Source organism: Podarcis raffonei, chromosome 4, assembly GCF_027172205.1.
Source record: "Podarcis raffonei isolate rPodRaf1 chromosome 4, rPodRaf1.pri, whole genome shotgun sequence".
NCBI classification, from domain to species: domain Eukaryota; kingdom Metazoa; phylum Chordata; class Lepidosauria; order Squamata; family Lacertidae; genus Podarcis; species Podarcis raffonei.
In genome coordinates, this window is record NC_070605.1 from 28061273 (window position 1) to 28310680 (window position 249408).

A 249408-nucleotide genomic window follows, 5' to 3' on the forward strand; every position below is an offset into this window, starting at 1 on the left:
ATCCAGTGGGCCCCACAAATGCCAGGCTACTACATTGCCCAGTGGCCTGGCAACGATGCCCAACACAAGCTGGGGTATGTATTCCAAACTGGCACATGGGCTAGTGCATCCTACTGTATCATCTTAGATAAGAATCATTCATCTTTCTAGTCCACACTGGTTTTTTTGTTCATACAATTTTAAACATTTTTGCTTTTATCTGATTGGAGGCATAATATTCACAAAGAGCTAATTAATAACTGATTTTCTCTCATGAAACAAACCATTTCATGTAGTTGGAACTTTTTGGGCACAAGGTGAAGTCCAGCTGTTAAAATTTTTAATTTGTCAACAGAAAATAAACAGAATATAAAGTGTGGCGTTCACCTCTAGTCTCCAGAGTAAGCTAATACTCCAGTAAATTTGCTGCCTTGTTTGTATGTGCGGCTTACTTGAGAGTAAATTCTACTTAACTTGGCGAAATCTACTTCAGAGTAAGTATGCGAAAGTAGAAGACTGTGCTGCATATCATATATGTACAAATATGTACATTAATCTTGTAACAAATTACCAGTTTTTTAATGATTTGCAATCATTACCGCGAATAAACTAAGATTACTGGTAATTATTCAGGAAATAATAGGAAAACCTCTGTCCAAGTCAAATAAACATGCCAGATTAAGATTCTGCACTCACATATAGGTGTAAATGTAGATTTAGTGGCATCAGTTAAATTATTCTTGATATTCATTTGCATAAATGCAATCTCAGTCAGAGAGGTCTGTTTCTAATCAAGCTTAATAGTTCCCCAGTGAACCTTTATAATCTCTTAAACTCTACTCTGCTGTAGGGAATCAACTGCATTATCAAAATCACAAAAGTTCTCAGAATATGTTAATATAGTCCTATCTAATAGCTTCTTGCACTGTCTAAATAAAATACTTAAAAGATGACACTCCAACATTTCCCAATAAGAAATTGGGACATCCCCCACTGCCCCCACTGCCGCCGCTTGCTGACTCGAACCATCCCCCCTACACCATCCTGCCACCACCACTCACTCACCCACACATTCCTCCTAATACACTTTTTTGTTGCAAACAATCTTGTTCTTCACTCTTGTATAGGTTTTTGTGCGTAGGTTCCCCTAACATTCCTACTTTTATACACATTATGGGTGGCTTGGAGAACTGCACTGCAAAATTTGGAGAAACATGACTCTCAAAGCATCCTATAGTTTCAGGAAGTACAAATTAGGTAGGTTTTCATTAAAATGTGTATTGAACCAAAATTCTCCCCCATCCTTAGTATGTACACCCACCTACACACACACACACACTCCTGACAAAGAGGAAAAAAGCAGACCTGTTAGCTGATGAATATTTTTCCAGCTCCTAACCAATTAATTAACCAATTAAATTGACATATGTTTACCTACTTCAAGGACTGGATCTATTTCTGTTTCAAGGGAGCAGCAGTGCCGAACACACCGCACCAGGGAGGATTGTAGGGTGTGCTGTCGGGTCCTTCCCCCACTGTCACAAAACCAGCAGAGTCACAGCAAGGCTAATTGGACAGGGGAAGAGCCTGCCCTTGAATGAGAAGTTACTTTCAAGGTTCATCCACACTGAACTTTTGCCACACTCTTTCTAGGTACAGGTCCACACTCTGTGCTCTCTCCCCGTCCCCCCAGTGCTTTCCCCAATGTGTCATGCCTTACTGTACTGCTTTCCTTTGCTCATTCTCACTTAGTGAATGTGGTATATCATCTACCACAATGATAAAAAGCAATACTTAGGACTGAACTATGCTAAATTGCAGGGATATTTTCCCCGAGGTGTCGTTAATCCATGGAAGCTGCAATCTGGACTGGAAGCTTGTGCATGGTAGTGGGTGGGACTTGCCCTCTTGAAGTCACCTGGAAGCAGCAATGTGGCCAATAGGAGGTCAGCACCACCGTACCACTCTGCCGACCTCTACTGGCCCCTCCTAGGCACACTGTGGTTTGTCCACTCGCTTCCCACTGTAGCCTCTGAGATGTGATCAGCAGGTTTAGGATTAGGGTCTGGAGGACAGTCTGCAGCTCTGTGGAATTTGGGACAAGGGGAGATTCAGATGCTTTCAGCATGCACACGCAAACACACACGCTGGGTGATATATCAATATATTATCTGAAACTGGTTTGAAGTCCATACTTGATTGGGAGCCACCTAGAGTGGCTGGGGAAACTCAGCCAGATGGGCAGGGTATAAATAATAAATAATAAATAATAAAAATTATCATCATCATCATCATCATCATCATCGTGAAAGCGGTTTCATAATTTCTGACCTGGCAATATAGTGTGAATCATTATGTTTGTGTGTGTGCCATACAAAAATTACAATGTGGGGGAAAACTGTGAAGCTCTATCCTTATTTCAGGCGTTATGGTATATCAGTATATCGCAATGTTTAGCTGGTGATACATCACAATGTTGAAAGCCAGATACTGCCCAGCCGTAGCACACAAATGCACACAACACTTCACATACAGAAGAACTTACGCACGGGACTATTTGGATTCTTGTGCCTATGGTAATTGGTAGTATAGAAGCTAGTGTAGGACATAGACTAAGGAGAAAGGTTTTATCTCCCTGCTCACCTCCAATGCTTACTAGGTAACTTCACCTGCCTCTGAGCCTAACCTACCTTTGATTGAATAAAGAGTTGGTGGACCACACTGCCTTGAGCTTCTTGGAAGGTAATAATGAAGCAGCACGACTCTAAATCCCCAATAATTTTTACACCAGTAAAGAAGGAAGATAATTACTCCTTGAAAAGTAAGAAGAAGCATCCTATTGCCCTACTAGAAAACCCCAAACTGAGCTGTGAAAATGCTTCGTATTAGAATTGTTACTGTATTGAACCCTTCCCTGCTTTCATCTGTAAGGTGGTTTTAGAGCTCCTGGATTCAGTTTCTTTTCTTTATAGACTTTCCTTTTATATATATATATATATATATATATATATATATATATATATATATATGGCAGCCAACCAATTCTCATTGTTTCAGAGAGACTGTTGTTTCCTTTGGCGTTAATAAATCTAAAGCTTCAGCTAAGATATTTCTATAGCGCAGTTTGCTTTTGATCCACATAAAAAGATAGCGGCTGACAGAACGGCGGTGGATGTGCTCATTCCTCAGCTGGCTTTTGACACTGCCTCCCTGGTTTTTTCTGCTCCCAATTTACAGTATAATCAGGAAACAGCGAAGGGGAAAGCTAAGAAGGGGAGTATGCGGTGCATCCACAGTGAAAACACTCTGCTAAACTCCATTGCCTTTTCTGCTGCCTTCCTCATCTCTTACTTTTCCCCTATTCACAGACAGCTTCTTCTCGACCCCCTTCTGCAGAAAGGGTGGTAATTAGTTTCAGAAAGCAAGTCTGCCAGAGAGGCTTCTATTTCCAGAACGAGGAATTTAGCAGGCATCCGTCTGTTATAGATTGGGCAGGAAAAAATAGTCACAATGGCTACATGCTACCTACTTCCAGGATCAGAGGCTGTGGGCTATTGCTTGAAGGCCAGCCCCATGAGCATTTGATTGGCCACTGTGAGAAAATGGACCTTAGAGCCCTTTTGCTCTCACCCAGCAGGGCTCTTTTTATGTTCTTAAAATATCTGCAATGGTCACCTACACACTGAACCTCATGGGTGGTCTAATAAGAAAGTAGAGATTTCCACTATACTTTGAAATCTTTTATAATGTAGGGATTGCACAAGAATGTGAGTGGAACCATCTCACTCATTGCTCATGGTACCAAGGCTGAGGGTACATTGAGAATGGTCGGGCAGTGCCCCATTTGCCCTAATGGATGGCCTGCACTGTTTACGCCCCCATGATCCATATCTGCATTTGAGTTTGGAAGATCAATTTCAATTTTGCTATCTGCTTATAAAAGCAGTTCATTGTAAAGCTGATTTCTTACCACTAAAACCCTATGGTAAGCAAAGTATAACTGAATAAATAAGCAACAGCTGACCCCTTTATGACCGCTTTTCAGTTTATTTTCTGTTGCTCATTTCTGCATCAGTCCCTTGGTAATCAGCGATACTGTCATTATACAGCTTTAAGTTTTTATATCTTTCTGCTGAAAGCATCAGTGTGTCTTAAGGAAACAAAATGATCATTGCTTTCTTCAGCTGAAATGGAACAAAGTGACCACTTATTTTCAAGCTGCCATTCTCAATTTAGAGGATGATTCTGCTGAATCAAGAGTGCCCCTTGGGTTCCTTTTGTTTAAAGAACTATAATGAGAATTCTAGTAATAAATATTACAATTGCTTTGCAATAGTGAAAGCAGCTCCTCACCTCCCTCTCTAGTCTTCATCTTGGGTCTTGGATAGAGGTCACATCTACACCATACATTTAAAGCACATTGCTTCCCCCCAAAGAATCCTGGGAATTGTAGTTTATCCCTAACAGAGCTGCATTCCAGACACTCTACACAAACTACAGTACCCAGGATTCTTTGGGAGAAGCCATGTGCTTTAAATGTGCTGTGTAAACCAGAGTTCTTTCCCAGTCATCTTTGTCCCTTTATCTAAGATCACATTCATTAAACGTGTAGATTTCAGAGGCTGTTTGTTTATCTAAAGGGGAACAGAACTACAGTATGGTGCAGGTCACTGGGATTTGTTGCACATCACTGCTTTTTAAGTGAGGAATTTGTTCTGAAATTGACCTAGGGACTAATTGATACTGAAATTATCCTAGGGACTAATATATACTGGTGAGGTATAACGTTATAAATGTCTTATAAAAATGTGACAGCGGGGGCGCTGCACAGCAGTCAATGCAAAATTGCATTGAGAGCTATTTAATGTTTTATTTTTCTTAGCGTTTTTTAAAATCATTGTAGATCCAGCCCTAGCCTATTGAGACACTGCTCTGGTTAAAGACTAATGCTAAAGCATGGCCTCATGTGCTTTTTAAAAAAAGTTTTTAAAAAATCTTTATGTTTTAAATTTTGGAGGCTTAATTTATGTTTTCAATTTTGTATATTGTATATCCTATCATTGTAAGCTTCTTTGAGACCTACATGGTAAACAGTGGGATATCACTTTTTAAATAAATTAAATGAAAGGAGGCTATCAGAAGCTTTTGCTTTATAACTATCCACAGTTCTCTGAAGTGTCCAAGTTTGGGAAACTCTGCTTTGTTCTTACTATTGTTAATTAAAACAAACCAGGTTCAAATCACGTTTGGATATCCTGGTTTGCTGACTCACTACAGTTTCACATTACATTTGAACTAGGCCAGTGTTTGAAAAGTACAGGTTCTGCAGGTTTATGTAGCACAGAGATTAGAGTTTGAAATTCTGTGTATCCTTAGGCTGAAACAAAACTGTTTCTCTAGACTATTCATCTGCCTCTGTTTGGGCTCTTTGTTTAGGCTTGAATCCAGGAACAGAGCAATCAGAGGCCTCCAGTAATTGTAGCTCATCCTTAAGGTCAACACAGACAATTGCCTATTGCTCTTGGTGCCTATTTCTGGTACAGCATGTCCTTACAGTAAAACTGGCAAATGACACCAACATGTTGGTCCTGCTTCAGTGGACTGATTAAATGCTTTAAGTAGTTTGATACCATTAATACACTCCCCAGGCCTTGTCAGCTGCAAGAATGATTATTGCTGTAGGGAGTTCAGAAATTGTACGGCAGGAAATTATAATAATAGGGGAAAGAAAATTGTTTTACGATAGATGCACTAATGTATCTCTGTGTTCTGCATAATACTGTAAGGTTGCGTACACACTATACTTTTCTTGCTCTGAGAATTCTGGGCCCTGTAGTTTGTTAAAGGTTGCTGGGAATTGTAATTGTCTGAGGGGTAAACTACAGGGCCCAGAATTCTTTGAGGGGGCAAAGGTGCTTCATATATGCTTTAAAGGTATACAACGGAAATCATTGTCTTTAAGAACACATGTGGAGTCTTTGCATAACACTGCAATACAAAATATTAAAGGTATATTCTCCAGTGGGGCAAGGGGGAATGTAAATTATAAATCAAAGAAACCTAGATTTTTGCAATCTGAATACTTTGTGTAAATTAAATACATTTGCAAAAGGTACGATTCAGGCAAATGAAAGCACTTTTAGCATTTTATGCTAAAGCATTTTATGCTTTGAAGTCAATGGATTTTACAAACGTTTAACCTTTTCTGGATCCTGCCCAAATAATGTAATTAATTCTGCTTCCAAAGGTTGATTTGCACAACTAGATTGGTATTCTAAGATGGAATAGATATGTGCTATGTTTAATGACAGGGTCATGTAATTGCTCCATCGTGCATATTGACCTCACCACTGCAGAGTAGCCTGTTGTGACTTGGACCACAGACACTGATAGTAAATTTGGATTGTGTTATGTGATGTGATAAAGTGATTCCATGAGCCCTTTTCTGACCCAGCCAAAAATAAGCTCATTAGGACTATTAAGACCTACCTAGACTGCAAAATGTGAAAGGGAATACCCCTCATACCATTTTAAAGTTATCTCTCCAGCCAAGGTGGCTAGGAATTAGCTATATTGATTTTACTAATTTAAAAGCTTAGATTTTCAGAATACCATGCATCACCCTCCAAACCAGAATCTGTGATTTACAAAGCAGTGATTATCGGTTATTTATTATAAAATGAACCTTTGCATTACCTTTCTTTTTGGCTACATGTCAAGTGTGATAGTTGTCCACATTTTCCCCTTTCTCCTTTCTGCACCCCTCCTGCACACTTGTCCCATGTCAAATTAGACTGAGAGAGACCTGAAATTTAGCTGAGGGTCACAAGTTGCTTATCTTGAGCTAGAACAATGTGCACACAAGCAGGCTTCCTGGCATGCATTTTCTACTGGACCAGCAATCATGGGAGCCAAAACATATTAGGTGTATAAGATAATTGGACAAAACACCTATCTAGCCCAGCATCCAGTTTCATGCAGTGGCCAACCAGGTGCCAATGGGAATCCCACAAGCAGGAGATGGGGATCAAGGAGACCTCACCTGCAGCAATAACCTCCTGACAGCAGAATTGTTACCTCTGACGTAGAGTTTGAGTGGCAAGGTGGCAGTGAGGTTGGGGCTGCCAACAGAGCCAGTCTTGATTCCTACTGTCTAAAACTTGCCACCACCTCAACCCCCCCTCAATATCCCAGTAAGCAGCAATGGCCCTTCTGCTTCCTGTTCTCACAGTGAGGCATTGGGCCTGTGAGAAGCAGGACCTGAGCACAAGAGCATTCTCCCCTCCTGCCGTTTCCAGAAACTGGTACTCAGAAGTGTATTACCGCCTCTAATAGAGGGGCCAGGAAAGAAGGCAGTGGATTCAGCCTTGTCTCTCATAATGAAGCAGAGAATTGGTGTTGACAGAACTGACATCATTGGTCACCTTAATTGCATGCTTAACTGGACCATGGAAATTGTTGACACTGGTTTGTGTGGGACCCTTCCACATAAGTATGCGTAGGAGAATCACAGGCGCACGCTTTAAACTTTTTTGCATTTCATTTGGGGAACCAAATTAGCAGGGGATCAGCATTGTCACAGTGAAGCCCCCTAGCTGACAGCCTGAACTCCCCTATTCCCATGGAGTTATTCTGGGCGCAGTAGACTAATGGACAAATGCTAATAACGTACCTAGAAAGCCAGCAAAGACTTGCAGTATATGAAACATGCTGAGCAAACGCGGTGTGGTTTTGTCCCCCTCCCCACAGTTATGCCATGATGAGTGGCAGGTCCACAAATTTAGACCAATTGCTTTGTGGAAATGTATTCACATTTAAAGCGGGCTCCCCACATTCCTTGTTTACCTGGTAAATGCGCACAGGGCTCATCCCCAAAGTGAGCGTGCTTTGTCTTGGTCAGCACAGAAACCCCTCTGTGCCGTATTGTTGGCCGTAGTGATGGTGCAGGCGTGTGCTTTTGAACAGAAAGATGATAAAAAGATAACAAAACCCAGAAAAGGTGATTGGATTCTGCCTGCGGCGAGTTGCTTTTGGTTACTTTGCTACAGCTTTGTTATGGTTGATTACAGCATAACCCTCTTTGCCTAATAGAGTTCTGAAATTGCTGCAAAAATAATCGCTGGGCTTTGTTAAATCTGAAATAATGTCCACCTGGTGGAAAGACCTGTAATGCCAAATTATAGGCCAGATGCAGTGATTGCAGGAGGGGTGTGGGTTTGAAACAGAAAGTGTGTCACAGCTTGAGCTTCAAACAGTGCTGTTTGCCATTCTGTTCCTCTCCCACCATCAGAAGGAGACTCCCTGGTGGATTAGCCACATAACTGTGCTAATGTTCCAGAATCCCCAGTCCCGCTTTTTGCAGGATGGAGGGCCATGACAAACGCCATATGCTCAGCTATGCTTGTCTTTGTCTTTGCTTTGTTAGTTATACTTGCATGAATAAAGCAAGGGCATAAGATCACCGTGGAATGAGGTGAAGAAAGGGGAGTTGGGGAGAGATCTTCTGGTCTGCTTCTGAAAAGCGTGTTGGCTTCACAGATAAAATAATAAATGCCACCCCCGGGGCAAGAAGGGCTGCAGGCACACAATACATTTAAAGCACATCACTTCATCCAAAGAATCCTAGGAACTGTACAAAGCTATGACTCCTAGTACCCTTGACAAACTAGCACCTAGGATTCCTTGGGGAAAACCATATGCTTAAAAAATATTCTGTGTACGTCAGGACTGCCATGCATCCGGGACACTTCCTGGAATTGCTCACGTCTGGGCAGAATGGCGTCTGGGCAGATTTTTTCCAACCCCCCCCCCCCCCCCGCCCAAGCTACAAAGCTCAAAAACTTTGTCCTGGTTTTCACTATTGGGAATATGGCACCCCTAGTGTATGCACTCATCGTGGTGTTACAGGAGTGGACAGCTACAGAGCTTTTTTCAGAACAGGGGTAATTACGTCATCTGCAGGAGCATCAGCCTGGCAGGTCCTCCTTGCTCTGGCAATTGTGGTCAAGAGGCTCTCGGCGCCTTTTCTTTGACTGGGTTTCTGCTTCAGACTGTTTAAATCACGGCAGTTCTTTGCCAGATTGTTTGCATTTCTAACTCTGGAGCTTTATGCTGCATTTCAGCTGGTTGAAAAGTCTTTGTTTAAAGCTCAGGGTGCTTTGGAAGTTGAACCTGTGCAATCAAAATTCATACACCACTAAGTTCAGCAAATCTTGGTTCCAGGTAATTATTCAGAGGATTGCAGTCATGCTGCAAACAGTTTAGTCTTGAGGGTGCCACAGGACTCCTCCTGGGAAAACAAGCCCTTCTTCCTCGTTTTTTGGTAGTAAAATGTATTTACACATCTGCCAGCATTTATGGGTTCTCATTGAGGGCATGGCTGTGGAGCTGTGGTTGGGGGGGTCATGGCTATGGGGGCTATAATGATGCCCCTCAAAAATTATCATTACACTGCTGTAAGAAGCTAAAGAAAGCCATTTCAGCTTCAAGATTGTCAGCTTCCAAGCAACGCATTGTTCCTGGGTTTGTTTTTGTTAAGGTTCTTATTTAAAGAGGTAACCAGTCCAGAAGATCTGAACCTCACAGTCCACCAAATGTGGTGCTTTCCCCTGAAGATCTGTTGTTGGAATGCAAACAAAACCAACAACCCCACGGTCTGAATTAAAAGTAATACGAGAAACAAAAACCACACAGTAAGGAATTTTGTTGCCCAAAGTGCCATACAGCACATTTAAAGCTTTGTGTTACCTATTTGCACAGGACAGCACAAATCATAGCTATCTGACATTTCTTTAGGTGCTGAACCAGCATGATTTTAGCTGACTGTCTCCTCTGGCCATCTGGTGAAATGGCATGGAAGGATTTTACAGGGGCTAATTATTTCCCAGAGATTAATACCATTGGCAGGTTCTCTGTGGCACAGTGCATTTGTGGGGTGCAGTGCTGTTAGGGAGAAAAAAATTAATTGTGATAGCTGTGATGCTGTGTCTTGGCGTGCTGCCATGACATCACCATCTGTGTACAACATTTTTAGATCACACACTTGACACACGTCTCTGAGGATGTCTTTCCATATCTAGAGCTAGGATCTTCAGATACTGTTTTACACACTGCCAACAGCTTGGCTCCTTTTCAGAATTTAACAACCTGTTTAACAACCTGAAGGAACACAAGAAGCTGCCTTGTACTGAACCAGACCATTGGTCCGTCTCAGTTAGCTCAGCATTTTCTGCCCTGACTGGCACTGGCTCTCCAGGGGATCCTCTTCCACCTCTATCTGGAGATGCCAGAGATTGAACCTGGAACCTCCCTGCATGTCAAGCAGTATTTCTGCCACTCAGCTGATAAGTGCAGGAGTTTGTGTGGCTGCCTTCAGGGCTGCAGTCAAGCTCAGGTCAGTAGTAAAGGCAACAACTCACCAGTGCCAGTGAAGTTAACTCTTTATCCATTGAAACAAAAAATACAGCCTAGCGGTCTCAGCAGCCCAGTAGGTCTTGCCCTATGGAGCAGTTGCCAGGACTGAGGGTCCCCGCCTTCCACCCCTCTCTAAGTCTTGTGTGGAAGCAACCTTGGTAACTTCCCTACAACTGGGAACCCTGTCATAGCAGGGCTCCTGTTCACAAATATTTTAAGCTTGTTCAGCTGATCAGACTTAAAATCCCAATTCAGGTCTTTACACTCAAAGGGCAAAGATCAGAAGTGGATCTTGGAGCCAGGGCTTGTATGTGCACCTATGTGTTCCTTTCTAGCTTAAGGCTTCAGACATTTCACAAAACTTTTGAACAGGACAACAGCCTGAACCTAAACTGGATTCAATGGGACTTGCTCGTAACTGTGCTTAGTATGACAGCCTTATTCTTAAAGTATCGGCAATGCATTTCTTTTGATCTTGGCTGGCTGTTGCTACTTCAAGGTCTTTCGATACCTAAGGTTTCTACAAAGCAGTCAGGTATAGCAAACTCCTGCAGTTTTCTTCTCTGTTAAAACAGATGCCCTGCCTAACTTAGTGTAAAAATGGGACATTCACACAGAGAACCTGACCACCAGTAACCTATATTATACCTTTGACAAAATAAAGATCTGCTCCATTGAAGATTGTGGAGAGATGGAGATGGAAGGAGAGCAATCAGGTACTTTGCGAAAGAAGAGGCACAAACTGCTCACTGAGTCCTTGGCCTTGTTAGGGACTTGGGCCAAGTGCCATAGCCAGCACTGTCCCACTTGGTTAGATTGCAGACTGCCATGGACTGGTTTGATGCAGAGGAATGGCGGGAGGAACCAGCCAAGGAACCCCCAAGAGAAGAAGGCTCAGAGTTTGGGGATTGGTGGTGGGATGACAATGAGTGGTTAAAGGGAGAAGAGGGAGAAGACTGGGAGGAGAAGGTGCTGAAAGCTGAAGAGGTAACAGGGTTTAATAAGCAGGGAGAGTCTTACTAAAGCCTGGTGGGCCTCCCCCTTACCTGCTTGTGATTGGCCAAACAGATAGCCAGCCAATCAGGATTTTTTTAAAAAAATGGTTTCCCTCCTTTTCTTCTCACTTCCCTCTGTGGCCCCCTAGCCTCGTGTTATGCCCCCCCCTTTATGTAATTTTCACCTGGGGCCCCCCTTGAAATATCCTGGGGCCCCCTGGGGAGGCATGTGGCCCCCAGTTGGAAAACACTGCTCTAACCTACAGTCTTTGTCATTGATCACATGAGCAGCTGTGCACAGAGATGTGGATTCCTAATTCCAGCCCCAGCAACTGCTGATGGTCACGTAATGAGGGTGTATTGCCTTGTGAATATGAAGGGTTTTCTCCAACGGTACTCTTACTCAGAGTAGACTCACTGAAATTAATGGACATGAATAACTTAGTCCATCAGTTTCAATAGCTCAACTGTAACTAAGTTGAATACAGCCTACAGTACTTTTCAACAAATTCCATTGCTGAGCTGAAAAGATATTATCTCTGACTTGTGTCCCATCACAGAATAATAAAAGAATTTTCAGAACAGTTGCTTGGGGAATATGTGAAATGTTTCTTGAGATCACAGCCATTCCGTGCCGACTCTTCTATTCATTTGCATTTGTCTTCTTTGTTCTGGAAAAAAATTACCATATAATAATGAATTCAATTTGCAGAAAAGGAAAGAGTTGGGTTTCTGTTTCCTTTTTGGTGGGGGAGGGGGGGCAGTGGTTTCTGACATGAAGATAACGCTTCTGGTTCTAAAAAGATAAGACTGGCTGATGAGCAATGGCTTTTTTTGACCCTCTTGATTCATAAATGCCTGCTCGAAAGATGTTAAGCTCTGTAATTGACAAGGCTGTGTCAGAATAGTGGAGACAGTAAGTTAAATGATTACACCCTTAATCTCTAACAGCTAAACAGATCAGACATGTTATGTAAAAATTTTTTTTCTTTTTGGCAGTGCAGTGGTTGGCTCGTCTAGAAAGTTCTGATGCCAACAAGGTTAGGTAGAGGACATGTCTCTCTGGAGGCAATGGTGAATGCAAGCAGACGTGTTTACCATCACAACATAACAAAGGTAGCTTTGTATGGCAAGGAGTTTACAGTCTGTTGTGCCGGTAGTTTCACTTAATGGCATAGCACTGCCCGACAACAACATCTCTGAGTGGGATTAATTAATGAGTGGAAAGGAGGCCTAGCAAGAAGTGAGAAGGAATTTGGCAGACAGATGGTGTCGCGTTGTAGCCAAGAGGGTGGACTGAGAAGTCCCCAGTTCACGTCTCACTGAAGACCTGAACTACTCATTAGGTAGCCTTGGGGAAGCACCTCTAACAGCTGTGTGTGTGTGTGTGTGTGTGTGTGTGTGTGTGTGTATGCATGCATGCATTTGTACTAGCCATTATAAAGTTGTTGTCAGGCATGACGACACGTGTCTTTGGCTTCCTCAATATTTGTTGGAAGGAGGCCAGGTCCCCTCAATGTTGAGGGGGCGGAAGAGGTTGAGCGTGGCACAGTGCTTGGGTCCTCCAGAATGCTTGGCCTCCTCCCAACAGTGTGATGACACACAGGTTTGCCATCACACACACATGATGCATGATGCACATGATGTCACACACGTGTCATGTGCATGACATCACACATGCATGATGTGCACCTGGCCCCCTCAATCATGGGGGCAACTTGGTACCTCTAGTTGTCATCGAGATCACTGATATAAAGTATGTGAAGTGCACTGAAATATGCAATAATGCTAAATCTTTATGATCGTTGTTCTTGCCTGAGTAATTATACATTTTCCTAAGGTTCCTCATAATATTCTTACTTTTGTACTATATATACAATTTACTTAATGCCATTTCAAAATACTTGAGAGTAATTTGATGGCAGCTTGGTAGGAATTTATGGTACCTTGCTCTGGTGAGAGTGCTGAAAATAGTTATTGCATGCTAACGAGATTATTTTTTAAAGTTTGCATTCTACATCCTCTTTCAGCCAATGGGCAAACCTCCATTTATTTGCATGGACTTGGAATGGGCCTGGATGAATTGTAACACTATGCCACTAATCCCATCTCGGTACTTGTGTCTCTCCTCCTCCAGTTCTAAATCCTTGAATTGGGTATTTAGGTCACATGAGATGGATATTCTTGTCACTTACTTTAATGCCTAAGTAGCCGCCCTATGAGCAAGTAATAGGAACTAAGGCAAGGCAAGGAATGGATAGGCAAAGCATGAGTGTGGCTGATGTTATATTTGATTATCATAAATAATTTACAATGCAATCCAAACCCAAGATCTGCCAGGATGAGTGAGTTTGGAATAGGTGCACCAGCTGAACTGGGACTCAATTGGGATTATGCTAGTGTAACTCCTTCATCCTGACTTAGTATGGGAATACATGAACATAACTCCCATAACTTACACCTATTCCAACCCTCTTTCGTCTCAGTCATGTGACTTGTCAACCCGCCCAAACTTGCACTGACAAAAGGGTGTTATGGAAGTCAAACTCTATTTTAAAGACCTGTTTTCCTTCTGCCAGACTTGAGCAGAGTCAGCAGGCAGTAGGCTCACCCCAGAGCAGAATTTGTAGTGTTTCTCAATCTTGGGTCTCCAGCTGTTGTTGGACTACAATGCCTATCATCCCTAGCTAGCAGGTCAAGGATGATGGGAGTTGTAGTTCAACAACAGCTGGAGACCCAAGTTTGGGAAACACTGGGAGGTATTAATTTACACCAGCTTAATTAGAAACAACATTAATTCTGCCGGCTTCCTATACTTAGGACTGCTCTGCCTGGGTGCTATGTGTTTATCATGTATTCTTCCTGTAAGCATTGCACTGTATAATTAATGTGTATGCTTTCTTAAATGCGTGTGAAAAATACTATTTTGAAAGCATGGTTTAGAAATATGAAAACTCTCATAAAGGAAAGAACATGGCGTTTTGAACATTTGTACAGATTACCATTGCGTTCCCCACCCACCCAAGGAAGAACCTCTAAACAATGTAAGAGTTCTGTACAAAATATTACCACCGATTGCTGTAATTGCAGCTGAAAGGTGTAATTGTTTTTTTGTCTTTTTGTAATATGAGGAGTTGGAAACATGATAAATTGTTATATATGCAAATGATGCATAAGATGAGTGTATATCCAGAATGCATGGTTAATAAAGATTGATCCTGAGAAGGAATAATATTGCACATTTAGCAATGAAGGACATTCACATTATTCAACTGCAATTTGAAATGATTTTAGGTCTCCTGTTTGGGGATTGATGGGGTTTTATTTGAGCTCAGCATTTTATTGTTAGGTTTAAATACAGTGTGAGCTACCTTAAGCTGCAAAAGAGGTGGGGTAAAGATATTTAAAATAAATTACGAATAGATAACAATCCTCTCAAAGCACAGGACCTCCAAAGTGCTATATATTTCAATGAAAGAGAGAGCGCTTAAAGGCAACAGATGCTGGATAGCTCAGTCAGTAGAGAATAAGGCTCTTAATTTCAGGGTTGTGGGTTCAAGCCCCATGCTAGGGGAAAGATTCCTGCATTGCAGAGGACTGGACTAGATGACCCTTATGGTCCGTTCCAATTCTACAATTCTTTGAACCTGGTGATCATCACTGAATATTGCAAGAGCAAATTCTATAGTTCAACTATGTGTAGCTGTGTGAAAAAGAACTTCCTTTCATTGCTTCAATAATTTCCAACATTGAGCTGCATTGGATGTCAGGATGCTGTCAGTGGCTCCCGCCTGGTTGCCCAGGAAAGAATAAAGACAAGGAAAAGTTTCTTACTGGCCCTTTTTATTTCAGTCTTTACAGAGAGAGGTTATAGAACCCAGCCTCCTGGATAATGGCATTTTTCTGAATGAATCTCCACACCCCCATCCCACATCCCACTTCCTCATTTGTCATTCTCATAATCTCCTCTATGGGTGCTGCTATGTGCCCTCTGTCTTTGAGCTCTTTGCTCTCCTACTTTTAAGGCTTGCTGGGTTCTGGGAGGTGGAGGGTCTGGAATGCTTTCTAATGACATTGTGTCAGCCGGGTGTTGTTCTGGTTCTCCCATGATTTCCCAACTTTCCCCCTCATTTGCCTCTGAGCTGCGACCTCCCTCATACCCCTGTTATAAATCTATACTGTCTTCCTCTTCCTCTTCCCTGGAAGGGTCAGGTTGGGGAGGCGGTCTCCACCATTCCTCCTCTGCCCAGTCCCTGACATCGGATAGCCTTGGATTGAAAAACTTCCCTTTCTCCATACCATGTGTAATTTAGTTGCACAGAGTTGCATAACTTAGTGGAAGCAGACGTCTACTCATGCAATGGATTTCCGCTCCCCCTCTCGCCAGGCATCTCCCAACATGAAATCTTCTCCAGAGGATTCTCCAGCCCTCCAAAGCAAATTTTGGGGGTGCAGGAGGATTGTAGGGGGATGGAAATAAATCAGTTCCTGGAGAACAGGCACCAATGGATTTCACCCTATATTTTTAAGTACTGCCTTGACACATATAAGTGACTAACACTGAAGAAATGGCTGCAGATACACAGGGTCAGTGCAAAATGTAGTGCAAGACACATTCTGGACAGAGTAGCCTCTGTGGTGCAAAGGCAATATGTTTCCAATGAGCTCTTAACTCCAGCTAAATTTGTTCTTGCTATTTTGAAAGCTAAGCTTGCATGGCAGGAGATAGGCTTTATATTACCTCAAGTTCAGTCTCTATAATTTTCCCAAGGGTTAAGATAAAAGACTTCTCCATTACTTGTCCTGGGAATACAACACCACAAAGTAAGGTGGGAAGGAAAGAAGATGAAAGCTCAAACACGATTAGATATACATGTACTACAGAGGAAGTAATTAAAACCCTGGATAGAAGAATTTACAAGATTTCAGGAACACATAAAATGCCCTCCACCGCTAGTAACATCCGGCGTATGTGTTTCTTCCTTTATAGCAATGTGTTCTTAGTTATTTGCCTTAGAAAAATATTCATATCCAACCTCCTTTGCCTACATTATGGTAATGAAAGCCCTGTTCCTTTAAAAAAAATGTTATCAGTGGCATAAGCTCATACGGGTTGCTAGATCTGAGCACAAAATGATCACATTTTGCTCCATTGTTATTGCTTTGTATTCAGTGCCCAGTGCTTGTGATCACATAATGAGAATTCCCTGCCCCTTCTTGACCAAAGCAGCTTCTTCTGAGTTTGGGGAAAACTTCTGGAAAGACTTGACATGCAGTGGTATGGAGGAACTGGGAGAAATCAATCAGATACAGCTTGTGTTAATCTGGTGATTGAATCAATGTTAGTGCATACTGTGCTCAAAGTCAGTCAATGCGCCAGCATTCACTCAAGTCCAATCAAGGTTCAGTTTTGCCCAGTTGCAACCCAGTAGAGTAGGGAGTGAAGCTCGCATGAAAGAAAAAACCACAGATGACTAAACGTAGCTGAAACAAATCACTTGGTTTATTGATATACAGAGCATGATATGAAACAGAATTATCAATGATATAGAAGTTAAATGGCTATGTTGGGAAACACATAACAGTCTGTGTTTTTCCCCCTATTGTGTAGAGTTTTCTCTCCATTCCACTGGGTTGCTACTGAACAAAAGCGAAACTTGTTTGGAATCCAGTGAATGTTGATGCATTTGCTGTTTTTTGGCATGGTTTGGACTAATGTTGATTTGATCACCAGATTAACAGCTTGCATGAATGGAAGCAATTGCCCCTTCTTCCTTCCTAACAGGAAGAAGGGAAGAGAAAGAAGAAAAGAAAAAGAAGGTGTTTGTGTTGGCTTGGGTTATTTTTATAACATGCATTGAGATTTGGTGCCTGTAAAAGGTCTCAATGTATACTCCTCAAAAATCCACAATGCACGAGAGGCTCTTTTTCTGTTCAGTTCCTGCTTGCATGGGCTCAGCATCTCTTACAACAAACATGCCCTTTCAGACATATCCACATTTTCCTGGATACTAGGACTGAACACTATCTCTCCTTTCCATTCTGAACAACGGAGAGGTACAAAGAATTTCTCTCCATGAATGAGTGAGTTCAATGCTGGGTGATGTAGGCACCTTTTCCCATTGATTAGGAGGGCTGAGTTGGGGGTGGGGGCAGGGGACATGCCCATACCTTTTCGTGATCCTCTCCCCGCCCTTTTAGATGTGGCAGCCGTTTTGTGTCATGCCACACCCTTCGTCGTAGCCATTTTGTGAATAGTGTCCATAGCACTGCCTCAAAATTCCAAATGTGTCTAGTGACCCCAAAACATTGGCGGCTCCTGATGTATGGAGTCCAAATTCTATGCTAAATCTCAGAATACATACATATTTTATATTGGCATATTGTGGGCATGTTTTGACCAAACTGCGGGAGGCAGTGGAGGACAGAGGTGCCTGGCGTGCTCTGGTCCATGGGGTCACGAAGAGTCGGACACGACTAAACGACTAAACAACAACAACAACATTGTGGGCATGTCCTATGCTCACTGTATGACCAAGAGGATTCCATCCCCTTTTGCAAAATCTGTCCTTTGGCAGCTAGGGCTACTCACACGATCCATTTTTGTCCCACAGGGAGGAAAGGCTCACGATATTAAGTCATTTTCAGCTCAAAGCCAGGATCCTTGAACTGTATTTACCTGTGTTGAGTCAGCCTTTTCAAACTGCATTGGTTAGAGTCTCTGCAACATCATCACGAGCAGCACCAGAAATGAAAGACTTATGTCAGTGAACGTTATGGATATTGACTGGGAGACAAGCACCTGCAAACTCATTCAGCACGTAAAGCATTGAATCAGCCCTGAGTCAACTAGATAGCAGTTTTCCAGCACAGTTGTTGTGGCATGCCTTATCTAGAGTATACATGTTTGTACAGTCAATAATAGATGCCACATTATCATAATTCCCTAAATACATTGTTTACAATGGTTACTTCAATGCTTTTGAAAAATCAGATAAAGCTATACTACGCAACTGCAAGATAGCTTTGGGTGTCCAGTTTTCAGCAATGTTTTAGTGTTTGTGAGTAGCATACAATAGGTAAGGTACTAAGAAGATGCAAGAAGAATTAGCCTAAAGAAAGTTTTACGATGCTTCTTTTGTTCACGGACCAGTTAGTTAAAGCTAAAGGGACCCCATGGCCATTAGTCCAGTCGCGGACGACTCTGGGGTTGCAGCGCTCATCTCTCTTTATTGGCCGAGGGAGCCAGCGTCCAGCTTCCGGGTCATGTGGCCAGCATAACTAAGCCACTTCTGGCGAACCAGAGCAGCACACGGAAACGCCGTTTACCTTCCTGCCTACTTGCACTTTGACGTGCTTTCGAACTTCTAGGTTAGCAGGAGCTGGGACTGAGCAACGGGAGCTCACCCTGTCACAGGGATTCGAACCACCGACCTTCTGATCAGCAAGCCCTAGGCTCTGTGATTTAACCCACAGCACCACCCGTATCACGGACCAGTTAATAGGCTGTAAATTGGGTACCTTGTTAACTTGTCACCACTAGGTTGCCTTCCTGTGGTGGGACAACCAAAGATGATCTCTGAGGCCTGATAGGCATAAATATAGGGAAGAGCAGGACTGGTGAAAGAAAGCTGCATGTATCACATGACCTAAGCTGCTCTCAGGAGGACACTGTCTCATCACCAGTATTGAAGTACGAGTCAGCTGGCAGTCTGAGCAGCTTCTGTACGTGGAATGGCGGTGCTACCTTGACCTTTGACTCAAACAGTAAAAATGTCCTAATGAAGAGGTGATCCCTCAGGTACCATAGTCATCTGGAGTTTGGGGGTACATTGCCAGCAATATGCTGATGACACACAGCTCTACTTCTCCTTTACATCTGCAGCTGAGGCAGTGGATGTGTTGGACCATTGCCTTTCCTTGGTAATGGACTGGATGAGAGCCAACAAACTTAAGCTCAATTCAGATAAGACTGAGGCACTGCCAGTGGGTAGTTCCCAAGTCCAGATGGATGGGAGGTAGCCTGCTCTTGAACGGGTTACACTCCCTCTGGAGGAGTGGGCACACAGCTTGAGGGTCCTTCTGGATCCTTTGCTGTCATTTGAGGTTCAGGCGGCCTTAGTGGTGCAGAGTGCCTTCCATCAGCTGCACCCCAGTGGCTCAGCTGTGCCCCTATCTGGACAGGGTCCAGGATCCAAAGTTCCATAATCAAGCATCAGTATTGAGCTTCAGCGGGCATCAGGCATTCTAAATACTGGCATACCTTGCCAGAACAGCAAAAAAATTCTATTTTCTTGATTTGTCCCTGACTCATCCATAGCTGGTGAAAATTATTAAGGGCTGGCATGGTATGTTCATATCTCACAGCCCCAATTAACCATTTTACTACTCTCTTCTGGACTAAATGATGTTTCTGGACCATTTTCAAGGACAGCCTAACATATTATGTACTCCAGCAATTCAGATGGAAGGTTACTTTTGTGTGTGCTCAGCGAAAGCAAGACTATCCCCATCCAGGTACGGTTGTGGCTGCTGTGTCAGCCTCAGTCTCGGAGGCCAGCTGTACCTCTAGTGACAAAAATATACCTTGACATGTAATAAATTATTAGTTTAACACTGCAAACTTGCACTGCGTCTTACTACTGTTTGAAGAGGCATTAAAAAGTGTTTTTTTCTGAAGAAAAGAGTTGATTTAGTATGCTCCCCTTCACATTTCTGATTAGAGATCCATTTTCATTTTAAACACTCCTTTGCCAGCAAATGTTACTGCAGAAATACTCTATGAGATAAGTGAAGAAGAATTCAGCAACAATTGGGTTTCATCATTGTTTTGCTTTGAGTCAGATCATCTGGCCCTGTTGCCTAATCCTTTTCCTTTAGTCTTCCCCTAAATGTGCTTGAATTGATGTTGGCACCTCAGAATCAGCGTACATGAGAAAAGTCATTAAAAGTAATGAAAGGAAATAGCTTGTCTGAGTAGAACACACTTCCCTCCATCAATTCTTATTGTGTTGCCTTGTGCATTTCTGCTGTTGCATCTGCCTTGCTTGCCTCACCTGGCTTCATTTAAACTGGAGAGCCAGAATTGAATCTGGGACCTCCTGTATGCCAGACTTGTGGTTTAGCACTGAGCTATGCCCCATCACTATAAAGATCATATAAAGATTGTATGTAGTTGGAAAGTTTTTGAAATATATCTTTATACCACTGGCCATTACAAATAGGTCTCAAAGCAGTTTGCAAAGGCTGGATGCTTCTACTTCTCCTTCTCCTCCTCCTCCTTCTTATTGCTGTATTATTATTCATTTGTATACAGCCTTCCATCTGCAGGTCTCAAGTTGATTTGCAACATACAGTAAGAAGCCACAAAACATGAGAACAGCAAGAACAAAAACCACAGACCAATAACCCTCTCTCCCCATTACCAACTTAAAACACAGCTACCTCATTAATTTTCGCAATTCAGATTGAAGCTGGTTTGGAGAGAAACCAGTCTGAATTGTTTTGGATCCAAAATTATAAACATAGATGTGATGGGATGATGAGCTGCTTGTGCGTGAAGTTCCTAGTCCCTCAGAGTTTGGCTAAGTCCACAAACCTCTGTCTGTGACGGAGCTCCTTAAGCATGGCTCCGTCAGTCGCTTGTAGAATCAGACAGTGGGCGTTTACGGAACTTCTTCCAGCATAAAAGTTCCTTAACGGAAACGCGTCTTCTGGACTCTCGGCGTGACAGTTTCCGGCGAGGAATGGGTGTCCCTATGGGAGGTCCTGAAACCTCCCCACTGTTTTCGCTGGAAGTGTCTCTGAGCCCTCCCTCCGACTCACTTTCCCTTGGAGCTCCTCCTCTCCCCCTGCTGGTTCCCTTCTCAGCTGATAAGTCTCTCTCAGCCTCTGTGAGCCCTTTCACCTCCTGTTTCTCCGATGGCAGTTCCCTGACAATAGAGTTGCATCTCTATTATGTGATATAGGCTAACTATTTCTTTCTCTCTCTCTTACAGGTTCAGAGGGACCCTAATGGATGTCTTTTGCATTTTTTAAAACCCATCTCTTTTTGTGGGGGATTCTTGGATCAACACTCTGTCCCTATAATGACTGAAACATCTGAAGGATGTGATTGACAAGAGGCTTGTGCAGTCTGCAAAGGATCCCCCCCCCATTGATCAGTTTTGTACCTTGACTCCCCCAAAGAGAAGTATGCTCAGTGGCCCACACGGTTAGAGAAGAGTTGCCTCTCACTTGGGCAGTGAGAGAACTGGCATTTTGAAGATGAGTGCCCCGCTGGTTCCCAATAAGTCATGTTACAATTTATTGCAGGACAACAGAAACGAGATGAAGAATAACAATGAACGTATGGTGACTGTTGGAGACACGAATGCCAACCAAATCACACCAGAGGTTAGAACCTCTGGAGGGGAATTAAGGACAAATGATCTGTCAAGAGAAACTAGATGCCGGAATACAGGTGAGACAGAAAATAACACACAGTTAGATTCAGAGAGGAACAGACTTCAGGGCACTACTACTGGCCTATCAGAGTTTAGGCTGCATTCCACCAGCAGCAGGGAATTGCATAAGGATTACAGGACTGATGGGGTGAAGGACTCTTCAAAACTACTCCCAATTAGCCGGGGACATAGTTTGTCCAATCTGAGGATGAATACAAATGAGACCTTTTCAGTGGTTCTTTCAAAAAGCGATGCTGATCTCATTCAGCACGTTTCAAAGGAGAGAGCACCTAGAAGGATTGAGCCAGAAGGGATAAAGCGCCTTTCCTTGGGGAGATCAAGGAAACTGATGGCTAAAACGGAAGCTTTTGGGAAAGAATTTGTAGGTCGTGTATCAGGCAAGCGGTTGCTTTCTGCATCCTTGGATTCCATTGACACCTCGCACCATTTGATTGGAGACACCGAGAGATCTCGTAAAACATCCACAGACCACTTTTTAGGCGTGGTGTTTCGTCCAACTGATAGCGCCTCCGAGGGAAACATTGTCCGTTATTCTAAGCCACCATCTACCTCAGAAATGAAGAAAACAAATGTTGCAGCAACACAACCAGGTGCGGACAACCTTGCAAATTTCAACAAACAAAGCACACCACACCCTGCTCACATAGATCTACATTTAACTGTAAAATCCAGTGAAATTTGGAGCAGATCAGAAGCACAAATAGATCACCAGGGTGATAAGAGAGGAAAGGCGGAGTTGAAAAGCCCTCTGTATTCTCAGTCTAAGAGTATCTGTCAGCAAAAAATTGACAGGAATACGCCGGTTGAATTTCTCGGATATCAGATGGAGGAAAATAACATTGCAGGGCAGAATAAAAAAGATTATGGGTCTGAAGTATACAAGGAGAAATCACATCAGTTGCAGGAAGCTTGTCGCAAAGGAGAGAATCCATATTTAAATGAGGACTTTGACTCTGCCAGTGACAGGCTGGTAAGTAATAGTAATAACTCCCCAGGTTTAAGAAAGGGAGGTAGTCTTAGTGACAGCAGGTCGATGAACCAACTGAGTGAGTGTATAGCTGAAAAAGAAGAGGATTCTCCACTGCCTTTTGCTGGTGACAGCAAACACAGTGGCAAGCTGACACCTACAAGAAATAAAAACCTACATGATACTGATGCAAGTTGCATTCAAGCAGCTGGTGGGCATATGCCTTTTATGCATAACACAAATCTGCCAGACTGCAAACTTCTAAACAGTAATGAAAGCAAACTAGTCAAAGGGAATAGTGATGTTGCGATGCTCACCTCTGATCAACCAAACGTGTTTAGTGCAGAGAATGCATCAGATGATCACTCTAACATCCAGGGCTGTGGTTTAGATGCTACAGGTGTTTCAGTTCTGAGCAAGAAGACGGTCATTCTAAAGAGAAATCTTTCAAGCGACACTCCGGAGAGCTGTAAAATATCAGGAAGAACGGATACCTTTTTATGTGCCCCGACGCCTTTGCGCCCTGTGGTGGCTGTGAATGTCAGTAATCACACCACAGCATCAAGCAGTGGCTTGAAGGATCTCTATACACTTCATGTTGACAAGCTGCCATCGTCTGCGGTCCTACCTCCCATTGACGACACACAGTTGCTAAGCCTATCCCCTAAAGTGCCTAACAAGACTCCCTGTAACAGTGGCATCCCCAAACCCATCCTCATCCATGCGAAGGGCTCCCATCTGGCCAAGGACGATGGGGAGAGCAACGGCATAGAGAAGCTGGAAGACAAGCCTGAGATAAAACCAGACATCCCCAAGCCCAAACATGTGAGGCCTAAGATCATCACTTACATCAGAAGAAATCCCCAGGCAATAAGCCACCTTGACCATGCATTTGCCCCAGCTGGATTACCCTATGTGGCACCTCCTTGCAGCATGCCAATGGCCACAGAGCAGAAGGCTTCGAGCGATGGAGATATTAAAGCAGGCACCGTTCTCTATGACAAGTTTAAACCTGACTTGCAGAAGCCTCGGATTTACAGTTCTGGACTCGTGGTGTCTGGCATTAAATCCCCAAGCCATCATTTTGGTCAAATGGGTGAAAAATTTATCCAGGAGGTAAGGCACACAGGATGGTTTTTGTATGTAGCCCCTGGTTGTAGCACAAAGTGCATAAACACATGGGGGTCATCTGTCAGGAGCTGGAGTAAGATGTAGGTCAGCGACGAACAATACGGTGTCAGTTAAGTTAACTCTTAATTCAAAGAAACCAAAACAGCCCAGGGCCAGTGATCCCAGCAACTCTTCCCAGTAGGCCAGGGGTCAGCAACCTAAGGCCCATGGGACACAAGAGGCCCACGGGGGTTGTTTAACCAGCCTACAAGCCACCCCCGAACCGAGCCGCCTGCTCTTGCGCTGCGCTAAACCGGCGCGGTGCAGGGACTCGCTTCTGCGGCTCCGGAAATGGCATGTGCACATGCACAGATGCCAGAAATTGTGTCTGCGCAGACAGCACAAATCGCGGGTGGGGGCGCGATCCGGCCCACGGAGGGATCTCCGCTGGAGTCAACTGGCCCAGGCAAGGTAAACCTTGCCAACCCCTGCAGTAGGCCTTGCCCAAATGCCGGGCAAGGAAAAGTTTAGAAGAAAAGGAAAATAGCTGTCCTTTACAGTGAGCCAAAATGAAGTGGAAATATAAACCGTGGGTTAGCCTGGACTTTTCAGTAAGGGTCTATAAGCCGCAACCTTTTGTTTGTTTGTTTGTTTAAAAGCGGTTTTCTTTAGGGACCCTGTACTGGCAAGTGAAGCCAATGACAAGAACCAGGCAAAGGTACACCTTCAAAGGTTCTAAACGTATAAATGTACAATGTTGAGGAATGGTTCCCTGATCAGAAACCCTGAATTGTCCGCCCCAAGCCCTGCCTTATTTCTTCCCCCAAATGCCAAGCGAAGAGGGGGGTGGCTTAGATAAAGTAAGAGGGGTGAGGTTTAAGTGCACAGTCTATTCTAAGCCCCGGCATCATTTAAAATTTCAGAGGGGGCTCCCGATTTAAGTGGTACCAATGGAAGGGATGGCAGGGTAAATCAAACCCACACTAAAAGAGTAATAAATCAACAAACGGCAGGCACAAACACACGCTGTCAGCACACACACACACGACTTAAAATTAGAGAGGAACAGGCAAGGGCAAGGGAGGGGGAAAACGTACAAGCACCCTGGCCAACAAATTAAAATGTAAGGCAAACCCACTCAGTCACCCAGACCAGCCAGGCAATCGGACGGGCAAGGGCAATAGAGGGAAAAAACATACAGGCACCCTGGCCAAAATTAAAATAAAACGCACAGCCACCAAGGCAGAGGCCGGGGAAGGAAAGTGAGGAGACAAGGGAGATAGAAAGACGGCACTCACACTCAGACCTCGCTGGTGGTGGAGAGACCATGTGCTGGGCAAAGGAACAAGCTGCAGCTTAAGAAAGGTAATTCGCACTTAAACCGCCCAAACAAATCCAGCACCAGGAGTGGGGGGAAATAAAAGGTTAAATGTAGGTTTTTACACTGAAAAGAGGACACAGCAAGACAGCAAGGCAAACTTGGGTGCCTAGGTTTTTAAAAGCAGTAAAGCAATGAGTGCACGCAAGCCTCCTAAATTTAAAAAGGCAAGCCAGGAACCAGACAGCCTCCACACACACAAACACCCCCCGACTCCAAACTTCGTGGCTGAGCTCTTCCCTGCGATGACTCGCGACGAGACGATGGAGAGAAGAATGAGGCCGAGGAGGAGCTGGCGCCGCAGCAAAAGGCTGCTGTAAACGCCCCCTTGGAGGCACCTGGTTGGGTGCCTGCCGAGGGGCGTGGGCGCCAGCCAGGTGAGAGGAGGAGGCAGGGGGCTAACGCCCCCTGCTAGGGGCGGAGCTCGGGCTCCCGCCCACAACCACTCCCCTCTCTTCCAGGGAGGACAGTCTTTCTGAGAAGTTCTGTACAAACATTCAGTCCTGTTCAGTACAAGAGGAACCACAGGGTCAGACATTGGGTGTATGATTGTGATAAGCTCTGTACAGTTGGCCCCAGTTAGTAACCTAGCAGCTGCATTTGGGAAGTCTTTCAGGGACAGCCCCATCTGAAACACATTGCAGTAAGGAGTCATAGCACTGGGCCACAAACATGGCAAGTTTAGTCTAAATCTTTTTTTAAAATAAATCTTTTTAAAAATCCTTTCACAAATACGACTTTATTATTTTTTTTATAAGATATTAAGATTTTTTAAGTATTACAATAAAAATAAAAAAATAACAAAAATACAAAATAAAAATAGTTAAAAACACACAGATTTTCCATTGCTTATTTTCCTTTAGCTTGTTTCCCGGACCTCCTCATATCTCCCTTTTTTGTATTCCACTTCAAATTGTTGGTTCAGCAAATCCTTACCATTAGATTTTTACCTATTTATAACCCTTTTTTCATATTCTCTTAAAGCATTACAGCTGGAAACCACTTAATTTCTATCCAACATCATTCTAACATTCATTAATTTTACAGTATTTCTGTAGATAGTCTTTGAATTTCTTCTAATCTTCTTCCACCGACTCTTCTCCCTGGTCTCGGATTCTGCCAGTCATTTCTGCCAATCCCATATAGTCCATCACCTTCGTCTGCCATTCTTCCAAAGTGGGTAGATCTTGTGTCTTCCAATACTTTGCAATGAGTATTCTTGCTGCTGTTGTAGCGTACATAAAAAAAGTTCTGTCCTTCTTTGGCACCAATTGGCCGACAATGCCCAGAAGAAAGGCCTCTGGTTTCCACAAATACGACTTTAAAAGAGTATTTGCTCCACATAAATGTTCAGTTTTTATTTTCTGCTAAACAATGTATTCCCTTTTTGCTGTGCCATCTGAAAAAGATAAGAAGCAAGCACCCCCCCCACCTTGCATAGATAAACCAAGGTGGTTAAAAAAATGCATTAACCAGGTATTTGCAGAATTCTTCTTTCCTTTTTAAAAAGCATTTGTTATTGCTGAATGGACATGTCCTATTAAAGCACAGCGTATATAATGAAGTCTCCAATTAACATGAGAAGTAGCTGGGATGCATTGTAGCTGTCCAGTCGCTGTGCTATTTATTTATTTTAATGGGAAGAGGTTTTACCAAAGTGAAATAGGCTAGTTTCATTAATGACTTCTGGAGAAAAAGCATACCTTTCTAAAAATGTAAGGAAGTAACATGCTGAAATACATTGCAATGGTTAAAAACAGCATTTCAGATAGTTTACAGAAGTGCTAACTTTATTTACATATAATTAACTTTCAGAAGGCTCAAATTAATTGGTGAACTGTGCGAGCAGGAAGTAAAGATTATGCAGATGTAAAGCCTAGATCCTGTGTTCCATATGCTTTCCTACATATTTTACACCAAGATTACAGGGATGAAAAAAAACACCAAACGATTTTCATTCATAGAAGCATGATACTACTCTTGGAGCACTGTAGCCACAAGGATCAAAGGATTTATAGCTGTCATTAAATTGCATTGTGTAAATGTATATAAATAATTGAAAATGCAGTGACATGACACAAGAATGTGTTGTAAATTAGCAGCAAAGTTAATCAAGCAGCCTAGGTAGTTTTGCATATTCAGCTTTTGGCAATTTTTATGATTAATTTCTGAAATAAATCTGGCTTTGCCTTCCAAGCTGTTTTGTTTTGTTTTTTTTTTTTAAATCAAAATCTTAAAAGCAAAGTGCAAAATAACGGCCGGATGCTAGTTTGTAGATTAAATCACCAACCAGATTCCCCTTCAACGATGCTTTAAATTGTGTGTTGGCAAACTGAACAACCGTTCAGGAACCTTTCTTAATCCTGAATATTCCGCAGCACTGTTGTTTTTATGCAATTCCTGATCACAGGTGCATTTGTCTTTTTTGCTTGTTTGCTTTCTTAAAATTGCTGCCCTGCCCTTTTCGCACATGTTCAAAAGCAACCTTGCAAAAACCTGCTGGGGTTCTTGCCTTCCAGGAGCTGCCTGCAGGACACTTCCAGGTGTAACCATTCACCAGGATTATAGGAAAGTCAGAGCTGGGTTGACAAGGTGAACCAGCATGTTCGCTGTCATCCCTCTCTCCTTCCATATGGCAGCCACATGCCAGCATCTACTGAAATAGAGTAGAAATATCAGAGATTGTATGGTGCAGTTTATATTTCCCTGGGCAAGTTCCAAAGCTATGCAAGATTCCGCCCTGCAGGGGTGACCTTTGTTAATTTAACGGACAAATTCAGGTTGCCCAATGAAAGCTGATTTGGAGTTCTTGCACAACAAACCCGCTCCCCCCCAAATGTGGACCTCCTGCAATAAGAAAAATGATGGGGGAAATGCAGCAAAAAGTACTTTAAAGCAACCTTGTCGAGCATCTCTGTAAACAAATCAAAGTGAATGCTCCTTAAATAGCCAATATTGCCTAATTGCCTTGCTAAGAAATCAGGATTGATGCTTAAGAGCAGGTCACCCTTAGTGAGCAATTTCCCTTTGGGAGAAATAGAGCAACTGCTGAGCAGGCAGAGTTATTTTCTGCAGGGGTGGGGGACATTTTTCATCCTGAGGACCACTTTCCCTTCTGGGCAGTCTTCCGGGGGCCACATGCCACTGGGGGGGTGGGGCCGGAGGCAAAAGTGAGTGTAGTGATGAATATGAATGTTACTATTATTTATTAATTTGTGAACTGCCTTCCGCAGCCTTAAAAACAGCTAAAATAAGGTTAAAACAACAACAACCAAACTCTACAGGAACAACTGAGTACAATAGAGGTTTTAAAAAGAAACAAAATAAGCACCTACGGCAGAGGCCTTTTCATCTAGCTGCAAAAGCTTGTCAAAACAAAAATGCTTCCAATTGCTTCCAGAAAGATCAGCAAGTTCAGTGACACATGTCAGTCAGACAAAAACACTTGAGCGTATAAAACAATGCTGGTGCGACCTGGGGAAAGAGGGTATATCCTGGGTGAAACCCCAAGGGCCCAAGATTCCCTACCCCTGCAGGGCGGAATCTTGCATAGCTTTGGAACTTGCCCAGGGAAATATACCCCTAGATTATGGGGGGAGCAGTATTTACACACAAGGGGATCAGTTTAATATTTGATGCCACTACTAAAATCATGTTGATAAATACATTAAATATTTACTATTAATCACTTTAAAAAGATCAGTTGATGTCAATGGGAGGGATTTTGACTGCAATTCTATACTGTCATCCCTTGGGTTACAGCTGCTTCAGGTTGCGTTTTTTTGGGTTGCGGACAGCTGAAACCCGGAAGTACCGGAAAAAGGTTACTTCCACGTTTCGGTGGTCATGCATGCGCTGAAGTGCTAAATCGCGCTTTGCGCATGTGCAGAAGTGCTGATTTGCAGACGCGGATTGCGAACGTGCATCCCGCACGGATGACATTCGCAGCTCGAGCTTCCACTGTACGTACTTACCTGGATGTAAGTCCCATTGAACTCAATGGAGCTTACTTATGAGCAGATATATATAAAATTGCGGCGTTAGGCTGCATGTTTAATTATCCCACTGAAACCAATGAAGTATAAATGTGTCACACTTTGGCCAGATTGTGCCCAGTGCTCCCCCCCCTTTTTTAAGAAAAAAGGGTCCCAGTGCTCACCATGAAGTTGTTACAGTAAGTGCCACACTTTTAACATGGGGGGGAGGGAGGGGGATGCCAGTACTGTGTACCCTTGAGTACCCCCCAGAAAAAAGCACAACTTGTGCCCATTACTTGGAGGTAGGCATAATTGAAAGCAATGATTTATTTAGAAATAAAATTTAGACTGCAGCACAATTTCTAAATGGTAAACAGCAAATCACAATACAATCGCCCATATAAAACTTGTAACACTAAAACCAGAATAAAACTCTGCGAAAGTTATCAAGTCCAGCATTAAGAGCTGGCAAAAGCTTCAGCAAACAAGATATGTCTTTAGAATATATCTAAAACACATAACAGATGACACTTCCTGCACAGCACAGGGAAGATAGTTCCAAGTATAAGCACAGCAATGGAAAATGCTCATTTCCAATGAATTTGTGATAGGATTACATATGTGAATCATGGCCTGCATATAAAGCATTGCAGGGCCAGTATCTTGTTGTGGAAATTTCATTTTTTTATTGCTTGGTTGTGGCAGGGGCAGGCACAGGGAGGGATCCATTAATCACTCACACAACCACCATCACCACCACAAATCCATTCACGATAACATACATAAATTTAGGAAGATTAATTCTTTTGTCTACATTGATACATTTATATTTAAATTGTTACTAGATACCACCTTTTAAATCATTTCTCATTAATCAGAGCATCTGAGTGTCCAATACATTAGTGTCCAGTTACTTTCCCTGCTAAATGTTTTCCAATTCCTCTCTGTAAAACAAAAGACAATGAGCACATATAAAAGCAGACTTCACTAGCTTACTGTCTAATAAAGAACAAAGGTGATTAAAATGCCCTGCTGAGTGGTGGAATCCTGTACATACGGAACTGCTCAGAAATATAGTGGTACCTCGAGTTAAGAACTAAATTCGTTCTGGAGCTCTGTTCTTAACCTGAAACTGTTCTTAACCTGAAGCACCACTTTAGCTAATGGGGCCTCCCGCTCTCATCCTGAAGCAAAGTTCTTAATCCGAGGTACTGTTTCTGGGTTAGCGGAGTCTGTAATCTGAAGCGTATGTAACCTGAAGTGTCTGTAACCCGAGGTACCACTGTAAGCCTGTGGCGCTTCGTCCCACGCAAATGTGTGTAGGATTGTAGCCATTCCCTTCGCATCAGGGCTTTTTTCCAGCTGGAACTCACCAGAACTCAGTTTCAGCACCTCTCAGGTGGGCGCCACTGCCATTCTAAGAGAATGAGGGAGGTGTTCATGGTGAGAAAAACAGCACTGCTTTGCCTGTTTGTTCACAAGGAAGCCCCACTCAGTGGGACTTCTGGTACTCTCAGTCCTAAGTGTTCCATGAGTGCAGATTTAGCCAGAAATTCTATATCCAGTTGAACTTAATGAAACTTGGTTGTTGTTATTAACATGCCCTCCAGCATTCCTCAGATGAAAACAGGGACATTTCTCACTCCCGCACCAACTGACCCCCCCCATCTTTGTCTCCCCTCCTGCAGAGCATTTCCTATTAGAAGAAAGGCAATGGGACACAGCACACACACCCTCCACCGTCCCAAGAAAGCCCCTTAATCCTGATTTTATTTTACTCTTTGGTAAATTTGCAAAAAGAAAAACGCACAGCAATAAATACATTTTAGAAAGGGACAGGATTAGACGCGGATGCACAAAGCATTTCTATTTTTAAAAAATCAAGACTTCTGGGGCCCTTCCGCTCCCCCTTTCTTCCCAGCTTTGCTATCTCCTTGCCCCTCAGAGCTGGTACACCACACAGGGCTGAGCCTTGGTGGCAGCGGCCATTCCTTCTCCTTGCCTGCTCTCCAGCACCTGCTACAAGCTTCCCACAGGAGGAGGCCAGCAGTGGCAGCCATGGAGAGGCAATGGGTCCCTCCTTCATTGCTGCTGTCCCTTGTCTTCACTTGGCAGTGCTGGCAAGCAGAATAGGGACATTCCGGGGTCAAATCAGAAACTGGGACAGCTTTTGGGTTTCAGCGGTTGCCCCTGGAAAATAGGGACACTTAGAAAGTACCTCAGAAGCTGAACGTAATCCGTTCCAGAAGTCCGTTCGATTTCCAAAACATTTGGAAACCAAGGCGCGGTTTTCAATTGGCTACAGGAAGTTCCTGCAGCCAATTGGAAGCCCCGTTGGACGTTTGGGTTCCAAAGAATGTTTGCAAACCGGAACACTCACTTTCCGGGTTTGCAGCGTTCAGGAGCCAAAGCGTTCGTCTCGCAAGGTGTTCGACTTCCAAGGTACGAAAGGACTGCATATATTAATCACCTTTTACATATGTCTCAAGGTGTTTTGTAGAAGCTGAAATAGGGGTTGTTTTTTAAGTACAAAAACAAAAAACAATAGGATTGCACTGTAGGTAACCTTTCTGTGTATTCAGCCTTAACAAATAATTTTCAAGCAATCATAATGGAACGCCATCATTCGATGTTCTGTTGTGAAAGGTATTCAGAGATTCCAACTCTACATACCAAACCAATGATCATGCTGAAAAGCAGCAATCTCAGTTCTTATAAGCAGTTATGGAAGCGCCATATATTTTGTTTCTCGAGAAACTTTTCTTGCTGTAACTTTTTTTGTATTTATATTTGTGCAGGTTGGGGAAAGGCCTGTGAAAGGAGAATTTTGTCCTCCACCATACACTCACTATGAGGTGCCTCCAAGCTTTTATCGCTCTGCAATGATACTTAAGCCTCAGTTAGGACTGGGAGCAGTTTCCAGATTACCGTCTGCAAAAAGCAGGATTTTGATTACAAGCCAGAGGTCTTCAGCAAGCTGCATCCATCCACAAGGGCCAATAGCCAGTTCTCCTCCGCTTTTTCATCCAGATAATTCAGGTAACCATCTTCACTGTCTGTCTTTTAATTACAGTGGTCAATTTATTTTCTTTTTAAAAAGTGGGGTGTGGGGGTGGGGAGATATCAAAATGTACAGAGCTGGGGCCTGTTCCTAGCATGGTCTAATCATAGCGATTAAGTCTAATAACAGTGATTAAGGTTATTTGCTCAATTTGCGTATAAAACTTCTATCTTGCACATTAATTAATGGATCCACTTCCAGTGTGGGAAGTGTATCCATACAGTCAAATGGTTACTGCAGAGAAGTGCCCTCACTAAAGGGCAAAATTTGTCGGGAATACACAGTGATCTTACTAATTAATTTTTATAAAATATGTGCCAAAATGAACAATATTTGTAAACAGGTTGTGAAGTTATCCAGTGGCCATGGGTACCTGAGTCTCCACTCAGAACTAAGTTAATTGTGGAATTATTTTGACTCATGCCATCATTTTTGTTCTTAACACAAAATTCAACTTCGTGTTGTTTTTTTAAAGTAAACATGAAAACTATGCCAAAGAATCCTGGGAACTGTAGTTTGTTAACAGTGATGAGAATTAATAGGAGACGCATGGCGGAGCTACACTTCCCAGCGCCCTTAACAAACCTTGATCTTTGTGGAGGAAAAGTGGGATATAAATCTAATTAACGAACATTGTATTTGATTCTTGGCATGGACCAGTCTCTCCTAACAGATAAATCCTAGGCATGTTTATTCAGAAACCCCACTGGAGGAACTCAGGTGTGTATGCATAGGCTTGCAACCTAAATCAATTATTTGCTCCCCTCCATCTTCAGACTGAAACAACATACATGAAAATACAATCAACAAAAGGGCATTTGCTTAAGTTATTTGTAGCTAGCCAGCACTTAACACATTCAGCCAGAGCAAAGCAAGCCTAAAAGAATGACAACCTTATTAAATAAAGTGACCTGTTTCCCAGAGAGTATAAACAACAATAACTAAATGGTAAAGCACTGCTTTGCATACAGAAAGTCTGGTCCCTTATTCATTCCATGGCATCTCTTGGTATGACTGGGAGAGAAAACTTTCAGAAATCCTGCCAAGCAACAGCCGGTCAGTGTAGACAACTCTGAGATAGCAGGAGCAATGGTCTGATTCAGTATAAGGCAGCTTCCTAGCTTTTTCTGCCACAGCACTGCAGTCTGGTACAGGGCTTAGACACCATCTGTACTGTACATCTTTGGGGTCAACTTTAACTATGAAAGTAGCATAAAATTGCTTTCATTGTATGGTGTGGGTGTGATATGAGACAGAGGACAAATCCCAGAGATTCCTGGGGAAATAAAATGTCTTTGACCACTGTCTGGATTGTTGTTTAGTCGTTTAGTCGTGTCCAACTCCGTGACCCCATGGACCAGAGCACGCCAGGCACTCCTGTCTTCCACTGCCTCCCACAGTTTGATCAAACTCATGTTGGTAGCTTCAAGAATAGGAGTATAGCATCTAGATCAAGGGAAATAATAGTGCCACTGTATTCTGCTCTGGTCAGACCTCACCTGGAGTACTGTGTCCAGTTCTGGGCACCACAGTTCAAGAAGGACACTGACAAACTGGAACGTGTCCAGAGGAGGGCAACCAAAATGGTCAAAGGCCTGGAAACGATGCCTTATGAGGAACGGCTAAGGGAGCTGGGCATGTTTAGCCTGGAGAAGAGGAGGTTAAGGGGTGATATGATAACCATGTTCAAATATATAAAAGGATGTCACATAGAGGAGGGAGAAAGGTTGTTTTCTGCTGCTCCAGAGAAGTGGACACGGAGCAATGGATCCAAACTACAAGAAAGAAGATTCCACCTAAACATTAGGAAGAACTTCCTGACAGTAAGAGCTGTTCGACAGTGGAATATGCTGCCAAGGAGTGTGGTGGAGTCTCCTTCTTTGGAGGTCTTTAAGCAGAGGCTTGACAACCATATGTCAGGAGTGCTCTGATGGTGTTTCCTGCTTGGCAGGGGGTTGGACTTGATGGCCCTTGTGGTCTCTTCCAACTCTATGATTCTAAGAACATTGTCCAACCATCTCGTCCTCTGTCGTCCCCTTCTCCTTGTGCCCTCCATCTTTCCCAACATCAGGGTCTTTTCCAGGGAGTCTTCTCTTCCCATGAGGTGGCGAAAGTATTGGAGCCTCAGCTTCAGGATCCATCCTTCAAGTGAGCACACAGGGCTGATTTCCTTAAGAATGGATAGGTTTGATCTTCTTGCAGTCCATGGACTAAAATCAATCTGATTTTGTTGCTGCCCATCTGGTGATGTCTATGTGTAGAGTCGTCTCTTGTGTTAGAAAAGAGTATTTGTGATGACCAGCTTGTTCTCTTGACAGAACTCTATTAGCCTTTGCCCTGCTTCATTTTGAACTCCAAACTTGTCAGTTGTTCCTTTTATCTCTTGAATCCCTACTTTAGCATTCCAATCCCCTATAATGAGAAGAACATCCTTCTTTGGTGTCATTTCTAGAAAGTGTTGTAAGTCTTCATAGAATCGGTCAATTTCAGTTTCTTCAGCACCAGTAGTTGGTGCATAAACTTGGATTGTTGTTGTTGTTGTTTAGTCGTTTAGTCGTGTCTGACTCTTCGTGACCCCATGGACCAGAGCACGCCAGGCACTTCTGTCTTCCACTGCCTCCCGCAGTTTGGTCAGACTCATGTTTGTAGCTTCGAAGACACTATCCAACCATCTTGTCCTCTGTCATCCCCTTCTCCTTGTGCCCTCCATCTTTCCCAACATCAGGGTCTTTTCCAGGGAGTCTTCTCTTCTCATGAGGTGGCCAAAGTATTGGAGCCTCAGCTTCACGATCTGTCCTTCCAGTGAGCACTCAGGGCTGATTTCCTTAAGAATGGATAGGTTTGATCTTCTTGCAGTCCATGGGACTCTCAAGAGTCTCCTCCAGCACCATAATTCAAAAGCATCAATTCTTCGACAATCAGCCTTCTTTATGGTCCAGCTCTCACTTCCATACATCACTACTGGGAAAACCATAGCTTTTACTATACGGACCTTTGTTGGCAAGGTGATGTCTCTACTTTTTAAGATGCTGTCTAGGTTGGTCATTGCTTTCCTCCCAAGAAGCAGGCGTCTCTTAATTTCGTGGCTGCTGTCACCATCTGCAGTGATCATGGAGCCCAATAAAGTAAAATCTCTCACTGCCTCCATTTCTTCTCCTTCTATTTGCCAGGAGGTGATGGGACCAGTGGCCATGATCTTCGTTTTTTTGATGTTGAGCTTCAGACCATATTTTGCGCTCTCCTCTTTTACCCTCAATAAAAGGTTCTTTAATTCCTCCTCACTTTCTGCCATCAAGGTTGTGTCATCTGCATATCTGAGGTTGTTGATATTTCTTCCAGCAATCTTAATTCCGGCTAGGGATTCATCCAGCCCAGCCTTTCGCATGATGAATTCTGCATATAAGTTAAATAACCAGGGAGACAATATACAGCCTTGTTGTACTCCTTTCCCAATTTTGAACCAACCAGTTGTTCCATATCCAGTTCTAACTGTAGCTTCTTTTTTTATTATTATAAATTTTTATTAATTTTTCAACACATATTAAAAGACAATACAAAACAATACATAAACAAACAAACATATAAACACGTATAATTTCTTAACCTTCTTTTCCTTAAACCTTCTTTCAGCGACTTCCCCATACCTCCTTTTTCTGCATCCCTGTTTTAAATTTTTCCAGCAACCCCTAATTTCAATCTAACTGTAGCTTCTTGTCCCACATAGAGATTTCTCAGGAGACAGATGAGGTGATCAGGCACTCCCATTTCTTTAAGAACTTGCCATAGTTTGCTGTGGTCGACACAGTCAAAGGCTTTTGCATAGTCAATGAAGCAGAAGTAGATGTCTTTCTGGAACTCTCTGGCTTTCTCCATAATCCAGCGCATGTTTGCAATTTGGTCTCTGGTTCCTCTGCCTCTTCTAAATCCAGCTTGCACTTCTGGGAGTTCTCGGTCCACATACTGCTTGAGCCTTCCTTGTAGAATTTTAAGCATAACCTTGCTAGCGTGTGAAATGAGTGCAATTGTGCGGTAGTTGGAGCATTCTTTAGCACTGCCCTTCTTTGGGATTGGGATGTAGACTGATCTTCTCCAATCCTCTGGCCACTGCTGAGTTTTCCAAACTTGCTGGCATATTGAGTGTAGCACCTTAACAGCATCATCTTTTAAAATTTTAAATAGTTCAGCTGGAATACCATCACTTCCACTGGCCTTGTTATTTGCAGTGCTTTCTAAGGCCCATTTGACTTCACTCTCCAGGATGTCTGGCTCAAGGTCAGCAACCCCACTACCTGGGGTGTACGAGGCATCCATTTCTTTCTGGTATAATTCCTCTGTGTATTCTTGCCACTTCTTCTTGATGTCTTCTGCTTCTGTTAGGTCCTTACCACTTTTGTCCTTTATTATGGCAATCTTTGAACGAAATGTTCCTTTCATATCTCCAATTTTCTTGAACAGATCTCTGGTTCTTCCCATTCTGTTGTTTTCCTCTATTTCTTTGCATTGCTCGTTTAAGAAGGCCTTCTTATCTCTCCTTGCTATTTTTTGGAAATCTGCATTCAATTTCCTGTATCTTTCTCTATCTCCCTCGCATTTTGCTTGCCTTCTCTCCCCCGCTATTTGTAAGGCCTCATTGGACAGCCACTTTGCTCTCTTGCATTTCCTTTTCATTGGGATGGTTTTCGTTGCTGCCTCCTGTATAATGTTGCGAGCCTCCATCCATAGTTCTTCAGGCACTCTGTCTAGCAAATCTAAATCCTTAAACCTGTTCCTCACTTCCACTGTGTATTCATAAGGGATTTGATTTAGATTGTATCTTACCGGCCCAGTGGTTTTTCCTACTTTCTTCAGTTTAAGCTTGAATTTTGCTATAAGAAGCTGATGATCTGAGCCACAGTCAGCTCCAGGTCTTGTTTTTGCTGACTGTATTGAGCTTCTCCATCTTTGGCTGCAGAGAATATAATCAATCTGATTTCGATGCTGCCCATCTGGTGATGTCCACGTGTAGAGTCGTCTCTTGTGTTGTTGGAAAAGCGTGTTTGTGATGACCAGCTTGTTCTCTTGACAGAACTCTATTAGCCTTTGCCCTGCTTCATTTTGCTCTCCAAGGCCAAACTTGCCCGTTTTTCCTTTTTCTCTTGATTCCCTACTTTAGCATTCCAATCCCCTATAATGAGAAGAACATCCTTCTTTGGTGTCGCTTCTATAGGGTGTTGTAAGTCTTCATAAAGGTAAAGGTAAAGGTACCCCTGCCCGTACGGGCCAGTCTTGCCAGACTCTAGGGTTGTGCGCTCATCTCACTTAAGAGGCCGGGAGCCAGTGCTGTCCGCAGACACTTCCGGGTCACGTGGCCAGCCTGACAAGCTGCATCTGGCGAGCCAGCGCAGCACACGGAACGCCGTTTACCTTCCCGCTGGTAAGCGGTCCCTATTTATCTACTTGCACCCGGAGGTGCTTTCGAACTGCTAGGTTGGCAGGCGCTGGGACCGAACGATGGGAGCGCACCCCGCCACGGGGATTCGAACCTCCGACCATGCGATCGGCAAGTCCTAGGCACTGAGGTTTTACCCACAGCGCCACCCGCGTCCCATAGAATTGGTCAATTTCAGTTTCTTCAGCACCAGTAGTTGGTGCATAAACTTGGATTACTGTTATGTTAAAAGGTCTGCCTTGGATTCGTATCGAGATCATTCTATCATTTTTGAGATTGCATCCCAGTACTGCTTTCGCCACTCTTTCGTTGACTATGAGGGCCACTCCATTTCTTTTCCGGGTTTCTTGCACAGTAGTAGATATGATGGTCATCCGAACTGAATTCGCCCATTCCTGTCCATTTTAGTTCACTGATGCCCAGGATGTCAATATTTATTCTTGCCATCTCATTTTTGACCACATCCAACTTACCCAGGTTCATGGTTCTTACATTCCAGGTTCCTATGCAATATTTTTCTTTACAGCATTGGACTTTCCTTTCGCTTCCAGGCATATCCGCAACTGAGCGACCTTTTGGCTTTGGCCCAGCCGCTTCATCAGCTCTAAATCTACTTGTACTTGTCCTCTGCTCTTCCTCAGTAGCATGTAGTAATAACTCCTTCATGGATCACTGCCTTGCCGTGGCGAAGGGGCTTGAATAACTCAGAGAAGCTATGAGCTATGCCGTGCAGGGTCACCCAAGATGGACAGGTCATAGTGGAAAGTTTTGACTAAACGTGATTTACCTGGAGCAGGAACTGGCAAACCACTTCAGTATCCCTGCCAAGAAAACTCAATGGACAAAGACAACAGGCATATAAAAGTTATGACGCTGGAAGATGAGCCCCTCAGGTCGGAAGGCGTTCAACATGCTACTGAGGAAGAGTGCTGTCTGGATAGGCTTGCTTAAACAGAAGCAATTTTTGCCCGGTGCCAAAAAACAGGGCAGTGCCTATTATCAATGGGCAGGGAGTTCCATAGCGGAGGTGCAGAAGGATCAGTCCAGTTGGAAGTCAGAAGAAAACAGATCTATGACTGGAAGCATCTCAGATGAGCTGGAAAAACCTGCTGCATAACAACAGAACCAGACTAAGAATCGTAGAATTGTAGAGTTGGAAGGGGCCATGAGGGTCATCTAGTCCAGCCCCCTGCAATGCAGGAATCTTTCACCCCATTTGGAGCTCAAGCCCACAACCCTGGGATTAACAGTCTCATGCTCTACTGACTGAGCTACCCAGCCTATGCCCAGAGTATTCTGTTTGTGACTACTTGATTGCCTGCAAGTACTTAATTATAGTCCCAGGCCTGCTTCCAAGACTGAAGAATTTACTTTAAGCAGGGGTGCTTTACCAACAAGACTAGCAGGCAAAGTTACCAATTACGTCCACCTGATCTTGACTTTCAAGTCTAAGCCCCAGTATCTAGATATTTGCAGGGTATGCTGAGCCACTAACACAATTTTAAAAAGACTTCATCTTGCTGCAATACCTGGGGCAGACCCAATGTGCCGCCAGAAAGTTTTATCTTCACTTGATGCAGAAAGCTCTTAATTCTTCCACAGCATGGCATACGGGGGCTCTCAAGGAAAGCTAACATTGTTTGCCCTGAAAGCAGCTGATGCTGATATCCCAGTGCCTCTGTTTTCAGAGAACCACCAAAGCAAGACATTAAAAAGGTTTATTGGTTTCAAGCTGCTGTAGCCTTTGTTGGATGACTGGTTTTTTATAATTTGTTACAGTAGGGGGGAGGGAAAATGGATAATGGCATCTTTGTCAGTGGTCAGCATTTAGATAGATGCCCTGGGTGGCCCCTGCAAGTAGAAATGCTCAGTTGAACATCTTTACCTTTAAATGAATGAACCAAGACACATTTCAGAGATAGGGAGGTAATTCTCTCTTTCTAATACAAATGTACATACCCAAGTAACATGCTCCACTCCACTTGCACTGGTCTAGAAAGAGAATTTTTTCCAATAAATATATAGATGTGGGTACCCCCAACCCCCAACCTCCTCCTTCTGCATTATGATGCTCATCCAATCATCCTGAATTGATGGAACTAAATAATTAAAATAGATGCCATGGGAGACTGCTGTTCTACCTGCAGTATACCTCTGAATACCAGTTGCTGGGAAATGTGGTTTTATGCAGAATTCACAATTATCTGAGTTTAGCAATTCACTCACCAACCTCCCCCCCCCACCCCAGATAAAAATGTGTATATTAGGGGAAAGTGGGTATAAAATGTGTATAGTAGTGAAAATATAAAAAATGTGTTTTATTAAAATAAATTGCTCACAAGTATGTGTATTAGGCCAAACTGTATACAAGTTGCACATATAATAGTTTAAATATGCATTAATATGCGCCTTTTTAAAATGCACTCATGTGCATTGTCCACGGGAGGCAGTGGAGCAAGTTAGAAGAAGAGTCAAGAGCAAACAACAATCAGAAGCCAAGGGTAGGAGTCAGAATTGAAGAACAAGGCTAGGAACGCAAGACACTCCAGAGCTCAAGCAAAGCACCACTGAGACTTGGAACCTACCTATATTCCATCCTGCCCATGTGGAGCCAATGACCATCCTGGTGGGTGGAGCCAGACCAGAGCACTGAAAGACTGTGGTTGTACATTTCACCATATGGGGCATTGGCCAATAGGTCCTGACACACTGTAATGAAGTGGCAGGAATCAAAAGACGGATTCTATTATCTCGGCTGTGTAGTCGACTGTCTGTAAGCCATTCAGTTTAGGCCCTGCCTGAAGTCAAGTTAAAGTATTACACTTTCAACAATTGCTCCACCTTGCTGGTGTTCCTGGTGTAGCATTTAAAAACTCTTTATGGTGTTATAAGGACAGCTTCTTATCCTTGGGTGTGGTGGTGCTTGAGTACGGATGCTCCATGACTTAGGAAACTCTGGGAAACTCTGAAATGTTTCACCCTCTACAGGAATTGCTATTTGGCACCATGGGGAAAGTCCTTTTTAGTATGCTGCATGAAAAAGGTTGTGATGTTTAAATACGGCTATCCTGTATCTAAAGCAAGCTTTCCTGTGCTGAAAGCCTTCCTATTAGAACCTATGATTTTCTGGAAATCCTTCAAAATGGAGATTATACCCCTGTTGAGCAAGTAATTAGGAAATTCTAAATAATAAAGACATCAGACAGAAGGTGGATGTGCTATAACTCTTCTTTAGAAGACAGTATTAAATTTTACCATTACACTTAATTTGCTGCTGAAAAATGTATTTCCCTGCAGGAGGATGGCACCCTGCCATTAAGTTTCTTTCACATTTGCTCTGACAGCCTAGCTGTAATGTCAGTGCCCCCCATTGAATATAATCCTATCTGTGTTACGCTTGGATTTTCTATCAGTAGTCCCAGTTAGTGCTGATTATCATAAATACGGTCGTGTACTGGATTCTCCATCCCATCAGAACAAGGAAGCCGACTTAAGTGGCCTGACCACGGCCAGCCCCACAGCACAACAAGGACGTTGGCTCCTGAAAACAAAAGGGTTGTCCCAGCCACTGGAGTGATGGCAAAGGAAGCTCCGACACCAAGGAGAAGGAATATTGCAATTCAGCCACCTAAGGCAATGGAGAAGCAGTAGTCTCATGAGAGACCAACAGGCCTAAGGGAGCATACCACACAATATATTAAGGAAGGGGCATTGTCTGAAGTTATTTGTAGCCAGTATTTCTGAATCCATTCAGAGTAAAGCAGGGGAGAGGAAGATCAGGGTGACTTTCTAACCTTCTTCCCTGCACAGCTGAGGCCCCTACAAAACACCCACCTGGGGTATGTGGGATATCTTTAACCGTTAATATCATTTTTTTCAATTTCATGTTTAAAACCTACAAAAACCAGCCAAAGTTATTGTAGTACCTTATATGTTTCAGCTGGAATAGCTCAGTCGGCAGAGTATGAAACCCTTAATCTCAGGGTCTAAGGTTCGAGCCCCACATTGGGTGAAAGAGTCCTGCATTGCAGGGGGTTGGACTAGAGGACCCTTGTGGTCCATCCCAACTCTACTGAAAAACGCCTGCTCGGCTCTAGTCTAGTGCTTTTAACTCCACTGGTGGTGGTGGTGTGTGTGTGTGAGAGAGTTTAAAAGATGCCAACTTGAAAAAGGCCAAAAGAATGGCCTACTTTAGATCCTAAGACTGTTCGTTTCCAATAAACACAGCACTGTAATGCAATTCTTGCTTCCTGCGTTTTCGTATAACATTTTTAATTTCCACCCCCAGTTGATCTCAAAAAAGGCCCGAATCCAAATGCTACGAAATCAAACCTTCCCAAGCCATGTCCATCTGGACTTCGCCCTCCTGGTTATTCCCGCTTGCCGGCAGCTAAACTAGCAGCCTTTGGCTTTGTCAGGAGCTCCAGTGTCTCGTCGATCTCAAGCAACCAGTCGAATGACAGCGTCCAGAGTGATCAAAGCAGGACAGCCAATCGTAAGTCAGGGAACATTATTCCCACTCTAGATATGAGTAAGGTTCATTGCGGGGGGGGGGCAGGAGAAAAGAGGATGAAAGAGAAAATTTAATTCCCTACTAGGATGTTTCTAATGGTTGCTTTTTTCTCAATGCACATTTCTGCTGGTATGGAATCTTCTTTGCCTACTTTTGAATGTTATGAAAATAATGATGGATGAATAATTTCGGATGACAAATTGCTTGGATAGGTTTTACTGCTTCAAAAAAAAAAGGCATCTTGCACAGTTCTGCGTTTTCTTTTTTTACCTGTTTGATGAATTATCCCTCTTACAAGCTGATGTAAGTAAATAAGTGCAGGAAGGTGTCCTGCATCAGCACACAGCAGTTATGAAATACACGCACTTCGGGGGAAGATTATGTGAAGTAAGCAGTCTATTCTTTTTCGTTTGCTCTTGTTCCGTATCTCTCCTCAACGGGGCGAGCCAATCTTGGTTCAAGAAGCTAATGAAACCATGCTAGGGATTTTAAAAAGGATCAGAATTTTGCTGTTCCTCCCCTCCCCCTTAGCTATGGTCTCCTTTTCAGCCGTGGGGGAAAAATCCTTGGCTGAAATGTCACCTCAAATCCTATTTTCTGTTGCTAATGTTAATTTTATTAAGTACGAAAGAACCGCACGATGCAGACCGTGCTCCTTATGGGATGTATATGCATGTGCCGTGCGCCAGAAGCACAAGCTGGGATTGGAGGATTTTAATTTTTTTCCTAATGCCAGTTCCTCTCTTTGAAGACCAGCTTCAGCGTGAACCGTGTCAATTTCAAAGCAACTGTTATCACTCTCGAAGTGGTTCAAATTGAAGGTGCCAGCTTCCATGAAGTGCCAGAGGCTTTTGGATGCTGTAGAGTCCTAAATCTTTCAGTGTTTATGCTAATTTTAAAATAATTATAATAAATAAAACAAAACCAGGCTACAGCCAATCCTAACGACTTCCTTACGCTTGCATAGTAGGTTCGGTAAACCGGAGCAGCAGCAGTGTGGGATATTGAGCTTAGCGGCTGCAACTACAAAGATAATGTTATATATGTAGGTGCCTTGATCATGGTGCTCTGTCGCACACTGTAGGATGCATGGGAAAGGTTTAAAGAGACAGGGCGGAAAACGTACATCCACAGCACAGAGCCCGCATAAATGAGATATCTCAAGCCCAGAGTAGAATTGCAAAGAGGGAAGAACACTTGCATCCCCAATGGCGAAAAATATTTTATTGGAAATAAATTGTTAACCATTCTTTTATTATTATTAAATTTGTGTGCTGCCCTTCATCCGGAGATCACAAGGCAGTTCACAACATAGAAATTCAAAATGAGAACACAAAATGCATAATAAAAACAAGAGCAAACCAATAGCCCCCTTCTCAAAAACACATTTAGGAGGACATAGAATGTTAATCAACCAAAGGCCTGGTTGAAGAGAAAGGTTTTCGCTTGGTGCCTAAAGCTATTTAATGAAGGCATCAAGTGAGCCTCCCAGGAGAGAGCATTTCTCCAATGGGGAGCCACCACAGAAAAGGCCCATTCTTGTGTTGCCATCCTCCAGACCTCTTGTGGAGAAGGCACATGAAGAAGGGCCTCAGATGATGATTGCAGGATCCGGATCAGTTCATAGGAGGAGAGGTGAACCTTGAGGTATTGCAGTCCTGAGCCATTTAAGGCTTTATAAGTCAAAATCAGCACTTTGAAGTGGGCCCGGAAACTGATTGGCAGCCAGTGTAATTGGGTCAGGATTGGCATATTATGCTCAAACTGGCTTGCCCTGGTGAGCAAGCTGGCTGCTGAATTCTGCACCAGCTGAAGTTTCCGAACTGTCTTTAGAGGCAGCCCCATGGATGACACATTGCAGTAATCTGACCTAGAGATTACTAGGAGTTAGGCTATCCCTGTCCAGATCCCTGCCACTGAGGCCACCTGTGCCTCAAGCAACAGCAAAGGAACCAGAAATTCTTACCCACTCTTACACAATAATACAGTGGTAGCTCTAGTTGCAGACTTAATCTGTTTTGGGGTGCCATTCGCACGCCGAAAAGTCTGCAACTAGAGCGCCTCTTCTGCCCATGTGCATGGCGCGATCAAGCGCTTCTGCACGTGCGTGAAGCACGCAGATTGCTTTTGCGCATGCGTGCGTGGCAAACCCAGAAGTAAACACTTCCGGGTTGGCCACGTTCGTAAGCTGAAAGTCCGTAACGAGAGCAAACGCAACTAGAGGTACCACTGTACATTCAGAATATGCCAAAAATGGCTTGCAAGTGGGAAAGTTTGTGTCTTAAGACAGTTGGCATTGGTAAAGGGCTGCTTGAGAGGCTGTCCCATCATTTACAGTACAATCCAACACATGTTTGCTCAGAATAAAGTCCCACTGAGTTCAGTTGATCCACTGACATCAAAAGGTTTACATGACCCCTCAAGACACCTGAAATGTGGGGTCACAAAAATTGGGTCACACTCACTTTTACACTTCTCTCAACCCCCGAGGACTGAGCATGGATTAATTTGGTGCTAAGTCCAAAAAGAAGGAAATAAAGATGAGTCATCCCAGGGATATAGGATTACAGACTTAAAAAAAAAAAAATGATTTTTTTGTTGATACACCAAGAAGAAGAAGAGGAAGATAGGATTACAGGCTTAAGTGAGTGATCCTCCCTAGCTTTCTGTCAGTGACACTTCCACCTGCCCACCCGTTTGGCGAGTGGAAGGGAAGGCTCTGAGCCAGCAGAGTGGTGCTGGCATGCTTTAATGTGCATAAACTGCTGTGAGCAGGACAGAATGCTTTCGTGTTTAGGGTTATTTTTTTTTTTACTGCTACATTTGTTTAGGTTGTGATTTCTAGGCTTTGGTTATATTGCAATTTGCAGCCAAGCTGACTTTAGGCTTTTACTGAGCTTTTATTGTTGTACTGTATTAGGTAAATTTTATTGATTATTGTGCTTTTTGTTTTGTGCCACTTTGGGTGTTTTTAAGTAGAAAAGTGGCTAATAAATCAATTGCCTTTCCCAGTTTTCTTAGAGCTTTTGCTCTAAAGAAGATGATGCCTAGCAATGGTCTATCCTTTGCATGCTGCTAGATATTTGTTGATATAGGCAAAACTAAATATTGCATTATTCTCACTTTTTGTGGGTGTTTTTAATGCTTAAACTGGCCACTTGTAAGCTGAAGAAAAATCAGCTGCAGAGCTGTAATCGAGAATGCGCTTTCAATCATGCATGCTCTGAAAATGCCCCTATTAGCCCCTGAAGGTGTTTTTTGCAGAAGCAAACAGTGAGCAAGGGAAGATTTTCTGAATCTGACCCAAGCTGCTTTTACTTCAAAATGAGTAACTGCTGCTTCTGGATGAAGCACAAGGGTACCCCCACGTAGGGGGCATTTCAGTAAACCAATTTTGAAGTTGCCAGTGCCATTATGGCGTAAGCATTCATGGGCTAGAGTAGAGAAATAGGCCCTACATCACAAAAGCTTATGCCACAATACATTTGTTAGTCTTTAACATGCCAGAAGAAACTCTTTTGAGAAAGCTGAGTTTGGGCTCTGTAACCACCTTAAGGGTGCTGGATGATCTGATGTGGACTTTGGCAACCTGCTGCAGTGTTTTATATTGCGAACCTCCACCCATGCTCCTGTAAACTTGCAGATAAACTCAAACATTGCAAAAAAGCCAATGAGCTTCCAGCGACCTCCTTCCAAAGGAAAGCAAATACTGTGCTCTTGGAACATGCCGTGGCTTAGGGAAATAGGGGAAGCATCACAGTAACAGGAGCCTTTGCTTGGAAAAGAAAACCGTGGCAACTTGGAAGGGCCTGACATCCTGTTTAAATCAGGCCGTCTGTTCATATTTCAGGAATCCTTCTGCACACTTAGGATTCTAATACATGCAGGAGATTTTCCTCTCACATGCCAAATTTGTGGCAGGGCCAAAAATAGACCTTGGCAGTTCAGGTGTCTCTAGAGACTGTGCTATTGCCTCACCTCCCTGCTAGACTGATTTTTCTGAACAGGGAATGTATGTCAGGGAATTGTGGAACAAAACCCACATCTTTTGCACACCTAAAAATAGTTTCCTGTTGGAACTACAGCATGGCCTTGGCTTTTTTGTATTCTGATAGCGATGCATCTTTCATTTGACTGTGTATCTTATATAAGCGCATCAAATAACACCATATGTGATATTAGCATATTAGTGAACTGAATTCTTTTTTCAAATCACTTGGCTTTCATTGAATAAGGCCAATGAAAACAACAACAGAGGGGTAAGGCAATAGAATGCATGGCAATAAATGTGTTCTGAATAAAACATATATTGTTTAATTGCTGCTCTTGAATAATTGTGTTATGGAGAGGTTCTCATTCACATTGACTTCTGCTCTTTGTGCCTTACAGAAAATCTGAATCTGAATATTCTGTGCACTAGTCATTTTAACGCCTTCACCTCTGAGGTGCTAATTACTTAAATTTTGGGGATAGCTAAAGATGCCCAGGCATTTGGATGAGTTTGATGCAATGAAACCAGTTACTGTCTGATTTATTGCCTGTATGCTTGCTTTATTTAATATTTATTGGCATTTATAGCCTGCCCTTTATCATGCAGTCCCAGGGTGGGTTACATACAGTTCAAAACAAGTAAGGCATGTAATATATACACATTACTAGGCCAAAACAAAATCAACAGCAACCAGCAACAGCATCAACACTGTAAATGAAAGGGAGATTCTGATCTTGTCCCCCACCTCAAGGCCTATGCAAAAAGATGCATCTTGTCAAAATGCCCTTTGAAGAGAAGTGCATTCCACAATCTGGGGCCATCACAAAAAAAGGCCCTCTTATGCTCTCCTGCCCCACAAACTTCATAAGACAGCAGAACTTATCAGCATAGCCTCCCCTGCAGATCTTAACACCTGGGCAAGTCTGCATGGGAGGGGGCATTCCTTCTGATATTTGCTTTTTTAAAAAAATTATTTTTATTAACCGGCCAATCACATCAAATTAAATCACATCACATAAATTCTGAATTACAAAGCCGAATTTTAAATTTTGTTGGGGGGACCCATATTTCAAGATCCGAAGGGGGATTCTGATCATCTTCTTGCTGCTGCGTTAATCAGTGGCGTAGCGTGGGGGGTGCAGGGGGGGCCGGCCACACCGGGCGCAACATCTGGGGGTTAGGGTTAGGGTGCGCAAATCCACGGGTTAGGGGGCGCAAATTACTTGCCTTGCCCCGGGTGCTGACAACCCACGCTACGCCACTGGCGTTAATGTCCAAATCAGTCCAAATCAGTCCAAACAGAGTTCATAATTCTATCCAATCTTATCTTGCTGTTTCCACATCACATCTTGTTCATATATTTTCTCTTTTTTCTTTATGATCTCTTCTGATAGTCTCCTTAAGCCGATAAACACCAATAATAATAATAATCCTGTGTGAATTTTCCGTTCTTCCAATCCTCAAATCGAGATGGTTTCCATATATCATCTCCTTCATAGATAACATCGCTCTTTCCATCATAATCTCGCAAAACTGTCGCTCTTAAGTCCCTCTGAGGAGTTTAACCCACAATATATAAACAGCTCTATTTCTCTCTTTCTCCTCCCAGACTCAAGACCTCCGACAGAACTTCCCAATATGGCGACGGCATTTTTAACTACGTCATTCCAAAGCTGTTATACATTCCACGCTCTTCTTAAAACATGCTTTGGTTCGAAAGTTTATCTCCACACAGCCTTAAATCCACAGCTTAAGTCCTTAAAACGACATTTCTGACTCGTGAGGGGAGGGGATTCTTGTTTAATCACATAAGGAAAGAAAGGAAAGTTTTTTTTCCCTCCCCCATCAGTCATTTGCCATACCGTGTCTTGGCGTATCTTCTCATGTTTTATTCTTGTCTTGTTTTATCAGAGATCTCTTCTGTTAGCAGTCTTTACTCCCCCTCCTTTCTTGAAATATGTGCATTCCTTCATCCAAATTGTTTCTTTTGAAGTTCTTGCAGCTAGTGGCGCGAATCAGGGACGGCGTCCAGGAGTGCCAAAATCCCACAGGAGGGCTTTGTGCCTAGTGCCCCCATCCCCACAAATTCGGGGGTGGTATAGGGCACAGCAGGCAAGGGCAGTCCTCCCCACCATCCTGGGGGGGTTAGGGAGGCTAATTACTCCCATCATAGCCTCCAAATTACCTTGTGTGGGTCAGAGAGATGTTATTGTCAGCCATCTTCCGATGCGCCCCCTAGTGGCCCCCCTCCTTCCGATATTTGCAACCCAAGTCATTTAGGGCTTTGTATGTCAATGGAAGCACCAGCTGTGATTTCAGTAGTAATTTCTGTTTGATATTTTACATTTTCTTTAATGTGATGGTTATTGTGATCTGGTTTTTTAACATTACTTTTAGATATATTTTTTATTCTATTACATTCAAAAAGAAAGAAAAGTGTGAATAAAAAGAGAGGGGAAGAAGAAAGCTTACAAAGTTTTTACTATATTAACAAAAAAGAATTATACGGAGAAGCAATATCTGTCACTTTTTAATGCCAATATATTGCAACCTGTTTCAAGTTCAGTTTTATGTTGAAATCCACCCTAGAGTCATTAAATGATAAAAGGGTGGATTTATAAATGGAATATATAAAATTGATAGTCAAGTAACAAAATGGCAAATGCTAATTCCAGTAGAATTTTTATTCCTTATTTCCTTCTGTGCGATGCTGGCAAAATGTGACTTTACTCACTAAAGCCCTCAGGTATATAAAGAATCCAAAAAATCTCAATGGTGTGTAGACTTTGCCTTGCTTCTTGTTAGGAATATATGGCGGACAATTTAATATATTCTTGTAAACAGGTTAATTGGTGGGTTTCTGGATGAAACATTGGCTCTGGATCCATTCCAGTCCAGTCCGGCTTCTGCTCTGGTCATGGGAGCGAGATGGCTCTGGTCACCCTAACAGATGATCTCTTCAGGCAGCTGGATCGAGGCGGGTCGGGGCTGCTGATTCTTTTAGACCTTTCAGCAGCCTTTGACATGGTCGATCATGAACTCCTGGACCCCCTCGCCGACGTGGGGATCCAGGGCACAGTCCTTCAATAGCTGTGCTCATTTCTCTCTGGTCGGGGACAGAGGGTGGCGCTTGAGGGGGAACTGTCGTCATGCCACTCCTTGGTGTGTGGAGTGCCGCAGAGTGTGATACTCTCCCCGATGATTTTCAATATCTTTACGAGCCCCCTCGCCCTGCTTGTCTGAAGTTTTGGTTTGGGCTGCCATCAGTATGCTGATGACACCCAACTCTATCTGTTGATGGACGGCCATCTTGACTCGGGCGGGATATAAATATTATTATTATTATTATTATTATTATTATTATTATTATTATTGAAAACCTTTTGCAATCTAGAGTGGAGAGATAGGTGAACAAAGTCAGTTGCCTTTGAATGTATCCACCTGGCTGTATGCAGTTGAACATCTGGAGCTGTGTGAAGGCAATTTTTGTTTAAGCTAATCAGCAGTTCAACAGCATAGGCTAGATTCAGCCCCTTCCCACTTCCCCAATCACCTCCTGCTTTTGTTCAATAAGGACTTCATGGTAAGGAAACCTTCTATACTGATGAAAGGCAAGGATACAATTTTCCTTCTCGCACAGAGACCACCCATACTGATTCAAGGGTAATTTGTTATCTTCAGATGGATTGCCCACCTGCATATATCTATGGTGGATGATTAATCAGCGTTTATATTGGTACGATAAATTACTCCCCCCTCAATGATCCATATTGTATATATGACAGCGAGGTCAAAGCATTTCTAAGTAAAAGAGAAAGGCAACCAAAATGATCAGTGGGCGGGAGGGGGGACTACTTTGCCAATGCAGAAAAGCTGAAGCGCTTATTTTTAGCTTTTAGTACAAGAATAATATTTTTGTTTTTAAAAAGTATTAGATATATTCATGGAAGTAGTTATAGGTCAGGGCTGAGGAACATGTGGTCTTCTGGATGGTGCTGGACTGTAAATCCCACTTAAAATACAATGTCCTAGACCAGATTTTTGAGAGGCACCCAAATTCATGTGAACCAATGAGACCCCTCTTTCATCTATGGACCTCCTTCCCTCCAGCACAGAAATGCAGATGGAAAAACAGATATTGCCTGAGGAAGAACACTCGATACATAAATAAAATGATAGTGCTGTTTTTATGCCTTCCCCCAGGTGTTGAGTTAGACACAGCCAATACTGCATATCCAATGGTTTGGCCCTGTGGATTTTTAGCCTGCAGTAAATGTTTAAATGCATTGTCATGGAAGAAAACAAACTGTTAATAATATTGCTTTTTCATGCAAGCATGGTTTTCATAATTGGGAAAAATGTGAAAGCAATTTCAATTTCAAAAAAGTAAGTAATATCACTGCAGATCCAGTGTGCTTAACAGTGCAATTAATAAATCTCAGAGGCTGATTTCCCCCCTAATTTTTGCAGCAGATACCGTAGATCAGGGATAGCTAAGGGCCTGAGGGCAGTATTTGTTCTTGGTCCACCATCCAGAGGCCACATGCCAGCAGAGGCCAGCAAAGATACATAAAAAAGCATGGCCAAAGTAAATGTGGTCACACCTCCTTCTCCCCCTGCCCTTACATGCTCCCCTCAGAGGTGAGCAGAGCTCACTCATCCTTTCTAAAGATAGGCAGATTTGTTTTTCATGAAATGGTTTACTTACAAGGTTTCATGGGCAGCAAAACTTAGTGTATTTCTAAAGTGGTGAAATTATTGGTATAGGAACTTCTCAGGGAGACTGGGTGTGAACAAAGGCTTGATTACCTGTTTTCTCCCAAGCTGAGTGGGCATAGCTAAGCCTGGCAGGACAGTTTACTCTATGGTATTAACCCCTTCTTGTGTTAATTCGACTTAGACATGTTGGTTAAATGAGGCTGGGTTATCCCACATTATTTTTATGAATACATGCATTTTAATGCATGCTTCGCCCTAGAATATGTGCTTTCATGCACCCATTTCTTGGCTGAGAGAACTGCAGAATTCAGAAAGGTGTGGATTTTGAAGGATGGCTGTCCTTTGTTTTACATATTGGTTTGTTTATTCATGTTATTATTACATCTATTGGGTAGGTTCACCTTGAAATGTGAACTGAATCTAATTTATCCCCTATCCCTAAATTCCACTTTTCAGTTTCCCTTCATGGACAAATCAAATGACTTTCTGATATAATAATAATAATAATAATAATAATAATAATAATAATGCCATATTGTGAGTTCATACACGTTGAGAGCAAAGCCCCGTAACCTTGCAGTTTCTAGTCATTCAGTCTCATACTGTTCAAAATGGATTAGTTGTGCCTTATATACTGGCAGTATAAAGCATGGAAGGTGAACAGAAATGTGATGATTTGAAGAACATTCATACAGTGCTGTCGAAAAAAGAATATTAAAAAATCAGATTAGATTAGGAAAAGAGGGATAATTTAGCGGGGGGGGGGGGAGGCTTTAAAGCAGCACTGATCTTCGATCCCATTACAATTTTGCCAAAGAAACCACACCAAAAATACAGGAAAAAGAAAAAAGATCAAGCTCTTTCCAAAACGGTGGGTTAAGCTGGGATCTTTCCCACGATCATTTTGCAACTTTGGCCTGAGCAAGATGAAATTTAGGTCAGCTCTGTACACTCCCCAGGTGGTCGCTGAAGGCGACCAGCACGAAAATGGAAGAAGCAAACTGCCACAAGTCAGTTAGCTGTGAATGGGAAATTGAGAGATGGCCGCTTAAACAATTACTCCTTCAGGCTTGCTGTCTGACAGTCTCTGGGGACTCACCCCAGTCTGCATGTTGCCATAAACATCTCGCCTCTTGCGAGCACTGTGCATCGCGCATGAGGCACACAGTCTTTTGATTTTTGGTTTTTCCATTTAATGTAGGTTTTAATCTCAAAGTGGTAGGAAAATGACATGTCCGTGCCCACTGACAAACTCAAAAGTGAATACAATGGGAGGGAAATTGCATGTAATTTTCCTCCTGGGTGGCAGTTATCAGAAAGTGTTGGGAACTGACACATGAGACACCCAAAGTAGAACCGCCTTCAGTTGCTAACAACCATTTACGCCGCTCCCCTGGATACAGTGATGGAGAAAATGCAAGTTGCCTTCCATGTAGTTAGCCTTAAGGCGTACCTGTGGTGTCAGTATCATTAGAAGAGAATTTTGCGGTGGTTAGGCTTGTGTGCAAATCACAATCCAAACATGACCCCATTTTCTTGATATGCAAGAATGAGAAAATTAACCCAGGCTGCCTAGTGTGAACAGCCTTGGAGATTTTTAATTTGCACAGTGTGACTCTTTGCACGTGACTTTTTACATGTTCTCAACTTGCAAATGAGAGGGAAAGTGGGGTGGGGGGATAGTGCACAGTTTTATATAAACAAATTCCCCAGTGTCTAAGTATAAGTTTAGATTTGAAGAGAGTCCTATCAGCTCTTATGTGCACAGATTAGTAACTTAAATTAGAGATTTATATTCTAACATTTGGTAGGTATTGAGTATGTAGGAACGTAGAGCGGAACCAGATCTATGGTTTAATATGTGTGTGTGTTTCACAAGTATTGTGCAGTGTTGTTCCATAGAATAAATCACTGGATTCTTTTTTTACTGTCCTTGCTTTTGGGCAGGTGAAACATGGGAAAGTTTTGTGAAAGGGAGATGTTGATGTTTCTGTAACTTGTTTCAGGGTTGTTATTTACTGAAGCTGGGAAATACCCCTAGGAAATTCAGGTTCATTCCCCACAATCCATCATGGTTACAGGCTATGATACAGATTCCCAGCTTCCTCCATTTGAACATGCCTGAAATTTAAGAACAGCTTGGAGACACCCTTATCTTCAGAGGCTAGGTGGATGCCAACCAGGGAGGAGGGCCTTTTTAGTGGTGGCCTCCTTTTGTGGAGGCAGGGCAGCACTATTATCTTTCAGATGATGTTAGCAGTCTTCAACTATTATGGAAATGGGGGTGTTGTCGCATTAGGGAGAGGTAGTGTGGATGAGTTTGCGCTCTTCAGCCTTATCCGTCACCATTTTAAAAGCCTTCCACAAGGCTTTTAAGAATAACAGCACAATCCTATGCATGTTGCCTGTGAAGTATGGCCTAATGTCTTTAATGGGGCTTATTCACAGTAAGTGTGCATAAGATTATAGCCAAGAAATGTTTATTCACCTGGTGTTTGGGTGTGTGTGTGCTGATTTAATGTACAATTTGCAAACTGAATGCTGTTAGCCAATTGTATTGCTGCCTTTGACTGTTATTTTTCATTTGCTTTTGAGATTTTTCTAGTTTAGGGAACAATTGGATCGAGTGGAGTTGTCCCTCCGCATAGACTTGCTGGCCTCTATCTGCGGATTGGTGTTAGCATCACTCTGCTAGCAGAGAGCTCTCCCTTCCGCATATTGAGCAGGCAGGCAGAAGAGGCACCTGCAGGGTCCCCACTGCGAGCAGCCAGTGGAAATGCCCAAAATGGAGCAGGGAGTGGCTGAGCCATCGCAGAATCTGTTGAATCCCAAACTGGTCTCACTGCCATTGCAAAATGGCACTGGCCAACTCCTGTTTCTGTTGGTACACTAGCTATAGGCTCTGACAGTGATCTGTCTTCCTTCTGTGGTAAGCTGAGCTCTGTCCTATTGCAATAGTATCTAATAAACTCCAGGTCCCTAACTGGATCTGCTGAAGCTTGCTGCAATTCTCTTGGTTCCGTGTTTTATTTGAAAGCTGTTCCCTCACCTGGGTAATGAAGAGGTGGTGTAGAAGGAATTCTTACAACAATTCCACCTTGGCCAGCATGGGCTACAGGTCTGGAGATGCGGTGGTGGGGTTAATAGTTCACCCTTAATCTCAATTTTATGTTTTTATCTATCAGCCACCTTCGGGTCATGATTTGATGAAGGGTGAGGTAAAAGTAAGTGGACGAGGAAATAAATAATCTGTAATTCTTGTTCTTTGTCCTGATTTGTATCCAATTTTATGCTGTTTCCCTTGCTATGTTGTTCTTATCTGTGTTGGTTTATTGTTTGATATGCCTGGCTTTGTTTTATTGAAAGCTATTGTGGTTACTTTTAACTGTAAAAGGTAAAGGTAAAGGGACCCCTGACCATTAGGTCCAGTCGTGGCCGACTCTGGGGTTGCGGCACTCATCTCGCTTTATTGGCCGAGGGAACCGGCGTACAGCTTCCAGGTCATGTGGCCAGCATGACTAAGCCGTTTCTGGCGAACCAGAGCAGCACACGGAAACGCCACTTACCTTCCTGCCGGAGCGGTACCTATTTATCTACTTGCACTTTGATGTGCTTTCGAACTGCTAGGTTGGCAGGACTTTTAACTGTAGATTGGCATAAATCAAATTTCCTGCAGAGAGTTGAAAGCAGTTGTTGTTGTGCATACAAGGGGCAATAGCAAAGAGCAGTGTGCAGTTTAAAGCTCATGTAGCATATTCCAAAGTGTCAAAACTGTGCTTGGCCACTGAGTGCAGCTCTCAAGTAAAAAGAACCTGCATAACACGGTTAGGAAGCCTATGGGCATCCAGATGTCCAGTTCCCATCAGCTCCAACCAGAATGGACTGTAGTCAGGGATAATAGGGTTGTTGTCTAACAGCACCTTAGAGGGCCACAACCATACTATATACAGTGGTGCCTCGCAAGACGAAATTAATCTGTTCCGCGAGTCTCTTCGTCTTGCGGTTTTTTCGTCTTGCGAAGCACGGCTATTAGCGGCTTAGCGGCTATTAATGGCTTAGCGGCTATTAACGGCTTAGCGGCTTTAAGAAAAAGGAAACAAACTCGCAAGAACTCGCAAGACGTTTCGTCTTGCGAAGCAAGCCCATAGGGAAATTCGTCTTGCGGAACGACTCAAAAAACAGAAAACTCTTTCGTCTTGCGCGTTTTTCGTCTTGCGAGGCATTCGTCTTGCAAGGTACCACTGTAATGTTAATTCTTACTAGATCAGGCATAGGCAGACTCGGCCCTCCGGATGTTTTGGGACTACAACTCCCATCATCCCTAGCTAACAGGACCAGTGGTCAGGAATGATGGGAAATGTAGTCTTAAAAAACACCTGGAGGGCCGATTTGCCTATGCCTGTACTAGATGATAAACATAGGAATAATGAATGCATGGAGGTGGCAAGCTCTACCCCAACCTACAAGCATTTATTATCACATCTATAGAGTTGCCCAGCGTTAGGGTCTTTGTGGAATTTCTAATGAATGTGCATGAGTCAGGGGTGGCATCTGCTTTCCTAGCCATGTTAATTACAGTGGTACCTCAGGTTAAGTACTTAATTCATTCCAGAGGTCTGTACTTAACCTGAATCTGTTCTTAACCTGAAGCACCACTTTAGCTAATGGGGCCTCCTGCTGCTGCCGCGCCGCCGGAGCACGATTTCTGTTCTCAACCTGAAGCAAAGTTTTTAACCTGAAGCACTATTTCTGGGTTAGCGGAGTCTGTAACCTGAAGCATATGTAACCCGAGGTACCACTGTACATTGAGTAGTAGCCACAGTTAGTCATACTCAGAGAAAACCCGCTGGAATTAATGCCCACAACTAACTTAGATCCATTAATTTCAGTGGGCCTACTTTAGTTAGAACACATTTGGATACAACCCTGTTCCTGCTTTGAATGCTTCAGTGAGGCTATCTGCGTTCCCATCCATTTGCCTCTTTCACATCTTACATGTACACATAAATCAGGAGCAAACTGAGAAAGATGGTCTAAAGCAGCCCCAAATCTATATCATCGCAGTATGGAGTACAGTTTTTGCAGTAGATCCAGAAAGGAAATGAGTTTAAGACCTTGGTGGCGTGAGCTGAGTCCTGCTTTCAAAAACTATTGAAGAATCATTTCTCATATGAAACTCTTGGACTACTTACAGTTTGCATTAAAAATGCGCCCGACATGTGTCCTCCTTACTGCTGAGTGACCAGCCTAACATGTACTTGCAGGCTTTGCCCTCCAGTGAAGATTTAATAACAATCACCACAAGCATTAATTTGTACACTGCACCCTGCTGAAGAAAAGTGGATATGCAGCAACACTGTTTTCTTCGCAGCAAGGACAAAGCCTTCTTTACTCGGCAAATGTAATTACTTCCTTGCTTTTTCACTTTTCTGTAATAAGTAATGAGATTCTTATTTTCTGTTGCTCTTTTGCAAGGAGTATTTTCCTGTAAGCAGCTTATCTCTCACTGAAAGTCTTGTATTGAGTCAACAGTACAAACCCAGTATTCGTTCAAAGATGGACAGTGCTGTTTTATAGTTTGATTGAAGGTGCTTACCCCAATGAAAGGACAACTGTGAGCCTGAATATTATTTTTAGAAACTTGGAAGTGCCTTGAGGGTAAATTATTCTTCCTCTCTTGATAGTTCCAATGTTGACTGAGTGCATTATATATAAAGGCCAAGTGTCTAAGGAATTTTAACTTTTCCACAATTGTGCTCTTTGTCAAATCTTTTTTTACTTGCAGAGTAGACTTGAAAAGTAGACTTCCAAATTCTCATATTGTATGTGAAACCAATATTAATGGAAGGTAGTTGTTTTGAAAAACTCCCATTGTGACAGGGAATTTCATTAGCACAAGCAGTTTCTGAGCTCTGGATGCAGTACTGCATCTAAGATTTCAGATTAAAACTGCAGAGTGGAAGGAAAGGAGGACCTTTTTCTGCTTCCCCACTTCCAGCTCCTCTCTGAAGACTGGAGGAGAGACCCTCTTAAGAATATTAGGGGGGTGGGCAGGGGAAGGACTAGACCATGTGGAAAAGTGAACATAATATTTTAGCGGCAGTTCATTCATTTTCAGCTTTGAATTCTTGTTATTAAAAAAGTGGGCCTAGACATTCCATTTTGACTAAACTGCGGGAGGTAGTGGAGGACAGAGGTGCCTGGCGTGCTCTGGTCCATGGGGTCACGAAGAGTCGGACACGACTAAACGACTAAACAACAACAACAACAGACATTCCATTGTTGTGCCCATAACCTAGGTTTATGGTGCCACTTAGCTGCTAGCTTTTATATCTCAGTTTCTAACACTGTTTTTGAGTTCTTTTAAATCAGGGATGAGGGACCTGTGCCCTTCCAAATGTGGTTAGAAACCAGCTCCCCATCAGCCCCAGCCAACATGGCCAATGGATGGGAGTCAGAGTCCACAACATCTGGAGGGACATACATTCCCCATACCTGCCCTAAATGATTTGTCCTTGTAGTCAAATTTAGGTCTTCCATTCCATGGGCATGGAAGATAACTGCATCAGACAACTTTTGTAAATGTGGTCTTCCATTACTAGCAAATAAGGTCTGGTTGAGAGGGCCCTTGGAATGGAGCTCACTGAAGGATCTCCAGGTAGGACTGGGAATGTCCCACCAGAAATCACAGAGAGCTGCTGCCAGTCAGTGTAGACAATACTGAGCTAAGTGGACTAATGGCCTGACTTGGTATAAGCAACTTCCTACATTTTCTACACTTCCTAAGTGTTTATTCCTAATGAGATGATAGTAATACTTTCTAAACATGCATTTATACTATTCATATGTAGGGAGTGGCTGGCGGTGTGGTCTAAACCACTGAGCCTCTTGGGCTTCCTGATCGGAAAGTCGGTTGTTCGAATCCGCGTGGTGGAGTGAGCTCCCGTTGCTTTGTCCCAGCTCCTGCCAACCTAGCAGTTTGAAAGCATACCAGTGCGAGTAGATAAATAGGTACTGCTGCGACGGGAAGGTAAACGGCGTGCACTCTGGGACTTGTCACGGTCCTCCTTGCACCAGAAGCGGTTTAATCATGCTGGGCACATGACCCGGAAAGCTGTCTGCAGACAAACGCCGGCTCCCTCAGTCTGAAGCAAGATGAGCGCCACCACCCCATAGTCACCTTTGATTGGACTTAACCGTCCAGGGTCCTTTACCTTTATCTTCTTTTTTTTTACTATACATATAAATTAGCATGTGCAATTCTTATGCAAATTTGCTGATGCCTCTTATTTGCTGGTGCTTTTCCTTTCTTTTGACAAATGCGTAAGTGGCTACTCTAACCTCTGTGCAGCATAGAATGGAGCCATAGGATAGAAGCACCAAACCACTTGCAGTGTGAAAATGAGCCCTTTGTCACACAGTTCTAGATTTAAACCATGTAATATCTGGGTGGTTGGTGAGTTCTAGTGTTCTGAATGCAATATAACGGCTTGGCAAAACTCTGTTCCTCCCAAAGAGCTGCTAGATATCTTTCTCCAAAAAGGTGTGTCATTGAGCCTGGAGCAAGAGCAAGCATCGCCTATGATTTACAGGGTGTTAGACATGGTATCCACAATTGGGCTTCCCTTTCACAATGTTTCTTCACTGTGGCTTTTACAACAGGTGTGCTAGAGATGAACCCATATCCCCAACCGGCCCATTCATCCCTAGTCAATGACCCTGACAGACCATCTGTGCTTTCTTTTACATCCCACTCCCCAACACCTTCATGTGATTCATGGCAGAGAAACGAACTAGTTTATTTTTACTCACGACTACAAAATCTCTTCATAGTGTGACGAGAGAGGAGAGAAATAAATTCCATTGCAAATTGGTAGCTTCGGGCTTGAATACAGATTTGATTTAAATATTTTACAATATGCAGGCTTGTTTGTGTTTTTGTGTAGCACCTCAAGTTCCTGTCCCACATTTATTTCCCTGGTTCCTCACACCTCAGGACATGTATGGATTCAAATCACCCAATGGAATGACACGTAATGTAGAATAACTAAAACTAAGCACTGCCGATGCAAAACATCACCCCTACCTTTTCACAAGCAGTGACTATTTTAGGTATGTCTGATATGTGCGTGTGATGGGATGATGAGCTGCTTGTGCGTAAAATCCTAATCCCTCAGAGTTTGGCTAAGTCCCCAAACCTCTGTCTGTGATGGAGCTCCTTAAACATGACTCCATCAATCGCTCGTTGAATCGGACAGTGGGCGTTTACGGAACTTCTTCCAGCATAAAAGCTCCTTAACGGAAACGCGTCTTCTGGACTCTCGGCGTGACAGTTTCCGCCGAGGAGTGGGTGTCCCTACAGGAGGTCCTGAAATCTCCCCGCTGCTCCCGCTTGAAGTGTCTCTGAGCCCTCCCTCCGACTCACTTTCCCTTGGAACTCCACTTCTCCCCCTGCTGGTCCCCTCCTCCGCTGAATGGTCTCTCTCACCCTCCATGAGCCCTTTCACCTCCTTAGTCTCAGATGGCAGTTCCCTGACATCCACCTCCCCTCCAGGGCCCCCTTCACCCCCTTCCCTCCCCTCCTCTGCGGGAGGCGAGGGAGCAAAACCCCTGAAGGAACCTCCCTCATCTTCCGAAGTTTCGAACACTTCCCTCCACCTTTTGCTGTCTCCGGTTTCCAAGTACTCCTCCTCATCGGAGTCTGTTCCTCCTTCCAACTCCGATTCCCTGAATCCCTCCAGTTCCTCCTCATCGTCGGTGGTGCCAAAGTACTCCCTCCGAAACCTCGCTACTGGCTGAGGTTTCCTGGGGAACCTTTGGTGGAACGTTTCGATCAAGATCTCGTCACGGACCTCCTCTGCCTTTACCCAGGTGTTTTCCGACTCCGGTTCCCCTTCCCACGCGACCAAATACTCCACCTGATTACCCTTCCACCTGGAGTCGATGATTTCCGCCACATGGTTGCGGCTTTCCCTTTCTTCTATGGCTGGCCCCCGTGTGGATACCCCTTCACCTTCCCCCCAGTATGGTGACAGTAATGACCTGTGGAATACTGGGTGCAGTTTCATGTGGTTCGGTAACCGGAGTCTGAACGCCACTGGGTTGACCTGTTGGATGACCTCAAATGGTCCCAATCTTTTGGGTCTCAATTTCTTGCAACCCCCCTTGAACGGCAACCCTTGGGTTGATAGCCAGACCCGACTCCCCACCCTAATTGTTTCACCTTCCCTTCTGCTCTTGTCTGCCTGCCTCTTATATTCTTCCTTGGCCCTTTCTAAGTTGAGTTGGAGTTGACGATGGATCGCTTCCATTTCTTCTACAAAAAGTTCCGCGGCCGGAACACTCCATCTTTCCCCTCCTTCCCCTGGAAACGCCCTGGGGTGGCACCCATAATTAGCCAAAAAGGGGCTCATCCCGGTGGACACATTCTCAGCATTATTGTAAGCAAATTCCGCTAGCGCCAACTTTTCGACCCAATCGTTCTCTCTGTCATTGACATAACACCTCAGGTATTGTTGGAGAATACCGTTTGCTCTCTCCGCCTGCCCATTGGTCTCAGGGTGCCTGGCAGTCGAAAAGTTGACCTCTACGTGCAATAAGCTCATAAGTTTCCTCCAGAATCTGGACGTGAACTGTTTCCCTCTGTCGGAAACCACCCTCAAGGGGGCGCCATGCAGTCTGAAAATATGTTCTACAAACAATTTCGCTGTTTCTTCCGCCGTGACTGCATGTGAGCAAGCTACAAAGTGACCCATCTTAGTTAACAGGTCTACTACGACTAGTATGGCGGTTTTCCCCTGGGATTTGGGCAGATCAGTCATAAAATCTATCGACACCGCCTCCCACGGTCGTTCTGGTGTGGGTAACGGTTCTAATAACCCCGCTGGTGCCCGCCTTTCTCCTTTGGCTCTCTGGCATTGGTCACACCTTCTCACATACTCCCGTACATCCTCCCTCACCTTGGGCCACCAAAACTCCCTGGTCACCAACCACATGGTCTTGTGTTGCCCAAAATGCCCCGCTGTGGGATTGTCGTGCAGCTGTTTGAGTACTCTCCCCCTCAATTCCCCTTCGGGTATATATAGCGCCCCTCTGTAATACAATGCCCCGTTTCTTTCTTCAAAACCCCCGGGGTCTTCTCCCTCTCTCCTTAGACCTCTGAGCTTGTCCTGGGCGTACTCATCATTTACCGTTCCCTCTACCAGTTCTCTTTGCCCCACCCAGGCCGCACCACACACCCAGTGGTCCTCTGGGATAATATGTCTCTCTTCCGGCGCTCCCTCCCCCTCCAAATATTCAGGTTTGCGAGAGAGAGCGTCCGCTCTGATGTTTTCTGGACCTGGCACATAGCAAATTTCAAAATGGAATTTGGAGAACTCCTGGGCCCATCTCACTTGTCGTTGGTTGAGCACCCGTGCCGTTCTCCAATACTCCAAATTCTTGTGGTCCGTACACACTTGCACCTTATGTTGTGCGCCAATTAGTAAGTGTCTCCATCTCCGGAACGCTTCGTGAATGGCGAGTAGTTCTCGGTCATATACCGTGTAGTTCCTCTCGGATTTGTTCAGCTTACGCGAAAAGAAGGCACACGGTCTCCATTCCGACTTATTGCTCCCTGGCTGAAGCAGCACCGCCCCCACCGCCCGGTCTGAGGCATCAGTTTCCACTCTCATGGGTTTTTGTAAATCCACATGCAGGAGCTGTTCTTCCGAAGCGAATGCCCTTTTCAATTCCTCAAAAGCATGCTCCGCCTCCGCCGTCCAAACGAATTTCTTCTTGCTGCTTAGACAGTCCGTGATGGGAGCCGTTAAGTGGGCAAAGTTCTTGATGAATTTACGGTAAAAGTTCCCAAACCCTAAGAACCTTTGCACATCTTTTTTCATTTTCGGTGTCTTCCATTCCAGCACCGCCTGGACCTTCCCTGGATCCATGGCTAATCCCTTGTCTGATAAGCGGTACCCCAGGAATTCCACCTCCTTGGTGTGGAACTGACACTTCTCCAATTTCACCCACAACTGGTTTGCTTGCAGCTGGCTCAGCACTTCCCTGACATCCTTTACATGCTGCTCCTCATTCTCTGAATATATCAGCACGTCATCGAGGAAGGCCACGCAATTCTTGTAGAGCAAAGGTCCCAGTACGTGGTTCATGAGCGATTGAAAACAGGCGGAGCCTGATTGTAATCCGAATGGCATAACGAGATATTCAAACGCCCCCAAAGGGGTGAACATGGTGGTTTTCCATTCATCCCCCTTCTTTATTCGTATCAGGTTGTATGCTCCTCTCAGGTCCAGTTTCGTGAATATCTTTCCCTTCCTCACCCTGGTCAAAATGTCATCAATCCTGGGCATGGGGAAAGTCACTGGTTCTGACACGGCATTTAGGGCCCGGTAGTCCACGACCAATCTCGGTTTATCCGTGTTTTTTTTGTCCACAAAAAACACTGGGCTCCCCCCCACCGCTCTGGACTCTCTGATGAAGCCCCTCTTCAGGTTTTTATCAATAAACTCCCTTAACTCCTGCATTTCCCTGTCTGACATGGCGTACAGCTTGCCCACGGGGAGCTGGGCCCCAGGGACCAGATTAATTTGGCAGTCAAAGTCTCTGTGCGGTGGTAATTTATCTGCTTCCCTTTCACTGAAGACCTTGCTCAGGTCAGCGTATTGTTTGGGCACCTTCCCTTTGTCCGCCACTTCCGTCCCTGCTAGAGAGGCTTTTGCCCCTTCTGGCACCTTTCCCTCTCTGCAGTGTTCCAGACAATGTGCTGACCCAAAGGAGACCACTCTCTGATGCCAGCCCACTAGCGGGTCATGCAACGCTAGCCAGCTCATTCCCAAAATGACTGGAGCCCCTCCCAGGGTGGCTACATTGAACGCTATCCTCTCAGTGTGCCTGGCCACCCTCATAACCATTGGGACGGTTTGTAGGCTGACTTCTCCTCCCAGCAGCTCCCTCCCATCGATCGTGGTGACCTGCAGGGGGTTGCTTAAAGGGAGTGTCTGTATCTGGTGTTCAGCTGCAAACTCCTTGCTCATAAAATTACAGGAGCTGCCTGAGTCCAGCAGCGCCTTAGTCTTTAGTGGGTATCCGTTTGCCAGCTCTAGCAACACCTCTATTACTAGGGCTGGTCTTGGAGGTTCCGGAGTGGGCACTTTTACTGCTCCTTGGCCTGTCTGCAGTGCCCTGACAGAGGCAGACAGGCGTTGGCTTTTACTGGCTCCTGGACTTCCTCCTCCTTCCCCCCAACAGCTCCAGCCATCCCTTGCCATTCCTTTCTTTGCGGGCAGACTCTGGCAAAGTGACCTGGCTGCTGGCAGAGATAACATTTCTTGGCGCTCTTTCCCTCCTTCTTCCTCCCTTCACTGGGATTTGAAACTGCGCGCGCGCGCGCTGTTCCAACTTCCATCGGCTCTCCTGGCGGGAAACTTGGTTCTGGAATCTCTGGAATGCGGAAATCCCTCCAACGCTCTCCTTTCCCCTCCCGCTTCTCCAAGGCTCTTGCCTCCTGGCGTGCTCCAATGGTCAGCGCTGATTTGGTCAGCTGGTCCATAGACTCCGCCCTGGGCGCCCGGGAAAGTTCATCTTTCACCGCCGAAGAAAGCCCCTCTTCAAAGAGCATTTGAATGGGTTCCGCCGAAAGGTCCCACCCCAATCTATGTATCAACATTGTAAACTCAGTCCAGTACTCACGAACCGATCGGCTCCCCTGTTTGCACGCCATCAATTGTCTGCGCACCAGCCCCTGTTCAATCTCGCTGGAAAACATCAAATCCATGGCGCGAAAAAACTTCCTCGCGTCCTTCAGCATGTCACTATTCCCTGCCATCAGGGGTCTGACCCAATCTCTCGCCCCTCCTTCGAGATGGCCAATCACAAACGCCACTCTCGATGCCTCGTCGGGAAAGTCATTAAACTGCAGTTCAAGAGCATACTGCATCTCTGTCCTAAAGGCTTGGTAGTTCCTGGGGTCCCCCCCAAACTTCTGCACCATTCCTGGCATCTTTCTTGCTAGTGTAGCGCCTTTTGCCTTTTCTGCATCCTGCGCCCTCCTTTCTTCTAGCCTCGCCGTTTGCATTGCTAGCTGGAGTTCCAACACTCTGTACCTTTCTTCCAGGCTTGGACCCTCTCCAGCTCCTGCTGCTCCTCCGGCTCCGGCTGGGTTACTCATGATGCCTCTCTGCACAAGCTGCTTTCAGGGACTGTCCGATTGCTGTGATGGGATGATGAGCTGCTTGTGCGTAAAATCCTAATCCCTCAGAGTTTGGCTAAGTCCCCAAACCTCTGTCTGTGATGGAGCTCCTTAAACATGACTCCATCAATCGCTCGTTGAATCGGACAGTGGGCGTTTACGGAACTTCTTCCAGCATAAAAGCTCCTTAACGGAAACGCGTCTTCTGGACTCTCGGCGTGACAGTTTCCGCCGAGGAGTGGGTGTCCCTACAGGAGGTCCTGAAATCTCCCCGCTGCTCCCGCTTGAAGTGTCTCTGAGCCCTCCCTCCGACTCACTTTCCCTTGGAACTCCACTTCTCCCCCTGCTGGTCCCCTCCTCCGCTGAATGGTCTCTCTCACCCTCCATGAGCCCTTTCACCTCCTTAGTCTCAGATGGCAGTTCCCTGACAGTGCGTGACCGCGCATGTGTGCATTGCGCCAAATCCTGATGTGACCCCAAAACATCACAAAAAGGGGTGGAACGAGGTGCGACGGGGGTGGAACAAGGTATCTGTAGGCTGTTTCAAATATACGCAATTTCACTTAAACATATGATGCCTTGGAACGAAACATCCGCGTAAATTGGGAGTGCCCTGTATTCAGTTTGTGGCCTTGGGCTAGAGTGGCCCAGAGAAACAGATTTGCAAATAATTTGCATGTGCAAACTTATATGTATCTATGCCAATTTAAAATTTAACTGCTAAAGTTGTTGATGGGCAACTTCAAGGGCTTCCAAATATAGGACCGTCCACTGTAAAGCAGGACATATGGCCACATTATCTTGTTTCCATCGGTCTTGTTTCCAGGGTTTCCTTTGTGGCTTATCTCTAACACCTGGTGTTCAAAGAGAGAGGCAGGGTGGCTGGCTGTGCTATTGTGCTCAGGTTCTGCATCTCTTGTGGCAAGTGCTCAGACAGGACAGCTGAATCAGGCCAGTGGCCCATCTTAGCCCAGCATTCTGGAGGCAGGCAAGGATGACACCTTGAATAAAATATTGGTGGGGGCAGGTAAGCCCCAATCATGTAATCGAGCGCGTGACAAGGCAGACACATACCATTTGATTGGCAATGCCTACCAACTTTGTGGAGGCTTGGCCCCCTCAAATATTTTATTGGGGGGCTGAAGGGACCTTGGTCCTTAGGAATTGGCTCCTATGGGCCTGCCATATGTCTGTGGGGGACCTGCAAGCAGGTCCTGGGCACAACAGTTCTTGTCAAAGAGCAAGAGTCATCTCATGTTAATTTGTGCACATGGAACACGGGCATGTGTGCAATATCAGTTTCTGTACTATTTATTTATTGAAAGCTAGGATTTTATTTAGAGCCTTTTTCAGTCCAAAGGTTCTGTCCAAGTAAGGGGAGTGGCAGCAATGAAATAGGGGGTTAAACCATTTCCTCTCTTTGGGGGGTGGGGAGGTTGACAATGGTTTTCAGGGAGGGAGTTTATGGTTCCTTTTCAGCTCCCCCACTCGCTCTCACACACACACCTAGAATTTGGAAGAGCTGCCTAATCAGAATTAGAAGGAAAAACTGGCCCATGAAAACTTTTACATCTCTTGGCTTTCATGTTGACCTCAAACAACAATCTACATGTTGCCTGAAATAATTTTAAAGGTCAGGCCTCAAGAGGCATGCACTTATTGAATTGGAAATTGTATTTGTAATATAGCTGTGTACAATGAAAGGTTAAGACAATAATGACATAAAGTCAAATTTGAAGAACAGAACACAAGCACACAAAGGCTGTTTCTATATTAAACATTCCCATCACTACCTCGGGCAGCCTAAGTACATTTGCTCTGAAATAAATCTTACAGATTTCAGTTAAGTCTACTTCCAACAGAATCTGCGTAGTATTGTGGCCTAGGACACAAATAATTGGCAATTAAAAACAGTAATATATTTGATGATTTGTAGCTGTGTAAATGGTTTCATTTATACTTTTCCTTCTGCTCAGCTTGTTAAGTTTGATCGCAGCACCCATCTCTATGGGGTGCTGAACTTGTGGGGGAACTTATGGAGCGTACTACAACTCCCAACATCCATGTGTTGTGGTCCTCCTTCATGAATGACTTCCCTGCATGAAAAGAAAGCGACTTGTGAAGGCGCCGCTCTCATGGAAGTCACATATGAAGAAGAGGAGCAGCACTGCACAAGATCAGAACCTCCCACTAAGATCTCATTGCGTGTGGTGCTTCTTCGGTGAATAGGAAGGAGGGGAGAGGCCTGGCGAGGAGGAGAGGCCTTGCGGGCAAGGAAGCTCCAGCCTTCTCCCATGAAGATGCAGCCACGTGGTAGGGCTCTTTCCTTTTCATGGTTTCTCCTCCTTCTCACTCATGCCCTCTTCTTCTTCCTGCTTCACGTCCCAACACGCACCCTGTAGCAATCCGGGGCTGTCTCAATCCAGTTCAAACAAGGCCCTCTGAATAGGCCTGATTTCGCTTGGGATTCGGGCCCTGGCCAAATCTGGTTCACAGCCCTAGCAGCAACTCCATACACAACTGCCGGCAGAGCAGCAGCTAGGCATGAAGCCAGCAGTGGCACAGAGAGGGGCTATAGCCCCTCTTCCAGAGAAGCCTGTCAGGGTAAATAGAAGCCAATTTCTGGACTCCCAACTCCCATCAACCCCAACCAGCAGGCTAGATAGTATGGGATGATGGGAGCTGTAGTCCAGCTACATCTCAAGGACCAAATATTAGCCTCCCCTCTTGAGTGTTAGCCTTTTCAGCAGGAAAACAAAGGTTTTGGTTTTTAATACTTCTGAAATTGTAAGGTTTTTTAAAAAAAAATATCAGCTGCATTGTTTGTATTAGCAGTTGTGTTCATATTCTTTGTGAGACAATTTGGGGTCTTCATTTTGACTGAAAGGTGGCATCTATAAAAGCAGTAATGTAGCATCGCAGGGTCTCTATACCCTGACATTGCAGACAACAAAGGTATTAGCTTCCACACTGGAGTGGAAGAAGGTACTCTAGGGCACATGGGGGCCATAGCCAGACTAGGGTTGTGCCCTTTGAGATGCCTGGCGGACAGGTCTCCTGGATAGACCTTCACCCTGGAGAACACACTGTTTGTGTCAATGGCTAAGCTGGCAATAGAAAGTGAAATTACATTTAGAAGCTGCTTCATTGTTGGAAGGCAAATAGCAGTGCCCAGAGAGTTTGGAGAGGTGCATAGACATATTGAGACCCTCTTCTGGGAATCAGCTGATCTCTTACATTTTATTCTTATTTTTATTATGTATTTTGTGTTTTTATATTGTAATCTTACGTTGTGAACCACCCTGAGATCTATGGGTATAGGGCGGTATAGAAATTTAATTCAACAACGACCATATACAAAGGGGAAGCATCAGAAACTGCTGCAGTGCCATTCTGCAGAAGTAAATGCCAAAGCTGATGCCCACAGCAGAAGTATGCATTTGAACAGGTGCATTTTGAATTCAAGAACCAGGTGGGTTATTTGCAGACAGCAATTTATTCAGTAATAAAAATAAATTATCCGGACAATTATATTGTTAATAATCTTGTGTTTAACTGTAATTTATGTTTTCGGTTTCTGGTGAAACTCATAGAAAGGTTCACATTCTCATACTTGAAACATGCACAGGATCAGTTTGCAAAATTCCAGTGGATATATTTCCATTCTCACCCATCTGTTCCATACAGATGATTGAAAAAGGGTGCAATTCATTCCCTTTGAAGTCATCTGCAAAGCCTGCCTTGATTTCAAAAGAGCTTGATTGCATCCTTATTGTTTTCATTCAGTCGTAAACAAGTAGGCTTAGGGGCAGATTGTAGAAATGGAGCATTTCTTGTTGGTGGAAAAATCTCCAGAAGCTAAATTCTGGAAGCGGGGAGAGCATGACTGCTCACATTCAGATTTTGAGTCATGATTTATGTAGGTCATGTGCTGCCTTGTTAAAACATAAATGTCTTGTAAGAGCACTTGAAAAATCATAGCCTGGGGCATGACCCTCAGTGGCAAAGGAAGTTGTGATGCTGCCTTATACAAAGTCACACCATTGGTCCATCTAGCTTAATATTGACTGCACTGACTGGCAGTGGCTCTCCAGCAATTCAGACAATGGTCTCCCCCAGCCTTATCTGGAGATGCCAGGGATTTAACGTGGAACCTTTCGCATGCAAAGCAAATGCTCTACCACTGAGCTATGGCCTTTCCCCTCAAATACACCTGAAACTCTCAGACAGCTATATTAAGAGCAGCTGTTATTGACCAGGTGCCCTCTGTATGTTTTGGACCACTCCTTCCATAATCCCTGTCTATTAGCCATGCTGGCTGGGACTGATGGGAGTTTGGTCTTTTATTTTAATAATAATAACTGCCCACCATTCGGAAATACAGAATGCAAGGTTAAAACAATAAGAATACATTAAATCTGCCTGTAAAACCAACTGGAGCAGTATCTGACTTTATTACCCAGAAAATGCCTGATTAAATAACTTGTCTAAGGAAGCTGAAAAGAACAAATTGTTGCTACCCTCCTGATTTCAAGGGGACTGTATGCCAAAGTGTGGATTGTGGTCCAATACATCTAGAGCAGGGGTGTCAAACTCAAATGCATCGGGGGCCGCATCAGCAGTTTGGTCACCCTCAAAGGGCCGTTTGTATCTGTAGGACTATGTGTCCGCCGCCGCTGCTCGGCTTCCTCCGGCCTAGCTTCCCCTGGCGCACGGGTTTTGCTTTCGTGCTCTCTTTATTTATTTATTTTGCAGCAGCGACCTTGCTCAGCCAGTACCCGTCGCGCGTGGGTTGCTTGGAGGGGGGCGCGCACAGAGCGACCCGCCGGCTTTCCGAGCCAACCCTCCTCCAGCCCACCTTAACAAGGGCCTAGGCTTGCTAACTTTGCGGCTAGACCTCGGTGTTTGTACACACTGCAGAAAATGTGCAGGACTTTAAAGGTGCAGCGACCCTCCCGCATCCAACCTGCCTTTCTGGGAGGAGAGGAGGAGGAGGAGGCGGCGGCAGCAGGCGGGCAAGTCACCCGTGCAAGAGGGAAGAGCGAGCGATGGCCCGGGATCAGGCCTCTCCTATCAGGGCCAAAGGTGAACCGAGGGAGGGAGAGAGAGAAGGATCCCTAGCCTCGTGCGCAGCGGCGGCTCTTACACGCGCGGACCCCGCGATGGCGCAGCCGGTGTCTTGTGCTTTGCTCCGTCCAAGCGGGCAAAGCGAGGGCGGAGAGCCGGGAAGCAGTCCGCATTTCCCAGAAGCAAGCGCCACAATGGGTACTGCGAGCCAGACAGGCCTTGACAGCGGAGGGCGGGCTCGATTTGGGGCTTGGCGAGGAGGAGAGGGAGAAATCCGAAAGGGCACCGCGCGGCTGGGTTGGGTTGCAAATCAAGCGCGTGAAAGGGTTGCCTTTTGCAGAGCCGGACAGGCGCGGAAGGAGTGTTCCTGCCTTTGTCATTGATAAAAGGGCTTGCGGGGGAAGGGGGGCGGCCCTTACGGACACCAGGAATTGCTGGCTACACGGGCCACATGACGAGGTCTGGCGGGCCAGATTCGACCTGCGGGCCTTGTGTTTGACACCTGTAATCTAGAGGGACCTGGTTGGGGGAGGTTGATTGAGAAAGAGGGTGGTGTTCAACTCAGGCTGTAGATGCACTTAGTCCTGTTCATTAACTTAAATGGGTTTACTCTGAGTAAAATTTCACAGTGTCTCTGTGATCATTAAAGCAGGGAGTTTTCAAAGCAGATTTTCCCTGTCAGATTTTCCCACCCACACAAAAAGTGCAGAGAACCCAAAGCGTGCTTTGCTTCTTGCTTCCCTCCTGCATCAATGTCAGTCCTTCCCTAGAAGTAGTTCTTAGCGACTGTTCAGTGATAATTTGTTCCTGAATCTGCCTTAGCTCAGTGAATAGCAGGCACAAAAGGAGGATATGTACAAGGATGCAACCAATTGTTACCTGAAGATGCAAGAGAAGAAGGTGAGGTTCCAGCCCCCAAAAGAGGGTGTTTTTTGTGGTTAATTTGGACTATTTCTTTTAAGTACAGAAACTGAGGGCATTCTGCCTTGACATAATTTGTGTCCATGCTGTCCCTGAAATTACCTGCCATAAAAGTGCTTAATAATTGTCTAACCCGCCCCCTTTTCAAACCGCACACTATTAACTAACAACTGCACAACATTTTTCAGACTTCACATGTTCTGCTAACTGCACACTAAACACACACACACACCTTGGAGTAAAGTATATTAAGATTACTGTATTTTTTGCTCTATAAGCCTCATTTTTTCCCTCCTAAAAAGTAAGGGGGAATGTGTGTGTGTCTTATGGAGCGAATGCAGGCTGCGCAGCTATCCCAGAAGCCAGAACAGCAAGAGGGATTGCTGCTTTCACTGCACAGTGTTCTTGCTGTTCTGGCTTCTGAGATTCAGAATATTTTTTTTCTTGGTTTTCCTCCTCCAAAAACTAGGTGCGTCTTGTGGTCTGGTGCGTCTTATAGAGCAAAAAATGCGGTAATTAGTGCATTGTTGAAGTATTCCAAAATATGGAAGAGTATCAGAAAACCAGAAATTTTAAGTTAGGTCATTGTGATGATTTCCGGTAGTTTGCAGAAACACATGCCTGCTTGCTAACTGGTTTCTTGTTTACAACATTCAGTTTCATCTCTTTTTTAAAAACATGAGTCAACTCTGCATACTGTGGGGGAAAATAAAACATTCAATTTGCTACAGGTGGTGGCAGAGTTCTGTTGCTTGGCAACCTTAAATTTTGCATGGTAGATTTCTCAAACTCACTGTTCAGGCCTATAAATACCCAGCAAAGGGGGCTGGGGTGGGGAAACACCTACTATTGATTTATCTCCTTGGTAGGGTTTCTTTCTGGGGGGTGGAAAACCACCTACTATAAACATATCTCCTTGATATGTTTTTTAAGGGCTTGTTTTTGTGCAAAACCTTGCAACAAAATGTTTCATCATGTGCCATACATTGTTTGTTTATTGTAATTTGTTTGTTTGTTTGTTTACTTATTCAAAGCATTAAATATATACCCCTTAATTTGTTTCATTTCTAGGCAGTGTACTTAACAACAATCCACATAAAATGGGACAATCAAACGAAAAGAATTTATCATAAAACCAAACGCTACCTTAAAAATTCCCATTGGAACAAGTCTTGCTCATTCACCAGAAATTCAGCAAGGAGGGTCCCTGTCTAATCTCACTTGGGAGGGAAAATCACAGCTAGCTATACCCTTTAGTAGGATATTCCATTTCACCAACATGGTGGTTCTCTCCCCACCCCAAGCCCCATCACTAAGGATTTCATGCCCATTCAGTGTGTTTAGTCTTTATCGAGCTGTTTATGACTTTCTGGACTTCTTCGAACTTTGAGGCTCCCCAAGCCTGCTGATACCTTCCCTTGCTGTGCCAGGATGGTTCCATTGTGGTCCACACTCTGAGAAGTGTTAGCTTTTAGTATACAGCTGGCTCCCCCTTACGTGGAGTTACGTTCTTGGCCCCTGTGCACATAAGTGAATTTGTAAAGGGTAGCACCTTTTAAACGCCCTCTCTGCCATTCTCTCTTCAATCCTTACCAAAAATACTGTATCCCAAAAATACCCACAATTGGAATTGAAGCTCTGAGGGCGGCTGGAGGATGCACAGGAAAGCTACCCTGGGCACCAGCTGCGCCTCTGGTCTCTTCAGGGCTTCCTCTGCCCTCCCTGATATCCTCTTCAGGCTCCAGGGAGGGTCTTGCCATGAGGACCCTCCAGCTCTAATTGAATTATTTATTTATGTCTGACAGTACACATATACCTGGTCATGTGAGGGGAATACCTGTATAGAATAGCATCTGAGATATGCTCAGCTTTCGTGATTGTTGCCATTGACGTGCATACAATTTTTGGACTGAAAGATGTCCCTGAGCTTCATAACTCTTTAACTGGAAAATTGTAAACCTCAGCGATCCAATCCGCCTCCCATTCAACAACTTATCCTATGACACTTATGACCTATGACTGGTAAATAACCACTGGCCAATTGTAGCCCTCCTTAGCATCACAGACTTCAATCTAAGCTAGCGATCCAAGGAATCTTTTAAGACACCAAGGAATCTGGTGTCAAGTGATTGATGGGTATGAGGCCCCACCCACCTCTCAAAATGCCCTGCCGGGGGTCCAGGATTCTGTTTCCCACTCCTAAAGCAAACAGGCAAATAAACAGCCCGTTCTTACACAGCTGCCTAACTTGCTTGCCACCATGACACTTTGTTGGTGGGGCTGAGGTGCTTCAATGGCTGGGGCTCCCCTTGTGATGATAGATGTTGGGAGGGGAGCTAAATTTGACTGGGAAGCCAGCATGGAGAGCAGAGATGCCCACCCCTTTCTCCCAGTCTAGATCTCTCACCCTCATGCTGACTATTACTTTGTGGAGGGAGAAATACACGCATCTGTCATGGAAAAAGGATTAAGCACCCTCCTCCAGTCCCCTAATCAAATTAACAGCCCCTCAGCTTTATTTAGTTTTTAAAAATGGTCATGAGATCAATAACGGGTCTCCCAGCACAACACACAGTTTGTCTTTAAGTTAATATATTTTGCAGCTTGAAATTGGATTACTAATGACCTACCTCACAAAGCTTGACTTGAGATAGAGTGTATGAAATCAAGACTGAGAAAAGCCTTTGAGCACTAAATAAACTATTGTTAAATTCACTTGATAACAAAATGTAGAGCTGAGTGTCACCATTATCTGATGACATCTGTCTCCCAGAGGCTTCATATAAATATTAAACACGGTAGAATGACAAGTGGACCTTATAAGACTGTTCCCAAGGCAGTTCTTAGTTACCGAGCCAATTTCAAGGTGTTACAGTTAGTATATAAAGCCCTTAACAACTTGGGACCAGTTTACAAGATCACCTTACCTCACATAGGCCAACTTCACCTATTTGATTGGCGAAATTGGCACTACTACAGGTGCCACATAATACCCATTCCACATTTGTCACAACTTGATCATTTAGTGTGGCAGCACTTACATTTTGCAACTCCCTGCCTATTGAGATCAAGCAGGCCCCTTCACTGTACTCTTTTCGGCAGCTGCTAAAAACATACTTGTTTGGACAAGCCTACCCAGATGCTTAGAAAGTGAGGTAATTTTAATCTGGTTTAGTAATTTAATTTAAAGCATGGTTGCAAATTCATCTTGATATTAATGTTTTATCTTTTGTAAAGCACTTTGAGGGTTCGTTACTTGTTTTTGTTTTTACAATCAAGCAGTGTATAAATTTTATGAAATAAATAGTTCCCATTAGCTTTCAGGTCTATCTTTTGAATGCAATTAAAGAAAAAGTGACCCAGGGACTCCTGGGTCTAGCAGTCCAGCAATCTTCTGGCCCAACCAGCACATTCTTAGGTGACATTTAAAGTCTCACAGTAAGCACTGCTCTCCACTTCCCCATGACAGGGCAGACATCTGACACCAGGCATGAAAAATATTTCTCCATCTATATCTATATCTATATCTATATCTATATCTATGTTGTTGTTGTTTAGTTGTTTAGTTGTGTCTGACTCTTCGTGACCCCATGGACCAGAGCATGCCAGGCACTCCTGTCTTCCACTGCCTCCCGCAGTTTGGTCAAACTCATGCTGGTAGCTTCGAGAACACTGTCCAACCATCTTGTCCTCTGTCGTCCCCTTCTCCTTGTGCCCTCCATCTTTCCCAACATCAGGGTCTTTTCCAGGGAGTCTTTTCTTCTCATGAGGTGGCCAAACTATTGGAGTCACAGCTACATGATCTGTCCTTCCAGTGAGCACTCAGGGCTGATTTCCTTAAGAATGGAGAGGTTTGATCTTCTTGCAGTCCATGGGACTCTCAAGAGTCTCCTCCAGCACCATAATTCAAAATCTATATCTATCTATAGCTATATGGTTAGGTCGTGCTGAGAAAGTTAGCCACCAGTTTCACCATGACCTGTGGTAGGACAGACACTCAGTATTTATGGTTCTTATTAATGTAGTGCTTAGTTTCAAATATATTACTTAACTTTATTTTTGTGATGTGTGAAAAAATCTGTACCACCACCATTAAGAAAAATAATGGGTGAACAGATGAGTTTTAAGCAGTCACCTAAATGCCAGTACTGTAGTGCCTGCCTGATATTCATTAGAGTGCATTCCAAGGGGCAGGTGCCAACACACTAAAGACCCTGGTCTTAGTAGACATAAGACAAAATTCTTGGGCACAGGACACTACTAAGAGTTTCTTTCCCAACGATCAAAGTTACCAGGCAGGGGTATACAAGGCAAGGTGTTCCCAAAGGTACATTTTTGCATTGTATTGGATATCAGGGACTGCTTGGGGTAGCATTTAAAAACTTTTTATAAATAAATGCATTTTGACTTTCTTTCTTCTTCTAGAAAAGAAAAAAAACAAGGCCCAGCAAATGCCTAGTTAACATTGGCTGTTTGAACTTTTGCCTTCAAGCTTAACTTCTGGGGTTTTGACACTTGGCTTCCCTAGACTTTTGGTTAGTGGATGCAAGGTTTTGAAATATTCATTTCACATTTGGATATCTTTGATCTACGTTTTCTTTTAAGCAACAGCGAATGCCAGCTTTCTAGTCTTAATTAAGGATGTATGGGCAGAGATCATCTGTGTTAACAAGGCATATAGTCTGCTTGTCAGATTACAGTTGAATTCAGCAGAAAGGTTTTGCCATTTAATTCTATGAAATATGCAAGTTAAAAACATTCAAAAGATAGAAGGTTAAAGGAGAAGCTTCCCAGCGTGAACTACACAATCCGCAAAAAATATTTCTTCCTTAATTACTGTGCACCAGAGAGCACATTAGAGCCTTCCATTTTCTTCCCCTAGTTGGGGGCCATTTACAGAGCTCTGCATTCAGCTTCAGTTGCTGGAACTAAATACACTTGTCAGTAGAGATGTTGCCAAAGTTTGTAATTACCTAATTCAGAATATGAATTGGTCATTCTTGTGATACTTAGATGTATTATGAGTTAAGCATCACTTCCTGAAAATAAGTTGTTCTCCGGCAGAGCATGCAAAATAAGATTCTGCACGTGTCTGGTCGCTGGCATTCAGGCTAGCTAGGGCATCTTGCAGCAGACACATCCCCAGGTTCATAATCTCAATATAGCTCTAATTGATGATTCTGAAGCTACAGCCCCCTTCGCACATTAAATGTGTACAGGGGCAAGGCTTGCTGAAAGGGGCTGCAGGGGGCTCATGCCTTTAGCCTAGTCTCTGATGTGGCAAAGCTCATCCTGTCTCCTACCCAACATTGTCCATGAGCTGGAGGAAGGTTGGAATGTGCTAAGCTTGCCAAAGAAGCAACTTGCACACTCTACAAGGGGCTGGGAAGACATGTTAAGGCAGGTGCTAGGCAAGCATACAGGGGCCCCAGTCTACCTCTATGGCCGCATTTGGACCATACATTTAAGAACATAAGAATATGTTTTGTGGATCTTTTGTTCTGGGTCTGCTGCTTAGCTTATTTTTTTAGTTGTTCTTCTAATAGTGTTTTAGGGATGCGGGTGGCGCTGTGGGTTAAACCACAGAGCCTAGGACTTGCCGATCAGAAGGTCGGCGGTTCGAATCCCCGTGACGGTGTGAGCTCCCGTTGCTCGGTCCCTGCTCCTGCCCACCTAGCAGTTTGAAAGCACATCAAAGTGCAAGTACATAAATAGGTACCGCTCTGGCGGAAAGGTAAACAGCGTTTCCGTGCGCTGCTCTGGTTCGCCAGAAGCGGCTTAGTCATGCTGACCACATGACCCGGAAGCTGTCTGCGGACAAACGCCGGCTCCTCGGCCAATAAAGCGAGATGAGCACCGCAACCCCAGAGTCGGACACTACTGGACCTAATGGTCAGGGGTCCCTTTACCTTTACCTAATAGTGTTTTATAAGAGATGATTGTTTTGTAAATGGGTCCAGATGGGACTTCAGTCAGACCCAGCAGGAACTCTTCTTACTTTTGTTGATGAGCATCTCCTCTGTTTGGGTCAAGTTCCTCAGTTGTTTTTTGATTCCATCCTTCCTTTAAGCCATTCATTGCACCCAGGTATGTTGTTTTGGGAGGGCGAGCCATCAATGCAACTATTTCCAGGTGACGACATGATAAAGTACATGTGTGTGGAACCATCAATGCATATGTGTTTATTTTATGAATTAAAAGGAGAACTCTTGGGGAGGAGCATTCTTCCCCCCGTTTCTTATAGAAAGCTTGTAATTACTGAGCCAGTTCTTCTGTATGAAGCTGAGAAGAATTCATCCATAAACTAAACATGATGCTAAAAATTCTAGTTAGTATGCAAGGGATTGGGTAGGAGAGCTTTGAAATGGCTCGGAAATATGCTTTGGCAAATATGCTCTATTTCCCCCCCTTTATTTCAAAATTTCCACCCGAGTTGGCATGTTGTGACTTCAGCCAGAATATTGTTAACAAACAGAATTGTGGATTTCAGTGCATCCGCATAGGTCTCCCCAGGGAACTGTCAATTTTACCAAGGTGTCTGTATAAATAGTGGGAATTATGAAAATGCAACTGCACTGTTGCATTTAGGATGAGACAGGTGAGGAGAATTGGGAGGGGAGAGCCTGTAGGCCCTGTGGGCAGCCAGAGCTTGCATTGCCACCCTCTGGGAGGGGGAGGGGCACTGCCCCACTTTTCCGTCAGCTGAGCAAAGCTCTTCCAGCCTCCACTGAGATCTCTGGTCTGCAGGAGCATGGGGAGGGCCAGCATCCCTCCTTCCCCTCCCAAAGTGACTGATGTCAAGGTGGAAAAGGGAGAGCTCAGTCTCCTTCAAACCACATTTTCACAGTTCAGCCCCTGCCATTTGATCCTCCTCCTCCATCTGGTCCTGCCAATCTGATCCTGACCCTGACAGTATTGTTGGACTCACGATAGCTGGGCCCAGGGTTAAAGAAAAGCAGGGTTATCCAATCTGGTGCCCTCCAGATGTTATTGGACTCCCATCAGACCCAGGCAGCGTTGCCAGTGGTGAGAGATGATGGGAGTTGTAGTCCAACAAATATCTGGTGGGCGCCAGGCTCAGGAGGGCTGCTATAAGTGTCTCCTCTGGTCACACAACACTGGAAGTGTTCTTTAATTACACTATTATTATTTGGTTGTGTCTAAAGGGCTTTAAGAGACTTTCACACTGAAGGTTGCAGGGATATTATTAAAGCATCATGGCAGAAACGTATCATTGATATTATCCTATGATCTGAATTCCATTTTTTAAATCTCAAGTTTCTCAAATAGCACAAAAGAAAACAAATAAGATACGGTTGAATTATAATCATAATCTTAAACTAAATTGAATCCCATCTCAACGTGGCAGTAATCTCTCCCACAACTTACTTTGTGAGGCTTACTAGTGAAGGATGACCCCATTTTATTGACCCAGTTATATTCTTATTATATTGAGCGACTTGCAGTTCCCACAACAGGAGAATTGGAGGTTAAGGAAAGCTTATTGCCTTAGAAAGGCTCACGAGCTCTGTGCCTGCCTTTTGATGTGAGCATCTTTCATTTTCTTTTTAATACTTATATTAAGCTGCTAATAAATTCTATCGTGTCGAGGCAAGGTATTTGGTTAGATTGGGATTTTCCTCAAATGTTTTCACTGCAAAGGTTTGTGACAATAGAATCAGTAGCAAGAAAGCAGTCTGCTGCTAATTTTTTTAAACGTATAGCATGTCTAAACATACTTTAAATGCATTACGATGAATAATTTGGTCAGAAAGGTAACACCTGCTGTCTTGGGTTGTTTGCTACATGCGCTGTCAAGTCTCCACAGCAATCTGGCAAAGAAACTAAGCAGTCTTGCTTCTCTCTGGGTAACTGCTGGCTCTCTCTGTTTTTGCACTTCTCTAGCAATAGAAATCTGCAACTTAGAAACAGCACAGTTTGATATCTCTTCTTAAGTATTCCGTAAAATATGCGAGATAACGAAATGATAGTAGAAATTTCAAAGAACTTCAACTAGAGATTCCCAGTTACGATGTGAATGAATGATCGCTGATAATCTGGATCACAGCTGAATGACAATTTGTCAACTACTGCAGGCCAATCATTTTGGAGGAAGGAGGTAGTTGTCTTGGGCTGCTTCCAGAGTACCATATAAGCCATACCTTAAGAACTTTCACTCTGAAGTACACACAGTAATCCTACGAGAGTAAAAAGCTATGAAGTTGCCTTATCAGATCATAGACCTTTCCAGCCTAGTATTGTCAACACTGAGTGGCAGCAGCTTCCTAGGATTCCAGCCCCACTGAAGATGCTCAGCCCCCCCCCATTATAAACAAAAGGCAATAAATGCTGAGCTTCCTTCAGAGACAGAGAGGAAGTTATCCCTCACTTGTCCAGAAGCTCTTTCTTGAAAGCATCTTGTAAGCTGTTCCCAAAGATGATGGTGGGAAGAGAAACAACATCTGGAAACAGGATCATTAACGCGAAACCTGCACCCCCGTCCCCAAAGAGATCAGGGATTTCCCATCATTGAGCAGCTACCCTTTTTGTATCCATTTGCTTAATCAATACGTATTGACAGCATTTAGGTTCACATTTCCATGATCTAATTGGAGAATTAGATTTACTCTGTGGGGCACCCACCTGTTTTTAGTTCTTGCTATGAAACCTTTGAGCATGTCAGGTTTCTACCATGCAGTTTTTCCAATCAAGGCATAAGGACAGTAGTTATATTCAATAATAACTGTACTGCAACAATTAGGCCAAACAGAGCTCTGAGCAGAATTATGAAAATTCCATGTTTGTAATGTTTCTAGAGCCACTTATAGAGGAAATGAGAGTTTTTCATTATAAAAATCTTTATTTTTATTTTTCAGCAATCTCTTTAAACCAGGGGTGCAAAATCTGTGAATCCCTCTTTCCTCGGAACGCTGGGAATTGTAGCTCTGAGACAGTTTGAATAACCAAATAAGACTGGTTCATGTGATGCAAAATTCCTATAAAGGAAACAATTTCTATGTAGGAATTAGACTGCAACCCGGAATACCTGATCATAAATGGCAACTGTACTCACATTTATTTGCTGTACCCAGGTACGTGTTCTGGAAAGCAGTCTATAGTCCACTGTGAGAGCCTGGCAAAACACAGCCCATTTCACAAAAGAAACCTTTCAGCAACCATTCTATTTTTCTACCTACACATTTTTTTCATAGGTTCCTTCCTGGCAGGTAACCAAGTTTACTTGCCTACTAATAACTTATTCTTCTTGTGCTGTATGTTTATATCCAGGTTGCTAGGAAGATTATTTCCTAGTTACATGCTTAACTAGGAAGAAAATGCTTATAAAGTGCTATGAGGTACGTGTAGCAGCAGGATACTTCAGAGCTAGGAGCGAGAGGCTGAAATAATGATAGCGGCTACAGCTTTGGATGGCATTTTTTTGCACGAGATACTTGGGATTCTAATATACACACTGTTTTATGTTGTGCCTTTATTTTCATTAATGTTTGAAAATGCTTCTGCGGACAGTAAGAAACGCATTCAACTGAAGAAATGTAAGTGGCATGTATATATTCATTATGAAGTAGATGTTTTGCAAATCTTTAAACTCCCCCTCACTCCATCTGTTACATTTTAAAAGTCTGCCTACAATTGCACAAAAATCCAAGTGAATGAAGCTTTATGTTCTAAACTTCTTAGAAGCATATCACAGATTCATAGAGCTGGAAGAGACGCTGAGGCTCATCTAGTCTAAACCCCCTGCAATGCAGGAATATGCAACTGTTCTGTACAGGGATCAAACTTGCGACCTTGGCATTATCAGAACCATGCTCTAACCATATGATAAAATAGAAATTAAGTGTTGCCTTAGCTGGTGGGTAGCCTTCCAGAATTGTGCCTGCCAGATGTTTTTGTTGGACTACAACTCTCAGCATCCCTGACTGTTGACCATGTTGGCTGGGGCTGATGGGAGTTGGAGTCCAACAGCATATGGAAAGGACCACATGGCTACCCCTGCCTTAGCTGATAGCTAAGTAATGATGAGGGTTGCACAAGCAGCATTCAGTTTATGATCAGTGAAGCTGACAGCTTAATCCTATCTGTGTTCACTTAGATGTCACACTAATTTCAATGGGACTTACTTCCAAATAAAAGTGTGCTATGGGGCTTACTCCTGCCAACCCAGCAGTTCGAAAGCACGTCAAAGTGCAAGTAGATAAATAGGTACCGCTCCGGCGGGAAGGTAAACGGCGTTTCCGTGCGCTGCTCTGGTTCGCCAGGAGCGGCTTAGTCATGCTGGCCACATGACCTGGAAGCTGTACGCCGGCTCCCTCAGCCAATAAAGCGAGATGAGCGCCGCAACCCCAGAGTCAGTCACGACTGGACCTAATGGTCAGGGGTCCCTTTACCTTTACCCAGGGGGTTACACCTGTGTAAAGATTATTATTTACTGAACATTTTTTTAAAATACTGAACATTAAAATATAAAAGCAGTGTTTAAAAGGAGAGGAGAGGAGAAGCAAAACCATATAAAAAGGAAAACAATGTAACAACTGATCCCATATGATGACAGTGCTAGTTGTAGACAGAACTTAACAATACTATTACTAATACTAAACTGGGAAGAAAAATAATTTTGATATATTAAGTGGTATATAAAAGCATTTTAAATGAATTTTTTAAAAAATGCAAAAGATTGCCCTGTCAATATTTTTAGGCCCTCAAAGCATATGCCTTTAGGTGACGGAACTTTCTGTTCCCAAGTTTTTCGCTTAAAGTTTGCCCAGATTTACCTTGAATTTTGCAGTATCAAAGATGGAAGAGGAAGCAAGAAATCTGAAATCAGGGAACATGATATTCCTGCTGAAACATGTTTTTAAACTTTGTCTTCCATGGAAACCACATTCCATGGAAGACAGAGCGGCAAAACTCAGCAGTAAGGTAGTAAGTGGACTTGAAGGCCAGAAACCTAATATTGGTAGGCTCAAATTCCTGCCTGAAAGTAGTGATGCAAATTATAGCCTCATGGAATAACTGGCTCATGACATCAGGGTTTGACACTGTAGCTGCTGCATAATAGCTGGGTACAGAAATGACTATAGTTGTTTTCAAGAATATGTCAATGGAATGGTCACATTTTCCTTTCTCACTGGGAAATACAGACTTTTCCTTAGTAACTTATGTTGAAGGGTGTTGTTGTTTAGTTGTTTAGTTGTGTCCAACTCTTTGTGACCCCATGGACCAGAGCACGCCAGGCACTTCTGTCTTCCACTGCCTCCTGCAGTTTAGTCAAACTCATGCTGGTAGCTTCAAGAACACTGTCCAACCATCTCGTCCTCTGTCGTCCCCTTCTCCTTGTGCTCTCCATCTTTCCCAACATCAGGGTCTTTTCCAGGGAGTCTTCTCTTCTCATGAGGTGGCCAAAGTATTGGAGCCTCAGCTTCAGGATCTGTCCTTCCAGTGAGCACCCAGGGCTGATTTCCTTAAGAATGGATAGGTTTGATCTTCTTGCAGTCCATGGGACTCTCAAGAGTCTTCTCCAGCACCATAATTCAAAAGCATCAATTCTTCGGCGATCAGCCTTCTTTATGGTCCAGCTCTCACTTCCATACATCACTACTGGGAAAACCATAGCTTTTACTATACGGACCTTTGTTGGCAAGGTGATGTCTCTACTTTGACATGAGAGATGTTGAAGGGTAATAAATGGTTAAACATAACTCTGCTTTGGGTAGACTTATTAGGCAAAGGTTAGTGATGGGGTTGCTTTCTGTATTTTACAGGAATCTTACCTTTGAGTGTCTGCAGGTTGATAGACTTGTGCATTTCAATTCCTGTTTCAGAAAATAAGCTTTAACGATCACTATTGTATCTCTGGCCTTGCCTAATTTTCCAGATTGTTGGTAAGGGTTTCTAAGTGTACCAAGAGGCTAACAACAAAGAGGACCGTAACTAAGCAGGAAGATAATATTATAGCCACATCTATTGTTTGGAAACATATTCACACAATACAACGTGCATCACTGACCCAGCAAAAGCTGCACTTGGCTGAAGGGAAAGATGTGATTTTTGCTCATTCCCACTTTCTCCTATTGCAGGGGTGAGAAACCTTTTGAGCCTGAGGGCTGTATTCTCTCATGACCAACTTTCTGGAGGCCACATGCTGGGGTGGGCAGGGCCAGAAGTAAAAGTGGGTGGAGCAAGAGAATGGATGTTACTCTTACCTTGGCACAGTAGACGATATTCCAGTTGTGCGAAAGTCAGAGGTACACACACACACACAACCCCCACCTCCATCCAGACAATAGAGGCCTTATCACAGTTCAAATAGTTCAGAGTACTGACAGCCCTGGAGAGATGCATTTAGCACCCAGGTCTGAAGTTTCCCACCTCTGCCCTATAGCGCCTTATGCCCCTGCCCCTACTTCCACTCCAGAGGGTTGGGAAACAGTCCAAAACAGCATTGAAGATAACGATGGAGGTTTCCAAAGGGACAGCGAATCAGATGCTAATCACAGTCCTCCTGCTGGTGCCTTGGCTGGGTAAGAGCCTTTGTTGCATTTAATTCTAAAATGTATTCATTACAGGGTCAACAATAGTAGTACACAGAGATGTAATAAAATAATAAATAATAAAACAAATGAATACAATAACATACTCCCCATTTCATCAGAGTTTTTCATTCCTGTTGATTGCTTTCTTTCTCTTGCAGTTTAATTACTAGGGAGTCAGGAGACTGACTCTGTTCTCTTTGTAGTTAACAGTTATTGACATTCCTAGCATCCCTGAATGGGCCTAGTCTCTGCTTATGAAACGCAGCGACACGATTGCCAGGCGTTTGCATGTCAGTAGGGATATTGGAAACGAAACCTGATAAACACTGTGACGCATTGAATCAAATGAGGGAATTTGTTTGAATAGGGGCTCCTAATTTTGCAGCTGAGGACAAATCAATATTACAGTTGCTGATAGCAAATTTTTGTTAATTAACCAGTGGAAATTTTATTTACAGCAAAGAATGTTGATTGCCAGCTATTTCAAATGTGAGCTAGGTATTGTCGGATTAACACATATGCTGCATGCAATTTTGGGGGGGAGTATAATACATATAATACATTTTCTTTGATGTTCCGATGCATCTTCTGCAGTTTGGAGGCTGGGGCCAATGAGGAGAGGGCAAAGCTGAGTTGTGCTTTGTCTCTTAGGGACACAGGAACCTGCTTTATATAGAGTCTGACCATTGCACCTTATAGCTCAATATTGTCTGCACTGACTGCCAGCTGCTCTCCAGGGTTTCTATCAGGAGCCCTACCTGGAGATTCCAGGGATTGAACCTGGGACTGATGGCTTGCAGAGCATGTGGTCTAAAACCAGTCCCTTCCACTGACCTATGGCTCTCTTCCTGTACTCTAGGGGCAGGGAACCTGTGACCCTCCAGTATTGCTGGACTACAAGTTAAACAAGTAGCAAGAGGTACAGTGAGACTTAGCTTTGAAGTGTTTTGCTCTCCTCTTCAAGCCATTGGCCAGAGCTCAGCCCAACCCAGAAGAGCCTGCTGACTGGCGAGTTCTATTGGCTAGCCTGGAGCATAAATCAGCCCGATTTGGAGGGCAGGCTCAACTTCTGATGTGCCTAGCAAGGTAGTGCAAGACAAGCAATTTAGGGTGCGCACACAAAGGAGGAAACATTCATGCCGATTAAATTTTTTCATGACTATGGAAACAGGACAGAAGGCATATTGTTTGAAGTCCAAATGGGTCGGGGGACGCTGTTGTTCAAAAACAAGACAATCCGTTTTTTTAAAGGAATGGCTGGCAACCCTAACTACAACTCCCATCATCCTTGCCTGTTGGTGATGATGGCTGGGACTGATGAGAGACTGAATTCAGCAGCATTTTGAGAGCTGCAGCTTCTGCATCTCTGCTTTATACTTTCCAGATCCTCCCCCCCCCCTCCATCTTTGCTGAAGTTTATAAAGCAACAGGCACCGGCTCTTCCGCTGAGATGTGCTGGGTAATCAGTCTCTTTGAACAGCTGAAACTGAAACTATTCCTCCTCGTAAGCATTTGCCTTTTACCTTTACCTTCATTAAAATTTATCTCTGCCATCTTATTGCGCAACCGCCCTGCTTGATTAGATCCTTCTGGAATTCCTCAGTCCTCACTTGTATTCTCTGACCCAAATTATTTTTGTGTCATCAGCACATTCTATCTCAATCGTTCCTATTTTATACTCAAGATTATTGCGGAATTCATTGGCCAACTCTAATATTCAGAGCACCCACATATTCGCTTCTTTTCATCATGGCAAAAGACCATTTAATCCCCCCTGGTGTTTCTTTTCTCAGTTTTTAATCCACAAGAGGCCTCTCCATTTCAGTGTAAAATTACTTGTTTTCATTAATACTCCCCTGTGTGTGACCTCCTCAATAGCTTTATGCAAATCCAAGTAAATTACATGCCTTCGTAACCCATTTTTGAAAGTTCTACTATTGGTGTTCTGTCGAGCTTTTGATGTAAAGTTTGCTCTGCCATTCTTCAGGCCTACACTGGAAGTTTATTTAATCAAATCATTTGTTGAACTTTCTTAATTACCCTCCTAGACTATAGTGGAGGATGTTGCTTATCTAGGTCTTAGTAGTGTTTTTCTTTTTTCTTTTAGTGTTTTGCCTTTGGTTTATTTATACTTTGATTTGTTTGACGTCGTGGGGACCCTGGAGATCTTCAATGTGTTTTAGTAATTCATGGGGGAAAGCCTAGAATATTTCACCCTCTCTCTAAATGTGGTTTTAAAAGTGCATCCTGGTATTCGAAATCCCCCATACGCCAGGTGTGTTTTCTGACTGGCATGGGTCCAATTGCGACCACATGGAGATCTCTGGATGCCAGGCTGGTGCCTGGTTGTCCCTCCAGCTTTCTTAAGCAGGTAAACACAAGAGCTTATTTATTGCATTTATATCATATTTTTTTTCTTCAAGGAGTCCATGGTTCCCCCCCCCCCCCCAAGTTAAACTCTACAACAACCCTGTGAGGTAGGTTAAGAGGCTATGACTTGACTGCAAGGTCACCCAGTGAGCTGCATGACTGAGTGGGGATTTGAACCCAGACCCTCCAGGTCGTAGTCCAACACTCTAACCACTGCACCACACTAGCTTCCTAGAGTACTTCTACTATGTGGCAGCTCTACAAATTAAGTCGCTAAATAAATATGGGGAAAGCAGAATGTCCCTTAGAGAAGGATCTTAAATATTTTTCTGGCACTTTGAATTTGTTTTATTCTGGATTGTTTTATTGGATGTTTTAATGTGTTGTCAACCACTTGGTTATTTATTTTTTTTCTTAAAAATATACAGCGGTACAGAAATGAAATGGATAATAATAATATTAAGTCTCATTGAAAGAAAAATATGGTGCCTAAACATTCCATGGTGGCAACTGTAAACTAGATTTAAGGTGCCGTTTGGTGATTAGCTTATCTGAGTTTCTAACACTGGTAACCCTAAGCCTATAACAAGGACCACACACGCAAAATAGCAATGGCAAGAAATTAAATGGTTTGTTGAAATGCAGTGTTAGCAAAGAACAATAGAGGAATAATAATGGTGGCAACTCAACTCGAGGCTTTCTTGGATGAGACTGGTTATTCAGATACTTTCCAAACTCAGGTCAGGCTAGGTTTTGGTCACTTGGGTGGATGACCTGCACCAGGAACTAGATAATGGGGAATGTATCCCTGTTGGTTCTGCTGTACTGCTCAGCAGCTTTAATACCATCATCAGCTATGGTTTCCTCCTGGGACTCTTGCTGCTATGGGACTTGCAGGCACTATTTTTGGTGATTCCAGTCCTATCTTAAATGTTCCCAGAAGATGGTGCTGGGTGCTCCTCAGGCTACTGTTTTGTCTCTCGTTCTGTATTTAACACCTACATAAAATTGCTAGGAAATTTCATCCAGAGTTTTGGAATATGGTGCTTTCAATATGGCGATGGCACTGAGTTCTCTTTCATTTGCAGCTGGTAGTCAATAAAGCTATGGAGATCTTGAACCCGTGTCTGGGCACAGTTATGGATTAGATGTAGGCTAGCAATCTCAGGTTTACTCGAGTCAGAAGTATTCATTTGAAATGGTGACCGGGGATTGGAAATACTGCCTGCTGCTCTGTCCCTGAAGGACCAGTTTGGGGGAGGGGTGCTGCTGAATCCAACGTTGCTTTTGGATGGCCGAGTGACTGTTGTAGCTAGGAATAACTTTTGTTCAGTTTCAGTTGGGGCAACAACTGCATCTTTCCCCAGAGAAAACAGATCTGGCCACTGTTCCAAGGATGGAGAAGCTGTTGTTGGTTTCCCATCAGTCCTGGCCACTATGATCAGAGGTGGTGGGACATGCAACCCAACAGCATTTGAGGGCGCCACAGGTTCCCCATCACACCAATATTAGATTACATCCATATCGTTAACAGTACGCTTATCTGCATGTGGGACCTGGATCAGTCAGTGTCTCTGCAGACAAAGGTTATACAGAGCAAAACATTTGCGCTACTGCTCCTATCCATTTTAGATCCTCAAGACTACCCTAAGGTTTGCTGAACCCACAGGGTCAGATTAACATCCTATACACCTTAATGTATAAACTATTTTTTTATTCATGAAGAATTATCCCCTCTGATTTTGATGAATATTGTCTTCTTTTGCTGACATTTTTCAGCTATTCTTATTCAGCATCCTCATTTAACCTCTGAAGATTTTTCAGTAGCCAGAATCTTACATTATCTTACAAAAAAGCCCTAATGAGCATGAAAATAGTAAATGAAAGCATGAACATAATAAAATTCCAACGCTCTTCCAGCTGCTTTCTGTCTTTCATCGTCATCATCATCATCATCATTATTATTATCATCATTTTCATCTTCCTATTTTTAAGTAACTATGAACTTGCCAATTCTTGGTTTATCTGTGCACAGTGGGAAGGTAATTCTGTTGTTTGCTGTGAACTCTTTTTCAAAATAAAAAAAAAATAAAATGGATATAATTAAAGCTAATGCACATATGGTAACAGAATGAATAATACATGTAAAGTAAATACTTGGCAAAATTCAATAAATAATTACCCAGCGGAACATGTGCATTAGAAGAGGCTGCTTTATACTGAGTCAGACTGTTGATCCATCCACCTCAGAATTTTGTTCTCTCATTTAGAAGGCTGGTCAGCTGGTTGATTTCAATGAGTTTTTATCATAAGCATGGAAAACAATCTTTATGGGGAATCTCAGTACAGTCGTACCTTGGAAGTTGAATGGAATCCATTCCGGAAGGCCGTTCGACTTCCAAAACGTTCAACTTCCAAAGTACGGCTTCTGATTGGCTGCAGGAGCGTCCTGCAGTCAATCAGAAGCCGCGTCAGACGTTTGGCTTCCGAAAATCATTCAAAAACCGGAACAACCACTTTCGGGTTTCGATCTTTCGAGTTCAAAGGCGTTCGGCTTCCAAGATTCCACTGTAAACGTATATGATGTATGAAGAGGTTGATTTTCCTCCTATGCATCTACCAGGGGTAGGCACCAGCACCAATATTTGTCTTGTATCTGTTTCATAAGAGCCCAAATGGTTTTGGAGCTGCTCCTTGTCTTTCCAGTCCAACTTTCTATTCAGAACCAAATGTGTTCTTTTGAAAACAAAGTGCAGTTTCTCCTCCCCACCACAATAGGGAATCTAAAAACAGCTATACCTTTCCCCCTTTTCCCATGGGAAACTGAATGTAAATTGGAGGCACGGTCAACCGTTCTGAGGGGGATGAAGCCTGTTGAATTTCAGAATGAAAGCTGCAGTGGTTCTCTCACTAGGGCAGACTTTATAGCTTTTGGGGTATCATAGGGGATGGGATGGTGGAAGAAAGACCATAGATTCCCAGAAAATGCTAGGGCAGTGGAAAATTTCACTCCCTCAACTTAGGAGCCCCTTACTCTTAAGGACTGGGTTTCTGTCCATCACTGAGTTTTTGAGTGATAGCCTCTCCACCCTTGTGGAGAGAGAGATTTCAATATATAAAAGAAGGATATAAATGTTAATCTAGATAGATAGGTGGGTTTTTTAATCTCAAGATGTAGTCTTCCATTAAAGTAAATGGCACTGCAGGGTGTGAATTGCACCCATAATAGCTGGTTGCTTTGTTTACAGCTGAACTCACTTTCAGATGAAAGGGAAAGATGTTACTGTTCTTTTAGGACCAAAATGAAATCACTTTTATAATAATAATAAGAATTTTATTATTTATACCCTGCCCATCTGGCTGGGTTTCCCCAGACACTCTGGGCGGCTCACAGCTTATATCAGAACATACTAAAACATCAAACATTAAAAACTTCCTGATACAGGGCTGCCTTCAGATGTCTTCTAAAAGTCAGATCGTTGTTTATTTCTTTGACATCTGATGGGAGGGCGTTCCACAGGGTGGGCGCCACTACCAAGAAGGCTCTCTGCCTGGTTCCCTGTAACCTCACTTCTTGCAGTGAGAGAACGTCGAGAAGACCCTCGCTGGAGGACCTCAGTGTCTGCGCTGAGCGATGGGGGAGGAGATGCTCCTCCAAGTTATTGATAAAACACATCCACAGAAAGTTTGCTTGGCAGCTTTTGCTTTGAAGTAAAGCCCTGGAAGTTGGAGGTCGAAACCTGCTTCCCATACCAAGGTGTTTTGTTTCCAGTTCTCTTGAATGTTATTTATTTATTATGCATCTTCAAAGAGAGGATTTTGAACTTCTGAACCGGCTTGCTGTAGATAAAAAGTGTTACCACTGTCAGGTGACAGCCACTTCAAATCTGACTCACCAGCCATCGCACATTCTGATTTACTTGTGGTTCACAGAGGTTTCTTTACATCTAAAGCTGTAATGCGAGGGATGGCAACCTTGTATTGTTGAATTACAACTTCCATCACCCTGACCAAATCCAAATCTTTCTTGCTTAGCACCATTGCCAGCCATTCAACTCTACAATAAAAAGTGGAACATGACAGAGAACACAAATTAAACAAATTACCGTATTTTTCACTCTATAAGACGCACCAGACCACAAGACGCACCTAGTTTTTGGAGGAGGAAAATAAGAAAAAATATATTCTGAATCTCAGAAGCCAGAACAGCAAGAGGGATCGCTGTGCAGTGAAAGCAGCAATCCCTCTTGCTATTCTGGCTTCTGCACAGCCTGCATTCGCTCCATAAGACGCTCACACATTTCCCCTTACTTATTAGGAGGGAAAAAGTGAGTCTTATAGAGCAAAAAATACGGTAATTAGATAGTCAGTTGCAATATCCAATACATATCCGTTCACTTTTAATAATAACAAAAACATCTGGAAGATCCATTTATACTTTTAACTCAACAGACAACATAGTTGACAGTCCCCCTACTGTCTGTCATTATTAACCCACCTCTTCTGCTTTATTGTCATGTTAATTACTCTGCCTCATTTTTCCATGTAGCTGCATTTATGGCTGCCAGCTAAAGGAGACTTTTGGACTGAACCAAAATTTGAACTCATTAGTGTTATTCAGAAGCACAGCAAAGGTTTTATAGGCGACTGGCCGCAGTCCTTAACTTTGAGCACTGTCCATTTCCATGCACTGGCCACAACTGTGCTTCTGCTCCCTTACGGCAGGCCTTTTTGCTGCATTTCCTGAGGACAGTCGTGCTGATATCCCACCTAAGGACTTGTCACCTTGCATCTGTCTTCTAACTGGCTTTTGGAAAGCCAGCATAATAGATGTGCCTCTCTTATTCCACTCCCTGAGCTCCTCATTACTAGTAAAAATGCCACCAAATTGGAAAGAATTCAGAGAAGAGCTTCAGAACTGATTAAGAAGCTGGAAGGATTAACTTGCAGTATACAGGGAGATGAAAAGCCCTAAATATGTTTGGCTCAACTAAAAAGCAGGGGGGGGGAGACAAGGGGTGGGGGGTGGGAGAGCATAATGATTGCCTGCTAGCATTTGATGGCTATAAATATCAGTGAGGCAGGAATGATTTAGAGAGGTGCCAGGTGGTATTAACTATGTTTAGTGGTTTTACAGGATAAAACGTAAAAGGATGTGTAGATTGAATATCGGGGAAAGAAAAGCTCGAAGAAAGAGAAGCATCTTACCATTGAGCCACATTTCACTGTGTGTTCAGCTCCAAAGGGGAACACATAAAAGCCCATTTGGGGGATTTTTGAAATCTGAATAAGAACAGAAATCTACCAGGAGAGTGAATAATCTCAAGATCTTTAAAAGATCTCTGCTGATCGCTATCTTTTCAAGCAGGAGTGGGGAGCCTGTAGCTCTCCAGATGTTACAACTCCCATCATCCCTGACTATCAACAGCTGTGGCTGGGACCAATGGGAGTTGTAGGACAGCAACATAGGGAGAGTTCCAGCCTGCCCCCCACAATTTTAAAGGTCGTCTTATTCATAGTACACTTACCTGCACTGGAGGCTAGTCCATTAGGGGAAATGGGGCACTGCTCAGTCAACCTCAGTCTGCCCTTAGCCAATCCCTCATCTGATGGCCTTTTCACTTGCAACCAATCAGAGGGTTGAGCTCTGACTCCATCTACTGTTGGTCTCCCTGACTTCTGCCATAGTTGTCCCAATGGGCACTAGACGAATAGCTGGATGAATAGCTCAGTTGGTAGAGCATGAGACTCTTAATGTCAGGGTCGTGGGTTCAAGCCCCAGGTTGGGCAAAAGATTCCTGCACTGCAGAGGGTTGGACTAGATGATCCTCATCGTCCCTTCCAACTCTACGATTCTATGGAATCTTGCATCTTTCATGGCACCCATACATGGCTTTGGCTGCAGTTAATCTAAAATTGAAGAGAAGGCTTCCTTACAGCTGCACCGGAAGAGCTAAACCATGGTTTAATGTTCTGTGCAAATGTAGCCGTTAGCTCTTTTCAATGCATTTCCAGATAGTTTGGGAAGACCCAGGACCATACATTCAGGCTTCTGTAGCTGCTGCAATGACTGCCAGTACACTAAGCCATTACTTCCTGATGTACCTGTGCTTTATGGAGACTGAACTCATCAGGGTTCAGTCTTAGGACCTATTTTCACTGCATGCACTCACCCCTGGAACTGGGAAGTATCTCTGAGCGAGGGCCTCACCCTTCCCTATCACTAAAGGTAAAGGGACCCCTGACCATTAGGTCCAGTCGTGGCCGACTCTGGGGTTGCGGCACTCATCTCGCTTTATTGGCCGAGGGAGCCGGCGTACAGCTTTCGGGTCATGTGGCCAGCATGACTAAGCCGCTTCTGGCGAACCAGAGCAGCGCACAGAAACGCCGTTTACCTTCCCGCCAGAGTGGTACCTACTTGTACTTTGATGTGCTTTCGAACTGCTAGTGAGTATCAAAAAGGGTCTGCCTGCCTTTCTAGGCAAATATCAGCCACGGCATTAACCACACATGCTTTCTTGGTGCTACTGAATTCCAGCCAGGGCTTCTGTTGGTTTGGTTTTTAAAAAAATTACACGATCTGAAAGGCATTTTGAATGGATTGCCTTTTGTAACACCATAGAACCAAATACTGTTGTGTGCAGATTTTTTGTGTATTAAATACATTTAACACTTGAACATTAATTTACATTGGTTCGTATTCAAGTTTTACTCAGAGTAAACTCATTGAACTTAATGAGCATGACTATGTTAGGCCCATTTATTTTGATGGGTCTACTCTTAGTAAAACTTGGTTGAATGCCACCCATTAGTATTAAACATTCCTTGTCCATTGCATAGAAAACTGTTGGCATTAGAAGTCTTCCATTTAATTTCTATAAGTCTTGCAACTCTGTTCCTGTGAATTTCTGTTTCACTTTCCCCTTTTTATTTATGCCTCTTCGTGGTGGGTACATTTCTATTTGCTGCCACAGCATGCTATTCCTAACTGCTGGGCTGCAGACGATGGGATTGACATGTTCTAGTTACCACTAAACTACAATTTTATCAGCTTTTATATTAGCATTGACCGAAAAGCAGGCATCCATCTTAATCTTTTCATCTTTTCTCTCTCTCCTGCCCCCCGTTCAAATCAGTGTACTCCTTTGCATTTTTAGAAGATGTGCTTCACTGATTCCAGATGTTTCCGTGCATTCTGCAAATCACATAATGATAGTCATGCATCATTTATTTTGCATAACATTGCAGCTCTCCGGGGTGAATGTCTGGATGTGTGCTTCTAATGTATACTCTTTACCTCTGGAGATTATCGGAAACCAATTTCCTGACAACAAAGAAGAAGAAGGGGGACTCATTCTGGTTTGCACATTTCCATTTGCTGGGTTTACCCTTGAGAAATCCTTCACACACTTTAAACAGCAGTGTTAAACAAAGTCAGTGAGCTATCAAAAATGGGATAGCAGCAAACTTGTGCTCTCTGCTCATTAGTGTGAATCGTGGCTTTCCAAGCAGAATTATGGATCTTTAAATATTTTAGATGGTGGGTTAAAAAAGAAAAGAAAAGAATGGATTTTAAGTCCTGATATTACTAGTTAGGAAAAATTGTTTTGTGGTACATAAATATAGATGGGTTAAATTTAAAATGAGCAAATGTTCATTGTTTTAAATGGGGGGAGGGTATGGAGGGTGCCTTGTAAACCTAGAGATTACATTGCAGTGACTAAAGTTCATGAGAAGTTCCTGGTTGGAAGCAACTCCACTTTCAGAAAAGTTTGCAAAACTTGGGGCTTTTTAGTTAAGAAAAAAGGCAAGGGGGAAATGACAGGTGTGTATAAAATTATGTACCATTTGGAAAAAGTGGATAAGCTGAAGTCCCCTCCCTTTCTGTCATAATACTAGGAGAAGGTCCATTCAATTTAGCTGAACATTTGAGGATTCAGGACAGAGGAAATGAAATACTTGTTCACACAAGGTGTAGTTAGTTTATGGAATTTGCTGCCACAAGATGTAGTGATGGCCACCAACTTGGAAGGCTTTAAAGGAGGATCAAATATATTTGTGGATAAAGCTGTCGGCGGTGCCTGGCTGTCAGGGCTGCAGTCAGATGCATCTTATCACAAAGTAGCAGAGTGTCAGTGAAACTAACTTTTTATTCAAGGAAACGAACTTACAACTCAGAAACATTTTACAGCAGATCTTGCCTCTATGGAGCAGTTGCCAGGACTGGTGGTCCCTGCCTTCCACCCTCTTTACAGGTCCTCCTCTCCCGGATGTTTCCCAACCAGTCTCAAAACGCATCTGCGCACCTTTGGCTTCTGTTCTGCTCTCCTCGTTACTCTGCACATTCTTGGAGACCAGGGCAGATGAGAGCTGGTCACAGCAGGAGAGGGAGGCTCCCTGGATTCTTCATTAGCTTCTTCACCTCCCTTTTCTGCTTCAGCCTCGGCGTCTGAACTGCTCCCTGTCACAGGCTCTTCCTGCTCACTAAACCCAGGTGCCCCTTTAGCATCCAGCCCCTCTTCCCAATCTTCTCCCTCTGACCGCTCCCCTGTGTCCCATCACCAGTCCCCTGGCTTTGAGCCTTCCTCCTTTGAGGTCTCCCTTGGGGTTCCCCAGCTGGTGCCTCTCACCACTCCTCTTTGGCCAGCAAGTCCCTGACCCTAACTATGGTGACTACGTTTTACCTTCACTGTTGGAGGCAGTATGCCTCTGAATAGCAGTTGCTAGGAATCACAAGTGGAGGGAGTATTGTTGCGCTCAGCTCCTGCTTGCAGGCCTCCTCTAGGCATCTGGTTGGGCACTATGAAAACATGATGCTGGACTAGATGGTCCTTCAGTCTGATCCAGCAAGGCTCTCCTTATGTTCTTAGAAATGTCCCCATAGCTTTGAACTCATTCCAGATCCTGTCAACCAGCAGAACTCACTGCTGCTGTTTGACCTGTCCATCTCCCTAGCCTATGGCAGGAGACTTGGAAGCCACACTCATATTTCCCTTCAGTGTTTTGGAGCGTGTGGCATTCCATTGCCCTGGAAAGTTGCAGATAAATTGAAAACATGGACTGCTTCCCAGCTGCTACCTCTGCCACCAGGTAAGCCCACAGCTGGGAGTGTGAGTAAGTGGGGAGGCTACTACCAGCATGAAGGGTCACATCTAACCTGAAGGCAGCCCTGCATTTGGTATCTTTTTACACATTATGCAAAAGGCAACCCACCAAACATACAGTCACCTGTGATGGTGACTCCCTAGCAATGCTACTTGTGTGGAAGCCATACTTGTCATAATCTTACTTTATGCTTTAGGTATACACTTAAAACTCATTAGGTGGATACCTAAAGAATGTATTGTGTAAAATGGCTCTGGACTTCCGGGTTAGCGCCATCGGCGAAATGGCGGAGTTCCTCCGGTCGGAGGAACTGGCTCCGTGGAAACTGGGTCTACCCGCCACGGCGAAGGTGGGGACCCGCTAGAAATCCCAGGTGGAAGAAGCCTGGGAATGTGGGGTTCGGCAGAGCACCAGGAGCGCCTCCCCTACTCGCGGGGGACCCCTTTTTGGGACTCTGGAGTGAAGTAGGGTGATCAGCACGGTGCTGCGAACTGACTGCTATTTTCACGGAGGGAAGCCGCATTGCCATTGCCGGAGAGCGCTGACTTTTTCCTGTCGACAATTGGATTCTAAACAAGTACCCATGAGTAGAAACGGAAAATTGGATCAAGAAATATCTTAATTTGGCACTGAAGCGGGAAGGTTCAAAACAGGAAGTCCGCCTTCCGCTTTCTGTAAATAGACTGAAGCAAAAATCTTGTAAGCTAATAGCCTGGAAAGTCGCTTTACAAAGGTCGAAATTTCCTTCATTTATAACCATTAAAACCCCCTTGGAAGCAGGAGAAAAGGGGGGGAGGGAATTAAACTGTTCAAGCCTGCTGGAGAGGGAGTAAAGGAGAATAAGTTTCCACCGTCTCAAACCTGGGAACGGGGTGTCAGAGACAGAAATTATCGGAGACGTCCATTGACTGTGAATGGAATATTTTGACAGATAGTAAGAAAAAAGAGAAACAAGTTGACTCCAATGTTGCCTGTTGCATTTTAAAGAAACAAAATATTCGAAAATTGAAAGTAACTTTCTTTTGTTGGACATGATTTAAAAAGATGGACACAAATAGAAATTGTATCCTCTAGAGGGAGCTTGTCAAATTGTTGTTGCAGTTCACTTGTAGATTTCACAGCTGCGAGATTAACATCATGGGACCAGACTGTGACCTTGAATAAAAATGTGTTTGGAAGAAGTCCTGGTGCTTGCTTTTTGCAAGACAAGTGCTTTGTTGGAGCAGTTGCATGAGAAGGTGGATTTGATGAACGAGAAGTTGGATTTGATGACTGTTGTAATCAGTGAATGTGGACAAGTAGGGAATACTGACATTGAAATCATACAGGGACCAATCCAGGAAACTGGTTCAACTGGGCAAATGCAAGGGCAGACAATAATGAAGGAAGCTACGGTGCTACCTCAAGCAACACAAATGGAGAGACCCGAGGCCCTGCAGGAGCATAAGCCACTGTTTTGGAAGAATGAACTTGAATTAGGCCAGAGGGAATTTGGAGCTGAGGAGGCTCTCAACTTTGGAGAGATTTTGAAATATGCTGTTAAAGATCTTTTGGATTATATTGATGACTGTGGGGAGTGGGACTGTGGGGAATGGGCTGGTCTGATGCGGGGAGATGGACATGAGTATGGGTGGAAATTCCCCGGAGACCTACTCCCTAAGGAGAAAGGAAAGGAAAGGAAAGAGACCAACAAAAGACAAGGAAAAGTGCAAAAATAAACAAGAAGAAAAAGATCTGCAGAAGGGGCATGGAAGAGACTTAAGAACCTCGGATATCAGACTACCAGGTTGATGGACTAGATGGAATGGATAGCAAGGACTGACATAACCCGAGACCAGAAAGAAGGGACGTTGGATGAAAATTGGAAGAGTCTATAAAGAAAAATTTTTATTTTGGGAATTAGTGTAAAATTAATGAATATTAGGGAGAATGTTGGGATGAAATTGTCTGGCTTTAGCAGAAATGATATAAGGATAAATAAGTATTAAGTTTTTTAAGTTTTAAGGTATTTTATGGTATTTTATGGTAAGATAAGGTTAAGGTATTTTATGGTAAGATAAGGTTAAATAAAGTAAGGTAAATTGAATAACAGAATATGGTGAAAGATGGATAGGATATATAGAGTTAATTAATTGGTTATAAGCTAAAATATTGAAAGGATTTGCTGAAACAATGACTGAATCAGGATACAAGAAGAGGGAGGTGTGAGGAAGTCGGGGAAATAGGCAGATGAAAGATAGGATATGGAATGACTGATTTGTTTTTAACTGTTTTTTTGTATTTTGTATCTTTTTGTCTTTTTTCATTTTTTTCTTCTCTTCTTTTTCATATTTTTGTATTTCCTCTGAAATTTTAATAAATATTATTATTAAAAAAAAGGAAAATGGCTCTAACTAGCCTAAAGGTAAAGGTAAAGGTACCCCTGCCCGTACGGGCCAGTCTTGCCAGACTCTAGGGTTGTGCGCTCATCTCACTCTATAGGCCGGGAGCCAGCGCTGTCTGCAGACACTTCCAGGTCACGTGGCCAGCGTGACAAGCTGCATCTGGCAAGCCAGCGCAGCACACGGAACACCGTTTACCTTCCCGCTGGTAAGCGGTCCCTATTTATCTACTTGCACCTGGGGGTGCTTTCGAACTGCTAGGTTGGCAGGCGCTGGGACCGAACGACGGGAGCGCACCCCACCACGGGGATTCGAACCGCCGACCATGCGATCGGCAAGTCCTAGGCGCTGAGGTTTTACCCACAGCGCCACCCGCGTCCCTCTAACTAGCCTACTGTTAGGCAAACCAGTACTCTTTCTTTCCTTTCTTTGATGTGGGATAACAATACTAGCCTGGCCTGCAGAGCTGTTGAGGAACGACTGGCAAAATGTGTGCCTACTAGTGCTTTGTATACTTGAAGTGCCGTACATTTTTCAGCTGTCACGGCTTTTCATGGCTGCAAGAAGTTCTCTTAGTTCTATATAAAACATTTTTTACTGTCATTCAGCGCTGTCTCAGAATGTAGTACAGACAGGTCCAAGTATAGGCCTTCTCTTCCATTTTCTGTCTTGCTAATCTATATCTTTCTTGCCATTAATCTAGAGGTATTATGCTGAAAAACCTTTCAAGGCATTATTTCTTTGCCCCAAGTCAATGAACTGTGGTATAGTTCACTGAATGTTTTACGACACTAAGTTCCCCCACTCTAAAGCTATAATTTTTAAAGCAAATGCTTCAGGTTCCCATAGAACATCATTTTGTAATCCTTACATTATAATTTCATGCTGACACTTACTAATTTTTGATGGATTGCACTCAGCATTGGATTAATAATAGACTACTGCACGGCAGTTTCCTGGGACACTTCAACCACCACATTTGAGATCCCCACACAGATTGCAATAAGTTCAACTAGTCCTCATGGTTGCAGAGATATTGGGGACATCTTGTAGACAGTGTTGTCATCAACACATACCGTTCTTTCCTCTCTCTCATTCCTGCCCTCGTGTTGCATAGGTCGCCTTACAAAAAGACTGTTAGTATTTTTTGCATCAGGGTGTCCAGCCGTTTAAGTTGATTAAAGTGCTCTGTCATCCTAGTGAAAGAATAATTGTATTTTATTAGTAGGAGAAATCAATAAGAAATAGAGAATAGAAGGCATAATAAACCGTATATTTTATTTTTAAAAGATTATAACCAAGAAATTTAGCTTGCAATATTTTGCTTTCACTCTGAAAAGAAAACACTGTGTCCTTCCGAAAGAAAATCTTTCCTTCCTCTGCAAAACAGACTGTCTGATTACACATCCTTGGCTGATAACCACAAATCCTTGCAGGAGCAGACCCATCAAAGTAAGTGATCCTGAATGAGAGCATTTTAGGATCACTGCCAAGGATAGTACTCATGCACCTAAGTGCTTATCAACATATGTAATATTTATTTATTTATTGGTTAAGGTGAATAAAGAGTTTGCTGCTTTCATTTATCACACCCACGTTTTAACAGCACAAATTGTTTCTTCAGTGCTCCCATTCATGGGAACTTGCTCTGGCATAATGGAAGCTGCCTACATCTGCACAATGTTCTTTTCAAAATACTGTTGAGTCATTATAATTGCATTTTCATCCATTCAGTTTATTTTTTGCTTTGAAGAGAATTAGTATGCATTTGTAAGAAGGCTATTTTAAAGGGTGGGACGATGACCCACTGTGGTAATTACATGTGAGTATATTCTAACGAGTTTATTCTATGTACAGTGGTACCTCTGGATACGAACGGGATCCGTTCTGGAGCCCCGTTCACATCCAGAAGCAAACGTAATTAGTGACGGCACACACACGTCGCTTTTCGTCATTTTGAGTGTCTGCGCCTGCACGTGACGTCATTTTGAGCGTCTGCGCATGCGCAAGCGGCAAAACCCAGAAGTAATGCGCTCCGTTACTTCCGGGTTGCCGCAGAGCGCAACTCAAACGCACTCAACATAAAGCATATTCAACCCTAGGTATAACTGTACATTTTCATGTGAGTAAGAACCACTGGACTATGGGAGTTCTCCAGGAACATTCATGGGAATGGGAAGTTTTAATGGGAAAACAGTCAGAAAGGGTGGAAAGAATTTAAAATGTTGTGCTTTTTTTGGTTTTAAAGAAGGTTGGGAGAGAAAGGATCCTCAATCATAAAGACTCCTTGATTTCCATGGGATGTAAGACCTGTTTAGCCATTGGGTGAAGTGGGTTGATCAAGATGACCCTCGTGGTCCCTTCCAACTTTACGATTCCGTGCTCAAGGCCACGCCTGCTCTCCCCACCCGTGAATCCTAGGGCGGCATTTGCACAGAGCCTACAGCCTTTCATTTTCCAAGGTCTGAATCCGTGCATACGGGAGCTTACACGCTTTTGGGTGTAGTGGCATAGATAATGTGCAAGCACGTCTCAGTTAATACATGGAGGCTGGGGGTGAGGTGAGCAGGTACAACCCCTGAGCTGGTCTCTCCACACCTTCATTTGTACCCAGATAACACTTTAAACAGTGTCCAGAGCTCCTTGCTTTATCTACGTTTTTGAGTAACAAGTTTCCTCATAGCTTGTGCACCTGAGCATTTTCGGAATTCCAGCCACATGGTGTCACTACTTAGGATGCTCACTCCACTCCATCCAGTCACAATCCATCAAACTCAGTGGTGCAGGGCAAACTTTTAAATCCCGATGGAGCTTCTTTCATCCCCAGCTGGAGAGTTCTCCTCAACCATAGCAGAGTTTCTGAACAACTTTGGGTGACCAAAGAAATGATATGGAAGGCAGTTAGGAGTGGGCTCTGCCAGCTGTTATTTAAACCTGTGGCCTGAGGTGCCATTTGACAAGTTCAAGTAACAGCCAGGAGTTAGCTATAAGTATACCAGTATGCAAGTCCATTTTTCACCATGCAGGAGGGAGGGATGAGTACTGCATCCTCATACTTGCTGGAAGCAGGCTTCACTTAAATCACTGAGACTTGTTTTCAGGTAATGATGCTCGGGATATTGGGATGTTAAGTTTCTCCATGCTGTTGTCCTGTCAAAAATTGCACATACATGTCCTGGCCTGCTGTTTACCCTCCTATTAGTCCCTTTGCTCCCCCCTGGTTCTTTTTGCTACTGTGCTAAGTTAAACCAAGTTTTGACTTAGAATGTCATCCAAGTGGGACTTTTAATAGCCCTCTCTCCTCACTAGCCATGAGCTGCAGCCAATAACAAACCTTGGTTTGGTTTGTTAGCTCCTGGTTCGCTACAACCTTGGCTTAGTTCACCACAGTGCAGCAGCAAAATAAGAACAAAAACAGGGAGAAGTAAATTGCCTGCAAACTCCTCTCCAGAAACCCTTATGTTTACATGGTCTCAATGAGCCACAGTTTAGTCGTAATTGTGGGAAGATGGGTGTGTTGCACACCTTTGCATGTTGCGCGCACACAGCAAATGTAGGTGTGCACATCTCTCACATGATGCTAATTTGCAATGTCCATTTTCATCTTAGGTTTTGGGCGATGCTGTCTGGCTCTCCTGCAGGGGATCCGGGCTGTCAGTAGCTTAGGAAAATTCACTCCTTTTTGATCAGAACAACTGAAGGGAAGGGTATTACTTTTTTCCAAGCTTGTTTTTATCTATACCTACACTTATCTTTCGGTTCCTCTTAAATCTTCTTACCTAAGGCTTAGTTATGGCATTGTTTTACATCACTCTGTTATCATTTTATATCAGTCTATTGGAATTTATTATCATAATTTGAAATTCTTGTGCTGAATACAGTGCATTTCAATCTTCTCATACTGTTCATTGAAGTCTGCTTAAACTATATTGTGTGTGTGTGTGTGTGTGTGTGTGTGTGTGTGTCTATTATCTAGAATGCCAGACGGAAACCCAAAGGCAGAACAAGAACCTCTGTTAGTTTAACTGGATTCTGAACAATCCATCCAGCAAAGAACAGTGTTCAGGTGATTGCCTTTTGGGGGAATAAGCCAAAATATGTATGAGTACCATGTAATTGCATGCAGTCACTTTGCTCCTCCTTTTGCCAAAGCAGAAAAGCAAGACATGAAGCCACAGTTTAACTTCTTGTCCCCAAACTAGGAACTATGGTTAATGGTTTTCAAACAATCCAGGATAGGGAAGCCAACGTTAAGCCATAGTTTCAAATTTTGGCTTGATTTGAAGCCATTAATTATATGCAGTGTAACATCATGGTACTGTCAAAATACTTGTTGAAATACAACTCCCACTGGCCCCAGCCTGTATGATTAATGGCCAGGGATGATAGGAATTGTACTTCAGCAACATTTGGCGGACATCGTGACAGTTGCTTCTGAACTATAGTTTCCTGGTTGGGGCTGCAATTCTAGCCCCACTTATTTGGGAGTAAGCCCCATTCAACTCAGTGGGACTTAACTTCTGGGTGGACAAGGTTAGGAATGCACTGTGGTTCCCCTGCTCACACGAAGGGAAGCACAGCTGGTGCACATCTCAGCCTGCTGAACTGCAATTTGATCACCTGAACATGATTCCTCAATATTTTATAGACAAGTAACCATCTATTTTTGTCCTAACTGTGATAGGACTGATTTCCAAAGCACCATGGGCTTTTCAAAGCAGAACGTTTATTCAGATGCCAAGGGGCTGAATTGTGCCTTAAGGATCCTGAAGGGACTGTTTGCTGAGCTGCCGTTGCCTGTGTCAAATCCATCCATGTGCGGTTTCTGCCACCAAGATTATTGTCCCAGATTGCTTTTCTAACCTTGTCACCCTTCTCTTAGAGTCCCTTCAATTGGTTTCCCTTTCAAGTCACTCTCAGATGCCCTGCGGCTGACCTCAACTTTAAGGCCTCTCCTACTTAAGCTACTATCAGACCGTGCCATCAGGCCTGCCATATTAACTCCCCTTCTAATTCCAGCATTTACTGCCCATTAGTTTCCTGCAAAGTGGCTCCCCCATCCTAAATTGCTCTGGCTTAGGTTTGAAACAAATCCCTTAGAAAAGGCATTATAAAAATGCAATGCACAGAATCTTCTCCCGTGTGTTGCCTTTTTGTCTGACAGCTTTAACTTATTTTTTTATCTTTATTCAACTGCTACCCTTATTTGTATGAAATCCATCCTAGATAGCTGGATTAAAGAACAGAGAAAAAACTTTTCCCAAACTGTGCTCTTTCCTCCTTTGCCTTTTGTCATATCCAGCCTTTGTTTTGTATCAAATTCTTCACAGACAGAATCTTCATCATCTTCCCCTGTTATTGTGTTTAATATTACTCTCAAATGAGGTACAAGCGGAAGATTACTTCCTACATATAGTGTAGAAATTCCATTTAAAAAGTTGACAGGCTCGGCAACTTCTTAGGGAGACACGAATCCCCAATTTTCAATAAATGAACCTGACACTGTTGAAACCATGAGCTGATCCACATTAGGTTTTTTTTGTTTTGTTTTGTTTTAAAAAAGCAATACTACCATTTCTTGCCTTCTTGTTATGCACATGGCACTCAGCCCCTACTTCTGTCCTTTTATTCTGGGATCTCTCAAACTAGCTTCATACCAACTTTCCTGAGTTGCTGCATTTTGCTACCTCTCTTCACCTCCTGTGGTGAAGAGAGCCAGTGTGGTGTAGTGGTTAAGAGCAATGGATTCGTAATCTGGTGAACCAGGTTCGCATCCCCGCTCCTCCACATGCAGCTGCTGGGTGACCTTGGGCCAGTCACACTTCTCTGAAGTCTCTCAGCCCCACTCACCTCACCGAGTGTTTGTTGTGGGGGAGGAAGGGAAAGGAGAATGTTAGCCGCTTTGAGACTCCTTCGGGTAGTGATAAAGCGGGATATCAAATCCAAACTCTTCTTGTTCTTCTTGTTGTTGTTCTATTATCATTGAGATTAACAGTAGTAGTTTTGGTCCGGCAGAACCGGTATGCCCCCCCTTTCTCCCACCATTCTCCCCTGCCCAATAAGACCATAAGGAATTATGGTGCACAATTTTTATTTTTTTAAAAATGGGAAATAATAAAAAAGGAAGAACATACCTACGTCCATAAATCCACAAGTTCTTAAAAGAAAACTTATGCCCCCATATTCTTAATTTCCAATTACTTAGCTTTCCCGACAGACTTCCGTCTTCCTCAATGCAGGTCTGTCTTATCTTTTTTTATTATTAAAGATTTTCTTGATTTACAAAAGTGTGCGCAATGTCTCTCTCTCGTATTTCCCCCCTCATGTAACTTTTTTACAAATCAGTTTCATTTGTTGAGACATTAGGAAGAAAAGGGGGAAAGAGGTGGAGGGGGGGAAGATGGGTGGGGTCAGGTGGCGATGTTTCTATTTTACTTACTATATGTAGGGTTTGGTGTCAGCGTTGCTTGTGCAGGTTCTTTGCTGTTCACTTGTGTTCCTTTGGTGGTGAGAGAGGTTGGGGTTTGTGTAGGATATACCACAGGCATTCTGAGGAAATGCATTCCAGTTGGTGAGGGAGGGAAGCATCAATTCCTAGGAGCTGCCCTGGCTTCCCCTAAGATGTACCTTCATCATGACACTATGGTTTACTGCAACAAAAAATAAAAAGAAATCATAGTTTTTTAAAAAATATATAATAAAATTAAACCTCCACCACTTGCCAACAGAAGTATCCAAGCCCCCTGAAACCTATCGAAAAGTTTCACTCCCTCAGAAATCACCTAGCTTTGGGGAGGAATTACCTCCCCCTAAAATAATTGACCTGAAAGCTCAAAACAGGCTGAGGGCAGTATGACACAACTACCACCTGGGTATATACACACAACATGTGGCATGTGCAGATCTAGGGGAGTGAGACCAGTTTGACCAGAGCTCCTTGGGCACTGCGGGAGGTGCTGCGCCCTCCAACGGAAGGTGAGAGGCAGGGGGAGGCTAGAATTTGGTGTCGCACAGGTTGCCACTGAAATTTGAGACCCTCAAGCCCCGCAACCGAGAGTCTGGTTTGCAACCATGAGCTTTCATTTAGGAAAAAGAAAAGCCACCTTGCAGGCAATGCACTAATTGAGCTTATATTTACACAGCCGTTTGTCCCGACAAGCAATATTAACAACTGCTTTGCAAATAATTACAAATCCTAATTTATTAACAGTGTGCGTTAGTTGAGAATATGATGCTTGAGCAAAAGTGGTGAACGTCAAAGCAGGAAGTAAATGAGTATCAAGTATATATATATATATATTTTAAGAAAACTGAAAGAAGCAATTGTTTCACTTCAATGGAGCCTTGTTCAAGTGACATATATAACACCAGGCTCATTATTTTTAAAGGGCGGGGGGAGGGAAACATAACTATGATGGAATTTAATGACACAAATGTAGACCTAATAAGGATTAGTGAAAAACCACTTAAGAGGAAAGATTAAGGGAATTTAACACATTCACATCTTTTGGAAGAAAAAACGCACAAGAGGATAATATAGAAATCCTCTAATGTAATACTGTAAAGAGGGTCTGTATTAGGGGGTGGTAATGCTTAAAATATGTATGTTATAACATACGTGAAGAACGTTAGGGAAATGTATTGGATTAGAAGTGCCATTCTCTGGAGAACTAAGGGAGCAATCCTATGACCAGATTTGCCAGATGAGCATTTTAGGATTCAGCGGATCTCTTGCTTACCCAGACTTCCTTTTGTATTGTGTTTCTAGGCACAGGTCTGGACTTCAAAGCTCCGTCTCTGAGTGGTTTGTTGTTGTTGTTGTTGTTGCTGTTGTTGTTTTGTGCATAGACCTGTGCCTGGAAAAGTGTGATGCAAAAATAAGTCTAAATCAGCCCTAATTCCCCAACCCCAGCTCAGCTGAGCCAAATCTGGTTGAGCTGAGGTCAGTGTAAGTGCCCCCACAGTGGTGTTATGGGGACATAGGAGGGACAGGATGAGATTGGGTGAACTTAGGCTAGATTCCAAGCCTGTTCAGATCGGTCACATGACCTGGCAAACCAGCATGGAGCACTACTTTAATTATTTGCTTCCCCTCTTCCAGGTTTAAGCAGAGCAGCCGCCTGCTGCTGAATGGCATTTGGATCTGGTGTAACTTGTTACGGGCTAAGCTTATACTGGCATGCTTTATGCCAACCTCTTGTGCATAGGATTACTTCCTAGATGTCACAAAGATGTTGGCAGCTAATGTGTATTTAAGGACGGGTAATGTTAAAGAATGGAAAACACTGGTAGGCGGAAAGGTGTCTTTGATTTCATTTAGGGGGTGAAAACAAAAATTCTAACTAGGAAAGGACTCTTTGGGTTGTGGTAGCTAGCTCAATGAAAACGTCTTTTTTACAGCAACTGCACGTTGGGTCTAAGTCCACGTTGAGGATCATTAGGAAAGGGAAAGGAAATGGCCAGTGTCATAATGCCTTCATAAAAATCTATGGTACAACCATACTTGGAATAATACAGTGGTAAGGTAAAGGTAAAGGTACCCCTGCCCGTACGGGCCAGTCTTGACAGACTCTGGGGTTGTGCGCCCATCTCACTCAAGAGGCCGGGGGCCAGCGCTGTCCGGAGACACTTCTGGGTCACGTGGCCAGCGTGACAAAGCTGCATCTGGCGAGCCAGCGCAGCACACGGAAACGCCATTTACCTTCCCGCCAGTAAGCAGTCCCTATTTATCTACTTGCACCCGGGGGTGCTTTCGAACTGCTAGGTTGGCAGGCGCTGGGACCGAGCAGCGGGAGCGCACCCCGCCATGGGGATTCGAACCGCCGACCTTTCGATCGGCAAGCCCTAGGTGCTGAGGCTTTTACCCACAGCGCCACCCGCATCCTAATACAGTGGTAACTCGGGTTAAAAACTTAATTTGTTCCAGAGGTCTGTTCTTAACCTGAAACTGTTCTTAACCTGAGATACCACTTTAGCTAGTGGGGCCTCCTGCTGTGCGCCGCCACCGCTTGATTTCTAGACCAGGTTCAAATCTTTGCTCAGCCATGGAGCTCATTGGGTGATCTTGGGCCAGTCGCTATTTCATCACCCAATGGTACCTCGCAGAGTTGAAACATTTGAGGTAGGTACATGAGCAGATAGTGTATCTGGCCTTGAGCTCCTTGAGGTACAGTGGTACCTCGGGTTAAGAACTTAATTCGTTCTGGAGGTCCATTCTTAACCTGAAACTGTTCTTAACCTGAGGTACCACTTTAGCTAATGGAGCCTCCCCCTGCCGGCACCATGCAATTTCTGTTCTCATCCTGAAGCAAAGTTCTTAACCCGAGGTACTATTTCTTGGTTAGCGGAGTCTGTAACCTGAAGCGTCTGTAACCCAAGGTACTACTGTACCGTGTACCATTCTGGGCATGTGAGGTCAAATAGGATATTGTAGAGTGGGAGTAGATGCAGAAAAGGGCAATTGGAGCAACTCACCTATAGGAAAAGGTGAGTAATGAAGCTGAATGATGGGAGATTCAGGATGGACAAAAGTCCATTTTGTGGAATTTGCTACCATAAGATGTAGTGATGAATACCAACTTGGCTTTAAAGGGGGATTCATTGGAAATGCTATCAATGCTACTAGTCCTGGTAGATATACTGTATGATGTGTCTCACATCTGAAGCACCATGTCTCAGAATACCAATTGCTGAGTAACAAGGTTGCCCACAGGAAAAAGGATGCTGGACTATATTTTTATTTGTTCTGATGTTTCTTTATAATTTTCCTAGGTTTCCCCTCTTCTACTCTATGGGGCATCAGATGTGAGTAGAAATTAGGGAAGTAGGGAATGGTGGCAGTTTGAGTGACCACAGAATAAAGAGTCCAGTAGCAGAAACAGAATGGCCCAAACTCACTGTTTATTTTTAATTTAAGCCTGAAATCCTAACTCCATTGACAGTAGTGTGTCCTTCCAAGTTTACATGAATAAGATTAGGCTGCACATGTTTCCTAATGTCCATCCAGTGCCTTTAATGCTGAGAGCTCTATATGAATCCTCCACAGCTGAAAAATGAAACTGTGCAGAGGAAAGCTAAATAATTTACACATCTTGAATATTGGAGCGGTAAGTTATTCCTTAAAGGCCTGCATTTCATAACTTCTTTTTCATGCCTGAATTAATTTCTTCTCATAAAACCAAGAGGCTGCCACAATGCACGCAACCCATTTAAGTCTGGAGTGGTTTTAAACAATTTAGAGTAGTGTGTCAGCAGCCTGGGTGTACCTACCCAGCATATCTCTCTCTCTCTCTCTCTCTCTCTCTCTCTCTCTCTCTCTCTCTCTCTCACACACACACACACACACACACACACACATGTTGGGCTAGTTTATGCCATCACTTCAGGCTATAGGCTAAAAGTTTGAATATTCCAAACACACACTAAAGGTGTTTTTTCTCACATGGTGGAACAGATAGAGGAGTGACAGATGAACTGTTATTCAGGTGGCGACCATTTTTGTTGTTGTTGTCGTTTAGTCGCGTCCAACTCTTCGTGACCCCCATGGACCAGAGCACACCAGGCACTCCTGTCTTCCACTGCCTCCCGCAGTTTGGTCAGACTCATGTTTGTAGCTTCGAGAACACCGTCCAACCATCTTGTCCTCTGTCGTTCCCTTCTCCTTGTGCCCTCCATCTTTCCCAACACCAGGGTCTTTCCCAGGGAGTCTTCTCTTCTCATGAGGAGCCTCAGCTTCAGGATCTGTCCTTCCAGTGAGCACTCAGGGCTGATTTCCTTCAGAATGGAGAGGTTTGATCTTCTTGCAGTCCATGGGACTCTCAAGAGTCTCTTCCAGCACCATAATTCAAAAGCATCAATTCTTCGGCGATCAGCCTTCTTTATGGTCCAGCTCTCAGCTAGGCGACCATTTTAGGTACATCCAGTTGACACATGGGTCCCTTTGGACCTGAAGAAGGCAGAATGGGGGTGGAGTAGGGCGTAATGGGGTGGAGCGTGATTGAATGGAACCTCATGAAGGGAACCCCACAAGCAATGATTGCCGCCTGTACTGTGGTTCAGCTGAGATGTTGTGAGCGACTTTGGGCATGATTTTGTGGGAAAGTGGCATACAAATAATCATGATGATGATGATGATGAAATGCCACTCTGTGGGCAGAGGCTGGTGGAGCCCAATTTAGCTGGGCAGAGGGTCACCCCTGCTAAATCCAGCCCAGTGCAAGGGTTATGGGTGGGTGTGGACTGCAGCCTCATCCTGCTTTTTAAAAAGTGGCCCATACGCCCACAACATACCATCGTACACACCACCACAAAGCTAGAAATTGTACCTATCAAAAATAGGAAAATCTCTAAATGTTCAGTTTACAGGGATTCATGGTGTTGCTGCCTCTGTTTTTAAATAGCTTAATCTGTTTTCTTATGCTGGCCTGAGCAGTGTTTTAGACTGCCGATTCAGTTTTTATTCAGTAACTGTAAAAAATATTACTTTAGTTGTATTTTATGTTTTTTTAATCATTATATGAGCCATCTTGGGGTGGCTCAGCCTGAAAGCCTAGAAATATGAGAAATCACACTGTTGTCATCATATATCGTAAGTTTATGAGGGTTTGCTCCTGTGACAGTTCTCATTGAATCCCCTGTAAGTACAACTCTTGGAGTACTACTTTTAGGTTTTTGATTTTTCCTTAAAGGTGCTGACTGCCCCCCCCCCCGTCAGATTTATCCATATTACATACAGCAGTTGACCCATTTTTGGAAAGTAATGGGGTAGGAAATAAGTGGGAGGAGAAGCTTCAATAACGTTAAAACAGTCTTTAGAGTAGACATGCCATATAATTCTGTTTGGAGCAATAGTAACTATTAATACCGATGTAATGCATACTCCCAGTTCATCTTTTCTGTGTCAGTGTGTCCCCAAAGATTACCAGGCAATCTCTCTGACAAATAAAGTCATTTCTAGGTTAAACTTTTCTCTTACTCTCTTTTCCTTCATCTGTGGTTTCCCCATTCATTGTGAAAAGTCCCAGTCATCTCCTAACACCCTAAATAGTTTCAATCCTACTGCATGTTGCAGTTTCTGCTCTTATGTGTAGACCAGCATTTGCCAACCTGGGCTACAATTTCCACTATGATTTAGCTCCCCATATGATTTAGCACCTCCACAGGCCAGGTCAGTGGGTGGGGTGACACAGGGGAAAGGGCCAGTGGGCCCAATCTCTCCTTCACACACTTGGGTTTGAACGGCAAGCCCACCAGTGGACCTCTTGTGCAGTCCCTATGTAGGAATCAGTACAGAGCCACGCTTTATTTAATCTTCCTTGTTGCTTACATTGGGTGCTGTGAACTGACCTTTGAATATCACTTCTTCAGTGGGACACAGGACAGTAAACTGTGTGGGTTAGTCAGTGGGATTGATTAGAATTACTATAAAATATATCCACCCAACATTCTTAACTTCCTTATTTAATATAGAAGACTGTCAAAGGCTTGAAGGATCCTAAATATATGGAACAATAGGCTCAGCCACTCAACAGTTTGGGCAATTGGTAAGTCCTGTGAAACTAATGAGGTCAGTGAGGATAACTGTTCAGTTTACACTGATTGTTGATAGAAATCTTTTGTGTACCATTCAAGCTATACAAACTAAAATAGAACATGACTGCACACTCACAAAAAATACCGACCTACATACACACAAAGAGAAAGAATTTAATATTTCTCATTCCTAAGTCTGAAATGGTCTTCTTTGCATGCGAATGTGCCTATGTCTAGAGGTGTTGTGGGAAATCTGGAAGACGTCTCAAGAAACAATACACCCTTGCTAGGGGAATCAGGTTCCACTTCAAGTGGGTCATCTATCTCATGAACTTCTGCTTACATGTACCCCTTACAGCTTGAGAAGGAGAGACTTTGAACATAGGGATCAGAGACTACTGTTTAGCTTTGAAGGCTGGGTATTGGAAAGCAACTGTATTACTTTACAGCCATAGAGTAATAGCATTGTAGAGTTGGAAGGGACCACAAGGATCATCTAGTCCAACCCCCTGCAATGCAGGAATCTTTGACCCAATATGGGGCTTAAACCCATGACCCTGAGTTTAAGTGTTTCATGCTCTGCCGACTGAGTTATGCATGCCTCATACGTTATTTTTACTTGTTTGTGAACCACACCATTGCAGGCTCATGAAATGAAGACTAAATCTGTAATCCTGTTAATACTTACCTGCATACCCCCAGATCAGATATACAGCATATCAGGTAGTTAGTTGCGAACCACCCTGAGATCAATGGATGGGGGCACCGTGTACAAATTGTAACAACAACAACAACAAATGTCATTGCTAGCAAGGGCCAATTTGCAAAATAACAAATGGGCTCTTATCAAATTGGAGCACTGCTGCTTTGGTTCACAGAACATGTGTAACTGTAGCAGCAGGGAACTTTTACAATAATTGTCAAAATGTTGCACCATAACACATCGTAATGTGTGTCTTTCTTTTCCCATGCTAATATAAGCAAGAAAAACCCAACAACCATCAAACACATTTTGTAACTCTTTTCCTGAGGTAATGTAATTTTGTAATTCTCTTTAAAGTCCCACTGCAAGCATTTGAATTAAGATAGTATTTCAGTTGTCATACTTTGGGAATCAAATATTTTTCTTATCCCTTTGAAAATGCTAATGCTTACACAGTAATAATGCAATTTCTCTGAATCTTTATTTTGCAGAAGGCGTGTGAAAACCCATTATAAATTTCTCTAGTGTCATTTGAATTTTTGTTTCAGAAACGGGGAGCAATGTAATGCAGGACTCAAACAAATACGTCCTAAATGAAGTGGAAATTCTAAGCTTTAAGATTTCTACCTCACTTTTCCTTCAAAGAGCTCAAGGTGTCATATATGACTTCCCCTTTAAACAAGGTGGGAGATGGGTAAGGTAGAGATATGAATGAACCTTTTGCTTATGCACAGTGCCCCTTTGATCCTCCATTTGCCAGAAAGCCTCTAATTAACAGCTAAGCCTCAGGACCCACTTCCATGACAACTTTAATTTCTATACCCACTTTTGGTATGAAGATTCCACCACACCCAATATATCAAGCTGGAGTGGTGCAGCCCAGACCCAGGTTTACTGCCTCTTTTGCTGTTTGAGATAATGAAGCCTCTGTGCTGCTACTGAGCAACAAATCATTTTCTTTAATTGTGGCTATTAGTGTAAACATACCAATGGGGATGGCCAATGGCAATTAGACACACTGTGGGCCAAAGTAGATGTGACATTAATTATATGATTGCAATTATATATTATAATTATATGATTGCTCTGAACAGTATTGGGCCTGTGGAAAAGGGAATGGAGAGGGTGTCTTCAATCCTGCCCTACAGTGAAATGGGATTATTAAGTCTATAATGGCAGGGACCAAGAGTGGCCTTAAGCCAAGTGGAGAACATTCAGTCCTCCAGATGTTGCTGAACCACAACTCCCATCAGCCTCAGCCAGCATTGCCAATGGTCAGGGATGATGGGAGCTGAGGTTTTAGCAACATCTGGAAGATCAGAAGTTCTCCACACCTGCCCTAAGTCCACTGGTTTAAGAGCGGGCTGAGAATGCCCTAAGGGTTGTGATCTTGTGGGTAATACCAGTGTCTGAATTTAAGGCTCCCACTACCATTTGCCTGCCCTCTCAGACTGGAACCCCCTTCCCTGTCTTACTCCTTCCCAACTCTTAGAAGATAATGGTTTTCCCGTCACCCATTTCTTCTTAAATGGCTGTTTTCTGCTTATCTGCAAAATATTCAGTACATTCTTCATGATTTCCACTTGCAGCACTACTGAAATATAACATCAAAAGGGATCCTTCAGTGTAGCTCTTTTAACATTGCTGTTCTGCTCTGTCCCAAGGCTTTTATGTTTCTCTGATTCCAACAAATACCTTCCCAATACATAGAATGTCCAAGAATATATGTAGCAGAGCAGCCTTTGTGGTACTGCTTTCCAAGCATTTGTCTAATGTTTTCCCTCCCAGGCTAATGAAAAATGGTTTGGGAGAAATAAAGTGCTAATATTAACAAGCAACTGTCACAGTCTGTATATTTTCAGCACCCTTTCCTAACACTAAATTAGAGCAATTGGCACTCTCAGGAGTAACAGCCTGGAGGCAGACAAACCAGGAGTTCAGTAGAAGTTCATACAGGGTCTGCAGAAATCTGAAACCAAGAAATAATTTCCCCAAACTAATGAGACAGGCCAGAATCAACAGTTATATAAGGTTAGATGGGTTCCTATTGGCTCTTTGTTTCACCAGATTTTCTCTGGCCAGAAAGTTGCTGTAATCCTCCAGTAATGGTGCTGTCAGGTTAACAGGGAAAAGGATTTAGAGCCCATTGCCAGATTGCCCCCCAAATGTCTTACATTAAGTTATAGACACCTACGTAAAAGAAACTTTGTTTAACTATGGGTTTATGAAATGCCCACATTGCTTTAATGCTGGAAAAGTCAAATTCAAAGATGGCTGGTAAGTGGCAAAATCTTCTTAGTGATAAGAGAAATTCAAATTAATGGTGTGGTATGGTATGGGGTTTTTATATACTGCTTTCTAGCCCAAGCCGCCGCCCCCCCAATTAATAAACCCTGAAATCCTAAATGAGGTTGAAATTTTGGGGCACTGGAGACAGATGAATAGCTCTGCTGAATCAGCCCTGTCTGTTTTCTCAAAGTGGCTAAGCAGATGCCAATGGGAATCCCACAACCAGGACATGAGCACAATAGCTCTCTCCACTTCTGTTCCCTGGAGATTAGTATTCAGAGGCATTGCTACTTCTGACACAGGAGGTAATACAGTCATTGTGATGGGTAGCCTTTGATAGTCTTGTCCTCCATGAACTTGCCCAGACCTGTTTTAAAGCCATGCAAATCAGTGGCTATCCCCATATCACACTATGCGCTACATGAAGATTTTGTCTGCCCTGAATTGTCCCAACATTCAGATTTATTAGATTGTAAAGCAGAATTTATTAGGTTGCTACTAACATGAGTTTGACCAAATCGCGGGAGGCAGTGGAAGACAGGAGTGCCTGGCATGCTCTGGTCCATGCGGTCACAAAGAGTCGGACACGACTAAACAACTAAACAACAACAATAGCAGAAAGAAATCTCTCTCTGTTTATTTTCTCCACACTCTGCAGTTTTATATACCTCCATAACATGCTCCTTTATTACTTACCTTTTTTCTGTCTCTGCACACATACACACATATAGCATACAGCTATTATGATAATATTATGTTCAATGAATTTGTCTAATCCCTTTTGAAAGCTGCCTGTGTTGGTGGCTTTCACTACATCACATGGTTGTAAATTACATAGCACTGAATTTATATTAAATAATTTTTAATTATTGGTGAGAGGTGTCATACTCCTCAAATATTTTTTTGGATTTCTCGTTTGCTTGCACTTTGGGTTGTGTTTGCATGCGACTTGGTTTTCCTCTTTTGTTCTTTTTATTTGGCAAGGCTTCCATTACCTGAAGGAAACCTTCTTGCTCCTAATGGTTTTGTTTATTCTGCTGGTGGACCACATTTGCATTCTCTTGGATTTGGTGATGCGCCTTTCCAGCATCTGCAATCATAGAATCATAAAATTGTAGAGTTGTAAGTGACCCTGAGGGTCATCTAGTCCAACCTCCTGCAATGCAGGAATCTCAACTAAAACATCCATGGCAGATGGCCATGCAACTTCTGCCTGAAAACTTCCAAGGAAGGAGTGTCAGTCCCGAGGGAGTCCATTCCACTGTTGAACAGCTCTTACCATCAGAAAGTTCTTCCAGATGTTTAGTAAGAATCTCCTTTCTTGTAACTTGAAGCCATTGGTTTGAGTCCTACCCTCCAAAGCAGGCGAAAGAAAGCTTGCTACATCTTCCATCTGACAGCCCTTTAGATATTTGAAGATGCCTATATTTCTGCTCTCAGTCTCCTCTTTTTAGGCCAAACATACCCAACTATCTTAACTGTTCTTCATAAGGCTTGGTTTCCAGTCCCTCCTTCCTTCATTCCTTCCCATAAATATATTCTACCAATACTAGTAGCTGCAATCACTGCTGATTGTGATTGTCTCACTTATTTCAGTTTATAATGAATTTAGATAACAAAATATAGCTAGCCTACAGTAGCAGCTTGTAGATTGCTCCTGCACAATAAATGCTGAGTTGATTTCTTTCTGGGGAGTTGATATTCATCAGTAGGAAAAAAAGATTGAAATCCATATTCTGTTTGTACTTTGGAGCTGGGTTACATTTCCTCCAGAAAATGTCTACCTGCTCAGTATAATTGTGTATGCTCTAACTGATAAAATAACCTCCAGTAATACTATTCACAAATGCAATGATACTTTTTTTTAAAAAAAGTAATGACAGACTGTGAATGTGGCACATAATATATATTTGTGCCTCTGCTAAAACAACATATAAATGTATAAAAATCAATGTGCTTGGTTGTTCTATGGTCATATATTTTATATATGAGGTGTAATTGATATATATATATATTTAATTCAAAGAATTCACCCCAACATTGTGTTCAAGAAGCATAAGTGAATTTTTGTGCTTGTTAATCTTAACATCTGCTATAATTAAAAATTATTACGTGAACCTGCTATTTCATACAAGTATGGCATTAAACCGAAAGCAATAAAAATGCTAAATTAAACTTGATGACTGCATGCAGTTTCTTATCATTTCTGAAAAGAAAATTGATTTAAATGTTCACATTTTCCTTTGAATTAAATTAAAATAATTTTTGCCAATCCTGGTTATTTTACATGAAGGGAAAGGGAAGAGCACACCATCCTGTTTCCAGTCTGTTGTATGTGTTCATCCATTAATCAGTTCTGTCCCGTTTCCATGTTAATTTTCACATTTTTAAATCGTTGCATTTTAAATATATATTTTGTCTCAATATACACATTTTTAAACATATTTTGAGCTGGGAACTGTACCGGGACATTTCAGAAGGGCAGAAGCTGCTGAATAACTGCATTCCTATCTTCAATTTAGCCCAGAAAGAGCAGGATTAAGAATTTGAACCCGGGTTTCTCCAGTCCTAGTAAAATACTCCAGACCTTTCTGCACTTACCATTTATAATGGTGTAGTTGCTGGGGTGTGTGTGTGTTTTCAGATGTTTTGGTGTTCTGCTGCATGACATCTTTATTCAGCTAGTATTCTGGAGTATTGTACTAAAAAAAAGCTTTTTCTTCTACCACCAAAAAATCCAACTTTTGTGAAAGCTCCAGAATGGATCCACAATATTTTAATTTGTGTTGCTGGCCTCCCCACCTTCTGCCCCACTGATCTCAGTAGCAACAGAAACCACTGTGCTCGTAATTCTCAGTTACCATCTCTGAAATCATAGGCCAGAGCCAGAGTCTCTTGTGTAGGCAGAAGCCACTTACATCCACGCAAGAGTGTGCTCTCCACTTTCTGTGAACCTCTCCTCCTCCTGCATTTCATGCTGTATCCCAAACCATTTTGAGGGTCCTCTGATCATCAGGAGTGGCCTTTCAGGAGGTGCAAGTGGCTGCCGTAGGGACAAGGAGATGGAAGAGCCTTGTTGTGCAAACAGAATTCCATGCACACATGTCTTGATCCAAGCCACTGGTTCTTGCTATTAGCTGCTACAACAAGGAATTAATTGGTGTCTTCTTCTTTCAGCTTGGTAGCTACTTTTTACCCCAATGCAATTTTCCTGCAAATATCACAGTGACTTTACAACCAGAGCTAACATGCACCCTTGTGACTGTGGTGAGAACCTTAACATTGCGATATGCACACCTCAGCCTTCGAACAATGAGATTCCAGGGCTCTTAGCGCATACCTTGTGTTCAGTTTCCTTGGAAGGAAAGTCACTGGAGGCTTGTGATGTCTTCGTGATATATGATTTTGTTTACACATATATACATGGGCTGAGTGTAGGTTAGAAAATTCATGGTTAGGTTCTACGGGGACTGCCAAAGCCACTGTTTTGAATTCTTACAGAGAGCAAGATAAGCCTGTATGTGCTTCCAGCTCAGTTCCAAGACGAACTGAGTCCCGATTCCTTCCAGAATAGCCCCCCCCCAAGGCTGCTGGATCAGGTCATTGGTCCATCTAGTCTAGCATCCTGTTATCACAATGGCCAACCAGATGCCTGTGGGAAGTCCACAAGCAGGCCCTGAGAGGAATAGCTCTCTGTCCTCCTGCAGTTTCCAGCAACTGGTATTCAGAAGCATACTCATTCATTGAGAGATATCTGCTTCAGAAAGTAGGGTCTTTGATCACTCTGCAAGGACCATCAGGGTAATGTCTGGCAGTTCTGCTTGTTCCATTAGCCCTCCCCTGACCAAACCTCAGTCTTAAAACCAAGAACCATGGGGCTATAGAGGACAGTGCAAACCCTGCCCCCCAATTTAAAGTGGTATGAGTGTGTCTATTTACCGTATTTTTCATCCTATAGGGTGCACCGGCCCATAGGACGCACCTCGTTTTTTTGGGGGGGAATGAATAAAAAAAAATTATTTCCCCCCCCCCAGCCGCGGCTGCCGCCCCAAGCCTTGCACACGCCTGCCCGAAGCACGGGGCACCCTCCGGAGGGCTCCGCCTGCTTCGGACGGCAGGCTGCTGCCCCAAGCCTCACGCGCCCGGCAGGAGCTCCTGCTGGGCGCGCAAGGCTTGCAGACACTTGCCCGAAGCACGGGGAGCCCTCCGGGGGGCTCCGTGTGCTTCGGGCTGCAGGCTGCCACCCCAAGCCCAGCACGCCTGGCGGGACCTCCCACCTGGCACGCAAGGCTTGCAGACACTCACCCGAAGCACGGGGAGCCCTCCGTAGGGCTCCCTGTGCTTCGGGCAACAGGCTGCCGCCTCAAGCCTCGCACGCTTGGCGGAACCTCCCGCCGGCAGCGCAAGGCTTGCGGACACTCGCCGGGACTGCAGGCTGCTGCCCACAAGCCTTGTGAGCCCACGGGAACTCCCGCCGGGCTTGCAAGGCTTGCGGATAGCTTCCTGAAGCCTGGAGAGCGAGAGGGGTCGGTGCGCACCGATGCCTCTTGCTCTCCAGGCTTCAGCGAAAGCCTGCATTCGCCCCATAGGACGCACACACATTTCCCCTTCATTTTTGGAGGGGGAAAAGTGCGTCCTATGGGGCGAAAAATACGGTACATCTACATATATATTTTTAACATGTCTTGGAAATGTACCATATTTTTTGCTCTATAGGACACCGACCATAGGACGCACCTAGTTTTAGAGGGGGAGAAGAAGGGGGGGGGGAAATCTCTCCCTCTCTGCGCAGCGCCCCTTCAGCGAAGTGGCAGGAGAAACGGAGCCCCTTCCATTTCTCCTCCCGCTTCGCTGAAGGGGTGCTGCGCAGAGAGGGAAAGCTGCGCAGCACCTCTCCAGCGAAGCAAAGTCAGGAGAGCAAGAGGGATCGGTGCGCACCTATCCCTCTTGCTCTCCAGGCTTCAGCGAAAGCAACGCGACACCTGCGGAGCGCAGCGGGAGCTCCCTCTGCCCTCTGGAGGCTTCAGATGGCTATCCCTAAAGCCATGGGAGTGAGAGGGGTCGGTGCGCTCCAGGCTTCGCGTTGCTTTCGCTGAAGCCATGGCGCCTGCATTCGCTCCATAAGACGTACACACATTTCCCCTTAATTTTTGGAGGGGGGAAAGTGTGTCTTATTGAGCAAAAAATACGGTATTTGCTCTTGGGCCTTTTGAGTGAGTGTAGCTATAACTAAGATAAATGCATTGATGAAACCAGGTGTAGAGACTTTGGGGACTAAACAAAACTCCTGCAGTTCTCTTTCTTTTGAGAAAGAGCCAGGTGGAAGGATGTTATTTCCTGGTTGCCTGGGTCAAGATGCTGCCAGCTAACCACTGGAGCTATTAAAGGGGGTAAGATCGGACTGTAGGAACTGTCTGCATATTATCAGTCTTTAAGGCATAAGCAGAACCTGATGCAAAATTGTTGTAAATGGTCTACACATTCTGGCCAAATAGCCCTGGTAAGAAGTTGCTGACCTGTTTTGTATTTCTCTAGGAGTCTCCAGGCAGCAAACTGTGAACTGCAAGAATTATTGCTTCTCAGGAAATGAACTTGTTAAGTGTAACTGGCTTCTAAATGATAAGATGCTGCAATAAACTAGCCTTTATCAGTCCAGCAAGAGCAGAGAAAGGCAGAGTTAAATGTGTCTCACCCTTGAAATCAATGGGACTGATTTCCACATAATCTGATTAGTCCTGGCGTGTGTGTGACTTACTAGTTCCTGTAAAGCTGATAACAATGAAATACCTTAACACAGTTAGAAATGTTTTAGAAGTGTGTGCAACAAACAAAAGCATGACAATGAGATAGATAAGAATTAGAGAAATTTGGTCAATGCAAACCATTGTTCAAAATGTCACTTTAATTCATTAGAATAAGGCCCCAATCCTTCTTACTTTGAAGTAAGTTCTTTTTTACATCCTCCAAGTCAACATGCACAGAATCAGGCTGTATGTTAGGCACTTAATTCTGATGAATGTTCAATGCCTCACTTAATTTGACATAACACTTAATGATGTAGAACACCTCTATAATAAATAAGACAGATGATAGGTTGCAGTCTGTGCATTCTTACTTGAGAGTAAGGCCCATTGTACTCACTGGTACTTCCTTCTGAGTAGCCATGTATAAGTGCACAATGTTAATTTGTTGAGTATTTTGAACTGACTTTAGCCCTGTGTGTGAAGGCTGAGACTGAGTAGGAAGGTTTGTTTGATTGTCTATGGACAACTTGTGTGTCAGGCTCATAGTTTGTTAAACAAACTGTGGATTAGCATCATCTGCGATCTGAGCCAAAGTCTGGAGCTGAGTGGCTTTGCTTCAGAGCAGCCACCTCTAAGCCATTTATTTTCTCATTTTACATACAGTGGTACCTCGGGTTACATACGCTTCAGGTTACAGACTCCGCTAACCCAGAAATATTACCTCGGGTTAAGAACTTTGCTTCAGGTTGAGAACAGAAATCGTGCTCTGGCGGTGCGGCAGCAGCAGGAGGCCCCATTAGCTAAAGTGGTGCTTCAGGTTAAGAACAGTTTCAGGTTAAGAACGGACCTCCGGAACGAATTAAGTACTTAACCCGAGGTACCACTGTATACGCATTCCATCTTCCTTGCCATTCGAAGTGGCTTGTGGAAAGAAAAATCCAAAGAACAACCAGAATTCACAGCCAATTGAAACAGGGATCAAAAGCAGCATAGTAAGATAGGCTAGGTATTTTTCTAGAAAGACCAATATGAAGGACTATGACAAAACATTCACTTTGCATGCAAAAAGTCCCAGGTTCAACCCCTGGCAGGTGCAAGTTAGACTGAAATCTGAAATCCTGGAATGCTGCTACTGGTTAGTATATAGATCAGGGTTTCCCAAACTTGGGTCTGTAGCCGGTTTTGGACTACAACACCCATCATCCCTAGCTAGCAGGGCCAGTGGTCAGGGATGATGGTAGTCCCAAAACAGCTGCAGACCCAAGTTTGGGAAACTTTGGACTGAGCTAGATGCTCCAGTGATCTCTCTCAGTACAATACAACTGGTGGATCTCTCTCAAAACCAGTTTTGAGAAGGACTGCTGAGAAGGAGCAGTGTTTTTCATCTCTTTAGAAGCAAGTATTGGGAGAAGGAGCCCATCTTAACTATATTATTAGGCAGGGAGATTGGAAGCCTTGCTGGGGAGAGACGTTCTCCAAGAGATCCAGTGCCAAAGTAATTGCTGCTGCTGCCATGACTACTGCTAGCTCTTTTCTGATGGTTTCAAGGGGAAATACAGCTGCAGACATGTCTTTACATTCTGTGTTTATAGCTGATTCATCCAAATAGCTGGTAATTTTGACCATGGGTTCTTTTGTGCTCCATCCTTCATGCTGGGGGAAAAAATCAGTATTCAAAACATAATTGTAGATTCCGTTTCTCTTATATTTTGAAATTAATATACATAACTCTTTAGAAATCTGACAGTTAAATTTGGCTCACCCTTGCATCTCTATTGAATTCTTATGATGTCAAATCCCACTCGTGCAACAGAGGGGAAAGAGGCAGGGAAATGCCTAGTGGTTAGATACCAGTTCTTGTAGGAGGACTGGGGAAACTCAAGTTCAAATCCCCACTTGGACATGAAACTCAGTCAATGACCTTAAGCCGCCATTGTTTATAGCCTAACCTACTTCACAGGGTTATTGTGAGAATATAATAGGAGGGGGAAGGAGAAGCACGTTTGCTGCTCTGAACTCCTTGGAAAAAAGGTGGGAAATAAGTGGAATAAAGAGAACAATAGACTGGTAAGTCCTGCAATCCATCATTCCCTGATCCTTTATATTGCAGAAACAGAAGTAAGCCATGTTTCAAAACAGTAAAAATGTACCTCTTCATTCTGGGCTCGAGAATAGTGCAGGCACATCAGTAGAAATAATGGGTACCATACCAAACGGTACATTTTCCAGAATCTCAGCCAGTTGTGTGTTTTTTAATATTTAGTTCAGCAGATGAAACACTTTTTACTACCTTCTGTTTAACAAAAATTCTTCATGACAGTGCCGTCTTTCAGTCTTACCATGTGGTCTGTCATTGAGTGTTGGCAGAATCGCTGGTGACATTCAACCGATGAATCATATAATGAAGTGCACCAGCTGAATTATTATTTCAGGAAAGATTATTAGGGATGGCGCAGCTGAATAGCTGATCTGAACCTGACCGGCATGGGCATCAGTGATGGGTTTTATTTTATTATTTTACTTTTATGGCTAAATTGTGTTATTCCTATTATTATACATCTTGGTAAAAGGCATTAAGAATGGTTGTGGATTTTTTATTTTTGCTTTTGGTAAGCAGGCAATATATAAAGAAGAAAGCATGGCTGTATAATGGGCCATCAAATTCTGTGCTGCGGTGCTGTGTGTGGCAGTCAGCTCAGCGGGATCCCACCTTCATCACCAGTGAAATATACTCGGAGTCGAGAGTGGATTTCATGCTCTTTAGTCAGCTCATAGTGGTGAGGAGGAATGGAAGTTCCCCCAGAATGTCTGCTTTATATACATTATTTACACAATGGGCCCCACGTGATTGGCTAATTCCGGGATTCACCTGTAGGCCAATCAGGTTGCAGATTCACTTCCACCTGGAGCTGGATTGGGTGGCTCCTGTGGACCAATCAGACTGCCGCATTCTGAATCCTATTCAACTCAGTACATAACACCAATTCAAAACAGTAAAGGGAGAGCACGATGTACATTTAAGCAAATTATTGTGCTTTCAGTTTTGATTTCATTAATTCCTAGTTGTAATAACAATTGTTTAACCCCTAAATCCCCACCCCCTAATGAATCGAAGCCTAATACTACAATCCTATGCATTTCTGCTTGGAAGAAAGTACCGTGGAGCTTCATTCTGAGTAACTATGTTTGGGATTGTGCTGTGTAAGATGTACTCTTTGCATGAAGGGCAAAGTATGGTGACCAGACCACTTTATTTAGAGCAAACTATAAACTCTAAACAAACATTGTGCTTTCAAACACAGCCCCACCTAAAGCACATTATAGCAGTTCACTTGGAAGTGAATATGTATGAATATTTGTGACCAGATCACTTTGATGAATCCTTCACTGTTTTATCTCGGTTCAACGCTTTATATCATTTTTGTAACTTTTTAAATGTGGGTTGAGTGTTTTCTTAAAGTTATTTTTGGTAAACCACAATGTGGAAAGCCCTGAGGGCCTTGTGTGGCAGGCTCAAATTTCAAAGTTAAACACATGAGTTTGATAGTTTGCTAAGCCTCAGTGGAACTGAGAATCGTTTATCACAGTTTCTTACCTTTTGGAACAAGGGTAGTTTTCCTTTGTACTTCTAGCCTCTTTCTAGGTTCTTTTCTGCCACCTGAGAAAATTAAAACAGGTTTGTTCTTCCTGACAAACCCCTAAGCACACCTAGTAGCCAGGTCCACCAGCCTACCAAATTCTTTCTTTACCATCCTCACTTTCTCCTGACTGGCCAGTCCTCCTCCCTGCCATGATTGGCTCAGGGTCTCCAGGCTGATGACCCAGTGGTCTATCCATCACACATGCATCCCCAAAGACCCTGACTTGCCCCCAGCTGCCATCTTTTTGCCTTATCACCCTTGAACCACTGAGGGGTGGGGGCATATGACTTTGGCCTTCTCACTCTGGTCAAGAACCTTCCTCTCCACCTGCAGAGAGAGAGGTTCACAGTATCTAATTACCTCCCAGCTGCCCTTCCCAGTAGCTTAGGGTGTCTCCCTTATTACTCTTATTATTGCACATCCTGGCAGTTCAATTTTAAATGCAGTTGAACAATTTTCCTTTGCCTGTGATAGGATTACTTTGGAGTTGGCACTTTGAGGATTCTGTCTTTGCTGGTTGGAATGCCTTTGAGGTATTTTGCAACCTGTCAGAATTATGACAGCGATCCTAATGGCAGATCTGTGAGAGAATGTTCTTTGTCCTTAACTGTCTGTATGTCGAAGGAAGGGAGAGAAAAGATACAGTGTGCTCTTTAACTATTAAAGAATAAGTGCCACAAATCTGCTGATCCTCTACTGCTTCCTAAAGCACGGGGCATGTAATTCTTCAAAACTAGTCCAGACTACACAATATTGTACCAACATGTGCACTGGGTTATGTGCTACTTTTTAATTGTGTTTCTTCAAAGTGCTGAGTGCTTAATTTATTTTTAAATGTTTTTGATCCGTTCTCAAGAGTCTGTCTTCAAAAGAGACCTCCATTACTCAAACTGTATCTAAAAAGAAAGAGGCCAAATGACTTGAATTCCTATTATTAATTCATATTTCATTAATGTAGCTTCACAAAATACATTTTTCCCTTACAAATGTCTTAAGAAAGACTGGAGGGATTTACTAACTAGAAGATGGAAACTGACATACTAGAGGGAATGTGTTAAACTGGAAGGGGGAGAAAAAAACCTAAATTCCCAAAATTAAAAGGTCTTCTTGGGGAAAGTAGGCCATTTGGCGTACAAGATGAAAAGATATATAATGAATCACCAGCAGCAACAGCCTTTGTGTGTAATTTTCATTCATGGTGTGTTATCTACCCACTCTTCATGCTGGATTGCTAAATAGCATGAAAACTATGCCCTGATGCAGATGATAGACAATGACTCTATGCCAAGGGGCCATCAGCCAGTAAAGGTCAGGAGGGCTAAGACTCAGCTGGGGGTGGGGGTGGGGGGGGAGACCAAGAAAAGTTACCAAAAAAAATCCCCATTTTAAGTTTCCTTCTTGATTTTTTGGCTTCATGGCTGCAATGGGGCCTCCCCAGTTCCAGTCTGACACTCTGATCACTACACAACCTTGTCTCTCCAATAGCTCTGAAGAAGGGATGACACTCAGTGCTTGAATAACTATAATTCATCTCCCCACGACCACCATATCTGGGGGAATCTCTCACTGGTTGTCTTGGGGCTATTCTCATAATAGTCTCATTGGGGCTGCTTAAGCATAAGCTGTTTCTTGGAAAGAAGGTTTGACTGTTAAACCACTCTGGAAAGTGCAGCTCTTTGAGGTGAAGAAGGGCCTCGTAACAACTCTTAGCATCCTTATCAAACTACAGTTCCCAGGATTCGTTGGAGCATGACTGCATATACACTATACCTTTAAAACACATTCTTTCTCTCAAGGAATTCTGGGCACTGCAGTTTACGCCTCACAGGCGTACCATTTCTCCCCTCAAAACATTCTGGGCACTGAAGTTTGTGCACAAACTTCAGTGCCCAGAATGTTTTGAGGAGGGAAATGTGCTTTAAAAGTATAGCGTGTACGCAACCATGCTTAAAGTGGGATAACAGTGCTTTAAATGTATAGTACGGAAGCTCCCTTCCTTCAGATGTCTGCATTGTATGCAGAGGTGCGTCCCATTTCGCCGCTTGAGGTGAAACAGGAATGTCCCACTTCCCTGCTGCCATGCCCCTTGCTGTCATCCTGCCAGAAGCTCCACTCTTTTCACACCATGCACTCTATGAGATCTCACAAGGTTTCTGCAAAAGCTCTCATGAGATATTGCTGGAAACTGGTGCCACTGCAGGCATCACTTCTCCACTGGCAGCAAAGGAGATGAGGCAGGTGGTGGGGTGAGGCGGGCACTGCTTCTTGAGTGCCTCCTTCCATCCCATCAGTGGGTCTGGCTTGGCTATACATGTGGACACCAGGACGGCAGATGAGGGGCTCATTGACACAATCCCACTTCCCATTCACATGAACCATGCATCTTGAGTTTAAATGCTCTATTAAAAAGATGTTAACGGATCTGAAATCCCAGCAAACATTCTGCCATAAAAATAGCTGCATTTTAGTCCCAAAGTAAAATGAGACCAGTGTATATGTATGTTTAGAAAGTTCTTGAAGTTGACTTTTGAACAGTGCCCTGCCATCAATATTTTGAAAAAAGAAAAACATAGACATTGTTTAGAAACCAAACCAGCTTTTTTTAAGTGTCCAGGGAATTGAGGATTGTTATGTTGAGATTACACAGAGCAACAGTCAATTCCCCACTGAAATGATTGTTCAGCCATGTGACTCCCTGCTTCTTTTCTCTCTTCGCTTTAAAGGTTAAGTTTGTTTTTAAACTCGTCCTTACAGTACATTCTCTGTAATCATGGGAATACATAGCCTTAGCCTATCCTTGTGTTTATGCGATTTTGAAGAGTGCTTTTTGTTTGAAGGGTTTGTGTGTGTGTGTGTGTGGTGAAGAAAGCCAGGCAGCAGGTGAAATAAGTTCAGGAACAATGTTGATGTCACTTTGGATTACTGCTTCCAGCTCAGCCTTTGCGGTGGCACAAGCGGTAAAAAAGAATAAAACTCTAAAATATTTGGAGCTGAAATGCTTGCAGCAGGGTCAAGACTGCCAGCCAAATATCAGGGGAAAGGGTGTGGTGTGGCAAGAGTTTGTGGGGTGTATGTGTTGGCACTGGTGGAGGAAGGGGTGTGGGGGGTGCAGCTCGCTCTGGGTACTATCCCTGGGAGGGTGACATTGCTGTGCACACCCCCACGCTTGCCACGCCCCCAGACACTCGCAGTGGGAAGCTAGCACCGCCCCTCCCCTGACGCTCGTCGTGCGGGTGGCAGGAGTCTAGCGGCTCCCCTCCTCTGAAGCTCGCCACGCAGGCGGTGGGAGGCTAGTGGTGCCCCCCAATGCTCACCGCGCGGCATAGCTGTCACGCGTCCCTTATTTGGCGGGACAGTCCCTTATCCCAGCGCCATGCCCCGCTGCTGTCCCTTATTGATGAGGCTTCTTTTGACTGCTGGCTGGGCTTTCTGCCTTTGGCTCGGAGGGGCTCAGAAGTCGAACATACCTGTGCCCAGAAAATCCCTTATTTTGGCTGCTGATCCCTTATTTTCGAGGCTGCTGGCCCCTTATTTTCAATCTGTAAGTTGACAGCTATGCCGCGCGGGCAGTTACAGAGGCTAGCCCCGCCCCCACGCCGCTCTGGGTGCTGGAGCAGGTAGCTGCGCCTCTGTGTGTTGCCACCAGTGGAGAGAACTTTTCAAGCCTGCAGTTAGCAGTTTCGAAGGAGGAAAGTAATAAATGGAGACATTTGTGGAGTTAAGAGAAGCAACTGTATCTGATAATTAGGAAAGGACTGGAATTCTTTAATTGTACGGCCCATCCCAAACTGTGATGCATGACTAACAGCATGGTCCTAGGTATGTATGTGCAAAAGTGCCACTGAGTTCAGTGAGCCTGAATCCTAAACCAAGTAACCGGCGAGTTACAACCTAAGGAAAGTCCTGCTAGTTCAGGCCAAAGGGTTATCTGGTCCAGTATCCTATTATCACAGAGGCCAACCGGATGCATATGGGAAGCTCACAAATAACACACTCGTTCCACAGCACTCTCTCGCTTGTGTTGCCCAGCAAATAATATTCAGGTATGTACAGGGCCCTGCCAGGGAAGAAGGGGTGAGTGAAGATCATTGGGCACTGACCAAAAAACAATCTGAGTAAGGTCAGGTTCAGAGATGGTGAAATGTGATAAGCTGAGATGTAGGCTAAATTTATGGACATGTTAGTTTCTTGAATAAGTTCTGAGTTCAGTTTAACCTGAGGCAAAGCACTTCAGGGGATTTAAAATAATAATAATTACCACTGTAATGGGATAACTCTGATTGGATCCTGAATAAGCTGTGATTGAATCCTAACACAGGCCTGCACAGCTTATTATCAGTATGAATAAGCTGTGATTTCCCCCACATAGTGTGTTTTAAATCGAAATCTTTTCATCCGCTGTGCTAAATATAACATCTAGGATTATTATTAGCATAAACAATGCAGCAATATTTTAGTAATATCAGTAGGGGGGGGTTGTTCCATTCGGAAGATTACTGATAAGTCCTACTGAATCAGCAGCTTTACCTGCTTGTTATAAAGAGGATTCTGAGGTGTTGAACCGCTGTGTCAAATGTCGGACAAGGGACATAAGGAAATACTAAACATGCACCTCAGAGTCTTACACATTCATGATAAGTTTCCTACAAATTATTTTGATTGAATATATAGGTCCAGATATTATGGTGCGAATTCTCAATGAGTGAGTTGAACAAATTATCACCCCAATCTTTTCCCTGCTTACTGCATGTTTTCCTGCTTAATGTGCTTTATTATTGGATTATTCATCCTCTGCCTAGATGTTGTTGGTTTACAGCTCCTATCATCAACATTGGCCATGCTGACTGAGGCTGAAGGAAGTTGTGGTCCAAAATATTTGGAGGGTACCAGGTGGAGTAAGGGTGCACTTGATGTAAACCAGGGGTGATGAACCTCTTTGTCCCAGCAGTCCAGATCTACACTCCAGAGGGTCAACTTTGACAAGTAGGTAGAAGCACTCACATGTCAAGCATCAGGTGGTTGACAGGTGGGTTAGCCCACTCACCTGTGAAGGTTGGCCCTCAGGAGTGGGGAGGGCAAATACTGCCCAAGGTAGATGGAACTCGCAGTGTGTGTCACCTGACACACAGAGAATTCAGTCCTTCTCTCTGCAACCATGTTCCAAATCTGATGTCACATACAACCCTTGAAAGGGCAATCAGCTTGCTGAAGGAAGTAAAATATATATCTGTGTTGCTTCCTGGCGTGTGAAATGTGTTTGTACCATTTTTGCTTAGCTAAGCATAAATATTTGTCGTTACATAATAGTAAGAGCTGTTTGACAGTGGAACAGTCTTCCTTGGGAGGTTGTAGACTCTCCTTCCTTGGAGGTTTTTAAACAGAGGTTGGATGGCCAGCTGTCGTGGATCCTTCAGTTTTGATTCCTGTATTGCAGGGGGTTGGACTAGATGACCCTTGGGGTCCTTTCCAAATCTACAATTCTATAATTTAGGCTTTTTTCTATGTTGGAACTAATGGAGCAGAATTCCAGGCCCTCTCCTCTTTATTTATTTACAGCGGTACCTCGGGTTACAGACGCTTCAGGTTACAGATGCTTCAGGTTACAGACTCCGCTAACACAGAAATAGTACCTCGGGTTAAGAACTTTGCTTCAGGATGAGAACAGAAATCGCACAGCAGCAGCGGGAGGCTCCATTAGCTAAAGTGGTACCTCGGGTTAAGAACAGTTTCAGGTTAAGAATGGACCTCCAGAATGAATTAAGTTCTTAACCCGAGGTACCACTGTATATTCCTTCAAGGAGCTCAAGGCCGGATACACTATCTGCTCATGTCCCTACCTCACATGTTTCAACTCTGTGAGGTATCATTGGGTGATGAAATAGCGACTGGCCCGAGATCACCCAATGAGCTCCATGGCTGAGCAAAGAATTGAACCTGGGTCTTCTGCATTCTAGTCAGACACTCTAACCACAATGCCACACTGGTTCTCTGACCTCTGTATAAATTTCAAGTGTTTGAAGGAAGTTCAAATGGATTAAACACTTCAAGGTTATCTGGAGACAGTGGCCTACGTGAGAGAAGATTCCCATTCCTTTTTCCAGGCTTCTTGGGCTTTTGTTTGTGTCTAGCTGGTAGGCTTCTCATAGCTCCCTGATTGGCCACTGTGAGAATCAGGTGCTGGGTTGTAAACTTTGGTCTGATGCAGCAGGGCTCATCTCACATTCTTATGCTTCTATGTCAGCCAGACTCTTTCTAAAAAAAACACAAACAAACAAACAAAAAACAAAAAAACCCAGAAGCTTTACCTTTTCCCAGATCACAGGCTGTAAGTTTTCTAATACCTCTAACTGACAATTCTCCTTGTTTCTGTGTCACAGTAACATTCCACTCCATTTTTTTAAATGTGCTTGATCCGAGTGTTCAAAGCTTTAAGTTTGTTAAATGCTGCTGTTATTGTTGACAAATGCTTACCTGTTTCAAAGCTTCAACACTACTGCTTGCCAATGCTCAAGGAATGCCCTGAATTTTGGGGTGGGTGGGTGTAAAGGATTAAAGCAATCAAACAAAGATCAAAGAGGTCTCAATAATGAGTCACACTAGACAAGAAGGTGGTTAAGATCAAAGGAAGTGTTTCATCTTTCCTCTTCAGCTGCAGCCTTACCTGCACTCCTGCATTTGTTTGTGTGTGTATGCATGTGGGTTGTTGTTGCGTGGACAGGCGGAGTCCCCAGATCCCCCGCGGTCCCCCCGTCATGCGGAATAACGACTCGAGACAACGTGCTATGGGATTAAATTGGCCACAACTTTATTGAATTTCAAATGTGGGTAGACCTTGGCTCAGGCATTGGGCGTTCTCCCTCCCCAGTCCCCAGCCGGGGATCTAGGGAGCATCAGGGTTTTTCAGTGTGTGTGTGGGGGATGGGCCGGCTCTGGAGAACATATGTTCAAGCAGAGACAGCCGCCCCCGTTACGCCGCCGCCGCAGGGGAGAGCAATGACAACCTTTCGGCGCACGGCCAAAGCCTCCCTTCAGAAACCCCTTTAACGGGGAACCCTGGTATCGCCGCCGCAAAGAGGAAGAGGGACTAAAGGATTCCGCCCAAGGCCTGATACTGCCAAAGTTGTGACGTTTTGCTACGGGAAAGGCGAAACCTGCCAATGCAGGGAAATTCCTTTCCGGCCCTTTAACAGCGACCTTACGTAGCAGCGCCCGCATACCTGTGAAGAAAAGTTAACCTGCGAAACCTGTGAAGAAAAGTTAACCTGCAAAATAAGGCATTAACTGAGGGTGGGTAGGGTGGGAGAAGCTCTGGAGCCAAGTGAGGATTCCCAGGTAAGATCCTCCCTCTATTGTGTGGGCAGGTAATCCCTCCCCTACCTGGACTGGTCTCCTTGGCAACGCTTCCCCCAGGTGGGATTGGGCAAATGACTGAGGTAGGCGGAGACCTCCAGGTACCCCACCTGAGGGAAGGCAAGGCCAAGCCTAAGCTATTGGAGCCGCTCGAGATCCAGGGGCTGCACGCGTCCACGCAAAGGGCGCCCCCCGTTTTTAAGCGGGGAGCGGTCATTGCGTGGACAGGCGGAGTCCCCAGATCCCCCGCGGTCCCCCCGTCATGCGGAATAACGACTCGAGACAACGTGCTATGGGATTAAATTGGCCACAACTTTATTGAATTTCAAATGTGGGTAGACCTTGGCTCAGGCATTGGGCGTTCTCCCTCCCCAGTCCCCAGCCGGGGATCTAGGGAGCATCAGGGTTTTTCAGTGTGTGTGTGGGGGATGGGCCGGCTCTGGAGAACATATGTTCAAGCAGAGACAGCCGCCCCCGTTACGCCGCCGCCGCAGGGGAGAGCAATGACAACCTTTCGGCGCACGGCCAAAGCCTCCCTTCAGAAACCCCTTTAACGGGGAACCCTGGTATCGCCGCCGCAAAGAGGAAGATGGACTAAAGGATTCCGCCCAAGGCCTGATACCGCCACCCGAGACCGCAAAGATTGCGGTCTCGCCGCCAAGACTACCTACATCTGAAAAGCGCCTTTGCCATCCTCCAACCAGTCAGTCAGGCCATGCCTGATGTCGCTCAGCCAACGCTCGTTACCAAGGTCCGATAGGTGCACGCCATCGGGCCGAAATAGCTCCTGCCTGTAAACTTTAATGTTGGGGTGTTTCACGACGCGACCTCCCATGCGAGTGGTTGCAGAGCGCAGTGCCCTATTGATTTTTTCCACAGTGTAGTTAAGTCTGGTGGGTTTGATGTTGCCACGCCAATGCAAGCGTGGCAGAAGTTCGGACCAGAAAATCGTAATACTGGGGTGAGTGGCGTGTATGTTTTCCAGGTCTGCGATAGCTGTTTTGATCAGAACTATGCTTTTACGCACGACCAAGTCGTTTTCGCCAAGGTGGAGCACAACCGCGTTTGGCGGGTGGCGGAACGCAAGTTCATGACGCAACCGAGGGAGCAGGGCATCCCACCGCATTCCACGTTGTCCGAACCAGGAAATGGAGATCTTTGGCTGAAGACCCAGATGCTCTCTGCCTGGACCAGTAGTGGCATGGATGGCCGCCCAATGCACAATGCTGTGGCCGAAGATCCACACATGTTTGGGGGTTGAGCCTGAAAGAAAGGATTATATGGAATCTGTCAATGCCTGTTGGTAGTCTCTAATGTAGCCTTTGAAGGCAGCTGAACGCCACCGCCCCATTGTCTTTATGTGTTCTGCCGGGAGGCCGCTTGCAGCTGCCGTGGTTGCTGCACCGATGCGAAAGGAATGCCCGGAAAATTGTGCCGGGTCGCCTCCACAAGCGTGGATGGCCTTGCGCATTATTGAGACAAATTGGCAACGGGTCATGGGGCGGCCTGATGCATGAATGAGGAGAGGGCCTGGTCCTGGAGGACGTACCTTCAGGAATTTGCGTGTGTCCGCAACAGGGCATGGTCCAGTGTGCGGGGAGGAGGCTAGACTTAGCGTGGAACCCCTACCTAGTTGATCGGTTTTGGAGGCTCGGATTTTGACTTGTATCATGTGCCTGTCAAGGTTGATATCAGCCACAGACAAGCCCCTGCGATGAGGTGACAATGTGCCCCCTATGCACTCTCCGATACGGAGCGCACCAAAGAAGGCCAGGGAGAAGGCTGCCCTGAAGAGCCTGACCTCATAGTTGGACCAGCAAATACTGGGGAGCGCATCCCATATCAACTGGAGGATCTCTATGGTTACTGGCCTCCTCTTATCTGGAATGGGCGGGTGGGAGCGACGCCACCCCGCAAGAAGCTTCCTTACGTGGAAAGTGTTACAGGGGTCTGGGAGCCAAAAACAGTTGCTGAAGTAGGAGATAGCGGCCTTGTGCAGGCTGATGGTTTTAAGGGCCATGCCCCTACGCTTTAGGTGAACCAAATATTTTAGAACATCAGACTCCTTAGCTGTACGTCTGCGTCGTGAGCCAAACTTATCTCTGAACCCCTCGAATTGGGACCATGCTCTGGTGTAGGACCGCAGCGTTGATGGTGCAAGGGCACTCAGAACTCCTGCTGTCACTTCTCCCGTCCAATTTCCCAGAGGTCCTCCGGAAAGGCTTCTGGGAGTTGATCGGCCTCGGGTGCTAGGTCGCGAAAGCGCTCCATCTGAAAGCGAGACAGGGCATCTGCAATGTCGTTATTGAGGCCCGGGATGAACCGCGCAGAAAAGGAGATGTTACCTTTCAGACATTCTAGCACGAAGAGACGGAGCACGCGAATTACCCTGTTGGATTTTGCGGATTGCTTCGCAATGATTCTTACCACCGCCTGGTTGTCCGACCAGAAGCACACCCTGGTGTCCTTGAGGAGGTGCCCCCAAACACGGAGGGCCACTAGGATTGGGAAGAACTCAAGAAAAGTTAAATCACGTGTAATGCCCTCCTCGTGCCAAGATGTCGGCCAAGGCTGCGCGCACCAGTGACCCCTGAAGTAGACGCCGAAGCCAAAGCGACCAGAGGCGTCAGAGTGCACCTGTAGCTGTTCCTTAGGCAGCAGCCAATCTTGCCAGAAGGATACCCCATTGTAACTTTCCAGGAAGGTTAGCCATATTTTGAGGTCTTCCCTTATGGTGTGGGTGACCCTGATGTGGTGATGGGGGGCAACACCGCCAGCCGTGAGACGGGCTAAGCGTGCGCAAAAGGCGCGACCGGGCGAGATAACCCTGCATGCAAAGTTGAGGTGTCCTAAGAGTGTCTGGACCTGACGCAACGTGGTCTTTTTCTGGGCCATCATGTTAGTTATCAATTCCCTCAACGTGGCGAGTTTGGCCAGGGGCAGGCGTGAGGTTTGGCTGACAGAATCCATTTCAATACCCAGATATGAGATGACAGTGGTCGGACCTTCGGTCTTGTCCGCCGCCAATGGGATGCCCAATTCAGCTGCCAGCTGAATGAAGCATGCCAGCGCCCTAGCACACGCGTCAGAGCCTGCTGGCTGCACGAAAAAGTAGTCATCTAGGTAATGGGAAATGCGGTGGGACCCTGACCTGCGTTTCATGGCCCATTCCAGGAATGTGCTGAAGGTTTCAAATGCAGCGCATGCGATGGAACAGCCCATGGGCATAGCTTTGTCAAAGTACCAGTGGTCCTGGAATTTGAAACCTAGCAACCAGAAGTCCCTGGGGTGGACTGGTAACAGACGGAAGGCTGATTCGATGTCACATTTTGCCATGAGCGCGCCCGGGCCACACTCCCTAACCAGCCTGATTGCCTGATCAAGAGATGCATATTTGACTGAGCATTGTTCTTGGGGAATGGCATCATTTACTGACCCACCCTTTGGGTAAGAAAGGTTATGTATTAATCGAAACTCGCCTGGGGCCTTCTTAGGTACAATACCTAGTGGAGACACTATGAGGTTAGGAAATGGAGGTTCTGTGAAGGGACCTGCCACTCGCCCCAGCAAGCGTTCTTTGGTGATCTTCTTCTCGGCAATGTGTGGCATATCTCGGACAGACTTTTGGTTGGGGGGATTGGTGCATGAGGGGGTGCCTACCACTGGGATGCGGAAACCTTCCTTAAAGCCCTCCTCAATGTATTTTGCTGCCTCTTTGTTGGGGTACTGGTGTAACAAAGGCAGCATTGCTGATAGAGATATGGGTGAGGGGGCTAGGGAAAGGAGAGCGCTATTTGCGGGCATTGTTTTTGCTTTGCTGGGCGCCAGAGGAGCCTGTAGAGGCTCCGGCCTCTCTTTTGTCTTGAGATGTGCTTGCGCCTGATCCGCGGGAGCCTCGAAAAAGCTTCTTCCCCCGAAAACATTTTATGGTGGGGTGAGATCCACTACAGCGCTCGCATTCATGAGCAAATCGACATTTTTCTCTGAAGCAGGAGCCGTTGTTATACTCCCAGCAAGATCTCTTGGGGGCCTTGGATTGATATTTGGACTGTTTCACATTGTCGGGCCCTTTCTTGAAGAACGGGGAAACCAACTCAGACCACACGTCGTCATCTTTGATATCCCATCTAACTGTGTCGTCCTCTGCCGCCCGCTCCCTGAATGCCTGGTCATAGGCGAGTGCCGCCTCCCCCCCCGCCATGGCTTCAGCCTTTAGGATGATGAGTAGGTAGTTGGTGAGGTGCCAACCCCTGTCAGGGTAACTGGCGACTATAATACCCATGTAATTGGTATATGCAGTGAGCCAATTACGAAAGGTACGCTCAACACTCACTTTTTTATCTTTTTTTCTCTGCTCGGCGGATTTAGATTTTAGGGCTGTCGAAGCGGCAGGGGATAGCAGATCAAACACATCCACGAACTCCCCATTAAGGATGCGTTCCCGCAACTTCTCACGGATGCGAATGCCTGGGGGCTGGTCGGTTCTTTTGTGGTTGGATTTCCTAATTCTACCTCTGGAGTCAATGCCCTCCTCCCCGCACGGCGCGATAGCACCATGTTCACGCCTGTGCCTCCGGTTGCGGCGCCGCCAGACCCAGTGCGGCAGCCCTGGGGCGTCGGGGCCTGTAACCCAATAGCCTTTGATGCTCCCCCCCGTTCACTATCAGTGGAGCTGGACCTACCTGAGGAACTAGATGATCCAGACGAGTCCCTCTTGGACTTGTGGCCCCTCCTCCTGGATTTGTGGTGTTTCCTCCCGCGATGACGCGATCTGCGCGACTCAGGGCTCTTGTCACTCTTGTACCTGTCCGAGGAGCTGGAATGGGGGGACCTACCTCTGCGCCTGGTGGATGCGGATGATGAACGTGACCCGCCTTCCTGAGCACCGCGGTCAGAGGAGCTGCTACTGCGCCCTCGCCTGCGGCCGTGAGGTGACCCGGAGCTCCCTCTGCGCGAATCCCGCCGCTCCAGGCGGCGCCTCAGCCGGGCGATGGTCCTGTCCCTACTGTCTCCACGCACCGAGTGCGAGAGACTGCTACTAAGAGAGGAGCGGGTGGAGGAGGAGCTCTCTGCACGTCTCGGCTTGGCAGCCAACCCCCTGCCGGCACGGCTTGCCAAGGCTAGTGGGCTTATGGACCCAGAAGACCCTCTAGGTGCCGCTGCCCTCTTGGGCGCGGCTTTCTTGGGCTTGGGCTGCTCCTCCCTGGTTGCACGCGCCTTCCGCTGTCCGGTTGCCTGTCTCTGGGCAGGCTTGGTGGGCGCACCCCTTACGGTGCCCCTTCTGGTGCGGGGAGGAGAAGCAGCCTGACGCTTTGGTGGCATGGTGTGGGGCTAATAGAGTGGGGTATGCTAAGGAATCCGTAAGAAGGGGGGGCAATGGTTGGTAGGAAATGCCCACTATTAATTTGCAAACACAGACTAGTGATAAAGGTAAGGGTACAATTGATGGGAGGGGAGGGGATAAGGCAAGAACTGAGTCGCAGCAGGGATCGCTACTGAAGGCTGCAAAATAAGACGAGCAATAGTTTAGAAAATCACTGCACAGGTTTCAGTTGGGGTCCATGGGTCTCCCCTTGTTGATAATGAGCGCGATGCCTGCTGTCCGCTGCACCTGCTGGCAAGCCATGATGGTGAGATGTAAAACCAATACGTACCGAATGAGGCCATAGGTGTGATGACCACCGCCATGCAGCCAGATCCAGGATGGCTGCTACCATGCGGCCACCGGCACAATGGCTGCCGCCATGCGGTCACCATTGAAATGGCTGCAGACGTGGAGCCACCATTAAGCAGGCCCTGCCATGGTTTATGGGGGTGTGGGGCAAGCAGAGGCCCATGCTGCCATGCAGAGGCCATCCCGGGGGGGGGTATGCCCGCCGGGTGCAGAAGACCCCCCCCGCCGCCCAGGGGAGGTTCCAGGGTCGCCAGAGACATGGCGTAGGCCATGTGAGGCGGCAGGACCTCCCTGCGCCCTCACAAAGGGCCGGCCAAAGGTGGGGGAAGGCCACATGGTGTGGCCTGCGGCCCCCCCACGGAACGTGGGGGCGGCAGGAAGGCCCCCGCCGCCCAGGGGAGGCTCCGAGGCCGCCAAAGGCCCAACTAGGCCGCACAACCTGGCGGAGCCTCCCTGAGGCCCAGCCAAGCCTCCCGGAGCCAGGGGAGGGCACGGGCCATGGCCCGCGCCCCCCCGGCGATCGTGGGTGTGGCGGGAAGGCCCCCGCCACCCGGGGGGAGGCTCCAGGGCCACCGGAGGCCCGATGAGAGGCTCCAGGGCTGCCAGAGGCCTGCCTAGGCCGCGAGACGCGGCAAGGCCTCCTCGAGGCCCAGCCAGGCCTCCCTGAGGCCCAGCTGGGCCTCCGGAGCCGGGGGAGGCCGCGCAGCGCAGCCCGCGGCCCCCCCGGCGATCGCGGGGGTGGCGGGAAGGCCCCCGCCACCCTGGGGAGGCTCCAGGGCCGCGGGAGGCCTGCTAGGCCGCCGGATGCGGCAGAGCCCCCCCCCCGAGGCCCAGCCAGGCCTCCGGAGCCGGGGTAGGCCGCGCGGTCCGCGGCCCCCCCCAGCGATCGTGGGGGCGGCGGGAAGGCCCCCGCCGCCCAGGAGAGCCTCCCGGGCCGCCAGAGGCCTGATTAGGCCGCAAAACGTGGCAAGGCCTCCTCGAGGCCCAGCCAGGCCCCATTGAGGCCCAGGTAGGCCTCCGGAGCCGGGGAGGCCGCGCGGTGCGGCCCGCGGCTCCTCTGGCGATCGCGGGGGCAGCGGGAAGGCCCCCGCCGCCCAGGGGAGGCTCCAGGGCCGCGGGAGGCCCAACTAGGCCGCGGAATGCGGAGGAGCCCCCCTTGAGGCCCAGTAAGGCCTCACAAAAACGCGGCGGGCCTCCCTGCGGCCTAAACGAGGCCGCTTGGTGGCCTCCAAGGCCCTGGGGGGTGACTGGGTACCCCCCCGCCACCACCCGCTGTACCCCGGGGCCGCCAGGCCTGGCGGGGAAAGGGAAGTGCCGCGTGTGGCGTTGCCTCCCCCCCCCGCGGCCCACACGCCCCCGCAGGCATGGGGGGGCAGCTAGAGGGGCCCCCATGCCACCACCCAACACCCCGGGGCATCAGGGCCCGCCTCGGGAAAAGGATCCCCTTTTAAAAGGGGTATCCTGAAATCCATTACCCCCCCCCCCGTTATCTTCTGGGAACCCTGTCGCGGGGGGGGGGGGAGGCCAAAGGCCCCAGGCTTACCTTTTGGAGCAAGGAAGTCCAGCGACGTCCTTCCTGGAGAAGCTCTGGAGCCAAGTGAGGATTCCCAGGTAAGATCCTCCCTCTATTGTGTGGGCAGGTAATCCCTCCCCTACCTGGACTGGTCTCCTTGGCAACGCTTCCCCCAGGTGGGATTGGGCAAATGACTGAGGTAGGCGGAGACCTCCAGGTACCCCACCTGAGGGAAGGCAAGGCCAAGCCTAAGCTATTGGAGCCGCTCGAGATCCAGGGGCTGCACGCGTCCACGCAAAGGGCGCCCCCCGTTTTTAAGCGGGGAGCGGTCATTGTTTTTTAAAGACTAACTATAATGTACAGTTAAGGATTTCAAAATAGCAAAAAGACCTCCTTGCTCACATCATTTTTGAGGCAGTGGCCAAAAAGAAAAGAAAAGAGCTACGCATAAAGGTTACTTGGGAGATATTTTTGTCTTGCAATGTCTCTTTCTTTTTCTCTTTCCCATCCCTTTCCGACCCCAACACTCATCATTTGATAACGTTTGTGTATGTCTACTGGCCAGTGAATGTGCCAAACACAAGGCATTTTGCTTTTTTAAAAGAAAAAAAAGAAATCACTTATTGAGTTGATATATTGATTTGCTTGAAATAGTACTTGTGGATATTGTGGAGGTGTAATCCTGGGAAATGTAAAGGACGCAGCTGCAAAAGTAATTGTTCTGGTGATTGCGGCAGGTAATGAAAAAGAAGGTTATGCCCTGGGCACTATCTCTCTCATTCTCCTCCCCCAATCTCAATCTTCTCTCTCTCTCTCTCTCTCTCTCTCTCTCTGGTGTGTGTGTGTGTTTGTGTGTGAATGTTGCAAAGCTTTTATAGTTTTGTGGAGGCAGAGTGCTCTGCAATGTAAAGAGAGAGGGAGAAGCAAGAATGACAGAAGTTAGGCTATGAGATTAATGGGGCAATCTCCTCCCTTGCATTTCTTATGTTCCCTGTTTTTATGCTATTCAGATGGGGAGGGGCTGGCAGCTCCTTTGTGTGCAGATTGGCATGTGCGAGGGCCCAAGTTCAATCCCTGGGATCTTCATTTCAAAAGGGAGCATGCCTGGGGGGAACTGCTGCCTGAGAACTTGAAGAGCCTCTGAGAATTGGAACAGGCAGTTTGGGTCTTGGTGGACTTGGGATGAGATAGCTTCTTCTACCGTGAAGTTCACAGTTCATCGCTGTGCACTGATTTTCCCACCGAATGGCTTGCCTTGTATAATGCTGACGGCATGTGGTACCGCAAAGGAGGCTGACAGTTTTCTGCTGATACTGACAGAAGTCAGGATATGGTGAATAGGGTAAAGGTAAAGGGCCCCCTGACCATTAGGTCCAGTTGTGACGGACTCTGGGGTTGCGGCACTCATCTCGCTTTATTGGCCGAGGCAGCCGGCGTACAGCTTCAGGGTCATGTGGCCAGCATGACTAAGCCGCTTCTGGCGAACCAGAGCAGCACACGGAAACACCGTTTACCTTCCCGCCGGAGCAGTACCTATTTATCTACTTGCACTTTGATGTGCTTTCGAACTGCTAGGTTGGCAGGAGCAGGGACCGAGCAACAGGAGCTCACTCCGTCGTGGGGATTCGAACCGCCGACCTTCTGATTGGTAAGTCCTAGGCTCTGTGGTTTAACCCACAGCACCAACCGTGTCCCTTGGTGAATAGGGTAGCTGAAGCCAAAGACAATATTATTATCCCCATAGAGTCACAGAGTTGGAAGGAACCTCAAAAGTTGTCTTGTCCAACCCCCTATTGACTACCTGAAATCCACTTCTATAGACTTCCAGAGGCGGCGCCACCGGCAATGGTGGATTCCCTCTAGTTCTGAGGGATTTAGCTCCGCGGAAATCGGGTCTTGCCGCTACGGTGAAGCGGGGACCCTTCTGAAACCACAGGCAGGTGAAGCCTGTGACCATGGGACTCGGCGGGCACCTTCAGCGCCCCCCCAATCTGCAAAGGAGCCCGGTAACGAGCTCCGGAGCGAAACGGGGTGTTTGGCGCGGTGCTGAGAGTCAATTGCTTCTTCCATGGAGTGAAGCCGCACAGCTGTTGCCGGAGAGCGCTGACCTTTTTCCTGTGACAATTCGGCTATCAAACAACTACCCGTGAGTAGGTCAAGTTTAAAGATCGGGGAATAAGGGGGGAAAGTACTAATTTGGTACCGAAGCGGAAAGGTGTAAACAGGAAGTCCGCCTTCCGCTTTTTGTAAACAGACTGAAGGAAAAACCCTGCAACCTAATAGCCTGGAAAGTTATTTTAAAGATTGAAACTTCCTGCATCTATAACCAACAAAACCCCCTTGGAAGCAGGAGAAAAGGGGGGGGGATCTGACTGTTTAAGCCTGCAGGAGAGAGAGTAAAGGAATATAAGTTTCCATCGTCCCAAACCTGGGAACGGGGTGTCAGAACAGAAATTGTTGGAGACGTCCATTGATTAAAAGTGGAGCACTTTGACAGATAGATAAAAAAAAAGAGAGAAACAAATTAACTTCAATGCTGCTTTCTGCATTTTTGCTTTTTAAAGAAACAAAGTATTTGAAAATTGAAAGTAACTTTCCTTTGTTGGATACATTTTCTAAAGATGGATACAAATGGAAATTATGTCCCCTAGAGGGAGCCTGTCAGTTGGTTGTTGCAGCTTACTTGGAGACTTCACAGCTGCGAGATTGAGATCGTGGGACCAGTCGTTTGACCTTGAATAGAAATATGTTGGGAGAAAGTTTTGGTGTCTGCCCTGGGCAAAACAAATGCTTTGCTGGAGCAGTTGCATGAGAAAATGAACTTGATGAATGAAAAGTTGGACTTGATGACTGCTGTAGCCAGTGAATATGAATTAACAGGAAACAAGGATAAAGAAATTATACAGGAAACTGGTTTGATAGGGCAAGTCCAAGGGCAGATGAAGATGGAAGAGGTTGCAACTGCATCCCAAGTAAGACAAATACAAATGGTGAGACCTAAAGTCCTGCAGGAGCAAAAGTTGCTGCATTGGAAGATTGAACTTGGAGTGTGTTTGGAAGTGGCTGGAGTCAAGGAAGCTCTCAATTCTGGTGGGACTATGAAACAGGTTGACAATTACTTTTTGGATAACTAATTTTTGGACTACAATGACGATGACGGGGAGTGGGACTCAGGGGAATGGGCTAGTTTGATGAAGGAAAATGGAGAATATCACCAGTTGGAGTTCCCCGGAGACCCACTCCTCAAGGAGAAAGGAAAGAAACTACGAAAGAAACCAACAAAGGATAAAGAAGAGCGTAAACACAAACAAGAACAAGAAAATCTGCTGAAGGGGCATAGAAGAGACTTAAGGGCCTCGGATATAAGATCACCAGATTGATGGACTGGATGTAATGGTCAGAAAGGACTGGCATAGCCCGAGACCAGGAAGAAGGGACGTTGGATAAAAACTAGAGAAGAGGAAAAGTTTATAAAAAGAAAAACTTCTTTCTATTTTGGGAATTAGTGTAACACTAATGAAATATTAGGGATCATGCTGGAAAGGAACTAATTGGCTTTAGTAGAAAGGATTTAAGGAATTATGTAGAAATATGGTTTAAATTTTGAATTTTAAGGTTTTTTAAGGTAAGACAAGGTTAAAGAAATTAAAGGTAAATTGAATAATAGATTATGTAAAAGATGGAAAGGATATGTTGAGTTAATTAAATAAGATAGACTGTTAAGATAAATTTTTAAACAAAAATTGAGAAATATGGGAAGAATTTGCTGAAATAACGAATTAAGCTAGAATACAAAAAGGGAGGTGTGAGGAGGTCCAAGAAACAAGCAAACGAAAAGATGCAATTTTCTTTTTTTCTTTTTCTTTTTCTTTTTCCTTTTATCTTTTGTTGTATTTTTCTGTTCTTTTTCTATACTTATGTATTTTTGAAACTTTGAATAAATATCACTTAAAAAAAAAAAAAGAAATCCACTTCTATAGCATTCCATCCAGTCCCTGCTCAAGATCCAGCGCTGGTGAGAAGATTATGAATAATATAAAGGCAATGAGAAGTAAATCTTAACTCATAAAGCACTGTGCAGCCTGGCACCCTTTTATTTTGTCTGCAGTACATTGAAATCTGACTCTAAGAGACATCCACCGTACTAGTACAAAACCATTTGGTTGACCTGATTTCCTTTCCTTTCCTTTTCTTCTAGTTGTGGCCTTTGAATAGCTAGGGAAATACCAATGACAGTTTTCTCCTTCTACCTGTAATGGCTAATGATGTGTTATCAGTTGTAATAAGCAATACCCTCCCCTGCATTATCTTTTTTAGTTTTTCGATGTTGGTTATATGTTTTGTATGTTTGTAGTTTCAATACATGATGTTGTAAAAGCAAAAACAACCAGTGCTCGCTCCCCATTTCCCCATCAGGAACCCCTTCACTGCCAAATATCGTAAGCGCTGTCACATGGAAGATGGAACAAGCTTGTTTTCTCCTGCTGTGGAGGGTAGGACTCAAAGCAATGGCTTTAAGTTACAAGAAAGGAGATCTCTACTAAACATCAGGAAGAACTTCCTGAAAGTAAGAGCTGTTCAACAGTGGAACCAACTTCCTTGGGAGGTTGTGGACTCTCCTTCCTTGGAGGTTTTTAAGCAGAGCTTGCATGGCCATCTCTCATGGATGCTTTCGCTGAGATTCTTGCATTGCAGGGGGTTGGACTAGATGACTCTTGGGTCCCTTTCAACTCAAAATTCTATGATTCTATGAACTTTTAACTTGCATTTAACTTGTGCGCATTCAGCTTTATGCGCTTGGCAATTTTTTAAAATTTAAAACATAAAAGAGGGCAAAAAGAGAGCGGACGTCCGGGAAAAAGGGACTTTGGCAGTTCTGCCTGCCATTGAACCCATTGTGTTTTGACTGTACACAATTTTGATTCCCTGAAGGTAACCTCCACAAAAGTTGTCGCTTTACTCTACTGTTCTACCTTTTCACTGCTGGACCAGAGCAAGAGGCAGGTGAAACAGCAGGTTGCTATTGGTGAGAGGAAGAACAGGTCCAAGGGGGTGGGTCTTAAGACTGGGTGACAGGAGTGCATGTCAGGAGTGGGTCAGCAATAAATCACACAGAGTAAGTGAAGTTAGGTCTTTATTAGAAGAAACAAAGTCTGCTCAGGAGTGCCAGGCCTAATGAGCACAGCAACTCTTTTCCGTAGAGCTTGCCCGTATGAGGCAGTTGCAGAGGCTAAAGGTCCCTGCCTTCCCACAACTCACTAAGTCCCACCCCCGAGTTCTGCCCCAGAAATTGGAGATTCTGCCGGTGCACTCTGCTCCTCCCTCTTCATACGTCTTTTGGTTCTGGGAGACCAGTGGAGAGAGGAGTTTGTTGCAGCAGGTGGGGGAGACACCCTGACTTCTTCACCAGCCTGTCTCATCTCTGCCTCTTGTTTCCCTCCTCTCCAGCCTCTGCTTCCTCTCTTGCCTCTGTTTTTGAACTGCTCTCTGCCACAGACTCTTCCTGCTCACTAAACCCTGTTATCTCTTCAGCTTCCAACACCTCCTCCTCCCAGTCTTCTCCCTCTTCTCCTTCTGACCACTTGTCATCGCCCCACCACCAATTCCTGGGTCCTGAGCCTTCTTCCCTTGGGGGTTCCTCAACTGGTGCCTCCCACCATGCCTCTGTGTGCAGCCAGTCCATGACAGCGGGGTGTAAACTCTTGACAGGTGCCTGACCATGATGAGCTTTGAACCAGAGTCTTACCTTTTTAGCAACACTACACCAACTTTCAAGAGTACTGGAGTGTGTACTTTTTACCTGTCTGACAAGTGCCAAGGCACCATTAAGCTGAGCATCAGTGTGGAATATGTCACCCTGCACCAGAACTACTGGTGTCTGTCTAATTAAGATGACAATCTCACATCATATAGAAGCAGAGCAAACTGACACTTCAGGTGTCATAACATGGAGGCCTCCAGTTCCAGCTGCGATTTTCCATTTGTCTTCATCTTCCTGACACTTTGCTCTGACTTTAATGATAAGATGTGGCCTTTCATCCTTTCATGGTCTTATTATTTGACCATTGTGGCAGAAAGGTTTCATTCCCTTAACTTAACTGGTAATATTTCATAGACTACATTCTTTGCTGAGGTTCGTGCTACTTTCCTTCTCCATGACCATTTAAGTCAGTACAGTTGCTCTTGTTTGGAACAAGGCATTGCTGATTTCAAGGAGAGTGAATAGCAGCCTCTTGCCTCAAATAACCTTTGGATTGATCCCTGCTGTTTCTGATTTCATCCTTCCCCTGAAGCTTTTTTAATGGGGGGAGGGGGTGTCAGGCAAAGTAGTCACGCCATCATCCTCAAGCCGCTCTTCGGAGAAGAGCAGGTAGATGCATGTAAAACTCAATGCAATATTGAATTGCAAAGTAATCCAAACTCTGTTTAGCTTTTCTGATTTTTATCTTCTCAGCTGTATATCATATTCAACTTGCATTTGTTATTTACTTTGATGCAGGGATTAAAGAGAACAACATTCATTGTATTGCAGAAATACAATTTGTTCGTACTGAGCCCAAAAGGCGGGGCACTTTTCATCAGCTACAAAAAGCAGCTTCCGATTTCAGTGTGGTCTAAAACAGGTGTGGAGGTATGGAAGTGTTCACTCATTCAGAGTGAGAACAGGGAGCACATACACACAAACACCGTTATTCTTTATCAGCCCTGTGAAATCATCACATTGCCAATCAGATAGGGACAGTTGTGTGGCATCACAGCACTGACTACCTGATCCCTCATTGGCTGGGATCATGAATGGACCCCTATTTATGGTGCTGAACCAGCTTTTGATGATAGCTGGGATAACTGGGATAGCAGGCTTGTTGGTTTTGAATGTCTTATGTAGTTTTTTTTTTTCAATTTCATTGTTCTGTATGGGACAGTGACAATAAAGATTATTGTATTGTATTGTATTGTATTGTATTGTATTGTATTGTATCATAGCAAACAAGTAGTGAAACACGGTAAAAATGATGGGAGCAAGAGGGGAGGTATTTCCATTAAAGAGATTCAGTCGGATAGGTTTGGAAATGATGGGAATTTGCCCTGAAGGGCACTAGGATGCCAATGAAATTCCAAAAGACTGGCATGAAATGACTCTTCTTATCTCACAACAACACAGGCTTCCTTTTATATTATGTAGTCAGTAAGTAGTCTGGCTATCCTAGATGGCTGGGAAATGATCAAATAGCACTTATGAAATGTGGCATTTCCGACAACCACAATAAGCATCAGCCCGTTCCACCACTGCGGCCGCCACCCTGTTCTCTTTCATCATGTTTTGGTGCTGTTGATCAACAAACATGTACCTGCCACCTGCAATCCCAATCAAGCCATTCACTCACAAACGGCTGTTCTTTGTGTGCCTTTCTTGCGGTGGCATCCACTGATTTTAATGATGTGACCTTTACATTGTAACTTCAGGTGTTGTTCTTCTTTTTTTCTATTAGAGTTTCAAAAATAGCTCTGTAGAATAAAACACCCTTTTTTGCTATTTTGATAGGAAAGCACTACATGCTGTAAAAGAATTGGTCCTTGAATACCTGAGATTATAGGGTAAATTCTCTCACACACTCACTCACTCTCTGCAGGATAAATTTCAAACCTTGGAAATGGTGTTTCATAATGAAAACAACTTTGGTAGCATGGTAGATTTGTTCTCTTAGTCAGCCATGTTATGCTAGGAAGAGGGATGTTGTATGATCACATTGAGAAGACAGGATGATGGGGAAATTCTGTTTTTTTAATGATCCATGAGGTCCCATAAATTGCTGTCAGTAAGTCATGCTTCGACTCTGTTCCCTTTCATGCACAATCTGCAAATGAAAATGGCCCAGTATATTCTTTACGATACAGAACAAACGCATAAAGTTTAGCCACCCTGCAAAATGTTATTTGAAGGGGATATAAATCCACCCGTCAATCAATTAACAGAATAAAAATAAAAGCTAACTATCTGCAGTCTACCAGTATTAAGCAAGACTCCTAAAATAAATAGCTTTATGTCATGCCATTGCACAATTGGCCATGCTCATTAGAGATGTCTGTCCTTTTTCTAAAACATCAAAGACTGCTTGTTATTGGAGTCACGTCTCATGCTTTGAAGCCCCATTGATCCGGTCCCATATGGCAAACCTTATATTCGTGCAATTTGAATGCAGATATTTTGGTCTCTAATCCTTCACCGTACTAAGCAAAGGAGCAGATCTGCTGGTGCATCTACACGCATGCTTGAATTGGCATGTCTGCTTAAGTGCTACACCAGGTATTAAATCATTAAAAACAATTCTGGCAGCTAGCCTATAATAGTACATGTGCTTGTGCCCATCTGATTATCTTCCTTTCAACATGACCCTTTCATTTTCTAACTACTTGCCCTAAAGGAAAGCCACTTCAAGAGATGTCTATAAATTAGCATGTACAGCAATGTCTGCTCCACTACCCAATCCCTTATCAAATTTATTATGTTGGCTAGAAATGCTATTTGTGGGGTGTGGGGGAAAACCCCAGTCTTAAAATTCACATGTAATTTAATCCATGAGAGCACCAGTATTTCTGGCCATTGTGAAATATACATAGCTGCCACAATAAATGTTCTTAGAAATGTACACACACACACCCCGTGCTTGTTCTTTACAATTTACAGTGAGATTATGCTATACATGTTTACAGAGTCAAATCCCACTATGTTCAGTGCAGCTTACTCTAATGTACATGTGCCTAGGACTGCAACCTTAACCTATCAAGTTTGCATAGGTTATAACAAGGAAATGAAGCATTCAGTATTAAACCTCAATAGATCAAAGAGCAGGCCTTTGACCCTTGTGAATCCTGTCCTCCCCATATATTGACATCTTAAGTGGCATCTCTGGGATAAATCCAAAGATGTTCCTGCTGTTGCTGATAGATTGTAGAGTTGGTCTCTTTTTCACATCCTTTCAAAATATTTTTGCAGAATTCAAATGGTAACAACTAGAGATTTGAGAAATATAAGATGAAAGAGCCCGATTTGTATTTATTCTGTGTTTAATAAATATGCATTAAAAGGAATCTGAATTAACTGATTGCAAAATAATTTTTTTCTTTCCTTTTTTTTAAATTCAAATTTACTTAGCTTCACATACACTCTTTGCATTCCAGGCACAGGGAGCTGCGTCTTTTAATAATTGGCAAACTGAAACTCTGTTCCCAGATTACAGCGAGAGTAGATACTAGCAATGTGGATGTATCTCTAGCTGCGTGTTTTGTAATATTCTAATCTGTTTCTGATTTGCTCTGCGCTCTCTCCACTTCAAGCTGTGTGCCATGTTCCGAGCTGCTCTGTATGAAAAGAAGCTATAAGTGTCTCCCATTCACTGTCATGGGGAATCTAAAAAAGACTAGAACTTTTTATCCTTTTGGCCAGATGAAATTTACCGACAAAGGAGCCCCGCCCAAACAGATTAAGCCTGCCAAATTGTGAGAAGATAATCCAGGGGTTTAGATGCAGTGCATCTTTAAAGGTTTTCTGTTTACCCAAAGGAAAAGTCTGTAACTTTTTGATATTCTGCAATATTTGGATGCAAATTTCACACATATTCATCCCATCAAAATTTCAGAACAATAGCTTCAGTGATTCTCCTTCAAGGACAGACTTATCATTTTGGGTACAACAGGAATCCTAGCAGGGGGAGTTGATGGGAAACAGGTCATGAACCCCCGGGGGAAGACCAGGGTGAGAGCGATGTCACCCCATCCATGGTCCTGTCATTGGTGGGGGGATGGCAGAAAGTGCATGAGCTCCTCCACCACCAGCAGCCAAACAACAACAAAATGTTATCCAAAATACAAATGAACTTTTACCCTGAATGAGCTAATTTTAATGACTTTTTACAGAAGAAAAACATTACAAATAATTGAAAATCCAAAAAAAGAAAGGAAGTATCTCAAAAACATTTCTTGTTTTCATCCCTTGTGGCAGTTTGAATTACACAGGGTATCCCATAGAATACTAACAATTTTCATCTTACACTAAGCCTGTTTGGTCAAGACTGGAACTTTGAGCCTTTCCTCTCCTCCTTTGCAAGCTTGATTTGATTTGATCTATTTGTCAATGAAATAACAAAGCAATTAGACAGTCTAGGTTTGGCAAATGTTGTCAGGATAATGGCTGACCTCTAGTGGCCAGAGAAAAGAATTAATAGTTAATTGATAAGGCCTGATGGTGGTAAACTAAAAACAATATTATACTATATGATTTGCTTTTTGGTCTGTGTTTTAAAGGCAGCTCAATGAATTTAATTGAAAGTATTAGAATGTATTTTCTATCACAATTGACTATGCACACTAATTAACACCTTAGAGAAGATGAATTGATAAAGTGTGAGTCTTAGTTATTCCATGCTAATAAAAGGGCTTTAGCAGTGAACGTTGCCAGTTCGTGAATGATAGTTACCAGAGCAGGGCCTGGGATTAGGTCTTCTGGTTAAGTAGATGGAGCCTAAAACATCTCTGATGGGATAGATCCCAGTAGATTTTGACAGATCTGAGGGCAAAGCCCACTGACTTTAGGGTGGGGCTGTGACCGGTCTGGGAGTGGAACTAAGCAAAAAAACCTTTCTTCTTCTTTGGTGATCACTCGTAGCCAAGTAAGATTGTCTTCCATGAACATGGTCTTAACAGTGCGTCCATAAGTGACTGTGGAGGCCAATTTTGGATCTACACGTCCTTCCACAGTGGGGACATAGGTTTCCGGGTGGGAGTTGGTCATGGTGAGGGTTTGCCAAATGTGCTTTCCTACTAGCACATTTCTCCCTTTTGTCCTGTGTTCAAGCATCTTCAAAGTCCATGATATCTTTGGTAAAGGCTGTTCTCCAATTGGAGTGCTTGTGGGCCAGTGTTTCCCAATTGTTGATGTTTATACTACATTTTTTTTATTTGCCTTGAGAGAGTCTTTAAACCTCTTTTGTTGACCACCAGCATTACACTTTCCATTTTTAAGTTCGGAATAGAGTACAGTGGTACCTTGGGTTAAGAACTTAATTCGTTCTGGAGGTCCATTCTTAATCTGAAACTGTTCTTAACCTGAAGCACCACTTTAGCTAATAGGGCCTCCCACTGCTTCCGCGCTGCCAGAGCACGATTTCTGTTCTCATCCTGAAGCAAAGTTCTTAATCCAAGGTACTATTTCTGGGTTAGCGGAGTCTGTAACCTAAAGCATATGTAACTTGAAGCGTATGTAACCCGAGGTACCACTGTAGTTGCTTAAGTTTAGAAGACAATAATCAGGCATCTAACAACATGACCAATCCAGTGAAATTTAGGTTAAGAATCATTGCTTCAACGCTGGCGATCTTTGCTTCATCTAGTACACTAGCATTAGTTTGCCTGTCTTTCCAGGTGATGTGTAAAAGTTTTCAGAGACACTGTTGATGGAATATTTTGAGGAGTTGGAGATGGAGTTTATAAGTGGTCCATGTTTCACAAGCATACAGTAAGATTGGTAGTACAATAGCTTTGTAAACAAGCATTTTTGTTTCCCTGTGGAAGTCCTGGTCCTCAAACACTCTGCACTTCAATTGGGAGAAAGCTGCACTCGCATAGCTCAGATGATGCCCAGATTTTGGCATCAGTGTCAGCTCTTGTGGAAAGATAATGACCCAGGTAGGAGAAGAGATAGACACTTTCCAGCATTACACCAGCGTTACACCATTGGATTTGTGGCACAGCAGAGGGGTTGTTTTGTGCTTGTTGGTGCAGCACTGGTTTTTTGGATGTTAAGCTATAGGCCAAGCTTTTTGCAAGCTCATTGAAGATATTTAGGATGGTTTGGAGGTCATCATCTGAGTGTGCACACACTACGTTGTCATCAGCAAACTTAAGCTCTGTGGCGGAAGTTATGGTAACCTTACTCTTTGCTTTCAGCCTACTTAATCTCACTGTCATGATCAAACCAGTCCTGCTGTTTCTTGGTTTGGTATCCAACAGTTTGTTCACAGGCTGCAATAATGGATGTTTTTAGCTTGGTTCAGTGTTCCTCAGTGTTACTGGGGAACTCTGAAAGCAGATGGTGCTTAAGACATGTTTGGAAGCAATCCCACTTAATAGGATCTTGAAGGGCTTGAGTGTTATTTTGCACCTTGGTTTCCTTCCTTGAAGCCTGTGTTGAGGTATAACCTTGATAGCCATCGTGGAACGTATTAATCGGTGATCTGTCCAGTAGTCCTCAGCATTCATCATAGCTCTGGTAAGGAACACATCATGGCAATCTTCAGCTCAGAAAATTACATAGTCTAAGATGTGCAGTGGTTTGACCAAGGGTACCTGTTTTAAATGTATTTTTTTGTTGAAAGAGTGTATTGGTAATACCAAGGTTGTGCATTGCACATATAGTCAAAAGTAAGATTCCATTCTGGTTGCTTTGCCAGTTCCTTCTTTCCCAATAGTCCCAGACCACAGATCAAAATCTCGCCCAACTCTTGCATTAAAATCATCCAAGAGGATAAAAACTTTATATTCACCATAAATGTGCAGCTTAAAATTATCCAAGGGGAAATGAACTAGCCTTGCCCATTGCTTTACTGAAAAGTAGCCCCAAGACCAAAATTTAAATTTAAAAAGTGTTGTGTCTTTCAAATGAAAATTTTAGAACTTTGCCACAATTGTAAAGTTCTGTGTGAATAGAGCTGCACATGAACAGGAGTTTCCCCTTTTTTAAAATGTCAGGGGAAGCGCCCCATCTCACATCCCTGTTATATACAGAGTTTCCTCAAAGACAGAAGTGGCATAGACAAACACAATCTGACTTTTTTTTTTTACTCAGTTCTCCCCTTCTAGACACTGTGCTCAACCCATTACCTCTACTCGGGGAAACGCCTCTGCCACTGAAGGTCCCAGGTTCAATCCCCAGTATCTCCAAGTAAGTTTGGGAGAGATTACTGCTTTAAATCCTGAAGAGCTGCTGTCAGTCAGTGTAGACAGTATGGAGCTGCTTGGACCAATGGTCTGACTCAGTATAAGGCAGCTTCCTATGTTCCTGTGAAACATATATGCCTGCCAGCTTCCTCTTCCTCCTTAGTCTCAGGGTTGCCCATGCTGAACTCAGCAGAAAGGAAGATGGAGAAAACAATTCTGCCTCTGGCGCCACCTAGTGTTGGGCTCCCTGCCTTCTGCCCTACCAGCCCCAAGGAAGAGCAGCCACCACTTGGCTCCAGTGTATCAACCACACAGAGACTACATTTGCCTGGTGCATTTCAGTGTTTGGGAAAGTTCCGTAAATATAAATGGGGAAATGAGACGGGGAGCTTCCTCTGAAAACAAAGAGTTCTCCTGGACTCTCCTGGACTTATCCGGCAGAGCCCCTGCAGAACTTTATGTGAGGGTAACTGCGACAAACCACTCTGTCAGTGTTTTCTTTTTTAAAGTCATGAAGCATTTATGGTAACAGTTTCACACAGTAGTTAAGCAGAGGATTAATTGCTCACACACTAACTGAAAGCAATACAGAAAAGAACAGCTGGAAAAGTAAATACTGTGGACATCTGGCTGAGCCTTCCTGGGACTCAGGAACTAGAGCGCCTTGAAACATTCTTGATGAAACCCCAATTGCTTTTTGCTAAAATTGGAAACTTTTCCAGATGTAGCAGAAGCTGCAGCAGCAGCCAAATCTTTATCTTGCTATTCCTGCATTCCCTAGGATACAAAAAGATTTGCTGAAAATGCGAAAGTATTTGGCTAGCAGTTGTCATGTCTGCATAATTGCTGTTGCAAAGTGGGTTTATTGTGGCATGCCTTCTCACCGCTTGGGGTGGGGAACACGTGATTGCCCCCCGATGTTGTTGGAATACAGTTCCCATCATCGCTGACCCTTGGCTATGCTGGCTGGGGATGATGGAGGATGCAGTCCAACAACATCTAAATGGCCACAGTTTCCCCACCTCTGGGCTACACTCTACTTCATCAGCTGCTTGGCAAGAGACTAAGAAAGTAATATGCCTACTGTATGTAGATATCAAGCGAGGCATCCTGGAATAAATGCAAGCGAGAAAGGGAGAGCTGAAGGTGGCTTAAGAGACAGCCTGATAGCTGGAGTAGGCAAAACAAAGATATAATCTGTAGGTGTTTGTTGGAGCTTCAAAGAAGAATACTAAATTCCTGCACTTGAATACAATTCATGGCCAAATTACACTGTATAGTGAAAGGATTCCTCAGTCTCAGGATAAGAATTCTCACTGTTTCTTCTTATCGTTTTAGTATCAAGCTGGAGCCCTCTTCAGAGATCAGGAGCAAATGTATATGGGTTTAAAGCAGGGAGCGTTGGGGTCTTCAGCAGGGCTTTTTTTTCAGCTAGAGCATGCCCAGAACTCAATCCTGGCACCTCTCAGGTGGGCACCATTGCCACTCTAAGAGAAGAATGAGGGAGGTGTTCATGGTGAGTTGCAGCACTTCTTTTTCTAGAAAAAGAGCCCTGGTCCTCAGGGTCGCTGCATTCATCTTCAGAGCTTCCCACGTTGGGAGGAAGTATCTGAAGGGGGAATCTCTGTGTGTTTGGGTGAATGAACTTAAAATCCTCTTTGTGATTAGGAACTTTGCCTTCACAAGGAGGAGTAAGTGTGTCCAGCCTCAACGTCCGAACATAAATGGGATATGCATTCAACAAGCATTTTAAAAATAATAATAATAGTGGGCATGCTGGTGGTGGTGTGATAGGGATTAGGACCTTGGCAGGAGGTTTAAAAAGTTTAAACCCTCCCTTCCCCTCCATAGACCTGATCCTGATTGAGCCCTCTGAATGTGCCATTTGCTTTAGAAGAATATCTTCCATTGGCACAAATGGAAGCTTTCCAATGCAAAGAGCAGAGGAAGGGCGTGTGTGATCCAGACTGAGACCCCAGCAGAGTACAAGGGTCAAAGCTGCCCTTACCCACTAAGGCTGCCATATGTCCAGCTTTTCCCAGACACTTCTGGGAATCGGGATGCATCCCTATTACCCACCCATCCAGATTGGGTCCCGTGGGTGTGCATAAATGTGTGTTTATGTATGAATAGTGTCTTGCCCAGCTTGTGCCTCAGGGCTCATCCATAGCTCCGTTTACCTTCCACTTCTCCATGGGGAAATCCTCGGTTTAGTGCTGAATCGGAACAAACAGCGGCTGGGTTTTCCATGGATTGTCATTTGTTCCGATCTAGTGCTTGCTAAGCAGTGGGTTTTCCGGGGGAAAGTGGAGGGCAGCAGCAAAACTGCCCAGAGCCATGCTTTCTAAGCACAAGACAAGCGGAACTGTAGACGAGCCCTTAGTTTGTCAAAAAATACCAAACTTGAATGAAAAGCGCTGAAAGGGACATCTAAATAGGTGAGTGAATTCTGCTGAACCGAGGCTTAATTCTATGTCTGGGAGCCTTTCTTCCAGCAGGAGGGCCTTGGAATTCTGCACCAAGCAAAGACCTTTTAATCAAATCTGTTTTGTCCATGCTGATTGTTTTTACTCTTCTCTCTTTCGCTTTGTTGCCTTTACTATATTGGTTTGGAGTATTACATTATTTTCATTGTGTTCCTGATGTTTTTGTAAGCTGGACTGGGAATTTGAAGGGCAGGGTAGAAACCTCCATAAATAATAAGCAAAGATAGATGATAGATGATAGATAGATAGATGATAGATAGATAGATAGATAGATAGATAGATGATATATTGAACAGAGGGTTCACGGGAGACAATGTAAAGCAACATTGTGCAAGAGTTCCGTGTGTACATTAGAGCACCGGCCTTCAACTGGTGGGTCGTGACCCACTGTCACAGCCTGATCCAAGGTGGGTTGTAACAGGAGTATCACCACCCTGCAAATCATGGAATTGTAGAGTTAGAAGGGACCCTGAAAATCATCTAGCCTACCCCCTGCAATGCAGGAATATGCAGCTTTCCCATATGGGGCTCAAACCTGCAACATTAGCATTATCAGCACCATGCTGTAACCAAACAAGTTATCCAGTTATCCAGCATAGTGGAGATGCAATGTGGTTAAAAGTTGGGAACCAGTTCAAATCTCACCTCTGCCATGAATTCAGCCATGAATTCACTAGGTCATCTTAAATATGCTGTTATTTTCTCAACCCCCATCCAGATAAGGTTGTCATAAGCCAGGGCTGAGACACCTGTGGCCCTCCATATGTTGCGTTCCAACCCGCATCAGTCCCAGCCCGCGTGGCCCACGGTCAGGGAGGATAGAAGCTGGAGTCCAATAACATATGGAATGCCGCATTTAAAGAACACAACCTCCCTCAACGAATACCCTGGGAACTGTAGTTTAAAGGTGCTGGAAATTGTAGCTCTGTGAGGGCAAACTGCAGTTACCAGGATAAGGAGGGAGCTATGTGCTTTAAATGTACATGATGTGTACACAACCAATATGTGTCAAATGCTCTGAACAGGAGGGAGTACGTCCAGATTTATGGGGTGGCTTTTCTGCAAGTCTGTAAAATGTATAAAAAGGCACAGCCTCCATAAAAGAAGCACAAACACACACACACACACAACCTGGCAAACAGTTACCTAGTAGCATTTGATGAATATTTTACAAAACAATTTATTCCTTTCCTATCTAAATTCATGAATTACTCATTGCATTGCACATCTTCTCCCCTCCAGGCAGACAGCAGTAGTTGCCACAAACTGTTTAAGAAATGAAAGCTGTTTCAAGATAAAGGTGGATTTCATTAATTAATTACTACTGTAATACTATACCTCAAGCAATAGTGGTGTAGGTGGAGGTACTCTAACCTGAGACTGTGCACAACATCAGGAGTGGGGTAAAGATCTCTTCTTATCTAGACTGCTTATTACTATTATTTGTGTATTTCCTTAGCAATTTAAGACATGGCTGTCAAATAACTGCAAAGACTTCTCAGCACTTCATATGACTGATAGGACTGAGTTTCTCGGTTTTGGAAAAATCAGAGTAGGCAGACACCAAATTGACTTTCCATCAGACTCTCCTGTTCTAAGGATTCGTGGAACGATAGCATGAGAGTGAATCATGCAGGAGCCAGTGTCAAGCAGAACGTCTGATACGGAGAGGGGAGACCTGGGTTCGAATCGCCACTCAGATGTGAAGCTCTAGCCTTGATCTGCCTCACAAGGTTGTTGTGGTTATGAAACCAGATGACTCCCTTTGCTGTGCCTTGGGCTTGTTAGGAGAACACGCAGGAGAAAAACGCCATTTTCGAAGGAAAGCTTCTGAATCAGACTGGCTGGCGTGTGTGCTTGTTACTGCACTAGCAGGAGCAATGAGAGTGAGGAAGAAGCTGTGGTGAGGAGGAAAATGGAACCAATAGCATCAAATCTTTGGTACATGAGCATTTAAAGTGCAACCATAGTGCTTTAAATGTATGGTTTGAATGTGGCCTGAGTTTGAATCCCCATTCAATCATGGGTAGCTCAGTTGGTTAGAGCATGGTGTTAATAATGCCAAGGTCGCAGGTTTGATCTCCATATGGGATGGCTGCATATTCCTGCATTGGCTTGGATTAGATGATCCTCACGGTCACTTCCAACTCCTCAATTCTATGCTGCTCATTTGCCAGCAACCTTTTCTTAGCCTAGTCCATCTCCAGTGGTTCTTTTGAGGATAATATGGGAGCTCCTTGGAGGAATGGCACAATGCACATAAAAGGAATAAAAGTGTTTGCCTTTTTTATATATTTGGCCTGTTTTCTTTAACAATACTACAAGCTCAAATGCTTCCAGAGGCCTATATTGGGGCCTCAGACTATGGTTTATAATAGGATGACCATATCTATTAATCCAGATATGCTCCATTAAGAAACTTTATCTACGCCAGAGCCTTCATACAAACAGTATCTGAGCACTGGGGCATCACTGCTGTGTTTTGTAGCAGGCAAAATTCTGTTTTATCCTTTCGCAGTTCCTGGGTTGGGCATAGTTGATTAAACACAGCTCTTGGTATAAAAGGAAAGGGCTTTATTAAAGGTTAAAAATAGAACAATTTGTACTTCTTTAACAGTTCTTTATGCTTTCTATTCCACCACACTTGATCGCACCCACAGTTTCTTGCATTGTTGTGAAAGGCGACTGTGAGATTGCACAAAATCAGAAACTTTTCTGCTTGAATAGGCCTCTGTGCTTAATATATTAATACGTTTTTCATTGATAATCTCCTCAAGGTCTTAAGTACTAGACAGTCAATAGTCTTCTCAAGGACTTAACTACTGAAATTTTTATAGAGCTGAAATTAATAGGATATTTCTACTTAATACCAAACCACAATTTTTACATGCGATAAATGGGCAAATGCATTTATCAGCCAATGTCCTAATTAAGAAAAATAGCTTGAGTAAGGAGCCATGTAATTATACAGGCGCCTCTTCATAATGTTAGTACCTTGTTTTCCAAAGGCGATAGATTAAGAAACTAAATTACTTACTGGAGAAACTGAATTGCTTTTTAACTAATAAATGCAAAAACAACCCAGCAAAAAAACCTCCTAAAATCTCAGCCCCTGCAAGCAGCCTTAACTACCATTAGATTGAGCTAATAACTGGGCTGATTTATTAATTCCTAATCTACATTTTAATATTAATATTATCATGAAAGCAATGAATCCAGGGGGCACAGTCCAGCACAGAGTTAGGCATGATGAAAGTCATTATTTTTAATGGGCTTATAACATGGCAGCTCCATGTTGGATTGAGGCCACTATGTTTTGAATGGATGAAGTGAAATTATTCCCCCACAAAATGCATGGAATCTGAAGTTCTAAAGCTTGCATTGTAATATATTGCAGCTCCCCTGAATCTTGAATGCAGATTCTAGAAAAGTATTTCATGATAAAGGTAGGTCTCTTGCCCACCTTAAATCAAGGGTGGGGACTCCTCAACTTTGACAGGTGAGTGGAACCATCCACCAGTCAAATTTAGCCTGCAGAGGTGGAGGAGGTTGAGCAGTGGGCTTGCTCAACCCTGTTTGCAGTGCATCCCAAACATTAGATGCTTGATTGCTACATTAGCCAGAAGGGAATTTAAAATCAGCCTAACCAAGCAGCTAAAGCATCCCAGCTTGGCTCTCGTTCAGCTAAAGCCTAAATGATAGCCAGCTCACCATCTGTCTATCTTATCCACTCATGCCACAGAAATTCCAGCAGCACTATAGCTGCTCTGTTTTGTTCTGGCTAGATAAATTGCATTAATATTCACAGGTTTTATTGACAGAGTGGAGCAGGTCTGTAAAGACATCCTACAGGTGGGGACAGATCTGTATCTCCTCTCCACATTCCCCACAGGACAAAGCATCACCCAGCAGGACTGAAGACTCCATTGATGAGCTGATGAGCAGAGACTCTCAGCCCTGCTCTCTTTGGGGACCTGCTTCACCAGTGCATTCTCTGCAGGGAAACATGCTGGTGAAGCAGCACCAAGCAGGATTATCTCTGCTGATCGGGGGGGTGCATCTATTCTGCTCCCTGCAAAGATGTGAGCTGGATCAAACCACTACCACCCCATCAGTTGAAGAGCAGGAGTTGAAATCCTGTTGCTTTGGCCATGTGCTAGTTCCTTCCAGGTGCTGTGTTGCACACAGCCAATGCAAAATGAACACATAGCACCCATCAACTGACATCACTGCCCATCAATTTGGTGTCTGCTGATTGACAGGTAGGTCTGTCTTTGGGACCTTGCAGATCAAACTCACACCCTGGTGGGCCAAGATTAGCCCATAGGTCAGAGGTTCCACACCCCTGGCCCTATAGATATGAAGGGTTGTAGATCAGTATTTCAGCAACAGGCTTTTGTGAAGAAGGACCCAGGTTCAATTCTTGGCGTCTCCAAATAGATCTGGGAAAGAACTCCATCTGAAACACTGGAAAGCCACTGCTGGAGGGTGTAGATTGGAGTGGGGAAACTTTTGCAGCCAGTGTGGGATGGGTCTTCCCCTCTCCCAACCCCCCATGAGTCATTTTGACGGGTGGTTGTGACCACGCACCCTGTAAATCACCAGAGGTCACCATTATATCAGGTGAAGTGTTTTCCTTTGCCTGGGTGGTTTGAAATCAAATTACATGGGCAAAAGCACAGGGGGTTGCAGGCAGCTCTCATCAACTGTTTGTTGGTACCCCACTTTACACATCATTACCTGCCCCACACCTGGATTCATAAATGGCATCAGGAGATGCAAGTAAAGCGGTAATGAGAGGGTTCTTCATCCAACAGAATGCGATTAAAAACAAGAATAGAGAGAAAGGAAGGAAGGAAATCTTAAGACAAATAATGGACAATGAACAAAAACTAATTAAGAAACCGAATAATTTGAAAATAAAACAGAACATCAAAGTCCTGCAGACGCAATTCGCAATGATCATAAATAAAGAGGTGGAATGGAACATTAAAAAGTTAAGACAAAGAAATTTTGAGTTCGCCAATAAATCAGGAAAATGGCTTGCATGGCAAATTAAAAAAAGAAAGGAACAAAGTACAATTAACAAAATTATGGTGGATGGAGAAGAGGTAGAAAATCCAAAAGGTATTAGGAAAGGATTCTTGGACTTTTACAATCATTTATATAATAATAGAGAAAAGAACAACATGAAGAAAATAGAAAGATTTTTAAGAGAAAAAAAGGTGCAAAAGATCCCGACAGAAAAGAAAGACAGACTGAATGCTCCAATTGAGAATGTGGAAATAACTGAGATTATAAAAGAATTGAAAAAAGGAAAGGCTCCAGGACCGCATGGTTTTACATCTAGTTACTACAAAGAACTGAGGCATACCCTGACGGCACCACTGAAGGAAGTTATGAATAATATTTTGAAACAACAAGATATTCCGGAAACGTGGAAAGAAGCCTTTATTACACTCATTCCTAAGCAAGACCCCAACCTGACACAAGTGAAGAATTATAGGCCGATTTCTCTGCTGAATACAGACTATAAGATTTTTTCTGGAATACTAGCAAAAAGACTAAAAAAGATTCTGCAGGAACTGATCCATGCAGATCAGGCAGGCTTTCTTCCAGGCAGACAGATGAAAGACAATGTGAGAAATATAATAAATATTGTGGAATATCTGTCTGCCAGGAATGAGAAACAAGCTATACTAATGTTTGTAGATGCGGAGAAGGCTTTTGATAATATATCGTGGGAATTTATGTTAAAAAACCTGGAAATGATGGAGGTTGGAAACGATTTTTATAATGGAATAAGGGCGATTTATTCAGAACAAAGAGCTAAACTGATTGTAAATAATATACTTACAGAAGAAGTTAAGATACGAAAAGGTACCAGACAGGGATGTCCTCTATCACCATTGTTATTTATAATGGTTCTGGAGGTCCTCTTATGCTCAATTAGGAATAATGAAATAATAAAAGGAGTGACAGTCGGTCAAAATGAATATAAAGTTAAAGCCTTTGCCGACGACCTGGTAATAACGATAGAAGACCCTAAAAACAGTTTAAAAGAGGTGTTAAATGAGATTGACCAATTTGGTAGAGTGGCCGGATTTACGTTAAACAAGAGTAAAACCAAAATAATGGTTAAGAATATGGATCAGAGTCTGATAGAAGAAATGCAAAGAAAATCAGGGATTGAAGTGGCTAAAAAGATAAAATATTTGGGAATTTGGTTAACCCCCCAAAATATTGATTTATATCAGAACAACTATACACCGGTGTGGAACGGAATTAAGAAAGACTTAGAAACTTGGAGCAGAATGAAATTTTCTTTCTGGGGCAGAATATCGACGATCAAAATGTGTGTGCTTCCAAAGATGTTATTTTTGTTTCAAATGATCCCTATAATCAGGGGAACAAGCGTGTTCAAAGAGTGGCAATGAATGATTTCAAGATATATCTGGCATGGCAAAAAGCCAAGAATACAATTCAAGTTATTAACAGATGCTAAGGAAAGAGGCGGTTTTGCCCTGCCAGACTTGAAACTATATTATGAAGCGTCTTGTCTCTGTTGGTTGAGGAAGTGGATAAAATTAAAAAATAACAAACTATTAGATCTAGAAGGTTTCGATAATAGATTTGGTTGGCACGCCTATTTATGGTTGGAGAGGAAGAAAAGCCACAAGGGTTTTGACAATCATATTTTCAGGAGCTCCATAATAGAAATATGGGATAGGTACAAAAATATATTGGAACCCAAAGTTCCACACTGGTTGTCACCACTAGAGGTAATGAGTGTAAAGAAAATCAATATGAGAAGGAATTGGATAACTTATGGAGAGTTAGTAATTAAAGAGGGGGGGGGAATGGAAAATGAAGCCATATGAGCAAGTTAAAGAGCATGTCTATGATTGGTTGCATTATCTTCAAGTTAATGAAAGGTTCAAAAAGGACCTTAAAGAGAGGGGATATATTGAGAAAGAATCAAAATTTCAAATAGAGATAATTGACAATGATGTTAAGACAATGTCAAAAATGTACAAAATACTTTTGGAATGGCAAACAAAAGATGAGGAGATAAAGTCGGTTATGATACATTGGGCCAGAGATTTTGGTTATAATATACAATTGGTTGATTGGGGAAAAGTATGGAATGAAAATATGAAATTTACTGCATGTACGGCGTTAAAGGAGAATATTATGAAAATGGTATACAGATGGTATATTACACCCGCAAAGTTAGCAAAAATGTATAAAACATGTAATAAGTGTTGGAAATGTAAAGAAAAAGAAGGATCATTTTTCCATATGTGGTGGGAATGTAAGAAGGTAAAGAGTTTCTGGGAAATGATATATAATGAGTTGAAAAAGATGTTTAAGTATACGTTTGTAAAAAAACCAGAAGCCTTTTTGTTAGGAATAACAGGAAGAGAGATAAATAGAAGTGATTATAAACTTTTTCAGTATGCAGTAACAGCGGCAAGGATATTAATGGCCCAAAAATGGAAACAAGAGGAACTACTGACCTTGAATGAGTGGAGAACGAAACTTATGGACTATGCAGAACTGGACAAAATGACTGGCAAAATCAGATATCAGAAAGATCACAAATTCATCGAGTACTGGGGAAAGTTTACGGACTATCTGAAAACTATATGTGACGAACAGACAACGATAGTGGGTTTTAAGGAGGCTTTGTGATAGTACAAGGTATATTGTAAAAAAGAAATAGAGATGGAAGGTTAATATTAAATCGGCAATATTATATAGAAAATGCGTGAAGATAAGGAAAATGGATGATTGAGGGAGGTGCTGGTGGAAGTTAAAAAAACCCCAGCAAATTTGTAAACATGGTTGTACGGACTATTTGTAAAGGAAAACTTAATAAAAATTTATTTAAAAAACCAACATAAATGGCATCAGGAGTAGGGCAGGTGGGTGTGGCATGGTGCAGTGGACTAATGGACCGACCAAATGAATGAATGAAATGCTGGCCCAATTGGACCCATGAAGTTTCCTGCCCCTGGTGTACATAATACTAAATGAGACAGTCAATATACTAAGGCAGCATCCTATTTTCTTACAGGTGAGGCAGGTAAGTGGCCAAGCAGAAATGAAGCTAAGAAATGTAGTTCCTAAGGAGCCAGGCTGAGATTCAGATATTACTAGGAAATCAGTAACAAGGCAGGAGAATAGCCCTTAGTCCAGGGGAGATTGTCCACGCAAAGGAATTCCAACTTCGCTGCTTACATATGATACATTTAAAGCATGTTGTCCCTGCTGAAGAATCCAGGGAACTGCAGTTTGTTAAGGGTTGTGGAATTATAGCTCTGTGAGGGGATGAACTACAGTTCTTGTGATTCTTTGCTAGGGCAGAATGTGCTTTTAAATGTATGGTATAAAGGTAAAAATAAAGGACCCCTGGACAGTTAAGTCCAGTCGAATTCGACTATGGGGTGCAGCGCTCAACTCTGCTTTCAGGCCAAGGGAGCTGGCATTTGTCCACAGACAGCTTTCTGGGTCATGTGGCCAGCATGACTAAACCACTTCTGATGCAACGGGACACCGTGACAGAAGCCAGAGTGCACGGAAACGCTATTTACCTTCTCACCGGCATGGTACCTATTTATCTACTCGTGCTGGTATGCTTTCGAACTGGTAGGTTGGCAGGAGCTGGGACAGAGCAACAGGAGCTCACCCTGTCACACGGATCCGAACTGCTGACCTCGTGATCGGAAGCCCAAGAGGCTTGGTGGTTTAGACCACAGCGCCACCTGTGTCCCTGTATGGTGTGTATGCAGTCACAGAAAGATGTGGAGCATCCCTGGAAAAAGCAGCTCCCATTTGCTATCTTTATTCAAAGCTGGGCAGTAGCCATGCAGACTGTGTGGCCCACACTGGTTCCACAGTGGCCTTTGTTAGTTCTGTAGGCCAGCAGAGCATTAGCCAGAGCTGAGGCTTTCTGTCAGGACGCTGCACAATAGGGATTGGAAGTGCTGAACGTGCAGCATTCCCTCAAATCTGAGCTGTGCTTCTACATGCCTTTAGGGGAAGCATGATTCTTTAATGATGTTCTTTAAAGGCAACAGCAGGAAAGGGTATTTGTTGGGGATATACAATTTCAACAAATGGCTTTCCTTACGATAAGCGTGTGGGCTCTGGTTGGGGAGGAGCTCCTTAAGGAGAAGATGTGGCATCTATTATATCTTTTCATGGGCACATCTCTCCTATTAAAACCAGGATTGCACCATCGAAGTAGGCACCTTGCCATACGAAGCAGATGGCTGCTGATGTATAGCATGTTGGAGAACCGACATATGCAGGAATTTGGGTCCCGTCCAGGAATGTCAAAATGACAGCCAAAGCAGTTTCTATGCTTTGATTGCTCCCATACACTTTTGAAATTGGGTTACTTGGAGAGTTTCAGAACTGGCTCTTTTTTAGGGGGTGGGATGCGGCATTTCAGTGCACCTGCTTTGCTCCTTGCGCTATACCAGGGTGGGCTGCAATTTAACTCCTGCTCTGAGAGCCATCGTTTCTTGGCGAATGTTATTACAAGACTTGCTACGTTGCCCCTAGTTGTCACGAACTGGCTGGATGCAGAGGGCTGATGGGAGACATCATCTGGGGAGCCCCCCTAGGGTTTTGGTGGTGGGACAACAATGAGTGGTCAGAGGGAGAAGAGGGAGAAGACTGGGAGGAGGAGGAGGCGTCGGAAGCTGAAGAGGCAACAGGGTTTAGTGAGCAGAAAGAGTCTGTGGCAGAGAACAGTCCAGACTTAGAGGCAGGAGAGGAGAAGGAGGCAGGAGGCAGAGATGAAACAGGCTGCTGAAGAAGCCAGGGAATCTCCCCTTCCTGCTGTGACTAGCTCCCCTCCCTCTTGGGCTCCTAGAACCAGAAGAGGTATGTAGAGAACGGAGCAATGAGAGACAAGACGACGGAGCCTTAGGCTACTGGGAAAGGAACCTCAGGGAGCGGTGGGACTCAGTCCTCACAACTGCCTCATTATGGCAAGACCTATTGGGGAGAGTTGCTGTGACCACTAGGCCTGAGCTGTTTTCATTTCTTGAATAAAGAGTTAACTGACTCCAGGTGTTTTATTGCTGATGTTTGCTGACTCCTGCTCTTGACACTGGTGTAGCTGAGAATCTATAGGTCTCACTCTGACAGCACTTTCTTGCCTTCTTTCCAGTAATATCCACAATCCAAGCTGCTGAAAGTGCTGCACTGTTGATATCAGAATAAACAATTCCCCCACATTTTTATATGGGGGTGGATTTTCATAAGGGAGGGGTGAGTGGCTGTACGGTGTGTATGCCTTATTTGCTGGTTTTACTTCTGCTCCTACAACCTGGAATCCATTAAAATGATGGGTTTAAGTTGCTTTGTGGAAAGGTACATTGTCTTGAATATCCTTAAAGTAGAATAGTTAAAAATAGGGTGGAAATATAAAAGATGAATATGAAAATATATTCTCCTCCAGTAGTAGGAAAGCATCTGTTGGATGCACTGAGATTAATGTCATTGTCTTACTGTTAATAATAAACACTGGATCATTTTATTAAGAGGTGGTGGGTTTAAGATAGCTTGTCTGAATACAAGAACCTTTTGCTTAAATTTGATACAATTTGTTGCACACTCTTGCTTTAGAATAATAGCAATTTTGATGTCGGTATTTTACGTATTTTATTCCTGCGTCCCTCTTACAGTGGACTTTAATTTTATAAAATCATGAAATAATCTTGAAAACATTGCACTCTTCTGAGAAATTCTTCAGAGGCCTCATCTGTATGCTTATCAGACCTCCAAGATGCTGCGCAGGTGTTTGCTTGAAAATGTACATCCGTTTGCAATAATCATAAAGTGTGAACTCTGACTTGAAGAAATCAGTCACTGATATTAGCTGCCTGCGGAATAAAATGGATCAGTCGGCTTTATCTCCCTCTCTGGGTCTGTGTTTCCAGAAAAAGATAGATTGGGCTGGTACCATTTCTTACTACTCTTTTTGCAAACTATTTTCTGTCCCTGATCCTCCTCTGTTACATCTCTAAATTCAACATAGCCACATGACATGATGAGGCTTCTTGATTGCTGGCTGATAAACTCAAAGGCTAAATATAAGCGTTGATTACAAAGGCACAGTCTAGTAACCTTAAAGGCTGATTGTCCAAAGATGAATACTATTGTCCCAATCTAAAAACCCCTCTGCACTCCACCACACACATGGAACCCTTGCAAGCATTCCAGCCCATTCATTTCAGTGATGGGAATCAACTTTTGCAAGTAGACTAAACTTTCATTTAGTACGGTGCCTCCATTCACCTGACCTTCGGTCTGTTGTGTTACAGCTACTTCTCGGGAGGTTAGAGGCTGTTTCAAGCAGCATGTATTGCAAACCATATTGCCAGGAATTATGGGATACATATTTAATACTATGCTGCAGGCTGTGTTCCTTTTTTTTCCCCAACAGGGAAATGTAAACAATGGTGTTTTGCATGAAATATTTCCCCTTACAGTATTGGCATAGGATTTGTGTCTTTTAGTTTTAATCTGTATCATGTTATTATTCTGAGCAACAGAAACTTAATTCAGTGTTATTGTAACACCCCACTAAGGGCAGAATCTCCCACGGCTAAGGGAGCTGGGCATGTTTAGCCTGGAGAAGAGGAGGTTAAGGGGTGATATGATAGCCATGTTCAAATATATAAAAGGATGTCACATAGAGGAGGGAGAAAGGTTGTTTTCTGCTGCTCCAGAGAAGCGGACACGGAGCAATGGATCCAAACTACAAGAAAGAAGATTCCACCTAAACATTAGGAAGAACTTCCTGACAGTAAGAGCTGTTCGACAGTGGAATTTGCTGCCAAGGAGTGTGGTGGAGTCTCCTTCTTTGGAGGTCTTCAAGCAGAGGCTTGACAACCATATGTCAGGAGTGCTCTGATGGTGTTTCCTGCTTGGCAGGGGGTTGGACTCGATGGCCCTTGTGGTCTCTTCCAACTCTATGATTCTATGATTTTATGATTCTATGGTATAGTTGTTAGACTAGCTCCTAATTCAAATTGTGTAGAAAGCTATAGAGAACCATAGAATTGTAGAGTTGGGACGGACCCTGAGGGTCATCCAGTCCAACCCGCTGCAATATAGGAATCTAATGTGGGGCTCGAACCCATGACTCTGAGATTAAGAGTGTTGTGCTCTACCAATTGAGCTATCTTGGGGTACCAGAGTTTAAATTCCAGCCATGAAGCTCACTGGGTGACTTTGGGCCGATCACTGGTGTTATGTATTGAAGTTCTCAACCTGGCCACCAGGGGGGAATTGTGTATATACCTAGTTTTCACTCAGGTCCACGTCAGTTAATTTAAGCGGGAAACCCTGGGCTGTTGTTGTTACAATGTTGACAGCCGGCTGCCTATAAAAGCAGGCTGGCTGAGCTGTTTGCTGTCCAGTTCAGTTCCAGCTTACTTATAAAGAACTATTTGGAGAAATCTCTGTGTCGTCTGCTTTGTCAACCCACTACTTAATAACTGTCTCTCAGCCTTACCTACCCCAGAAGGTTGTTGTTGTTAGGATGAAATGGGGAGAAGAAGAACCATGGAAGCTACGCATTGAGTACTTGGAGGAAACATGGCATGTATATATAATAATGAATAAAACAAATGTACAAACAATTTAGCCGCTATGTTCAGTTCTGCATTCTCCTCAGCGAGGAAAGATTGCAGCACCTGGGACATTTTCATTTAGGGAAAAGACACCTAAGAGGTGACATGACACAATATTATAGAATGGCTTGGAGGAAAAACTTTTCTTTGTGCATTTTCTCCCTCTCATGACAATACAGTTTGGATAGCCAACGAAGCTGAAATTTGGAAGATTCGAGGCAGGTAAAGGAAAGTAAATCTTCACAGTACATAGTTAGACGCTGGAACTCACTCCCACTGGAGGCATTGAGGGCCACCAGCCTAGATGGCTTTAAAAGAGGATTAGATGACTTCATGGAGGAAAGAGCTATTTAAGTCTGCTAGCCGCAGTGGCTTTACTCAGCTTCCATAGTCAAAGGCATTGTTGCTTCTGAAATGCCAGCAGCTGGGAACACAGGAAGGGAGAGTCCTTTGTGCTCAGACCCTTCTTTCAGGTTTCCCACAGGCATCGGGTTGGACACTGCTGAGAACAGGATGCTGGACTGAGATGGGACATTGGCCTGATTCAACAGGCTCTTCCTTTGTTCTTTATGTTCTTGCCCCACAATTTCAAAAACCTTCTTTGTCAGAGACGGAATTGTTTTTAAAGTTTCCTCTCTTCTGAGGGTATTCTCCTTGACTCACGTTGTCTGTCTGCAGAACCAAAACGTATGCACTAACAAGATCAGTTTGCTTATAATGGGCATTTCCTAGTATAATATTGCTTGGTACACAAGCAGGTCGTATTTGGGGCTGCCTTTCCGCCTTCCTACGATAATGCTACAATTAGTCACTACATCTGCTGTATTTCAAATGCTAACAGTATTTATTCAAAGCTGCATTTCATACTAAATAACTTTAAAGGCATTTCCCCCCGGTTGGTAATGAAAGAGCCTTCTCAGAAGAGATTATGTAACTTCCCCTGACACCTCATACTTCAAACAGAAGAATGACTTCCACGCTGGAAGCCAGCCAGATTTGTAAATTGAAGTGTTCTCTGTATAATAAATTTCACATAAGAGAATAACAGATAAGCACATGAATTTTCAATAAAAAAGACATTTGACATATTCTACTGGGCAAATAATAATAAAACATTTTCTTCTTGAAGGCAACTTCTTCCCTAATTTGAATTTTAAGCTAAATTGGCCAGAGAGAGGGAGAGAGATTCCATAGGCAAGCTGTCCAAATGAGCTTAGTAATCACAACACCATGAATAATAAATAGCATTAAGATTATGTGGATAGTTCATTTGAAATGAGATTTATTTACTTATTTTGTTAACAATGTATTTATACCACCCTTCATATAAATTCTAAGACTGTTTGCAGCAGTAAAATGTAACTTAAGAAAACAGTGCGTTGAAGCAAGATCAATTAAAAGCACTTCTAAATAAACAAATAAATAAATGTAGTGTTCTATGACACTTTTGTCACATCAGCAGAAGTGGGCGCAAATTTGCATAAGACAATACATGGGCTATGCTAACTTCATTTAGAGTAAAATGAGGGGGGAAGGGAGATTTTGGAGAAGAATTAGTGGAACACCTCTGGGAACAAATCTAAATTAGAACTCGAGAAAATGTTTTAAAGATAGCACATTACGGGTACATGTGCCCAGCCAGGTTATATAGAATTAACACATCCAATCTTTGCTGGCAGTAATGCAGTTTACCTAGCTCTCTAGTACACATGTGGTGTGTAAAAGCACATTAATCTCACATCCTATATGCTGCAGTACTTGACTGGTGTTTTGTGTCAGGCTGGGTTGCGGAATGTGGCATGCATATTACATAGAGGCCCGCCATAGAATCTAAGCGGTGACTTGAGACTGCATGTCTTAATTACTGTTTGCTAATTTGTGATCTGTTCTTTGCAATTCTGCACGAAAACATCTTTGCTTACATAGAATAATAATCATTCCTGCTCATCGGCCTGTGGTTTTCCTGTTCTCTTTTGACTACAGCAGGTTGCTTTTCTTTTGAATTTTTAATGTTGCTTCATTATTTGAGAAAAGGCCCAATATGTTTGTAGGAATCCATTCTGATTTCGGAAGTGCTGCTTTCAGCTGGGACCCACACAGGTAAACAGCAAACTTTATGATGGTGTGTGTAGTTATAGCCAAGACACACACCTCTCTGCCTTGGCCGGAAATGTGTTTTCTTTCTTGCTGTAAAATGGATATATATTTATAATAAAATTTAAAGTTTGCAGAGCCAAACCAAGGCAATGTTTTCCTGCAACCAAATCCACATGTATGGATAGGGTGACTACTTCTTTAAAAGGCACAGGCATATAAATAGCACTGCATTGTGTTCTTTTTAATATGATGAGAGTAAGCACAATACAGTAGTTTTCCTGTGGAATTCTGCACAGTATATCACTTGCCTTATACCTCCCCCCCCCCCTCGTTCTGTTGCGAGCACTGCAGCCACAAAACACTGTAATCTCTCAGTCTACTTAAGCATCCCATTTACTCCCAGTGCTGGCCTTTTTAGAAAATGTTTTAAAAGCACTGATTTCCATGCATATGCGAAGAGCACAGCAGGGATTATTTTCTGGGTTGGGAAATAGCTGAAGAGAATATACAGGGGTTGCAAAGCCTGATAATTTGTGATTAGATATGAGAATGAGATCAATATGGATGTGCTGATTGAAAGAGATTGTACTGGGAAACGATAATAAAAAAAACAGTGCAAGGCTCTATTCTGAGAGAATGGCAGTTTGCAGTTGTTTCCTAGTAATATAGTAGGAAACTGAAATCACAGGCAGAGAAATGGATACGTTCCCCTTTCTTGCAGCAAACACAAGCCAGTTTGCTTTTCAATCAAAAGCACAGCTACTATTCTACTGAAAGAGGTCCTTCCCTAGGCAAGATGAGGATGCAGGAATGCTTGCACACTCTCAATGAAACTACAGCAGTCTTCCCTCAACCTGGTACCTTCCAGGTGTTTTGGACATAATAAAGCATCACAAATACAGCATGTTTTTAAAAAAATAAATAGCAAACCACCAATAAAACAATTCCAATCTATAAAACACTATTAACAAAGTAGCAACTAAAAAAAAAGCTAAACATCTCAATTACAGCAAAAGTCATATTATGTGATTAACAAATCAATAGGGCATGTATAATCTATAAAACAACATTACCAAAATAGCAACTAATAATAATAATAAAAAGCTGTCAAGTTCACACACTCTCTTTCCCCACAATTCATAATCTTTCACTAATTTCAGTTCATTGAAAGACACATAAATACATATAACGCCCATTGTTATGCCAACTCAGATGCTGTGCTGGCTGATGTCTTTGGGCAGTGGGCTCTCAGGCCCCCTTACCAGTGGTAAGGTTAAGTGCTTTCTTTCCTGGCACTACCGCTCTGATCAAAGTTGGAGCCTCTCCTCCTTCTCCCATGACTGCTTTTTAAAAAAGTAGATCTGTTCACATCTCATCTATGTTAGTTCTCAGAAGACCAAGTAGAATAAAAATGAAGCCTTTAGTAAATGAGCCTTTTACCATTGCACTTTGTAAAAGGTAAAGGGACCCCTGACCATTAGGTCCAGTTGCAGACGACTCTGGGGTTGCGGCGCTCATCTCGCTTCCGGGTCATGTGGCCAGCATGACTAAGCCGCTTTTAGCGAACCAGAGCAGCGCACAGAAACGCCATTTACCTTCCTGCCAGAGTGGTACCTTTTTATCTATTTGCACTTTGATGTGCTTTCAAACTGCTAGGTGGGCAGGAGCTGGGACCGAGCAACGGGAGCTCACCCCATTGCAGGGATTCGAACCGCCAACCTTCTGATCGGCAAGCCCTAGGCTCTGTAGCTTAACCCACAGCGCCACCCGCGTCCCATTCCACTTTGTACATAGCTGCATACACACCATACATTTGAAGTGCATTTAAAGCATGCACACACCCCTCAAGAATCCTGGAAACTGTAGTTTGTGCTTCACAGATCTATAATTCCCAGCACCCTTAAACTACTGTCTCCAGGATTCTTGGTGTATGTGTGCGTGTGTGCATGCTTTAAATGTATGCTACGTATGTAGCCTTCCCGCTGAGTTGATTGAAAACGATGCAGTACATCCACTCCAAAGCAAGTACCATTTAACTTCATAATTACCCAAGTATTTCGGAGCAGCAAACTTTTTTAAATTTTTGGTGAAGGTTTGAAACTGCAAATACAGATCTAGCAATTTGTATCTATTTTTTATGAAGTTCTAATTAGTGTGGCTTTGGCTTCCCGCAGGTTCAAACTTTGGAAACGAGGAGCAAACCATTCCTAAGGCAGCTGAGCCTTCTAAAGAAACACTCAAGGGGGCCAGTAGGACTCCACCACAGGCATCAAACAACGCAGCAGCTGCCCGTAGGAGTTTACTTCCAGCGCCGAAGACTGCCGCAACACCTGCTGGTGAGCTTTTCAAGCATGCTTATTGGAGTCCGTATAATGTACATATACATATACGTGCATGTTCCTAAAATGTGTGTTATGGCTTGGTCCTCATTTTCCGGCACTTAGAATTCTTCCACCTGCAGGGCACCAGGCTCTGCTCTGAGATATGGGTGGTCACCAAATCCTTCTCATTTTGTAAACAGCTGCTGCTGTTTAATGCATCCTTTCCTCCTGAATGCATTTTTGGATGTATTAATTTCCCTGAAAATTCCCTGTGAAGCATTTGCACCAGTCTATCTTCTGGTCATTGGTCATTTTGCTTGTCCTTCACACCAGTCTACCTTCTGGCCATTAGGCATTTTGCTTTCCCTTGAGGTTATTATTATTGATTTATGTAATGGTTCTAGGGGTTGCTCGTGCGTAAATCGGCGTCACACCTGGCTGGATTACCTGGGTGAACTCTTTCTGTCCGGACAGCCACTCACCCGTGGCTGTCTCAATCGCTGGCAGAATCTGTCAGTGGGCGTTTCTTGAACTTCTTCCAGCAAAGAAGCTCTTTGACACCTAGTCGCCGCCTACTCTCCCTGCGCGGAAGCCTTCTGCGCAGGGAGGGTGTGGGCAGCGGAGGACCCGTGCTCTCCCCACTGGTCTCCGGCGAGGAGTCATCGAGCCACCTCGCCGATTCCCCCATCTGCCCCCCTTCTCCACTGGTGTTACGCTGATTTCCTTCCCCAGAAGATGGGCTGCTTCTCTCCCTCCTGGGACGCTTTCCGGAATCCCTCTGGAGCCCTCCCTCTCCCTTTGGCTCCGATGGCAGTTCCCTGACAATTTAATACATTTTGTTAGGAGAGGCTCAGAACTTACAGGGTTAAGAGTTCTGAGTGATGACGCCTCACATTCTGAGGGCGGGCTTAGAACACTGAAGGGAGTGGTTTACTGTGTTCTTTCAGTGTGCGTGTTAGCTCCGTGGAGAAAGGAGCAACATGGGCGAACTATCGCCAGGAGATATATAGCTGTTGTGTTTTGCTAAGGAATAAAGACTTTAAGATAAGGAGACTGCTGCGTTTCAGCCTGAGTTATTACCACACGACAGAACGTTCCTGCTTCTGCTTCCGCTGTGTTTTACGCTCTGCTGAGTCAAAGGTCCCAGGGGGGAAGACCAGAGCTGCGCAAGAGAAGTGTGCCGGACCCCTGGACGTAATTGACCACCCAACACATTTATATTCCACTTTTCCTCCAAGGAGCTCAAGGTGACGTACATAGTTCTCCTCCTCCTTGTTTTATATTCACAACAACCCTGTGAGGTTGGTTAGGCTCAGAATGAGTGACTGGCCTAAGGTGCACTTCACGGCTGAGTAGGGATTTGAACCCTGGTCTCCCAGGTCTTGAGGGACACGGGTGGCACTGTGGGTTAAACCACAGAGCCTAGGACTTGCCAATCAGAAGGTCGGCGGTTCGAATCCCCACGACGGGGTGAGTTCCCATTGCTCGGTCCCTGCTCCTGCCAACCTAGCAGTTTGAAAGCACATCAAAGTGCAAGTAGATAAATAGGTACCGCTCCGGCAGGAAGGTAACCGGCGTTTCCGTGTGCTGCTCTGGTTCGCCAGAAGCGGCTTAGTCATGCTGGCCACATGACCCGAAAGCTGTACGCCGGCTCCCTCGGCCAGTAAAGCGAGATGAGCGCCACAACCCCACAGTTGGTCATGACTAGACCTAATGGTCAGGGGTCCCTTTACCTTTACCTTTTACTCCCAGGTCTTGGTCCGACACTCTAACCACACTAGCTCAAATATAAATAGGGTTAATATATGGCTCGCGTCCACCATTCCTTTTAATAATGCAAACCAGCCATTTATCTTTATATTTCCCTAATTTACTGGTATTTAACAGTAATGTAATTAGCATTGTGAGGACTGCCCATAGCTCAGTGGTAGAGCATCTGATTTGTGTGCTGATGGTCCCAGGTCCAATCCCCATCATCTCCTGATAGAACTGGGAATGGTCCCGTTGCTGGATCAGGCCAGTGGCCCAACTAGTCCAGCATCCTGTTCTCACAGTGGCCAACCAGATGCCTGTGGGAAACCCTCAAGCAGGATCTGTGCACAAGAGTGCTCTCTCCTACTGCGGCTTCCAACAATTGGCATTCAGAAGCGTTGCTGCTTCTGATGAAGGAGGCAGAACTTAGCTATCATAGCAAGCCATGGATAGCTCTCTCCTCCATGAAGTTGCCCCAGCCTCTTTTAAAGCCATCCAGGTTGGTGGCCATCACTGCCTTGTGGGAGCAAGTTCCATAGTTTCACTGTGTTGCATGAAGAAATTCTTTCCTTTGTCTGTCTTGAATCTTCCAACATCCACCACTATTGTGGTGTTATAAGAGAGGGAGAAAAAGTTACTTGTCTTCTTCTAAACTAAGAAGTCCCAAACACTGCGACCTCTTGATCGTTTGGGTTGCCCTTTTCTGAACCTTTCTCAGCACTCTAATATAATTTTTGAGGCAAGGCGACCAGAACTATATACAGAATTCCAAATGTAGTCGTGCCATAGATTTGTACAGCAGCATTAGGATGTTGGCAGCTTTATTTTCATTTCCTGCCTGAAACTCTGGAGAGCTGCTGCCAGTCCGTGTAGACAGTACTGATCCCAATGGACCAGTGGTCCTCCTCAATATAAGCCAGCTTCGCCAGATGCTGTTTTATCTCTCTTATACACGCTCTATCACGCTTATTCCTGTCAATTTTTCACATTACTTAAGGTGAGAAAGCACAAGTAGTTGGTTTGGGAATCATTATTTTTTATTAAATTAGAAGAGAAAGGGTAAAAAGGCTAAAGATGAGCTGGAGAAAGGAGGAAGACAGCATCGTGTTTCTTTCACAGCAGAGCTCTCTGGTCCAAGACAACAAATGTTGTCTAACCACTGCTATTTATTTTCATGTCAGGTCTGATATTTAATTGTGACACTTATCTAAGCACAGGTTAAAAAGCCAAGTGTGCAGCCAGCAGTGACATCAAGCCTGTTGTTGAAAGGAGAGGAAGTTTTGAATTCTTCTAGATAGATGATGTATTGTATTAGAGAAATGGCTGGTTATACCAGGATTTGGCTTTGGGCAAACATGCATTGTCATTGTAGCTTTATCTCCACCAGTAGTCATCAGGGGGCAATAATGCAACAAGGCAAGGCAGGGGAGAAAGAAGACCTCACTTCAAAATATTTCATTAAGGAATAATCTGCCCCTTCCTCCTTTCGGCCCCTGCTGGCTGCCCTTGCAGCTGTCAGCCACTGACAACGGTCCTGTCAAGAAAAAATACGATAAATACCAGTTCTGGGGGAGGTGTTAAGTAAGGCTGCCAGCCTCATTTTTCTGAAAGCCATAAATGCTAATAAGAAACTTGCCAACATTCTTCTGGTGGAAATCAAAACATTAAGCAGCCCCCAGTAAGAAGCAGGTGAAGCCTGGAAATAAGGAGCTGGAATCAGCTCCACACTCTTGGTACCTAAAAAATACATAGCTTTAGTAAAATATGAAACTATAAACTGGGGGTAGATAGGGGAGAAATTCGATTCAGTTCACATTCAAAGGGGGACCTACCTAATTCGCAGTTTCCAAAACAACTGAACCAAAATACACCAATCCTTCAAAATTTTCACTGCTCTGAATTTTGCAATGCAGTTGAAAATGCCCAGTGATCTGCTAGGATAAAGTGTGCATACAAAATCACGTATTAGGAAAAATAACATACAAAATGCATTATATTAGGGGAGATTTTAATTTGTAAAAATGTGTATATTGGGACTAATTTGTACTTAATTTGTACTAAAAAGATGGTGAATTTTTATGAAGACTTTTTTTTAAAAAAAGAAAACCTCAAACTGATGTGGGGATGTGGAGAACTTCAGACTGGAATAATGAGAAACTAAGAGAAACTGAAACGGACATCCCTACCATAGACCTGCATTTATTTTTTAAAAATGTAATGCAGGAATATCCTTCATGTCACAAAAGGAGGTTCACATACCTGCCACACATTAAAAAAAGACATGGGGAGGGCACATGGACTAGCCTCACCTCTCTCTGAGCCGTTCAAAGCCAGCCTCCATGCAGTCAGCTGGCATGTGCTTCTGTGTGCACTGAGAGGTCTTCCACACGAGGAGGGACCCTGGCCCAATCAGTCCTGCCTCATATGGAAGAGCATACATCAGCAAATATGCAGAGCCCTTCACACCCTGGCCAACCATACAGATGGAGAAGAGGAATGGTTGCTGCAGATGTCAGTGGTGAGGTTGGGGCTGGCCTAAAGCAACTCCACATCCCTTTTCATGCATTATTTCAAAGCATGGGGAGAGTCATCAGAACACCACCACCATCCTAGAATCTACCTAGTTCAGTCTCAGCAAATCAGCACATCTTTGTACAATTGTTTTGGATTATCTGGCCTTATAAGTGATGATGGGAAGTTGGCTGAATTGAATGCGTTGAGCTGCCTCCATCTAACCCAGTATGGCCTACTCTGACTGGCAGGGTCTCTGGCAGAGGTTTTTTGCCAACCAAATGCTAACTTGAGATTGTGCAAACAGTTTAACCTGAGACTTCCTGCCTCTGGGCTCTGATCCATCAGCTTCATGGGAGAGCATATGAGCCGTGAAAAGCACTGAGATCAGGTTGAGATCTTTCTCCTCCCATTTCCTAGAGGAAAAGATTGATCAAATCAGTCTAAATATGAGGTAGAATAGCTTCTTCTAATTACTATTTTAAAAGTGTTTGCCGATGGAAAGAAATTAATAGGGAGAACAAAGGAAGCTGATTCATGTAGGATCCATTTATTTGTACATCTTGGCCAATATTGTCTGGTCTGACTGGCAGCAGCTCTCCAGGATCTCAGGCAGAGCTCTTTTCCTTGCTACCTGATCCTTTTTAAGCTGGAGAATCCAGGGACCGAATCCTTGTCGCTGAGCTGTAATCGCTCCCCCACAACACCTGAGGGCATATCCAGATGAATGAATCCTACTTTTTATTGATTTAAGAAGCCAATGCTGAAGTAGAGACAGATGGATGCATTTATGTTGCCATATCACGAGCCTCAGTCCATTACGTATCTGTATACACCATGACCACCCTGATTGTGTGAAGGAGGTGTTTATTATTTATAGTATTTATTTATGCAATTTAAAGACTACCCTATAAATGGATATATCTGGGTGGCATGCAAGGATTAAAAGAATATTACAATGAGACAGAATCAATATTGTACCATTATAAAATCACAAATCATGTTAAAGCAGAAGACAGGAAAAGAAGCTTTGCAGCAGCTCATTGATTTGAAATGGAGGGCCAAGGAGTAAAATCCACAGATTTAAAACCAGGGGTGTATTGACTCCCAAGCTAACAGGGCTAAAGCCTGGGACTGTTTTGCACCCAGCCTCTAATGTCTCGATCAGGTGCTTCATGCGGTGCACACACCACCAGTCAGCTGTTGGGTGGGAGAGCACCCACAGAGGGCAAGGGAGAGGCAGCAGAGGCCAGCACTGTGAGGAAGGGAGACGAGAGCCAGCCAATGAGAGTGCTGGTGGTGACCTCTGCTAGGCAATCAGCTCTGTGGGAAAAAGCCAAGCCAATCTCAGCTCAGCACAAGCAGCAAGTACGGGTGAGAGCCTCAAGATGCCCATCACCCCATTAGTTCTTCTGCCCAGCAGAGAGGGCAGGATTCCTGGAGCTTGTCATCACTGTGATTCTCTGGTAGGAAAGAGTGGACTGGCAGACCCCACATCACATTCCCACAAAATGTCATCTCTTGGACTATAGTAATTCACCATTTTAAGGTGGAGACAGACATAATCTAAAAAGAGGACCAAGCATGAAGAAGAAGAAGAAGAGGAGGAGGAAGAAGAAGAAGAGGAGGAGTTTGGATTTGATATCCCGCTTTATCACTACCCGAAGGAGTCTCAAAGAGGCTAACAATCTCCTTTCCCTTCCTCCCCCACAACAAACACTCTGTGAGGTGAGTGGGGCTGAGAGACTTCAGAGAAGTGTGACTAGCCCAAGGTCACCCAGCAGCTGCATGTGGAGGAGCGGGGAAGCGAACCCGGTTCACCAGATTACAAGTCCACTGCTCTTAACCACTACACCACACTGGCCAACTTTCTTCCACCTTCACAAGCTGAGCTCCACACACAGTAGTGGACGGCGTGGTAAAGGAGAGGCGCTCACCTGACCTCCCGGCTGGTGAGTCACTGCTGCTTTCCAGTAGGGGGGGGGCAAGGTGGCAGGGAGGGTAGCACCATGCAAATGCACTGGTAGGAGCACTGGATTGGCTCAGCCAGTGAATTTGCACTGCACCAACCTGGCCGCTGCCTCACCCTTCCGTATCCCAGTAAGCAGCAAGAGTCACGTATCTTCAGACCAGCACGCTGTCCACTACTGGACATGATCAATAGGGAAGTACCAGTAAACTCAGGGAAACAACAACAGTGTTATTGTTTGAACCCCACCCATCTGACTGGGTTGCTCCAGCCACTGTGGGCAGCTTCCAACAGATATAAAAATGTAATAAAACATCAAACATTAAAACTTACCTGTACAGGGCTCCTTAAGATGTCTTCTAAAGTTGTATAGTGCTTTATTTCCTTGACATCTGATGGGAGGGCGTTCCACAGGGCAGACATCGCTACTGAGAAGGTCCTCTGTCTGGCTCCCTGTAACTTCACTTCTCACAGTAAGTGAACCACCAGAAGGCCCTCAAAGCTGGATCTCAGTGTCCAGGCTGAACAATGGAGGTCTCCTGAAGTACAAGAAAACTTGAGGATAAAACATTAAGGGAAGAAAGGGAGCCCCCCTAACAGCTCAATGAAGACTGAGCGTCCTCAGAGGTCATGGAATGCTGACTGCTGAGGGGAAAACAGGATCTAATGGAGTATTCTTGAATAGGGCATGGGTGGCTGTTGGGAACTCTGAACAGGAACACACCACACTGCAATATTTTTATGGCAAGTCCCAGTTGTTACAGATAATAATAATAACAATAAATAAATATTAAAAGTGCAGTATTGCGGTGACTACGACCAGTGGCTGCCACAAATGAACAGAAATGGCTTTTGAGAGATTGACTCCGGAAAGGAAAAAGTATGTTTGAGCTGGGCCAATGCTCTAGAATATTACATCTCTCTTCCCTCATTATTCCCCATGGTGTATGGAATGAATAGCAGTGGGTGAACTGCCTTGCATGCCATTTAGCTTCAAATAGGAAACATCTGAAAGGAAGGGTTTCACCATAGCGCTTGAAATGCATGCATAGCGGAGGAAAGTGCATCATTGTAACAAGGTGTAAGTGGGAAATTCATTTGCAAAGGAACAGCTTCAAGCATCCTAATGAGAGGAATGCAACCCTGCAAAGTTCCATTTGAAATATGTCATGTGTTGGGTTTTCCTAGAAGAGGACTGTTCCTCCCATACAATCTCATTTAAAAGGGAAATATAAATCCCGGGTAGATAGCAGATCTAGTATTTTCATGAGATCTGCTTGTCATCTAAATTAGGCAATGGGGTACCAATAATCTTTAATTAACACAACTAGTATCTCACCATTTTGCTGCACCACAGCAATTCAGACCGTCAGAAACAAAACAAAAGAGAGAGAGAGAAGACAAGCGCCTAGCATGGGACAACAACATTAGAAAATAATTGCCATGCAAATTGCGTTGATGACAGGAGTTGATTGCTTTTCTTCCACTCTATGAAATGAGTAAATTTAATTAGATTTCACTGTATTACACCATCCACTTATGCATATTTGGAACTTTCTCAATTTTGCATACTTTGCTGGCATGTCATAGATTAAACAGAAAAAGATTACAGAGGAAGAGGAGGGAGGGAAGATAAGAGATTGGGGGGGCAGGGATGAGAAAGCATGGGATTTGTCCTTTCATACTCTAGTGAAATAATTGTGCTGCATGAGGAAATGTTGTGAGACATGTTTTATTTATAGAAAGTTGGTAGTTTTCAAGAGAGAAGGCAAATATTGGTCAAGAGCTTTGGAAACTAAGGTACTCTTACTTGCTTATTTAAAATACGCTATCTCAGAAAATGATCTAGATGTGGGAACTAGTCTTGTCACTGGTGCAAAGGTAATGGTCACAAATAACTGGAAAAAGAACATACTTCCTATTGAATCTGAATGGATCAAAATGGTTTGTTCCATTGCGTCGATGATCAAATCAACCTACTATAAGAGAATATGTCTAAATCTGCCCAATAGGTTTATGGAGAGAGGGGTGTTTTTTTAAATAAAGCTCAGGAATAATGTTTAATGACAATTATCTGCATTGCCAAATCATGCCCTGAATTGGATCAGAGGGGTGGTTTGCACCACATTAGAACCTTTTAAAGAAGAAAATCATTTTCAATCCTAACCCTGTCTGCTTGGGAGTAAATCCAAAGGAAAGTAAATCCTAGGTAACTGGGGCTAGGTTTGCAGCCTTAGCAAGGGGAACAAAAGCTGGGGCAATGATCCACTGCTTCCTCCCTACCTTCCAATGGCTCTCTTGGGCAAAAGAAGAGTAAGTCGGCTGCCCACAATCACCACTCGCCAACGTTGCCCCACAGAGAGACATGGCCTTTTTGCAAGCATGTGATCTAAAACTTAAAATCAGGTCTAGTTTGACTCTTACGTACATATATAGCCTTTTAAATAAAAAGACAAAAAAAGTACAGGAAAATAAGTCACTTTCGGTTGGTAAAGGACAAAAATAATTACTAGCAAAAGAGTCAAAGTCAAGAAATAGAAAAGAACAAAAAATGAATCTTCCTAGGCTGACAAATATACAGTTCGGTCCTTGTTTGCTTACTTATTCATGTTATTTCCATCTTGTCGAGTAATTCTCTAGTGAGAACTGGATTGTTCTTTTCTCATAACCTTTTCATATTTCTAGCTTATCTCATCTTGTCTCAAACAGTGTGTGCAGTAATGGCTCATTACTTAGGAAGGGCATGACTGCTCGCGAGCATTGGGGTGATGGTAGGAAGGCAAAAAAGTTAGAATTATTTATCTTTCTCTGCAGAAGGCAAAACAAGCCCCCACCACCACCACCATTAGTAGGTAGCTTGGAAACTCCATTAAAGATGTTTCTGAGGATGGTTTCATTCAAACTTATATCAAGTAGCCACAGTGGCCATTTTTTGACGTATCAGCTTACTATACGAATATGCCTCCTGCCAACCTAGCAGTTCGAAAGCACGTCAAAGTGCAAGTAGATAAATAGGTACCGTTGTGGCGGAAAGGTAAACGGCATTTCCGTGCGCTGCTCTGGTTCGCCAGAAGCGGCTTAGTCATGCTGGCCACATGACCCGGAAGCTGTACGCCGGCTCCCTCGACCAATAAAGCGAGATGAGCGCCACAACCCCAGAGTCGGCCACAACTGGACCTAATGGTCAGGGGTCCCTTTACCTTTTATACCAATATGCATAAATTCCCATAGAAACCAAAGAAGAGGCCTCTGCCGGATCAGGTCAAAGGTCCATCTAGTCCAGCCTCCTGCTCTCACAATTAACCTTCAGACATCTTTTGAATACCCTTCTTATGGCAACACGCCCATTCAGCTGTTTGTTTCCTTTTCTAGATGAGCCAATCATTACTGTGATTGATTTGTGGTCTACGTTGCACCCAGCTTTGACAATTCATGTGATTGGGTGGTATTTAGAAACTTTTGTAAATTAAATAATTAAATAAAACATTAGAAACTCCTTGGCTACAAACTTGCAGACAGTTTGGCTGCTGAAATTCCACCGAATCCAACCCCTAACGGACCCAGAAGTCTCAGGGCGGTTCACAGAATAAAATATTTCATGAAATAAGTTAATTATCCAAATGCAGAATTGCAAAAAAATATGCTTGTTTCTCTCTTACCGCTTCCAACTACAAAGCACTAGAGCCACAGATTTCATTATTAGCATTCTCTTTATTTGAAGTCACTGAAGATACATATCACATAGATGGCGAGTTTTTAATGTATTGTGACAGTAGCTTGGTTTTCCAGGTTCATATACCCTGCAGTAAAATACAACTGATCTATTTGTCATTTTTCCCTGTACATGCACAAGAAGAATGTAAAAATGTATTATTTGAGCATCATTTATCTTTCATCTGAAATGATTGCCCAATTTGACCTTGGTTTCCGCCCCCCCATTACTGCCCATTGTTATGTAGCCTGAAAGCAAATAGGTTTTAAATGCCGAAGGTAGACAACAGAAAATGTGTCCTTAAAAATGCTCAATGACTTGTCAACCTGTTTCTAAACCTATCTGCCTAGAAGTAATGCTAAAGCCCTCTTTATGCATCATACCTGTGATTATGAGTGTGTATGTCACATGTGTGCATGCATGGAACGCAGGTCTTGGTGCAATCATATCTAATGGTCCTGCTGCAATTTCCACATGACCTGCTGCACTTCCCTTCCCTGTCACATGTACAATTGAACATGCATATGGCACATGAAAAGTGTTAATGTAACCGCAGTCAGGCAGAAAATGAAGGCCCTTTCACACAGCTATGCTTCCCATTCAGTCACATGCAAAACAAACATCCGGTGTCTTAACCTTTTCAACAGGCTCAAAGAAAGAAGTACAGAAAGATCAAGAGGCCAACAGACCCACAGTTTCATCCCCTAAGAGACTGGTTGTATCATCCACCAAGCTCCACTCACCAGGTATGTATAAACCAAACACACTTGTTTTTAAGGACTGTTTGAACTTTGCCAATATTTAACTTGCATCAATATTGTGTGTCGGCAAAAACTTGTGCCATTGAAAGGAAGCATACACCAAAAGCTGTTCTATTTGAAACAAGTCAATGCTATTTTCAAACCAAATTTCACCTGCTGGCACCGCACTGATGACCCATGAGTTTGGTAGTCCTGGTCAGGTAAGTGAGTCCCTCCCAAACCCAGAGGATGCAGTTCTGACATCTCATTAGTACAGTTGTACCTCGGGTTACAAACGCTTCAGGTTACATACACTTCAGGTTACATACACTTCAGGTTACACACTCCACTAAGCCAGAAGTAGTGCTTCAGGTTAAGAACTTTGCTTCAGGATAAGAACAGAAATCGGGCTCCAGCGGCGCAGCGGCAGCAGGAGGCCCCATTAGCTAAAGTGGTGCTTCAGGTTAAGAACAGTTTCAGGTTAAGAACAGACCTCTGGAACGAATTAAGTACTTAACCCGAGGTACCACTGTAAAAGGAATGGGAACCAAATTATCAAGAGGTGAACTTGCTTGGATACCCCTCTGACTTTTCTGCTGGTGATGCGAGGAGCAGGTTGTTGATGTGCTGGTTCACTTCTGGTTTTGACTCTCAAGTCAGTAAGGGAGCTTAAAATGGCTCTGAATTTCCATGGAGTTGGCATCTCAACATGATATATGACTGTTGATTTGGTTCTCTGATGGAATGGGCAAGAGGAAAAGGGTTCTTTACACTGATTTGTACATGAACAGAAAATCTATAGATGATAAATAGCCATCTGTCAGGGATTCTTTAGCCGTGATTCCTGCGTTGCAGAGGGGTGGACTAGACAGGGGTGCCAACTTCAATAAAATATTGGGGGAGGCGGGTAAGTCCCTCTCCACATAATAAATAATAGATCATAAGACCATTTGAATGGCAATGCCCATCAAATTTAGGGGGAACTCGACCCCTAAGAGTTGGCTCCTATGGGACTAGATGACTTTTGGGGTCCCTTCCAATTCTAGAATTCTCTGATTCTCTGAAATAATAAACTTCAAACTTGCAGCTTGTGCAGCAGGCAAACTCTGTTATGCCACTTGGCAAAGCAAATTCTGTCCGGTTAAGTCTTTGAATGGAATAAGCCATTGTTGTTAACTGTTTAAAATAAGGCAAACTATTTGAAACACATGATTATACATAAACAATCAACAACTCTTAACAGTGGCGGCGGCAGCAGCAAACCCCTCATAGCAGTAATGGGTCATTACATTCCTACAAAATTTCAGTTATTTCTACAGATACCTTCAGAGGACAAATATAATCCTGATATATTGGCACCTGTGCGTCAGATACATGGCTGCACCTAGCATTTTCCTTCTGCTCAGTGTCAACAGACCCACCGCTGAATTGCGGAAATTGTATTCTAAATCGCTCCATAATTGGAAAGCCAATAGGTGGGGAGGGGTAGGCCAGAGCAGCTGTCTCCACAGGAAGAAGAGAGGCAAAAGCACCAAGCTTTTGTGCATACGTGATTCTGTCGGGCTGCAATGTTTAGCTACTAATCAGTTAGATTAATTGAGTGGAACATTTCTGATAGGTTATAAAAAATGACCCCAATAAATCAAATTTAAATTACATTTTTATATAAGAGCTTACAAAAGCCATCAGGAGTGTGTGTTGGGGGGGTTGTGTAGGCACTATCAAAGAAAAGCTATACCTCTTTCTTTCTTGCATTGAAGGCTATGCTCTTCTAAGGACTAGGTGAAGTGTAACACTGATTGCATGTAGGCAATTCATGTGCATTAAAAAAAGTACACTACTACTGTATGGATCAGGATCAGGACCGTGATATGTGGGTGAGGGTTGCGTTTTCCTGACAAAAATATCTCTCTCTCTCTCTCTCTCTCTCTCTCTCACACACACACACACACACACACACACACACCCCTACTATTAGTTCTGCAAGGGAAGATTCCACTGAGTTGATTATTATTGATTTTATTGGAATTTGTAGTGATTTTATTGTGTTTTTAATTATTTTTACTGGGCCATGCAGCAGGTTTTAAGGAAACCTTTCCATGTGCTATGGGTCTGATAGTTGTGTGTGTGCAAACACAATCACACACATGCACGCACATCCTGCAGTGGCTATTTATTTTTGGTTTTTTTTAAAGAAACATGCAAGTTGATTGCTTATTTGTAATGTGCTTTGAGGTCTTTTATTCAATTATGTGGTGCATACATTTTTTAAATAGTTTTTTTTAATGTAGTTTGATCCTATGATAATCCATAATGCAGAATATATGTGCATAATCTAAAACAACAACAACCCGGAAAGTATATCCTTTTATTCAGAGCTATTTTTATTCAAATGCAAAACCTAAACTGACTTTTATCAGTTAAAATTTAGACAATTAACAAATCAAAAGTTTATTTTGACAGCCCTTTGGGGGTTGCAAAATTTGACATGGAGTACCAGAAGATGTTTAATACTGCAAAAAAATTTATTAGCCTTTTCAATAGCACTTAGCGGCCATAAGCCATTATCAAATTTCACATGCTTCAGCGCCATTTATCTCAGCAGGACTCAGGCTTCCGTAACCTTGCCCTAGATGGTGACTTATTACTTAAAATTAATAGGATTTTTTTGAACCCACAGTCTCACCTGACCCCAAAAGACACTTTTTGAAATAGAATTGCATTCTTTCGTAGGCTTGAACCCTTTGTTTAGCTTTTTTCCAATCTTTCAAAAAAGTGAAAACAAATTATCCTCAATTTAGTGGGAGTTAAAATGATTTCAAGGAGACATCCATTCAGTCTTTAAAAAAACGGTACTTGAATCTTCATAATAACCTTCAGGCACCTTAGGTGTTCTTGCAGAGGGCTGAAGGTTATATGGGTTAACATACGCATCTTTACATATTTACTGCATTGTGCTGGATTGAGACTCTTTCAGGCTTAGAGTAGACTAGCCTTTCCCAACCTGGTGCCCTTCAGACATTTTGCATTACAGTGGTACCTCGGGTTAAGAACTTAATTCGTTCCAGAGGTCCGTTCTTAACCTGAAACTGTTCTTAACCTGAGGTACCACTTTAGCTAATGGGGCCTCCCACTGCTGCCTGCCGCCGGAGCACGATTCTGTTCTCATCCTGAAGCAAAGTTCTTAACCTGAGGTACTATTTCTGGGTTAGTGGAGTCTGTAACCTGAAGCGTCTGTAACCTGAGGTACCACTGGATAGCTCCTATCTTCATAAGCACACAAGAAGAGCCTGCTGGATTAGGCTAATGGCCCATCTAGTCCTTCATCCTGTTCACACAGTAGCCAAATGAATGCCTGTGAGAAGCCCAAAAGCAGGACCGGAACACAATATCACTCTCTCCCCCACCTGTGACTCCCAGCACCTAGTATTCAGAGACCTACTGCCCCAAACAGTGGAGGAAGAATCTAGCAATCACGACTAGTGTCCACTTATCCTCCATGAATTTGTCTAATCCTCTTTTAAAGCAATCCAGATTGGTGGCCATCACTACCTCCTGTGGGAGTGCGTTCCATGGTTTAATTGTGTGTTGAGTGAAGAAGCACTTTCTCTTGTCTGGGATAGAATTGAAGGGTTTGGAGGGATCCAAGGGTCATCTAGTCCAACCCCCTGTAATGCAGGAATCTCAGCTACAACATCATCCAGGACAGATGGCCGCCCAACCTCTGCTTAAAAACCTCCAAGGAAAAAAGAGTCCACAACCTTCCAAGGGAGACTGTTCCACTGTTGAGCAGCTCTTACCATCAGAAAGATTTTTTTCTGTATGTTTCGTCAGAATCCCATTTGGATAAGTCTAGGTGATGCTTCATCTTGACACTCTTTTAGCTGGCCAGATACCACCATCTTGATCACCTTGTCCAAGAATGAGATATTTGTTACCAGGCAGTAGTTATCTAAAACCTAAGGGTATTAGGAGGGCCTTTCAGAATCTCTCCCAACACCACCATAACTTTATTGAAGTCCCATTGTGTTTAAATAAATAAATAAATAAATGTGTCTATTCAAAGCATGACAAAGCCTGGATCCGACCATCGGAAAGGCTTTTCAGTGTTTCCTTTAATGTGCAGTAATCCTCTCCGGTAGACATACTGCTTGTATTATTTTATCCTAAAAATCCAAACCTTGCTGTTCAAGTGACTGAAAATATTTTAAAGCAGTCATGTCTCTACCCATTAATATGTCTCATTCTGCTTCTCCATAACACCCCAGAATTTCACAGCTGTTAAAGGAGCGTGGCAGAAAGGAATTTGGAATTCGTCCCGGCATCAGGAGTGTATTTTCTGTCCTCTATGTGAAAACAGCAGAATGGGGACAGAATATGCATACTGAGTTGTTCTTTTAGCCCCAGGTGAATAGAGGAGTTCAGGTTTATCCCTAAGGACAAAAACCACTGTTTAAATTACAAGGACATTTCAGAGTATTTGGAAGGACAACTTAAAGGCTTGCACTTCAAATACTGTAAGGCTGTGGGGAATTGGCGAAGACGATAGACAAAATTTCAGGGAATTTTCCTTAATTAAATCCCAGCCAATTTAGCTGTGGAGTCCTCGAGGAAGTCACTGCGAAGCAGCCTCACTGACCTTGCTATTATACAACTTTTGTTGTCAAGTGAATTCTAAGCATTTCAGAGACAAAACACGTGTCTCTCCAAGCCCTGCTGTGGTTTCTTTTATCCATAATCATAGGGAAGATGGGCAGCTTGATCCTAGAGGGATTCAGCGGCAGGTACAGCAGAGATTTGGAGCAGCTATAAGTAATATCCAAAGTATGGCAAAGGCGGCATAGAAATAATTGGCCCGTATGCTAACGCAAGCCACCCTGACCTCCCACTTAACTCTCTGAACAGAAAACAATTTCTTAAATGCCAAAAATCTACAATGACAGCTTTGACCTGGCACTACAAATCTACCGCGCCCTCAGCTTAAGTCCTTTACAAAAATACGCCAATTACTCTGGTCACTTTTATATGTAGTAGCAAGCCAAGCTACTCACCTTAATATACCATACCGTGCAGGAAACCCAGTTATTGCCACACACTGTTCTTTTCCTGACATTGTTGTTGTTGTTGTTGTTGTTGTTGTTGTTGTTGTTGTTGTTGTTGTTGTTGTTATTTATTAAATTTGTATACCACCCTTCAACCATAGATCTCAAGGCAATTCACAGCATAAAAATACAAAATAAAAAAACAAATGTAGTAGACATGAGTAGATAAAACAAAGCACTGTGGCGTGATGACTAAACTCAGGACTGTGGTTTGTTTAACCTGAACAAGCCAGGATCGCTAGCTAGCCCTTAGCCATATAGCTGCTTGTGGGCTTGCAAATCCTGGCTTCTTAGGGTGAAACAAACCACAGTTGGGTAACAAATCCACCTGAGGATAACAAATCCGTCTGACATATGAAGCAAGAGCAATCTGGCTATGTGCATGAGTACACAGTTCATGCACAGTATGTTTTATTAAGCCACACCTCTTGGCTTAGTGCTATGTGCAAACACAGCCACTGCCTCCCCTTTCCCCCCATTTGTCCTTTCTGTCTGGAACTTCTGCTTGGCACATCTGTGCTGCACAAAGGCAATACAATGGCATTGTAGGCAGCAGCTGCAACACAGGCAGTAGTATCCTCCTCTAACAAACATACTGGGATGCTGGCTCCTGGTTGTGTCATCTGCTTTCTCCATTTATCAGCTCATTGGACAAGACTTTCGCAAATGCACAGAATTTTACGCACAAGATAAACATACCCCTGTTGTTTTGATTATTTACATCAGGTTCAAGCACACATTATATCAGGAAATGCAAATTCACTGAGAACCAGCATCTGATCAGGCACACATATGTGTCAAGGTGCATAGTAGCCCAAGCTAGCCAAGTTCTTGGTCTTCAACCAAGGGGTTGATCGAGAGCAAGTAGGCAAATGCCTCCCTGCTCGGCTGTGAAGCCTTGCTTTTGATGCCAAAATAAACTTTCTCTGTGCAGAGCGCCACTCTCCCATGGCTGGCTCATTCACTGGCAGAATCTGAGAGTGGGCGATCCTTGAATCTTCCCCAGCAGAGTAGTCTTTTGACGCCCAGTCTGCGCCTGCTTTCTCTACGCTTCAGCTTACTGCGCACAAAAGGCGTGGACACTGGGGGACCTCCCTCCTCCCTGCTTTGCTCAGCCAAAGTGTCCTGGCACCGCCTTGCAGCCTCTGAGCCCTGCGTCTCCTCCTCACCGGAGGCGTGGCTTCTTTCTTCCACTGAGGAGGTACTGCTTCTCACAATCCCTGGGGGCTCTCTGTAATCCATTTGCTCCTTCTCCTCTCTTCCCTGAGCCGATGGCAGTTCCCTGACACCTGAGGTAGAAAATCCCACAAGTGCCTCTCCCTGGGACTGAAAATACAGTAAGAATACATTTTAAAACTAGCAATTTGCTGCCCTCTCATAGCTCCCAGAATCAGCCGGCTGATGTGGCTCCCTTACTCAGCATGATGCTTGGGCCCCTTCAATAAGCTCTGCAGAGTTTATGGTTGATAAAGAGGATGGCAAAGAAAATGTGAAATTAAGCACAGGGATTTGCAAAAACTTCACTGAAAAAATGTCTGTATGGAGCATCTTCAGCTGAATATTATTTAAAAAGTTGCATTCATTGTGCAAGGCTGTAATGTTTAGATCAACCCCGAAGGAATGGTATGATGCCTTACAATGTTGCAAAAATCTTCACCCACTGATCTCTCTGAAGATCTGCCGTGGAATCCATAGCTGTATATAGCCTTAAGCCTAGAGATGTCAGAGACTGTGATGACAACAGAAATAGGAGTGGGAATTGCCTATCTTCACTTATTTGTCCCATATCTGGAATTGAAACCAATTCATCAAATGTATTTGGAATTTGCTTTGTTGATCATTCCACAAATGAGATATACAAATGTGTAATTGATGACTACCCCCCCCCATTTGCAGTTTGTTTCCTCTGCATTGAGATGAATGGTGTGGAATCACTTAATTAATTAATTAATTATGTAAAATTTAACCATAGCAGACAGTGGGGCAAAAATGTAGCTTTCATGAAGGTGAACTGCAGCAGAACAGAAACAACACTGCATACAGCAAATATAGAACAGAACAGAACAGAACAGAACAGAAATCTATGCCTTTTCACATCTCTAGTCAAGCATACATATTGGTGTTTTAAAATGTCACTGGGAAGAATATTTTCCATTCCTTAGACTGTTTTCTCATTCACCCTTTCTAGATAAATTTGTCGCAAGTGCTCTTCAGCACCTGCAGTTTGTAAGAGGCTTGTGGCAGATCATTGGGCCACAGGAGATTCTGTTTGAAGGCGGAGGTCAGCTGTGTAAAAACAATTGTGTAGAAAGGTGGTAGAAATATCTAGGGCAGCTGGGAGGTCTAGCTGGAATTACTGCCAAACTGTGTCCTGTTTCACAATAATTGTGTTTCTTGGCCTGTCAGACTGCATAGTGTGGCTCGTATGTATTAGCTGGATCTCTTTTTAAAAAGAAATAAAACCCAAGTGGTTTTATCTTGCTATGTTGCTAGAAATGAGGTCAGTGAATTCCTTGAGATTTGAAGCCTTGTGATAAAATTCTATTTATTCTTCTGGACAGTTGTGTGAAACACAAACCCACTCATTTGCAGTCTCCATTGAAGCTTCAGCATCAATATGCTAAAGGGTTATTTAATTATTTCAGGCTTGACTACACCCCCCCTTTATTTTCTGTGTAAATGTCATTGCATGCCTTTTGCAGTGTCCATTGGGGTATCTAATAGTAAAATTTCTCAAAATCATGATAAAACATGTCTTGATAAACAATGGCTTATCATGACAGGAATAAGCTGAGGTAGGCCTCAGACTTGCCCTCTTCCGGCACAAACATGAGGAGGACTACAGAAACTATATTCTCTTTTTTTTATTTATCCACAGCTTTTCATTTTGTTGGAATGTAGAAAAACTGCAGTCCGTCTGAACTATGGTTTGTTAAAACAAGCCAACTTCAAACCACAGTTTAAGAAGTTCACTTGTTTCGACAGACCACAGTTAAGGTAAACTGTGGTTAATAAAAAATGTGGAGTGTATGATGGGATAGTGGGGCTTACCTGATCTCCCAGGAAAGCGATAGAAACCTTCCGCTGTGAGGCCTTGGAAATACATAACTCTTTTCATAGATCACCCTTCCCCAACCTGGTGCTTGAGGAGGAGATAAGCAATGACAGCCTGGGTAGGAGACAACACTGACAAAAACTTGCCTATCTCATAAAGGAACAATTGGTGCATCAGCTCCCAAATAGTTCACACCAACCTGGTATGCTCAATATGTTTTTGGACTGCAACTCCCATCATCCCTAAATATTGGCCATTGTGTATGGGACTGATGGGAGTTGTAGTCCAAAACATCTCGAGGGTACCAGGTTGGGGCAGACTGATGCACAGACAATACCCTTTTTTCTGATTCCCTTGTGAGATAGGCAAGACAGTGGTGATAACCCACCCACAGTTTCCATTGCATCTTTCTCTCCCCCCATCATAGTGACAGCATCAGGAGCTGCCACCACTCCATGGGTAATAAGTAGATCCTTTAAAAAATATGTGTGTGTGTCATAGTTAAACTTAAGCATTGCACTTTCACAGTGACATCTTTCATGCCACATAAGGGGAATTCTTGTGGGGCAACTTAGCTGTCACTTGTTAGTGAAAGGATGGCAGGATGGATGTGTCTTGCCTGTGTAGCATAGTTGATTTAAAACATGAATGCATGGATATTTTAAGTTCTACTCTCAAATAATAACCTGAGAAAAAGCACATTCCTTATTCAGCGTCTCATAGGCATCCCGGAGCTGAGTTTTCTTTCCCAATGCCAGCTCTATGAAATTATCCATGGCATTGCAAGACAGCTTGAATTCTTTTGTTCTTATATAGCTTCAGATGCATCAAATGGATTCTGCTGCTCAAAAGAGACCATGCAAAAATACTGTCATGGGCCAAAGCGTCCTGCGAACTGCAGCTTGTTAAGGATGCTGAGAGTTGTTGGGAGATCCCCACTACCCTCACAGAGCTACAGTTCCCAGAGTTCCCTGGGAAGAAAGATTAACTGTTAAAGCACTCTGGGAATTGCAGCTCTGCGAGAGGAATAGGGGTCTCTTAACAACTCACAGCATCCTTAACAAACTACAGCTCCCAAGTTTCTTTGCTGGAAGCCATGGCTGTTTATTTAAAAAGTGTTATTCTACTGTTTTCAATGTATATTGAACATGAGGCTTTGGTTGGAGACAATCGTTCTTCCCTCTAGAGCCAGCCCAAGACATTTTGCTGCCTGAGGTGAAGGACAAAATGGCTCCAGGGCCGGCCCACCCATAAGACAAGGTGAGACAAGGTGACAAGATCTGCAGTGAATCCCGATGTAGATCCTTATTCCCCCTTTGTTTCCTGGTGTCAATCTTCACACCTTCCCTTCTTCCCTCATGGGGAAGCGGTGCCATTTTGTGGGTCACCTCAGGTGCCAGAATGTCTTGGGCTGGTCCTGGGTGGCTCTCTCCTACTATTCCATGTTCATACCTCAACTGGACTAGCAGTAGAATCTTACTTCAACAATGGTAACCGTATAGCATCTTCCACCACACCTGAGGGCAGCAGGTTACCTTTAAAAAAAATAAAATCCTTTATTGAAATTCATAGATTTCATACAGTATCTTAAATCCACACGTACAAAGAAAAAAATAACCTTACATAAATTTACAGTTAAATATTAAATTACTCTTTCCACATATTTTCTAACTAAACTAAGATAAAATAAGGGCAGCAGGTTACCTTAGTGGGGGGAGGGCAGGCTGAGTCATGTGGTACACAGAGCTCTGCCTTCTTTTGATATATACCCATTTATATTTCGGGTTTTATCAAAGTGGTTTACAACCTGCCTTAAAGCATTAAATGCAACATTACAGAATATCAAAATAAAATGCTAGAAAGGAATGTCAAGTATGAAACACACATTTAAACCAGCATAATTAACAGGAAAGCAAAATGTTCTCTTACAAATAAGAATCAAATACAAAAATACCACAAAGCTCCACATATACAGCATTATTGGCAACTAAACAAAATACAGTGGTACCTCGGGTTACATACGCTTCAGGTTACAGACTCCGCTAACCCAGAAATAGTGCTTCAGGTTAAGACCTTTGCTTCAGGATGAGAACAGAAATCGTTCTCCAGCAGCGCGGCGGCAGCAGGAGGCCCCATTAGCTAAAGTGGTGCTTCAGGTTAAGAACAGTTTCAGGTTAAGAACAGACCTCTGGAATGAATTAAGTACTTAACCCGAGGTACCACTGTAACTGATATGGAAGCTGCGATCTCACTTCCCTCTCCCGCTAAGTAATATCTCCCAAATTTGTCCTTAGCAGTCTTCCACATAACATACCTCACTCTCAAGCCTTCCCACCAGAAAATGTTGGTTTGTCTAACTACACATATAAAACAGTAATCTGAGAGTATCGAACACTATTCACTAGCGACTAGAAGATCCATAAAACTATTAAGTCGTATACTTACAGCCATGCCACGCCATACTGGAACCCTCCCCCTGAGAATAAAGTTTTGTTTTTATGGGCTGATGCTTTTATTTTGTACTGTGAGCAAATTCTTTAAAACACACAAAAAAGAACAACCATAGAGGCAAGTCTCAAGAGCCTTATAACTGTGAAAAGCTGTGTCCGTACATATAAAGTAACTGATTACAGCCTTGGGTATTCTTTATTGCTTCTTGCAGGACACCCTAAACAAAGGTCACCTGTTCCAAGGAATGGATTTTCCACCAAGCCTGACTTGCAAACTCGAGAGGCTGAGCGGCAGCTCATCCAGCAAATGAAGGAGAAGTGTGATGAACAGGCCAGGAAATTCAGCTGCATCCAGGAGGAACTTAAGAGAACCGGCTGCGGCTTTGATGTCTTTGTTATCACAACACAGCATTTCTTTCAGAAAGTAAGGTTTCTTTTTTGCTATCCACGTTCCAAATGTTCTTGGTGGTACCTAAACCCATGCAATATTATTTCCCTCTTTTCCAGTGGCTTCTGGTTATCGTAGGTGGTAGAGGCGTGTCATGTTGATCCTGATGCAAAACCTTTGTCAGAGGGGGGAAATTGTGAAGATAGTGTTTAAACAAGGAACAATATTGAGCAGGGCAACCTCAGCCATTGCCATCCATCTTGCACCAGGATTGCAGTCTTCAGTACAAGGGAGGTACATGCCACAGTGTCAACAATTTGTGTGGAAATGACGGCGCTTAATGGTTACCTTGTTTGAAGCAGGAGAAAATGCAAGATGGTAGCTGTGTGTTGGCAGCTGTGTCTGCAGCCTTTGTTGCTTTGCATTAGGAATGCTAGAGCCCAAGATTACCAGCGAAGGAGAAACATGTGTCCCCTATACAGAGGAGAGAAACAGATTTGGAGAGCGTGCAAGGGAGTGGGGGGGCGGGGGGGAGCTGGGGGGAGTCCCATTGTGCTAGCGGGAGTCATTGCACTGGTTCTGCTAGTGTAGCAGCTTCATTTAATCTGCCCAATGTTCTTGACAATGCCACATCTGGGATAGTAGAACACCATCTCCCTTTTATGATTGTGCACTTAAGACTGTTATATTGCAACGCTTACATGTTATATAGACATGTAGATGAGTCCTCCCCATTCTCATGCCCGCTGGATGTTTTGGACTACAACTCCCATCTGCCTCAGGCAGCATGGCCAGTTTTCAGTCATAATGGGATTTGTAGTCCAAAACATCTGGACTGCAATATAGAACAATTGCCTTTAATACTCCTGGGTGAGAAGTGCTGCCCTGGGTTTTTCTAATGGAGATGATTCACATGTTACACAATTCCGATAGGTAGAAACGAAATGTGAGTCATCTCCATTAGAAGAAACCTAGGGCAGCAGTTCTGACCTGGGAGTATATGGAAAGAGTTTTGCTTTAGTGCATGCGTTTTTGAGACTCAAAAACTGAAAGCAAGAAAAAGACTGTAAACCAGCCTTTCTCAACATGTGGGTCCCCAGATGTTGTTGAACTACAACTCCCATCACCCCTAGCTAGCAAGGCCAGAGGGATGATGGGAGTTGTAGGCCAACAACATCTGGAGACCCTCAGGTTGAGAACTGCTGCAACGTTTTACAGTATTTCTATAAGCAGGCCAAAAAAAAAGAAAAGCCAGACAACTTTATCGGTCAATGGGCAGTCTAGAACTTAAATAAATAATTAAATTTTCAGGCAGGTTCAATGAATTCAGGTAAGAATAGTATCTAATCTGTCCCATGCAGGTGCAGATAACTTGAAAGCACTGAGATGGTAGATATCCAGATCCCAGTTTGGGTTATTGAGGACGGGGAGGACCACATCAACAAGCTGTAGGGCAGGTGTGGAACCTTTGTTGCTCTGGTTGCTGCTGAACTACAGCTCCCATCATCCTTGGCCATTGACTATTCTTTATGGGATTGATGGGAGTTGTAGTTCAGCAACATCTGGAAGGCCAAATGTTCCCCACACTTGCTCTAAGGCCAGGTAAGATGGGACAGAAGCCAGCAACGGGCTTGGGTTTCCCCAGAGCTACTTCCTACCATGGAACTGGGACTTAAATGTTTTATCTAAAAAACACCAGAATGGCTCGGCTCATTCTGGCTACACGTAGTCTTTGAACCACACACACATCAGTGATGTACTGTGCTAAAAGGGAATGAGATCAGTCAAGTAAACAAATGTTCCATAGCTGGATCCCCATACAAAGCAGAAGAATTAGGGTGGTGCATATTATAGTCTTAATTTGCCGCTTCCTTTAGAATCCATTTATAAGCAGCATGCCAACTTTATTGTTTGCATTTGATTTATAGCAGTGATGTAAGTACTTCAAGAGAGGAAAGCAGAGGAAATGGCTGTGAAACGAAACAAAGAGCTAAAATTCAGAGTGATCTATATGTGCAAATTCCTTGGCCAGCCACTTAACAAATTCTACAAACGGGGATCTTGCTATTATCTTGTGCATTGAAACTGGGGAGAAATGAAAGCAGTGGTTTGGCACAGGCAGTCAGTCACTTATACAGTGAGTGATTACCACGCTCATGGACTGATGTCTGTTAATTAGTTATTAATTAGCGAACTAATGAGCAAGGGTCAAACTTTGACCTTGGATAGGCATTTGTAGCAACTATTGACATATTGTTGGGAACATCGCACTTGACTGCTTTGTGCGCTGGCCTTGGTGCTGAAGATGCTGGCTCTGGGTGACGGTTGTCTCCCAAGCATTAAAATGAATTGGTCATTTCATGTAGCAAGACACTGGGAAATCTCTAATATCAGTTACTGCCAACCTAGGGCAAGTTACACCAGTCAAATAATCAATGAAGAAATACTCTGGCCCAATTTCAAGCAACAAAATTAAATCTGAAACTCTGTGTTACAAGGGGCAATAGTGACATCTGCTGGGGAAATAACATAAAATAGCATGATAGGTAAAGCAGAGGGTGGTTCCTACATTGGTTCTAAGAGAATAATTTGGTTGCTTTTAACTGGTTGGTTTTAACAAGAGTTGAATGAAAGGAAACTTTCAAGCTTCACAGGACTTTCTTTATTTCAAAATGAAAGGTAAGATCCACTGGATTCAAAATTTCAATTCTGGTTATTGTTGCAGGTTTTTGCTTCCACTATACAGAACACTTTGCAACTTTTAATATCGTTCAAATGTCATTGCCATCACCTGTGAGTGTGCACAGGACAGTGCTTGGAAAGTTCATTTTAAAAAGGAGTTCTTGTTTACCACCTCTATAAAGGAACTAATTCCGTTCCAGTTCAATTCATAATTCATTCACATAGTCCAAGGTTTTTTGTGTTTTTTTCAGGATTCAGAATTTTGCAAACTGCTCTGTCAAAATAAACAATCTACCTAAGAAGACTACTAAAACATCAAAACACACACAGAATGTTGTGAATATACATAACTAACACATATTTAAAGCTCTGGTAGCTAGGGAGTATCTTGAAACAGCAAAAAATGAACCATCTGAGTTTTGCACTTAAAAATGGAGGTTATACATCCAAAAGAAATACAGATACTAATAAGACTGCAACTTGATTATTAATATATTTTCTCTCCAATAATAGATCTTGCCTGAACAAGACAAAATATTTTCTAACACATTTCTAGCTGTATTGTCATGTGCACTAATTACCTTGAAAGAGACTGGTGGTGCAGCTAAGGGTTGGAGGCCAGAACCTCACAGCCCTGAAAGAAGCTCAGTATGAATATGGTTGAACAATAAAGCATTACATCTATTGTTCTGCCTTAGAGCATGACACTATGAATCCATGTGTGTTTTGCCTCTCAAGAGCCCAAGGGCTTGATTTGGAAAACCAGGAGCAGATACAGAAGCTAAAGGCTTATCCACACTTACCGTACCTTTCCTCCATCCTTTCCTGGCATGGCCTGCAATTTAAAGCTGGGTGTCTGAGTGCCCCCCTTTTTTTGCCCCACAAAAACCTATTCTTTAATGTTCAGTGTCTCCTCTGATTCAGCTTTAAATATTGGGTTTTCGTGGGGGAAGTTTGGGGGAGGAGACACTCAGACGCAGAGTGGTAGAGCATGGACCTCAGCCTACAAAGAATGAGAAACAAGGTAAGTGTGGATAAGCTTGACAATTACCCTACAACTTTGCCTGGTTAAGTATTGGTGCCCTCTTCAGGTGCAACAGGGGAAGGAATACGTAGAATTTGCCCTTGTGTTTGGCAGGCAAAGAAAAACCTCTGGACTGGCCAGGTGAAATTGCTAGCACTTGGACCTCCTGCCTTGGCCTTATCAGAAGAGCAAAACCTGTTGTTGTTTAGTCGTTTAGTCATGTCCGACTCTTCGTGACCCCATGGACCAGAGCACGCCAGGCACTCCTGTCTTCCACTGCCTCCGGCAGTTTGGTCAAACTCATGCTGGTAGCTTCAAGAACACCATCCAACCATCTCATCCTCTGTTGTCCCCTTCTCCTTGTGCCCTCAATCTTTCCCAGCATCAGGGTCTTTTCCAGGGAGTCTTCTCTTCTCATGAGGTGGCCAAAGTATTGGAGTCTCAGCTTCAGGATCTGTCCTTCCAGTGAGCACTCAGGGCTGATTTCCTTCAGAATGGAGAGGTTTGATCTTCTTGCAGTCCATGGGACTCTCAAGAGTCTCCTCCAGCACCATAATTCAAAAGCATCAATTATTTGGCCATCAGCCTTCTTTATGGTCCAGCTCTCACTTCCATACATACTGGCCTTCAAACTCCTTCTTCATGGTTCTTAGGTTTCCATCTTCTCCCTTTGCCTCCAGGCCAAATTCAGAAATGGCTGCCCACAGAGTCCTGATCCAGTCCTGACACTGGCATACATTTAGGCATGCAATCTGAATGTATGGAAATGTCAGAATATCATACAAACACACACACTTTAATTATGGGGTTAGCAGTATGCTCTGAAAGCAGAAGTGTCATGCTTAGTATGTGTTAAGTGTGTGTGAATATATTTCCTTTTCTCACCAGCATCCTACCATCCAGGTCCTTATTGTGTCCAATTTCAGTCCTGGACTTTTCCACGCAGGTAAGGACACATATGACCTGACTGTAAATTTCTGGATTTTTGAAATCCAGCAAGTATAGATTTGACCTGTAGGCTTCTCCTGCTGTGTACAGGCAGTTGCTGCTGCTGGCATAGCAGGCATTAAAGAAGAGGCATGGATTCAGTTCAAAGACAGGCTGGAATCATAGACTTAGGCTCGTTTACATGTGTATACTTGGGGCTTGGAAACAGACGGGAATCTGAAAATATTGCACCCTTTTACCATCACAGAATGCAAAATGGGTCCGCAAGGAAGATGGAAGAGAGCTAACACACCCTAAGCCATACAATGTCTATGTCACAGCATCCTTTTTTTCTCCTCCACCTCTCTGAACACCTGGTGGTCAGTTCCAAATTGGAGATAATTACCCCTTAATTAGCACTGATTACATTTTTACCTTTTCAGCTTGCAAGCTCTGGAAGCTGCTAACTTGTCCAATTAGACTGAACAGAGGCACCCCCCTGCTGGCTGAGAGCAAGGACACACACACACACACACACACACACACACACACACACACACTTTTTGCAAAGCAATTTACTTGCTGATTCATTCCAAATATGGCGGGTGGATATTCAGTTACATTGCAACCATAGACTAGTTTGGGACAAAATGTAGATGGGAACCTACTGGGAAATCTCTGGGTGATTTGCAGTAGATTGACAAGGACTCCTTACCTTTGTCCCTGGTGAGTGGCAATTATGGCCTGGCATGGACACCTGGTTTCCTGCACATCCAATACATGGCTTTTCCCCCTGTCTGATGTACAACTGTTCAATAATAGCAACAAAAAAATTACTTACCCCACCTAAATCAGGCTGCTTCAATGGGGAAAAAAACTGGCCAGGAATGGATTTTTGTGTGATAGGACTGTAAGCTCAGTTCTGGGGGTGGAAATCCTGGGTTCAGACTGCACTCAGAGGCACTCTGTTCATTAATGTGTAGATGACAGGGACCTGCTATCATAAAGATTGAGTAAACATTGGTCAGCCAATAGTTTGCAGTGCACAATCATTATCACACACATGTAACATCTGGAGACTTTTCTTGCCTTCCTTTGTTTTTCTAGAATTGGGGACTGAAAAACAATGTGCCTGCGGCAAATATTATTTCCTTTAATTAGGTTTTTTTGTCAATAAATAATTACATAACTGACATCCCAAAACATCAGCTTAAAACCATTAAAGTAAATTATTGCAGAAATGGTGCTATTCAGCCTGGCCCTTTATTTATGGAAAGCTGATTTTTTGTTTGTCTCTTGGGTTCAGGATGAAACACAATGCTTTTTTAAAAAACAAGTAATCTGATGGTGCTATTCACAAATGCTCTGCTAAAATATATTGTTGCAGTATAGATTGCCTGACTGTCTTGGCAGTTTTTAAGCCATAATAAGCAGCTTTCTGTTTTCAGGAGATGCAGTTAGAATATAAAATAGTTTAACTTCATTGAAATGTATGTGAATGCCATGTTTTAAATTTAAAGTTATGTGTTCCTTTTAAACTTGTGTGGCTGCATCAATAACAAAATAACAAAAAACAAAACCACCAATCCTCTGCATTGATGTACAGTGGTACCTCGGGTTAAGAACTTTGCTTCAGGATGAGAACAGAAATCGTGCTCCGGCAGCACAGCAGCAGCAGGAGGCCCCATTAGCTAAAGTGGTGCTTCAGGTTAAGAACAGTTTCAGGTTAAGAATGGACCTCCAGAATGAATTAAGTACTTAACCCGAGGTACCACTGTAAATCCAGTTTGGTAGCAATTATTTCATAGAATCCTAGAGCTGGAAGGGACCACAGGGTCATCTAGTCCAACCCCCTGCAATGCAGGAATCTTTGGCCCAATGTGGGGCTTGAACCCACAACCTTGAGATTAAGAGTCTCATGCTCTACCAACTCACACAGGAGAGATAGGGTGTGTCTATGTGGGAGGAGTCTTGCCTTTCATTTCCAAAATGAACTACATCTTGAACTGAAGCTCAATAAAAATGCAGAAGTTTTCAGTCACTATAAATGCATCACTCCATGATTGTATCTTCCCTGACAGAAAATGAGAGGTTATCCACACAAACCCTTTGATTGGTTTCTTTCTGCACTGCAGATAACGTCATTTAGTGTTATGTGAAACATCATTACTTACTGTCCTATTTCCCTTTGCAGTTTACTCCTCCGAAATAACATTAGCATGCTTAATTAAATTACAGGGAGAAGGGAATTGGAGGTTGCCTGCTTTGCAATTTGATTATGGTCTGACATTGTAGCTCTAGTCATGTTAGGCACGACACAGCGGCTATTCTGATAACCTGCTGATGGAACACTCTGGATGGAAAAAGTCTAAACGTAAGCTAGGGACAACATAGATCAGTTACAAACAAAGGTTGAGTGGTCTAGGGTTGGTGTGTGTGTCAAAGACCTGTTACTCTTTAAGTAGCAGCGTCCCTGCCTCTAGAGTCCAAGAGCCACCCCAAGCAGCATGAAAGGCGAGCTTGTTAGTCACTGATAATAATAATTCTCATTTTTTGTGCTGATTGCAGCCAATCTGAGTGAAAGGAGATGAGGACTGGGTCCCAGGGTCACTCTCATTGCAGCTGCCCCTCTCTGATTGTCACCAGTTAATGTGTCCAGTGGGTTTCAAGAGTATTTAAGCCTAATTTCCTCTACATTAAGGGCATGATTTAGTCAGGAATGAATGGAAGACTTCGTATTCCAGTTTTTATTTTTTCCAGTTCATACTGAGTTGAGAGAGGAACAAAATGGCTGTGTTCACCATCTCTGCCCCCTTTTTATTTCTCACTCTCCTATGTGTCTCACAGCGGCCTTACAGTGAGTGACAGCTAGTCCATTAAGGCAAATGGGGCAGTGTCCCAGCCACGTCAGCCAATCCCACCTGCCTGCCTGTCTACTCACAAGCAGCCCAGGAGGTGGCACTCCTTATCAGCCGCCTCCTCCTTCGTCACAGTGTTTCCCTGTCAGCAAGAGGGAAGATGGGGACAAAACCAGAATCAGGACTCTGCTTGCTATTGACTATGGTGGCACCTGCTGTCGCTCCTCCTGCCTTCTGCCCTACCAATCCTTATGGCCACAGCTGCAGGGGGGAAAATGAAGCATACAATATACAAATTTTGAAACCTAGATTAAAACGTCACAAATCGATCAAAGGGTCGTAGCCAGTATAGCACTGGATGACAATAATTTTGATTTCTGCTTGGGCAACAGAACTCCCCTCCCTTCTTCCTCTCCCCCTTATGGCCCCCTAAATCTTTCCGGAGGGTTCCCCCAACCCTTTGGAGCAGATTTGGGAAGGTTGCAGGGTGTGTACAGCAGGAGGAAAAGGAGGGAAAGTTCCAAAATCCTTGCACTAATGGAGCAAGTGCTTTGGATTCCACCCGTCAGAAGATCATTCAATGAGCAAATGCCTCCCTCCCCATCCACCAAGGAGTTCTCTGTAGGCTTAGGTGGATTCATCCATTTCTTACCCCCAATATCTGTGACTTTGGTGCAGCTGAGAGGTTGTTGTTCAGTGAGGTCTGCTGAACACACTATATTATTTGTTTGGTGCATTGCTATCCCACTTTTTTTTCTCAGGGGAGATCAAGGGTGCCCCACAGAGGACTTTAAGGTCAATAAATAGCAACACCCTAGAGGTCCCGAGCCCTAAGGAAGTCAGATTAGCCTTAACCAAAGCCAGGGCCTTTTCAACACTGGCTCCGGCCCGGTGGAACGCTCTGTCTCATGAGACCAGGGCCCTGCAGGATCTGATTTCTTTCCGCAGGACCTGTAAGACAGATTTGTTCCTCCTGGCCTTCGGCTTGGAATCAACTTGATCCTCTCCCCCCTCTTTCCTTTCTCCTTTCTCCTTCTGTGATGGAACTCCTATTTGGGGACTTCCCTGGCTTTTTCTGGCCCACGTAGGACCAGTCTGGATAGCTGGCCTTGGTGAAGACTTGACGTTTTCATCCCCCCAAAAGTTTTTGATTTGAGTTTCTACTGAAATGAGGCTGCATTTTAATGTTGTATTTTAATCTTGTTTTTAAGTTGTATTTTAATCAATTGTTTTTATACCTGGTGTTAGCCGCCCTGAGCCTAGTCTTGGCTGGGGAGGGCGGGGTATAAATAAAAATTATTATTATTATTATTATTATTATTATTATTATTATTATTAGGGTGGTGTACATGGTTCTCTCCCCCCCCCATTAAACCCCACAACAACCCTGCGAGGGAGGGAGGGAGGGAAGGAGGGCAAAGAGACCATGGCTGGCCTAAGGTCACCCAGTGAGTTTCATGTCTGAATGGGAATTTGCAGCCTGGTTTTCTTTTTCTACTTTGTTCCCCTCCTTTTTAGCATTTCATTATTAGGTCGCCGCCGTTGTCGAAATATTTCCAAGGATGAGGACCCTTATTATGGATAAGGATCCCATTTGCTACGGCATCACAAAAGGTTCTGACACAAGCTTGTCTCTTCCACTGCAGGAGTGTGGTTGTGACAGGCAAGGAATTAAGCGAAGTTTATAATTTGATAAGCTGAGCCCCCCATGCAGCTGGTGTCACAGATGATACCTTTGTTATTGGAGAGGAAATTGAGTTCACCTGCAATATTCAAATAGATGACACTCTCAGAATGGCTTTTTAGGAATGCGCTTTGCAGTTGCCTAGACATTTTTGTCATCTGAGCATCTAAACTGCTGTGTTTTTGTTTGTTTTACTAAATGAAAAATGAAAACAGTAACAACATGCGAAGTGGCTGATGGATTTCCCCCACAGTATCTTACAGTGCCAGTAAATTCTGGCCTTTGCCACAATGGCCTCATTATTTGTGGGCATGTGAAAAAGCTTTAGCTTTTAATTCTTCAGGGTTACTAGCAGACTTTCTCACTATATAGAAAAAGCCTTTTCTAATAGCAATAAAAATCCATAAAAAGAAAATCTTATTAATTAAACAACTATAATCCTGGGCATGTTTAGAGGCATGTGGCCCTGCAGCAAAGGAATGGAATTCTTCCTCCTTGCTGCAAAGGACCTTGGGTAAGTGAACCTGGCAAATGCAGCATGGCCCCACTAAGTTGGGGTTCACCCAATGCCCCTGCCAAGCCAAAAGAATCCAATGCCAAAACAGTGTTGGGTGACAAAGAGTGCCCTTAACCCAACAATGCCACTGGTTTTAAGCCCACTAGATCTTAACTATTCTTTCCTGCCCAAGCTGAGAACCAGTTAAACCAGTACAAAACAGCACCCCCAAGGACAGGACTTCCAGCAGTATGGAGTAGGCAAAAAAATGGAGTCCAATCAGGCACTCTCTTCAAAATTCTTACTCAGCAGGCAACAAGCAAAGCCAATATCCCATAAGGAAGAAAGGAAGAAGCTGCAAAGAGAAGAGTGGAGTGTTGGGGTGTGGGTGGGTGGTGGGTGGAGCCAGTTTCTTACAAAGTGTGGCTTCCTCTCCATCCTAATTGGCCTGATGGTCCACCTGACCATTCCTCAGCTCTTCCCCAGGGCAAAACCATTTTGAGTCTTTTTTCCCAGGGGAGTTGGGGTGTGGCAAATTCACCCCCACTCAAGGCAAAATTAACTTTCTGGATCCCCAGCCAATTCAGGGATGGGGAACCTGTGCCCCCCCCCCCGATGTTGCTGGACTGCAGCTCTCATCATTTCTCTGTCCCTGCATCAATGAAATATGTAATGAAAGCTATCAAGGTTCAGTCTTACACAGACTTCCAAGAGAGTTGGGGGGGATATCAGAAAGGCTCTTGATGTACCAGCTATTAGTTAACTCATTGTAAACTGTTATGCTCCAGGTCATATACATGTCCGTCTTCCCTATTTTTCTGGAGAGAGAGAAAATATTTTACATGTCTGTCTTTCTTATTTTATTGCAAAGGCTTGGTTCTGACCTCTTTCTCTCACCATTTTACCAAAATGAAGCATGAACAAATGGTCTCAGTGCTATAATAGTGCCGATTAATTTCAATCAATTAATATGAAGCATAATAACATCTCACTATTGCAAATAATAACCAAGAAGTAAGAGAATATTTGAGATAACAAGCCATGTGGATCTGCATAACCAAATTTTCACTATATTATTGTGATTATGATTATTATTGGCTGAAATCCTATATGCATGTACTTGGGAGGAGGTCGCATTGAACTCAATAGGACTTACCGGTATTTCTAAGGAGGTATGCATAGGATTGCTCCATAAATTTGTTAGTTTAATCAACTCAAAATTACCCCAGGCTTAACAAAGTCGTTTGCCTCTTCAGATTTCAGGTTTAAAACTCTCTCTAGATTACATATTCAGACTGATTACAGATTGTTTATTTGTCTAACATTAAAAAACTTTAAACATTGCAATTCACATCATACAAGAACACACACACACACCAAAAAACAACAACTATTGCTGCAGTCATGAAGCAACCATGGCCTCACCGTCTCATGATCCTTCTCTACCAAAGGCCTGGTCAACAAAGTAAGTATATAAGGCAGATTTTTAGCTCAAACCTCTTCACAGAAACATGATAAAATATATTCACCGGGTTTTATTATTCATTTATTAAACAAATTTATAGGCTACTTCATTGTATAAAGCCATTGAAGCAGTGTAACCTGAATTAAAAGTACCTGTTTTCTGTGCTGTGTCAGATGGATAAGCTATGCTCATAATCTAAAACAAAAGAAATATAAGAGTCAAAAAGGCATTCTGAGCGTACCTCGTGAAAGGGCTCATAACTCTTCCAGGTCAGTTCTAATCCCATTCAGTGAGTGAGATCTGTATTAGTGTGTCAGTCTCCCCCATAGTCTTCACACAATGAAGCTGTGATTGCTACAGAGCCTGTATGTCAGCCTCATGGGCTCATAGCTCACCCTGTAAAGCTGTAAGTGACCTTTTAAAAATTGCTTGTGCCAGAGACTAAATTCTGCATGTGCAGTGTGAAAAGAGTGACGTTGTTTTAGACTGTTAATTTTAAGAAAATGGCACTCGTGTTGAGCATATCTGTGTCTAGTGTGTCAGCATAGCCCAGGGGAACAGGAGTAATGGACAGAGGGCAGGAAGGGAGTTCAAAACAGCTGTATATATACATTACCTTACTTCATTACAGTATGCAGTGTGTCAGGCAGCACATAACCAATAATCAGAAATGCCTAGTTCGAGAAATCTAATTCGCTGGAAATCCACATCTCCCACGTGCCATACATGCACTCTTTTATTTCCAAGGCCTGACAAGCCTGTAGATTAAACAGTGAAATTGATTGTTATAATAAAAAGAATAGCAAAGCTAACAAAAAAATATTTTCCAATTACAAGCCCTCCCATTCTTTTCATACAAGAGCATAATTAATCAAATGGTGCTTCCTGGTAGAACTGCCCCTTGTAACAGCAAAGAGAGAGCCCAGTGTGTCTGGGTCAAAGAAAAAATATGGTTATATGCTTGCCACTTTCCAGAACAAAGGAATAAGACCAGGGTTGAAGGGTTTTGTTTCCTTTGACTGAGAGAGAGGAAGAGAACACACATATCAAAGAAATTAGGAACGGGGAGAAATCCTTTCAGTTCACATTTTAATGCAAACCTGCTTAATTTGCACAATATGCAAAGTGAAACATAGCTATCATTAAAAATGTTCACTTCTCTGAATTTTGTGATGCCTCTCTCTAGCCCCTACAAAATATACACTCAAACCTTGGTTGTCAAACGTAATCCGTTCCAGGAGACCGTTCGACTTCCAAAACCTCTGACAACCAAGGCACGGCTTCCGATTGGTTGCAAGAGCTTCTTGCACTCAAGCAGAAGCTTCACCGGACGTTCGAGTTCCGAGGAGCATTCAAAAACCAGAGCATTTACTTCCAGGTTTTTGGCATTCAGGAACCGAAACGTTTGGAGATGGAGCTGTGCGAGAACCGAGGTTTGACTGTATATACAAATATATATATATGGAACTATGGAACTTGCTCCCACAGAAGGCAGCGATGGCCACCAATTTGGGTGACTTGAAAAGGGGCGGTAGACAAATTCATCCAGGTAAAGGCTGTCAGTGGCCACTAGCCATGATGGCTGTGCTCTGAATGACAGTTGCTGGAAACCACAAGAGGGGAAAGTGCTCTTGTGCTCAGGTCAGGTTTGCGGGTTTCCCACAGGAATCTGGTCAGCCACTGTGAGAAAAGGATGCTAGACTAGAGGGGCCATTGGCCTGGTCCAGCAGGCTCTTTTTTGTTCTTATGTTAAAATGCATTATATTTGGGGGAATTGCTTTTTAAAATTGCATATTTTAGGGGAAATGCAAACAAAAATGTGCAGAAATTTTCATGTCTTAAAAATAAGTTTGCAGACAGATGCAGAAATGGGAAAAACTGAAGGCTGGAAAAAGGTGAAACTGAGGGAAACGGACATTTATATATTTGTCCATCCCTAAAGGAAGATAGCAGTTTGAAAGCACGTCAAAGTGCAAGTAGATAAATAGGTACCGCTCCGGCAGGAAGGTAAACGGTGTTTCCGTGCGCTGCTCTGGTTCACCAGAAGCGGTTTAGTCATGCTGGCCGCTGTCTGCGGACAAAGGCTGGCTCCCTCGGCCTATAGAGCGAGATGAGCCGCAACCCCAGAGTCGGTCACGACTGGACCTAATAGTGAGGGGTCCCTTTACCCTTTACCTTAAAGGAAGATATATGTTATCTTTGTAATACTTGCTTTGTTTACTCACATAAACTCCTAAAAATTAGGTATCAGGTCCAACATTCCCATTGTTGAAGCCCCCAAGGCTACAAAAATCCAGATAAACTGTTTTCTGCCTTTCATTCACTACATTCAATGTGCAAAACTAACCCCACCTGCTGCTCTGCCCTCTTAGTAGGTAGAGGGTGTCACCTTCCAATGGCTAGAGCGTGAGATCAATATATTAGGAAGGCGTACCAAATCATCAAAGAATGTTAAGTCTGCAATGCACACCTACCTGGGAGCAAATCCCATTGAATTGTGACTTGTTTCTGAGTAGATTACACTGCAGATACTCGTTAGTTGTCCATCCACAAGACACCCAACTAACAATATTGCTTTAATAATCCAGCTCTACATTCTTCTTATTCTCACTGTAAAAATAAAGACGTTTCAGTATTGCCTGCGCTGCAGACATAAACCTTTCATGACTCAGAGCCTGAGACTATATTGCAGTTAAGAAAATGGCACCCATTATGACCTTAGAACCACAAATGAACTTTTGTCTTTGTTCATATGGACAGGATTTTTATATCACTGTTTTTCATTCTCAAATGGCTTAACACAAGCTGGGCAGGAGGGTTCAGAGGTGACGAGATTCAGTATGGAAACGGTTCATTAAAGTGCCACTTGTCTTAGCAGTGCTATCGGTAAAAGCCATTGTTGCATCAGAGAACATTGCGTCAGGATTGTTAGTCATCCATTTCCAGAAACCTAGAGAATCGCATGGCAGAAAACCATGTGGATGCACAATTCCCATACATCCTTTAGATGTATGGAATTGCACTGCAGAGGAGCTTCTTCCGTTCCATTTAGGTGCATGTGAAAGGGACCACGTAAAAAGTGTACTGAGTTTTTGGTGGACAAGGCCTCTTTTTGTGAATGTTATTCAGGGATTATGGGGTTTTGTAGACATGTTCCTAAGTGTGATTAGGGGACCAAAGCTGATTATGAATATTTTCTGCTGCTTAAGGAAAGATTGACCTGGTCACAGCTCTGCCAGAGCAGTGGTTATGAACAATTTACATGGACAGGTTTTCCTCTCGTTTACACTCTGCTATATATATTGCATTATATATACACACTGAGTTGAGTAAGTAACAATGTAAGCCTATGAATGGATGCTTGGAAATAAACTGTACAGTGGTACCTCGGGTTACAGACACTTCAGGTTACAGACTCCACTAACTCAGAAGTAGTACCTCGGGTTAAGAACTTTACCTCAGGATGAGACCAGAAATCACGTGGTGGCGGCGCAGTGGTGGCAGGAGGCCCCATCAGCTAAAGTGGTATCTCTGGTTAAGAACAGTTTCAGGTTAAGAACGGACCTCTGGAACGAATTAAGTTCTTAACCAGAGGTATCACTGTACTGGGTTGAGTGATACAGACTTGGCCTCATTAATTTGAATGAGGCTTAAGCTAGGGATGCCCAAGGGCTTCGTTTATTTATTCCTTTTGCAAATTCTGGCATTATTTGACCTGATCTGTACCTCCTGGACTAACGGATTCATCCGAATACAGTTAACCTTTGGGTTTTTCACTTCTGAAAAATTTGCAATGCAAGTCTTGGTGCAAAGTATGTACTATAATCAGTTTTTTGTTTTTGTTTAGAAATGTATACTTTGCAACAAAATGCATTTAAAATGTGATATTTTTATTTTTAAAAGTATGCATTTAGATGTAAATGTGCAGTTTATTTTTTTAAATTGAAGATTGATGCAGAGATGAAACACAACAGACTTCTGAATGATACAGAACTGACACAGACATAAAATAAACTATTCCACCCTGAACTTTAGACATTTATAGCTGAGCACATGATTATAGCTTTGAAGTGCAACATCCTTTGAAGAACTGTGTGTCTATATGCTTGTGTAGCCAAAGACAGATTCTATTATCAGATCAGATGGAGCAGACCATTTTGGGATTCAGGACAGCAGAGAACACAGTCTAAAAGTTTGACTTATGAGACACAGTTCACTGAGAATTTTACATAAGATGTGCAAGTTCTATAGGATAAAATGAGATCAGCTCAAGAGTAGGCTGAAAACAAGTCAGCATGTGTGTAGAGCAGAGAAGGATAATAATAATTCTGATGCTTAGTGGCCAAAGTAAATCATTTATTTACATGGATGATCTCAGTAAGCTTAGTAACAACTCTGTCAGGTAGGTCGTTGCTATTGTTGCTATTAAAGATACTGGTGCCAAAAGATAATGGTTTGCCAAACCAATTAGTGCCTTAACAATTAACAGCAAAACAATTCTTAGATTGCAATCTGAACTTTCAACAGTTATAGTGGAATCCCCAGTTGTTGTTAACCATGGTTCGTGGTGGTACCAATCTAATGCTAAACCATGGTCAAGTCCAACCAGAAAAAGGGAAAAAGAGAATAATGGAGACAGGATCATGTGTTCCTGGGTCTGTGTTCCAATTTCCAAACTATAGGCTACAGAGAGCCACTGCTATCTCTACAGCAGGCCATAGAGAAAAAATTGAAACAATGGAGAAAAAGATAGAGGGGTAAATACGGTCAGGGTAAATTTGACAGTAGAATGAGGAAGGAAGGAACAAGTGATTCAGCAGAGATGTCAAACACACAGGCAGCAATGCCAATCTGATGACTAGAAGAAGTGGACCAAAACTGAGGCTTTAGTGTCTTGTATTAGAGAAAGAAACAAAATCAGCAGAGTAAATCAGAAGGGGGTACATCATGCATTTTAAAAACCCGGGGATCTGTGGTGAAATGATGCAATTAAAGTGCAATCCTAATCATTTGCCTTGCAGTGTCATATAACACTGCTGCAAAGCCAAGCCTTTTCAAGCGAGGCTTTAATTATGCCTGCCTGCTAATGTGCTTCACAACCTAGTCATAAGCTGTTATGGACTCCATTATGTATTTAACGCAGCCGTAAAGAAATAAAGCATGTCTAGGTAGACATGGAAAAAGGAAAATCTAATTAGTTGAAATCCACACAAAATATTGCAGAGACCATTTTGGAGGGGGAAGGGAGGAGGTGGCCTGCACAGTCCCTTCTGATAGCTTGGAAAGGGAGCCTCCCGTGGGCTTCCGGGTTAACATGGTTCCAGGCTGCTTCCTCGGCTCTTCATAGAGCCTTGTGCCACTACCACCTTTGCTCCTCTGAAGCCACCAGATGAGGTCTTCTAAAAGTGCCTGTAGGTCCTGACCATCAAGTGATGAGGACACTCTGATCTTTTAATAAAGGGTTTGAAGCAGTGACAAGGGAAAATAATAGGCTCTCATAATTGTAGGATTGCAAGGGACCCTGAGGGTTAATCTAGTCCAACGCCCTGCGATGCAAGAATATTGCCCACAGCCATTCCTGGGTGGGCTTGAACACCAACCTTCTGGTTAAGAGCCAGACACACTGACCCATTGCGCCATAATTTCGCTCAGTTTGCATTTGAAGGCAAGCCTACAAAATTCACTCTTCACCAAGCTGCACACTAACACGCAGTCATCACTGGAAACACTCAGTTCTCTAAATTTTGCACTGCTGCTCTCCGGTACAAAAAAATGCATATACTGCAGTAATGTCCATGAGAATGCATATATTAATGAAAACAGCATGCAAAAAGGCATCATATGAGTGAAATGTTGTGCAGAAATGTGTACATCAGGTAAAATTGCATACAAAAATGTGTCTGATTAAAAAAATATGCTCATGAGTTTTCACAAGAACTTAAAGGGGAAAACCCACAAACTGATATGGGAAAACAGAGGACTGAATTTAAGATTGGCTTGTTCTGAGGTAGACCACTGGTCCATTCTATTTCAATATTGTTAACACTGACTGGAAGCAGCTTTCCAGGGCTTCAGACAGGGAAAAATCTCAGTCCCACCTAGAAGTGCCAGGGATTGAATCTGGAACCTTTTTTGTTCCCCCACTGACTCATGGCCCTTCTCTCCCTCTTAGAACTTTGACCATTTACCAATTTTTAACAATCGTGCTTCATTCCCGCCCCCCCATACAGTGGTACCTCGGATTACATACGTTTCAGGTTACAGATGCTTCGGGTTACAGACTCTGCTAACCCGGAAATAGTACCTCGGGTTAAGAACTTTGCTTCAGGATGAGAACAGAAATCGTGTGACGGCAGCAGCAGGAGGCCCCATTAGCTAAAGTGGTCCCTCAGGTTAAGAACAGTTTCAGGTTAAGAACGGACCTCTGGAATGAATTAAGTTCTTAACCCGAGGTACCACTGTATATCTAAATGTGTATTATGGTCCATCCAAAACCATCAACAATTGCATTTACAACATTCAGAAAAGTGTGAAGGCTGGGAAAGGGCTGTAGCTCACTGGCCTGCAGAGAGTCCCAGGTTCAGTGGGCTGAGTCAATTTTCTCCTAGCCCCTATTAGTGAGTAATGCAAAACTTAAGAGCTTTTGCAGTGTATGTTCACATCATTCCGTAAGCTTATGGAAGGCTGCGTTCATGGCAGTTTATTCTGTTTCCCCAGCTTTCCCTAACTGTTCATTTCTGCATAATGTTTGAGCTGTCACATGACATAAAAACCACTTCTGGAAATACAGCAGACTCTAGTGCAAGTTTAGCACTCATTTCCATGTTATCTGCAAACGGATTTCTTTCTGGAAGCAAATAACATAGAAATAGATTGATAAACTTGCACTATATTCTGTTGCATTTCCTGAAGTAGCTTTTCTACATCATGTGAAAGCTCAGATATAATACATAAATTAGGAGTTATGGAAATATTGGGGAAACAGCGTAAACTGCTGTGTGGTAGCAGCTCTGCTTATGTTAATATTTTAATAACTTGTTGCTGGTGGAGGGGAACCTTTTTCTTATTCTTTGGATTCCCTGGGAAACACAACAAACCTGCTGCACCTGGCACTGGGAATGGAGAGTATAGCTGAATGGGACACAGCTGTGGGAAGCCTGAGGCAGGACCATCTGCAAAAGCAAGTCTAGAGTGAGAGACTAGGGTGATGTCCACTGCTTCCAGTAACTCTTCTCATCGTGAGACTTTTGTGGGTGAGCTAAGAGTTTGTTTGAACCCTGGGTAAGAACCTGGAGGCTGAGAGGGAGGGTGTGTCAGAAGGAAGATTCATTTATATCTATTAGTAAATTTGTCCTGGTGTAATATTTTTATATGTAGCTGTATATTTTTGTAGCGTTTTGTGTATGTTGTCTGTTGCTGCTTCAGTTTTCTGTACGCCGCCGCTCCAAAATATTTATTAATATATGAATTAAGCAGTATAGAAATTAAATAATTCATTAAATGGTCAAAGTGAGGCCACAGATCTATCAAACTAAGCGTTATTAGATGCAGAGTCACTTGTTACCTAAAAGGTCTCCAAGCGATTTACGTTGAAACATAAATACGTTGTAAAGGGACCCCTGACCATTAGGTCCAGTCGTGACTGACTCTGGGGTTGCAGCGCTCATCTCGCTTTATTGGCCGAGGGAGCTGGTGTACAGCTTCCGGTTCATGTGGCCAGCATGACTAAGCCGCTTCTGGCGAACCAAAGCAGTGCACAGAAACGCCGTTTACCTTCCTGCCGGAGCGATACCTATTTATCTACTTGCACTTTGACGTGCTTTCGAACTGCTAGGTTGGCAGGAGCAGGGACCGAGCAACGGGAGCTCACCCCGTGGCGGGGATTCGAACCGCCGACCTTCTGATCGGCAAGTCCTAGGCTCTGTGGTTTAACCCACAGCGCCACCCGCATCCCAAATACGTAGTATCATGGAGAAAAAGAAGGAGTTGTATTGTCTGCTCTGGGAACAGCACTGCGGGGGCTCAGAGGTTTTCGCCAGCCCTGCTATCAGCAAACCTGGTCATGCCAGGGATCGAACTGGAGAACTTTCGTGCTTGACATATGTTCTCTATCATGGAATGGTGGCCTCTCATACGTACTGCTGTGCTTTGCATGCTTTCTCTGCTGAGTTCATAGCCTCCTTTTCTGTTTTGCGTTGCATTCTCAATAAACTTAGCTCTCATGCCTTACCCTAAGCCGGTTCATTGGTCCAACTAGGTCAGTAGTGCCTCAAGTGACTGATTGTGGCTTCCCCAGGCTGGGGGAGGGGGGAGAGAGAATGCTCAGCCCTGTGCAAAGGTGCCAAGGGTTCAACCTGGGACCCTCTGCGTGCGAAGGAGATGCTCCACCACTCGGCTGCAGCCCGTTCTCTCCCAGCCACTCAGCCAGCTGACGTTCTCCTGCTGCAGGCAAGGATGGAGGCAGCAGATTGGGCAGTGATGCAGGAGTAGGCTGGGCTAGGCAGGGGGACGTGTGGTGACCGCTGACTTTTTGCAGGGAGGAGCAGCTGGGTGTCCTCAGAGGATGATGAAACTGATCAAATATTCCGTTGGCTTCTCTCTATTGATCTGCCTCCTTCTGCGGAGGAGTCCAGTGGCAAAAAACCGTCCCTCCCTCTCTCCCATTTCCCTGCCAGGATTCAGATATGCTGTTCTCTTCTTTGCTCCGCCTCCTCCTGCATTCCTGAAGTTAATAAGAGGAAAACCCAGGTAGCTGGAGAGGAATCACACACAGGCGCACAAGTTGTGTCAGTTGTCAGCAATCCATCTTCTTCCTTTCCTTCTCATCCTTTTTTTTTTAAAGACATTTCTTGCTGCTTAGGAATTAAACACCCTGACATTCTGAATGAAGCTGGCCGCTTTTCCAGCCAGCCTGCCAGAATGGGCCAGTGCTGCTGCAAGCTTTATTATTGCCTCCAGTGCCTGGACAAAACGGTACTCTGCCTCTTCCTTTTTTCCCTATTTAATCCAAAGGGCTGTGACGGCTAGCCTTGTGTTCTCTCTTATTCTTCCTCTAGCTAATGTTGAGAATGTTGCTTTGCAAGCTGCAGCTGCCTGGGAAGGAAGGAGGGAGGGAGGGAAGGAAGGAGGGAAATGGGGAGAGGGACTGTGATGATGTCCATCTTTTTTATATAATGTGCTGACTTCTCATTCGCTAGCACCAAACAAAACCGTCAGATTCACCTAAGACTGCAGTGCCTTGCATCATTTCACCCTGCAGTCTAAAACTGAAGCACTTACGTTTTTAGGAAGCAGTAACATACTGGGGACCTACTGGATTTGGAGCTGATTTGATTTGTTGTTTCGCTTTTGTGTTCTGTTAATGTTACCTGTGGAATGCAGATTGGATTGTAGCTTGCATTTTGAGATGTGTGTTTTGCTTGCATGGCAAATATCTGTCTTCTCTTGGCAGCTTTTCATTTGTTAAATTTTATTTTGTGTGCTGCGCTCTTCTCCTGTGTCAGGGGAATGTGGGGTGGAATTGAATTTTTGCATGTTGAATTGAAATGTGTCATGGATTGTCACTACAGAGTTCACAACAGTATCTACAGGTAGCTGAATGAATCTGAGTTATTTCTAACACACAGCTTGTCATTCTTTACCACTGTGAGCGTTAATTTGGCATTGTGAGCTCACAGATGGAACCAGGTGGAAAATGTGCACCAGCTTTTAATTTGCTTAATAGGAAAGACATTGGCAGAAATACTCACCTTGGTAGATTTTTATTTGAGGGTGGGATGATCTTGCTAATCCACTGAAAAACAAACTGAAGCTTCCTCTTCTTGATCTGATTATTGGGTTAAAGTATAGCTTGCGGTGTGTTGCCATCCATGTGAAGGAAAATGTATGGCTTAATAAAGAACTCGGCAAACTGTGCACTCTTGGGGAAACGGTGGTGATAAGTTGGGCTTGTGAACTTCAATCTAAAAAGAACAGTGGGGGAGGGAAGAAGGTGACTGGCTATCTACTGCAGGGGCAGTTTTTAAGATGTTTTATGGGAAAGACAGATGGCAGATCATTTTTAATCCCAGATGCAATAAAATGTGGCTATTGCCTTCCTGGAGAATCAGATGAAATATTTATTAAAGGAGCTATGTGGCTTCCCCCAGTATGCTAAGAAAAGGAAGCCTTTGCTCCGGAGGCATTCCAAATAGTGCAGCCATGACTAAGCAGCACATCCCCTCCCAAACCTGATTAGATTTTGTCAGAGAGGGAGAGAGAATGTTTGAGCCAAAACAGAGTCTGCTGTACTTGGAACAAGGAGACCTGGGTTCAGCCATGAACTCTCTGGGAGGCCTCGTCGTTTGTAATGTGTGCATATTAATGACCATAGGGATGTTGTGGGGCTGAAAGAGATAATTACTGTAAACCACTGCAAAGTGCTTGTGGAATAATTAGCAGTAATAAATGCAGAGAGATCAGAATTGGAGAGGGGATGTGACATTGCAGGCATGCTTGATACATGTTTGTCATTTGGAGCATAGAGCATCACAGGGTAACATCAGGCAGGTTCAGATGACCAGAAGTGGGGTTCAAAGCCATTGAGACCACTTCCTCTTGCAATTATAGCACTGTACGTCGTATATATATAATTATATAATTATAGCACGTGGGTGGCGCTGTGCGTTAAACCACAGAGCCTAGGACTTGCCAATCAGAAGGTCGGCGGTTCGAATCCCCGCAACGGGGTGAGCTGCTGTTGCTTGGTCCCTGCTCCTACCAACCTAGCAGTTCAAAAGCAGGTCAAAGTGCAAGTAGATAAATAGGTACCGCTCTGGCAGGAAGGTAAATGGCGTTTCCGTGCGCTGCTCTGGTTCGACAGAAGCGGCTTAGTCATGCTGGCCAATAAAGCGAGATGAGCGCCACAACCCCAGAGTCAGCCACAACTGGACCTAATGGTCAGGGGTCCCTTTACCTTTACTATGAGGAGCTTTCAAGGAGCTTCCACACACTAGCTCTCCATCATCTGAATCCACCATTAGTAGGGTCTTGATGGAGGTAAAATGTCCTTTGTTACAATCTCATCCTGGGGCCCTTATGCCAGAGTCATTGGCATTGTCCTGCTGGATCAGACAGTTTTTAGCCTTCTGTTTTGATGCCTCTGAAGCAAGGCGCAAAGACATGGCCGCTCCCAACAGTTTATACCCACTTGGAAACTTAGTGCCCTTGTTCATGGAGGCTGCATTTAGCAAGTAGCAACGAATGATTTGTCTAGTCCTTTTACAAACCAGTTAATTTTATCACAGTCACTGCCACTTGTGATACTAGACTGCCCTGACTGAAAGTGTGGTTGAAAGAGAACTAGCACCAACCCCCAGCATCCTCAAGCAGGGACCATTGCTGCTGCCAACCCTGATTCCCCAAAACAGACAGCTGGGTAATTGATAGGGCCGGTCCTGTCATGCCACAGAAGGAGGCAACTGCCTCAGGTGGCAGATGCAGAAAGGTGGTGAGCAGGCAGAGCCATGCTTCCTGTCCTGCACTTCCTAAGCTAACTTGCTGGTCTCAGGTGAGGTAGAGGATGTTGAAGTAAGACCCACTTGCCAATCTGGTCTGTTAGAATTGGGGGACCAACATCTTGTCCATTGTCCTAGGCAGCAAAATGTATTGAGCTGGCCATAGTACTGTCTCATTATTGTGGGTAATTACAGCCCTCCAGGAGATGGGAATACCCATTGCTAGATTTAAGACAGCCTTCTAGATCTTTGACTACAAGTCCCATCACATTGGCTCTGTTGGCTGAAGCTGATGGGACTTGTAGTCTAACAATGTATGAAAGTCATCACAATGAATTAGGAACTTCTAAGGTCAAGACGTGGGTGGCGCTGTGGGTTAAACCATAGAGCCTAGGGCTTGCTGATCAGAAGGTGGGCGGTTTGAATCTCCCCAATGGGGTGAGCTCCCATTGCTCGGTCTCTGCTCCTGCCAACCTAGCAGTTTGAAAGCAGGTCAAAGTGCAAGTAGATAAATAGGTACTGCTCCGGCAGGAAGGTAAACGGCGTTTCCGTGCGCTGCTCTGGTTCAACAGAAGCGGCTTAGTCATGCTGGCCACATGACCCAGAAGCTGTACGCCGGCTCCCTTGGCCAGTAAAGCAAGATGAGCGTCGCAACCCCAGAGTCGTCTGCGACTGGACCTAATGGTCAGGGGTCCCTTTACCTTTACCTTTACCTTTTTAAGGTCAAGACTAGCACTTAGAAATCTCACATTTTATGGCTCTTTGGCCAACCTGACTGTGAGCATAAAAATTAAAAGATTTTAAAAACAGCCAATCTGTATTGTATGGTTCAGAGCATATTGTTTGAATCAAGACATGTTGGGGTTGTGAAGGCTCAGAACGAAAGTGGTTTCTTTGTTTGCCGATACATTTTAATGAAAGCTTATTATATATGACAACTGTAAATTTAACAGTCTCAGGCCTTTTTGTTTGAGACTTTTATAATATCATGTGTGAGGTCCAAGGTATATTAACATTGCATTCATGGGAGGAAATATTCAAGGGCATTTGCTCCTTTTCAAATGAAAGTAACATCTCTGATCTGTGGGTTTTATTTACTGAGACAGAAATCCACAAACAACACCATGATGATGAAGAAGGCTTTTTCATTTCATATCAGCACAACATTTGCCTTTGCATCACATATATCTACAGCCCACACTTATAAGATAATGGAACATGTCAGGGAATTGTAATATGCTTCACCTCTAAGGTATCCTGAGGTTTGATATGAAGATTAGCTGACACCGAACCTATCCACTTTTTCAGAGAAAGCAAGGTCAGGCATCTAATCCTATTAATCATCAGCTCTTTGTCAAAAAGCATTACGAAGAGTTGGAAAACAAATATTTGTGGCAAAGGGGGGGAAGCCTACCAATAATTGTGAAGGACATTTCCAGAATGGTTAGCACTGTGTTTTGGGTACAGATAGACCCTAGGTTCCCATCTCTGCTTCTGGTTTGTTATTCAGATGGGCATTTCCATATTCCAGCTTGGCCACTTTCTGAGAGGGGCAGTTACCAAGATAATTTATCTCTGTAGATCATACTTACCTGGGTGCAGTTGTACTTCACAAATGTTCATTCTTGCTTCTGACCTTTCACTGCAGTCTGAACTGCTCTGGGAAGCAGAGCATGTCTTGTGTCTTTTCCCCTTTTCCACCAAACGTCCTTTGGCCTTTTTCAGATAAGCAAAGGAAATGGCCTCAAGCGTATTGTTTATCGAGAGGAAACAGAGATGGAGAATTGGGAGTAACTATATTTTCAGGGTTTTATTAATATTATCACAGTATTCTTAAAGAACAGTGAAGTATGGGCAGTTGGGTGGCCAAGCCATGTTTAGTGGGAATGCATTATTAATTCACCCTAAATAGAGCCAAGGTTAAAAACCGTCCTTCGAGTCCTTGTTCAGTATGCAGACACTTAGCAAGAAATGATTGACTCTTTTTGCCTTCACCAACTTGGTGCAGTCCAAATGTTTTAGACTACAACTCCGATCAGCACCAGCCAGCATGTCCCTAGTCCAAAACATCTGGAAGCCACCAGGTTGGCAAATGGTGATTTAGATAACCAGGTTTTAACCATAGGGCCTGAGTAAGGTATAATAAAGTTTTGACATGAATGTTTTCATAACTGTGTGAATAACAGTAGTGTGGTTGTTCCTGGGATACACAGGAGCCTGATAAAGTGAGGGAAACTAACAGCAGTCTGAGATTCTTTGCCTTTGTCAAGGTAGCATTGCTTATTCAAGATAACACCAGTGAGTCAGTAATCCCAGATAAACAAGTTCTAGAACACAAGGCTGAACTAAGATAACTGTGAATTTCTTTTTTTTAAAGATTTTATTAGATTTTTACAGTTTTATATTCAATCAAACAACACAATATAACATTTGTCATATAAAAGAAAAAGAAAACGCCCCCTCCCCATGACTTCCCTCAACTTCCCCTTCTAGTTCTTTAAATATTTACTACTTCTGCTTAATTATTATCTTATTTTTATAACCTTATACTTTAATACTCTTATTTTCTTATCAGTTTTATACCACTAAACTGTACTGTTATGCCATTCTCATAGCTTATCATAGCTTATCACTTTGTATTGGTGAATGCTGTTTTCCGAATTTTGGGTCTTCCAAAATGGCTGTTGCCAGTTTAATGAGCTTCAAACTAAACGTGACTTTAGTGCCTTCACCATCCCAGTCAGCATTTTCTTTTTTCACTTAAGGCAACTCACAGACTCCAATGTGATGTTGGTGCAAGGAAGAAGACCATCTTAACTTTTTCTCCTCCTCCGCTGCCTCCCTCCACCCACCCAAACTGCTTCTGAATTCCCTTTATACAGTCTATTCAGAAAGACCCTAAGACTGCAATCCTAAGCACCCTTATTTGGGAGCAAGCCCACTGAACACAGTGAGTCTTACTTCTGAGTAAACGCTTCTCATAAATTACATGTTCATTAACTAAATACTGTCACTGACAGAGTTATTAGGCTTTCATTCCTCCTTCAGAACTTGGCCATTGAGTCATTCCTATAGTTCATATTTGGCAATATGCTGCCACTCTTTGACTAATGGATGCAGAGTCATCACCGGCCACCATCATTTACCAGATGTCAGCATCTAGCACAGTATTTTTAATCCTTTCTGTGACCGGACCCCACATTTTCCAATAAGATGTGACATAACATCTACATTTCCAAATATTCCAACATCCTCTCTTTATGCATTGCCAACTCATTGACTGATTCTTTTTCACTGCATTTTTTATTGTGCTTCTTCTAGTCGCAACTTGAAAAGGCATTGCTGCTTTCTTACCCACAGATGTCTTTAAAGCTTCCTGATCTTCTTTTTCTTCTAATCAGTGGTGACCTCGCCCAGCATGGTACAGCTCTTTCTTCCATCCTTCACAAGATAAGGAATAGCAGTGCAGTATACAAAAGTGGATCTATGTTCTTTTGTGGTGATGCTCCTGGTATCTATTATACTAAATCACACTCTGGTGGGTTCTCTTTCAGCATCTTCTGGTGATTCATACCTCTCTTGTGAAACATCTCCCACTAAAATCATTACGTTCTAACAAGCATGTTTCAGTATGGTCGAGACAAATGTGTTTTATGTGTCTAATCTCTCCCGTTATTTGAAGTTCTCTGCTCTGAAATATATAAATAGTGAAAAGAACAAACAGATAAAATTTTGAGTGTGTGTATTATTTTATGGATGCCTAGTTGTACTACTATGCAGTGTGCATTGCAAGTCATTTATGTGTGCTGTGGACATAATCAACATGCAAACAAATGATGTTTTGTATATGCTGAATATTGTATTTTGTGGAGTAGAGCACAATCAAATGAGTTGATGGACTCAAGCACAATAAAATGAGCTGCTGGCTCCGGTTTTCCTATTTTGGAAATGCTCCAGTTTGAGGATTAGATGATAACACCAGTCTCTTCTAGCCTATACATTTTTCAGTTACAGAAATGCCATTTAAGTCAGGCATAATGCTTCGATCTGCAGAAAACCGGAATTGATGTTTGCTCTGATTCAGCTTTAAAGAGCGGGTTTTTGCAGGGAAAGCTCCAGGCAAAACAAACAAACAAACAAATGCTCAGACACAGAGCATTCAGGTGTGGCCCTCTGCCCAGAAAGAGTGGGGCAAAATCCATACTTAGGGCTGCAGTTCTAAACTCATTCACTAGGGACACAGTTGACATTCTCCCAAGTAAACATTCATAGGATGGCGTTACATGGAAGCCATGACAAATGAGCCTTTGAGCACACTGTCCAAAAGAAAACTTTGTGAGTGTAATATTACAGTTCAAAATTATGGTTGTATATATGCTGTTTTTTAAAGCACCTTCAGTAACCGTTGACAATAGAATTAAGCAGTTCACTGCATGAGGTTTTGTAAATAAAGGTGTGCAAGCTCTTAGGTGGGAACTTTGTTCATTCTTGCTCTGCTCTTTGTTTTAACAGAACGAAAGCGCCCTTGTGAAAGAAAAAGAGCTCTCAGCGGAGCTTGCAAACATCAAAGATGAAGTTGGTAAGTAGGACATTAAATAAGCAATCTTTAAAATGTCCTTTTCTGCTTACAGATGTTTGGTAAAATGGTTTATTTCTTCTTCCTGTCATGCTAGGCAATCTCTGTGGATCTAATAAGCTCATTGCAGGTTTTTATGGCTTGTCAGGGGAACAATAATTTCACCTCTTTGTTGTTGCAGAGACAGGTTCATAACTATACACAGTGGAACTCATCATCCATTATCTTTACTGTTTGCAGATGGCAACCTGTAAATCTACATTGCCTGCTTTTGAATTGCATTCTGTGTCTGCCATAGAGACTGGGTATGAAGCTCGGGTCACCCTTAGATTGATAAGTTACAAGAGTCACAAATGGCGTAGTTACTTACAAGCTTTGTTACCTAGGAATTTGGAACATGTCAGGCCCAGAAACACTACCCAGCATGGTCAGGCAATAGCTCATATAACCTGTCCTAGGACCTTATGGTAAAGCAGGGCTGACCCAGCCATTAGGCAGAATGAAGCCATTGCCTCAGGTGGCGGAAACCCCTGTGAGGCACCCTAGCGTCCACCACTAGCGGAGAAGTGGCGCCAGCAACAATGAGATGTCCTGGAATCTTGTGAGATCTTTGAGTGTGAGAGATACTGCTTCTCTGCCAGCAATAGAGGCAGGCAGCAGTGGTGAAATGGGATACACAGGCCCAGGAGTGAAGGGCAGATAGTTAATTTAAAAAATCATCATCATCAACTACATTTTACTCAGAGTAGGCCAATCGAAATTAATGGTCATTCATATAAGTGGACTTACTTGGAGTAAAGTTAGTTGACTGCAACCTAATACTTTTACATATTTTTACACTCAGCCTAATGATGGAACTGGCCCATAACAATCCCACTTACAGAGTCAAACGAATGAGTGAAGCTTCACTTGGGCTGATAAACTGTGGAAGAATCACTGTGGTTGCTCCTTTTGAGGAGAAAGGGCTTGGATGCAGAAGCCCACCTCCCATTTGGGCTTCTCCATTGCCTCTCTTCCATTCAATGGGGACAGAAATGACATTCCACTGATGGCATTTTCTTTTCCTCCCATTATAAACAGAAATGCACTTTGATTGGCCTTCACCCGTAGGTCGGACGCAAAGGGAAATAGCATCAGCTTAGTGCTGGGAAAACATTGTGACAGCAAGTGCTGTGATTTAACCTGCAGCCACTTCTCAGTCCAGTAAATGTCATTTCCTATGAAAATCACCCCCAGCCTGTAAGCCAAAAGTGAAACTTCCATCAAAATTAAAGAATATCTTGGCACTCTCTTGATAGCTGCGCTGGTCACTGGTGGGGTTTCTTGTAGCTGTTGAGCTTTTCATGGGCACTTTTGGAGTCGTGCACTTGTTCTTGGCTGAGAGTTTTAATTCTCTCCACTTCATTAAGCTCTTGAGTAGGGTTGTATTGAACAGTGTGGCATTGGCAGCTAGCAAATATTTAAATTGCAGAGTCAGCTGCTGGGCTGGTGGCTGTAGTTACCTTTCCATTCTATGAAGTAGCGATGAAGCATCTCGTTCAATAATGAAAGGCACACCAAACATGTAACATAATCCAGGGGCTTGTTTGCATACTTAATTTCATGTTTATAACCATTTGCATATTATTTTCTTGAACGTGACAGATGCAGAACTACAGATGGTAGGCATGCTGCACTTATTTGGTGACCTTAAATGTGAAAACTATGAGCTGGCTCTTGGGTAATCACAATGTGCAGATATTTAAATGATTGGAGTTGGAAGGGCTTCATTTCTACATGAGTCTTTGTTTCCTTCTTTTAACACGGAACAATCACATGTCCAGCTTTATGTCTGCATTCATGGGGGCTGGATACCCACTTTGTCTTTTCAGTTAAATGTAGTGTCCTAGAAGTATCTTGCATGCCACTTGCGTGCCATAAAAGTGTCTTAGAAGCAACAAATTCTGGTTTGTGTGCAGATCTCCCATGCTACGTTGGGTGGTTCTCTGTAATTTAGGAATGAATGCCAGGCAACTGTTCCCTTGCATTATTATTTTTTAAGTGAGACATGCAACAAAATTTTGAAGGATGAAGTGTTCCTGTTCAGAGTTCCAGCCATACCATTTTCCAAGATGCTCCATTCCATTTCCTTTCTTCCATTTTTCATTCTCCCTAGAAAGTCAACAATCCATGGCCACGCTCATGCTCCTCATTGGGTTGTTTTGAAGCTCCTCCTCGTTCATCTTTTAAAAAAGACAGAGTTCTGCAAACTTTGAGGTTTTCCTGAGCCAGTCGATACCTCCCTCTTGTATGGTCCAATTTTGGCTCCACTAAAATCCTTATTCATGCATAGGATGACTTAAGGTTTGCACATGAGAAATGCTTTTGCAGAAACTGGCAAAAAAGACCCAACTTATATATGTGCAGTATAGTAGCAACTATTCTTTCTGTAAAGTCTATGTGTGTTGGTCATTGGTTTGCATACTTCAGTGAGTATCTTTGGATTATCACATCCTACCATGTGCCAGTCTCATTAGAATGATAGTTGAAAGACAGGTTTCATTACAGGATCAATTTAAAGCTTGAGTAGGTTTCAATTATGATGAATCCCCAGTTCTGAGTTTGAGCTGGGTTTTGCTTGGATTCGGATAGTTCTGTGCCACAATTGAAGGCAATATAGTAGGTAGCACTAAGTGGTCATGCAACAAAATTACAAAATAATTCCAAATGAGTATGGAAACTGAAAACAAATGTTAAAAATTGAAACTTGAGAAAATGACCAGGCAGAGCAGATACTATTAGTTCTCGTTGATGGGCAAGATTTGTGTGGTATAATGCTTAGAGTGTCTGACTAAGAATGAAGGAACCCAGATTCAAATCCCCACTCAACCATGAAGCTCATTAGGCAAGCCACTGGCCTGGTTAAAACAGAACACGAAACCATGGTTTAGCATTACATGTACAAGATGTGGTGATCTTGAGATTCATGTGCTTTCCATTCCTCCTCTGCCACATCTTGTTCGCTAGGGTCATTTGTTTGTTTGTTTGTTTGTTTGTTAGATTTATAAACTACCCTTCCTCCCAAACGAGCCATGGGTGGCAAACACACACATAAAACAATTCAAACATCTAGAACATATTGTGCATGTACAGGCTCGGGTTACATACGTTTCAGGTTACATACGCTTCAGGTTACAGACTCCGCTAACCCAGAAATAGTACCTGAACTTTGCTTCAGGATGAGAACAGAAATCGTGCTCCGGCGGCGCAGCAGCAGCAGCAGGAGGCCCCATTAGCTAAAGTGGTGCTTCAGGTTAAGAACACTTTCAGGTTAAGTACGGACCTCCGGAACAAATTAAGTACTTAACCTGAGGTACCACTGTATTGGACTCCTAACAATTCTCAGCATTCTTAACAAACTACAGCTCCCAGGATTCTCTGGGGGAAGCCATGACTATTATAGTGGTATAAGAGTGCTTTAAATGTATGGTGTGGATCAGTGCTTTTCTTCTAGAAAGAAAGGTGTTGGTACTCACCATGAACTTGTTACAGTAAGTGCCATATTTTTAGCCAGTTCTTTTGTACACCCAGGGGGGGAAAGCACTGGTGTGGATGTGACCTAACATAGCTGTCAGCGTTTCCCTTTTTTAAAAGGGAAATTCCCTTATTCTGAATAGGATTCCTCGCAAGAAAAAGGAAAAGTTGACAGCTATGCCTAGCAAGACAGTGCTAGACCAGATGACATGATAGCAACATTCATTCTGTTCGCTTAGACCTGGCCAGTGACAGCACAGTTCGAAAGAAGGAGTCCAAATTGCTGTCGTGGTGGGTCGCTTCTAGGTTCAGCAGAGTGACATGATGTCAGGGGCATTGTGGGAAATTTCAGTGGCAGCTCCCAGAAGTAGTAACTGTTTAAAACAAGGGTCCAGGCAGCAGAGGTGAGCCTCGCTGGGCCCAGCAGCTATGTCTGAGCAGGTCGCAGATTCAGCAGGCCCATAGGTTAGCTGGTCAACATCTACCCTGCCAGGGGGGTGAGGTATTGCATTCTGTTTAAATTCCAGTACAGTCGTACCTTGGTTTTCGAACACCTTGTGAGTCGAACATTTTGGCTCCTGAATGCCGCAAACCCGGAAGTGAGTGTTCCGGTTTGCAAACTATTTTTGGAACCCAAACGTCCGATGGGGCTTCCACAGCTTCTTATTGGCTGCAGGAGCTTCCTGCAGCCAATCAGAAACCACACTTTGGTTTTCGAACATTTTGGAAGTCTAACGGACTTCCGGAACGGATTCTGTTCGACTTCCAAGGTACGACTGTAGTTTCTTCTAAATTTGCATCTCTGCATTATAAATTAGCATATGTCATTTGGATGCAACTCTCCTTTTTTGGTGATGCATTCCCCCTTTTTGAGCAATATGTAGGTGGTTGCCCTACTAGGATGCCCCATCTTGACATTGAGCCTGCAAAAAGTTTGAGAGAGCAAACAGAACACAAGTGAACCAAATGCATTTAGCAGGAGACTCACTGAGCAGTGATGCTTTACAAAAGAAATCAAAAGGTGCAGAGGGGAACCTCTGTCTCCCTGCTTGACATCACTGCACAAGTCAGTAGCCATGAGAATGACAGACCCAAATTGAAAAGGATGCCAAACAAGTGCAGCCAATCTTCATATCCCCATTCCAAGATCATTAGGCTGTGAACAGTTAGATGAAATGCTTTTTTGGATTATTTTTTTTATGGTGTTGGTACTCACACATCAAGCACAAAATGGCTGCTGTGGACAGCAGAAAAAGGAAGTGCCAGCACTCCATACTGTGACCAAAAAAGCCCTGGTAATATATGTGTGTGTTTGCATGTGCCACCCCAAACCCTGAGCGTTGTGATATTTCAGGGCCCAGGCACTTACCCAGGGTTTGTGCTTCCTTTGGAAATGAAGCACAATGGAGGTTGTGGTGTCTTTATGATATATGCTTTATTTACACATATTTACAACCCAAGCCTACGATTGAGGGGTTCAAAGCATTGCACTCCCAGAGAGTCCCGTTTCTCCCATTACTGCAGGCTCTGATTTAAACTGTCAGCCCACATTGCCCTCTTGACTTCCCCTCTCCAGCTTGCCGCGTTTAACAGACTGACACCTTTTTTCTTCAATCACGCCATATTGAAATCCTAAACCAACTGCTCTCCTTTTGTACAATATCTCAGGGCTCAAGGATGGGCTTCCCCCACTTGCTGGTGGGCACAGAGTCTTTGCTTTGCTAATAGCCCATCTCCCTGTCTTTGTCCCCTACTAATCTTCTCCTGGGCAATTTCTTAGGCACAGAAAAACTGGTTTGGCCTGTATTTTGACACTTTGCTAAATCCAGCATCTGGCAACCCATCTTAATACTGCAAGGATTGATTAAACTCTGACACCCATTAGACCCAGGAATTTAGGGGGACCAAGACACACACAAATGTATAACAATAGATAAAGATCCTCAGAATGCTGAATTCTGCACTGCACAAAAATTTATGCTTTTTTAGAAACCCAACCTGTGCAACTTTCTTAGGTTTTCACCCTAGTTACCATCCCTGGGTGATAGGAGAGATCTTTCTGCAATGATTCACATGCTTCCTGACAGCATTCCCCATTGTTCTGCTGTGCTGTAGTCTCCTCCTCCTCTCTCCTTCCCTTTACAAGATAAAGAGGGACTAGAGCATTCCTATACAATTGAAACGCAGCTGTTTCCTCTCTCTCATATTTTCCTCATCTTTAAATTTCCTGTTGATGTTTCAACCTGAGAGATCAGGGTGGTTGTTTTTTTTTTTTAAAGGTAGGAATCTAAGGCTCCATCCAGCTAAGTGGCATATCTCAGTAGTAGTAACCCTACAGCTCAAAACACCTAGTTAATTCAACAAAATGCATGGGGGTTTGCTGGTGCAATGGACTTCTGTGCAAGCAACAGAGCTTCCTCTTCCTCTCCTGTCCCCTTCAGCCCTCCATGCACCCTCAGAATCCACCCCAGAGCAGATTTGGAGGGAATGTGCGGGAGGAGAGAAAACAAAATATAACTAAAGATTGAACTTCTGCCTTTGAAACTCCTTGATGAAAGACCCGAGACATCCAAAGCTCATTGGGTATTAAACCCCCCCATACCTCTTTGCTTCCTGCACTGCTCACTGCCCCCCCCACGGTGTTATGTACTGAGTTGAACAGGATCCAAAAGGCAGCAGTCTGATTGGTCCTAGAACAATAGGATTCAGAATGCAGCAGTCTGATTGGTCCACAGGAGCCACCCAATCCAGCTCCAGGTGGAAGTGAATCCGCAACCTGACTGCCTTACAGGTGAATCCCGGAATTAGCCAATCACGTGGGGCCCATTGTGTAAATAATGTATATAAAGCAGACATTCTGGGGGAACTTCCATTCCTTCTCACCACTATGAGCTGAATAAAGAGCATGAAATCCACTCTCGACTCCGAGTATATTTCACACACACCCCACTTGCATTTGCCTCAATTTCTCTTTTTGCTGCATTAAGTGAAAGTATGGGCATCTTTTCAAAATGTAATAACTTTTGTTTGCTTTTGCATATAGCTGTTGGTTCTTTTTCCTTATACAGCTGTTTTACTAAAACTTTTCACTGCACAAAGATGCTTTATAATTCCTACCACATTTAGCTATCCCCACATACCTGTGTACTAACCTGAATGTTGCTCAAGGCAACCCATTGAGCTTCATGGCCAACATGCAATGCTCCATTTCTCCTCAAAATCCCATCTCTCAGCAAGGGTTATCCTCCAGGAGGGTCCTGGAATTCAGTGTGGGCCCTTCCTTGCCATCCCAGGGCAGCTGGCAAAATCAGGGGATTTATTAACCCTCGTGCTCCACCATACGTAGCCCATGGGCCAGGTTCAGTGTTGTGGGTCTGAAATTCTTCAGGCCAAGCAGAATTTCTGTAGTGGAGATGCAGGAAGTTGGATACGCTCTAGCTCCTCTGCACATCTCAACGAATGGTTCTTCTCTCTAGCCCTCAATGCAGCAAGATATGAGAAATTACAAAAAGAGAAGGAGGAGCTGGAAAAGAAGTTTGAGGGCAAGTTGAGGACGCTCGGTTGGGAGCAGCAGGAGGAGCTCCGTGCGCTCGAAGAGCGGCTGCAGTTACAGTACAGTGCCGAAATAGAGCAATTGCAAGAGGATCACAAAGAACAGCTCATCAGGATCAAGAGCCAGCACCAAGAGCAGGTCAGTCATGCTCTGGGAGTTGTATGTCCTCTTGGCAGTGACTGTAACTACAGATGTGTGATAAAGTCAAATCTAGGCACCTCCCTGATTTGATTGTTGGCTTCCCTTAGAGTAGCTTCCCTTCCTCCTGCCATCAACCTCCATCACGTACACCAGGAGTGGGGAACCTTTTTCTGCTGGAGGGCCAAATTCCCTTCTCTGCAGACTTCTGAGGGGCACATTCCAGGGGTGGGTGGGGCCAGAGGCAGAAGTGGGTGGGGCACTGAATAGCACTGGGGAAATCTGCATTTGAATTTTGACATTTATTGAGAACTGTTTTGAGCAAGGTCCACCATGGGAAATTGGCATATAAACTAGGGATGGGGAATGTGTTCACCTCCAGATGTTGTAGTATTTCTTGGGCTGATGAGAGCATCGCCAATGGTCAGGGAAGATGGAAGTTGTAGTCCAACAACATCTGGAGATGTTCCCCATCTCTGAACTAAACTCTGGTGCCCCTGAGATGCTTCCACACTGGGGCGAAGCAGGAGCTCTCCCCCAGTGTTGCTCCCCAGCATCTGGTATTCATTCACCATCACACTGTCTCTGAAACTAGAGATCGCATATAGACATCATGGCTCATAGACCTTGCTAGCCTTGCCCTCCATGAATTTGTCTAACCTCCTTTTGGAGCCATCTACGCTAGCTTTATCTATACTGCTTTGCTCTTTGAACAGGTGGAAGACATTACAACAACTCAGGAAGCAGCGATGATGGAGATGGAAAACAGTCAAGCAGTTGCTATTGCAGTGCTTCAGGATGAATATGAGCGCAAAGTTCAAGGTAATACTCTGTTCTCCTGGACTTAGAGATATGAACTCGTGAAGAAGTCTGCTTAGCAAAGCAGGATACGGATAATCGTATGTTCTTAAGGACCATGTTGATACTGTACGCATTCCTTCAACAGTTGAGTCCTTGCTCCAGGTGCCATCACTGAATCGAATTTGCCAGGTGTCCAGTAGGAGCAGGGCCTTCTCCAGAGGGGTCAACCAGCCCCCCCATATACTGTCCAATGTCAGGTTATAACTTGGCTTTATCTGATCCTGCTGTGTTTTGACTGGATTCAGCTGACATCTACTCATTGTTATGCTATCAAGATTGTATATTTCCTATTGGGTGGGGATTTTCTTTATTCTATCCTTTGTTTTCCTGCAGCTTTATAGTTTAATGTTTTATCTGTAAGCTGCTTTGGGTCACATCTGATAAGAGAAAGTGCACAAATAAAATAAAGGAGCATGCTATGGGCATAGCTGTCAACTTTCCCTTTTTCTTGCAAGGAATCCTATTCAGAATAAGGGAATTTCCCTTTTTAAAAAGGGAAACGTTGACAGCTATGGCTATGGGGGGGGGGGGGCTTCACTGTGCTGCCACCCTCCTGACAGTGGGTGCAATCATGGAGAGGTTGGGGCAGGACACTATATGTTCCTGAAGACAAGCATTTGAGCAGCTGCAAACTTTTCAGATATTTTTGTTGCTTGCTTTCAAACATAATGTAAGTTCTGATCTGTTTTGAATACAAAATTGAAAGTTCATTTCCTCTTAAGTGCCTTAAGTGCAATGAACTAGAGGCATTTAGCTTCATTCTGATCAGTCTCCCCTCCCCTGTACATTGCATATCCCTGCCCTCCACCCCCAATTAAAGTTTTGCTATGATTCCATAGATGCACTTTCCTGGAGTAAACACCACTGAAGTAAGTGGGACTATCTTCATTACTCTGGTCCCAACCCGCCCCTGCTTTGAAGTCATACTATGAATGGTTTGGGCACTAACCTATCAGTCAGAACACTGCAGTCCCTCTGATATTTAAATGTTCAATTTTATTTTTTCCTGCTTACGTTGTGGTCAGTTTGTTATTCCTGATTCTGCATTGCCCTGTGCCCCTCCAGCCCAGATGTGTAGCAGTCGCTCCCAACAGCCCCTCTCCAGATCCCTTTAAATTGCTGGTGCCAGAAATTGAACCCATGACCTTCTGCATGCAAGGCTTCTGTGTTGTCACTGAGCTATGGCCCCTACTATCACTGACTAAGGAAGATGCCAAGCTGCTAAGGCGCCTTTGTGACTAGTTGGTTTATTGTGACAACAGCCTCCTTCCCTGCCTAGTAGACCTGCCATCTCCTTAAGGTGGACAGGGCAGAGTTAAAGGCAGGGAAGACACCCTATGAAAGGAACTGAGGAGGGAACTTCAGCCTATCAAAACAGGTGCAGAGGAAGCTCCAGAGCAGGAGTTTTAAAGGCGGAGTTTAAAGTCAGAAGTTGGCATTCATGAGTTTGAGAAAATGTAATCCTGCTGATTAAATATCTGCTAAACTTCTCATTATTCAGGCAGCATAGCCACGGTTTATATTAACATTTTACAAGTGGTAATCCACTAGGGCTGGGGGTTGTTTAGGGAGTTTTGTTGGCAGGGGGCTGTTGCTGTTGGCTCCCCCCCCCTATCTTTATTTAAATCTTGTGATTTATGTGGAAATTGGTTAGTTTGGTCGTGCATTTTTAAAATGATTTGTTTATTGTTTATCACAACTTTTGTTACGTTACAGCTATGCACATTTTTCATGTTGTAAGCCGCCTTGAGCATGGTTTGAACCATGGAAAGGCGGCAAACAAATAAAATTTTGTATGCGTGTTGCAGGCATTTTACAGTTGATCTCTATCATGGATTTGGATTATCACTATATTCATGAACAATTCCCACCCACCCATTGCCCCTTTGTCTAAGACGTTTTGGGTTATATTTTACAGTGAAGGAACCCCTGAAATGCTGCTTTCGGACCATGTGAGAGTTCCTTGCAGGCCTAGGGCCCCCTCTCGTGGATGAAATTGTCACTGAAACAGCTGATTGGTGAATAGGATTTATTTATGGAGTCGCTGTTTCAGAGCAATTAGTTGGGCTATTAAATTTTAACACGCTCTCCATACCAGTTCCTTGGGCTATTAAGCCATAGATTACTACAGGGCCAACTAAAATTTCATATCCATAATAAAATTGGTTGAAGAAGAGTTTCCCATAGTCCCTGCCATGCAGCCTTTGGAATGGGCACACAACAGAGACTTCTCCTAAATTTAGTGTGAATTGAGGGTTGTTCAGGGAGCAGCTGTACAAAACAAGAGCTGTTTCTGTAACTACTACAGCTTTATTTAAAAAGTAGGGATCCACATCTTGCCATCCCCCATCCAAGCAGGCAAGAGGCATCTTTCCCATTCAAGGACAAATTCCAGTCAGGCAAAAGCAGTCATGGAGGGTGGAGAGCAAGGCCAGGGGGGCACATCTGGCCCCCTGGGACTGAGGTTGTCCAGTCCTGTCTTAAATATATAGTCTTCTGTATTTCCCCCCACATCTGGCCACTCTGTTGCTAGAGCCAGTGCCTGGTTCTCCTGCTAGTCCTTTCTGCTGGATCTTCCCAGCCATACATGTCAAGTGCTGTGATACCACTTTAAACACTCAGAGCTTCTCCCCAAAGATTTCTGGGAGTCGTAGTTTGTTAGGGGTACTGAGAGTTGTTAGGAGGGTTTTATTTCCCTCACAAAGCTACCATTCTCAGAGTGATTTGATAATTGCTCGCTCTTCACAAGGAGCTCTGGGAATTGCAGCTCTGTAATGGGAATATAATGGAACACAGGTGGCGCTGTGGGTTAAACCACAGAGCCTAGGCCTTGCCGATCAGAAGGTCGGCATTTCGAATCCCCGCGACGGAGTGAGCTCCCATTGTTCGGTCCTTCTCCTGCCAACTTAGCAGTTCGAAAACATGTCAAAGTGACAGTAGATAAATAGGTACCGCTCCAGCAGGAAGGTAAACGGCGTTTCCGTGTGCTGCTCTGGTTCTCCAGAAGCGGCTTAGTCATGCTGGCCACATGACCCGGAAGCTGTACGCCGGCTCCCTCGGCCAATAAAGTGAGATGAGCGCCGCAACCCCAGAGTCATCCACAACTGGACCTAATGGTCAGGGGTCCCTTTACCTTTACCTTTACTGGGAATATAAGGGTCTCCTAACAACTCTCAGTGCCCTCAACAAACTGTATCTCCCAAGATTCCATGGGGGGGAAGCCATGGCTCTTTAAATGTATGGTGTGTTGTGGCCTAAACAATAAATCAGTAGCCCGGAGGCAAAGCCACATCAACTCACAGAGTAAGAGAGACCATATATGCACATTGCAGTTCAGACTAGAACAGTACACCGTCTCATATTTAAATGCCAAAAAAGTTTGGACTTCACTTGGCCTGGACATCGTACGGGGCTGAGCAAGGCATGTGGCAGTTGGACTGCAGTGAAGCTGAGCCTAGCTGAGACTGAAGGACTGTAGCTGACATTGGGTGTGTTGATGCAACACTAATGACCTCATTTCCAGTCGGTCGGATTTCCACTATTTACTGGGAGGTAGAGGAGCAAGGTGGCAGTGAGGTCAGTGCAGCACAAACCCACCAGTGGGAGCGTAAAATTGGCTCTGCCGTTGTGTTTGCACCATGCCGTTCTCAATGCTGCCTTGTCCCTCCCTCTCTACCTCCCAATAAGCATCCATGCCGCGATTGGGTGGCGGTCAGATAAGCGGCAGTGCCCCCACCCATGTCATCCACTACTGCCCAAGGATTGTGAGTAATGGATGTGTCACAATGGTTCAATGTGGCATTTTTTAATTCCTTCCCAGAACTAAAGTCTGCACATGAACTGGAAAAAAGAGAACTGGAAGAGAATTTTGAGAAGCTACGTCTGTCACTCCAGGTTAGTATCACTTTCGACATACAAAACCTTATCATTTGTCAAAAGGATCTACTTAAAGCACATCCAACACACATGACTTCCCCTCAACAAATCCTGGGAGGTATAGTTTCCCCCTTACAGAGCTACAATTCCCAGCACACTTAACAATCACAGTTCTGTGGAGTCTTTGAGGGAAGTCACATGCTTCAAATGTGTACTGGGGTGTGCTGTAACTGTATGGTGAGGATCTGCCCTAGCAGCCATGGCTTTCCCCAAAGAATCCTGGGAGCTTGAAATATACTCAGAGTCGCAAAGTGATTTCATGCTCTTTATTCAGCTCATAGTGGTGAGGAGAAATGAATGAAAGTCCCCTCAAAGTATCTGCTTTATATACATTATTTACACAATGGGCTGCACATGATTGGCTAATTCCGGAATTCTACTGTAAGCCAATCAGGTTGTGGATTCACTTCTATCTGGAGCATGATTGGGTAGTTCCTGCCAACCAATCATACTTCTGCATTGTTCTAGGACCAATCAGACTGCTGCCTTTTGGATCCTATTGTTCTAGGACCAATCAGACTGCTGCAGTTTGGATCCTATTCAACTCAGTACATAACAGAGCTGTAGTTTGTTAAGGGTGTTGTGAGTTGTTAGGAGACCCATATTCCCCTTGCAGAGCTGCAGTTCCCAGTTTAACAGTCAATCCATCTTTCCAGGGTTCTTTGAGAATTGTAGTTCTGTGAGGGAGATAGGAGTCTCCAAACAACTCTCAGCATGCTTAGCAAACTACAGCCCCCATGATTCTTTGGGGGAAGCCCTGACTGTTAAAGTGGTAAGTGCGCTTTAAATGTATAGTGTGGGTGCGCCTTAGTCATTTCTAATTTTATTCCCGCCAATTCAGTAGGACTTGTGGCTAGCTGGCTTTCTCTGCATCAGGGCCGCCGCCTAAATGGTTTGTCTTGCATCGAGTAAAAGCGTCACAGGCAACTGTGTTTGCACTTGATTACAGGACCAGGTTGACACCCTCACTTTTCAGAGCCAGTCTCTGAAGGACAAGGCAAAACGATTTGAAGAGGCATTAAAGAAAAACACTGAAGAGCAACTAGAGGTAACATGAGATTTGCTTTTATGGAACTTAGTGTGACTCACAAGAACAAGAGAGTTCCCCTTTCATCGCTACTCTAACCTCCAGTAAACGTCTTCAGAAATTGTTCTGCAGATCCTGGCCCATCATGGACTGCCTCATCCTCAGCCCCATGAGGGAAGGCTGAGGTTTTCACACAGCTGGAATAACCTGGCCTAGGGGTGACTCTAGGCCCAGTCGTTTTACCTTCCTTTTCTGTTTAACCTGCTTTGGTTAGATTTTGAAATTAAGGGAGAGGGATTGCGCTTGTTCTTCAGCTATTGGGGTCTCCAAAACTGGGAGGGGTCCTCATACTGAAGGTTCTGGAAGCCTCCAGAAAGCCTTCCTCCTAGAGTGGATGAGGAGAGTCTGCCATCTCTCCTGGGTAAGTCCTCTGCTTCTTTTTCTTTACTGTCAATTCTCCTTCACCTCAGATTGCAATGGCTCCATACCAGCATTTAGAGGAAGACATGAGTAGCCTGAAGCAGGTCTTGGAAATGAAGAATCTACTCATTCATCAACAGGAGAAGAGGATCATAGAGCTAGAGAGGCTGGTGAGCCCTTGGTTTTTGTCTCTCTTTAGAAAGCAATACACAAGGGAGTGAAAAGGCACAAAAGCTTGTGCATCCATTAGAGGAGGGACAAGGGAACCTGTGGCTCTCCAAATGTTGTTGGACTCCATGTCCCATCAGCCTCAACCAGTTTGGCCAAAGGTCAGGGATGATGGGAGTTGTAGTCCAGTAACTTCTGGAGGGCAAGTTCTCTGTTCCAGCATTAGAATCACAAGCTAGGACAATCTGTTTAAGCAGGCAACTCTGGTTTGGAATGTGATCATTTTAGAGATGCAAACTGTTCGGTGATTTATTTGTAGCTGCACCAGCCCCCGGGGATCCACACGCTTCTTCTGCGCGACCCTGCTTTTCCCGGGGCTCCTCCGATTTCAGCAGAGTGTGAACACAGCGGAACAGAAGCAGTTTCCGTGTGTGTGCGTAATAAATCAGGCTTAACGCACGGTGTCTTCTTATCTTACTTTAAGTCTTTATTCCCGTAGCAAAACAAACAGTCATAACTCTCCTGGTGACAACGCACACATCCTTGCTCCTCTCACGCAACGGAGCAAACACACACTGAGAGAAACACAGTAAAACACTCCCCTCAGTATTCTAAACCACGCCTCAGAATGTGAGACGTCACTCAGAACTTCTTAACCCTGTGAGTTCTGATTCTCTCCACACAAACTGGGAAGGGGGAAGGAATTATTATTATTATTTATTAAAAATTTGTATACCACCCTTCATCCATAATCTCAGGGCAGTTCACACCATAAAAATTAAGAAGCAATACAGAAATTAAGATGTTCCTATATGGTATATTTGAAATGGGAAGGAATCTTACTTTTTAAATCTCCATTTCACCTCTTACTCTTTCCCTCTGTTCAAAGCCACTCTTGGCTAAGAGACAGTAGGATTTGGGGAGGCAGTAACTCCATTTTATAATGTGATAGCCCAGTGCGAGACAATAGCTACAGTAAATATTACAGCATGTTAACATCAAGTCAGGGGTAAAATTAATCCCTGCATGCATTCTAGAATTTCCATTTCCAGATCACACAACAAAATACTGCACTGTAGAATGGCTCTGTTCAGGGAGCCAGCCAGTCATGACCTCTCCCAGGAAACTCCATTCAATCCCACCCACCTGTGATTCCAGATTTCTTTTCCCCAACCAGTCAATCAGCATTTATTGCCCGCTGAGCATGCTCATTGGCCCCTTTTAGGGCTTTGGCCCCACCCCCACTGGTTCCATCCTGACCCGCTGCCAGCATGTGGCCCCTGACAAATCGCCCCAGAGGGAATGTAGTCCTTTGACCAAGAAAAAGAAAAGGTCTGAGGTGACAAAAGTGTAGGGAAGGAAGACTAGCAGTTAAACCCTTGCTAAAGCAGATACATGCATAGATTGTTTCTTGGCTAGGCACTCTTAATTAAAACCAGCAACGCCCTCTGGGATCAGGCTGGTTATCACTCAGGTGAGCTCCTGTGTGTTTACAACCCATCAGTACAATCCAATCTGTGCTGCCACTTCTGCTGCAATGAATTGGTACAATACTTACTTACTTACTTACTTACTTACTTACTTACTTACTTATTTATTTATTTACTGCAATTGCTACATATATTTAAAGCTGTCCCTCCTATCATTGCAGGCTGAAAAGAACTTAATATTAGAAGAAAAAATTCAGGTGCTCCAGCAGCAAAATGAGGATCTCAGAGTCAGGATTGATCAGAACACTGTGGTGACAAGGTCTGTCTAGACGTTTGCTCCCGAGCTTGGCATTTCAAGCAGCTTTCAATTCACATCTTTGTGTGTGTGAGCTCACTCTGTTGGTGTCTACTTGCAGCAGCCTGGTACCATTCAGATGTTCTGGGCTACAGTTCTCATCAGCCCTGACCTTTAGCCATGCAAGCAGGGGCTGATGGGAAATCTAGTCCAAAAAAAGGAAGGGTGGGGCTGCTTTGTAGAATCATAGCAATGCAAGGAGCTTGTTAAACTTACTTATTTCTGAAGTACCAGAAGGCTATGCACACTTATTTGGAAATAAGGCTCATTAAACGCAGTGGAACGTAACTTCCAAACAAACATTCACAGGATTGTATTGATGGAGACTGGGCTGTGAACCAGGAAATGCCTGATTCAAATCAGGACTGCCTTGGACTCACTAGGGGTACAGTCTTACGTAAAGCAACTCCAACTGAATTCAGCAAGGCTTAAAAAGTAAAGGTAAAGGTACCCCTGCCCGTACGGGCCAGTCGTGTCCGACTCTAGGGTTGTGCGCCCATCTCACTTAAGAGGCCGGGGGCCAGCGCTGTCCGGAGACACTTCCGGGTCACGTGGCCAGCGTGACGAAGCTGCTCTGGCGAGCCAGCACCAGCGCAGCACACGGAAACGCCGTTTACCTTCCCGCTATAAAGCGGTACCTATTTATCTACTTGCACTTAGGGGTGCTTTCGAACTGCTAGGTGGGCAGGAGCTGGGACCGAAAGACAGGAGCGCACCCCGCCGCGGGGATTCGAACCGCCGACCATGCGATCGGCAAGTCCTAGGCGCTGAGGTTTTACCCACAGCAAATGGGCAGAGGGCTGCATCCTAAGTGGTCTTCCTGAAACCACTGTTTCTCAGACTCTGCTCTCGTTGATACTGGTACCGGTCTCCCTTACAGGGTTGCTAGAAGGATTCCTAAGAAAATCCATATGGAATGATTCCTACACACTACGGATGCAATTCTATGTACACTTTTGGGGGGATGGGCCCCACTTTACACAGTGGGACTTGCTTCTAAGTAAGCGTGCTTAGGGTTGTGCTGAATAGTATTGCGTGTTGTTATTAACCCTCTGCCTCATACACAGAGTCCTCCATAAACAAAGCTTTCCTCCTTAGGAGTTGGCAATGCTCCCCCTTTACCTCGGATCAGGGCTGACTCGGAAGTTTAATTTGCAAGCAGTTGATCTTCAACATCTACGCTGAAAACCTCTGGGTATCGGAGTAGCCGTTATATTGAAACCTGTAGCTGTACACTTCCAAGTTATGGCACTTTGCAGAAGGATGGATTTCTCTGCAAAACATTAGCACTGTACACAGAACGCCACGCTTAAGAGCACTGTGGGCGCTTGTCAGTTTGGGGGTCTGAGCCTGGCTTATCATGCAGTCTTCAACCACATACCACATTGATTTTATGGGTGCTTTTGTCCGTTTTGTGGCTGTTTCTCGTGCAAACCTGCAGCATGTTGATACAGAATTCTTGTTTTTAGGGTAGTGCGCTTAGAGCACGTGACATTGCACAGAATTCATAAATTCACAGAGAACCTGATGAGGGGAGAAATGCAGAAGGAGCACCACATTCGTAGCAAAAATACAACAGATTCCTGCAGTACCTGAAGGAGCCACGGCGTTGCTTGGGGCATGAGCTTGCGTAGGCTAAATCCCACTTTGCTAGGTGCCCCAGTTAGAAAATGTAATCATGTGGGATGGAGAGACAAAGGAAAGAGACCTACCCATCTGTCTCCCCCTTCAGGAATAGCACAGTAACCAAACCAACCAGTTGTGCAAACACATGTATCAGAAATCACTGGATCTATGCAGCGACGGCAGCTGCAACCCCCGCCCCCCGGCAACAGGAAGTATTGTTGTGTTTTCTGAAGCCCCACTGCAGTTGCTGAACTCGGTGATATCTGAGGATCCCTGAGGATCTGCCTTTCTCCAGCTTCCCGTCTGCCTCAGCAGGAACTGGTCCCCAGAGAGCCAGTCCTGTGGCTGAGCACAACGCAGCACCTGCTGGTTCCCCCCGCCCTCATGTGGCCGGGGAGGCCTATGCCTTATCCTTCCCCTTGTTTCAAAGCTCATCTCTGCTGTAACCTGGCCGTTTCTTTCTTCTGTTGGCGTCAGCCTCGGATGACGCAGCGAAGAGACAATCCCAGCACTGTATGCGGGAGAGAGGGAGGGTAACAGTCAGAGGGCTATTTATTTTTTGCTTCTGTTTGCCAAAGCAAATTGTCCTTGGGCACATGCTGGTATCGGTATTATTTAAAAAAAGAGAGAAAGGGTAAAAAAAGCCACTTGTCAGCAAAGGCACATCCCTGCTCAAAAGGCTCTTGGAAGAGACTGCCACTTGGCTGTGTTAACTCCCAGTTCTCCTCCTCCAGCAAACTATCGGTTGCTTACTGTCTCAGGAGCAGGGATGCTGTCTGACAAGCTCTTGTATCACGGAGCATCACCTTGCAACTCTCTTCTATCTCAGTGAAGGCAAAGGCTCTGGTGTCTCAATGTCACTAGTGGAAATGATTTTTCTGGCTTTTAAAAGAGGTGAACATAGGAAGTTGCCTTTCACTGTGTTTCACCATTAAGGCATCCCTCATCCTCGTGTCCATTACTCTGTTTAGCAGTGGCTCTCGGGGGGGGGGGTCCCATTCCTGCCTCCAGAGAGCCTTTTAAGTGGCTGTGCAGGGGATTGCACCTGGGGCCTTTTGCATGCAAAGCATGTTTTCTACCAATGAACTATGTCCCCTTCTGTTAAGAAATGCCCAGTTTTGCCCTGCACCTGTGCTTCTGAACCCATTTCTGCTTGTCTTCTAGAATGGCTCGGGGCTAGTTCACCAGTGCACGACTGTGACTCCAGTTCTCCACACTTGATTGGCAGATGAATGTGTGAACTAATTCTGTTGTGGGGGAGGGGGATACCGGACTGCATCCAGCTGTGGCCTGGAGGACTATTGGAACCATGGAAGCATCCATGAATGGAGAGGGAAGAGCATTTTTTCCTGATACCCCTCTTCCACCCAAGAAATCTGCTCCAGATGGTTGGGGAACTCTTCAGAACAGTATGGGAGGTAGTGTAGCAGGCTGCAGGGAAACGGGAATTTGCAAAAATCCGCTCCCTCCCCCTTCCATCCATGGAGGACGTTGCTGGAGCAAGAAGCCTCCATGAATGGAAGAATGCAACTGAATACAACCCATTGTGCTTGAGGAAATACTAAATGATGAAAATTTTGTCTGAAAGTGGTCCATTCATGATGGCCCATTCATCCCTCATTCACTTGATGGCGAAACGTTCAAGGGGCATGGACGTGTGAATGAACCAGTCTAAAGACAAGTGACACAGACTGAGGAAAATCTTTGATTCCTGGGTGGTGGGGTTCTTTTCCATTCACTGAAGGTCCCATTTACATTAGGCCATGCAACAGCAGACTTTATTTTCTTTGCACTTTCCAAGGAGTGGGATGGTAAGTATCCAAATCATGTAGGCAAACAGTTTTCAACAAGATGTGAGAACTCTTTACAAAATAGATGAAAACTGGTGGACCTCCAGGCACTGTTGGCCTCCCATTGTCCTTTTGTCTGACAGCCACGTTGGCTGGAGCTGAGGGGAGCCCAGTGACACCTGGAGAGCACCTGGTTCCCAATCCTTAGTTTACAAAATGGATCCAATGGGGACTTGCCGCAATTCTGAAATTTTGATTTTGACTTGACAGTGCCTTGTTTCCCTCTCCAGGCAGTTATCTGAAGAAAATGCTAATCTCCAGGAATACGTTGAAAAAGAATCCAAGGAAAAGAAGAGGCTAAGTAGGACTAATGAAGAGCTGCTGTGGAAGCTTCAGACGTCGGACCCCATGAGCCCAGTTAAGCTGTCGCCAACATCGCCCACCCATATTTATCGGTCTTCGTCAGGACCTCCCACCCCAGCTAAAGTCAGCACTGTGCCAAGATGACAGCCCCGTGCAGCTGTATCAGATGACTTGTCCCTGACAATGTCCCAGCCTACTGAATGTTCTCGTCTAAGAAAGTATTAACCACAGTAGAAGTAGATCCCTGGGATCCGTGACTCTGCCAACATGCTCTCTAGATGCATAGCTGTATTTGACTAGGCAGTCCACTCTGGTGGGTTCCTGCATCGGGAGTCCCTAGGACTTGCTACACTGATGCCATAGAATAGCAGGATCCCAGCTGACGCATGGGGACATCTCCCAGGGTTAGAGGCAAAAGCGAGGGAAAACTCTTCTTATTGTTCACTCCCGAGTGAACTTTTCGCTGCAGTATTTCAGGTTAGTTGCCAGTTCGAGTTTTGAATAGCTCTGTGCGTTGAGTGGCTGCTGATACGTGTGGATGCCCTCAGGCATCCATGCCCATAATGTGAGGCACATGTCAGGCACACATGCACACCTTCTGCATATGTAGCTGAAGCTGTTCCGAAATGCATTTTTTTATATTAATGGATTCTACAAAAAGTGCTGATATATTTTCATGAGTCAGCAGTTTTCTAACTTGTGCCTAAGAGTTATACTGAAATTAAATGCTTCTTTTTTCCTTTTTTTGGTCAAACCTTCCCAGGAATATTTCTACCCAAACGAGAAGAAAGTTACAAAAACACAGAAGCACCTTCTGAGTGACCACTGAGTGGTACATTTTCTAAAGCAAATACCAGCGTCTTGATTTCTTAACTAGTTAACTGCCTTCGAAAATAATTGCTTTTCTAATCAGTGCCAGACATGGCACTCGCTTCCCAGGTAACAATCAGAACACTCACCACTGCTGTAAATACGGAAGAGGCAAGCAGGCCTCCATCGTTGCAGTCCTATGTTTATTTATAAAGATGACTCCATTTTACCCCAGCAGTAAGTGCTTTTCCATGATGTTTTCAAAGTCTGAATTAATAGCAAGGCTAAATGTACAAGACCCTGTGCCTCCCAACTCCTTTTTAAGAAGGGGTGGGGGAGTGACCACAGAAGCATAGAGTGAATGGGTGAATTCAGTTAGCGTACTTCAGTAGAGAGGCAAATGTGTGATAAGCAACAAAAAAGAGCCCTGTGGGATTAGGCCCATCTAGTCCAGTATCCTGTTATCACAGTGATGCACCAGTTGCCTGTAGGAAGGACCTGGGTAGTGCTCTCCCAACCCACAATTTTCAGTAGGCAGACTGTCTCTGTTGGTCTTCACCCACGGTTTGTCCTCTTCTGTTGATGACGGAACTGGGCTCTTTCTTCTACACAGGGGTGACTCACCTGTGCAGTGGACCCAAGTAGCAGCTTGAGGCAGCAATATTTTTAAGTGAGTGTGCAATCTGAGAGCTGCTCCTGCCCCCCTCCTAAGCAACGTGGCCAAGAGCGTGCTATCACTCTCCTCCGCCACGTTGCCTAGGATCCAAGGAGCGCATCTCTCAGATCCAGAACTCACATCATCTCAGGCTCGTCATGTTCATAGAATAGCAATCAACACTGCACACTTGACATTTTATCAGCACTCAATGGCATGTTTATGTGTTTTGGTACTGGCCAAACTGCTGGATTGTTCTATCTCTCTGCCTTCTTTCCAGCCATCTCGACCCTGCTACCCAGTGTGTATTTAGTAGCAGCACGATATTGGATGTCAGGCCTGCTAGAACGTAGGCTGGTTCCCTAGAGAGTAGCATAGCAGTCACAATAGCATTAGACCTTGAAACGGTTTCTAAACATGAGCTAGACAGACAAAGAGGACACAGCCAGTGTCCCTTCTTGTCTTTGGTGTGATAGGAGTTGGGTTCCAGCGTGTGTGTCAAAGAGTTGTTATAGACTTAGACTGTGAAAGCGTTGAACGTAGCATTGGACAGATGTGGAGCATGAATCATCTAAGCAAAGAAATGTTTTTAGATAGCCATGTGATACTTTGGTTCTCGAGTGGAGGCCCAGGGCTCAACTCATTTGCAAATCCCTCTGCATCGTTTAAATACAGGGCAGCTCAGAGTGCCAAAAGGACACCGAGGAGAAGAGAGGGAGGGAGTTAGTGTACAAAGCTCACAGAGGAACTCCCTGACTGGCAAATGCCTGCCTGCCTGATGTCCACACAAGTGCTTCGTTCAGCGAGTCTGCTTGGTGCTTGTGTTGATGACTTGCCTGTGATGCAGGCCTTAGGCATCAGCTGTGCTTGCCAAGACAGCCAGCACCATCCAATAGCCACAGATCTGTGGCCCAATTCCATGATGTACAGAGTAACAAGGTTTATTTATTTCTTTCTTTTTTAGAGAAATTTATTTTTGTAGCTACCTTGCATGATACTGTGATACCAAGTACATCTTCTTAGATTAGCTCATGCCACGTTCGTTAACTTATCACAAACAACAGGACTAGATTTCGCATAATGGGCAACTTGCAAACTCAAGAGTAGGATAGTTGCAACAAAGACCCACTGATATAATTTTAGCCGGTTTCCTTACCACACTTGCTTGAGACACAGACAGCACCTGTTTCCTTGCTATGTCGCAAACCTTCTACTGTCAAGCTCAAGTGAGCAATGTATACCACAGCGTTGATAAATTTGCATTTTCCTTGCATTGCTCTGTAAGTTATGTATTACTCTCCACTTATAAGCTAGCGAAGCCACACTGTGGGTGGGTGGGCGGGTCTGGGTTGTTCCGTCAGTTCCTCTGTTTATGCTTCTTCCTTCCTCTGTTCATCTGCCACCTCCATTTTCAATGAATGCTTCCAAATACGATTTGAGATTTTGGCTTCTGCTGGCCTACACAAGATAGCAAGTCAATGCTAATATCAGACTACAATTCTCTCTCCTCCGTTAACCTTGTACAGATCAGTTGTCCCAGCATCCAGATGGGAAAGGTGTAGGATTCTATTCTCCTCCTTCTTCAAAATGGCAGCCTAAGGCTACTCTACTTTAACCTAACATTCAGTTGCTTGGAAGCATTTCACTTATTCAGCCCTTCAAAATCAGAGGCCGTCCACAGAGGGAAAAGAACCTTTTCATGATTTTGCATTATGTAAACTTAAAGGTAACCAACTATGGCTGGCATCTGAAAAGTAACTTGCTTTCTTAAGCACTCTATCTGGCAAGCCAGTTCTGCAACCAAGGCATCCTTTAAAAGCAGTTTCTGATGTCATATACAAAGCTACTACTACAAGGTGGAGGGAACTATCTCACTGGGTCACCCGAAACCTTTGGATTTTCCTAAAGTTGCATCCCTGCCTCTGCCATCAGCTCCCCCATCACTCCAAAAATTATGATGATAGACATGAGATATGGGGAGAGAGTGCAACACGCTCTATTCTAGTGCTACAGGCAAGCGGGTGCAGATCTGGGAGTTGTGCAACGCTCCCAGTTCAGTTTCCTGTATATCTTTTTTTTTACAGCCCTCAGCCACATCTGACACACACAAACACACACAGAGCCCTTACGCTGCCTTCCCAAAGCCAGATACGTGAGCCACTGAGCTAGGACCCCGCCAGAGCCTTGCACCTCTTTCCCAAAGCCCAGCCTCTCACTTAGCCAGCTTTGGGAAGGCACTGCAAGCGCTGGAGGCAGCCCACAAAACAAGGCAGTATGCAGCCCACAGGTTCCATGTCAAAGTCCTCTTGTGGCCCGCTTGGCATGAAAAGTTGGGCTGCCCTGCTGTACACAAACGATCCCAAGTAGGAGCAGATTGGACTGGGGCAGTGGTGGGGGAGGTGCATAACATCATTACAACCACTGCATCCCTTGGGCTTCTCTCCTTGAAGGCCAGATGCTTTTTGCATGTGAAGCCATAAAATTCATCCCCCCAAAAGCAGAACTTAATGACTGCGAATCTAATTGTGGATAACCATGTTCACACTTACGTACTAGGCAATTACGCAAAAGCACTCAGGTGATGGGGCAAAGCTGGCTAAGTATCACGAAGAAAGCAACCAGAGATTGTAGCAGCGCTATAACTGATGGCGGCCTGGCAAGGAATAGTAACATGGGTCTTGAATAATGTTTTAACACCCTGCCTTAGAAGCAGCCAACAAGCAAACTGTGGCTACCAAGTGCAACTTGCATTCTAGGGAAACAAGAAAAATGTGGAAGGCATTTTTCTAATTGTCCGAATTTCAGGTGTGAAACCTGTTTTACCTATTTACTTGCAGCCAAGGCCAAAAAAATTAGGTCAGCTCACTCAGGGAAATTGTCCTTTCCTCCTACCTACCCACTTGACTAACTGTGGTGACAGCAAGACATTGTTTGGGCAACTTGTGCCAAAATTCCCTTATGGAAAAGATGGGAAATGCCATCTCAATCTGTCCTGCTGCATATTATTCCACGCAGGTTCAGAGGAAGATTCAAGGAGGATTCAGCTGCTGAGATGCCAGCCCTAGGAATGTCCAGGAACACAGCCCACACTACTATCATAACATGGCACCATTCTGTAGAATACCAAATCCTTTTCATGCAGGGCACGCATGCATCCAACAGAGCAGCTTTGGACTGTACACATAAAGGAGGAGAGGAATCAAGAGCAGCTTGCACTGCTTCTGTTTGTGCTTCCCACTGACTGTGCAGTGAGAAAATTAGCATCTTTCCTACTTTATAGTGAGATTGCATGCCCAGCTATGGATGCAGCCCACAACCGGCTCTTACCAGAGCAGGGCAGATGTGTGACTTCTCCTCTGTGGCATACCCAAAGCAGCCCTGCATTCTGTCAGACAGCAGCATGGTGTCCTCCAGATGTTTTGAACTACAGCTCCCATTGTGCCAGACACCACTGACTATGCTAGCTGTGGCTTATGAAGGTTGTAGTCCACCATCTGAGGGGCACCATGGGGCTATGCCTGAGCTAAGCAAATGGATAGTAGCAATACTGCCCGCTGCCCCAAATAGGACTGTGCATTCAAAGGCATCCTTGCTTTCTAAAGCATCAGAGGAATATGACAGTCAAGAAAAAACTGACCAAAGTAGTATGTTTGAAAGGAGTTGATCCTCTAGGAATCCCTTGGGCTTTGGTTGTGGATACATGAGGCTCTCACACTTCTTCTCACTTCACTTTCATGTCTTGTCTGAAGACCAGTGATGCATCCGCCTCCTCCTAGCCCCCATGTTGTGTTTGGGGATGCCATGCAACTCTGGGTTTTGGACAACATGCCGAAGAGGTGTGGTACAATGAGTAAATTGTGCCTCCCTGTCCAAATACTTGTCTTTCCCAGAAGCCCTCCAAAGTCTTCCTGGGAAATCCATTCACAGGCCCCTGCTACCTTAGGAATCTCAAAGGACCAACAAAACCACTTGCTAGAGAAGCCAACAGAAGTAAGAGATTGATTATGACTCCCCCCTTTTGCAACTTCTGAAACATTTTTCAGAACTCTCATTTGCACACATCACATTTCTCCCCAATAAATCAGCAGGTACATGAACAGTAAAGATCTTCTTTGGAATAAATATGAATAACCAAAATCAGGTATTTTACGTCTGTGTACTGATTGCATTTGTGTCCCATGGACACACAGTGGATGTTAAAAGACCATCCCCTCCCTAACATAGCAGGAGTTTGTGGTCTGACTTAATTACGTGGCTATTTGAATTACAGGAAAAAAAGTTTGTATTATTTGAGTTACAGTGTACAGGTGAATGTAATATATTCATGATAATAAATACATGCTCCTTAGACTTTGGTGTGCTACGATGCTTCTTTACGGGTCTATAGGTAACAGGATTTAGCAAGAGATGGGTGTTGTTGTTTTACAAAAGTAAAGCAAACAACTGAAGACTCAGGATCTTTGTTCTCTCAACCTTACAAATTTTGCTCAGTACTTGCTATTTAAATTTAAAGGTAATTGATCAAATTTAAAGGCCTTGATCAAACTGTGCATGTAAACCCTGTCCCATAAACTGTCATGGTGCCAACTCCCTATGAACAGACCATTTTATTACAAACCTGTATGTGCCTGCACAACAAGTAATGGAGCAATCCTAACAATTGTCAATTTCCTTCCTTTCCCCTGTGTAATGCAACTTTTCTGTGCTGCAAACTATTGCATTTCACATTTTGCTGCACCCCTTACTATCATGGTTGACCTGCTGCCGTTGAAGGCAAGAGTGATAGCAGAATAAGAGACCATTTGCACCATGCTAGCCTTTTCTCCCCTCTGGCCACTGGCATGCAGAGTTAGTCTCACGGGAGATGGAGCTGAAAATATCTGAGGAACGTCGCAGTAGAGAAGGCTACTAGGCACTGAGAAATTACACGGCTATCTTTTTTGGACACAATTATGGTAATATCTAGTACCATGCTGAGGGCTCATGAGTGAATCATAAGAAAAGCCTGCTGGGTCAGACCACTGGCCCATCTAATCCATAATCCTGTTCTCACAGTGGCTATGGGAAGCTCAAAAGCATCCATTTCAATTAAGCGCAAGAGAATACTGTTATGTAGGGTGTGTGTGTGTGTGTGTGTGTGTGTGTGTGTGTGTGTGTGTGAGAGAGAGAGAGAGAGAGAGAGAGAGAGAGAGAGAGAACACACTGGTTAGATCAGACTGCTAAAAGAGAATACTTACTGCAGCCTTAGAACTCACACAGCATTATTGCTGGGCAGCTATGCATGAGGTTGCGCTGTTCATGTTGTCATGAAACACTATGCTGAAAAGCAAAGGGTGCATTTCCACAAGCTTGATTCTTTCACTGAAGAGCAATTACATGCAACTGGTCTGCTGGAACGAACAGAAATACATTGAAAGAGGAAGGGTGAAACTAACATAATTTATTTGCATTTCTGGGAAACGTTTAATGCTGTATCACATATTAACAAACTGATCTCCAAAGTCAAAAACGACATCAAGAGGGAGACATTATTTACAGTGCCACCTGGCAGAAATGTCTCTGGGAAGCAGAGGTCGTCCTCTAGATAAATGTTTCGCAATTAAAAAACAAAGTTTTATATTTAGGAGGGGAGGGGGGAGAGGAGAGAGCAGAGCCAAAATCTAAACAAGAACCAAACCAGAAACTCCACTGAGACAGGAGCAGGAAAAACCCAGTGGGGATTACAGTCAGCATCAGGGGTCGAATAATTGTATCACAACAGTAAGAAATTCTGAGGAAATCATTAGAAAAATAGAACAGCCAACCAAAAAGTATATATTTATATATTACTCAATAAAAATATGCACAGATTCTTTCATGGCTTCTTGGTTATTAAGAGATGTATTCCTGAAGAAACCCCATGTTCCATTAGATTTGTAATGTACAATCGAAAATGGTGTCACACCCATTCTTTGTGCTCCTGAGACCAGACGTACATTGAAAGGCACAACGTAAAGACAGGAAATCCTCCACTTTGTCACCAGGCACACACGTTACAACCCTTCCATCACTTGGAAAACACAGACATGACCACATGCAATTTGTGTAAGATTCCTCAGTGGCTGCATTCATAATGGTAACTCAGGGTTTGCTTTAAACATGGTTTGTTGAACATACCAGTATCAGTCTCACAGACCAGCAGGCTTGTTTCACCTTATGCAAGTTTCGTTTTTCAACTGTTCTTGCTTTCTACCTCTTTCTATAGGAAAGAAGCAAGGATTAGGCAAGGACTCTGGGTTCAGATGTAAGGGAAATGTATAAGCCAGCTTCAAACCATATAGTGGTAAACTCAATTTTACTTGGAGTACAACCACTTAAATTAATGAACATGACTTACTTAGGTCCTTTAATTTCCATAGACCTACTCTTAAGTAAAACCTAGCTGAATACCACCCATGGTTTCATATTCTCATTTGTTGAGCCCAAACCCTAATTAGTTGGCAGGGGTGGGCTTGGATGTAAAAACAAACCATAGTTAAGCTAAACACACCATGGCTTAACACTATATGAAAACCAGGCCACTGTCTAAGAGTTTCATCATCTCGGCATAACATTTTTTATTGGGACTTGTGCCAAGAGCAGGAGGAAATAAACCCTGAGGAAATATATGGATTGTTACTAACAGGCATTGTTCCTGCAACATTTGGCCTTTGCTTTGGAAGTACAACATACCAAGGACTAGCACATGAAAGCACCTGTTAAAGATGTACACATGTAATGCCAGACAACCTTTGCAATGGATGCATCTTCTGAGATAGATTCATGAAGTTGTCAAAACAAAGTTATATGGACAAACAGCTTAATGATGGTGCCGAAGTCCCATGGAGGGGGGGCAGTATGTGCCTATAACACATACAGCCCAGTCCTCACACTTGATACATCAGCACATAAATGCTAACCTGTGGGTATTCCGACACCCTCTGCACTTAAAAGACAGAAGTAACACTTCCCAACATTTACAAGTTAAAAAAACGTAACCTTTTAGAACAAACTCCAAAGTAGCACTGAATAGTAATACTTTTACAGGACAGTTCAAAATGCAGCAACTTCAAGTGTGTACAAATGATATGCACATGAACACCATTGGCTTCAATGGAAACTAATGAACATGCAATTGGGTTACATTCAAAAAGCATAAAATATTCACTTTGCTATCGCCAGAACTCCTTGTGAAGCCTGGTCAAGGTTACACTAAGGTTAATTTGTAAAATGTTCAAACAGAAATTGTCAGCCTTCTCATGCTCTCTTGTGCAATCTATACAAATGCAATGGGGTGTTATATGCATGGATACCCTGGCGGAATGCATGCACAGTTCCCTGTGCTGTATTAGGAATTCAATATGCAACAGATGTGGATTGGAATAGAATTTGGGTGCACACCCACATCTGATATTGCCAATGCAATCTTGATGAGCATTGCATAATCTGGGTAAGAATGCATTGCCTCCCTCTATCTTGCAGCACAGATTGAAATGTGCAACCCCAGCTACAAAGGCCACTATGCAAGGGTTACTGCCACATATTACTAACAGCAGACAACACAATGATACACACTAATCTCTGGATTAGACCTTGCAATCAGCAATAATTTCTATAATTTTTAACTCCCTTCCTCGGTGTCAATTTTACTTAACTAGTAACATGAACCCCTAGTGTTCCAGATCTATAAACTGTGAGCCTCTGCTATACAAACGTTAGGTTTGATTGGACATCACATCTCATAGCTCATCAGCTGAAGTACTTGAGAACACGTCACCACAGGTCACCACCTCTTAATTTCAATGTAACACTGAAATGATACGAGACTGCAGAGCAAATCAACACTGAACAGGTGCTAGGACTACAATGTAGACTGTAGGCCAAGGAACATCAAGCTGTGAATGAGAGGATCATGGAGACCAAAGATCCAACAAAAGTAATGAAAGTTGGTTTTCCAGTTAATTGTTCATCTTTTGCCCACAAAGTTGGTTATTTTCTCTCTCTAATAATGAGCAATATTAGAAAAACATAGACATTGTGTAGATTCATGTTACCATGCTTTACATACAATCACTAATTGCCCGTTTTTCTGATCCTTTGCAGCTTCAATCATTTATGGAATGGGCAATTTCTCTCTCTTTCTCCCAACCATTTTATACACTAGTAGCCAAAATTGTGGAACCTTTTGGGGAAAGTGTATTTCCGAGGTTTGATGGCTCATAACACCTGATTGGTTCTCTAAACACTCCTGCTCATTGGCTACATTCAAATGAAGGAAAGCGACTGCATATCAACCTAAGCAAATTATGCTTCCTTTTTCTGGTTATTTGGCTATAACTTTTGATAGAATACAGATAATTGAACAAACCTTGTTGCATTATATTCTTCATTAAACTATCTTTCCACTGATATATAATTTTATGGTATTAATCCAAAATAAAGTGGTGTTACGAGTCATCAAACCTCAGAAATACACTTTTTCCTAAAGGTTTCCACAATTTTGGCCACTAGTGTATATAATGGTTGGGAGAGAGAGAGAGGGAAAAAATTGCCCATTCCATAAATGATTGAAGCCGCAAAAGATCAGAAAAATGGGCAATTAGTGATTGTATGTAAAGCATTGTAACATGAATCTACCCAGTGTCTATGTTTTTCTAATACTGGTTATTTTCTCTCTCTAATAATTAGCAACTTTGTGGGCAAAAGGTGAACAATTAACTGGAAAACCAACTTTCATTACTTTTTGTTGGATCTCTGGTCTCCATGATCCACCATGTGAACTTTTACAGCTGGAATGAAGCCACAGGTCTAAACGTAGTGCCGTGCTCTTCCAAAGTTCCTTCTATATGGGTGATTTTAACCAAATCCCCAGCTGTGTTCCTGTGCCATGGTTGGGTGTGATCCTAGCCTAGGGTTTCAAATTCTATGCACACCCAACTAGAAGGAAGTCCTGCTGAACTCACTTAAAGCCATCTTCCAAGTGAAACATGCAACAGGTCAGGGTACACATTAGGCATATTCACTCTTGCTGACTTAAGGGTTTGCACACACGTCCCCTTCCATACTGGGCTTGTGCCCTTCAGGGAGAAAAATGATCTAACGGAGACAGTGAAAATGAGACAATTCCTGAAGGAAGTGGTGGACGGGCTCCTCTGTTACAGAACCATACAGAATTGTAGAGTTGGAAGGGACCTTGATGGTCATTTTGCCCACCCTCCTGCAATGAAGTGAAAGACCTCATACAAAGTAAGATACCTGTTCGGTCTTTTTCTTTTGGGCGTTAACACAGAAGGCAATGCTTCAGAATACAGCTTTATATACAACATAGTGTCCCAGCAGCTGTACAAAACCACCTTCTTATTTAAACATAACAAAAATAAAAAGTTTCCCACTTATTTACAAAGACGAGCTCCAGTAAATGCTGGCCTGTTCTTTACAACAGCAAGCCTACAGCAGCAGCAATCAGGTTTTCACCAAACTCAAGCTTTGCATGTATTTACATTTAGGCTTCAGGGGTGAGGGCAACACAGCCTATCTAGTCTTCCATCCCCACCCCAAGTGGCAAAATCCTACACCAATAAGCAGAAGTTTACATTCCACGTCCTGAGCACCCTTCTTCAACCATGCAAGGGCCTGGCAGTGGCAACAGTACAGGGGTAAGCACAGCAGAGAGATTTAGCAATCCCTGTTGGTACTAGCGAAATCGTCCAACAGGAATAGGTGGAATTGACCAGGCACCACATCTCCTCTCTGAGCTGTTACACACCATAGGAAGAGGGACCAAGTATAAGCTCACCTAGTGCCAATATTTATGCAAGTGCAGCCTACCTGGTTCCAGTTTCAGCACTATTAAGAACAAGGGTGGGGGATCTGTAGTCCTGCAACACCTGGAGGTACACAATTCCCATCATCCCTAACCATTGGCTGGGGTTGATGGGAGTTGGAGTCCAACAGCATCCCACCACCTGAATTGAAGCAAGCAGATGAGGAGGGGAGGGGAGCCACTAGCCTAGAAAATTGAATTTTATTTTTTTAAAGGAAGTAGCATATGACATCACACATACACTCAGCACTCCTTTAAGCATGGTCAGGATTCCGACCTCTAATCATTTCCCTGGGGTGGGGGATTTGCATGAATCCCATGTTAGACACACACACGATTTGCTGATATACAGTACAAAACTTAATGCTCCTTTTGTGAGATGTTTACCCTGTTTTTCCCTCCTGTTCGGAGAAATAAATACGTAAAATCAGTTCTAAAATAAGCTACCGAATGACAAAACTACAGCTACGCTAGATCATAAAAGTTTACTGCTAAAAACTTGCTGCATTAGAACTGTTATCAATGTCTAGACTTTGGCGCTCAGAACACAGGAAGCCACCTCCCAGAGTTAAGGACCCAGTACCTGCCACAGGTACTAACTTCATATCCAACTCATGTGGAATATGCAGCAAGGGAAGTTTGTTAGGGAGAAGACGCCTCCTAAGGTTAAGTTGGGGTCCCTGTCACATAGGTCTTTAGAGATGATGACCAGAACCTTGATTTGAACTAGAAACCTAACTTCCAGCAAAGTCAGACTGTTAGCCTGATAACTGGCAGTGCCTTGAGAACAGTTTCAGAGCCTTCTTCAAGGGCAGCTTCACATTAGAGTACATTTTACAAATCGATCCAAGGGGCTACAGAACAGTCTTTGCCAGTCTGGCCCCCTCCAACTGCAGCTGATGGAGGTTGTGGTCCCAAACATCTGGAAGGTGCTAGGTTGGCAAAGGTGACAACAGATGAACCGAGGACACGGAATTCCACATGGACAAAGCCTACATAGAAGCTATTTCTTTGTGGGAGTACGCAACAGACAACTGGCGAGCAACTGATAACTGGGGATCTGAGCTGAAGCTGCAACTAAGCCACAATCTCTGTAACATGGGACTGTGGACGTCCTAATTAGATAAGCTGGAAGTTCCAAGACAGCATGTAGTAGAAGAATGAGCCTTTTAAAAAGGCACAGAGAAGAAATTGACCGATCCATTGGAACAAATCTGAAAGAATTAATGCAGAAGCTGAGGTGAGGGAACTGCAGACACATAGGCTTTTGCAGACCCTGGACCGGAGTGGACGGCTGTTTGTGCAGAGTTCCAGGATCTATGAGAACAGGCAGGCAGAGCTCTACACACGAAGGCTTCCGCCTGTCAGACATGCGGAAGGGCTAAGAGGAACCACAAAATGGTTCCTGTTGGATCAGGCTAGCAGGCTGCCTGTTCTGTCCTCACCATGGCCAATCGCTGCTATAAAAACCGGAAAGGCACAGGGAACCTTAGCCCGTCAGAGAGGACTAAGCT

The 249408-nt window shown here is 43.9% G+C and overlaps 1 protein-coding gene across 3 annotated transcripts; it reads left to right on the forward strand.

The window, feature by feature from the left end:
• Positions 1-21392: 21392 nt before the first annotated feature.
• Positions 21393-239385, forward strand: MTUS2 (microtubule associated scaffold protein 2). 3 transcript variants are annotated; one of them, XM_053385964.1, is made up of 14 exons: positions 21393-23936; positions 32084-32324; positions 42063-42269; positions 168376-168537; positions 179114-179212; positions 190026-190237; positions 217345-217411; positions 224398-224612; positions 225329-225434; positions 229294-229367; positions 230359-230457; positions 230907-231026; positions 232676-232773; positions 236516-239385. In XM_053385964.1, the coding sequence occupies exons 1-14, from the start codon at positions 21654-21656 to the stop codon at positions 236730-236732; spliced, it is 4200 nt and encodes a 1399-aa protein (XP_053241939.1). In that variant the 5' UTR covers positions 21393-21653; the 3' UTR covers positions 236733-239385. The 3 variants fall into 3 exon arrangements, with proteins under 3 accessions (XP_053241939.1, XP_053241940.1, XP_053241941.1); XM_053385965.1 differs by lacking the exons at positions 21393-23936; positions 32084-32324; positions 42063-42269 and adding an exon at positions 66444-66499; XM_053385966.1 differs by lacking the exons at positions 21393-23936; positions 32084-32324; positions 42063-42269; ... (1 more) ...; positions 179114-179212; positions 190026-190237 and adding an exon at positions 210115-210310.
• Positions 239386-249408: the final 10023 nt, after the last annotated feature.

Bases quoted from the DNA above. Each gene is read 5' to 3' on its own strand.
- MTUS2 (XM_053385964.1), top strand. From the start codon at position 21,654: ATGAGTGCCCCGCTGGTTCCCAATAAGTCATGTTACAATTTATTGCAG. The intron at 42,270-168,375 runs GTAAGTCAGGGA...GGCTTCCCGCAG, and splicing joins TCAAAGCAGGACAGCCAATC to GTTCAAACTTTGGAAACGAG. The intron at 231,027-232,675 runs GTGAGCCCTTGG...CTATCATTGCAG, and splicing joins TCATAGAGCTAGAGAGGCTG to GCTGAAAAGAACTTAATATT.